General features: G+C 43.8%; 1 protein-coding gene and 2 long non-coding RNA genes across 11 annotated transcripts; all 3 read right to left on the bottom strand.

Annotated features, from left to right (window-relative positions):
* Window positions 1-6917: 6917 nt before the first annotated feature.
* On the bottom strand, window positions 6918-30222 carry LOC106628667 (uncharacterized). The gene is made up of 7 exons (XR_001332086.2): window positions 30142-30222; window positions 17397-17566; window positions 14339-14466; window positions 10762-10936; window positions 9665-9690; window positions 8126-8231; window positions 6918-7257 (listed from the first exon to the last, which is right to left on the bottom strand). It is a non-coding gene; the product is annotated as an uncharacterized LOC106628667 (long non-coding RNA).
* Window positions 30223-66293: 36071 nt separating this feature from the next.
* Window positions 66294-238230, bottom strand: FGFRL1 (fibroblast growth factor receptor like 1). Of its 9 annotated transcripts, XR_015772661.1 has the most exons (8): window positions 201921-202046; window positions 200997-201193; window positions 156672-156944; window positions 86114-86194; window positions 81111-81395; window positions 77671-78024; window positions 74367-74844; window positions 66294-74148 (listed from the first exon to the last, which is right to left on the bottom strand). XR_015772661.1 is itself a non-coding variant. In XM_014262822.2 (7 exons), the coding sequence occupies exons 2-7, from the start codon at window positions 236666-236668 to the stop codon at window positions 74435-74437; spliced, it is 1464 nt and encodes a 487-aa protein (XP_014118297.1). In that variant the 5' UTR covers window positions 236669-236717; window positions 237765-238230; the 3' UTR covers window positions 66294-74434. The 9 variants fall into 9 exon arrangements, 8 of the variants coding, with proteins under 8 accessions (XP_014118297.1, XP_087912490.1, XP_087912491.1 ...); XM_014262822.2 differs by lacking the exons at window positions 200997-201193; window positions 201921-202046 and adding exons at window positions 236608-236717; window positions 237765-238230 and having other exon boundaries at window positions 66294-74844; XM_088056364.1 differs by lacking the exons at window positions 200997-201193; window positions 201921-202046 and adding exons at window positions 236608-236717; window positions 238043-238230 and having other exon boundaries at window positions 66294-74844.
* A 32367-nt stretch (window positions 238231-270597) lies between these two features.
* On the bottom strand, window positions 270598-281424 carry LOC148184094 (uncharacterized). The gene is made up of 4 exons (XR_015772706.1): window positions 281281-281424; window positions 279852-281161; window positions 279275-279344; window positions 270598-272836 (listed from the first exon to the last, which is right to left on the bottom strand). It is a non-coding gene; the product is annotated as an uncharacterized LOC148184094 (long non-coding RNA).
* Window positions 281425-288358: the final 6934 nt, after the last annotated feature.

Raw genomic sequence — 288358 nt, 5'->3', positions numbered from 1 at the left:
TAAACTGAAAATTTCTTCTTCAGCAGAAATGAGCATTTTTTCAGTTTTGCCGTGTAGAAAACTTGATCAAGATCCACACTTCTGTGTTTCTTTTCAGGAACCACATATGAGAATTTATGAAGGACCTGAGTTTACCCAGCACTTTGGAAAGTGTTGTGATATATTTTACTGTCTTTTTAGAGTGGTGTTGTGTTTTTTTTCTATTTGAAGGAATGGAATATGCTGTTCCCAGTCTTTTTTGGGAGGCTTGATGCACGTAAACAGATGAACTGCTATTGAACCTTACTACTACATGATCAGCTTGCTGGTACAGAGGGAAGCGTGGAATTTCTAGAAACACAGAATTCAATAAACCCAAAGAAACAATTAGAATTCAAAGTTTAAAAGGCTCAGGGGCCATCTCCAGTATTAGTGTACCTGTGTTTGCCTGTTTCTTTCCAGAAGTACACATGCTAGTGCTTACAGTGAGAGGACAGCATTAGCATATGAGCAGAAAGGACTGGGAGCAGAATTTGATTTTTTCTGGGAATAAATTTCCCAAGGAGAGCTTGTTACTTTACCAGGCAGTGCCAAAGTCTTTATCAAATTTTCTCTATGATTTGTATGTAAAGTCAAAACCCTGTGTAAGCAAAAAACTCCACAGAAAACTGTGGTGAAAAGCATTTGCAGAGCTGAATCTTCCATAGAACCTTCATTTTCTTCCTGTAAGAGGAGATTTTTCCTTCCCATTGGGTTTCTTAGCAAATACCTTTTTATCCTAACTCACATTTCTTTGCTCTCACCAGCACTCTTGCTTGGCCATCAGAGATAAGCAATGAAAATACAAGGTCTTCTCAAAGACTTTAGAAAGCTCTGTGGTGTTATCTGGATTTCAAAAAAATATCCTAATGCTGACAGGCTTAGCCATCCAAACCTGATCCATGGGTTTCGCAGATGGGACACCCTCCTCCCCCAGGGTTGAAAGTTGTCACTTTACTTAACTACAGGTCTTGTTATGGTGTATTTTCCCCTTGTTTGGGGCATTTTCTAGTTTAAGACCAACACAATACAACAGACAGGGTGTTCCACGTTTCTAAAAGTGAACAGTAATCCTGTACCATTCCCTTAGATGGACTAGCTGTGCTTCAGGCTGAGTTGAACTCTGATGCCTTTTCAAGCCAGCTCCTTCTTGAAATTTTGTTTTCCTCTGTCCAGCTCTCTGGGTAGAAGAGAAGCTTCTGCTGAAGACACATGATGCCTTGTCTGGCCAGCCAAAGATATATAATGGTCTTGGCCATGAAACAAAGACATTTCATAACAATAACTTTTATCTGGTCCGTTCTCTAAATTTGCTGCACTTGCCAGTTTTTCTCTTCTCTCCTTCTCTGTCTCTCACTTAAAAAAAGGAAAAAAAATAATGTAACTGAGTTTCATTGTTTTCCTGTTAGCTCAGAAGAGCTGTGAGCCAAGTTAGAGTCCCTTTGCTGTAGACATTTCAGGGATGGAACATCAGAGCTCATGGATACCATCTTCCAGCTCCTTTGCTCTCTCTTCCTGCTAAGGGAGTGTTGACTGGAAAGCAGGAGGACCACAGCAACTTCTTCCACATCCTGAGATCTCCTGGGCCTTTTTTCTGATTTAAGAGACATGTTTGAGTTCAGGCAAGCATCCCTATGTCAGTCTTTTGTATCTTACAAGTCTTTGTCTGAATCCAAGCCCATGTAAACTGAGATTGCACAAGACTCCTTGGACATCCATCCTGTTACTCAAGGTCTTCTCTCGTGCTCCCCCTCCAGCTGTAACCCCTTACGTTTCTTTGAGTTCAAACAGATTCAGATGAAATTACAGCTAAAAACAGTTGCTGTGTGCAACAACTTTCAAAGTGGGATGCTCAGGGTGATTCTGTTCAGACATAAACCCCAACCAGTCTTTTGGGATGTGAGGTGGGCTGAGGTGTCTGTGCCTCCAGAAAAACCTGACCCTGAGCTGAGACATGCCTTCTGTCCTGTTTGATCTTCACAAATAGAAACTGGAGTAGGAAGAGTTACCAGTGCCCTCTGAGTGAAAGCCCTTTACATCATCTGAGTCCATCTTTCACTTATTTAGAAAGCTGGGTTTTTATTTTTTGTTGTTTCTTTTCAGCTCCTTGAGCCCATGTGTCAGCTGAAGTGCATTTATAAATCCCAGCATTAAAAGGTTTCCCAGTCGTAATGAGAAGCTTTGTGATCCATCATCCCTCATTGCTCAGTGTTGTATCAACTCAGAAGTCCCTCAAAAGCTGAGTGCCAGAATCTATGGCAGCAGAGCAGAGGTAGAAGAATCATCCTACAGGTTTAGTTTTTTTCACTCTTCTGCCCTAAATTTGTAATATTGGCTGTAGTTAACAAAAGGATACAATTTGACATTAATTATTATTTAGTCTTAGTGCAGTTTTCTGCAGGGTTTTTTTCACATGCATATCAAAATTTTATTTATGTTTAGGAGGGTTTTTCTATCTGCTCAGCCACACTTCGTTCTGCCCCCAAAAACATGGTCGTATTTCTGCCTTTTCTGGGAAGCTACGGAATTTTGACTCAGATTCTTTATAGAGGGCTCCAGCAATTGTTTAGATCTTGTTCTAATTATTTTCTGGCCATTGTTGAGCTTTGTGAGTACCTCCATTGTTTGTTCCAGTTTGATTGCAGATATCAGCTTATCTTTTCTCTTCTGGGAAACTTGATTCCTCTGTTGATATTCGCCTGCCTCATAGCCAATATTTGTGGTGTGTGAGATTGTTTTCACTGGAAGGAGAGATTGGTGACCTGTATTTCTTCAATGCAGTCATGCTTCCTTGTGGAGAATGTTAGCAGAGACCTGCAGCAATGAACTTTGTTCACAAAGCCACGTTCCTTCTGAAGTAATTTGGCCCTTTTTTGATGGTTTTATTTTATAGGTGTTCTTTGTGGTGTTTTCTGCCTGCCACTGGTTGTTTCTGTCACTTGTGCAGGCACATCCAGGTCTTCTGTGCCATTAGCAAAATTTAAAGTGTTAATTCAGAGCCCAGCCAAACCACCAAAGACAGATTTATATGACATGTAGATTAGTTACACAAACATTAACTTCTGCTGTTAAATTAAAGAGTTTTTTTTTTCATCTCCCATTTATCTTGAATAAAATGTTGCTTCCAAACCCATCATCTTCAGACAGATTTGGAAATATCCATGTACCAAACATACAAGACTTTGAGACTGAATCTTCAGCCAAATAATGATATTTTGACTCCATCACAAGCCTTTATACAGACCTATTGGGTGTTTGATAGTGTCTAAGGCTTAATATGCCTGATTTTTCCCACTTGGAGAAACTGAAATAGCAGTAATTAATGACTCAACAGTCATAAAACTAGAGATATTAGTGTCTATGAAGTGCATTTGGGTCTTTCACTGTAATTAATCCAAATGTCGAAACTAAATTAATTAATCAGAATGGTGATAGGTATACTTTTTAGGTTATAAGCAAATGTAGGCCTGGGTTTTGTTTGGCTGGTTTTTTTTCCATTTTATTTGAGCTGGAGGAGACACTGCAGACTTCAGTGGTGGCCTCTTCTTTCTGAACCTTCGAGTCTTTCCTTATTGAGCTTGTGGGAAATCTGTTCATCCATTCATATGGACGAGAAATATTCAGGGAAATCAGATTTCAGGGATGTTTCATGTCTTCCCCCCCTTTCATAATGAGTAGGTCTTCTCTGTTCAGGATATGCAGGATGATTATGCGGCTATCAAAGAGGAATTAGTTAAAACAATTTAGCCAGGCAAGAGATGAACAAGCATCTTTAAATGATGGGGAAGTTTAGGAGTTTGAAGTAGTATCTTTCCTTTAGTGCAAATGTGTGTGTCTCTTTGTAGGCAGGGAAACCAGGGGTGCTCTCTCAATAGTGTTTTCTCATATGCCAGCAAGAATAAAAATAATTAATGTATGGTTTATTTTCTAATGGCAACAGGAATTATATTAAGCTTTGCATTTCTGTGCTGACCTGAGGGCTTGGACAGCTGTCTGCTGATCCTTGGCAGATCCTTGATTTTGCAGAAGAGCTGTGGTGTGATTTCCCACTGGGTGGGTGGTGTGCCTGCTGACAGTGCTCACCGGGGTCAGCATGACCTGGGCCACACATCCCTGCCCATTGGCCCCACACAGGCTCTTTGTCACTACAGCTGATGGGCTTTGTGCTTTTACCAGACAGGTCGTTCTCATGATCAGTCTCTCTAATCTTGACCCTTGTTTTTTGTCTAATCTGAACAGACATTTTTTGTGCAGCTAGAGAAATATGGAGGATGGTGTTTTGCCTTCAGTTCATTGATAGCTCTGGTGCCACCCTTAATGATCTGCTTGAGGCTCTAAACTTCTTCTCTAACTTCTCTCATCTCTCCTGTGAATATTTTAAATATACTTCCACTTATTTTTGTCCCAGACTTTCAGCTTTGTGTCTTTTCCCTTTTCTAGGAAGTTCGTTTTCACTGATCTGAAAACTCCTTCTTTCCCTCTACTGTTCTCTGTTACTTCTTCAAGCCCACAAGGACTCACTCACTTATCTGTTACTGGGATGTCTCTGAAAAATCTTTCTTTATCTAGAATTATGTTTGAAGGAAACTGGCTCTGAACTATCACTGATTTTTCCTGAGGGGCTGGGACACATCCTTGAATTTCAGTCCATTTATTTCTCTCTCTTTCAGTGATGTTTTTTGCAGTAATATCTCCCAAAACACAGATAAGTTTCTCTAAACTGCCTTCCCTAATTGTTTTCAGATATAAATTATCCATCTTAAAACTCACAAGTCATTATTAATTGAAGGAACTTTTGGCATGTAAAATATGATGTTTAAATGCTTAAAGGAGTCTGGCAGAACATTACTGCCCTACCTTTCCAAATGTTGCAAGATATTCTTGGCTTATAGCATATTATATAACAGAACCTTTAAACACAGATTATCTTTAGAAAGAAAGTCAGTGATTGTTGTCAAACCACAGTGATGAATTAGCTGAAGCTGATGAGATGCATTTGCAAAAGGAGCTGAGCAAGACTAGTGAGAAGTAGTCAGCCTGTTTGGGGAATAACAATGTTCCTAAAGAGAAGTAAACAATGCATGTGGTCCCACATTTATTGTTCTCTTGGAATGAATATTCTGACTTCAGAGTAAACAGAAACTCTATTTGCATTATGGCTGTCTGCTTTTAATAGGGCTAACTGAGGACTTCTGCCCGTCAGTATAGCAAAGCAATTGGCCAAAACTGGGATCATGGCAAGATAAAATCAGTTTTCTGTTGGAAGTCCTGCCATACAAGCAATTTCTGACTATTTCTGAGTGTTGCTCATGATTTTCTAGGACTCTTACTGGCAACAGAAGGCCTGTCCTGGGAGCAAAGTTAGAGGAACAGACTTTTTATGCCTTGGTTTGCTCATGTATTTTAAATAGATACTATCTCTGAGCACTAAGACTTAGACTTCCAATCCATAAAGAATGTGTCTTGGATGAACATTCTCATGCTCTTGTAGGGATATTTGTGAAACTTAAACAGACTTTAAAAAATTGTTTCTAACCTGTTAATGCTTTCCCCAATTTCTTACTTATCGTTACAATCTCATGATTTCTTGAAGGAAAAAGTTACAACCAACTTCTCTTGTGAATATTTAACAATTCTACATTTTGTGTATATTTAATCTGTAGATTAAATATGAGTCCAGACAAAAATTCCATTCCTGTTGGTGAGATTTTGCCCTATTGGTAACTAGCAGCTTGCCAAGGAATGTGGTGGATTCTTATAGTCTTTAAATCAGACTGAATGTCTTTCCGAAAAGGATGCCCTGAGTCAACCACAATTTATTGGAAATAATTTAGGAATTGCTGGGCAGCCTCCTCTGGGCTATGCTCTGCAGATGTCAGAGTAGGTGACTGCAAAGTTTCCATATGATCTTAAAATCTACAAATACATGGCTGATCTTTGAAATACCATGGTCTTAAAGAAGTTTTTCTTTTTTTCATCTGGGATGTTTTAAGATCTTTGATGTGCTAATGATCCAAGTTGTCTGGCTAGATGATAAATCTCAGATGAAAGAAGTAGATGGTGAGTTAAGACTTCTTTCTCACCTCTGCTTGGGAGCTATGGCACATCTTAGTAACTCCCTTAATAAACAGTATGTGTTTTCAAGGGATTGGGCATGGTTTTAATTGCAGCTCTGTAGGAAACTGTTTTTCTATTTCATGAAAGCTCTCTTGATGTTTCAAAATGTTCTCATCTCCACGTGGCTAAATCGTTCTCACTCATACCCCCTCCCAAAATAAGGCTGAAGTTTAAGGCTCTGGGACTATAATGTGGTGTCCTTGTTCTGGGTCAACAGAGCAGGAGACTCACATTTTGTCTTCCCAAATGTTCTGAAAGAGATGGGAAAGGGCCTATGGAGTATTCCCTAGAAAAAGTCCATCTTCTTGTTTTGAATAGTGGTTCAATTCTGAAATTTTCCCAGGAGAAACTGGCCCTTGCTTTCTGGTGAAAATGTGACGTCTGACGATTTGATATTTCGTGGCAGACACCTTCCTTCCCAAATATTGAAGTATAATGTCAGAAAATTCATGTCAAATCTACTAGCAATGATTATGAATAAAGCTATGCTTGGATATAGAGATCACTGAAAGCCATGGTGCCTCAAGAATCTCAAAAGCTTTGTGGACTACCAGAGATAACAAATCATAGCAACTCTGAAGGCCAGGATGAAAACACTACCAAATAGAATACAAATTGTGTCTTCTCCTTTAAGTGTTCACCATTTTTTTAATGAGTATGTTTACATAATTTGAAATGAGGATTTTCTTTCAGTGCTCATGTATACATAGGAAGAAAAAAAAAGAACAAAACTTTTTCTTCTCAAAATCAGATTTATTTAAACAAATTTCCTTCTCAATATTTCTGAAGCTGGCAGTGCTAAATTTTACCTTTGCAAAAAGTATTTAATATAATGTGTGTAAATATTATGCTAAAGGATTCATGTCCTGTTTTAAACAGTGGCAAAAAATTTCATTTCAGCCTTTAGGTTTTCCACTAATTTATTTCATATTAAATCAGAGCAGGCTAAAAAACTGCTGATCAGATCTTTACTGAGCTTTATTGTAATGTAGTTTAAGTGGATGCAGACGGCTGGTTTTTCCTTTTCTTTATTTCTTCTTTTTTTTTTTCCCCCTCCATGTCTGAAATATTATACAGGAGACTGAAGTTCTTGTGGCATTAACATGAGAGTCTCAAAATGGGCTGAAAAATAAATATTATAAAAACATGTCATCCAAATCAAATACTGTGTGAATAAGGGAAACTGGAGAGGTTACAATTGCGGTTCAAGATTTAACATGCAAGGTACCTCAAAAGTTAGCTAAATACATTTCAGATGGATGTAAAATGCAGAGGAAATGTGTTAAGTATCTTCCCTTGGTGAGATCTCCAGCATGGCTCAAATGACACGCTCGAAGGTCAAGTCCCCACATGGTAGCACATGGGGTGATGGGAATAGGCTCAGATCCCTCCCTTCCCTCAACAACAGCATCCCCCTGGTAAAAAGGCCTGACTGTGCTCCATGATCCCCCTCATGCTCATCAGCAACCAAAACCCCAAGGGTGCACAGGAACAATGCATGGAGCCTTTAGGTTTCCTTGCACTAGGGCAAAATCTTTGGCTACTGACTGCTCATGGTGCTTAACTGTGTAATTGTCTTAATTATGCTAAATTGCACTGTGTAGTCCCTTAACAATTATGTGGGTTAGCAGCAGTATTAAATGACAAAAATGGCATAATGTAGTCACAGCATTGTCTTGCAGAAGCATGAAAGTCAGAAAATAAGGGAGTCTGCATGGGTTTCCCTTGAGGAACCTCCCTCATCACTGCACACAACTGGCAGCTGCAGGAGACTTTAGCACAGAGGGTGATAATAATATCACTGATTTTGTTAAAAACTTTTTCTTATGGGACAGCTCTAGCAAAATGCTGACTTTGAAAGGTTCACTAAACAGTGAATGTTTGGGCAAACAGTTCTCACCCTGTGGTTCACCTCAAAGGGCTGATGTTGTCTACCAGAACTTGACTGAAGGGGCTTCAGCTGGTTTGGAGTATAACTGTGAAAACTTACCATGACCATCACAGAGCTGGCCCAATCCAATATTCCAGGACAGTTTCCATGAGCAGATTACTTTCAGGGTGCAGTTCTGGTCATCCATCCATCCACATTGCTTTGCCTGGAAGAGCTTGCTCAGTAATTCTGGGGACTAAAATCTCAATATTTTTGGCAAGTGTCTAGTCTGTGACACTGCTAAGACCTTCCTATTCACTGGTGCTGCAGACCAGTTTCCTGCCTCTCCTACCCAAAGCAACAGAGCTGTCTGTGGCAGCCTCTCCATACAGGTGGGCTCTTGCTCTCAGAAAAGGTGCAATTCCTCCTCTTTTTCCCAAAACATCAACCTGCTACAATACCTCCAATGTGGTAAACAGGTTCCTTCCCCCTTGCACTTTTTGCAATATTATCTATTTTAATTTAAATATAACAATCATATTTAATGATGTAAAAAAAGTATATATTTACTGTTTTTACAAAATAAGTTATTATTATTATAATTATTATCATTATTATAATTAATACTACTACTACTACTACTACTACTACTACTACTACTAATAATAATAATAATAATAATAATAATAATTTATCACATTTGGATAGAAAGCTGTGAACTACAAATCTGGATTCTCTGTCATTCACAACTTTCCACAGGACTTATCAGAGACCTGCATTGTTTCAGCCCCTGTGACTAGCAATAATAAAGACAGCAGCTCAGCTCAGCAACCAGACATGAGTACAAGCTTCAGGGAGTTAGAGAACCAAGTGCTGTCTTTTGTACTGAACTGTTTGAAGTAAAAAAAAAATAATAAAAAAGGCTGCATATGGAGTATTTAAGTATTTGACCAGCTTTAGTATGAAATAATATTGGGAATGAATAGAAAGGAGCTTGTTCTGGTAGAGTTTTCATGTTCATGTTCTTTAAGAGGTTATGTAGGATCCTCTGCAGCTAGAAAGCTTATTGAGTGTCTATTTTTAAAAAGATGGTTTTTTGTTATGTGTATGAAATAACATGGCCACACCAATGAATCCCATCTTAAATATTAGTGAAGCATTTATGCTTGTTGTCCTAAAGTGCTGCTAAAATCCAGAGCAAGACCCTTCTTGATTGACTGCCTCTGCCACTGAACCCATTTGTAGAAGCCAGGAGTAATTTATATTATCTCAAAGTAATAACAACTGGTGGTGAAATATTTTTTCACATAACCATCTGTGGAAAAACCAGTGCATTCCTCTTTTTCTACTCTGGGCTAACCTATAAATTAATTCCTTAGGTATTTATAAGGATAGCTCTGTGTGTGTGGGATTTGCTAATAAACCCTCCTAAACCTTCTAGTTTGGGTTTCCTCTGGTGAGGTGAGCACACATATCCCAACTAAGCCATCTGGACAGACCCTGCTCAGTCTGAAGAATTTGACACTCCTGTAAGGTTTAAGCATTCCTAGAAAATTTTGGATTCCCTTACAAATTGTATTTACATTTTTTAATAGTGTGAGTGTAGCCAAGATGGACTCTGTCTGGAAGAGGTCTCCCATTTATCAACTGAATACTTACTCTTTAAGCAGTGAAGAGGGCAAACCCTAGAAAAGCAAAGAAAATCTGTTTGAAAGGAGGAAAGAGTGGTATTTTCTTAAGCTGGCATGCCTTCTTGCATTTGAAGTCATATCTTATAAAATATATGGCCAAAGTTCAACATTATGTGGTTTGAGCTTGGCTTCCTTTGGTAAATAAGAGTATGTATTCAGTGGATGAACCTCACTTTAATCTCAAATTCAGACCCAAATTCCCTCCAGACTCTGGGGAATTGTCCTCTCAGGGTTATGACCAATAAAAGGAAAAAAGGGAGAGCTGTATGCAAAGTTCCAAGATGTGAGATTTTGGCTTAAGGACGTCTCTGTCATGGACAAATCATTCCATATACAATCTCCAGAACCAACTAACAAATAAACTACAAAAACTTACAAAAAATGTATTGCAAAAAGGAATGCTCTAATTTTATCTAGAAGTTAACATTCTAAAAATAACCCCAGTCTGTCTCCCTAGACTCATACTCAGTAGTGCTTCTAAAAACACTCAAATAAAACTTTGCAGTTAAAGAATTGCTTTATCAGCCAAAATTATCTATAAGCAACTTGAGGATTTTTCTGGTGAATAAAATATTGTTCTGCAAATATTTGCTCTGCTTCAACCTGGCATCATTCCTGCTCTGAATCTATTGACAACCTGGGGAAAAAGAGACATTACCATTTTGGGCTGTCTCAGTATTCCTGATCTACTTTCTTCACAGAATATGTTACAGCAGCAATTATCTGTAAAATTACATTTGATACTTTGATAGAAGTACAACAGTGTGTCAGCTCTGTTTCCTTGCAAAAATTGCTTTGATGTGGACACAGAAGTCAGTAAGTACAGCTCATTTAAAGTCAGAAATTTTTCTCTGGTCCCAGCATTACTCAGCTTCCATATTTAATGTGTCCATTTTGACAATTACTACTGTCCAAAAAGCAATTATAAAGTTAAGTTACCTGTTGATAAAATGGTTTACATCAAAGAACACATTCCTGCAGTGCATTGTAGGTATGGCTGGGGAGGGAGCGTGGGTGGGGAGCCTTGCCAGGATCCCAAGCAAGCATCTCTGTGGCTCATCTCACCTGAAGTTTCACCTGTTTGTGTTCTTTGTTTTGGGTGTCTCCTGCAGGCTGTGATTCCCTCTGGGCTCGTGGCAGCTTCAAAAGGATCAGTTGTGGTCAGCCTCAACACCTGGGGCAGTGGGTACTGAGGTACACTTTCCTTTCCTTTTTCCCTCTGGAAGATGCAACCTTCAGCCTATGAGAGAGAAGAGCCTCACAGTCTGTGCTCTCTCTTGCCCTACAACTCTCAAAACTTAATTTCAAAGGGCTCAAAGGTTAATTTACTTGTTTACAGGAGATGTTTCCTTAAGAGAATGGGCTGAGTTCATATCTCACACCCATGCAAATGAGGAGTAATGGCTTTTGTCTTGGAAATCAGTTTATGCTGCTGCAATAAACCAGGAGTTGGCTACTGGGTTCTTTCCTATCATCATTTTAATTCCAGTACATACTTGTATGTGCTCTGAAGTAAAATTAGAGAAAAAAACATCTGGCAAACAAAATCATTACCAAATAAATGTTGCCCATTGGCCCGGATTTCACACTCAGGATATTGAAAGCAAATGTTCTGGTGCTGTTGAGATCTTGACATGTTTGTGTTTAGCTTGTTGGGTCAGCTGAAATTGCTTGTGTTCACAGTGATCCCAGATGAGAGATGCTTTTAGTCACAGATTATTTAGACTATTCTCAGTATGGGGTACAACTCAAAGCTCCTTAACAGCATGACTTTCATAACAATGATATAACCCAACAGCAGGTCCTCTGACCTGACAACATGCCCCCCACCTCAAGGGAATCTCTGTAGCTAAACAAAATATTTATGAACTAGTGGGAAAACAGGAGTCACCTGCTATGGATCTGTCTTTATTTAAGGACAGACAGCACTCTGTGGCCTCTTTTGGTTTCCTGGCCTATTGTATTAGACTTGCTCAGAGACTTGATCAGAATCACAGAATAAGCTGAGTTGGGAGGGACCCAGAAGGATGATCCAGTCCAGCTCCTGTCCCTGCACAGCACCATCCCCCAGAGTCACACCCTGTGCCCGAGAGCATTGTCCAAACACTCCCTGGGCTCTGTCAGGCTGGGGCTGTGACCCCTGCCCTGGGGAGCCTGTTCAGTGCCCAGCCACCCTCTGGGGACAGAACCTTTTCCTGATATCCAACCTAAACCTCCCTGGCACAGCTTCAGGCCATTCCCTGCCTCCTGTCACTGCCACCAGAGAGAAGAGATCAGCGTCTGTCCCTCCTCTTCCCCTCTTGAGGAATTTGTAACTGCACTGAGGTCTCCCCTCAGTCCCCTCCAGGCTGAACAGACCAAGTGCCCTCAGCCTCTCCTCACACGGCTTCTCCTCAAGGCCCTTCACCATCTTTGTTGCTCTCCTTTGGACACTCTCTAATTGTTTAATGTTTTTCTTTTATTGTGGCACCCAAAGCTGCCCCCAGCACTGGAGGTGAGGCCACCCCAGCCCAGAGCAGAGCGGGACAATCCCTGCCTTGCCCGGCTGTGATGCTGTGCCTGATGTCCCCAGGACAGGGATGTCCCTCCTGGCTGCCAGGGCACTGCTGGCTCAGTTCAACTTGCCACTGAGCAGGGCCCCCGGGTCCCTTTCCATGGCCCTGCTCTCCAGCCCCTCATTCCCCAGCCTGTCCGTACATCCAGGGTTGCCCCATCCCAGGAGCAGAATCCGGCGCTTTCCCTGGTTGAACCTCACATGGTTTGTGATTGTCCAGAAAAATGGTGAGTTTGTCTATCTGTGGAATGGACATTTTTTCCAGTAAGACACTATGAGAGACAGCGTTAAAAGCTTTACTGGAATCCAAAATTTTACATTGACTGTCTTCCTGTGTTTAACCAGGTGTGTTCCCTTGTCATAAAAGGTTCTCAGGTTTGATAACCAGGCTTCCCTCTCATGAAGCTGTGCTGGCTGTGACCGATCACTGCATTGTCCTTCAGGTGTTTTCAGTACCTCCCAGAATAACCTTCTCCAGCTTTACCAGGCACTGAAGTGACATAAACAGCCTGTAGATTCTGGGGTTCCCTTCTTGCCTTTCTTTCACCAGCTGCCAGTCAGCTTCCAGTCAGAAATCTTATTCTTCATGTGCATCTTTGGCTGCAGACAATCCACCTTTTTCTTCATCTCTATCCTTTAGATGGTGCTTTGGAATTCCAAACCCACTGCCTAAAGTAGGCTGTACCCATTAATATCTGGCTCTGTATTGTGTTTTTACCAGACACCTCACACCTTTCTGGATGAGAGTCACAACAATTCTGGGTGTTGTTTGGTTTGGAGTTTTTGTCTTTATTAGAATAATTTCTCTATTCAGGAAATACTAAGTCAGTCTCGGTAGACTCGTAGGGCCTTAACCCAAAAAAGAAAAACATGCAGCCTCAACTGCTCATAATCAGTTTAGTGGATCCATTACTCTACCAGTACATGCAAATTTAGTCAAAATGAAACACTTCAGAAAATGCATTGATTTTGTCAGCACTTTAGTTTAAGAAAATAAAAAGGGGAAAGAATTTCCGTCCTGTTGAAATGTGCTGTTTTTAAAATACTGCTATTTTGGGCTTGGTTTTGTTTCAGAGAAACTTTTCTTTGGCATCTTAGCATTATGTTGTTGGGTGTTTTTTTAACAAAGTTGAAGTAAAAATCAAAATAGAAGTGGTTTTGTTGAATTCTGAAACTTGCAGGTTTAATTTCAAAAGAAAATAAAACGCATATCTAGTTCAGCACTAATCAGGACTTGTTTCAGCAGAGATCTACTCTAAGCCAAAAAGCTTAAGTAACATCCTTACCATCTCACATCCTCCAGCTCTGCCTGGGGAAAGTGGGACTGCAGGGGATTCAAATAACAAATTAACATGGAATCATTACGAGTAATTTGAAATGAGATCTTTCTGCATGAACAATAGATCCATCTTGAGCCCCCTTCTTTCCCACAACTGTCAAACATGCTTGTTTTTATGAGGCCTGGGATAAAACTTAGTTTGACTTCTTGATAACATCTTCTTTGTATCAAAGCAAGTGAATGTGGCATAGATTCTGAAAAATTACTATGTACATGCAAAATCCGAACTGACTTTTATGTCACACTTCTGCTTTTTCTCTGAATTTCTTTTCACCTCCCCTTTTATATCAAGATTTGAAGACTCCCAGTGTGAAAGATTTTATCTAGAAAAAGATAATGTGGGGTTGTTTAAAATTAAAATCTGTTGTTGTTGACAATATTTGATGAATTCTGACTGATCAATCCTAAGTGATCAATTGTAAGTAAAGCATTTGATCATTTTTTCAGTCTCCACTGGGGATAGTAAACAGTCATATCAGCAGTAATTTTTCTTATGCCAACACAGTAAAATCAATCTTTAATTCTAATGTTAGAGCAAGATAGTTTTATTATTCTTAGTAACATAGCAGTGTGGGATGCTAAAGGAGAGAAAAAATGAGTATATGAGAAGTTTGGTGTCCTTACAGTTCAAAAATGTCATAATTAGGAAAGTCCAGCAAGAACAAGGTGGTTGTGTGTCATCCAATTAATGAGCAATTTAAGTGTAGTCACATGGATGTAAGCAAATATGATTAGGAGTGAAAACTTACCATGCCCCAGAAGGAATTTTGTTTCAATTCATAAAAGGAACTGGTTGTTTAATTATGAACACACAGAGGATCAGCGTTACAATCAGATTCACTATGTGTTTTAATTCATGAATCAAGCTTTTGTGTAACTGAAAAAAAAAAAAAAAAAAAAGAAGTTGAGATTTAATTAGTGGCATGAGAGTTAGACAACCCAATCTCATTAGGACTAATCACTTTCCAGGAAGCACTGGGCACCGTCTCACACAGCATCTCCCAGAAATGATCACTATTCTGCAGGACTGAGCTCAGTGTTTAATGTTGCAGGAAGCTGTCATTAGCTGTGTTGGGGAGGACAAAACAGGAACAGAAGGCTGCTATTCTCAAAGTGAGTGTGGCAATACAGGCTCTCACCGCTTCCTCTTGCTCATTAATCTCATGGTTTACCATCTCCTCCGGTAAAGGCTTGAAGAACAAACTGGATTTTATTAAGAAGGGATATAACAGAGGATAACTCCAAGCAAACAAGGAACTTGGGCAGAAAGGAGTCAGATTTGGAGAAGGTGGTGCACAGATGTTTTCAGGAGTTAATACATTCGCATTGGAACAGCCATCAAAGGAATCGTGCAGGGCAACAGAGGGTGCCATTGTGCCACTGTGCTACTGGTGTAAACTTTGGTGGGGATGGTTTCCCTCCCAGATCTAATAGACAAAAAACAATCATATATACATTGATTTTTATATATTATATTAAAATAATATATTTATTTATAAATATTTCAATTTTTTTTCATGGCAATAGGGGCAGAAGGTCATCACATGTTTTCACATAAATATATGTGTGTGTATATATATGTGTATATGTACAAATAAATGAATATACTGTTGAGGGGGTGAATAAATATAAAAAAAGCTCAAGTCCTGGATAGGCTATGATAAATGTCTTCAGAGCACATTCTTTCCTAACTTCATCTGCAATCCATCCTCTAATTTCTTGATCTGGCAAGATATAGGCTCCCAGCTGAGCCCCGTCCCTTCCCCTCTTGCGAGTGCTTTGTCATTGGAATATTTCCCCACAAATCTACTCTGGCTCGTGGTCTAGAAGATCAAAGTACTCAGTCATTGACAGCATTTGTTTATAGTAAAAAATGCCATAGCTTCATATCCAGATTTAGCCCTTGTCTCTCAGTGCTGTCGAAAAGGGACATTTTTAGATATCGATGCTCATTCCTGCTTCTCAAGTTATCAGAATTTACAGTTGTAATGTTCTTATGAACAGAGTAGGTTATTTTTGGTCAGAATGAAGGCATGTGATAGACCAAAGCAATTAAGGCCCCTTACTTTACTAACAGGATGGTAAAAAATAGTCCTAATTAAATATTTTTCAGCTCTCCTAAACATTCCTAAAATAGCCCTTTCTGCAAGGGAAGGGGCATAAACAGAGGGTGTGACAGGGCAGCGCGGGCCTCATGGCACTCCTCTGTCTGCCTGGATAATTCATAGCACTTGTTATGTGCCCAGCCCAACATTCATCTGAAAAAACCCTCTCCCCCCTGCCGTGTGCTCCTTCCCCACATCCCAGACAGGCACTTGCACACTCCCTGCGGGATTTGCTGCACGCGGCAGGAGACGCTTGGGGAGTAAAATCACCAATGCCCTTTAAATCGCTGCAAAGCGGGTCAAGGTCTTAAAAGCTTAAGAGGAGAAGCTGAGCCGTGCAAATGTTGGTGTAAAAGCTCCATTGTACAAACAAGAACTGCGTTCCAAAGATGCTGTCACCTTGGATCTCACTAAAAACAGCACCCCCAGCTCCTTTACAACTGCTGAGCTATTTAGACTGTGAATCCTCAGGACAGGCAACCTTTATTTTGAACCTGGTGATCCTTCAGGCTCACAATCCCTTCTCCCACCAGGACACAGACTTAGGTACATATTGTGTTGCTGCAACACAAATCTGAACATGAGTTTTGGGTTCTCTCTGTGTTTGAAAGACAGTAAAGACACAGCAAATGGCAGGTTCCATATATTCCTTTATATTCAATATAGTTTTTTGAGCTTTCAGAGGGAACAGCAATGAGATCAGCTAAGCTCCTAAGTAGTTTAGGAGCACTGAAGTTTTCACCCTGGAAGACTTTATTTTATAGAAGTGCCTGTCTCTTTTTGTATAGACCCAATTGGAATTACTTCTTTCTCCTGAGTTTTGCTTTGAAAGTGAAAAGGGTCAGGTCTGTAATAAGAATGTCTCATGGAAAGAGAAGTAGAATTTTAGTGTGAAAAAGTCCAAAATGTATGCAAGGAGGACCCCAAACAGTCAATGGTTTGGAGGTAGAGTGGAACACTTCTGCTCCTATGGTTAATGTCCTAAAGAGGACTGAAAAGCTTTCAAACTTGAAAAATACAGAATTTTTTGAACACAAATTAGAGTGATTAACTTCCAGTCAGCAAAAAACTCAATGTGACTAGGGAAGCCAGAAGATAAAGGTTTATTTTTCCACCTTATGCCAAACACCAGCATGTGGAAGATGAGCTGTAAATCTAAAACCCAAGCTCCTGCGGAACAATCTCTGTTGTTGGCCAGGACAAAAGAGAAAGCAGCTTTTGGCTGCAATGCCCTCCCTGGAATGGTTCAAAGCCAGGTTGGACAGGGCTTTGAGCAAACTGATCTGTTACAAGGTGTGGCTGGGGGTGTGGAACTAGATGGTTTAAGGTCCCTTCCAACAAAAACCATTCTGTGATCCTGTGAAGCTGGTTGTGGAAAATGTTCACTCACATTTCTTTGCCAGTAAGCAGTGGTTTGTTGGGCCAGTCAACAAAGTGACTACTGCCACACCACCACTGGGTTACCAACATAACCCACAGTGTGAAGGAGTAACCATGGGGTTTTTTTCTGCTGATCATCTTGAATAAAACTTGTGTTGGTGCCATGGAGGCATGAACTTCCACCTACTGTAAATTCATAGGAGCTGTCATGATCAACCAGATTTTTCTTTGGAACAAAGGAAACTCCCCCTTTGAAACCTTTATAAGTTACTCTGGTGTCTAATGTTGCCACCCTCGCCCTTTCTGTCCTCTCCTCACCTACCTTTGATGGTGAGTCAGGTATTGTTTGGACGACTTATACACCAAGGTCTCCTAATTCCCTGTTGAAATCAGCCACAACAGGTCAGCTTCTTCTTCACATTGTGTGCATGAGGACTGATAGCCTTCCTCATTTTCCATAAGTTCCACGGAATTTATGTTCACAAGTGATGTCTGAAAACAATGCAGTAGCAAAGAGTCACCTTGGTCCCTCTGAGCCAGCAGCAGGAACAGTAAATACAAGGTAGAAAATGACATCTTCTTTGATATGCACCTTTGAAAGAGATCTGAACACCTGTAATATTTCTCCTTGCACCCAAAAATTCCTTGACGTCTGAAGTGCCCAGATTTATTCTTTATGAGTGTTTAAATTCTGTTTTGATATAACTTTTCATCTTCATTTCTGTCTTAGTGCTGAATCAAAAGTGGAGATTCTATCCTGTGGAAAAATTGGCCATTTCACATTCTGTTTCCATTCTCAATCAGAATTAAAAGAATGTGGTTAGAAATTCCAGCTTGGAAAAAAATCCCTCACCCCTGTTGCCCATCACCTGAGCCAACCACATTTAAGTAGAGCTGAAATATTTTTGTCAAACTGCTTTTATTTCCTCTTCCTATAATAGATAAAATAGTTTTAAAAGTTTCTATAATCTTCTTAAACAAGTTAAATTTGTCAGAAGAATTTTTGTTTTGACAGAACAGTATTATTTTAACAAAAGTTACTAGTTATAACAATTATAAGCTATATAAATATAAGTCATAATCTAAGTCTAGTCTTTTCCTTCCTTCTGCCAAGTTCATGAGAACACAGAGACATGGAGGAGACCCACACTCTTCTTTCTAAAGGTCTTTTTGCCTCAGCAAAATCTTTTGCCACAAAAAATCTTTCGCTGTGAATGAGGCCATTCATTGATCTGATCTTAACTCTCTTCCCCAGCAAAAACAGAGTTCATGGAGAGCTCTTCCCAAGGGAACCCAAAGGGGTTTGTATAGCTGGGGAAACAGCTGGCTGTGGCCAAGATGCTCAGACTTCCTTACCTAGACAATTGCACCTTAACTTGAAACTCTATCACTTAAAACTGCACTTAGTCTGCTGTGCTACACCCATCCTATGATCTGGAATACCACAAAAATCCAGACAAAGTGGTGTGTTGCCTCTTCTGTAAGAAATGCTGTGCAATCACTTCCCAGAAAGGGCTGCTGTCATTCTGTGCAGAAGCACAGTCAGGGTTGTTTTCTTAATCCCAGAGCTATTCTTGCCCCTGCCCTCCCATCACTGCAGGAGAAGACTGGTCAGGAAAAACAGAGGCTATGACATGAAACAATTGCACAGCACTGCATTATAATTTTCAAATGGGATAGCAGTAAATGACATGAACAACATACTAAAATTGAAAAACTGCAGTTACCACTATTTTTTACATTGGTGTACTTCATCCCTGAATATACATCTGAAATATACCCAGATCATTATGCTGCTTCCTAGTAGCACAATGATTTGGCTTTTTTGCTCCTAGAGTTGAGAGAGATGGTTTTATCCTAATTAAAAGTGAGAAGAAGATCCAGATAATTTTTCTGAAGAAAAAGGTGTTTAGGAAATCCTCTACTAGCCATAATCATGAACTTTTTCCAGCACATTCAGGTTAAATATTAGACAGCTTATGTTACTACTGAATAGATAGGGAAAAGTGTACTTGACCTTGATCCATCCATGCTTGTGCTTTTCCCACTGATAATCCTGGAGTTTCTAAGGTGCTGAAGTGATACCTCTGTGCTGTGCTGTGTGTTCCCCTGGAAAATGGGTCTCTGGTGGTGAATCTTGCAGGCCAACCCCTATCACACACACTTAACCAAAAGGGTCAAACCCTCTGTGACCAGAGCACGGGGTCACCGAAACACCTCTGTGAGTCTGACAGTCCTTTAGAAAATTATCTGTTAGATCTTGAAACTCTCAAATCCTCTGGGGCTGACATGCAACAGGAAGGTGGTACCCTTCCCATCCCATCTTTCAGCGGGGGATCCATGTACTTTCTCTGGAAGATTATCCACGTGCCGTTGTCCATCCCTGCATTAATCACATGCCATTATCTAGCTGCCATTGGCTGGAGTCCTGTCTCCAGGGTCTTTTGATGGAAAAGACCCCAAATGACCTAGGTCAGGATCCAATCTTAGTGTAAGAAAGAGGCTTATCTCAATTCCTCTTGTTTCAGGCATAGTCCTTCATTTCACACACATGGAAGATATTTCAATAGTAATTATCAAACTCCAGTGCCAAAGTTTGCTCCATAAATTTCTCTAAACCAGCTTTTTAGCACACTTTCTCTTCAGCCCTCTCTTTATATGTAGATTTGCATGCACACACACACACACAGTTACATGCAGCATGAGACCACACACTTCCTAAATAAGGCTGTGTTGTGTTTTTGCCACATAATACAGTATGAGTTAATCTCATCCTTCAAGACACAGCACTTCACCCAACTTTCTGTTCTTCACAATTGCTACATGACCTCCTGAGCTGTAGGAGCAGCCACAGTGCTACACCACGAGGCTTCCAGGTACAGCTTCCAGGCCTGGGGCAGGGGGAATCCCTGCTTGCTCTGTGGCATCTGTCGGCATATTGCCACAAGCTTTCATTCTATATTTATGAAAAGGTGCTGAGGCACAGCAGGCATTATGCATGATCTTCAGCATAAAAAAGGATCATGCCCTTATCAGTTTCCTGCAGTAATTTGCTAAATGTCATTGGTGTTACCCAGGTCTCATTCTGCAGAGCCCTGGCACGCCGTGGTGCTGCTGAAATGTGGTGCTGTCCTCGCACCAGTGTGTTTGCTCTGTCATGAGATCTCCCAAATGCTGGATGTTTGATAGGCCAGCTAGCTGCCTGAATAAATATTTTCACTTTCTTTTAGTCAACGCTAGAGCCAAACATTCAACTGAAAATAGCTTGGGGTAAGCATTGTTGGTTTAAAATTAATTTTGTAGCAGATTCTGTTTGTGGAATCATTGATCAGCGTTCCTGTGCTGGCGTTGAAAACAGAGTTTAGAGTATTGCAGAGTAAGAACATTTTTACCACTGGAAGAATTATATTTTAGTTGTGTCTATTTTCAGAAGGCTATCCTAAACTGTTCATGGAAAAGGAAAGCAAAACATTCTAGCTCAAAACCAGAGATATATACCTCTAATAGGGATTTAATTTTTTTACCTTAATGGCCCATTTTACTTACTACTACATTTTCTGAAGCCTAAATACATTGTAAATTATAAAAAAAATAAAAATAAAAAAATAATAAACTTCACCAGCTGCAGATCAGAGTTTTAAAACCTAAGAGTTTAAAAAATAAATAACAAAAAGGTTAGATCCTAGTTTGGACGTTGAGTTATTTTTGACATTATTTGATACAAGAACTCAACGTGGATGTTTTTGAAGTATGGTTCTCATTAACATTTGGATAGAGTACATTTCCTTTTCTTGATTCAATCATGAAAAAATTCCACTTACAGATAGTCCATACAATAGTGCAACCTCTTTCACACATTACTACATCATAATCCATTTGGCTGCACTTGCTTCAAACAGGTCCACTCTACCCATATGGCCTGGCTTTATTATTTCTTGCTCCCATCTGTTTTACGTTGTCTTCTTTGGGCTGTGTTTTACTGAGAGATGCTCCTCAGCCACATGCAGAAAAGGCTGTTTCTGAGAGAAAATGTGAACAACAGGAGATTTTTATGCTCTCACATCTGTGGGAGTTCATTGGAGTCGACTGAGCCTACTGCTGTAGATTTTGGCTCTGCAAAGTCTGTTAAAGCCCATTTTGTCTGCGTGGTCTAAGATTTCATTACAAAACCCTAGATGCCTGGTTTGGAAATCCTTGATTCATGTGAATATTCCTGCTGAAGAGCAGTCCTGCAAAGAGATGTCTTTTATTTTCCTTTTCCCATTCACCTCTTTCCCTCCTCACCTTTCACACTGGGTCAGTGAGTCCTGACCATGTCCCACATCCTGGAGAAGCAGAAGAACAGTCCTTGCCCCAAGGCTTTTTCATCCTCAGCAGACAAGTTAAGTCAAAATCAACAAGAGATTTCTACTGTCTACCCCAGCCTATGATGAGTCTCAGGTTGGGCTGGGAAGCCAGGAGGAGCAAACCCAGCTCACAAGACCTTCCCCTACCCTTCAGCCTCACTGCATGCTCATGGAGTGGTGGGACCATGGAAGTCACTGCCTTGTTAGGAAGTCCACAATCTTCTCCTTTCTTGTTCTCTCCTGAAACTTGATGTTCCTGACATAGTGATGCCACTTGACATTACTGATCCCTCCTAAACACCTGCTATCAAATGCATCAAATCTTTTCTTGTCAGCTTGCGTAATGCCCCAGGTCTTTGCAGCATCGAGCAAAACTGATACCACACAGCTGTTGTAGAGCCTTATTTTTTGTTTTGCGGACATGTCACTGCCCCATGCTTTTGCCCTTGAATTTATTTGCATTGATATTCACCTTATACTGGTCAGGCTTGAAAGGACACTAGATGTAATCCAGGCAAAGTGGTCCAGAGTACTGGAAATGGGAATAAAATATGAACCCTGTCATGACTGCAACTGACCTAAGAGAGGAAAGACAAAGCCAATATTTCCTTTCCTCCATAGACCCAAAGTCATTATTTAATCAAAAGCTTTGATGTTTATTTCCAGTAAAATCTTCAGGTTTTAAGATTTTTCTTTTAAGGTGATCACTGGCCTTTGGGCTCACCCAAGATGAGCCAGAGGATTTTCAATTCTTGTTGATACATATTGTCTATATGAATACCTTTAGAAAAGGAGGACAGAATGAAGCAGATCTTAAATAATGTATTAAGAATGAGGGATGGGTTTTCTTTTTCAGAAGTGAAAATTTGTGATGTTACTAAATTTACTGAAGTTCTGTACTTCAGAAGAAGTGAAAAAATAACACAGAGAAAAAAATTGGAATTAAGAACTCTGTGCAAAATTGCTTTTGTTTCTCCAGAGGTTGCAAGACCATTTATTGCAATTTTTAAAATACTTTCTGACTTTTAAAAGTTACCTAAAGACTGTAAAAGAAAACAGACATACCTTGATCGTCTTGACTTTTAAATTAACCTTTCCTGATTTATTTTGTCTTCTGTTAAATCTTTCTTTGTCTGAGTAAGTGTGAAAGAATAGAAAGGAGTGTGTACATTCTTCCACAATATTGAAATAATTTGTAACAAATGTAAAAAAAAATAAAAATCTGAAAAAAGCTAGAGCTGGTAGAGTGCATTTTTCTTATATGCAAGTTCAGGAAACCTCCACATGGCATACAAGCAGACTATGCCAGCCCATGTAGGGCACCACATCTACTCAGTAAAGGTAACATTGTCACAAAATAAAGAAAAGTTTCTTCCTAAAATTATAGAATTTGATGGAAAAAAATATTAATGCTATATGACATGGACATAGAAGCTTATAGTGAGCACAGACCACTAAAGAAATTAACCTATTCCTCAAAATTGAAGAGGATAATAATAATACGAATATATAAGTTAAAAAAATATTGAAAATACAGTTATTAAAAGTAGAAAAATATTTAAAAATAAAAAGCAATTTAAACACAATTATGTGGTTCCATTTTTTATATATAACATGTTTTTGTGATAATACATATTTAATAATACTCTTCTGATATAATAAAATAATATATTTATTTTTATTATAATATATTAATATAATAATTATAATAATAGATAAATAAAATACTAAAATTATTAGAACAAGTATATAAAATAATTTTCTGTGAGTAGTTCTATATTACTAATTTTAAATTGTAATATTTTTACGTAGTATAGTACTGCATACATTATATATAATATTGTTAGCTTTTAAATGTAGGAATAAATTCTACATTCAGCACTGCCACATTTCTGGTGATTATCATAAGACTGTATAGAACTTGGGTGTAGTTTATTTTTTTTCCAGCTTATTAAAAGTCATGTGAACATAAAACTATTCTGCTTCAGATTATAATTTTGCAATTTTCACCTAAATTTTATTAATTTAGACCAGGTTCAACTTTTATGAGAATCCTGAAATATTTTTATCTTCCACAAGAATAATCATAGCATGAAAATAAGACATGAAATCATTAATACATTCAACAGTTCAACATGTGAACCTTTCGTGTGACTATTTTTCACTTTGCTTGCTCTTAAATCTGCCTTTATATTTTACGTATCTAAAAATAAATGAACAGAATTAAATACAAAAAGCACATTTGAGAAGCTATTCCTTAATTTCTAGGTAGTTAAATGAATTTAAGTTGAAAATCATTCCAGTCTGATCTACAAAACCTCTGTAGAGCAAAGATTTCCATTCACAGGGGCAGATATTGTAACTTTTATGGTTGTTTCTAGATTTTAGTCCCAAAGAAGATAGAAGAAATAGATTCATCACTGCTATAGGAATAAAATCTGACCATAAACAGATATCAGTTCTCATATTATTTTTTTTTTTCTGGAAAATGCTCTTATCTAAGGATTTAAAATATTTACTTCTTTAAAGTCAATAATGTAAAAAAAAAAAAAGGGAATAATCTTGATCAGAATTTTAAAAGTTGTTCAGATATTTGAGTTACAATTTTAAGTAGCATTTGTTCAGGGGGAAAATATTAATTTCACCACAAGGAATAATATGAGTTACCAGTATTGCAACTCTGATTTGCAAATAAGTACACATTCTTTCTCTGTAAATAGTGTGCTTTTTTTATAAAAGTGGCATTAATTTTTCAAGTCTACCATATTTTCTTTACAAAATAGGACTCCTGTTAATTAGATTCTTAAATCCCACCTCAGCTGAATTTGCTTTGAACCCAACAGTAGCACCATAACGACAAAGAACATTCTAAAAGCTTTAAAACGTGGGCTGGACACTGCACAGAACATGTCCCTTAATAGCAACAGTGACAGGAGATAGAGGTGCCTTTCAAATGTCTGTTCATTTTGCCAAGACCATGTCAAATGAATAAAAGGGGACAAAGTGACAATGGGCCTTTGTGTGTCTGAGGCCACCTTTGCTGGGTAATGAGCAAACAAATTCAGAGCAGGAGTTACCTGTGTAAAGTGCAACAACCCAGGTGATTTTAACTAGAGCTTCAATAACAAGCAATATGATCTTTCTTCACTGTAGATCATGAGGAACTTTTTGTCTGGATTTTTCTGTTTCACCTCTGCTTTATTATTTTTTTTTTTAATTTGAGGACTGTTGGACATGGCCAGAAAGAGCAGCACATCCCTGGCCCAGCCCAGATGCCAAGACTGGTTGCAAACCACCCACAGTCTGGAAAGAGGTCTTTGCATCCAGCAGGGCTGGGGACTAACTCATAGAGAGGGAAACAGACAAACAAGGTAAATCCCACTCCAAAATGAGGGAACAGCACAGTGAAAATGATACAGTGGGTCAAGAAAAAGACACCTCACTCTCCAGTTCTGGAGGATGACTGAGCTGAAGTGACTGCTCCACCAGTGAGATGAGGATGCTGGACTTGGGAACAAGAAGCTCCATGAGCCCAAGAGTGGGCAAACCTTACTGCCATTGGAAAAAACTTAGATTTCTTGCAGAAATGAGTTTGGAAACACATAGACATATGGACACTGTGCCCAGAGTGAAAAATTTGATCCAGAATAACATTAAAAGAATATCTCTGTGTGGGGAATGCAATATTGTCCAGCTGAATTGTTCCCCAGGGCAAGGCAGTATGGACAGGGGTCCTCTGGAGGGGCTGCTGACCATAAGGGTGGTTGGCTGAATCACTGCCCTCCTCCTCGTGGGATGCCCTGCCAGCTTTGATCTCCGGATCCGATGCCCCCGTGGCTGAGCAGCTGCTCACAGGGAATTTTCCAAAAGAGCTCTTGTCTCTGAGCTCGTTAGCTCTTCTGAGCTCATTAGCCCTTCCTCTTGGCCTGAAGCACCCAAACCCCAGTGACATTTGCTGCTGGTTGAAAAACCCCACCCATTATTTGGCTCTTCTAGTGGAGGATGAGATTAAGAGATTCATGGTATAATACAGCCTTGTGGGGACTTTGGATTGACAGCTGGAGTTATTCGGAGAATAATGCCATGTGTGACAATTTTGACTTTGCACAAGAAGCCTCATGAGCTAGAGGCAGATAAATGGGGTTATCAGCTACAACACAAAAACTTGGTCTTAAAGTTGTTTTAGTTCCATGTAAATAAAGCCATAAGACATGTTCAGGCAGGTATCACCGGCTAAAGAAAAATACAAAGCTTTGCTATCTTTCAAACTGCTCAGACTTTGTCTTTTCTCTATCCCAAATAGAAATACTTTAATGTGGTTTCTAGTTCTTTTATTTCTTTTTATTTACCTGAGAGGCCCATAGCTACTATGAAACATCCCTCACTGAACATCCCCCCACAATGAACATTATTGATGGATTGCAAAGAAATGCCATAAAAATGGGTACCAAGGTACTGTAGCAGAGGAAAAGACAATGAAAATTTAACTGAAGCAATTGGAGCTGATGTTGTCAATGCAGAAAAAAAAATGCCATCAGGATAAAGCAGCTCAGTACACCTTTACTCACAGCTACACCATGGATTAAAGTACAGAGAAATATGGATCTCCAGCTTCATATCCAAAATCTCCTTCCCTATCAATATCCCATAGCCCCGTACCCACCAGTGACCTCTCCCTGTGCCAAAGATACTGGCAAGAGCTGAACCTTGGCTTTACTCCATTCCAAAAATCCCATGGGACTGAGAGAGGAATAGAAACTGGCTACTGTCCTGGACTGGGAAGAAAGCTCTGAGGTCTGAAGGAGCAGATTTGGTGCCATTACTCTTAAATGCTAGAGACACCAGGGTCAGCAGACTCTGGAGAGTTCGTGGAGGAATTTTGAGTGAGTTCTGCACTGCAGAGCTTACTCAGGTGGACAGACTCATTAACAACAATAAACATCCCATTTCCAGGCAAGGCTTGTAAAAGTACCAGGCTAATGACTGACTCAAAGCTGAAGTAACATTTAAAAATCAGTTTTCCTGCACATTCATGCCAAACAAACCAGATCTGAGTTTCTGCAGACACTCAGAAGTCTCATTTGCTGTTTCTGGGCAGCAGGGAGGCTGTTGCACAAACAGCCTTTGCTACAGCTTCCAGTGGGCTGAAAACAGGCTTTTCCAAACCATTGCTGAATGCTGCCCAATTGCATTTTGCCTCCCTGCTTATTTATTGTTTTGCATTAGGTGACCCTGCTAGTGGTGAGGCTTTGCATGGAAAGCATCAAAAGGAGGGTCAGAAGTTATCACAGCTCTCTTATCTCGTGGCCAACATCATTTCCCAATCACTGCACATCTGCCTTGCATTTTGTGAATTTTAGCACGTTGAAATCATTGTGGCTCAGAAAAGGTTTTCTGGAGCCTGCTTGGTTGGTTTACACGCAGATCACTGCTGGTTCATGTCCTGCTCTCCAAGAGCTCAAGTACTGGAGTTACCTTGCAGTGCCATTGACACAGGAGGAAGGTCTGAGTGCTGGAGTGTCTGCAAGCCCCAGACCCTAAAGCTGAAGTGAAAGTGGTGCTGAAAAGCACCACCAAAAAGGGGTCAGAGAGAAGGAAGGACAGAACAGAACATAGCAAGCAGTGAACGAGTTCAGGCTCCGAAATAGAGTGTTACTATTTCACTTATAATAAAACAATAAGGAACTTTTTGCTGAACAGGTAAGAGAAAAGACAGAAGGGAATACCAGCTTTGAATCAAATTACATAATTCTCTCCTGATAACAACAGGTAATTTGTGTTGGAAATTAATAAAAAATGCAACAATGGAACTAAACAAGGAAAAAATATAGTCATGATAATGGGACAATTCTGCAGCATTGACTGGAAGATATTGCTTAACTGATTGACACTGATTTTAGACACTTGCTACAACCTACAGCAGGTTAAAAATAAAATATCACAAAGTTTGGGTTTTGGAGGGAGAACAGGAGCAACTGAGGCACAGCAGTTTGTACACATGAGGCTGGAAAATAGTTTGGGGCAGGGATTTGTGTTGTATTTCTACACCTGAACCCTATTACCAAGAAATATTATTAAGTCATGAAAAGCTGGTAAAAAAAAATAAATTCAATTTTTTGGAAATAATACTGTTGAAGACCTGCATGCTCAGGAGTACTGCTGCTCGTTCAGAGTTTCATTTGAGTTTCCAGGATTAGAGACAGAGCAAAATAAGCCCTTCCATTACCCTGGGCAGCCTGCAGTAAACGCGAGGGTGACTTTCTTTTGACCTGCTGGTCTTGATTTTGGCATCATGCCCTGATTTGAGTAAACGTGACTCACTTGTTTTCTACAAAAATACAGTTTCTGGTTGTTGGGTGATTAACTATTTGTCCTTCTGCAGTCCTTCCTGCTCACCCTCAGTCCCACACTCCAGTGTGGCAGGAGGGATGAACAGTAAATTTGCTGGAACAACACCACCAGCAAAACCAGCACCCTGTGACTTGCATATCCTAAAAACCACAGTGTGCTTATATTTAAATTTAAAACCCACGCTTTCCCAATCTGAATGATTGCCATAACAGAGACACCGAGGAGTTAATGCTGAGTGTGGCTCTGGATGTTGTCAGAGCCTTTGATAGCCCGTCCTGTGTCACTTCAGGTGTTTCTGAGTCCCCCATTTGAGAGCCCGTGGGGCTGGAGCTGATGAGCACAGCCAGATCCTCGGCTCCTGGCATCAGCAGCTGCCAGAGAAACCCAGCAAGATGGGGATAGGGAGAGCAGCAGTCTCTCGGTGGGAAAAATGCCTGTTTGTCCCAGCTGAAATGCTTTGCAGCAGCTTTCAGACTTTGACAGCCGCCTGGGGAAGTGTGGGGGGAATTTGGGGAGATCCAACCACTTCACCTCTCTTCTGACCTCAAAGAGTCACTGATGTGTTTGTGCATATGGGCCAGAACGAGCCCACTGCAATTTCACAAGATATTTTTTTCCAGGAGGAGCAGTAATCTTGGTGGCTCCATGCTCTGGGGATCATGTCTGGATGCCCCAAGGGACTGAACATCAAATCTTTGAGTAATTAGGGGTCAACACAGCCAAGCAAATTCAAATCTTTTCTCTTGTTTGTTTGGAGGGTTCCCCATCAACACAGATCCATGATACTGCCCAGTTTAGGTGAGAAACTGCCAGTTTCTGTGCATGGACACAGACCTCCTAGACCTTATCAACACGCTCAAAATTAGATATTGTCTTCCTATCTATTCTTTTCTTTCTACTCTGTGAGGTTCTTCTAATGCCATAATTTTGTTTCTGAAAATCGTACTGTTATTTAACTATTTTAAATTGCTATATACCCATGAATACAAATCTCTTATCTATTTCCATATTATCTGAGGTATTTCATAATTTTATAATCTTAAATTATTGCTTTCTTTGTAAAGACATCATCTCAGACATAACTGAATAGCTGAAATACAGCATTTTAAAGTTAGAACACTCAGGGCTTTTTACCCCCCTGTCTGGAGCTCTCCTTCTCCTTTAGGTAACGTGCCAGGCAAGTTGCTTTTAACTTTTTGCACTTCTTTTTTTTTAATTTATTTTGCAAGGCTTCAATAATTTATTTTTCAAAATGTTAGTGTGAAGCTAAATTTATTAACTTTCTTTTGGGTGATGGAACACAAACTGTGATCACTTACTGAGCCTGGCAATCAACTATAATTTGAATATAATGTGGCCTCAAAATTAATAGCCCTGAAACAAATAAGAATAACAGACTCTAAAAAAATTACCAGAATAGGAGCCCAGCAGGCTCTCTTTAAATGTGTCTTTAAAAAAAAATTGCATACTAATAATCCTATTATTCACTGGAAAAAAAGAATATCTTTCTATGTTTATTATATGCCCTGGAAAAGCCGCAGACTTTTACAATACTGCTTCTCACAAATCACTTCAGTTTAATGATGTTACTGTACATTTCATCTCACATTTGTGTAAATATGTTTATTTCGTCCTGGAGAGAGATTTTATTTTAACTTCAAGATTATAATTTCTTACAAGTCTGTCACAGAACAACATGAGCTCTGCCAAATGGAAATACATAGACCCCCCCACCCCCTACCCCGTATGTTTAAAAATTAAGGATTTTTTCCTCCAGCACAGAAAAACAGTTATTTATTCTGACAAAGAAGGGAAGGACACTGATCAGAGACAATAAAGTTAACTGCTGCCTGAAGTCATAAACATCTGGTGGCTATTTTAATTGCATTGTGAACTAACCACAAAATTGTCCCCTAAAGAATAAAAATATTTCCCCTGTGCAATACTGTATTTTAGAATTCTTCTCTTCTGAATCAATGTCAGACCTGATTACAGCACAATGAAGTCTGTGTTTCATGCCTGCATTTTCTTGAAAACACCACACACTCTTATTACAATTGCAGGATTACTCAAAGCATCTCATGCAGACAAATTTTTCAGGTTACTTCTGCGAACACTGATTAGAGATAAAATATAACGCTTAAATCATGTAGTTTGTTTGCAGGTAAGTCAGAGAGATCAGTATGTCTGTACAGAAATACTGGACATTAGAAAGCACACAGACAATCACACAAGCACACAAATTTGTGTATATGAGATATCTGTGTGTATATATATGCATACACACACAAAAAATGCAGATATTCAGACATATATATGCATATACACGTATATATAAGAGGAATTTAAGTAAGTAGCAATACAACCTACCTAAATGTGAATAGAAATTGTTGTTAATAAAATACTTGCATGAGTTGTACGGGGACCTTCTAAATGTCTGTGCTTCCTGGGGAGACCAAATGACCTCTTTTTTACAGATACCAAGATCAAAGCTCTTGGTTTAGATACTCCAGCTGTCCCTCTCGTTGGCATTTGACATGCAACCCAGTCCATTTAAAATCAGGGGGCATGTAAACATTTTAACCCTTGGCAGCAGTATCTGAGAAAGATGCTGGCAATAAATGGTCGTAACTGCCTGGGCCAAATCACATTTGGTGTCCTCCCTTTGAAGTCCATGCAGGCACTGTACCCTATGGTTTTGACAAAGAGCCAAGTCCAAAAAAAGGATGTAGGCTCTCGAAGCTGTCCGGATGTGGACTTTGGGATCCAGAGTGGCTCCGTGCAGCTGAGCAGTTGCCTCTGAGCTTGCCACAAGACTCCCTGCCTGACCTTGGAGGTTTTTTGCCTTGGCTCTGCACTGGTGCACTCCCTGCATTGCCCCAGCACTCAAATCCCAGTGTTTTTGTACAAGCACAGGGGCACCTTCATCCCTTGTGAAACCTTCTTTGGGAGGGTGGGTGTGCACAGGGGTAACACATGCTCATAGGATTAGACTCTGCTCTGAATTTAGTCACAGCTATTTATTTTATTTTTTTTTTTCTAAACCACTGCCACAGGAGGGTGCCATTTTTCTGTTTAAGCTCCAGTTGAGCACGGGGTTCAAATACTCTGGATCCATCATGCCCCAGGAGAGCAGGAGGTGATGGATGTGAGCCCAGGACAGGTGTCCTTGCATGCCCACACCCTTCCCACCAAAACCAAATCAGGCCCGTGGAGACAGATAGACAAACAGCATCAACAAGATCCCATGGGTAAAAGTGCTACTTCTGATCCTCACCTACAGTTGTTTTCTGTCACATTTTGAGAAGAGATAGCAATGAAAAACCAGGACCCTTCTCTTCTGCAGCCCTACTTTGGAAGAGTGAGTCTTTTCTCTCTCTCACTTACCAGTCCTTGGAGAAACAGTGGTGAGCCCCATCCTATGTGACTCCAGAAGGTACTTGGCTTCTGCACTAGGTACTCATTGTCTGGAGAAAGGATGAGCTCCACACCCAGATAAAGTGTGTCTCATGGGCTTGTGTGTGGCCTGAATGCCATTCTCCCATGCTGAGAGTCCAGCTGCTTGACCCACCTTCATTTTGGGCTCAGGTACTTAAATATGCTTTCCTTTAAAATGACAAAGTGTTTAATGTGTCCCAGGACACCTGTGCAGAAGCCAGCTGTGATGCAAAGACAGGCTGATGTGACACTGGTTATCAGAAGTTAGAGCAGACCTGTCACACAGATGCCTCTTAAGGTGGTGCAGAACTTGTTCAACACCACATATGGCCATGGACAAGAGGAGGAGGGCACTGCAGGCAGGGGCACATCCCTCCTAGAGACACTTTTGTGGTAAGGAGGGTGCTGAGAAGCCAGCTCTGATGGTTGCTGTCTGGCACTGGAGTGGGGAGCTGGATGAGTTGCCAGGAACTGGTCCTCAGGGAAAAACCTGAGAACTCATTCACTTCTTGGAGAACACTTGATGTAATCAGCTGAAATGGCAGAAATAATGCCAGTGGCAGAGCCCCAGGATTTCCCTTTCTCTAACTATCAAAATTTTTGCTGCATCCACTAATTTGATTTCTCTAAACATCTGAGTTTCAGGCCCATCTCCTCCTTGTTCCTCCTGGTGGCATTTTCCTTGTGGACAGCCACTTCCATGAAGGATTTGCCTCCTCAATACCTTCTTTTAAAAGTTAGGATTCTAGAAAGAGATAAAACAATCTAACTACCCCATTTCAGAGTTTAAACAAATACACTTGGAGCTGCAGGGTTTGGTTGTTATTAACTGATTGTAATTGTATCAGTGCATTTATTACACTTCCAGATGATGTTACAGAAAACTATTGGAGAAGGATTTCCTAATAGTGCAAGCATAGATGGAAATATTGAAAGAAACAACGTCCAGGACTCCTATAATTAAAACAGAGTTGACTACAGGTGTTTGTAGTCAAGGGATTGAAGAAATCTACATAATATCTTCAGTATTGGTGCTGTTTGAGAATCACTGCCTAACCAGAAAGGCTGAAACATGGATTCCAATCCTGCACTCCCTATCAGTTGCTGATATGGATCACTGGTCACAGCTTTAATTGACTGATTACACAAAAGCTCTTTGCAAAATCAAGACTAAGCCTCTACAAAGTGTGAGCTGCAGTTCCTAGGGACTGGCTCCAACCAGAGCTTCAAAATTCATGTAGAGTCACCAAAATTGGATTTTCAGCCTGAAAAGCAAAACTTGGAGGATTTGTCCTGTGCATTTATAGAGTCTGAAGGAATAATGGATAAGACTAGAGCAGCCAGATGAAACATTAATAGCCATGGTGTAAATCAAGCAGCAGTGTTTAAAAATATATTTTGTGTCTGGCTTCAAGTAAAAAAAAGGATTTAGATCAGAATTTATGTTAAGTTTGGAAGATCAGCTTTTGATTTGCTGTTAACAAAATTCAGATGAATATCAGGGAAAATAATATCATGAAGTAGCACACCTCTGGAATATGATTTCAGTGACGGGGCTGTAAGCTTGTTTTCCTTTTACCTCTTTCAAAACCAATTAAATTAACTGGTGCTGTACCTACTTGCAGCATAATCTCAAATTTAATTCTGCAGATGGCCTTGAGACATCTTTTCGTCTGTTGCCTTGAAAACAGGAAGAAAATTAGAGGCAGAGAAAGGGAAGCATAATCAAAATTCCTGGTAGCAACTGAAGATCTGACTATCAAACTGCTTCATTGTCACAATTATTTAGAAACAAGCCATCTCACTTCCAGTGTGTGCTATGATCTCATGTGGCAAATGGTAGAATATCAGATCAGGAGAACAGAATGTATGTAATAAATAAGTCACATCAAGCACAATAAGATTTTGTGTTCTATTTATGCAATATCACAATTCCTATTTCAAGAGAGCTAAAGTATGTTGGAAAAGACCCTCAGAGTTTTCATGGACATTTCAGCAGACCAAGAACAGAAGCCATTTTACCACTGCATCCTAATAAATTCTACTAAACCAATTGGTTTCTCCTTCTCCTTCTCCTTCTCCTTCTCCTTCTCCTTCTCCTTCTCCTTCTCCTTCTCCTTCTCCTTCTCCTTCTCCTTCTCCTTCTCCTTCTCCTTCTCCTTCTCCTTCTCCTTCTTTTAAAATTCAGAGAGAATATAAATGAGTTAAAGCAACAAGGAGTAAAATTACCTTCCTGTAAATCTTTGACAACTTCTCATTTATGGAAAAAGACAAATGTAATTTGGGACAGCAGATTTGTACTAGAATTTGAACCTTTACAACTGGAATGTCCACAATGGGTGGCAGCTGAAAGATCTGTTTTATAACCCCAACACTCCTTTAACAGCCTTGCATGCAATAATTCCTGCATTCAATTTCCTGTACATGTGTACAACAGCTTGCCCAAGGGAATTGGGCTCACCTAAAATCCTTCTTTTTCTGAGCTGTTGCAATTTCTAGTTACTGGAGGAACAAAAAGGAAGGAAAAAAATCCCGTTTAAAAAAACCCTCACTGTAAGTTCCTGTACATAAATACAGTAAATACTTACTGTATTTATGAAGCAATGAACAAGTTTGCATTTCTTGCTTCCAGGGAAATGGAAAAGATCACAGCAAGATCCCACCAGGCTGCTCCACAACTCCAATGGCTGGAGGACAAGCCCTCTTCACTGTGAGAGCAAAGCTCTCCCACAAAAAGTTGTATTCCCCTTTCATCTCTTCCAGTGGAGAATGGAAGAGGAAGGGGAAAAATGAGTTAAGCTCAGCTCTGCACCTATTGGGGATAGTTCTGAGCCAGCTTTGACAAGAAATGGTGAACATGTCATTCGGTTTTAAATATTTATCTTCTTCACAGTAGAACTGCTCTGTCATGGCACACACTGTATAACTGAGAATTTATTATTTGGCATGGGAAATCATAAGGAAATCCTTTACTTAACAATGGAAAGTGTTTTCAGCCCATTTAATAACTGACACTTCCTTGTCTATTGTTGTTGGGTTTGATGTGGGAGCTGCTGGAGGGAATCAGTAGCCCTGGCTTTGCCCAGAGGACTGACCAGACAACTGATAAATCTCCTCTGGATGCATAGTTTGTTCAGAGCATTAAAAATAAATCAGCTACTGAACTACATAAGGAAATTGTATGCACTTGGTTATCTCTGTTAACTAAAGCTCCAGGCTTTTGGAGCTGGCTTTTGGCAGACAAGGAGTCTCAGTGCTTTCAGGAAAACCATTTACGCCCTGTTCTGGGCACAAGCGTCAGCCTCGCCAGGGCTTTTAAGAGACATGTCATGCAGGGCTCGTGGGCTTGAGGTCATCTCTCTTGGATAATAGTGCTGCCATCCAGACACTGCCAGCAGATGGGATGGCAGTAGCTCCACGGGTGGAGGTCATCTATATTTAAAGTCTGTGTGTGCCTATGGCTCCCTATCTGTATGTATGAAGCCCATAATATTTAACAGCTCCTCAGCCTGAGGTGTAATACAGGTGTTAAAGCTTTGAGCTAAGACTGGATCCATTTTTGGGTTTGTAACAGATGTCACCTCTGGCTTTGGAACAGTCACATTCTCCTGGAGCAACTCAAGGACCCTTTGCCCACTTTGGAATGAGGGTGGTCTCCTGGATGGGTGAGCACTGCACTGCAAGGGACTTGCAGGTGCAATTGTAACCAATTATATCTATTATATCTATTATATAGATGGTGGTAATAACTTGCTTTTCTTCCCATTCTTTCAACAAACAATAACCACCTTAAAAATCATTTGACCAGGAAATGCTGCTCGCTGCACCCAAATACAATAAGAAGTCAAACAAAGCAGTCAAGATACTAATCAATTTTTCCAATTCCTTTAAAAAAACTTTGAGTTGTGTGGCAAAATAAACTCCCATCTGGATAATTTTTGTTGACACAATAGTGTACATTGTGTAGAGAAGCTGCCTTCTTTGATTTGCAAAAGGTAAATGGTTCTTAGCTCTCCAGCTGCATTATCAGCGAGAGCATTAGTGTGGCTGCTGTGCCATTTATCTCCTGTGCCTCCTGACACGTCCCTTGTCCTGCTGTCACAACAGATATTACTGCAGCTGGAGAAACTCTGCAGTGAGCACAGCAGCCCAGAGCAGGCACCTCCTCTGCTGCAAGAGGGAATTGGGAGGCCTTGCACATCCTGAAAACATAAAAGGTTGTTGTTTCTCCTTTACCTCCTGAGAAGGGAAGAGCATATTGACAGAACCCTTTATATCACAGAAACTGCTTGTGCACCCTGGAGGGGCACTGCTTAAACACTCCTCATTGGTCTGAACCAGAAGATGAAGAGCAGTATTATGCACGACTTTTTAAAATTATTTTTTTCAGCATTTTGGCAGCTGTAAAGCCACATAAGACTTCTAGCTAGCCAGTCACAGAATCACAAACTGATTGAGGCTGGAAAGGACCTCAGTAGATCATCTTGTCTGAATTCCTTGCTTGAGAAGCAGCATTTAGAGATGGTTGCTCAGGATTGTGTCCAGACAACTTTTTGAGCATCTCCAAAATTGGAGACACCACAGTGTCCCTGGGCAACATGTGCCAGTCACCCTCACAGTAAAAAAGTGTTTCCTGATGTTCAGAGGAACCCTCTTGTGTTTCAGTTTGTGCCCAGTGCCTCTCACTCCTTCACTACCAAAAGAATCCTGTCTGTCTTCCTTGCATCCTGCCTTCAGTTACTTATTTATGTATTGATAAGAACCCTCAGACCTTCTCTTCTTCAGGCTGAACAGTCCCATCTTTCTCAGCCTTCCTTCAGGAGAGATGCTCCAGCCCCTCCAGGCTTTTCATGGCCCTTTGTTTGATTGCCTCCAGAGATGTCCAAGTCTCTTTCACTGAGGAGTGCAGAACTGGACCCAGTTTTCTGTGTGTGACCACTCCAGTGCTGAGCAGAGAAAAAGACCTTTAAGAAGCAGATGGTCCTTTCTTCCCCTTCTTTATGCAGGCTTTCATTTGGTGCACTTCAATGATAGAAAGGCTCTAGAGTGCCAAAAACTTCTCTGTCCATAACACTTGCAAGTTGTCAGTCCTCTTGCTATGAGCTTGTTTTTCTTGTCAAGGACAGCACTGACCACTTGTGCTGGCTGAAGAACTGCAGCACTTGGTGCCAGAAGCAAGCCTACAACTGGATTAGTTACATCTGTTGAGCCTTAACACCAAAAATCTGCCTTTGCAGAGGCACTGGAATACAGCACACATCCCTCTATTCTGCCCTATCACACCATCACACAGGTCTGCATTTCTGTGGTGGTATCCATGCAGTCAGTGTCAGTCCTCTGTGTTATAGGGCTCAGCATCACCAAACCCCTCCAAAGCCCTTACTGCAGGTCAGAATTCAAACTTGGGCAAGATGGATTTATTTTTAAATTTTTTTTCCTATCTAAAATGTGTTAATTGAACGCTCCATTCAGATGATCAACAAGCACATTTCCCAGGATGGATGTAGGCGGCACAGGAGCAGAGCTGGCTGCTCTCCCACCACCTCACCTGGAGCCACCAGAGCACAGAGGCTGCAATTCCATGAGGATCCAACTGCTGTCTCTACAGTTCTCACAACTTAAAGTGCACAGATTTGCTATACAACCATATAGATTGAAGATGTCAAGTTCTCAACCACCAATTTTCTGTCACCAGTCAGTGAGTGTAGCACTGAGCCTGGACACATATTTACTGAAAGCTTAAAGGTAGATTAAAAAAAAAAGGCAAAAACCCCACCCCGTCTTGATAAAATTATTTATTTCTGACTCTTAAAACCAGTATCCTGAGAACTATAAATATATTGAGCAGACTAGGTCCTGCTTAGGAAAGCAGCAAGGATTAAAATGTCTGAGAAAGTGACAGGCACTAAGCATCCTTTTGCTCCTAGGCCTAAAATGCAGTTGTTACAAGGGACTGACAGCAGACTTATTCTGGGAATCTATTTCTTTAGTTATTCTGAAGTGTTACATTTTGTTCTGGGTGTGGATGCATCAGTGAAATCAGAAGGGACTTTTCCACAATAAATTAAACCTTAATGTCCTTTATCAAGCAATAGGGAGGGATGATGCACAGGAAGGATTTAGCACAGTTTGGTTTATTTCACATTCCTTCTCAAATTCTTTATATATTTATGAGCAAATCATCTTATTAGTATGAGATTTTATTGCCTAAAATATAAAAATACTTCCTTTCTCTGCAATCCTTTGTGTCTCTTGTCTGTTCAGCTTGTAAATTTTCTCTGAGTAAATGCAGTATGTAGTACCATTACCAGGACTCCCATATTAGATGGCAATTTGAGCACTACTGCAACATTAACTGTAGCCAGCTCACATTAAATCACCATATATTTGGTGTGGAAATGACAGTTTCAGTGAAATTAGGTGAGAAATTTGTCCAAGAGTGTTTAGCAGTGGTTTAGACATGAATGTCCTTTTTATATAAAGTGATAGTTGGAAGGATTAAGATTGGGAGGTTAATCTTTCCTAATGGCTAACTCATTGTTTTCTCATGATTCCAAAATTCTTTGGTAAGAGAAACGGTCTGGACAGCTCACCATTAGCAATTTTGGAATGGAAAGTTAACCGCAAAACAGTCAGAGCTGGATATCTTGCAAAACTCACTCAAAATACTGATTTCCTTCTGAGTCTTTTCTTCTAAAGATGCCAGACACATTCCTATCCATGTCCAACAGCTCTGTTCTCCGAGGCAGGAAAGCTTACACACACACACACAAACACACACACACATATCTGAGCAGAGACACACGCACATGCAGAAGAGGCAACTTAACACCTCTGCCAAAGGACACGTATGCTGGAAAATATATTGATTAAATAACTTGTTTTCTTATCACAGGCTAAGAACACTCATCCTTTGTAAGAGGGACTGCTCATAGGGGAGGCTAACATCAAAGTTAATATTGATTAATGAGAAATTTTAATGATTTTTTTTCTTTTTTCCTTTGGTTTATGAAATGGGAGATCATTCCAACAAATACTTGGGAAAGAAGGCAATTGTGCTGCTAGGCCCTCCCAGAAGGAGAATTACTTTCTGTCAGAGAACTGGGGGAAAGCATAGAGGGAAGGTGCCGTGAACACTTTTTGACTTAAATTCCAATGTCTGGAATTTAAAATTAAATCTCTTGGTGTTCTGCTCATACATACTCAGTTCAAATCTGCTTCCAAACTCTGTTTTTAAATATCGTTCTTAAATCCAGCTATGGAACAAGTTAACAAAATATTTTTTATTTCCAACAGATTTCTCCTTGGTCCTTCTGAAACAAGTTTGTGGTTTAATTTTGTGTCCATCAGACACCCTGTCCATGTGTATTTCCTCTGGGACATTTTCGTTATGGTCTTGCCATTTGGTGGTTTCATGGCTGTGAACTCAGAGGGCCTTGGTCTAGCTTGAGTAAACATTCTGTCACAAAGATCCAGGCACTTACACTCAAATATAGAGAATTCTGGGATTTTTAGGGGGAAAATCTTTCGTATATTGAAGTTCTGATGACTTCAGGGCATCTTCAGGAGTGACCCAGCATAGAAGATGCTGCTCACCTTTTCACATGATCAGCTCAAGCCAAACATTGAGGGGCAGGATCTACCAAATGGCCCTGCCTTAGGCAAAATCTGCTCAAAAAAAATCTTCTATCTAGTGATATCTGTGGGGCACAGCACATAAATGGACCAGTGGTAGGCCAGGGAAGGGTGGTCTTGAAAATCTGCCGGGCTACAGAGTTGTGGGATGACTTTTCTGAGTCATGCTCGAATTCTCATATTCTTCCATCCTGTTAGAAGTGAAAGTCCTGTTACTTGGACTAAATTATTAGTTAGGCTTCCAGATCCTAAACAATTATTTTAAAAGGGCTATCTTGGGTTATTTATGGCACAGCTGCAATTAGAAATAAATGGCTATAAAAGTGTCATTGTTGGTATCTGGTTCAGGAGCAGCTTTCTTCTCTCTATTTTTTTTTTCCTTCTCTCTGTTGTTGGGGAATTTCAGCCTCACAAACTCAGCCAGGGAGCTGAGATTTAAATGGGGTAATTTCTGGCTCAATAACCATCAGCAGTACTGAACTTTCCATCAGATAGAATCCTCCATCTAGGCACAGATTTATATTGGTAGGATCAGAGCCTCATGCATATAAATTCTTTTGAGGCCAGTACTGCCTATATTTATTTTTTTAAAGTATCTCACTGAAAGGGGCCTTGGAGCCACATTATACTGGAATTAAATGTTATTTTTAAATCAATGTGTTCCTGAATCTTTTATGCCATTTTGGCCAACCCTAGGCATTACTCTTGATAGAAAAACAACAATTTAATTTTACTGGTTAAATCATTCCTGACACCTTTCAATGAGGCAGTGACCAGAGACAGAGAAAATACAGCAACAAAAAGTATTTGAAGCTTCAACTAGGAAGTCCAAATTAGGAGGAATGGATTTTGTGCCATACAAATTTGGTTACTGCAAGTTTGGGACTGAACTGTATCATTATATTTTATAGTACTATAAAATGAAAAACTGTTTTTAACGAATCCAGTTCTAGCTGTCCCTTTTGGCTTGTCAAGTCCAAGCATGCTGTGCACAGGATATAATTAGCTTGATGCACAAACTAGTGAAATAAATGGACTTTTAATGAAGCTCAGGGTGTGCAAAGAAAAGAGTAGCCAAAGCAAAAACAAAAGAGCAATAGAGCAGGAAGTCAAATAAAATTTCTTCTTGCAAATGACTTTTTGGCACTTTTTTCCTCATTTTGTCTCTGGATGTTTCTTTTTTTCTCCTTCCCCCCTTTTTTTTCCTTGATTGTTCATAGCTTCCAGGAGGGCAAACTTGCTGCAGCACAAATGTCCCTGGTGGGGTGAACTTCCCATCATGTCCCAAATGGCTGCCATTTCCTGGGCTCCCTCAAAAGAAACAGCCTTGCCAGCTCTCCCCTGGCCCACTGGCTTGCACCCTGGACTGCTTGGGGATGGTGCCTGTTGGCCAAGTGGGCTCCAGGCTGCACAGGCTCAGCCTCAGGATGGGAGTCAGGACCTCTGAGCTGCCCCCTCTTCACTCTGCAGTAATGTCAATCCATTTTCTGCCTTCTTTTTTCTTTGGAAGTGAAAAAAACCTCCTCCAGATCCTGGTGACTTCTGATTCTGGTTCTTCCTCTGCAAGAAAGTGCAAGTTCAGTCCTGAACTTCATGATCTGTTTCCTCAGGAACTGTCATTTCGAGAGGAGCCTGTCTGGCTTTAAGTGACTTCAGTTCTTAAGTGCATATAATTTGTAAAGAGCACAAGTCTCATGCTGACTGTACACATCCTGTGGATGTTCCTATTGAAAGGCCTTTCTCCTTCCACAATGCACTGAAAAAGGAAATGAATCACAAAACACCAGTCTCTATGAGTTGAGCAGAGTGCAAGTGTCTCCTTATCTTTGTTCAAAGAAACTTTTGGCTCTGAACCCTGGATCATTTGAGGCCATGGCATCCTTTCCACTGCCTCCAGCAGCACTGAGTTTGGTCTTTTGGACATTTATGCTGTTACACAGAACTAAGAGTCCTGGCTGAGCCAGGAGAAGGGTCCTGAACAGCCCACAGTGTCACGGGGTCTGATTCTCACTTAGTCAAACACACTAAACAACAGCATCAAAAGCTCGTAACAGAGACAAAGGTTGGAGGTTAAAAGAACTGTCTGCCTGTTTCACAGAAATCCAAAAGCAGTTGTGCAATTGCAAACACATTAAAGTGTGAGTCAGACCAGCATTTGGAGGGAGAACAAATCCCATGGTGGACAGATACAGTGAGTAGATGGATCACACGGCCCACTGCCAACCTATACTGCTGTTATTTTAGGTCTCTGTAAAACCACCTAGTCAAACCAACTCTTGTGCCATGAAGTGGAATATAACTTCCCTTTATGTTGGGGCTTTTCCCCAGAACTCATTATTTCTTCTGCTACACTCACATTTTTTTACTTTTCTATGACTCAGCTCCCATTTTTATTAACACTGCGTATTTTCCTCTTTTAAGCTTCCTCTTCCTCCCTGCTCACACCACCTCAATCCCAGTGCTTGAAGTTACTTTCTTGTTACTTTCCCATCAGTTGGTATCTTTCTGACCAGTCAAACAAGATATTTAGGATCTCTGTTGATTTCTTCTCACCCAATCCCACACCATGTTTTATTCAACTCAGTGCCAGTATCTGTACTCAATTATTTGTATCATTAACTGGCCTGGTCTGTGTTCATATTTGTGCTAGGTTTTTTTTCCAGTTCAATCACTACCCTCACCTACCCAGTCTGATGAACTCTTCCTTTGTTTTTTCTAAGGAGCATCCTTGTTAAATGCTCTTTTCCTTAACACATTTGTGGAAAATTAATCCATCTGCTGAAGACCTGCTTTTTTCACTGGAAAAAAGAAGGTGAGTCAAGGCACTGATGAAAGATTGCTTATAAGGCAGTATTTGACCTTCTACTGACAGGTAAAGTCAGCATCCCCTTGTTACCTGCAGCTTAAGACAACATCTACAGCAGTCAGTATGTGGGAGAAATACAATTTCAGCTCTAAAATTTTACACACTGCAGTTATGAACTATGAAACTATGGCAGGCTTCCACCCAAAAACAGCTGGACTTGCTTGTGGATGAAGCAAGCCCTGTATTTTACATCTATACTTGTCTTATCTACCATAAGGTAAGGATTTGTGGAAAATGAGTCAGTCACTGCATTAATATACAAAAGCCTGCTGCTATTCTCCCAAAAAGTGTCATAGAAAGTCATGAAATTATCACACATATCCCATGATCCATTTGCATGCAGATTTTCAAACCCAGCTTGGCATGTTTTCTTGGAAAATGTGAGGTTTCACGTGAATGAGCCATTTAGTAGTTAAAATATTGCCTTTTCGTAGAGCAGGATTAAATGTGTCTTGGATGTCAATCAGCTCACTCGGTGAAGAGAAAGAACAGACCAAGCTCTTGGAGTGTTAAAAAGCTCCTTAGCTGCTATTCACCTTCCTGCTTTCCTTAAGCTGCCAGCCTGGTGGGGAGCTGGCTTTTCTCTCCTTGCAAAAACACTTGGACATGTGCAGTGAACGGCTTGAGCAAAGCAGCTTGCAGCCCAAGCTTCTTCCCTTGGAGCAGGACTAAACTCAGTGGAGACAGAAATGAAAAATGAAAGGTTAATATTTTGGCTCCAAAATCTTTCTGGCAGACTTGAGATTACCTTTGGATGTGTCAAGAAAGCTTTTTGGGACAGACACCAGAGCCAAGCATTTCTGAAGTGATGAGCAGTTTTTGGGAAACTCAGCTGTGCAGTGTCCAGCTTGTGGAAGAGGGATTTGATAGTTCACCTTGTGAGAAATCAGGTCCCTTTGCAGGGATGGAAGGAGTTAACTCAGCCCCCCACTTCCTACACATAAGAGGAATGAGCAAATCCTTCTCAAAGTATTTCTCCCCAGCAAGACATCTCAGCAAGACAATTCTCATTTCAGCATGAACGTCTGGGCCACGTTATCATTTGGGATGTTTGTGTGTTTCTGCTATTGAGCTCTAATTGCTTTCAGTGAAATCACTCCCAGTGGAAAATCAAGAAGCTTTTGTCACTTACTTCAGTTGCACTGAGATTTCTAACATGTGAGAGCTTCGATGTCAGCCTGCCTCTTCAGAAAGGCCTCGGAAACCACGGGCATGAGGACACACCATGCCTGAACATGTGTTAATCAACCAGACCTCAAAGTTGGCTTCATTCAGGATAAAACTATTCTCCCTTCCCTACAGGGAAAGTTAGTTCCTCACTGGAATCTGTGGGGGTAGATACAGTATAACAGAAGAGAAAGTCTATCTAAAAATCAGCTTTTAAAGTGTATTCTGGTTTTATGGACATTCACTCAGATCTGGAGTGTGCTGAAGACAAAGTCTCTGCTTCTTAGAAATTGCACTTAAAATGTGAAGGGAGATCTTGGTAGTATGGGACATAAAACTGAAAAAAGCAACTTGCCATGCAGTTGGGTACATAATTCAGCTGTGAATCCTCTGTTACTCTGTATTCAAGGTCTGCCTTTCCTCCAACCCTCTCATTTAACCATAGGTTGAAAACACACACCTGAAATGTAGATCAAATCCAAGATTTGAAAACAATATTCCTCCTCCAGCTGACCTTTTGCCCCCCAGCCTGATGGATATTTGACTGTGTACAGAAAGTGATAGGACTTACATAGGGTGTATCTCTTCAATAACCTAAAGGTTATCTGGCCTGGCAAACAAAGCATGAACTGATATTCCAGCCTCAGATGAGCTGGAGGGGAGGTTCTCTGCAAGGACACATGTCCACAGCTGATCTCAAAGGGACCTGTCCCAGTCATCTGAACATGCCTTTGCTCCATAGGTAGGAGTGGGAGAGGAATGGCTCTTCTGGGAACCCCATGAGGTCCATGCATGTTTCCAGGTATCTGAGCTCTGCCAGGTCTTGGCAGGTTTGCTTAGATTTTCTAGCAGAAAATTAGGCACCTGCTGTGTCAGATGGCAGCTGAGAGAAGTTTGGAGCCTGTGTGCTGAATTCAGGCACCTCATCATGCAGACCATTTCCCAGGGCCTATCTGGAATTTAATTCCTTCATTTCCCCAAAATGCTGCTCTGAGTTCAGACTCACAAAGAGGCAGAGCTCAGATTCAGATGGTGAAGCCTCAGGGAACTCTGCTGCACCAACACGTCTCCATGTGCTGTGGTCCAGAGGTGTCCAGCATCCAGATGTGCAACCTTCACACTTCTTCAAGCTGGTTGTGGCCTGCCCAGCACTGTGTGAGCTAGTTATACTTCTTTCACTGAAAAACATTCCTTCCACTAGCTAATCAGGGCAGGGATAGCTGCATCTGTTGATTAAGGAGAAACCTTTGATTAATTGATCCTTTGTGGATGGATCAGGGCAATAGCAACTCGGTTATTGAAGGAACACACAAGCTTCAGACTCCAAGTTGGCTACCTCCCACTTCACTACACCCTCAACACTCAGCCTGTGTGAGCCTTTTTTCACCCCCAGACTTTGGCAACAGAGCAATGGAAAACAGAACATTTTCAGCATGTAGGAGTGTTTTCTCTTGTCATGACACTATTTGGGATTTTCCATTTGAGCTTGAAAAACAAACCCTAAACAGAATTTATTAGGAAAATAGTAGCTATGAGGTAAACTTGCATCAATGAACGCCAAGAGGTCAAACAGACGACACATGACATTTTGGTTGAATATTCTGTGTGTTCCTAGAAGCAGTGTGAAAACTGTCTCATTATTTGCTGGAACATTATAGTGACTGGGGAATAGGGCGAGTCCAGAAAGTTCCTGAAAGCAAAGCCTTATTCTGCTCAGTTATTACAGAGGCTTTTTCTTTATCCACCAACACTGAATGCTCCACATGCAAGGCTGGGAATTGCCAGGGGATGCAGACACCGGCATGGCCACGCCGTCAGCAGGAACCAGAGGATGAAGGACAGGCTGGTGGTGCAGACATCCCTGCTCCAGCCTGGGTGGAGAGTAACTCTGATTTTTCCCATGCTGCTCCCAAATTAAGCAGTCACAATTCCTCCTGAAAGCAGCCCTAACCACCCCACCAATGTGAGAGGTTCTCGGTCACTTCTGGTGAAGGTGCTCTGTTCTCATGGATGGGGGCAGAAATCCACTCAGCCATCAAGAGGGGAAGCAAAACTGATGGTGAAGGCTGAATTTGAGGAAGAGGAGGGTAACAATCCTTCCTTCCTTCAAGTGAAGTCCATATCACAGAATCATAGAATCGTTAAGGTTAGAAAAGACCTCTAAGATCATTGAGTCCAACCATTAAATTGTTAACTGATTGTTGCCCTCTGTAATTATGAACTTTTATTGCACATGGTCCTCATCTTTATATCATACTCATTTTTACTCTTGCCTTGTTTGTTTTTTTTTTTCTGGATCTCTTTCTAAAAATTAAGCATCTTTAGGCTGAGTGTCTAAGTTTCTGAACTTTTCCAATCTAAATCCTTTATTAGTTCTAGCTCTGAACCTCCAAATATACATGAACATTTGATAATTAGAGTCTGGGAAAATTTTATTCCATCCCTGTGAAGAGCCACATCTGCACTTCTGCAAGACCAAAAGAGAATAAGTGCCTGGTTGAGGCATCTGTCAGTGGCAGAATCTGATGCCCAGATGTTGTACATTTGTGATGAGGACTCAGTTTTAACTTCAGGGCTTCAAAATATCAATTTTGAACAACTGGGTCTAGCCACTGCTGACACAGGGTAGCACGGAGTTCTAGGACTGAGCTAAACAGGGTAGAAGAATCCAGTCCTCTCTGCTCTCTCCCAGCAGAGCCCAAATCCTGCCTTGGGCACCCTGGCCAGATCTGACTAGTGTGTGGAGGCATTCCTAGCAATGCCACAGCAGATCCCAACAAAAAGACAAATAGAGGTTAACACAGCTCCCCACCCTCCCATTCTTTGATGCTGCTCCCCTCCCCGTTCACCCACACCAACCCTTGATGCAAATGGGTCAAGACTCACTCTCCATATGGGGCAATGAATGCTATTTTTAATTTTTGAAAGTTAAACCATCTCTGAAGCTGGATTAGTGGTGGAAGATCCCCCTAAACTACAGGCACGTAAACTGAGGGTGGACAGCTGCTCTGACGTTCCTGGCTGGGAACCCAACCCCTAAACACACTGGATGCACATACATGGCTTCTTAACTGCCCCTTTTGTGCCCATCTGTCACGATGGCACACTGCCTGCTTAGAAGTTGGTCAGATCTTTGCCCTTGGGTAATGTACCAGGCAAGGATGGATGTATAAGGTCAGCCTGCACGTGGGGGCAGGAGATCTCTTCCCCAGGAAAGGCCTCCTCCTGCTCTGCCTGAACCTTGCAGCTTGGAGTGGTGGTACGTCCTTGCCCTCCAGGTACACCTGGAGTTTGATTACTGCCCTCCTAATAAATGAGGGAGCCAAGCAGAAGAAAAGAGGCCTGGAAAGTTCTGGCTGTCAACAATGAGCCAGGCTGTATTACAGAACATTCCCGAAATACATGCAGCCACCAATGGGGACATCAACATGATGGTCCCACCCACTGCAACTCTGCAAAACAGGCAACAAGACCAGGGGACAAATCAAATTTCAAAGGATTGCGCACATCTGAGCCCAAGATACCGCTTGTACATTTGCCTCAAGAAGAGAGCCAAGGGACACAACCCTTCCTGATCTTTAGTAGGGTACACAGTGCCCTTTCACATGGGAGCACGACAGAGTAACTATGCCAGTGAAAAGTGGGGATTTTCTTATGTTCCTTTCAGATACATTCATTTCCCTTTGTATAAAATGGGACAACCTGCTTAATTTGAAGACTGAGGGCTTTATGGTCTTCTCTTTCCCCTTGACCAAATGATTTTTTTTCCCAGAAGCAAAGATCTTGAGTCTGTAAGACAAGTAATTTTTGGTTTGATGCTGAAACAGACATGCAGTGATCTGCCTTCGTATTTGTAAAGGTCAGAGACCTCAGCTGAGATCTAAGCGCTGGTTACTCTTCCGGACAGCTTCTGTCCTGGGAAGCATAAAATATAAAAACATCATATGGACAAATGCAAAATAATATCCTGAAACTGACTACCAAGGATTGGATAAAATGGCTTATTTGTCCTCACAAAGAAAAGTTTTATTTTGGTAAAGCCAATGAGATAAGTCTTCCTTTGTTAGAATCATCTCAAATGCATTTGCACCACTTCAGGCTGGTAAAAATGCTGCTTTTGCTGCTTTTCTCTCTAAACCTTTCCCAGCACCTCATGATTATATTTCAAGTTGATTTTCTTGGTTCAGCAAAAACTTAAGGAAAAGAAAACTGTTTTGGTGTCACCTGGGAAGTTGTCATCAGGGAAATGATTCCCCAAGATCCAAGATCCTGGTCCAGGAGGGCCAGGAGCATGTTGGACCCAGTGCATGGTGCCAGTCAGGCTGCTACAACCCTCTCACCCACTCCACTCTCCCACTAAATCTGCACCAATTTCCACACTGCAAAGCAGCTTCCAAGCCCCGTGCGAGCTCCGGTGCCCAAATGGCCGCAGAGGGTCAGTGCACTCCGGCTCCTCCACCCCATGGACAGGCGGCTGGCAGCCCTTCAGAGGCCATTCCTGCACGATGATACACATGTCCCCAAGGGTAGGGCTTGGAAGGGTAACTGAAGGTCTGGATCCCACTGAAATCCTATAGTCTCCTTGTCCCCTAGGCTTCTACATAAATTGGGAATAACAGGAAATCTCTAGCTTAGAGGAGTGCTGTGAGGCACTTGGATGCTGATGTAATTACATCTATTTATGTACTTCAGGTGGACGGATCTGATGTATCACCCGTGATGGCCCTCTTGCAGTCCAAACCAGCCTCCAGCCTGTGCACACTTTGCTGGAACGCTCTGGCCCCTATCCCATCACTAACAGCTATTTAGAGTGAGCTCTGAGACTCTCTGGTGGAGCCTCTATCGTTCAGTCACCAGCATGAGACAACATTTTAATGAAAGCACACATTTTTCTCACCACCAGCAGTGAGAAGCCTTTGGTGTGAATTCCTGTCTCTGGGATTGTGGTGCAGGGTGCTGTCCCACAGACCTCTGAGTCTGGCTCAGCCCCAGGAGCCAGGAGTGGACAACGTGTGCAGTTTCTGACCGTAGGCCATTTCCCTCACTCTAATTAAGTCTGACAAGCCCAGTTTCTCCTTACACATTGAGCTCATGTGTTCCCATATGAGAAAATTTTATTCCAGCTGCCATTGTATAATCAGAAGTATTATAGGTTTTGTTCTTTCTTGCCAGGTAGCGTTTTTTTCTCTAATTGGATCCATAAGAATGCCCTTACCTCTGAGATGAGTCAGACTTTTGCCAAATCTAATGTCTGCAGAGGGGACCTAACCTCATTTATACCTTACAAAGTCGTGCTTTGAATCCAGCAGAATGATTTTATCATTGTGTTCTTTGGAAGAGTGATATGAGGTGGAAGCCACCTAAGTGACCTCATAAGTCCAAAGTAGTTAATGACAAAAACTCCTTTTCCCAGAGGAATCTTCCTTCAGTGCTGTGTCTGCTGGCTGTACTTTGTAAAATGCTGATCCTAACAGGTGCTGCACCAGTGGCTGCACACCTTGCAGGTGAAACAACCAGAAAAATGCCTGTTGTGTGCAGGCTGGCAGGATTCAGCTGTAGGTGAGACACCTTGGTGTCCAGCATGTTCCAAGTTTAGCTGGTTGTGCTCAGAGTGCATTTTTTATATATGTACATACATATATATATAGATAGATAGATAGATAGATAGATAGATAGATAGATATATAGATATATATGTACAGGCACTTTGGTGCCCAGTAGGCCATCCTTAGCTCCTCACAAAACATGTGCCAGGAAGTTCACAATAGATCTATCCCAGCTTCTCAGTCTTCCAGTGTCCTTGGGCACAAGGAATATTCATGTAAAGGACCCTTCCTTTCCTGTGATGGTGCCTCTCTGTGTCTTGACCGCTGTGAAATTCATTTCAGGTGAAATCTGGGGTCATTCACACATCCAAGTCCCCACAAAAATCTTGTCCCCAGACTTTATCTGCACACACAGACAGCAGCTGAGCCAGGGCTGGAGGATCTCACTTTTACACTTAGGACTACAGGGAGTTTCCTATTCATTTGGTGGAGTGAAGTCAAGAACACGGATAGTTCTTTTCCAAAATGCCTTCTGCTTGTTAAATCATATTTCTGTTGGCAGCTGAGGGCCTTTGACCCCTCTGAGCAGCAAGTTCTTTCCAGAAGAAAGCCTGTATCTCTACTGGCTACCACACAGAGATCACTTCTTTGTTAAGAAATAGGTAGAGCATGGTTAAAAACAAAAACACAAAGGAAACTGGTCCTTTTAGGGCAGGAAGTCATGGAAATTCAGCAGAGTGAAGTCACTGAAACACTGCTGTGTACAGTGACAAGAGAGAGGAGAGGCACAACACAAAGCTGCAATGTGATGCTGACAGGTAGTTGCTGGGGCTGAATTCACTCCTGAACCTACAACCCAGGGAATCTAAGGCTAAGGGCTGCCAGTGCTGTCTGAACCATTTCTTCAAGATTTAAATGCCAAACAGACCTAGCAAAGCTTTTTGAGTTAATGTAGGTTTGAGGAGCTCTACCCTACAGAACACTTGAAGGCAGCTATGTTACAATTTCAGGCTGACTATTGGGATGACACAGAAAGAAAGGGGAGAAACAGAGGGATATGTCCAGGATGTCTGCCTTACACAATACCTTCCAGAAGAAAGGCCAAGATTTCTAACTTCTTGGACATACTCACCCAAAAACTTGCCAAAGCTTTTCATTCTCTGTGCTGTGAACAGGAATAAGGTAATGGTAACGGGAGGTGAAATTCAATTAGGTGGAACAAAAGGGACCTTTTATGGATTTTTCCATAATAAATCCTTTACTCAGATTTTTTTTTTTTTGGGGGGGGGGTGGGAAATCATACTGTTTAAAGAAATGAGGCATAACTTATAAACCAGTAACAGTGATTAAATAAACATAAATCTGCACTTAGTGAAAATCTGGTGCAAATGCAATAACAGCACAATCTGCCATTGTCTTTTTGCCAGGAAGACTGCTCAAAAGTAATGGGTAAAAACCTACTCCTATTTAGGCATCATCCAGGCACCAGATGGATGCCAAATGGCATTTGGGATTTTAAATCACTGTCTATGCACTAAGTTCAATGAATCTCAAGCAAGGGACCACTTCCATTCCTTAGAACTACTGCACTCAATTCATGCTGACTTCCATCTTTTCATATCCCAATATGATGAGCAATTACAAGGCATAAATCTGGGCTTTTTCCATTGATACTGAGAGGATGGACTTACTGATGTCAGGGCAGCTGCTGTAAATTTAGACCCTGAATACTCTCTTCATTATATTATTTTGAATTTTTCCCTGGCACATCTCAAAACCTTTTAACTATATAAATATTGTCACACTGATGCTTTTATGCCACTGCATAAATCAGTGGTGCTTCTACATCACAAAACCTATTTTCCTCTGCCCTCAAAAACCTCAAATAGTAAAATGAGGAAAGTGAGCATGCAGTATCCAGTTTCTAGGTTTCCTTTCCTTTCCTTATCCTTGGGTTATGCATCCAGAAAGAACAGGGTTATGATCCCACCAAAAACTTCTGGTAGGTGACCCAGTTTTACCTTGTGGTGTGGCCAAAGACAGCGTGGGATGTCTAAAGGCTTTGGGACTGCTGGCACCAGAGAGTTTTCTCCCCTCCCTTTGAGTAGGCCCCTACTGGACCAAGGAGGAGGATGAAACTATCATGTCCTACATCCCACCATCTCCTCTCACATTACTCCAAGATGCTTCTCAAAAAATCTTTGTCAGAGTCATGGTGTCTATGCTCTCCTCTGAAGCCTTCATAGCTGTTGGGTTATAGATTTTCCACTGCATCCTCAGCGAAAGAAAAGGTCCATTACTCAGCATCTTTTGCACAAACAAGGCCTGCCACATCCCCAGGCACTGCTGCAGACATGGAGATGATATGAACACTGGACCTGTTTCTTCAGGTGGTGGATGAGCTGGAGCCATGGCCCCCAAGAGGTGTGCAGAGATGTCCCTTCCAACTCGAGGTTTTCCACGACTCTATTCTTATCTCCATGCTGGATCATGATACTCCCTATCTTCCTCAGGAGAAAAGAAAATGGGTCCTTCACTGATTAGTTAGCTTAAAATTCTCTTCCCTGAAAAAGAGAATATGGCAACAAGAATGTCTGTCTTCTTGTAGGGTCCAAATCCCTTAGGTAGAGCAGCCTTTAGAAACAAAAATAGCACATATGCTTTATTACAGAAAATCACACCCCACCCACTTCAGAAGAGGGAACCACATATTTTTCCTTTCCTCCAGAAGCCCACAGCAACCCAGGCCTTGGAGGGAGAGGATGTGGCCACACCAGTCACCCACCATCAGGCAGCATTTACTGGTCCTGCCCACAGACACGCTGGTCATGAGTACGCAAGAGCTCGGAGAATGGCCCATGGCAAAGTGTACAATTTAAAACCTACCCAGTTACATTCTTGGAAACATTCTTCCCCCAAGTCAAACCAAGAAAAATATGTATTCCAAACACCAACAAAAGGCACAAGGAATTGCTTCACTCTTCTATGGCTCCAGGGTTGCAGCATGGCCAAATGAAGAGGGAGGCATGGGAAGGGCAGGATGCAAAACTGCAGCCCTTACTGTCACCTCAGGGGAGGTTGGAGGGTTCAAGGAGGAGGTCACAGCAGCAGAGCTCTCCTCAGCACATCACCTATAAAGATGGCAAGCTGACTTCATACAGGGCTCAGTCTTGCTCTTAGTGAAATCAGTGTCAGGGCTTCTCCTGACTCTTACTGAACGAAGGTTCATGCAGTGATCCCCGAGTACAACAGGACATCAGCATGTCCCCAGTGTCCAGCTGTCCTCACAGCAGCACACCTGTGCACTGGTGACATGGTGAGTCCAGCACAGACACAATTATACACCCACACATTCACAGATGTTACATCTGCAAAATAACTGTTTTTAAACGTGATGATGGAAAAGAGCCTTGTATCTTTAAGAAGGTGGAGGCTTATCTTAGAGAAACAATGGTTTTTTTTCATCTTTTCAAAGTGTGAACAAAAGAGTGGTACGTTGAATTAATGTTCTTTTTTGCAAGGGTCATTATTTGCAATTTCAAGAATAGAGATCTTAAGACAAAATCAGATTCAACCTGTTCTTTAATCAGCCTTTCTTAGAATTTCTCTTTTCTTTGTAGACATGTCCACTAGTCTTTAACCTGATTTATGTGATTGGTCAATTGTGAGTTAATGAAGGGGATAAAATGTTTTCTGGAATGCTAGAATAATCAACAAATAGCAATGACCAGTAATTGGACCACAGCCAAGACAGGAACTTAATCCCCAGAAGTCCAAGGGTATTGTGAAGTTGCACTGAAGTGGGAACTGAAAGAAACCAGTTACATCATTCCATTTGCTTTCTTAGATTGGGACAAATGCACTCACTCCAGAAAGGATATTTGAAGACTTATTATACAGGGAGAAAACAAGCTAGGAAGGAATTTCTCTACTTCTAGTCAAATGTGGTTTCAAGCTCAGTTTAAGGGGTTTAATCCTCTTCATTCCTGGCAACATTTTACAGTTTGATGCATTTGGTGCAGGTTGTTTCTCTCAGAGGTCACAGACTCTCGTCCAACACCTCTGCCTTCCCTAATGATGCAGAGCAGCTCCCTCACCCTCTGTCAAACATCTCGCCTGAATTCTCAGTGGCAACACAACAGCTGAATGGTTCAGCTGGAAGGATTAAAAAGGTGGGTTTAAAGTGCATGTGTATCCTTTGAGTGTAAAATTTAAATTAGAATACAGAGACACTCTTACTTGCTCTGCCTTGGATTTCATGTAAAGGTCAGAATTCATCACTGCTGGAGCCCCACTGAATTAACTGGAGAATGTATGAATGAATGAATGAACTTGGAGCTATTCAGTAAAGCCAAGGTTTCTCAGGCTGAGTGTTTCTGGTTTAGAGCACACACCTCAGGACACATTGTGGGGGAGAAGGGGGACAGAGGATATTTTGCTGGTCAGTGTGAGGTCGTTTAGCTGAAAAGTTGACACGATGCACAGGAAGCCCTGATCAAAGCTCACGAGCTCAACAACTCAACAGGGACTGAAGCACAGCACCTGCAAGACAACCAAGAACTGAGTTACCACACCTTTGGTGGGTGGACTATGGGCAACATATTAGTGATGGTGAGAGGATAAAGGGGACACTAAAATATCCCTTCTGCCTGTGGTGGGTGTCACCAGCACTGAGGAGCTTGCCAGGAGTAGAGGGAAGACAACCTACCTGCCCTTGGCCTCTGGTTTTAAGAAGTTAGAGCAGGTTCCCAGTGAGCACCATTTTATATGTCCCAGCAAAGAAGTTTGTTGACTCAGTCCTTGTATTTAGACTGTGCAACACATCTCCCAGAGGGGATTTTGGGGATACTGAAGGATGGCCCCTTCAATATCCTGTCAACAACCAGATGTTCAGTAATGTTTTCTCAAATACACATCATTTCAGATCTTAGATCTTGCTGGAATAAAGGAAAAAATCCTACAAACAAACTGAGGTGACAGAAACTCTTCACGGACTTCCAAGCTAACACCCTTCCATGTGTTTCTGTGCTGCTTAGGATCATTTTTCTTTCAATGAGTGGTTAATTTTTATACCATTTTAAGGATATTTCTCCAACAAGAGGCCCTGGAGACCCCATGTTGCACATGCAGGTGGATTGTGAGTTTGCAGGGGAGAGGACTGAGGTTTATTCGCCTCATTTGCACCTCAGACAGTGGGTCCTGATTTCACTGCTATGCCTAATTCATGTAATTGATGGGCAAATAATTGAACAGCTTAAAATGCCTAGGAAGGCCCAGGAGAAGGTTCATGTGGAGCTATTCCTTCCCTTACAGGAACAGTTGGGGTCTGTAATGATGTGAGTGTTGAAGGGAGCAGGAGATGATGTTTGTGGTAATGAGATTTCCAGAGTCAGAGGCCAATGGGGAATCATAACAGAGAAAGAAGTGAGCCATGAGGAGTGAGAAGAGATTAATTAGTGGTAGAGAAACATCCCCTTGGGACACTTCAATAAGCCAAAACCCTCAGCTATGTAAGAACTGTGTTAATAACGTGTGGCAAAGCACCGGACAGGCCAGCACCAAGGTCTGCATCCAAATGTAGAAGCTTTTGGTCAGTCCTGGTGACTCTTGGTCAGTCCCTTCTCCCTGTCTGGCTCTGACCTGAACCTGGACTACTCACCACCTCAGGCTGAGTAGCCATGAATGAGTCAGGGGCTCCCTCTTCCATATCCCCCTTGCTCCTCAGCACCAGTTTCTTTATGCCTTTCTCTATTGCTTCAACAGTTTTACCTCTTCATTAGCATTTCAGCAAGCTAATTGCTGTTCTCCCACAAGCTGCCTGGACAAGTGTATGGGCCAGGCAGCTGCACCTCTCTGGTGTGCAGGGATTTGTTGATTAAAACAGTTACCTCATCCAGTGTGACCCTAGGAGCCCCAGCTTCCCTTGCTGCTGATGAGAAGCACATGTTGGTGGGTCTGGAGCGTTTCACAGCAGAGCTCATCCACAAGACAAGGGGATGGACAGCAGGAGGGTGCTGGCAGTGCAAACTACTTTTTGCCATGGGTTCAGGACAGATCCATGGGGACTGATGGCAATCAGCATCACAGGAAACACTAGCCCAGGATCCCATTTAAGGCAAAATTAATCAATAGATGTCTTCAGAAGACAAGGTCCTTCTAGAGAAAGATTGAAAAGGATGGTGTTGGCTGGGTGAGGTCTGGGAAGCTCAGGGAGAAGAGGTGGTATTTAGCTCTAATTTGCTAAAATAGACTTACAAGAATTATGGTAGAAATGTCTTGGGGAAAAATAGAAATTAAAACTCTTCTCATCAGGTTTGTGTGTGTTGTACTAAGAGCATTTACTTACGTGTTGCATAAATTCAGGAGAGTTCTGTCTGCTCCATGTATCAGAGGTTTCAGATGAAACTTGTTACTCATCTGCTTTCCAATGCCCTGAACAAAGGTAGAACTCGTTAGGTTACAGCCCAAGGTCCTCAGCCTCATCTCCACACAATTTTAATCACAGAAAAAGCTTGGAAGAGACATCCAGAAAGGTTTTAATTATTCATTTGTTGTCAGTCCTTAAGTGCCATATTAAGATATGGCCTATTAAGGTATGGTCTAATCTGAATAGAGTTTAAATCAGGAATACAATTAGACTCAAGATGCACCTGGGGAGGTTTAGATTAGATAATGGCAAAGATTTCCTCATGGGAAGGACTGTTAAGCACTGGAATTGGCTGCCTAGGGAAGTGGTGAAGTCACCACCCTTGGAAGTGTTCAAAAACCATGTGGATGTGGCACTTGGGGACATGGTTTAGCGCTGGCTTTGGCAGTATTAGGTTAGTGGTTGGACTCAATGATCTTAGAGGTCTTCTCCAACCTTAATGCCTCTCTGATTCTATTAATTTCTCTTAAAGGCAATAAAAAAAAAAAGCTATGTCTACTGAAAGCTCAGATCAAGGTCTGATTCACCTATTTCAGGTCTCTTAAGAACCTCCTGTTGGTGATTTTCCCATCTATTTTCTCTCCTGTGATTTGGATCTCGTGTGTCTGGAGTACACATCACTTAGGCTGTAGGGTCTGAAGCTGAACAAAGCACTCCACAGTCTCAGATATGCCTCTCTCAATTAACACCATAAACTGGAGCTGCCAAGTGGTGACTTAATAGCACATCTATTAATAGTGACGGTTATCACGGAAATGGGAAGAACAGCAGACAGACAGAAGGAAAACCATATTAAATGAGACTTTTCTCAGAAAATACACTCCAGTTTACCGACAAAATATAGTCAGATAGCCTACAGACTTATGGCTATGGTTCCGTGGGTGATCAGTCTCCCTTCAATTTTTGCACAGGAAACAGTTTCAGATTAACTTTTCAGAAGTGATAACAAAAATTATTTATTCCTACATGAGCAAGACCCCACACTGACATGTTTATGTATTGACATGGGCAAAGTGCCTTCCAAACAATCAAGATTATTCTCTTCTCTGAGCATTGTGCATATCAAAGGCTGGTTTTGTTGCTTACTGGGTTATAGCGGTGTCGATTATTAAGTTTGAAACAAAATCTCAGGTAACATAAATATTTAGAAAGAGCAATTCAGGGGGACTAAACCAATACAGGGCTGAACTCTTAACAGGATTTACCCTGTGTTGTTATTTAACATGCAGAGATAGGAAAGCCAGACTCAGTAGGGCTGTGTTGATTAGTGCCAAAGACTAAATGTGCATATGAATGGTACTAGATCCACAGGAAGGATTTAAGAATCAGTATTACACCCTTTTCCTAAATCCTAATAAGGCAATTCCTGAAGAAGGCAGTTCACAAACCCCAGCACCCTGAGCACAGCTCAGCCTAGTGCCTCTATTAAAAAAATTAAAAAATGCTGAGGGGGATAAATTTATTGTGGGATTAACAGCTGGATTTTTTTTGTTAAATCTAAACACTAAATCAGGTCAGTAACTCCTCTCCCTTCGCTCAAAGGATACTAAAATTTAAGTATCTTGCACAAAACTCTCCTGCCCCAAATAGTAACCTACACATCTCTGACATAAGAGACCTCTTTCAATGTCCACACCCTGTGCTGAAGACCATTTTACAGCTGGGCCATTATATCTTCTGGTGTAATTACTAAGGGTTTTTCCTGCAGAGGGGAAGGGGGTATGGTGTGGTGAGGAGAGAAGGGAGAAGGGAAGGTCTCTTTGCAATAGCCCATGGAACATGCATTTCTCACAAGCTCCTCCCATCTGTGGCCTGAAGAAAGCCCAAACCCCAGCTCAGAGCAGGGGGAGGCAGCTTTACGTGGTGAGCCCTGGGCTCGTACACAATGAACCCTATTTTGGATGGAAAAGCTTCAGCTCCAGCTCCAGAAACACGCTGGCATCAGGGGACTGACCAAGTTATAATTGCATCTCTTTGTGTTATTGGTCTCTTGGCCTCCCTAAGCTGAAGCAAGCTACATTTGATTTCTTTGGCATCATCCAGAGTGTGTTCTGCCAGCACTTTGCCCTCGGTGCCTTGCGTAAGCCAAACTGGCCACTTCTGTGACCTCTTGTTCCTTCTATACATGGAACATATTTCAGTGAATTTATAACTCCTCAAATAAGGTCTCTTTTATTCTAATCTGAATGCCCTGTTAACTTGTTTTTGGATCCCCTCCCAGTCTCCAGAATACCTGGTGCTTTATATTTCAGATATACCAGACTGCCTGCTGCTCCAGGTTGTGACAGAGAGTGTCTGGTTCATATACTTCTACCTTTAGATGTTAGATTGTTAATTCCAGTTCCTCAACAATGCTTTAAAAGAGAAAAAAGGAGTGGGGAAAGAGCATGAAGTCACTGAAAAATTTCACATCAGCTCACATGTGTTGCCTTACCATCTAGCAAAACAAAAAATCCCTCTTGCTGGTCAGTTCATCTTGTTCAGCCCATGAAATTGAACAGATTTTGAATAAAAAAAGCTCAGTGTGAGTTGCTTCCACATAGGTCTAAGGGCAATGTCTCAGGCATGAATCCAGAGATGAGAATCTCCCAAACAGTGCAGGAAACTGGCACGAGAAAAGCCACATTTCCTGGAAACTGCTTTGTCAGAATCCAACCTGCTCAGAGGAACATTTGGGGAACGAACAATCTCCAGACCAAAAATTTTAAAAATATACTTTTCAACTCTGTCTTTTTTTTTATTTTTTCCTGAAATGAAGAATTTATTTTGATTCTAAAGGACCTTTGAAACTGCAGTACACTTACACTTTTCAAAAGTTTTTCCTTATCTTTAGATACCAGAATTGAAATAATTCAATTGGTTCCACATGCTTCAGATTAAAAATTTATGTGGAACCAACCTGAAATTGGAGGGGGAAAGTTTGGTGTGGAGAATTTTACTTGTTCTTCTTATTTATTACAGGACAGGAAAAGCAAAATCTCTGAAACCTCTCACAGCATGGGGAAAATTTTCCTACTGACCTGTGGTGCCAAGTTCTCCAGGCAGAGCTTCTCTTGCAGCACCCAGCCCTTGTGAAGGTTTCCTTCCATCAACAGATGGAGAGAAGACATTCCCCTCTCAACTGGAACATGTTCTGGAGGGTATAACGAAAATTGTTGAGTAGATCAAGCCACATGATCAACCCATTCTTTCATATTCAACTCAGCTTCCTCCAAATTAATTTGTTGGGTTTTTTTTTGTACATCTCCTGCTTAGAATCAAGCATGAAAGATGTAGCTCCTCTGGTGGTCAAAGAGAAGGATACAGTCATAGTAAATTATAGCAACTGACCCCAGACTTCCCCTGCTTTTCATGCTCTTATGGCTCCTTTTGACTTCTCCCACTGTCACTGCCTTTGGTCATTTATTCATAGCACTTCACCCTAAAAAGGCCTCTCAGTTCCTGAGACAGCCTCTTGAGTCTCCCTCATCTGCAGATTTAGATTTTCCAATTGAAGCATCCCAGACCATGCCAAAGTTGATGTTTTAGAAAAGCCTCCCAGAGAGAAGATTCAAGTGTTTCCTCTGTTCTCTCCACATTTCTCTTCACACTTCACACTTTTTTTTTTTTTTTCCTTTTTTTTGGTTTGGACTCTGGGCTGTATCATCTTTGCAGCCCAGGAAATTATCCAGGAATTCAGCATGTGGGTTCCTGAGTTTCTGTGCCATGCTCTACTGAAGCAGTCAGGAGAAAACAGTGATTTCAGCAGAAAAAAAAGCAAGAGGAGCAGCCCTGAGTGCTTTTCTGGTCCTCTTCTCTTGTGATTTTGGTATGTGCTTAGCAAGGGTTACTGGACACTCAAGCCTTCAGTTTCTTTATGGACATGACTGATGAGTTTCCAAAGGGTTGTGAGGTCTTGGAAGTGTGGACAAGGCTGTCTGCCACCCTCATAAGCTGCTAGAAAGTTGATGTCAGTCTCTTTTCAGGTGTTACCACAGAAGCATATGGTTACTTTAGTATTTTTTTTCCCTCCTGAACTTTCTTTTGCACAGATAACTACAGGGTTTTTTTTTTTCTTATTGCCTGTCCCAGATTTTCAGTCAGAAAGAAAGTGACTTGTTGGGAGCCAAGGAAACATTGCCAAGAGATTCACCAGATGAGAAACAGCATCTGGGGCAAAACAGAGCCCCTACATCTGATGGGTCAGTAAACAAGGGAAGCTTCTCCAGGCAGCAGATGTGACTGGACACCCCCAGCTGTGCTCCAAAAGTCCTGCCATATTTATAGAGGAAGAGCCAACGCTGTGTAAAGTGCCATCCAGTGCTCTGGGAGCAGGAGCTGCTCACAAGACATTCATAATCCTGGGCAGGGGAGAAGCTGAGGTTCCCACAGGAGTCCTGTGACCAGGAAACCCAACACTTGACCTGTCCTGGTCATTTTGGCTGGTCACAGCACCAGCAAGGTCCCATGAGCAGCAGGAAAATATCTGAAAATACATCTCTAAAATCCAGCTTGCCTTTTCAGCTCTACATTTTCTCCTCTGCAGAGAGGGGACTTCTCTGGGCACTATGGCAAAGATGATCCCAAAGGGGCAGTGAAGTGTGAAAGCTAAAAGGAGGTCAAGAACAGAAAGAGATGGCAATTTGGGACTGGTCTGGACCAGAAATAAAAGACAATTTGAAATGGTAACCTTACCCTAATCTCCCAGGTAAGGAAAATATCCAGGTTTTACAAGTAATCCTTGTTCAGAAATATGAAAAATAGAGATTTGCAATCAATCTATCCCTACATGTCACTGATGTTCTGAAACTTAAAATAATAGCCTGTAATCCCAAGAGAGGAAGCAATTAGTAATTATGAGGGCAATATAGAAAACACATGTAAAAGAAATCCCAGTTCTGTTTTTTTTTTTTCCTCACAAATCATTCCCTGAATTTTGTGTAGATGATTTTTATTCATCAACCTTCAATAAAGATTTTGAGTGGTAACTGTCAGGCAGTGGGATGCCTGTGAATTGCTCTGTTAGATTTGTCTAGATTTCCCAGCAAGAGGTGGCCATGCTGCCCCTTGCAGTGCCAGTACCTGCACAGGAGGACAGGGGTAAAATGCACTGTTCTGCAGCATGAGGTGTGCTAAAGGCTGTATTCTCAGAAATGGGTGGTTAAAGAGATTCAAATATTTTAAGAAATCTCCAGTGGCTGCCCCATGTGTTTGTCAATAGGATATTTGGTTATTTGGTGGGTTCTGGGTTTCTATGGGAACCTGATGAACTTGGAGAGACACAACAAAATGAGGCCCTTCCACTTGGGCCCACAATGGTTTTGGTCCCAAGCACTTCACGGTGCACTGTAATTATTTCAATGCCAGAAGAGCAGTGATATCATGCAAAGACATGACAGATCACACTTTTCTCATATTAGGAGAGAGGGCTGGAACATGTGAGTATGTGTACAGGAGTCTGTTTATAATGAAACTGCCATTATGAGTCCCTTGTGTGCTTGCAGTCTCATTTCATTGAATTAAGAGTGCTCACTTTTCTTAATGCTTGCTTAATGTGTTTACTTAAATATATTTAATATCCCATGGAATCCTTTTCCAATTACTGATGGAGCTTTTTTAGAGCATCATAGTGGCAAAGCTGAATAAGATACCTGTGAAAGACATCAGACATTTTAACATATTGAAAGCACTGAGAGGTGTAAGAGGGCAGTGTTCAGTTTAGTAATGAAAATAATTAAATGAGGAAAACCTTTGGGACACACTAAAATAGAGCAACCAGACAGGAAGGTAAGAAAATTGTTCTGTGTACCCAAAGGGAAACAGTGAAGGGGCCCAGTTTATTTTTTTTTCTCATGTTGCTCACTGTGAAAATAACAGATGCCCAGCTTGGAAAAAAATATAATAATAGTACAAGATACTGCTCTCTGTGCTCCCAGTTTGCCATCTGACCTCATCACTATTGTATTCCTGGATGCAAAACAGCTCAGTTTCAAGGAAAATACTGAGATCTCTCAAGAAACCCTATGACCTGGTAGGTAGGACACACTCTTAATCTGAAGGAAAGGATGGTATAGTGCCTCTTGGCCGCAAAGATCACCTAAAATCTCCTATTTCTCCCTGGAGGAAGTCAGTAGCATGCAAGCAGCAGGCACTGCAAGGACAAGGGAAGTGCTGTCCTGACCACACTCTGAGACCTTCTCTGGGAAGCTTTGGATTGTTTTGGCTGATGGCAGAGACTCCAGCTGGGACATCAGCACCTGGCTTCACCACAACAAGTCCTTCTGATCCTGTTTGAGGAGTACAGGGAATAATGTCCTGAAATTCCTGGCAAATTTCCTGCAACCATTCTCATTTCTAGGTGAGTGTAAAGGAAAATCCACACTCTGTGGCCTGCAGGAAGAGAGGCAGAGGAAGAGGCTAAAAGCCATGAAGCAGAGACACCAAGAAACTGAGGATCCATCCTTAAATTGCAGAAGTGGTGAGGGGATTTTGCACTCAGCCCTCCTGTGTTTCTGTACTGTGAGTCTGGTTATTTCTGCTGGAGGTATCTCTGTGTTGAGAAAGCAGGCTGTGGTGGCAGGGACACAATGATCTCTTCAGAGGGGTCCCAGCTGCCTTCCCCTGTTCAGTGTCACTCATACTGCCAGGCCTGGGGAGCCACTGCTCATGCATGCAAAATCACTCTTTTTAATTTTCTTTTTCTGTAATATGACCTATTTCTGTACTACATCTTCATGAGGCAGAGCTGTCTGGAGAACATCTGTTGCAGTCCCAGCTGTTCGGGTACTTCCTCTGTTTCAGCCCTGATATGTGCAAATACTGACAGTAACACATCCCCCAGTTCCTCCTACAAATCCTGTTTCTCTGTTCTCACAGGGAGACGGGGGAAAAAAAGAAAAAGAAACTGTGCATGGTTAAATATGGGCTAGATGCCTTATTCTCACCAAATCGCACCAGTAGGGTCATTGTGGACTGACTCATACCAGACAGACAGTAAAAACCATCCCAGTGTTTATTCCCTTTGGAGCCTATATAATTAAAGCTGCCCACCTGCTGCTGAATTTTGCTGTCATTTTTTGATGCTATGGGCAATGTGATACTCAGTTATTATCATAAACTATGTTAAGCTCTACCCACTATGGGGTTTATGACAACAATCCTTGAGAAAACTGTAATCCTCTGTGCTCAAGTATATCTCCTTGTTATAATGCTTATGATTCTTGGCTTGAGATGATGGCAGATGATGGCCATGAAAGACTTCCAAATATGGGTCCTGTCAACTTGCTCTCTGCCCAGCATGCCTGCCTTAGATATGTTAGATGAAGCCATTTCCAGCCCATCTCTTCCAGCACAGCCGTCATTCTTGTTCCAGGATGCATGACAGGGATTTGATAGCCTGCCCCAAGGGAACAGTGCCCCTCTCATCTCCAAACCCACCCACACACGATCCTGCTGTGGGTCCAGAGGGAACCACAGTGGCTGCAAGGAGGTGGAGGGGCTGGGGTGTCACCTGAACAGCTCTTCTGCAGCTTTGAAAGTCCCTTGCCTCTTTTCCTGACTGTCCACAGCACTTGTTTTCATCCCCACACAAGGAAAAACCTCAGGATACCTGGCTGAGGGTGCTCAGAAAGTCAAGATTTGGAGCAACTCACAGGACTTGGGATGGAAAATTTGCGAGGGCTGCAAGGTACAGAGCCCTTCTCTCACACCTTGAGCAAGAATTACAAGCATCTGATTGTCACACAAAAAGGTGTCAAAACCTTTGGGTGTGTTTCCAAGGGAAATGCTGACTGAATTTTCAAAGAAAGGTTGGACAGAAGAGCACTCCAGGCTGTGGGCTCCAGGCAGACTCATGGAATTTGAGTGCTTCCAGTTTTAATATTTTGCCTTTGAAAAATGGGAATTATTGACTGTTCTTCCTTACATACTGCACAGGCATTGCCAGAGGCAAAGACCAAAACACATCTCCAGTGCTAAACATTTAATCTGCTAAATTTAAAACAAAAATCTGGCTTCTGAGTTCCAAATACTGTGAAATATCCTAGGGACATATCCTGGGACATATCCTAGGGACTAGACTAAAAGTACTAAAAATACTACCAGAGGACAGCTTAAATATTTGACAGTCTTGGAAACACAAAATTGCTCTAATTACTGACCAACACTGGTGACACTTACATTAACCATAATAAAATCACTGTAACTTTATCAATAAATACAGCAGTAATAGGTTTTGTCTCTGTAAACTCTCTTCATTGGTTTCTGTAAAATGAAAAAAGCATCAGGACCATGTCTTTATATTAAATTATTTTTAATGGCACACACACCGAAGATTTTGGAAATTCATATTTTTCATGACCATTATTTAGAATTCTGAATAGCCAAACATTCAAAATGTAACATATAGTTAGAAAAAAATCCACACCTGGTATATTTGTCCCTGTACCGATATCTTTAACCACAATCTCAACAATGAAGAACTGTCAAGATTAACAATCCAAATGTGTTTCCTGGACAGCCTGGTCATCCATAATTTTTGGAAGCAACCACTTCTCTTTACTGCCAAAATATTGTCTATCACTTGTTGCCTGATACTCCTGGAGGGACTCAACAGTGTTTAATAAATAATTTGAACCTGCTTGGTAAAACTTCCATTTTATGCTAGTTGAAATGTAAATAATTTATCATGATTTCCCCCCCAGTTTTCTTAAGGACAACACATGATCCTGGACAGAAGCTTCTGAATGCTTGACATGCATGAGCTGGAGCCACACATAGCTGAATTTCTCTGGTAGCTATAGGACAAAGGTTGGATGTTGACAGATATTGCACAGTTCCTCCAGGATGGTACAAATTTCCCCTCACATTTCTCTTGTACGTACTTGTCCAGAAAATAAAGGTAGAAGAATTATATACCACAGTGCTGATGACAGCAGTTGTCAGAAAGCTGCCAGCTTCTTAAAGAAAATGAGCTTGCCTCCCAAAAAGTCCAGCATAAGAATCCCAGTGACTTCCATGAAGCCAAGTTTAACCCAAACCACTCTGATGGCCCCATCCAGCACCTGGGGAAACAGCTTCACCTTTTAGACAATGTTTTGGGAGAAAAAAAGGACAAGACCTTGAACAGAATAACAAACTGGCTGTGCCTTCCACTGACTGAGAAACTGGGCTTGGAACTTCAGCACAGCCTCCCCAGAGGGGCTTCCAGTATCCCCATTTTGCCACCAGCTCTATTTTGGGGATAAAATTGATCTTAGTCTTGCTTTGCTACTCCTGATGCTATGAAAGACATAAAAACATGGAATCATAGAATTGTTAAGGTTGATAAAGAACTCTGAGACCATTGAGTCCAGCCATGAACCCAGCACTGCCAAGGCCACCACTAACCCATGTCCCCAAGTGCCACATCTACGTGTCTTTTGGCTTCCAGGGATGGTGAATCCATCACTGCCTTGAGCAGCCTGTCCCAAAGCCTGACCCCTTTTCTGTGAAGAACTTTTTGTAATATTGAATCTAAACCTCCCCTTGTGCAACTAGAGGCCATTTCCTTTTGTCCTGTCTCGTTCCCTGGGAGAAGAGACCACAGATGTCCAGTGATTTCCCAGTATCAAAGCAAGCACTGCTGACATAATGAGGAAGGTGATGGCTTTGGACAGACATTAATTTGGTGAATGGATCCAAGTTCAAATTTCTGCTCTTCCTGCTCTATAAAAACCTTTTCATTTACCTGTATTTCAATGTCTCTTCTATACAGTGAGAGTGGTTATTGCTATGATTCACAATGACGAAGAAATTTTTAGTGATCAAAAATGTGTGTAGTGAAGACACTGGAAATGTAGAGTTACCATTTACCTACACAATGTATATCATATTTTATCATAAAGTTATGTAATGAGTGGATTATTTTTAAGTACTATTTTGACATTGATTTGCCCATGCGATTTTCCAACTTTTGGTTTCTGGGTGTGTTCCAGCAAAGATGGAAAATCATATCAAATGCTGCAGGGACTGGCACTTTAAATGCTGATTGCAGAGCCATGTTTGCACAGAGGCCCCAGCAGCACTGTCAAGGAACCAAAAAGCAAGTGCAAACAGAGCTGTGCTGACTTTATGGCCCCTTACAAATCTTTTCTGGCATATGGGAGTATTAGGCCATAAGAACCAAAATGAGCGAAAAGTGTTTTATCACTTCTCAGTGATAGCGGGTTGAACCTGTCCTTACACACAGCCTCGACCACGAAAGCACTTTTGGAAGGGAGTTTCAGATAAACATCAAAACGCTCCTCTTGTGATGTCAAGTGGGAGAGCTCTTTGCTCTCACTGAACCATGGCAGAGGCCAGCTCAGGTTCCCCAGCAGCCCAGGGCTTTGGCCAGCAAACAGCTGCTGGAGCCGAGCGATGAAAGCTGGGTCTTGGACCAGCAGGAGATCCCACCCCGCACTCCTCTACCCTCTCATCATCTTGCTGTTTCCTGTTCCTACAGACAGGGAGAGCTCAGGAGACCACCAGCCTCCCAGGCTGCACAACACAGCAGCAAAAGGAAAGTCATCTCTATTTGCTGACATCTCTACCAGGTTTGGGCAAAGGTAACAGAAAGGGACACTTCACCAATTTGCTGCATATTTCTGTATTTTTTCCAGAGTTGTATTTCATTGTCAAGGCCAGGTTCATCCTTTTGTCTGATGGTACCTGGGTAACAAACTCAGCTTATCTTGTTGTCTTTAGTGGAAGAGGAAACAACACTGGGGGTCTTCTTCTCCACCCAGTAACCAAACCACCTTTGGGAAGTGCCTGTTTCTCTTCCCTGTTTTAGGAAGCTTATGATTACTCTGCTGTTATTTTCACCAAGTCGCTTAAGAACAAAGATGAATCTAAACTTTAAAACATCCTTCCTTGTCTTTGCAAGCCAGGCAAGACACAAGCACACTTTAAATGAAAAATGTTCTGCTGTGCTCAAGAGAAATTGCCTGTTACACAGTGGGCACTGAGTGCTCTAGTTTGCCCTGGGTCTGAGGAAGCCCCCACAGGTGCTCCAGCTGCCTCCTGGGATCCAACACATGTGGAGTGGCTAAAGCCTTGACTTGACTTGACCCTGGAAACCTCTGGTGACATGACACCACTCCCTCTCTTTTTTCAATTGCCCCTCCCTACCATTCATGACTTCTCTCTTCACATTCACCTCCAGTCCTAGACAGTATTAATGAATATATTACTGTATTCCATTTTCAATATTAATAAAATTAATATTGGGTTGAACCTCTCCTTGCATGCAGGATAACATTAATATTTAAGTAACACATCAAAATTTGCCTTAAACCCATACTCAGCTTCTCATTAGTATTTCAGATCCTAGCTCCCATTGGTTCCAGGATCAGGACCTCCATCCTTATCTCTCTGATTAAATCATTATCTTTAATCCTTCACAGTTTTCAACCCAATAATACATCAGAGGAAAAAGTGGCTGTAAGTTTCATGAATATTTATTTTTTCAGCAATAAAGGAGCAAGTTTACCCAACAGCTTTTCTAACTGATTGTCTGCAGCATAAGGAAGCTATGGCCACATTAACGCAAGCAGTAGTAGTTTATTGTTTTAGTAGACACTTCTTTTTCCTTCCTTTTGAATAAATACACCGCAGGGTCTGGGAGGACATGTGCCAAGAGCATTACTGGGCGCAGCAACAGCCGAACAAAGCGCAATCCTAATCATAACAGAACGAGCAAGTATTGTTACAAATGTTCTCTTTAGTATGGAAATGAGCCAGGGGTAATAAAAACACCATAAAAACGTCAAAATGACCGATCACCATGAAGCACTCGCCTTTTTACAACCAAAACTTGCAATGAACTCAGAAAAAATCCTGCATTAAGAGAGATGCCATTTTTACTTAACGTTATTTTTCGACTTCTCACTTCGCTGCACAGTTAAATGATTGCAGAAGAGAACTTTAGAAGGGCATCAGTAAAGACCTGATTGATATTAAATGGCATTCGAGCACGATGGTGGACTCTGGATGGGAGCAAACTGTTAACCAGGGCATTAACATTAACACTGTTACTGCCTCTTTATGAGAATATGGGGCATATTTAGGTGCTAATTGTTTGAACAGCAGCAATAACACATAATGCTTAATAAGATACAATTGAAGAACTGTGTAATTCGTGTAATTCCATCAGAAAACGCTCAGGAACAGCAGCTTGACTTTAATTACTCAGATCAAAGGAAAAAGGCATTTTGAAGTCTGGTCTAAAATGTTATTTATTACTCCTTTCACTAAAACATAGATCAGCTCGGATAGAAATAGCACTTTGGACTGGATTTGGTTAGTGAAAATGAGAAAAAAAGAATATTCATTGCCTTGCTGATGTCCATGCATATTGGAGGATATGTTAAATCCTAATTAGAGCAGACTGGTAGAAAAGAAAAGGAAAAAGAAAGAAAGAAAAAATGCATAAGCTAAAATGAGGACAAATAAAGGTCATATCTCCATATATTGCTTGCAAAGACCTGAAGCTGGTAAACAAACACAAAGGTGCCTTGGCTAAACAAAACTCAAAATGGACATTATCTTTTCTCCAGACTCCACTCCATAAATAAATAAAATATATGTGCCACCTAACAGTCAATATAACACCAGTGTTTTAAATGTGGTTTTATCAGCCATTGCTTCCTATTTCCAACTACAGCAATCCACATTTTTGGTGTTGGGATTTGCTCGTGGCTTTTTTACGTTTGTAGCAAACTTTTAAAAGCTGAGAATCTTGGGTGAAGAAATGCTCTGCTGGTAAGATAAGGTGAAGAAAAAGTCTATACCTACAGCTCCCTACTTACTAGCATTTTCTGCCAGGTCCAGAATACAGAACTGACCTGGCAGGTGACCTGGATGCATCCCATCACATTTGGATGACAGATCCTACCCCATCCCAGCACATTTGGATCATAGATTGACAGCATGGAGTGAGTTGGAAGGGACCTTCAAGGGTCATCTAGTCCCACCCCCTGCAATGAGCAGGGACACATCTTCAACTAGATCAGGTTGCTCAGATCCTGTCCAACCTGGCCTTGAATGTTTCCAGGGATGGGGAAATCCCTGTGGATCCACCACCTCTCTGGGCAACCTGGTGTTTCACCATCCTCATAGTAAAATATTTTTTTTCTTTATATCTAGTTTGAGATTTAAAGATTTAAAGGGCAGTAACTAAGTAAGTAAGTAAGGGAGGATACTAAGAGGGTATAATTGGTTGGTGGTCTCGCAATTTATCTCACTGATGTGGCTCTGTCTTGGTGCTCCCTGCAGTTACAAGATCATCAAGGTTGGAAGAGAACCTCAAGATCACCCAGTCCCATTGCCAAACCAGCACCACCAAAATCACCCCTAAACCATCTCCCCAAGTGCCACATCCAGTCACCTCTTGAACATTTCCTGAAAGAGTGACTCCACTACCTCCCTGGAAAACTGACTCCAATGCCTAATCACTCTTTCAGTGAAAAACATTTTCCAGTTATCTAATCTGAACTTCCATGGGTGCAGTTCAGGCCTTTTCCTCTCATCCTCATTGAGACCAACCCTCACCTCATTCCAGCTTCTTTTCTGGTAGTTGTGGAGAGCAGTGAGGTCCCCCCAAAGCCAGCCTCCTCCAAACTAAACCACCCTGTTCCCTCAGCTGGTCATCAAAGGACATGCAGGATGACAGACTCTAACCCACCCCAACACACTGGATGACAGCCCCTAACCCATGCCAGCACATTTGAATGACAGACCCTACAAAGGAGGGGTGTGAGTACACAGGGGACATGCTGCTGTTTGCACAGAGCGGCTGTAAATGTCGGTGCAGAGCCCTGCTTTAGGTAAATAACACCATGACTGCACCACTAAGCTGGAAAGTGCTGGGATCATCCTGCCTGGAGGCTGCTGGAGCTGGGTGGGCAGCCTGGCTGTGCAGCCTGGCTGTGCAGCTGTGTGCCCATCGTTGCCATGAGGTCACTCATGCAACCACGGTGCTCGCTGCGAGCAGCAGAGCCATGTGCAGGGACGTGCTCCGGCATCTCCTTTTCTCTGCAGCTCAGCTGCATTTCCTTAGGGCCAGAAGGCACCACTAGATGACCTCATCTGGGCTCCATGAGTCCCTTTAACCCAGTAGCATTCCTAAAATCTTACATTCAGCCACACACTGGCCACAAAGCACCCACCACTGAAGATTTTGAGAGATGTAGTGTCTACCTCTTCCTTTGATAGCTCCTTCCAAAGTGTCTGCATTTCCCATTTATGTGTGTCTGGCTTCATACTGGGACCATTAATTTCTACCTCATCTTTCTCTGCCAATGGGCCAGCCGGGAAAAGATGTAAAAACCTGGGAATGGCTCCATGTGTCCGACTGGTTTCCCACTGGACATTGCAGGGATTTTTTTCCCACTGGCATTTCCAAGAGCTGGAAAAATCTCTGTATGGGTAATAATTCAACAAATGTAAGGATCTTTTCCAATGATTCCATGCTAATCATCAGGTCTGAGTAATCTGGAGTCCTGGGCATGCTCTAAGTACCTAATGTACACAGAGGTGCTGCCCAGGTAGGAAAGCCATTAATGGGAATTCCCCATTCATATCTGACCACCTCCCAGGATTTCTCACCTCTGCATCTCCCCCAGGTCTTTATTCCAATATTTCAAATCTCTCAAGAGTTTCAGAGAGCCACAGAAATGGAGTCAACAGACAAATACTTCCTCATTCCTAACCCAAGTGTGCAATTTCTGCACAGGGATTTTTGGGTCAGAGATGACCAAGTCAGGTCAAGATGAAGTTTGTGTGAGGGCCATCTTTTCTGAACTTGAGATGTCATAGCTTGGACATTTGCTGCCACTGGAATGAGTAGTGAGACACAGATTTGCCTCAGAAGAGGTGGAGGTGCTAAGCTTGACCTTGAAATCCCTGGTCCACTCCAGGAACTCCAAAATTTGATCTTGCTAATTAAAATTTGGCTGCTAGTGCAATTATAGCATTTGGCTGTAGAGGTGAACAGATTAAAAACTGTCCTTTTTCACTAAATACCAGAAACTGTTCCCAAATCATTAAAAAAAATAATTCCTCTGCTTGATTCACAGAACCCACACAAAATATCAGACCAAGTTGTGGCACACAGGTAAATTAACAATATTGTCTGCTTTGCCCTGCCAGCACACAGTCCTGACGTGTGCTAATACACACACACACCCCACACAGAGCCATCTTCCCTTCAAAACACAGAACTCTAAAATATATTAACACAATTCCAGGCATTTATTGCTTTCTTTCTGCAACTTTTATTACAAAGCTACAGACACACTGTGCCATTCTGTCTCCTTTGATGTGTTCAGTTATTGTATTTGTCACCAAAAGAAAACCACAGAACGCTTTATCTTCAATGTCTGATAAGTTTTCAGTTTGAAAGGGACCGACCACAGAAAGGTTGTCCATACAAAGTTAAAAAATGCCACGCACAAACTGGTAGGTAAAGCCATGTTTGATCTGTAATGCAAATAAAATTAACAAAGATAGTGAGTTTTAGGCCTAAAATTCCTTTGATCTTTGAAGCTCCATGATTTTACAAGTACAACTGCATTCTGTACCACAGCCTGGCATGGACATCCATATGCCTATATGCATAGGTATAGAAATACATAAAATAAAAATCTGTGTTCAACACAGGGTCAGTTACCACAAATGAGACAATGGTTTTCTTTGAACACCCTCTATTTAGGAATGAAGATGCATCCAAATCTTTTCCCATTGAATAAAAAACATATTCATACACAAGTATGACCTGGTTGGATTTATTTAAACCACGGAAGACTTTTCAATATATGCAAGGCACAATCAAGCCCTAAAATTCAACGGCATGCAGAGTGACTCGGAAAAGGTCTTAGAGATAAATTGTGAAGGAAAAATAAAAATGTGACATCCACCCAGGCACAGCAAACCAGCACAAGGCCCAGACAAAAAACACAGCCCCTCCTAAACAGGGCATGTGATGGTATTTCCATGGGGAGAAATTTCACACCATTTTTGATGGTCAGGGTGGAGCAGATACCCAAGGCAGGATGAAATCCCCATGCTTTCTGCAAATCAAGACCTTTATAGCATCTCTCATGGTGCATCCAAAGCCAGAGCTGCATTCTCAGTGACACAGCCGAGAGCTGCTGCTGCCCTGGGCTGATGCATCGTCCACGCTCGGTAGTTTAATGCAACATCTGCCTTTGGAGAGCTCTGTCAGCAGCACTAGAGATTTACCTTTTGATTCAGGAGCTTTCAAGGGCAGGAAGAAGCCACACCTTCCACTTGAGCCATCTGACAAAATGTGAAGTTTTTGCCTGCATGATACAGCCCTACAGGGATGGGTCACAAAGGGCAGAAGGCACTGGTGGAGAGCCGAGGCACAGCCTGGAATTCTGTGCTGTATGGGAAACGCAGGAGTGTGTCCCTTAACCCTCTAACCCTCTCTCTGAGGCTCAGAGACAGAGCTGCCCCTTGAACTGGTGCCATTAGAGAATCTCTCAGGGTTTGCTTAGGGTGAACCCCACAAAGCCAGTGCTCACCCCTGGTGTGGCTGTCAGTACTGCTCACAGGGCATGGGTCTGAAGTGTCACCTCGCTACACACCGGCCCAGAGGGCAGAGAAGGGCCATGGGCTTACAGGGAAATCCTGCCTTTTGCCATGCCCCTAATGCTGCTGGAATGTGCAGGAGTTTGGGACACACTGCAGTGTATTAAGTATCTTCCCACAGGCACAAGAGATGAGATGCAGGCTTTAGTATCTTTCATGGAAACATGCACTTACTGCTTCCTTGAAATAAAGGTGTCCTGAGTGTATAGAGGCTTTTTTATTTACTTAATTTTTAATGAAATGACTCTGTATACTACAGACATCAAGAACTCCTGCCTAAATCATGCCTTATATATCAGTGCTCACACTTAAGCTCCTCTCAGCTCTCCCTGAAGGTGTGAGGATGGGTATAAAGATATCCTTAATCTGAATTTTAGGGACTTCATAAATTTGTGTTGAACCCTCCTGCTGAAAAATACTAGTTATCAATGGGTTGCTTTATTACAACCTCTACAGGAGGACCATCAGGAGGGATGGTCTTCCTCTAGGGGTTATTACATGGATAACCTACTCCTAAGGCAAGAAAGGGACTTTTTGGAGCAGAATGTACTGGTGAAGAAAGGAGCTGACGTGTTTCACTGAATCGGGGCCCCATCTCGCAGCACCACGGCTGAGCAAACAGGGAACTGTTTGGTTTGCTGGTGATTCAAACAAACCACCAGAAAAAAAATCACTGCGGGTCAACACAGAGCAAATACCTCCAGAAAGAGAAAAGCAAAGCCTAAAGCACAGCTTTGTTTCAGATTAAATAAAGTGTTTCACTTTTAAATGGAGCAGCTGGTTTGGTGAGGATCTCTTTCATAGAAGAGGCTTGAGAAGGAAGTAATTCCAAACTTAAAAATTAGCATCTCTCAAATTTTCTTTTCTTTTTTTTTGTTCTTTTGTTTTTAAACCACCAAACTCTAAATGAAAAGAACAGTTGCATTATTGCTGAATCTGCCTTCCCCAAAGAAAATTCTGGCCCCTGAAGAGCCACTCTGTAGTGTGCAGCAGAAGGAAGGTTCAAGCCCCCTGACGGGGAGCAGCTCCTGTGTTCTCTTCTCATTGTGCCCAGCTCACCCTCCACTGGTTCCTAAAGCAGCTACAGTTATAAATTAAGTGTTTCACCTGCATTTCATGATTTCCCCTTCCAAGCACCCTGAGGCCAAAGTTCCTTTTATAGCCTCACAAATTATTACGCTTCGATTTACAAAATTTTCTTAAAAAAAGCAACCAAACAAACAAAAAAACCCCAGGCCAACAAGCCACTGCAGGTCTGGGCTTAAAAAACTAATGAATCATTCTCCCCCACCCCCCCAGAAATGCATAGTGAAACAGCTTTCCCTGTGAGAGAAGAACTCTGCCACTGAGGATGGCTGGGGTCCATGATAAGTGATCTGCAGACCCTGACAGACAGAATTTGGACAGTGGAAAAGGTCAGTTTCTGATGGACAGGATGGCACCAACAGCACCTGAGCTGACAGGAGATGACACCTGGCTAGTGTGAAAAGGCACAGAGACAGGTGGCCTGCAGGTTAGGAGAAGCACAGTTGGTCACAAGCTATATCAAGTGTGTTCTGAGCATGGCATCTACAGAACCTGAAAAAAAAAAATCTTTATTTTCTTTGATCAAAAATACATATAGAAATGCCTGTTTTGAGGAAAATATCATACATTTTTTTTTCTTGTTTAACAAAATAAATTAAATATACATGACTTCTGTTTAAACTCTATATAGAATTACAAACGTTTTATATTTTGCAATTGGATTCATTCCCAGTCCATATAGGTATTTAATATGGTCCTTATTTATTTTCTCTTCTTTCTGTTTTAACTGCTGTTTGAACTGCAATCTTTTATCACTTATGAAGCGATATCTGAGGGGAGGGGACAACCACACACAACATAGGTGGATATTTCTCAAATGCAATTTTTTCCTACAAGATTATTTCATTCTCTTTGCTTCTTACTATTTTTTCTAATGCTTTCATGTATTTTGCATTGATGCAGAAAATCCAGCAGCTTGTCACTCTAAGCCATCAGAGAAGGACAGTGTGTTTTGCTTTCTTCACCATCAGCAGTTCAATTATTATTATTATTATTATTTCTTAAATATAAATATAAAGGTGTTCTGTACAATGTTCCTCTTTCCTTCTTTCCTTTTTCCTGGCAGTGGCACTGAGTCCTAGGACCAGGGGAGCAGAGCTGATCTGCAGAACATCCCACGGGAAACAAGATGCCTTCACCTTGCAGAAACTGAACCAACCGGCTTGGTTAGCTGACTGTGCTGACCACGGCTGAGAAGCACGTGGCATTTCCCCTTGTGAACAGAATTGGTTTTTCCAGACCCTCTTGTGTTATTTTCTTTCCCTGGAAGAGATGAATGCGTTACATCTTCTGGTGCTTTGGCACTAAACCTCAGGTACGTTGGAGCTGGAGTCACTCAGAGCAGGACAGGTCTGGGGGCTTCCCTCCAAAACAAGAGATGCCCAGCAGGAATCCAGGCTCATCCAGAAAAGTACCACACACACTTCTTGCTCTACCTGCTCCTTTCAGTAACACAAGGAAGGAGGTGGTGGTTCACATGCCTGTGTCCAATCTCACTTGCTGCCACTTTGATTAAAATATCCAGGAAGGCTCTGCTGCTGGCGCCAGCTGCCTCTCTGCTGCGAATTGGAGTTCCTTCATTATTCCTCGGCTACATCCTGATTGCAATAATTAAAAAAAAAAAAATCTCTTTTCTCTCTCTGTCTTTCTCTATTATATATATATTTATATAGATAGATATAGATATATACACATATATATATACACACATACACACACACGCATATACAATTATATATATATGTATATATATATTTAAAATTACATATATAACTTTTTCTGTCTGCTTTGCCTGTTGCTGGCAGTGCGAGCTGACCTGGAGCAGTCTCTGCTGAGGTACCACGAGGAAAAGCCCAAAGGAGCCGCTGTACACGGGGCCAAGCCTTAGCACTGGTACTGGATGTGCTGGTGCTGGTGCACTTTGCCCTCCACGTGCGAGTGGGTGTGGGTGTGGATGTCCGTGTAAATCTTTGGGTACATTTTGGAGGCCATGGCAGGGGCCAGGGCGGGCCCCTGGGACAGTAAATGCTGCTGCTGGGCCATGTACTCCTCGTAGTTTATGGAGGAGATGCAGTCTTTGTCGGGGAGCTGGGAGACGCAGATCCTGTCGCGGGGCGGCGGCCGGTGCGCGGGGGCAGCGGCCGGAGGGGAGCACGGCTTCTTCTTGGACTGGCACAGCCACAGCAGGATCGTCCCGAAGATGAAGACGGCTCCGGCGGGAATGCCGATGATCACGGGCCAGGGCAGGCTGCTGGCCGAGGACGGGGGCACAGGTGCGCTGGGAGGCTTGGGATCTGGGCGTGGTGGCAGGGGAGAGACAGAAAGAGTTAATTAAACGCAGGCAGAGAGAATTCAAAACAGATGTCACACTCGGGCTGGCTGCTGCACAGGCTGTCTGGCAACCCTGCCAGACCAAGTAACAAGGGAGAAATCAAGCTAACACACGATGTTTGGTAACTGCTTTGCTTTTTGGTGCTCCTGGAAGGACAAGCAACTCATTTTCTCTGGTTTAGGGGTCAGGAGGGGAGTCTTTGGGGGATTTTATAACTCTCTTATCCAAGCTTTAATGGATACAAGACACATAGAGCCAGCCTGAGAGAGCTTCCTAACACTCTCACTCTATGACAGAGTGGGCTTTGCTGCCCAGACTGGAGGACACAACACAGGACACGTCAGTAAAGGCTCATTGTCAGCAGCCCAGCAAGCACAGTCAGGTTGCACAGAGCCACAGCACGCTGTCCACCCACCTCTGCCAGGTGTAGCTCTGCCTGCAAGGGCTCCAGACACTCTCTAGCAATCCTGCCTAGCAATCCAGGAGATACCCAGCAATGCTCCACCATGGCAGGGAGAATGAATGTGGGGTTTTGGAGGCATTGTCTTGACTTTTTTGTGTGGTTGGGAGGAAGGCTGAAGGATGGGAAAAATGTAGGTGAGCTGGTGGCCCCTCCTTGGTTCCCAAGCCACAGAGAAATTAAAGTTCATTCAGCATTGAAATGTGTCCCCAGCTTCCTACACCAAATGGGCTCTATCTCTACCAGTCTCTTTGGAGCTGCTGCTGGTTTCTCAAGTGCAGTAAATTCAGCTGCTAGAGGAGACAAGATGCTTTAGACTTCTTTCACAACTATCTTCTCCTTTATCTCTCTCTGCAGTTGGCAGTCAGTGGCTATCCCTGGATAGCCACTCATTTCTCAGCCTGATCTGCTGATTTATAGACCCAAAAGGAGTCCTGGGGTAGGATTCTAGCTATGAAAATCCTTGTCTACATAGCTTCCAGCTGGAATATCCAATGCCTTGAAACGTACCCAGGCACAGAATTCAGCTTGCAGGGAGACACCCAGAAAACATCAGAAAACACAGGCTATCTTAACCATTCAATATGTTATATTCAAACATGTATCACTTAACTTTCAAACTGAACTTCTTTAAGACACTAATGTCTTTTTCCCTCCTTGACAAATAATCCCATGGGGAGTTTGAAATGTTAAATATATACCATGTGGTCATACTTTGACCTCAGTAGATGAAATTTTGATTCACCAACACTGGAAATTACAGAATAATTTAGGCCGGAAGGCGAGTCTGGTCCAGCCCCCTGATAAAAACATGACACGATCAGAGAACTGGTCCATCAGCTGACCATGAAAACAGAAGTCTTCATGCTTGGTTGGCAGAAATCCTATGCTGGGCTGAAAAGAAAGTGTTTTGATATTCATCCGTGTTCCTCAGAGATGTCAATGTCAAATCTGGTAGACTTAAAAGCAAAATGGTCCTTTTTAACGCATGGCTTTACAACCACATCTTTGCATCTTAGTGCAAGCTGGGTTCTCCTTCTCCATCACTGCCAATATCAACAGCCCTGCAGGCTCTGGTTCTGGCATGAGGCCTCACTACAGTCCCATTTAAATCCATGGAAAGTCTCCCCCTGATTTCAGTGGGAGCTGGATAAGACTCTCATATCAGAAACTCCCAGAGGCTTTGAGTTATATCCCACCCATGCTGCTTCTTCCTTGGTATTTACAGGCCTTTCAGTTAGAGTGTAGTCCTAATTCCAAAACGTTTTATCAGGGTAGAACTGCACAGTCAGAAGACAAAGGAGCAGAAGACCAGGCCAAGATGGTGTGTCTCAAAACAAATGATACAGTCTCAGCTGGATGTGGCCACCAGCTCTGAGGACTGGGGAGGGAAGGCAGCAGATGTGAGTTTGGTACAGAAGCCCCAGGGGATCACTGGATAAAAAAGTAACTAATCATTCTAGTTTTCACACTTATTCATTTAATTTCCTTGTGACCCAGACAGTTTTTATTCTTCTCTCATTTTACAGGCCTGTATCATTGTTTCCTTTTACCAGCAAAAGCATTATAAATAAGGGCAAGAGAACGGAGGAATTCCAGGTTCTGGAGGTTGCAAACCATTCTGCTATTCAGTTCCCATTTCCCATCCTGCTCCCTGTCACTGTGATTTAGTGATTTAGCATCTGCAACTGCAGTATCTTTTCCCAGTTTGCTCCTTTTTCAAACAGGAGCAGATAATTCAATTTATGTCACCTGGATGACTGAGAGGCACCTCAACAATGTCTGTGAGTATCTGCAGGGAGGTGTCAGAGCATGGACCAGGCTCTGCTCCATGATGTTGGGCAACAGGACACAAAGAAAGGGCAGAAACTGCTGCCCAAGAAGTTCCACCTGAACGTGAGGAAGAGCTTCTTTACTGTGCAGTGACTGAGCACTGAACAGATTGCCCAGAGAGGGTGTGGAGTCCTCCTCACTGGAGATATTCCAGAACCATCCTGACACAATCCTGTACCACGTGCTCTGGATTGACTCTGAGCACAGAGGTTGGACCAGATGACCCACTTTGGTCCCTTCCAACCTTACCTAATCTATGATTCTGTGGTTATTCCCCACAAAGGGAGAAAAGGAAATATCATCAACAGGATTTCAGCAGGAACTGGCTTAAATCAGGGCTGATTTTGTCCCCCATTCACTCTTATCAGAACTGGGCTATTCTAAATCAGCACAGCATCACAGAGGGCCAGGGAAACAGTGGGCAGCAGTAGCTGAATTAATAAATACCATGATGCAGAGGACTGATAACAGAGGGGGAAAAATGTCACAACTCACCTGGCAGGACTGTGAGAAAAGCACTCCGGAAGCTGTAGCCCATGGTGTTTGCTCCGAGGCAAATGTACATCCCTGCATCCTCCTCCTTGGCTCGAGTAATCATCAGTTTGTTCAGGTAGGACCCATCTGGGCGGGACCAGACCTCCCCCGTGGGCAGCACGACAAACTTCTGTCCCCCGACATCAATGGTGGAGTTGTACTTGCTCTCCGTGCCGTACTCCACCCTCTTCAGCCACTGGATGACGGGTTTGACGTCGCTGCGCACTTTGCACTGGAAGGATGTGGTCCCACCGTAGTCCACCGTGGTGTTGACGGGGTGTGTCCCTGTCAGGATGGGCTTGGACCTCGTCCTCTCTGCACAGAAACACAGGGAGCTCCATGGGAAAAGGTGTTTGCCAACCTCTGTAACTTGCAATTGCAGAAGCATAGGGAAAAGGTGTAGGAGGGATGCAAAATCATAGTCTAGTCCAATTCCCTGCACCAAGGCAGGATGAGATTTTTGCAAACTTCTCCTGATACACATTTTTCCAGCCTCTGCCAAAACCTCCAATGGTAGATGCTCTCCAAACAACTCCTCCAGTGTCTGAGTCTTTAACAATTCTGTTCTCATGCCCAACCTGAATCTTCCTGATTATAACAAGGAACTTCCTTTTCTACCTGTATCGGACCTGGAGAAAAAAATTGTTTCCCTCTGAGCCCTTATATTTTGGAAGATTTTCTTCATCCCTCTGCACACTGAGCAAGTCTCCTACTTGTGGTTCTGTGATGTGTCACTTACTACCATGACCAGCAGGCTGTAATTTACAGGTAAGACAGAGCCTTTATGTGTTTTCAGACACAACCTCATATTTACAAATATTTATCTGTTAGGAACCCACACCTGCTGGCTACCCCCAGTTTGGGGATAGCAAGGGGTGGGGTGAGACATATTCTTTCTCCCTCTGGCCTTCTCAAACGTTCCCTGTGGACAGACAAAATCAGATGGGAAAAGACCCCTTCTTTCATGGACTATGGCAGGCTGTGGATATTCTCATCTTTGGTCTCGAAGTCCTTCAGGAGATACCTGTCACCTCTCAGGCTGGGCCTGTAGGTGTCCATGGGGACCAAACTGTACTGGGAGCAATCCCATGCCATGTCACCAGCTGCTGCAAGAGCTGAGACCACAGGCACTACCCATGAGGAAGATTTTCACTTCATCCTCACCTACTTGCTTTTATCATTCCTTTCTTTGGTATAATCATCACCATGCTCACTATGGAAAAAAAAAAAATGGTGGAGGATGAGCTCAGAAGGCTTTTGCTTTTCTAGCCAGTAACAAAATCTTTTCTTTCTCACAAATTATTTTTGCCTCAAGTCTCAGTCAAGGTAGGAAACAAGATGGAAGGAAAAGAAATCAAACTGAAGACGTTCACAAGACCATCCTTTCCAGCATGATCTTAAGTCTAAGGTTGTGTCAACACCACATAAAGTGAAAGGAAAAATGTATGCCTCATTCTGAGGAATGTTTGGATTTGTTTTTAGTGTTAGGATCAGATAAATCAGTCACAGTTTCCAGACAAGGAGGTACTGCAAACCTCTATCTTAGGCATAGGAGAAATTATGGTATCACAGTGGGTGGTAACTGCTGGCAATCATCAACTCCTTTTGATGGCAAACACTGTTGGACTGAGCATGTAACAAAACAGCTCCCACCAGCACTGGCTTTGGAGTGAGAGGGAGGAACAATGGACCCTCTTTCAAAAACTCGGGATATGTTCAATACTGAGGGCTCTAAAGATGCTTAGGAAACAAAAATACCACAGTAGTCTCTGTAGGTTTTGCCTTGGGACTGTGAGCAGCAATCACAACTGGGGAGACTGAGATTCAGATAAGCAGGACTTAGGAGTAGAGGCTCAGGGGGGAAAAAAAGGAGGAAATTGAATAAAACCTGTAATGCTCCACAGAATGATGTTAAAAATAGAAAGATGTCTGAAAACTGCTTAATGCCCTTATCTCCTTGACTCTGGTTCCAGCTTTGGTTACTGTTTTTACTCCTAGCCAGCAAAAGCTAATGAAAACAAAGGTTACATACATCTTTAAGTTGATAAAAACCAAGATAAACAGGGACACAGAAAGGGGTTTGTTCCTGGTGCTGTCTGGTTTTGATGAAGTGAAAATGCCACAGCTGCCATTAGGATGGGCCTTGATTCATTTCCCTGCCTCTGCTCCTGGTTTTAGTGTAAACACATGTTTTTACTGTCTCCACACAGCTGCATCTTTATCAATCCCAGATGTCCAGCAGGTTTGTGCCTTCAGAGCCCAACAGAGCTTCCCACATGTGCTTTTAATTCCTGTCATTCTAGAGAAAGGACTTATCAGAGAACAGATCTTTACCTTTAAGAGCAATCTTTCACACTGGGATAAACTTTCTTATGCTAAAATGCACAGACAAACAACATGCTTTCCAAGTGGCTGGAAGTAGCCCTCCATGCCCCTGCTCCTCATTAATGAGGGCTATTCAATCTTCCCTCCACTCAGCTCATCTTCTCCTCTTTCTTGAGTTGGCTACTCTGTAATCATTTCCATGACAACTTATGATGATGTCACAGGCAAAGCACAATGATTTAAGAATAAGAGCTCGTCTCTGGTAAACTTAGGAAGGATTTGAGCATAATTATCCTCAGCAATAATAGGGGAAACAGAAGATTAGAGAGCAAGAATCAGAACGGCTAGATAGTAAGAAGAGCAAATTACCTCACCACAATGCAGGGTAATCCCCCACAGCTCATCTTCTAAGGATTGAATCTTTAAAGCTATGTAGGCATCTAAAGATACAGACAGGATCCTAGTGGGTGTTTTTATGGTTTCTTTTTTTTAGTAACTCATTTGTACCTGCCTGGACTTTCAGATGGCCAAACGTTTTTTAGAATCTGGCCCTAAAGCCTGGTCTGGTTAGTCACTCTAATCATAGGATTTCTGCTAATTCCCTTGGGAAACTTCTAGATTAAATTTTTAATTGACTGATTTCACCCATTCTGGCATGCTAATCTGGGTTATCCTAGATATTCCCCCCCCACCATGGTACTTGAAAGGGCTTTCTCTGTTAGTTCTCAGTCTGTCCTTGAATTGACTCTCCTGTAGAAGACTGAATTGGGTATGACTTTCACCATGCAGGTGCCCGTGGAGACAATTGTTTTCCAAGTACCTGTCCTCATTTCAGCTCCTCAATTGTCCTCTCACTACTCTCTCCTGCCCAGGTTTCAGGCTCATTCTAGAGTTTCACCAATGTTTTCTCTGTATGTAATGTTTTCTCTGTATGTATGTTTTCTCTGATGTATTTATTAATTCCCCATTTCCAGCCATCAACACTGCACACTTGTTGCTCAGTCAACACTGTGTTGACTGAGACAGTCCCCTTCTGAAAGGCCCCTCTCTGCTCTCCCTCCTGGAGCTGCACTTACGGATCACTTCAACTTTGTACGTTGCATTGATTTCTCCAACTTTGTTAAACACCCGGCAGGTGTACTTCCCGCTGTCCTCTGGCTTCAGGTTCTTCAGGTTCAATGTCCACTTCTTCTTCTTGTTCTCCCCAATCTCCTGGGGAGTGAGGGGCTTGTTGTCCTTCAGCCACGTGATGTCGGGCCTGGGGTTGCCGCTGGCCACGCACTTGAGGCGGATGGAGCTGCCGACGGGGCGGGCGATCACCCTGCGTCTCATCTTGGCAGGCTGAGTGAACCTGGGCCGGGCTGCAAAAGACATCAGAATGGACGGTGGTGAGCACAGGACATGAGCAAAGAAGGAAACTTGTTAAATCTTGTGGCCAGATTTGCTTGAGAGGCAGCCCCATACACACCAATGTATCACTGTCCCTCATACCAGCTCAAGCTGTTTTCCCTAGAACAGATTCACCACCCAGACCAATGCATTTGAAGCTCTACTGGACTGCCCTGGCCACTGCATGAACTTCTGCACAGCACAGCCCCAGAATCTCTGTATCTGTAAGGCAATTGCACCAGACCATCTCACAAAATAATACCAAGATCATGCTATTGCAGCTGAAGGCAAAACGCGGCCCCATAATCACACGGTAATTGTTACCATATTCCACAAACTCCTTAGCCAAGACCAAAGGAAAAAACTCAGATTCCTGTCACGCTGACCATTTTCTCAATTTTTTGCTTGTCACATGAAGCTTCATTTCCTGAAGATGTTTTGCCTCTTAGTTCTCAGTGACTTTATTGGGACTTAAGAAGAGTCTCTTTTAAATACACAGGGAAGTCTTAGAAGTGTGACAGACTTTTTGTACACTGATCCAAACTTAAATGTATGCAATTCATTCAGCTCCAATTTACACAACATTCATGTTGATTGGTCCAAAGAAGCAAAAAAAGGAATGAAAAGACCAAATAAAATTCCATGAGTTTGTTATTAGATGGTACCCCATGCCAGTCCATCCCAAAACTGGGGAGGAATTCTGAAGCAATAGCTGCTGGTGGATAGAAGCGTGGGTTAAATCAGTCATCTTGTTTAAGCAAAGAAATCACCAATATTTCTAAGAACAAAGACAAAAAACTTAGAGAAATGCAAGGCCCTCACCTGGCAAAGTCTGAAATTTAAGGAAGAATTTAAAAGAAATAACAAATTTCTTACGGTTATTTTAACTACACAATGCCAGTCCAGGGGCACTTCTAACTAAGCCCATCCTGTTGGAAGTCAGAAAAGACCTCCAAATTATTCCAATGCTGCCAGCTCCACAACTAAACCATGTCCCTAAGGATCATACCTACATGCTTTTTAAGCACTTCTAGGGATTCCCTGGCCAGCTACAGGATGGCCTAGTGAGACTCCCTACCTGACAGCCATCCCTGCTGCCCAGGGCTGAGGGCCAGAAGCTCTGGGATGTGCATTATAGTGGAGGTTTCCTGAATGGAAGAGGCTGGTCTGCAGCTTCCTATCTCCAAGCACTGGGGAATGGCAGCCACTGCCCTCTGAGGTTTGTGAGCACACCCCTAAGCACTCACCCCCCTGCAGCCTTGGCCAACATCCCTCCCTCTGGGAAGAGGATACCCTTCGGCATACCCCTCTCCGCAGAGTGCTTTTCCGCAGGGGAAACCATCTGTCTCCACAGCCTTCCCTTGCCCCCCTTGGCTGTCATTTTGGGTCCCAGCCATTTCATGTTATTTCAAACTCCTGCTCAGAAATGCTTTGCTCTCCATGCAGAGGCTTTCATGTGTAACCCAATGAACCGGAGTAACTCCGGCACTGGAAGTCTTTGCCATGACAGCTGAGCAGCAAGTGTGACATACTAACCCCCTCCACAGGTCATGGTGCCTGGACTGCTGGGTGTTCCCTTTGGGGTCTGCTGCAGGAGGCCCCCTCACAGCAGAGACAATTCTCCTTCCTCACAATGGACCCTGTCAGAGCTGCACACTGCGGGCAGCAACATCCCAAATTTTCGTCTGAGCCGAGGGAGACGTGCTGATAAGGGCTGTCATTGTGGAAATTGAGAAAATGTCTGCAAGGCTCATGGAGAGGTCAGGAATCAGCCATGCAATGGGTCTGAACAGTCACTCTGTAATATGGCAGAAATTTACTCCGAGACCAGGAACTCCAGGTCTTAGTAGAGGGGAGATCCTCATGGACAGGATTCCTGAGCTGGGACTAATACACCAAAGAGCAAGCTGGAGCCAGGACAGTCACACTTCCCCAGCAGACTGAAAAGTCAAGTGAGTGACTCTGAACTCTCAGAAGAACTTGCTGGCATCCCTGCTCAGTAGAGGGCAATAAGGGCATTTTAAGACAGAAACTCTTTCCACCCCAAGAAAGCAGATATTTAACATTTCTGGTTTTCCTCCCACTGTGACTCCCATGAGTCTGTCTGGAGTTTTGTATTCACTCCTCACACATGGTTGCCCAAATACATACCAAACTACAGGTAAAGCTACACTTCTTTGGATCTTTCAGCCTTCCTTTCTTTCTTTTTCTGTTTAAAAAAGGTTAAGTGATTATGTGGTCTCAAAAGCTACTCCAGGCTACGTGCAATATGCTGAAACCAGATCCCATTTACACAGTCCTGAATGTTTCCTTGACAAAAGCCTGAATTGGACAAGTTTAGAAAAGCCAGTTAACAAAAAAAGGAGAAAGAGAGAGACACACATTAGAGAGAAAAAGAGCAGCAGCAAGCACAAAGGAGAAGAAAGAGGAGAAGCAGCACTGTGAGAGACAGGAAGAAAAGGTCTCTTGAGTTGATGCTAAATGTCTGTCCCCAAATCTGTTCCATTTACAGAAGTTTTGCCTGTTTGAGTGCCAGCAAAGGCCATTACAAAGTGCCTCTGTGTTATTCACATGCTTGTTCTCCTCCACATCACTTGGCATTTGCTTCATAAACATGAACCACACATTTTTACAGTATAAATTATGTCCCACTCAAGAGCAAGGGAAAACACAAGTGGATGGGGACAAAGAGACAGTGTTGTGTACAGGCTCCTGGCTGAAATGCTGTTGACCATGAAGATTTATTCAAAGCTAATGAAAATTAAATGCAATGGAAGCTTGTCAGCACCAAGACCTGTGAATGAATCCATTGGTGTCCTCTCCCTGTGAGACACCTTGAGAGGCATGGAGGTCCCTGAGGCTCCTGTCAGACACTGCTCACACAAAGGGAGGTGATAATCTGAAAAATGTTGTCTGCTGTGATGCAGCACCAGTACCTCCACGTAGTGACAGTCACTTCCAGCTTTCATGATAATTACAAAAAAGTGTGTCTCAATAGGACTATGTATTGAAATACTTTCAGCTCTTCTGGTTAAGATCTCAGTCAGTCGTGAGAAGACATGGATGGGGGTCTCCATCTTTCCCCACACCAGCTCCCTGCTCTCCCCAGAGATACCACTCTGTGATGGTAGATGGAAAAGTGGAGCTTTTTTTTTCACCATGCTTCTCCTCTCACATTTATCCAGGGGCCCAGGACTGTGACAACACAAATTGCTTCTTCATCCATCATCCTCCAGAGACCTGCAGACACACACTGACCCTCCCTGCACACCAGCTCACACCAGCAATTTACTGGTGAACAGTGCTAGACTGAAAGGGTGCCACAGCCAGCCCCAGGCATTTCTCTGCTTGGGGAGAGGAGAGGAGACAGGAGGGATGGGAAGAAGAAAAAGCAGAGGTTCAGGAACACTGAACTAGGCCAAGGCAGCACCGAGTAAGACACAATCTGATACAAGATTGTCAATGCCTAATAATTTGAGTAGGATTTACATATTTTCTTCATAATATTACTGTTGTACTGTTGTATTAGTCCATCATTCAGCAGCTCTACCAGGAGCACAATGGTAATGAAATGTGGAGAGATGGCAGATTTGTACTAGCTGCTGAACCCTTCCTGAAGTACTTCTAACCTGCAGTTATCCAAGACACCCTTCCTCCAGCTCTAAAATGTTATCAACCCTTTCCAGAATGAGTGGAGGTTACCTTTCTCTCCCCAAACAAGCTCAGTCTGAGATAAATACTTAATTCAAGTGTAGCCTGGACTACAACACAGCACACCACATCCCTGTTTGCCAGCTGCTGAAGAAAACTGTCCGCAGCTTAAGTGGTGGGGACTCATACAGAGAAAACCTGTCATGTTCCACCCCTACCACTACTGTGAGGTTCTCCCTGGCCACAAATGTGGTACAAAGCCATCTCTGTATTATAAAACTGAAGAGAGGGATGTACTGCCTGAGCAAAATGAAATGCTGTGCTTCATCCCCTGAGCTCATAAACTCACATCACACTCCTGTCAGTAATGGCCAAAAGCTGTTTGGCATCAGCCTGACAACTTATTGTCCTTCAAGGAGTGCTTGGACCAAACTGGACCTGCAAGTTTTGCAGAGATTCAGAGCCTGTTCCAAGTGAGATTTTAGCAGCTCCCCAAAGCTCTGCAACAGCAACAAAATCTGCCTGAACAGTCCATAGCTTAAAGAAGTTCAGGCAGGTGTCTGAAAGAGAGGGTGATCTTAAAAAATACTCATCTTGGCTTAGTGCTAATTCTCCTGAAGTGAAGTCAGACCTCCCATTTGCCCTCAGTCAGAGCAATGTTATGTTGGCACTGAAGACTTTTGGAAATATTGCTGTAAAAGTCAATATACTTTTTACAGGGAGTCTATGAAAGCTGTAATAGCTGCACATGCAGAAGAAAAGTCGCTGCCCAGAAAAACAAATACAAGGGAGAACCACGCTGGGGTAAATGGCAGGGGGCCCTAGGGCCAGCCACAGGCTGCATTTTGCAGGACCCTTGGATGGGATCCATTCACACCAACACATTCAGCTGACACTCTGTTTATTATTTGACCATATGTAGGGAGAACTCACTCCAGTTGCTCTGCCTTTCCTCTCCTTCAGCAACTGAGAGATGTGCCACATGAACAGCACTGAAGCAAGGACTGAGGAAAACCACAGAACACACACTGCTCCTTACCCCACTGCTTCCCGGAGTGATCTTCATATTCTCCATTGGAGCCTTCAGGCACCTGGCTGTCCTTTCCTGAGCTGGCATCATCTGTGAAGGAAAGGTAAAGGAAAACGTTAAGAAGGTCTCCTGCAGGATGACAAGAGTTTGCATTTTGTGCTGGAGACACCATGCAGCTGAAGCAAACTCAACATACAGCAGGCATCCACATCCTGGCACCTACAGCCTGGCCAGTTTAATGAACAATTTAGTCTTCTGCTTTATGAGCTTTTCGGCTGGCTACCAAATCAATGGGAGTTTAATCAATGTTGCCATTAATAGCTGACAAAAGCCTCTTTGTTTATGTTTACAGGTTGCTGTTCCTTAGGAGGAGCTGATCTGTGGTACCATCTAGTCAACTAATGGTATAAATCAAAATTAGAGATAATGAAACCTATGAGATGGGGGGAGATTTCAATGATGAGGCATACAGAGCACAAGCAGTATGATTGTGGCCACTAATTCACCCTTCTGCTTCCATACAAAATCAGAAAAGCAAGCAGGTCTGGGGTCAAATGAGCTCTCCAGGGATACTGAATGCAAATTTACGGCTGGCAAAACCAATATTGATTTGAAAAGCTGCTTTGGGGTGTTTCTTTTTAATTAAGACCACCCATCCACCTGTATCAACACACCACTTTGTCCCTCATCACTCTTGTTGTCTATATCACTACCACACAGCAGTACCAAAATCTCAGCTCTGCCCTGAAGAAATAGAAAGCTCTACAAAGTGAAACCCCCATCTCCCCAGCAGTCCCCACCTCCAATTGCTACTGTGATATGGCCACCTGTGAGGTCTCCAGGAGGGCCAAGGGAGCAGGAGAGTGCCCTGAGCCTCCTTCTACAACCTGAGTGATACTGGTGGCCTCACACCTCTGCAGCACACAGATGTGAAAGCTTTTCCTCCTCCAGCTTGACCTCTACTGCACGAGTGCTCAGCTCTGAGCAGCCTCTGACGTAGCAATGGCTCACACCAGGAGGGAGGTGCACCTGAGGCACCCCGAGCACCTTCACATGATGCTGCAGCAAAACACATTCTCTTCTAAGACTAGTTCTGTGCTCTACAAGGTGGCACAGCCCCCGAGGGCAGCTGCATTTCAGGTGATAGTCTGGACCAAGAGCTCCTCAGCTCCTAACTTTAGTGCACTGAAGTGGGTGAAAATTTTATTTTCAGAGACAGGTCAGGTGAAGGCTAGGAGAAAGTTTGCCTCAATGAGGAAAACAATGGTGTAAAAAACCCAAACAAATAAAGACAAGTAGAAACATCTAATTTAAGGAAGGAATGCCTCCAAATGCCCAACTCCTGAAACTCGCAAAAAAAGGGTCTTGTGAGCAAAAGAGAGGTAAATTATTTCTGTAATCTATGCAACAGAGAGGAAAAACGGATCTCAGCTTATATATAAGCATGCCTTCCTGAAAAGGTACAAATAGTAGAACTTCTCCTTAATGTTGTTTTACAAATTGAGTTGTGCTTAAAACAGGATTTAATGGGTAAAATTGTGTGCAGTCTTTGAGAGAGAAGAATGGAGAGAAGAATGTGTCTAACCCAATCCTCACTCCAGGTTCTGCTATTTTGGAATATCTCTTCAGCACAGGACATTATATGCCAACAGATAAATAATGATCTGCTCTCATTAGCCTTGTCGCTTAAGCAGAGAAGCTGCAATGCCACGAGTTTGTCCCCCTTCGACACTGAGAGATTTTTCTCTTCTCCTTTTGGCTACTTCAGCACAGTTTCTCCTGGAGCTATGTACAGCTGTCACTTCAAGGGGAAAAGAAAACTTTCTGGGCAGCAGTGCCATGCTCAAACCTCAGCAGCTCCTCCAGCTGACTGCCCCATCCCACCTCCTGGCACCCTCTGTCCATGGCTGGACACCCTGAGCCTTTCCTGGGTGCCTCAGACCATGGACATGCCCAAAACATGGGCAGCAGGGTGAAACAGGTCCCACTCAGCAAACACCAAGTCTCACAGAGAGCCTGAGTGCCAGAGCACCATCCAGGCTCTGCCTGCAGCCTGTGTCACAGAGGGGACCAGTGCCCCCTGAGCTACACTTTGCAAGTTTATTTTTACAACCTTGGCAAACCAAATGCAGGGAATACAAAAATACACATTATACATGATGGCTTGCATATGACGTTTTCTCCTTTCAGTCAAAATACCAAAGGGACTATCTCCTGGCACTTGTACAGTTTTTCTCATAAATATCAGTGTCACAAATGAACTCTTGGATACTGCCTGACAGTAAATCCCTCAGCACAATTAGAAAAATGTATTGAAATGGAGAGGAAGAACTGTGGTCAGAGATCTGGGATTTCTGTCTATTGTTAACTGCTGAATATCATAAAAGTGGTCACGACGTTCAAGTGGTGATGTTCTGTCAATTATACCTTAATCCTGCTCAGTTTGATGTATAAAGGGCATGTATAAAATCCCCCTTGCCTGCTGCCTCACATTACAGTAAGTCAGCCCCTGTGCCCTCCTCCTGCTGACACACAACCACTGACTATGGACTCCACACCTCCTGACTTGCTGCCAAGCTTTTGATGTAAGGAAAATTGCTCAGAATCCGTTTGATCCTTTGAAGATGCATCGTCAGTTGTTATCCCAACAAATTGCTGTGGAGTCACCTACCAAACCCAGAAAAAACATTTTTGGGGAAAGAGATCAGGATGACTTATGCCACCATAAATGGCTGATGGAATAGATGAATTGGTGGAGGAGCAAGACTGAAGTAACTGAATGCATTTAGGCACATTAGTTTAGATACGCTGGAAATTGCTTCACATGTGCTTGGAATCTGGTAACACTAACAACAATAGCTGAAGTCTTGAGGTGGGGAAATGCCATAAACATGGCAACTCTTGTAAAGCAAAACTGCTCCTTCCCCTCCCCAAAGCTGCTCATGGGGTGAGGAATGTTACAACAAACCCTTCCAGCTGCCATGTGCAGTGAACTTGGCTCCTACCTTCCTCATATCTGAACAAACTCACACGCAGCAGCTGTACCAAAAAGCCGATTTGTGACATCCAGAAACTGGATGAAGCTCATTTGGGGAAGATTCCCTGATGCCCCTGAGTCTCCAGTTAAACTTAAAAAGTGAGTGAGGCAGTGAAGTAGCCAGAGATATAATGATAAATAAATATAATCTAATCTGTGATGTGAGTGACGCAGGGTCAGGGCTCTCTTCTGCTGCATTCAGAGAGGAATTTGAATCTCCCCTCTTGCACCTTGGGTGAGTGTCTTAAGCTCTGACCTGTGTTTACAAAGAACCAAAAAAGAGCTGCTTTATTACTTCAGGAGAGAGATAACTCAGAAACACCCTGAGGATGGAAGGCCCCTGTCTAATTCAGACACCATCAATATTTGACTTCCACCTGCCTCAACCAAAGTCAGTATTGTGGCTGCATGGAGTTTGTTTCTCTCTGCTTTGAACAACTTTCTTATTTTTTCAGTTTTAGTGTCAAGTGCTTTCCAAGGATAGAGAAACACTTTTATACTGTTTTACAGGGGTCTGTGATGCTGAAAGCAAAGCTAAATTTCCTAAAAGCTCAGAGGCATCTGGTTCAGCCCAAACCTGCAGTCTGAAGCTTGCTTAATAGTGTCAGGTCTGAAGACCTGCTGTTTGCATTTTACTCCAGCTGTCACAAACACAACTGGCCTGGCAGTATTCTTCTTAGACAGAGAGAGGACCTGGAGAAAGACGCCACATTTGGATATATATGAGCAGCGTACAAAATGGTGAGTTAGTAGCAGAGATCATGAGTCTTTGCTATATTCAAGAAATGACCTAATAATCCGGTTGTTTATTCATGCTCATCAGCTCCCCACAGAGGTGGGCAGTTTGGGGTGATAAGTACATATAGAAAAATCAGCCTGCAGTCCAAGGGCAGCAGGGACCAGCTATGCAGCACTGCCAAATTTGCTGCCAGCAGATTACCATGAGAGGCAGTGCTAAGAAGGATGAACTGCTGAAGTTTCCTACAAGCTCCCTTTTCTGTGACCTATATTGGAAGGTCATCCTGCACTGGACTTCTTGGACAGTATCACACGCTTAGGATAGCAGCCAGTTGGAAGATGAAGTGGAAAACCTGCCTTGAAAAGCAATCACTGACTAATTTTATATCACGAGTGCTAAGAAAACATACCCATGATTTAGGTGTCCTTAATGTACAATTTGGCTCCATGGTGTTAACAGAGCATGCTGGCTGGTCAAGAAACCTGAAGGGCAAGGCTCCAATATCGTGTCAGGTGACAGACTTGGAGACATGGGACAAACTCGTGTAGGCCCTTCCCCTCCAAATATTGCACATGGCCATGCAACAGGGCTAGGATGGACACAGAGGCATCAGCCCTCTCTTCAGGAATGTCACCCCAGTGGCATCATCCTCAGCTGCTCTCCAGCCATTGCCTCTCCCTTGCTTCAGGATCTCATTCCAAGCTGGCTTTCAGGTCTGAGATGCCACAGGGCTGAGATACTGGTGGCACTGGGGAAGAGTGTGGTGTCCCAAAGCAGGCTGGATTTCTGCAGGAAAGGGATTTCTGTATGTAACTCCATCAACTGACAAAGCCCACTGAGAAGCCTATGGGACAAAGACTGCCACATCAGTGGGGATATGGTTACTGTTTATTACCATAGCAGAATTGTTCCATTCCCTCTTAAAAGTTAAAGCACATGGAAAATTCTGCATAATGGTCCAGCTCTGAGAGAAACTGATGGGAAATATTCAGAATGTTACTGAGTCAGGATCAAATTTTGTTTACCCACAGGCTCTCCATGAAGGCCTCATGTTTTATCTGAGAGGGTATGACTGGTTTTCAGACCAACACCATGTGCTGAGCATCCAACCACAACTCAAAACAACAGCCCAATTTTTGAAGCAAAAATCTAGCCATCATATTTCCCTATGATTCACAAAGTTGCTTCAATTTGTTATAATGCAAGGCCCGTCCCTGCTCTGACTTGATGGGACCAGCTTTGGAGTCTTTGATGTCAGACGCCTTGAAAGCCCCATTTCACAGATGAGCCAGCTTTGCATAAATAAACAAAGTGACCTCTGAACTGGAGCCTGAGACCTGAGCACACTTCAAAGCACTGGGGGAGGTGCTGGGGGGGCAGTGGGGAATGAAGCGATCAGCATCCATCATTAAGGCAGCCCCCACTCCACACTGATGCTGAACAAGGGGTGTAAATGAAAGGAGGGAGGCAAGTAGGGAGGGAGTGAAATGAGGGGGAAAGTGATGTAATCCAGTCAGGCTTGAACAATTATAATGAGGCCTTCTTCTTCTCCCATGGATGAATGAAAGAAATCTCTCTGAGCTCTGGCTTTAGGAGCTGACTCGCGCATTTACCCAGATGCATCATGTTTGCACATCACATTTGCTCCCCGATGTCCTTCACTGCTTCAGAAGTCTAGGGGAGCGACCAAACTCAAGCTGCTTGTGGGAGATGGATCTTGGACCCTTCCAGGAGTTAAATCAGAACTTTTCTGTTGAGCCTAACCAGGAAAATTTAGACCATAAGCTTTGAACAGGAAAAGATTTGACTTATTTTTCAGCAGCCTTGAAGGTGCAGTAGACGGCAGAAAAACACAAACAAAAGTGAGTGCAGTCTTAAAAAGTAGGTCTCTGCAGTTTAGCTCAGATGCATTCAGGTTTTCCTGTAATACTTGCTGGAATTTAAAGGGAAACACAGGCAAAGATCAGTCTGTACTTTGGCTTAGGGGGCCTTCTGCTACCCTGGCTGGTTTATCTGATGCCCAGATGAATGGTCCATGAGGTACATGTGTAGGAAGGCAACAACAACTTTATCTCTGGGATATTACAGGGATTAAGGCACTTGCTTTTCCCAGATCTCCTTAATGTGGATTAACACTCCAGGTTTCGTTAGAATTTCAGCTGGTATTAATCCTCAATGGCCAGGGAAAAACAGCCCAACCCACTGGCTAGCACAAACACATCTGAGAGCTACCACTGCCAGCTGACAGGGTTTTATTGCTCATCTTGTAATATTTGGGATGTTTCTGGAGGACCTTGAACATGATCTTGACCTTGAAGTCACTACTTTAAAATATAGGGGTTTTTTCTTACTGAATAACAACTCAACATCTGTGATTCCTAAGAACTCTGTGCAAATACACTCTAAAAGCTTTGGCAAAGAGAAGCAAAACACTAATTTTTGAGTTCTTGTGATTTTTCAGCTTGTTTTGTGTTTTTTGCAAGGCCTGAACTATGTCTTCAGGACCCTTGAGACAGGTGAATCCCAAGAATGACTTGAAATCATTAAGATGCAAAGTCTTCGCTTTGACTAATTCTGAATTTTTACCATCACTGAAGTCTAATTTACCAAGTGTCCACTCTGAACCCTCTTTCCTGCCAGAGAAAAGGACCAAATTCCAATGAATTCATCCCCATTGATACAAACCCAGCATAAATATTAGATGCTATTTTGAATGTTTTTTGTAGATCCTCCATTAAACCCCCCAACTCATGCTCACCATTCCTTAACCTACCTGTATTAACAGTGTCACCTACTGTGTTAACAGTGCTGATGTGATGAAAAAACAGGAAATAATTTTAGAGTTTATGTGGAAGGGTTCAGTGAAAGCAAATGTATCAGGAATATTTGGATAAAAAAGACCTCACGGAGGAGCCCCCTCTCCTTGGGTCCAGTCAGAGAAAACCCCTCAAGATGGAAAAGCAGAAACCCACTGATAGGAGTACATAGTCAAGGAATACTCTGCTTTTCTATTAAAAAAACCCCATAAATCTAAACCCAAAACCAACCAAACAACAACAAAAAAAAGAGAACAAAAACAAACAAACAAAAAACCAAAACCAAAGAACTCACAATAAAACTAACATGAAGTAAAATGTTACTGGCAGAGAATTTCCCTCTGTGACAGGCACTGGAGACTTTTCTACCGACTGCCTTCAACTGCAGCTGGGCCAAAAATAACCAGAGGCATTAAAACTGGAAATTTCTTGACAATAAAAATAGAAAAAGGATGTGTTGGTGGCTTTTTTGGTATTTTCAGCTCTGGCCATTTTCATGAGAATTTCCACTCAAAAATTTTCATGGATTTCACTTCAAGCCCAGGGAATCTCTTGTAAGCAGGATGCTTTGCAAAAGGAACATTTGCAGGCCACCTGCCTCCTGAAGCACTGGAGGGACTGCACAGACAACAGACAAAAGTCCTGGCTGGGTAATGAAGAAAAGAGGCTTCTGTCCAGAGCTGCATCAGTAACTCACATTTCTAAGTTGGGATGATGTGCAGGCCCATTGTATTACCTGTCAGTGACAAAGCTCTGAACTGGTGGTTATTGCTGCAGCCCACATTTCAACAACAGGTGAACATAATCAGAGATGACAACTTTGAGATCAGGGAAGACAACTCTCTTCCACAGAATGAGAAAAAGGGGGACTATGGGGTAGCACAGACTTATGAAAACCAGTTTATTTTACAGGCAGGTACCAATCAAGCTCCAGCAGCACAGAAAACACAATCCTACTTTCACTGAGAGTTTCAGCAGCCTGGAGAGAATCTCTCACTGCTGTGCATAAGCTGCTACCAGCACCTGAACTAAACCTTTTGTTACCAATTCCTCCTTAATACTGCAATCTCTGCTGGGAGACCAACACACATATCCTTGTTCTTGTACTCCTGCATAAAGAATGCTGTGGCTTATTGCTTGGGCTTGATTAAAAAACTTTGCTATGGAAATGGATTATGTATTTCCTTAGGTAAATGTGGAGAAGTGGAACTTCAGAAAAGTGGGGTGTTTTAAGGGTATAAAGAGATTAATACATAAAAAACTGAGATGAAAAAACTGAAGTCTTTAAATTGAACATATAAGAAAGTTTCCCAAGAGGGGCATCTGCTTGACTATGGAACAGTCTCTCAGAAGAAGAGAAAGAAGCTCTATTTCATAGAATTACAGAATGACTGATTCCAACTACAAACCTAACACTGCCAAGTCCCTCTAAACCATGTCCCTAAGGGCCACATCTACAAATCTTTTAAATATCTCCAGGGATGGTGATCAACCACTTCCCTGAGCAGCCTGTTCCAATGCCTGATAACCCTTTCCATTAAGAAATTTACCCTAATATTCAGTCTAAACCTCCCCTGGTGCAACTTGAGGCCATTTCCTTTCATCTTGTCCTTGTTACCTGGGAGAAGAGCCCGACCTGGCTACATCCTCCTGTCAGGGAGTTGTAGAGACTGAGAAGCCCCCGCCCGAGCCTCCTTTTCCCCAAGTTAAACACCCCCAGCTCCCTCAGCTGCTCCTCATGAGACTTGTACTCCAGACTCTTCCCAGCTCCATTGCCCTTCTCTGGACATGCTCCAGCCCTTCAATGTCTTTCTGCAGTGATGGGACCAAAACTGAACACAGGATTTGAGATTTGGCCTCACCAGTGCCCAGCACAGGGAGACAATCACTACTCTGGTCCTGCTGGCCACACCAGTGCTGACCCAGGCCAGGACCCCACTGGTCTTCATGGCCACCACGGCAAACACTGGGTCATGTTCACCTGGCTCTCAACCAACACCCCCAGCTCCTTTTCTGACAGGCAGCTTCCCAGCCCCAAACTTTAGAACATGTTAAATTGTAATGATTTAGCTGTGGCTGAACTATAGATTTTACAATTCCATTTGCCAAAGTTGGCTCATATAGTTCTCAAAGAGAGCTTTAGTAACTCCTGGAGTATGGCATGATTGATAAGAAAGAAAACACACAACAGAAAAGGATGTTAGTGGAAAAGGAGTCCTTGAAGATCATTAAATACTCTCTTCTGGCTGTATCTATACAGAGGAATTCCTGAGTTCTTCTGAGTTCATGCAGGATATGACTTGTGACAACCACACTCACCTCTCTCCTCCCCTTCTCTGTGCTCATGACTCTGTATCTGGTTCAGATCTGCACCTACTTTATAATCCTCCTTCCCCAATCACTTTCATAATGCTGTAGAGGAAGAAGCCTTTCTGAAAGTGCAGCTCTTCCTTGCTCCTTGTGGTCTATTGCTTCCCACAGAGCTCACAGAGTTATCTGAGACACATTCTCAGTCATGGCTCCATCTGCACATGGGGATGGTCCAGCTCCTGCTGCAACCACACAAAGAACCACAAGGAGAAACAGCTGGAGTTTTTCACTCAACCACTGCAATTCCCTGGCCTGCCATTACAACAATTACATTACAAAGGCAATCACAGCCCCTCCGCCATTCTGACTCCTCCAGACACCAGGACCTCCCGCCTGACTTCAGGTCTCCATTCCATAGGGGGCAAGAAAACAATTCTTCCTCCTTTGTTGTTGTTGTTGAGGTTGCTTTTTTTATCAGCATGCTCCAGCACACACAGACAGCAGCCCCGAGAGCTCTGTACCACAGGCACCAGTCTGCGGTCACAGTCTTGATCTGCTACTGCAGAGGATGAAAGGGAGAAGAAATCAGAGAACAAGATGAGTGGTTAGGCTTCTGCCTTGTCCCCAGCACTTTCTGAGCATGAAATAGCAGCAAAAGACAGCAATTACCAGCCAGTTGTTCCAGGCCCAGAACGAATTGGTAATATTTCCCAGTAGTTTTTAATGCTAGCATCAAGGCTTTCTTAGAGACAGGATCCCAGTACAAGAAAGGATGTTCACAGATAGCATAGAAGACAGACCCTGTTTAAAGAGTTCACTGCCTGTGTAGTGCAGGAACAGAGTGGATGTCACACATATTAAGGTTCCTTGAAAAACACATTTTCAGCATCCACCCCTTTTGGGCTGGTGGGGGAATGATGGGGGTCTTACACTTTATAGAGTTGAGAAGAAAAGCTTCATTTATAACACCAGTTGGGCTTTTTGAATTATAACCATTTCACTGCAGTTGTTATTAATAAGAATAAATCATTAGTTACTTATAGAAAGTTTAAAAACACTGAAGAAGAAATCTGTGATTTTAAGTGTTATCTGACAAATAAGTCGAAACAGTCCTTACTTTGGAAACCTAACTCTAGTGCTCAAGTCCAGAGAACGAAAAGAAGATCAGGGTGACACCTACCTCTCTTCCCTCACTGCAGAAGAGATGATGGCTACGTCGAGTGGGTGCCAAAAGCGAGGTGGTATGAACACTCCACCCAAAAACACAGGCCAAAATTCCATCTTCAACAATCCTAAATTGCTTAGCGTTGGGGGAGGGAGGCATGCTACTGAAAGGACTAATGCAAGGTTAATGATAAGAAGAAGATTACAGCAGAGCTGAGGATAAACTGGTAAGATCTGGCTCCCAGCCTTCTATTTTAACCACTACACAGCTGCTGTCCCCCATAAAATTATGCCTCCATCACTCCTCTCCCTACTAGCACTGATTGATGTTTATTATCTTCTTCACCAAAACATGTAGAAACATCATTGGTAGGTGTTCCATCTCCCTGAAAATTCACATGGCCTAAATAGGCCAGCAAGGAGAGATTTCCAGAGGAGTTGGAAGGAAAAGAGAGGTCACACATGTCAGTGACTGAGCACAAGCATTATTTTTGGATGGCATTTATAATCAAACAAAAATAATCAATGGTACAGTCCTGTGCCTTCCAAACACTGAGATAATTCCTTAGTGTGGAATTACCCAATTCATCACGATGAGCTGGGAATTGCAATACTGGGCTTTACAGCCAGGAATGTGGATCCAGCTGTTTCTTCTACCCCAGTATGAAAACTATTGAAACATTCTTTATGGGCTTACATATTTCATAGTCTTCTGGTAGAAAAGTAAAAATATCCCTCGTGGAAGAAAAGGAAACATCCTATGACAATTACCAAATGAAGCAAAATATCAGAGAGAACTGCTGCTCAACATCTTTAATAGGAAAAGTGTGCTTGCTTGAGGTGAAAAATCACAGCTCATCAAGACAGGTCAACAGGCTATTACGGTTTAACTTTGATTTCAAGAAATAGCAGCACCTATAAGCTGTACAAGTGCTAAGACATCAACAGAGGATGATAACTTTTAATTGCACATTGTGGAGAATATAACAGCCTAAGTGCCTAAGATGTTCATTATGTTCAGTGGGGCACAAGATATTGTTAGGGAAGCCTTCCTCTCAGATTTCAGAAGAGAACTACTTCAGAAACCAGTTCATATATGTAATAAATACAAATTTTAATATGTCATTGGCAGCAGTCAGTCCCCCCATCAGTCACCATCCCAACTATATACTCAAATCTCTTTTGATAAATAGACTTTCTAAAGGTTAGGTAAACCACTAAGTCAGAAAGTAAAGAAAAGGCATTTGAAAGAGTAGAGAGAAAATATGAATTTTAGCTTTTTAAACTTAGATTTATCTTTTATAAACAAGATGTTTTTCACACAACTTTATGCAGTTGTATAACAGCAGTATGGAAGTGGTGTAATCTCTCTGACCACTATACTTTACAGCATGACAATGAGGTAAAGAAACTGAGATTTTGGGGTCAGTGAAAGACAGAAAGTAGCCTTGGCGTCTGATGATATCAAGACTTGCAACTTTGTCCCCATATGCTGTTAAACACATAATTTTGTTAATGAAGTGCCATTTACCTTCTGCATAATGTTGAATAAATTATACATATATCTTTAGGTCATTATCAGAATAATAATAAGCTGGTTTTAGTAGCAAAATGTTACCAATTTCACAATTCTGTCCAAGAACAACCCTGGACAAGTGGCAATTTTGTTGGCTCCCAAAACAAACTGAATACTTGGCACCCTACCTAACGTGAGGATTACAGTATATTACACAGGATAATGCTGGCCTGTGTCTCACCAAAATTAAACCTAACCTAATTACATGGAGTAAATTATAGCTTTCCATGTGGGGTAAAACACAAATTGTAAAAATGGTTGCTCCACAATTAACTATATAATCCCAATGCTGTCATTAGAAATTTCTAAAACATGCTTCAAAACAATGACTAGCATAGTACAGTCATTCCTGTGGGATGGAATTAAATTCCTTTGTGTATTTTTGCATTTTTTTTAATGCCTGTCCTGGTACTTGACCAGCAGCCTATAAGAACAACCACCATCTTAGGATCAGAAAGGACCAGAGACAGAAGCTACCTAAGAAAATACAGAATCATAAAATCATAGGATAGCCTGGGTTGAAAGGGGCCTTTCAAGGTCATCTAAAGACATATGAAACTCAAGATTATTTTGGGTAGAATTCAGCAGATTTTGAGTGCTCAGTAGCAAAGTTACTGCATTTTTTTTCAGAGTGAGGGTACAGCTCTCCCCAGTACTGAGAATCCTCTACAGTCAGAGACACAGCATGTCCTATGTTAACACACTTCACACCTTGAACCTCATTTAAAGGCTTCACTGAGACCAAGCAAGGGCAGGGAGTCTTCATAAACAATATTGGTTTGCAGATAGGAAAATGCATTGAGGAGACAAACAAGGGCTGCAGGTGGAATTCAACACTTGCCAATGACCCACAACTACCTAACACCTAACCAGAGTTAGATGTCACCTAGGACCTTGCCCAGATGATCCATAAAAAACTTTTTCCAAGAGGTATTTCACCCTCTGATATTTAGAAGCTAAAGCAGGTGCAGTTTATTAGCCTCCTATGCAAGTTACCCCATATGGACTGCTCTTGGAGAGCACTGGAAGCCACAATCTGCACCACAGGGGCAACTGGGAACATTTAAGTCCCATGTGCAAAAAAACAGAGAACATCTCAGTATTATCTGTGGAAGGGAAAGTTTTTTGTTTTGTTTTTTTTTTACTAGTAAACAGTGCTTTCTCTAAAATCTCTAAACATTTACTCTAACAAGCACTGCAGTTTACACACCTTATTTTTTACTGTGATAATGCATTTTATTATTAACATACTCATATGAGTATTTCATACTGAATGTATTCCACACGCTGTTGGCTATTTTAAACAACAGATGTGAGAGGGATTTAAATGCCAATTTTGAAACTGTGCAGTTGATTGAAATCCTGTGAGCCATTCATAGATTGCCAGATATTCTATTTACATGATTCCTCCCATGTAAAATACTTCAGGGAATACTCTAGACTCTGGCATATGGTTTAGAATGATGATGACTGATGTTGGAGATGCCACACAGACAACAGGACATATTATCTGGTTACATCTGTGCGTAAAATGCTTGGAGATTTTTTGATGGAAGGGGTTATGAATGTGTGAGGCTGAGATGCTGCATTTATGTCCCTCTAAATCATGCTCAGAGATAACAAGTAGTTAGAGCCCTGTCAGTGTAAAAACAAGCACTTTTATGAATGCATTTCATTGCATCCATGTGCAGTTATCCCCCTGGGCAATTATGACTTGTGGGTGAACCTTGAAAAATTGGGGAGGATTGACTGAAAAGGAGAACTCCAGTGCCAAAACACATCCAGAGCCTGAAAACGGAAACCTTGTGAGAATAGCCTGTGCACAGTCAGACTGCAGAGCTTACTCTTCCCTCCTTCCAACACCGGGGAAACCCCTGTCCATGCCACAAATCTGACTGACTCCCACTTCTGCATCTGCAGCCTCACAAATCCCACAGGCCTGAAACTCCCACGCTCTATAGCAGAGGCCCTGCCTGACAGATTACATGCAAATGTTCCAAATACATCACAGGCTATAGCAGAGGAATGTTCACAGTGCTGCAGACACACTCGGGGGAAAAAAGAGATCCAGCAAGAGCCCTCGGTGCAGTCCCCAGGGTAATACATCCTGAATGAGGAACTCTATCGTGTGAAAACATTCCTAATAATTCCTTCTGTTTTCATTAATAATATTAAATTTCCTGCTTCTAGGGTATCTTTTGTTTTAATAAGCACAGCTTTTTGTCTCGTCTTCTCAAAGACTGCGCCACTGTAAGTGTATTATTACTATTTATGCTGAAGTCCTTTAAATGGGCCAGGCATCCATATCCAAAATCAGAAATTTGCAAGCCATAATCTCATACCAACCAGATTAATGTGACACCTGAGATGTGTTTTCTTTCAAGACACAGGAGTCTGAGTGGCTGAAAGTACCAGAAACACATGAAAAAATTGTCTTTCTGCTTCAGAAACATACGCAGTGGATTCTGTGGTGCTTGTGATTGACCTCTGGTTATTTTTTCTTGACAAAGAGTCAACTAAAATTTGAATCAAATTGTAACAGTCCAATGATTTGAAATCACTAGAAGAAAAAAGAAAAAAGGAGGTGTTTTCTTACTATCTGATATATTCTGGCCCAGAAATAATTAGGGGTGGATAAATTATCTGGCCTGCGATTTTCTCTGGCATATTATTTTACTCATGTCTTTCTTCTTCCTCTGCAGGGGGTGCTTGTGGTCATATTGTTCTTTTATTTATGGCTCACAGCCTTTTCAGTGGCAGCACGCACACCCAAGTGCAGGCCCAGAGCCGGAATGCAAATTCCTTGGGAGGTAAATGGGAAGAGAAAAATGTCCAGACCATGGCTAATCTTTACAAGGATGGCAGCTTAACAGAAATCTACACCCTTAAAACCCAAAACCGGGGAAACAACAACGCTCAATTATAATATCATGATTTGGATGTTTATGAGCTTTACCTATAAAACCTGTGGAAGCCTAATTGGTTCTTTTGAATTTCTGCTATAAAACAGCACCTGTATCACCCAGCTGATGCATCCCCCGGTTTATTTTGCCCAGTGGTGACTTGCTTCCACCCTGAGTCGCTCGCTCCCAGGAGCGCTCTCTGGCTCAGCTTTCAAGCTGATTTCTCTGACAGGCTGGCAGCAATAAAATAATTCATTCCAGGGGCTGAGCGAATCACCCGCAGCATATACTGCGAGGATCGCCTGGCAGCAGTACAGGGGCCTACGCAATGGGAAGCCTGGGGTAAACCCTGAGCTGGGATGCCTGGATGCCACAGGGAGGAGGGAAGGCTTCGGTAATTCGACCAGGAATAAAGGCAGCCTCATGGCAGTGGGATGGGAGGAACGCCAGAGAGGGGCTGCTCCAAAGAAGATTCACTGAAAGGAAGAAGGAGCAACCACAGAGAAGAGTATTTTTAATAAAAACAGAATTTCTGTGAGAAGGAGCAAAGGGATGAAGCCTGCAAAGTGAAGCAAGTCTGTGTATCCATGATTGCTTCTGGAAGCACAGGGAAGATAACTGAGGACAAGTCAAAGAGCCATGCTTTTGCAATGGCTTGATATAGTTTTGTCTGTCTGGAAATTCTGGGAATCCACAAGCTGGAAAACAAATAATCCTTGTGCCAAATAATATGATGTAGGAAGTGTCGTAACTCCGAAAATCTAAAAAATACAAAACAGTGCTACTTCTGTTCAAAAGAAAAAAGGTGAAGTCAGAATGTAGGAAGAGCACGGGGTTTTGGATCACATCTGTGGATGTGGTTTCTCTAAGGAAAAACAGGCTTGAGATACTGCATGTCCCTGAGGAAGCCACTGGATCTCTGGATGTTCAAGGCAATCCTATATATCAGTATGACATGGAATGAACTGCCCAATATCTCACTGAATAATCACCATCCTCTTGCAAGGAAGTTTGATTACACTTCCCTGTGTACTCCCAAGCCAACCCCATCTGGGTAGAGATTTGTCACTGTTTATTTATTAAACTCCTGGAGCAGGATCTGCTCTCTGATCCATTTGAAGGCCAGGAACTTCACTGTCTTTATGCCCTCAAACCTGTATTAGCACAGCCCCAGCTGACTCCCACATGCTGCAGTGGAGTCCCACTGCAACTCAGAGTGATTTGGGAAGCTCCCTGTGTGATAACAGCAGAAAAACAATGTTTGACTGTGCTGCCCTTGCTTTTTGAGCACTCAGAAATTACACTGCTGGAAAACTCTCAGCCTCAGCATGAACCTTCCTTAATTTGACTCCTGGCTGGTGGAACCATTATTTGTCAGCATTTCAAGTCTCTTCAAGAGGCCTCCTTGTACCAGAGAGAACCTCCCCTCCTGCACAACCCAGTTGGTCGAGCTCAGAGGGCAGATTTCCATTGCTTCCATTCAAACTTCCCCACATAAAGTTCACTGATCCTTAAGGATTCCCTGGCCAATATCAAGTGCCTGGCCTGAAGCTGGGATGGCTCTCCACTAACCCTGGGAGGTGATGCACCATGCTGCCCCTTCCCATGCAAAAGGCAAAGCATCCACACTGCCAGTCCAGCAGGATGCAGAGCAGGCTTCAAAACATGACATTCAATCCCATATTGAAACCTTCCCGTTCAACTGCCAGGCAGAAGCTGGCAGAATTTAGGATTATGTTTCTAATTAAGCAGAAAATTGCTTCTATTTTATTTCTAAGCTACACATTACTCAAGTGACCAGCTATTCCAAATGAAAACTGCATTGGAAAATTCCCAGAAACTGAGGTGTGGCATTCATTCTGTATAAAGCAGAGCAGAAGGCAGCTGTCTCCCTTCTATAGCATGAGCAGTTAGTTGGTGCCCAGCAGTCTTAAGAAGATTAAATATCACCTTAATTTCAGAAGCCTTCTGCTCTGGCTGTAAAAATGCTGTAACTGCAATTATAATACAAGCAATTGTAAAACCTCAGTTTGGCTTGGATTAATACCACTGCTACTTTATTCCACAGGGAAAGTAGAGCAGTGAATCTTATGTGCTATCTCCTCCAGATGAGAAGGGTTAATTACCCAATATTCATTACGGCAATTGTGGTTTTGCTTGCTCAGTGGAAAACATTGTTTTCTGCTTTACAAACAATGGGTTAATCTTATCAAAAGGAAAAAAAAAACCAACATCTCTTGAAGCAGACTTTCTTTTTCCATTAGCCTTTTTGAAAAAGGAAGAAAAGTGGAAAAGCATTTTTGGCTACTAATTGAAAAAAAAAAAGTTACATAGCTATTTTGGGGACAGTAAAGCTGGGTAACATACCCATGTTCGTAGGTAAACACACCATGGATTGATGTTCAGGACACATCTCAGAAGAGGCCTTCAGGAGCTGTTATCTCAAAGCTATCAAAGCCTCTTCCTTTTCTTTAAAGGGGAGATATGGAGCAGACAGCACAGCACCAGCCAGGCTCTAGGCTCTCCTCCACCACTGGAGAGGTGACCTTCCCTGCTGATGGCCCAGGACCTCATCTGTGAACCCAGGAGCAAGGGGTTCCCACCAACTGTGAGTAACATGAGGCTAAACAGAGCCAAATTGTGAGCCTCTCTGCTACAGGCTGGGATGCAGAGAGAGAAGCATGTTGTTTTAGTGTGTATAACTCACTCAAATTTACCATGCAGTTTCAGCTTGCAATCCCATATTTCCTGTCCTAATCTCATGCACAATGTGGGTTTTGTACTGTTAAACAGTTTCCCTGTGGTTGCTCCACAGCGATGGGCAAATTGATTCCTGTATGAAAGGCCAGACTCTGTTTCCAGATACTTTCAGTGTTTCCACTGGTCTGAGATGGGAGTAGCTGGTGTGCTCAGGAACAACTGGTGGAGGAGAAGGCACAGGTATAAGGCACAGAGAGCTGACTCCTCAGTTCTCCCAGTGCCTCTGACTGAAAATGAGGAAGATACTCCTCTTACTGCCTCAAAGTTTTTACTCATACTAATATTAATTCTGCCTTTTCTGCTGTTGCCAAAATTACATATTCTTTGGGTAAGGACTGCACAACTGTTCCCAACTATTTGTGTAACAGCACCCCTCTACAAGGAGCCAGAAATAAGATCTACATTAGCACTCCTTTACAGGAAAGGCTAAATACAAACTCCTTTTTACAACCTGTACAGCATGACAGCAACATTATACAACTATCACAGGCCTGATCAAAGGACACTAAAGTCAATTAAAATGTTTCATTGGCTTCAAAGTAGAATGGATGAAGAATATTAATGTTTAAGGGTGGATGTGAACAACACTGAAAGACACAAAAAACTGAAAGTGGTCTCCAATGACAACTCCCTGAAGGGCTGAACTGTTCTCCATTATATATTAAAGGATTATATCAAGACTGAAGAAGTGCCACAAAAAAGGAAAGAAAAAAATGGCCATGGAAAGCACAAACTGTAAAAGGTCTCAGGAAAAGGAACAATACAAATTACTTTGGAAAAAAGCCTGGATAAAATTACCACCTTCACCCTTCAAAGTTGTTGCCTGAAACCAAATCTAAATCACACCTTTGCTGCACAGGGGTATTGCTGGATGGGAAGGTGAAACACCTCGTGAGCAGCTGCAGTGCAAACAGCAGCAGTGAAAGATGCAAACCCATCTGCTTAGGAACATGTTTGCCTTAGGACAACGTATGTTTTGTAGGTTATTTGTGTGAGTTCTTTGATACCTGATTTGATCTACACCTTGGGGTATTTTTTTTGAGTTTAACAAGGCCTTATGATAAATCCTGATCCTTATATGCATTCAATTGACCCATAGGCAATTTATGCTGGAATTTAGGGAACATTGCTTTAAAAGTTATCTAGTTTGCCTAAATATGTTCTGGCTAGCCTGCACACAGTGGATAAGCAGACCCAGGTTTGTGCTTCTGTCATGTAACCAAAGGTCAAGCTTCCAGTATCCCCCATCAAACCAGACAGCACACAAACAGTGTGCCACTGGGAAAGGGACTACCCCAGGTCACATTAGCACTACCTGGCCCTGTTTCTCTGTGCTTGTGATTTCTTAAAACTTCCTTGCCATGGCCAAAAAAAAGTGTATTTTTCAGGAACCTATCCAAACCTTCCTGCCTTCCAGAGCTGGAGAAGTGACAAGTGTTTTGAGCTCAGCAGCAATTATCCTGCTGGAATGGTGGATAGTGTGAGGCCACTCCAGCACATGCAATTCACCTGATAAAAGGGTGACAATCCTGCAAAAGGGACAAGGAGACAAGGTTCCACTGGGAACAAATGAAATGCTGTTGAAGATTTTAACTCAGCAAGTTAGTGCTAGTGAGAATGTATTTATTTAGCAAACCTTACCCCATGCAAGGAGAGAGACTGGACACCTGGCGTAACACCTCCCACCTTTGCCATTTCCATAGGGTAAAAGGTAAGTTGAAGAGCTGCCTTTTCCAGCAAAAACATTGCATTTCACTGCAGGTCTCAGCTGCTGGATTTTTTGATCATACATTCTCAAGATCTAAGAGCAGGAACTGGTTATTAAAATGGCAGCAGCTATGACTGGACACACTTGACAAGTGTAGACAGGGAGGGTGGGGAGAGCTGGCTTTTATGTCATACAGTACTGCTTCTGAGCGAGGAAAGCGTAATTGGCAATAAATTAAAATGAAAAGGAACAAGCTGATCAAATACTAAAATTGTCATCAAGAAGGAACTGATATAACCATCTGCAGTGCAGTGCCTTGTGACACAGGAGCTTTGCCCCATGAAAAGCAAAGGAGATGGTCTTGAAAAATGAGCTAAATGCCTCATAACTTACAAAACATAAAAGTAGAAATACCTGTAGTGTAAAGTCACAGCTAAAAACATTTTCAGCAGCAAAGCCAGGCTCACAAATAGCAGGACAGAATACAGGTTTCTTCCTGTGCTTCAACTGTTATATAAATATATATAATAGTCAGTGTGAGAAGTCAGTACCTGCCTCCTTCACTCCTGTGTAGCCAAGCTCAGAGCCAAGTGAATGCTCAGAGAGAAGTGGGGCATCAGTGAGAAATCAACTACACAAAGACTTGCCTTAAATCCACTGGAATAATTTAGCAGGTCTAAAGGCTCTGATTCACAGTTCAAGCAAGGTAAGATTAGAGAAATTCTACAGAAGCCAAAAAATAGCAGAAGAAAGCAAAAGAAACCAAAGCCAGTGGAGTTGCTCTAGAGGAAAGGCTGTTTGTTGTATTGGCTGCCTGTAAAAGCAGCCTCTTTCTCCAAAAATTGTTGGCAAATAACTTCCTAATATTGCAAAAAAATATTTTTATTACTGCAGAAAACATTGGCAAGGTGAAGAAGTTCAAGACAAACTTTCCACTCCCCAAACTCCTCACCTCTATTATAATAAATTTCCTATCTTTCAACAGATTCTGTCCAGAACCAGATAACCTGGGATTCTTGGAAAATTCAAATCTATCTAAAAAAAATGGGGCAGGTCAGACCTGCCCCAGACATTTATCAGCAGCAATCATCTGCCACTGTGTGCAGATAAAGCAGTTTTTCACTCTGGAGCCCTGTACATGGTGGGCTTCCTCAGCACGAGCGTCTATTAGCACAGCACGCAGAGAGTGCTGCGGCACAAAAGCGGAAGGATTATGCTACAAACAGCTCAGTAGCCTTCAAAAGCCTTCACTATGTTAATAGCCTCTAAAGTGACATTTCAGAGCACCAGTGGCACCTGGTCCAGCTGCTCACAGCTCTGCTTCCATCCAAACCCCTCTGTGCTCATCTCCCCACCCCACGGGCCAAGGTGAGGAGCGCTTGTGCCTGCCTACTCAGTGCTAAAATTTATTGGTCAGGCAAGAGGAGAGGACACAGGATTCTCCTTCGGTTTCTTGTGCACATTCTCCTCTACAGCTGCTGAACGTAACTTTAGCAAACATCAAGGAGAACAGGAGGCTTTACTGAATTAAAATATTTAACATACTGGCTAGTCATCATTCCCTTTGAAACCAATACCCATCTGGGATTTGACTTCATGAAGACTGCTACAGTCTTTCCATGCCATGTCCCAAAAAAGTTCAGAAGGGAAGCACATTGTTGTATACTTTATGTAGGCCCACAGAAAGATTTGGTTTGGAGTGCACATGGACACAAAAGCTTCTTATCTCCAAGGACCTAACCTTTGATAACTGTCATTGCAAGCATTTTATTTTGCTCACTTAAGTATAGCTATCAATAACTGCCTTTTGCTCTGAAGGCAAACGTGGCCTGCTTTTCCAAGCAAATGAAAACAAATTAAAGACTTAAAACACCCATCAGTTGTTCACTTCAGCAATTTGATCACTATCTTTTTTTCTTTTTTTTTAAAAAATTTATTTCCAGAAGATCCTTCAGGCCAGATAAGTCACTCACTACCTGCAACTCTGCACTGCAGTCCACAGTGTGTGTATTTTTTGAGAGCTTCAGTGAAATATGAGCAAGAAGCACAGATTAGAATCTGGCCTGGAATTACAGTTTGAACTCTGCAAAAACGGATACAGCAGGTCAAGTTCTCCTCTCAGTTACACCAGAGCAGCATTCCAACAAAGAACAGAAAATCCATGGTTTTTTGCCCTCAATTTTTAGGTTATTTATACAACCTAGAATGACAGGGGGGTAGAAAGATTAAAATTAATTGTAATAAATCCGTGGCAAACTGCATGTACACAGCTCACTGGTGCATCAGCTGAATGCCTGACTGAGGAATAAAAAAGTGAGACTGTCATTTGTGAGAAGGCATGTAGGTGTTAATGCCTTGCAAGCCCTATGCCTCTCTGTGGCAATTTCTGGAGCCTGGATGAGTGTAGAGAAAGCTCTCCAGGCAGCAGAAATTCAGCTGCAGCAGCACAGAACCCAGCAGGGTGATTTTACTCAAATACTCAAGATTCCTCAGTTATTCTGATTTACTCTGCCTAACACACAGGCTTTCACACCACCAGGGCTAGGTGGATGCTGCTCCCCAGGAGATATGGTCTAATTGCATCTGTCAACACTGAAGACAGTTGTGGATGCACACTAAAAAAAACAGTGAGGAGAATTTGACATTTACCTTTCTATGGAAAAAACTGACATAAACACAGAGGTAAAGAGAACCCTGTGCAATGCAGCCTGGGGAGTGCTCACAGGGAGCAATGCAAGGCACTTCTGATGTGCATTTGGTGAAAACAGCATTTGGGGGCACAGACATGTGTGGACATAAATGGGTGCAAGAGAGTTCCATGTGAGGAAGGGAACGGGGCACTGGAGAGACAGCATTTACTGGCCCTGCTCCTCCACTTGCTTACAGTGGGCACACATCAGGGATAAATTTCACCCTGTGGTTCCAAGCAGCTGACCAAAACCATAAAGCTGCAATCTGTAAACTTGCATAGACTTATTTTTTAACTTGCCTCCCCCAAGTTAATAACTCCCCCTCACATACACACATGCACATTGTTCAGAAATATTAGCCATTTCTCCCCTGCTCCAGCTCTGCTAAGTCAGGTAATCAAAGCTTCAAAGGAGAATCACAGTTTAATGGAGCTGTGCTTGCCAAAGAAGACAAAGGACTTTGATTAGATTTCTTCCAGCTTATTTACATGACTTATCTTTTTATAAATTCAACTTCCTTCCAAAGTTGATAATGAGATGCCTTGGAAAAAAGAAAGAAATGGAATGGTTTGTTTTGTCACAAGACAAGTGATTATTTTTGTGATAGACTATGTCTGGTGTAAAGTTCAAAAACAATGGAAGTAATAGTCTTTAGGCAAAACACATAACTGTTCCTGATAACAGTCTGAGAGGAAAAAATAGCAATTTTCAGAATTCTGCATAATAGCCTGGACAAATAACCTTCCAGAAGCAGCTGTCATGGTTAATTTCTCCTCTAAGATATAAAAACAGGGATGGCTTTTTGATTAGATGTTATTCATAACTTTTTTTTGCATTTAATTTCCTTTGCCTGAGTAGAGAATGGACATTTCTGAGACAGGAGAGACCATTAACATACTAGATTAAAATGTTTCCATGCATTTCAGCCCCTGTCATTCTGACTTGAACACAAATCTATCCAATTTCTCCACCGTGGAGTCCTCAGAAAATCACAGGCATGCTGATATTTTCCTAAATTGGCCTATGAAGTGTGGCAATGAGCCTTGTAAATATTGAGATTTTAGTGAAGGAAAAAGAGTAATTGCATAATTTGAAATGATGATGGAAGTTACTTTCTATGTAATAAGGGATACAAAAATAGACAAGGGGATTTGCCCTGATTTTCTATTCAGCAGCTGGGATGCATGGGGAAGACTTACCCAACAGAACAGAAGGATGGGGACAGATGATCAGAAAAAGGATGGAGCAAAGCATCCCCCTCTGCAGGGAGTCAGCTTCAACACTTAAACTAACTGCCTCTTTATGGTTTGCATAAAACCCTGACAATTAAGTACTCACCCAGGGCATCTGACAGTTTAATCTGGGGGTCTACCCATGTGAATTTATCCCAATTAACTACCACAGTTAAATCATGTCTTAGTTGAGTCTAAATTCACTTGGGAAGCACTCACTTCTGGCCCCAATCTTTTCCAATATATACATCAGCAAAGAAAAGGCTTGAACGCTTGAGTTTCCCTAAAAAGAAAATATATATATATATTCCATGTCATTAAATAAAAACAACATTAAAGCAAAACTATGTGTGCAATAATTAAACAAAAATAAAAAGCCTCAGCATACTTGAGCAGCAAAACTATAAATAGTTTCCAAAGAGATTCTCAACATTACTAAAAATAAAAGCTGTCATAATAAGAGCATGTTGCAATAGCAAATCTTTCTGGAAAAAGTTCTGAACCTCGTGTCTGTGAACTAGAGAAACTAAAGCAAGAATTTTTACAAGTCACTTGACTCAATATTATGGTACATTAACCTTGATTTTTATTACCGCTCAGCATTTTTGCTTTTGAACCAGACCAAACCCCAGAAATACTGAAGGATATACATATGGGGGAGGGGAGGAGAGAAATGGGAGGATTTGGGTTGTAGTCACTGAAAAAAATGCAGTATGAGTTCTGAGCTAAAGACCTGAGTGGGCTGTCATTTTGTCTGACTGATTGGCTCCATCCATAATTAAACCTGAGCTTTTCTCCCCACGGGCTATGGATCCAAACTCAGCTCTGAGAACCGTGCAGGAAGCACAGCCTGGGGTGGGATGTGGGCTCAGCCTCACTCCATCGAGGCTAGGCTCCAGGAGGAAAGTAACTTGCCAAAACATCCATTTAACTGGCCACCTCTTATTCAGTGGAATATCACATGTTTGCAAATAAAGTTGCTAAAATTAGAAAGTGTAACTGCTCTGCCTTTGCCCTGATGGGAAAGGCAGATGTTGCCTGTAGCTCTTACCCACCACAACTTTGTTCTCAATTTATGCACCACCCCCTGTTTTATGGATCACCCTGCAGTAAGATACTAGAAGTCAGAGCTGCTGATTGCCAGTATGAACCTTGTGCTGATCTTTATAGTGCCTTGTACTAACAGCTTTTGCTGGAAAACAGTTTGGAAAATATTGGGCAATACTCTCCAGTCATTCCAGGGGGACCACATGAGAGCTCTGAATTAATCTTGGCCAAAAAGGAAGCAAAAAGGGAAATAAAAAAAGTAAGTGAAGATAGCATTCTTGATAATCCATTTAATTTATGTGCCTAAATCCTGCCCTCTGATAGAAACAGGCGACCCAGTTGCTAAACAAATGCTTGAGCAAAGAATTTGGCACCCACATTTCTAACCACGGGTCATGGCAAAGCAAATCATCTTCGCTGCCCTTGGCAGCACTGGAAAAGGTCGTTTCCCAAAGATGCAGAGCCCCAGGGCTGTTCCAAGGGGGCCAGGACACCCCAGAAGCCCTGTGGCAGAGCACAAAAGGCAACACAAAGTAAGACCAAAATCAGTTCATCTCAGTCTCCTAAGGCAACCGTGTCTTTCACATCCTTCCAGGTACGATGAAGAGCTGCTCGTGTTTAACAGAATGAGATGCCAGTGGTGTGGCCAGTGCCCCAACCTTTCATCTGCCTCACCAGGAGTCTAATGATCTCATGATCATCGTAGAACCTTTCCACTTTGTAGATTTAAACACAATGCAGATGCCCTTTCCCACCTTATGTTTGCCTCCCTCCTGGCTCAGACACACCTTTGCATTTGTCAGCAACCACATGTCAGAGTGTTACCATGGGACTCTTCTAGAACAAAAATTTGAATTGTGATTTCTAGTAACAGAAAGCTCCTGCACTGATTTGTGAACACTGTTTTTCTAGACCATGTAAGATCACCAGTAAATGGGAAGGTGCCTTTTGAGGAAGCCAAACAGCCTGGAGCAAACACACTGGCACCCAAAACTAGGAGCCAACACAGCAACAAATCAGGACAGATTTCTTCAGCCAAACTGACATGTGAGTGGTTCAGCTGTGGCTCACCTCGAGTGGAAATGCAGCATACACTGAGTATTTCAGTGATGTGGTGAATGCAGTGAGGGCAGAAATGCAAGCCCAGAGAAACACATGGCTGGGTTTACAGGAGAGGCAACACAGTCTCATCTCAGTCAGCCTCCCACAACTTCAACACACCTCCACCTATCCAAATATTTTTGAAAAATGCCTAAACTACCTAATGGTCAGCTGTAAATCCCTTTACCCATAGAAGTGTGCCTTTACTGGCCAGGAAATCGCAAGTGGGTATGCACAGGTGAAAATAAACAGCTGGAAATTCTAACTTGAATTTTTTTGCATTACTCATTTGTTGCTCTCTCATTAAGCTAAATGATTCAGATGCCTTCCTGTATGCTGGCTGGTGTGGTGAGGCAGTGAGACCGGACCTCCAGGCCCACCAAAACTCCCACTGCTCCAGAGGAAATAGCTCTGAGAGCATCTGTGCTTGGAGCTGATTCTGGAAAAACTGTTTTGCCGACAGTCCCATGGCAATATTTTCATTCACGAGCTCTCAGTCCAGATGAGGAATAACTGGTGAGCTCAGACCTCTGGAAAGAGGGAAAGAGGGGTTTCCACTCCAGAACTGATGTTTAACAATGAACTTATGCCAGAATATCTTTTCCAGAATTTCCAAGCGAGGGAGGCAAAGTGGGCTCCCTGGATGGCTCTCTGTTCCAGTGAGACCTGCAGTAATTCTGCATTTGATCATATCCACCTGAAAGAACAGGAAGTTTTGACTGCAAAAGGAATTTTCCATAGGAACAGCAGGAGACAAATCATGGAGCCTACACTTGACTGTTATAGTGGCCAGTACTCATCTGAGGTTCCCAGCAAGGACAGAGGGAATTTACCTGCACACAAATTTCACATTTTGGCCCCAAGGGACTATTGATACCAAATAAAAAAAAAGCCTTTCTGCCTCCAAAGCAATAGCATTTGGGAATCAAGGGGGAATCTGAAAGCTCCCAACGAAAGGAAACATTTCTATGGAGAAACTCCTTGGTGCAAGCAAATTAGAAGTGGAAAAATATCAAAGCACTGGAGGGTTTTATGCAACAGTAACCAAAACCTTGAAAGAAAACATTGTTAAAGGTTCGGTTTTTTCTCTTTTCTTCGGGGGGACTGTTTCTTCTGGAGTGGCCTACATTCTCAGGCCTGAATGCTCCCAAATTAATTGCTTTGCGTCCTCTTCCCTCCCCCATCCCTTTTCTTTCTCTCTCTTTAGCCTAGTCCCAAGCCAGTGAAGCCTTGGCCGGGGCTTGTAATGAACTGGCAGAATGATAAAGAGATGCTGGGTGGAGGGAGGTGGGGGACCCAAAGCCCACTAATAAGACCAGGATCCCCTCCTTACGCCGTGCCCCACCGTGGGGAAGCCATTAAAGACCCACAGAATAGAAGAGAAAAGGAAGAAAGTTCTTACAAGGAGCCCTCCCCTCCCCAGGCCCTCAGCAGCGCTTTTTGAGAACAGAGCTCTCGACATGGCTAATCCCTCCACCGCTTAATGAACTACAAGCTTCCCTTTCACTCGGACAAAAGTTTCTTTCCTTTCTTGAGCCTAATCACAGACAAATGGTCCCCCCACCACGATGCCTGTTAAAAACCCATTCCCTTTTTTGAGGCTGCGAGGCAGGAGGAATGTCACTGGCAAGAATAGGTACCCTTGAAATGAGCTCCTTCTGCACTTCTGAGAGAGATAAGTGGGAGATGACATTGGAGCTATAATGGAAAAAATATTTTCACAAGGCAGCATCTGTTGTTTCAGTGGATGCAGCCCCGTTTTTGTTCCAGAATGCTTCTGTGCATCTGTCTATATCTTTTCTGTCAGTGAAACAATTACTGCCTGCCCGCCCTCTCTCCACACACACATACATTACTGGTAGGAATGTTACACGGCTGCACAGTAAAGCTGCCACAGCCTGTGCCGAGTTTTGCACGGACAACAACTTTCTGCAAGGAACAGCTTTCGGTTTCCTTCCCAAATGAAAACACAGGCATGACTTGTAGTGTTTATTACTTCACAATGTGTGGGGTGAGCTCAAATAATGCCAGTTCCATACAGGAACAGGGAGATACGATGTCTGACTGCATACAGAATCCTTGAGCATCCAAATTTTATTTTGGTACATAAATAATTACCCTTATTCCAGGATAATAAAGTGTTTGTAGTGTTCACTTCTGCTAAGCAAAAATGAAACCAGGACATTTATTTTGGTAATGACCTTCCAAATATAGTATGAATCTTTTGTGTTGGATGTGGTTTTAGATGACCATTCAAGGTTGTTTTGTGCAGGTTTACACCACACACCAGCATTAGACCCGGGAATGCGCCAGGTCTGCCAAGCCTCTCTCCAGAGCTATGTCCCCTGTCTCACACTCCCGTGTGACAAGATGTATGGGCTTTAAACAAGCAGGAACTGTTTGAACATCTAATCTGAACTCCCATCTAGTCAGTGCTGCTGTATTTGGCAAAAGCATTTTCCAGGAAAGCTTCCAGAAATAAGCTGAAGACATCAAAAGATGGAAAATCCATGCTTTCCCTCAGCAGTTTGTCCCAGAGGCTTTTCACCTTCACTGTCTGTCTGGATTCTACCTTGCTTTTGTCCAGACTCACCTTTTAGCTCTGCTTTCGGCTTATGCCTTTCTTTTCCTAAATTAAAGAGCTGTTTAATATCCTGTATCTTCCGCCCATGAAGTACTTGCAGACTGCAATTAAGTCACCTCTCAGTCTTCCTGTTGATAAGGTTTACAGCTGAAGGTCTTTAAATCTCTTCCTTCAAGGCCCTATCTTCATCTTGTCAACATATTAGTGACTTTTTGTATAATCCCCATGATATATCAGTGTGCTTTTTAATGCACGGGCCTTTGGTTGTGTTTAACATTCCTCTGTCTCACCACTGCTGCTCACGTGGCAAAACAACCTCTCAGTCCTAACATACAAGACCACACTAGATGCACACATTCAGTGTTTCCTTTCCTCTTACAAACCATCCCAGCAACAGCAGCTTCCTGACAGGCCCCTGAGATACCCAGAGCTTTGGCAATGTCACCAGCAGCCCTGAGCCTGTCTGGGAACACACAGATGAATTTTTCCCTGTGGCTCTTGCTCCTGCTCTGCTCTCCTAAAACTACACTTCTGCCTGGGCTCTGGACAAACCCAAAAAATGCAGAAGCAATCGAGGACAAGCAGGACCAGTACCACCTTCAGAGCTGTGCAAGGTGATTCCACATCACCATGTAGTGCAGAACAGAGAGAAGCTGAAACCCGCTGGTGCGCAAGCTAGCTCTGTGGCTTTGAGCCCACCTTGAACCACCACATTTATCTAAAACAGGGGTGATGACACACATTTGGATGAATGAGGCTTTAAACTCAACTAGTAACAGCTACACAGAACCAGGGAAATGCGTTTTTGACAGAAGAGGTCTCTTCTAAGGGCATTTCCCATTACAACAACATTGAATTATGGCTCTCCTAGGAGAAGGTCTCCCCATTCCAGTGGCAGAACCCCCCTGATATCTGTGTTACTCCAGTAGCACAGAGCTTATCATCACCAGCTTGCAGCTGAATTCACACCCCAGTCCAGGTGAATCTTTGCCAATGTCTCCAAAGCACACGGGCTATGAGAAATGACAAGCAGTAGTACTTTCAACCACACATTTCTGACTCCCTGGTGCAGGCTCAGTTTCAAAGGGCTGGATTCTGCTCTTATTTCTCTCAAGCCTGCCTGCCCATTAGTACTTGCAGGGTCAAGCATGGGAGGAGGGGACTTCTACTCAGAAAATCAAGCAGCTACAAAACAAAAGGAATTTCGTTCAATTATTCCCAGCAAGCAGATTAAGCAATGAAAGCAACATATGAGTCTTTTGTGTGGTATTTTTGCAATTATGTTCATTTTTCCTACATTACTAATATGCTACTAGAAACCAAACACCAGTAATATGAAAACAAGGCAAAAAAATAGAGCCAAGAAGGGGAAGAAACAGTGGAAAATGCAAAACAGTAAACTATTCCTCTTAGCATTTGTTAAGTATCAGCAAGGGCACATTATAGCTGGGTCCCTAGACTCAGGCAGCACTGAACTAAGAGAGAAGCAGCAGATGGTGATGCAGCAGATTAGAAATTGATAACAACTGCTTGTCTGGAGAGGTTTGCTTGGGATTATGGACTTGATGGTAGAGTAAAAACCTCTAGTAACAGTCATCAAAATGTAGGCATCCTTGAAATGGGAAGGGTCCAGGATTCATGAAGATTTAATCTGCCTGTGTGTACTCTGCCCTGCCAGTGTTGGAGAAAGCAGATCGAAAGGTTTTGTGAATGTGTTACTAGAAAAAGTAACTAGATCATGTTACTGTTGTGAATCAGTGCAGCTGTGCTGGCACCAGTAGATCTGAGTCAAAATGTACTATCTGAGAGTCAGGCTTCAGAGACCAGGGAAAACCTCACAAAAATAGTAGTCTTTTAAAGGATTTACAAAAGATTGGAAATGAAAACAACCATCATGGTCTATGCCTGTTCTACAAGGAAAATCTAAAACCAATTTTCTTTGTTGTGGTTTGGTTTGGTTTTTTTTTAAAGACCACTTATATCTCTGAGCAGGTAGGACTGAAGCAGCTCTGACAGGTCTCACAGACCTCTGCCCTTTCATAGAGCCTGGTGTGTGTGCTGAACTCTCCATGTATCCCTCTGGTTTCTGGCTACAAGAATTCAACACTTTTCTCCTCAAGGGTTGATAAAACAATGCACCACATTTGAAGGATGATCATCTATACTGTTGAGTGCTTGGAATAGTGACTTGCAGCACAGCAAAAGAGAACAGAGAGCGCTGCCGCACTACTTAGTGTGTGATGAGTGTCTAAGAAACTATTTCATTCAGAATTTCATTCACAAGGTCACCCTCATGTTAAATGGTTCTCAATTAAATTCCTGATAACTACCAGCAGCTACTAGTTTATCAGTGTATCTCTAACTACAAGGTGACAGACAACACACATAAGCGTGAACTGAAGAGGGCAAAGGCACTGGCTTCCCATTTTACTGGGTATAGCCTTTCCCTTGTATGACCAGAGGTATTTACAGAGCACAAGTCAGATGAAAGCCTGGGAGATGAGAGCTACTGTATCAGGATGGGCAAATGTGCATATATTTATCCCCACAGTCCTCCCAAGGACTCCCTGTGCCTTCTGCAGAGGATAGAGTTTCTTTACTGGGTGATGTCCAGGCATCAGCTTCTGCTGTTGGCTTTAATTAATGAAATGCTCTGACAATAAACTGCAGCAAGCCACATGCTGCACCCACAGTGCTGAACCAGTGCGTGGTTTGCACACACATTTTTGAAACCACATTTTCCTTGATGTGCCTGTAATTTGACTCAGTGGGTCAGTGCAATGTGCACTAGATGAGATGGGAGAGTCCTTCACGGTATCACTCACATGGCCAAAGATCTGAAGCAAATCTATTAAACACATTATGTTATTCCAGAAATTTAGCTGTGGAAACAAGATCAGGACCTGGCTTATGATCACAAGAAAAAAGCTCCTTATGACCTTTGTCTTCCAAGAGTGAAGGGGAAAATCTGCCACTTGAACATATATAAGGCTTACTGATATAGATTTCAACCTGGAGCAAAAAAACCCTAATGAGTGGGCCAAATGTTAAATCAAAGTAAGTATTTTACAGTAGTTCAGACCTGGGGTACCAGCTGTCAGTTCAACCACACATCGACCTCTTTCTATTCCAGCATCTTCCAACCAGAGCGATTCAGGATTTCCAATCTCTCTTGAGAATGCAAAGCTCCAAACAGCCTTGGAGCTTTACTGTATAATATAAACATATATACACATTTCAGAATTGCACCTTTGCCTCAGTATAATCCCAATTAGTCTACAAGAAACTATCTTCAAAAATTGTACTTTTAGAAGTGTGATAAAGGGAATCCTCTCCCATAAGCGCTGCTCTACATTCATGATGGAATCCCAGACCTCAGAAAGAGTTATCTTCATTGTAGAGGGCAAAAAAAAGAAAGTGAAATACCTGTCTAGTTCAGCACTATTTAATGCCATATATATATATATATAATATATATATATATGTATATATGTGTGTGTGTATATATGTATGTATATACATATATATGTATGTGTGTGTGTATATATGTGTGTGTGTGTATAAATATACACAGAGAATGGTGTGTGTATTTATATACAATTTATATACAATTGTTTCATTTGACACGATTTTCCCTCAGTACAGGTGCTCCAAAAGCTGGCATTTTCATGCTGTGTTTGTCAACCAAGTAAGACTTTACTGAGAAATAAATAATGCACATGGGCTACCCCACACCAAGGATTTTTCCAATATGATTGGTGACATCAGCAGCAAGACCTGTCACCACTTGCAGCCATGGGGCAGAGCTAGTGGGTCAGATCCTGACATGCAGTGTACCCCACCAATGCACACTGGGAGCTGTGGGGAGGGAGTACTCAAGAGTTTACTTCCATTTCCATGAGGAATAAACCTTGGCTAGACCGGCCAAGGTAAATACTGGCCTGCCCTCCCACCTGCCACAAAGGTCAGGGCTGGTGGGGACCAGCCAAGTGCTGGCTGTCATCTGCTGAACGTGTGCCATTCCCCATGCAGACGAGGCTTTTCCAACACACAGCTACAGCCAGGCCTGGCAGATGCTCTTCACTGGCGATTCCAGCACTTTTGCCTTGGCTTGGCTTCTCCCCTTTGGATGGGAGTCATCCTCAGCTGCAGACAGGCAGACGCCTGAGGAGGGTCTGCCCTGCAGGCAGGATGTGACCCATCAGGGATGACCAAGGGCTCCCTCTTCCATGGCCCCCAAGCCCACAGCCCAGCCCCAGGAACGGGACAAGGCTGTGGTGCACAAGGGTGCTGGATCTACCTCGCTCCATTCATCAGATGAAGGTGTGAAACATGGTCACTTCATCCACTGCAGAGACCACAAGGCTATGAAACAGCAGAGCTGGCAAAGTTCCCTTTAAAGCTGCTGCTCCTTGTAATGAAGGCAAAAGGAATGTTACATGAAAACTCCGATTATAAGGGTCTTTCTGCATCGAAAGAAAATGTAGTAACTTTGTTGCTTCCACAATAAAAGCAGGAAAAGAATCACTTCTCTGGAGATACAAATTAAATTTTTGTCTTCTTTGCTGGTAGAAAGGGTGAAGTTTCTCTCATCTACTGAGCAAGTAATTCCTGAGTTCTCCCCTGGTGTAACACTACCCCTCTCTGCCATCACAACAGTGTAAAGAGTTCCTAATTACTGCCCCTACTTGCTCTGCTTACGAGTTTTGCCTTAGAAGACAGGTCTCCCCTTGGAGATGGATTTTACTGTCAAATCCCTCTTTTCAGTGCCACACCCACAGCACAAGATTACAAAGAAAGGGGATTGTTTAAACACAAAACCACAACTGTTTAATCACAGCAGTGCTATCACTTATAAATGCTGCAGAATCTTTCAAATCTCCAGGTATTTATCTAAAAAAAAAAAAAAAATCTGTTCCATGTCTTAAAGACTTTATTCCCTCTTCATCAAAGACTTAAATTTGGAAAATGAGAATGGCCCTTATATACATAACACATATAAATATATTATACTGCCCTTTCCATACATTACTGATCTACTCAAGCATTGGCTCATGCTGAAATTCTAAATTCAGGATCTAAAAAAATCTCAGATCCAACAGAATTAAGGCCAGTTTACAGTATCAATAGGGTAAACTGCAGCAGAGAAATTAGGAAGCCCCTTCTCCCCTGAACTAAGCATAAATTCTAGCAAAGCCCTTCCTTCAGGCTAAATGGCTTTCTATCAGTACTTGTGTGTCATATTTGAATCAAGCACTATGCAGACCTTTAAGTTCATTGAACTAAACAAGGAAAATGGAAAAAATTAGAGAGAAAATACACAAAATGTCTTGAAATAAATAACTGTATGGCTATAGCCCAGTGACCTTACAAAGATGTAGGTCAAAAGTATGGAAGAGCAACTAACATGAAGCTCTTGAGAGAGATTTGAGAATTGAACACACTGAAGAGTGGAGAAAAACACATAATTTCAACATTTGAAGGTTCTTGCTGCATTATTAGAAGCAACTTAATACCTTATTGAGCTGACTCAGAACATAGTGAGTCAGATTCAGAAAAATAAGGTATCTTTTGAATTATGCGTACGCAAATAAAATTTTGTTGGGATTTTGACAATATTTTAAAGAGAATCCGATATTTTCTGAATTATTGTATTTATAATGTTTTAGAAATTCCATTTTTCCATCAGAAAAAGTTGCTAAGAAAAGTTTCCAAATATGTTGCCTAACTTTGTTCGTTAAGGAAGAAACCATCTTTCTATTCACTGGACACTGGGTCCTGCTTTGAGCTCTGGCTCTTAGATGGTCCCTTTCTGCCAATATAATTAAATACTAGAAAAAAATACACTCCCACTGCCTTGTTTTGCAACAGCTTTTTTGGTTTCTTGTGGCATATTGCTTTCATCTCCAAGCCATAAGTCAATTTTACTTTCATGAAGCTTCTTGCATTGCCAGATAAAGAACTTGTCTTTGGATCACAAAAGAAGCTGGCAAGGCTTCCTACCCCTGGCAAAACTTTACTAAACATGGCTCAAATGCCAAATTTACTATGAAAATACACAGAAGAGAAGACTCACATTGATTTCTTGTACTTTAGCAACCATCAAATAGGTCTTCTGTGGCTAGCAATCCACAGGCAGGGGAATAAGGGTTGTGTTTTACGCTGGGCTTCATTCTCATGGCACACACCTACTCCTCCAGGCAAGACCAGTCATTTTCTGGGCCTGAGGGAAAGTATTTGACAGTAAGTGATGAGGATGAATGGCTCCCGTGTGGCTCCCCGAGCCAGCGAAACACAGTAACGCGCCATCCAGGATTTGTAATTCCGCAGCTTAAAGCACATTAGGAAAACAGCCCGATCGATAAACCCGCCACAAACACACAGCACATCGCTGCGTTATTGCACGAGTGGAAACAGCAAATGTGTCAGTGCAGTGATTGTTTGATGTGAAACCATGTGGAATGCCTCATCTGGAGCGCGGCCCGGTCGGCCCCTGTGAAAGCGATCCTCCTTGCGCCATGTTAGCGAACGCCGGGCGTGAAATCCAACCTCCATCTGCGCTGCCGCAGCCGCGCTTTGTGCCCACTGCGTGTCAGAGTCTGTTTTTATTTTCTGGCACCTTGAGCAAGTGCTAGAGACTCTAAATAATAAGTGACACGCGGACACTCTGCTGGAAACAAGCACCTGGGCTGGGGCACGGCATTTATTAAAGCCTGACATGCTCACCCTCTGCGCTCTTTTGGTCCCTTCTTTTCTTTCCTTTACCACACGATTACTCATGTGCCTACTGGCAATGTGAGAAATGGAAAATGCTGCATGCCCCATTGGCCGAACAACTGGACCATGGTTCCAGAAAAACTCTCCTCTTTTATGGTCCCTTTCATCCTTTTACACAGCACACTGAAAAAAAACACAGGCACACCTTGGTCGGCTTCCTCATTAGAGAAGACCAGGCACTTGTTTTTTCTTCACTGCATCAAAACCAGGGATGCCATACACAGGTGCACTCAAGCTAAAAGTGTACATATGTTCTGCTTTAGATGAGAAAACAAATTTCAGGGGAAGTTAACTCCATCTCCATGGCTTTATAACAAAATGCAAAAAGCCTGAATTTTTGATGCATGTTAAACTTCAGAGAAAATAAGAACAGTAAGTGTGCACTATGAATTATGTTTTGAGATTTGTCCTCTGCAACTAACTGCATGACTAGGGAAGTAAAGGAGAAGGCATACTAGTCAGTCATTTCACAAACTCGAGGAGGTTACCTAGCACTGAAATTTGTATTCTTGCAGAAAACAAATTTACCTTGTCAGCTTGACTGGTCTAGTGTATGGCATCCTAGTTTCTAGTACAGAGCAGACAAAGGTCTCACACTTCACAAATGAAGAACCTAAAGAGCTTTCACATTTAAGTGCTTCTATAGCTGATGAGGCAGCAGGAACAGGAGGATGCAGAAGACATGTGCTGGATAACTTGTGGGTGATCAGGACACTGTCAGCAGTCTCACTCTCCATAGCATTTCCTGGACTGAACATCTACCATCCTCCATGGAGAAAGCTGTGCCTGCAAGGGTGGAGGGACAGTAATGGCCATGCCACAGTGCACTGGATAATACAGGACAGGATAAACATTTCCACACCATGGGAAGGAGGAAAAGAGACTTAGAGCTTTTACCTACAGCAAGCTCAGTCCAATGGGCTAAGGACGGGACAAGCCCAAAGATCTTTCAAGAACATCTACTTTTACTGGCAGATTATCCACTGCCATTAACAAAGACAATTATAACTCCTTAAACTTCTAGTAATAATATGTGTGGATTTAATTTTTGGGGTGTTTGTTTGTTTATAAGAAAGACATCTCCAGTGATTACTGGAATAATTTCCCTGGGCACCTCATGCTGTGTGACCTTCCTGGTGGCACAAAATTGTCTTGGCTGAAATGATGTGTGAAAGCAATACTAAAACATTAAAACAAAGCATACACACACACACATATATATATACAGGTTCCCTGAAAAACAGGGAGAAGATTAATGATGAAGAATGTCATTAGTCTTTAAAAAACACAGGCTGCAAAAAAGTCAAGTTAAAGGAGTGGAACACCAGGGACTCATCAAGCCAAAATCAATAAAGCAGCAGTTAAAAATCCATTTACAGTTCAGGATAAACCTTTTGCTGTGTGGGGAAGGAAAAACCATCAGTGGTAGCACAGAAAAGACAGAAGCAAAACCAACTGTGGAGAATGTATAGCCTGAGGAAAGAGATGATAGAGCATAAACTGAATCACTAAGTGAGCAGGTAACCATTCAGCAGGATGATGCAGGGCACATCTATGTGAGTCTGGAAGAGAGCAAAGCTTCAGGCTGTGAGACTCACAGCTCAAAAGCAGAGACTTCAGGATGACCAGCTCAACTTGGATTCTCAGGCAAAATATGTGGCAAAACTGGCTAATGCATTTTTTGGACACAAGGAGAATCCAACATGGAAGTGGGTAGGCGATCTGGCTGTATACACAATAATATCTGAGACAGCATCTGGGTCCAGACTCGATGTCATGGCTCAAAAATTAAACTAAAAAAATGAGACCAAGAAAAAAAAAATAAAAAAAAATGTAAGAGTAAGCCAAAAAAAATTAAGAGAATAGGAGGAAACACTTGTAAATGTTAAAGTATTCAATATTTCCCAATAGTCAGAAAGAAGGCTAAGAAGTGAGTTAATCCTCCTTAAAAGATAATACTGCATAAGCAACACATAAAATTGGTGTCTTTGCAGTCTTGGTGAATGAGGCAAAGTATCAGGCAGTGGCTGGTGGTGGGTGTTAACAAATGGCAAAGGAGCATTTGCAACATCATTCAGAAGCATCTTCACAACCTTGAGTAAAGAATTTTCCAACCTTTTCCTAAACACACACCTAGATGTAGAGCTGTAATACGGGACCAAAGAAGCCGACTCTTCTTTCCAGTAAATCTTCTGTGGATTCCTAAACCTGTCATTTTTCACTAACATTAACCTCTGCAGGTAGCAATGTTTAATACTTTTTTTTTTAAAAAAAAAAAATAAAAAGAAGGAGAAAAAACCTCTCTCAAAAAAAACCAAAAACCCAAGCCCTAATATTTCACCATTTTTCAAACAAAAATGAACCAGTGTAGCAGAGGTAGCAATTGTGATGACATTTGAGATTAGCCTATAATCCCGTTTCAATCTTCCAGCTGGAGAGTGGAGACTGCATGATTTGAAATCTGTGAAGTTATTTGATTTTAAAGGCTTAGCAGGCAAATAAAAGACAGTGTAGGCCAATGAAATCAAATTTACTCTACGATGTGTAGTATGCTGGATCCAGATTTTATACGTGTCCTCTGTGTGCTTACTCTGATATAAACAGTTACAGCAAACCAGAAATATGTGCTGTCTGTGCAAGATGGACTGGAATTCTGTCCTTGCTTATGTCTGATTTGCTCACACAGAAGTCAGCAGGATCAGCCAAAGGAAGAAAAGTTCTCAAGGCAGAAGGTATTCAACAACAACAACAAAAAACCCTAAAAAAAATTGATCATGAAGGAAGAAGGGTCATGGAGAGCAGGGTATGCATCTTTATATTCTTTGTATCATATTGTAGTGTGTGACTAGCTCTTGTCCACTAACTTAATCAGGAAGACATATTTTAGACAGTGACAAGCAGGAATGAATACAGTCAGTCTTGTTTTCACCACAGGATACAGAGATTGGCTTTGGATGTCTTTCTGAAACATTCATTTGCCAGGCAGAATGGGAGCCTGAGGGCAGAAGACTTCAAAAAAGAAAAATACATATATTCCAGAAGTCATGTAAAACACAGGGCTACACTGTCAGTTAGTGTAAATGAATGTAACTCCACTAATGAGAAGGAGCATCTACAGTGTAAGCCAGAGGAAGATGACAAACTGAAATTGTGCCCTTGGTGACATCTGATCTATTCACAAAAATATGCATGCCTTATGGGGCAAATTTTACTGTCAAGATTGTTTGGGAATGTGGGCAGCTACATCAGCTTGGAGAATCAGGAGGGGCAGGGGGAGTGCTCTTGCATAAAAAGCAAGATTAAACATCTCGAGAAGCAAACTCCCCCCTCAGTTGCACAGAGGACAATTAGCCCCTCTGGAGCTCTGCTTGAGATGGTCATTCCAGCCCCCAGTTCTCATCTCTTGTGGCAAAACTCACATTAAAGCCATGCTCTCCCGACACTGAGTTGGCACAAAATGTGATCAACTTTGCTGAAATAACCATCATGGCCATTCCACCATGAAGCTGAGCTGTCTGCCAAGGGGAGTGCAACCACAAATAGGGAATTTATCTGTCATGAGTGGCAGCGTGGTCCAGTGCAGAGCAAATTCCTTGTCATTTACACATATAGCTTGTCATTTACACATATAGCACATTTTAACCTTAGCATAGTCACTGGCAAGTCAATAGTAACAGAAGGGGCGGGGGGAGGATGATTTATTTTTCCTTCCTCTGCTGCAGAGCAACTGCGTATTTTCCTTGTCAACAGCTGTGGGTCATATACACTGTAGAGATAGGTAGAAAGACTGGGAAAACCCCACCCAATGAACAAGATGTAGGACTCCCAGGAATCATTATTACATGCTGAGCATGCCAATATAATGCTATTTGCAGCCTGCTCTCTAGGTCAGCAGAGATTCCAGCATCCTTTGTCCAAAACAGTTGTTCCTCCCCAGGAGCATGTGCAAACCCCTGCCTTTCTGCCACGCTGCCAAACCTGACGAAGGTTTTAACCACAGAAGGATGAACAGGTCTCACTCACACACCTGGCTGAAACCTGCTCTTCACATCAGACTATCATCAGAGCTGCTGTCTATCTTGCCACCTCTTTGTCATAGTAAATAATCACTCAGTCTGTCCCAATGAAAATTAAAAATGTAAATGACTGTGAGGGTGGGGAGGCCCTGGCACAGGGTGCCCGGAGAAGCTGTGGCTGCCCCAGCCCTGGAAGTGCTCAAGGCCAGGTTGGACGGGGCTTGGAACAACCTGGTCTAGTGGGAATTGTCCCTGCCCATGGCAGGGGGTTGGAATGAGATAGTCTTAAGGTCCCTCCCAATTCAAACCATTCTTTGATTCCAGAGTTTATAAGAATGCCATTTCAGCTTCTACAGTTCAGCTGATGAGGGGTAGCTCACCAAATGGCAATCATGTTGGCACTGTTCAACCAAAGCCTGGGATTTTAGGTTACCTGAATTCAGCTGTAAATCCACTATCTGCTTACTGATATGAAAACACAACTGCATTCAGACTCAGCCCTCTGCCTCAGCTTTGATCTGGGTAGGGCAGCAAATACTGGCAGCTGTCTGTGGACACTGAACACGAGCACTGACCTAAACCATCTGAGACCATCTGAAATTGTGTTCAAAAAGGTATGTTTGCTTTACTCTAAAAACTGTCTTGAATTATTACGGCACAATTAATATTTGTGTTGCGATAGTGCCTCAAAAAACTCTCTGTCAGGTCCCCACTGTCTGCAGAATCCTCCCAACTGGCTGAAGCTGATGAGAACAAGAAATTAAGGTCAATTATTTCAAGTTCCAGTGAAATCCCAGAGAACCTATTTATTTTAGAACCTCAGTTTTAAGCCGACTTTTTCTGTAGAGCAGCTCAGCAGAAGTTGAGGTCAGTAGAAAGAACTAAATTCAATTTTCCACTTTCCTTCTTTCACCAGAGAGACTTCCCAGGGAAAAATAACAGTATCTGAGTGTCACACAGTGACCATGTTATCCAAGTTTTTCAGTCTGAGATTTCATTTCATGTTTGTAATACTGGCTCCATGAATGGCTCTTGGAGAAAATCATGTTACATATACAAACATATCAGAAACAAATGCAGTCCAGCAGGAAACCATTTTCCAGGTGGAAAAGTAAGCACCTAGAGTACCCACAATAATTTTAATATTCACCTTCATAAATAAATAATATAAAATATTAACTGACAGTCATAGCAGTCCTGCAGCCAGGCTGAAATCTGATTTCAAACTAAGCACTATGGAAAAGCGAGCAGCACTGCTGGCATGTCCACAACACAGGTTGGAAGGAACACCATAACCACTGACTGACACTTGACTCCTTCCCAATAACCTTCATGAATTGCACAAAAACAACATCTTGCTGCACCCACTCTCCTTCCACTCCCACTCCATGGAGAAGAGCATTGCATCCTCCCATGTGGACTCAAGTTTGATCCTGGCAGCCACACTGATGAGAGCAAAAAACCACAAAGAATTCTCCTCTCCTGGGCCAGGCCCTGAGCTGTGCCTACGTGTCTGGAGCCAGAGAGTTTCCTGCCTGGCTTTCACAATGCCAGCTCCTCTTTTGTTGTGCAGCACGTCCGACACAAGGAGCTGCGGATCTGCTTTCATTCCCAAAGAAAGATCACCCACGGAGCGGGACCTCCGGGTGCCTGGGGGGCAATCTCCCTCTTTCACTTGCTGGCGTTTATGAGGGCTATCTTCCAGTTTGCACAGCAAACACATCCCAATCCAAAGATCATTCAAGTCAACAGAAAGGCTCCTCTTGACTCTTGCTGCCCTGGAGAGCAAGGAACTGCAGGGCCAAAAATAGGGTCACACAGATGACACGGCTCTCACCCCAGCCCCATCCTCATCCCCCACCTGCTCCTCCAGGTCACAGCTTTGTAGCCACAGGAAGATGTTTACATCATGGTCCTATTGGCACAGGTCAGAGTTCAAGGAAGCCCAGTAAATCATGAGTCTAAATAGGGTAGGGCTGGGGCCAGGTGGAGGAGAGAGGGGAAGTAATGAGAGCAGACCCATGTCTTTGAAGAGGAACAAATGTGAATGTTTACAGTCCCTCTGGTGCATTCTCCCTGTGCTGAAAACATGTTCAGACGCTGGTTGGTTAATCTGCCTTCTGAGAAGTTGTGCTGAATGGCAAGGAGTTTATTCATGCCATCAACAAGATCTCTGCCTATGCTACTCTTTAAAAATTCCTAGTGGTGTGGAAGGGAGCCAGTGCATTAGTCCTGTATCTTCATATGCACTGTATCAAAGCGTGTATCAACCATGCACTGTGTATTCCAACAAGGTTGGTGAAATCAAACTTAGTCTTGGCATACTGGATTCTTCTTAAAAAGCAGAAAGGAAAGAAAGCAAACAAGACAGGGCTTGTTTCTGCACTAAACCACAGTAAATAGCTTGACAAGGTTTCACAAATCTTCTTCATTTATCGTTAATCTGAAGGCATCTTCTTTTTCCCCAGCAGAGGATGTCAGATCCAGCTCCATTTCTGGAGCTACAACATTTCTGGGTTTCCTATGCAGCCCAGAGGATATCAGATATTCCCACTGTCTGTAATTACTGCACAGTGAATTAGCACTTCACCCTGTCACTGATTTCCTCTGCCTCATTAAGACTTCAGGAGTGTCTGATGAGAGCATTTAATTAAAGTGAGTACAAACTGATAACATGGCCTTGTGATTCTTTTGTCCATCTGTTTGTTGATCAGTAATTAGCAAACTCAAGGGGACAGTTAAGGACAAAATGAGTGGAGGGACAGTAAATAGAGAGAGTCAAAGTCCAGGTGTGGGACATTGACCCAGCAAAATCAATTTTCACGCCGAGAACCACATAGAAAGGGTGGATGCAATATTAGAAAAGCTTGACCTTTCTTCCTTTTAAAAACATGTTGTCCATGTTTGAAAGACACCTGAAAAGCATTTGTGAGACAGAACAGTGATGTACACAGGCTTCTAAAAGGAGGTGTGATCTCACTGTTAGGCTCCATCCACCTAGCAAACATAATCCAACCTGTCTTCAGCACAGCCTCTTTACTGTTGCCTCATCTACACCAGAAACATTATACTTGCACAGCTTTATTGCCAGACCCTTCCTTGCTCAAACAGGCACAGAAAATTATCATATGGACCAAATCCTGCTATTGTTAGTAAAATTGATTTATTCCAGCTGAGCAGCTTGTCTAAGGTTTCATTTGCCCTCCAAGAAAGTCCCAGCAGATATTCACACAAAGAAAATGATGCCCAGGTAACAGCAACCCTCACTTGGCTCTCTGGCCATAGCCTTGGCTGATATCATTGTTATTAGAAGGCTGTTTCAGCAAAGAAATCATGTGGGCAGTCAGCCTCACACTCCTGCAGCTTTCAGGGAAATCTCCTACTTGTCTTCAGCCTTTTTAAACCACAAACACTGCTCCTGATCAAGTTTCTTTATACACTGTAAAGGCAGCTACTGTATTTTGCAGCAGACAGTGGTGGCCTGACTTTGCTGTTCTACAGTCAGACAAATTCTTGCCCACAGAAGCCGAAAGGTTCCTCTCTTGAGGCAACCACAGAGAAGTCTGTGGTAACAGACAGGTCCTTCCTACATAACCTGTACATTTAGATGTTGTAGCTGAAGGTCAAGAGAGATCACAGGCACACCTGCACCACCACCTACCACATGGCACGACACATTGCCTAGATTCTTCACTGGAAATGCAAAAATCTTAGTTAACACAGTTTCAGATTTCCAGACAACCACAGCAAGCACAACCAGGAATGCCCAATCACTCACTCCAGACCTTGGTGAAGAAGAGGGTCAATTGCCTGAGGTAAGTCCCAGTGTTTATGCCTGACTGCAAACACACAGAGAAAGCATCTTGAGAGATCCCTGAGAAAAGTCCTAAAGAAAAAAATTTCTGGCTCCAGCTCTGGCAATGGGAAGATCTTGCTGTGTGAGAGATACGCAGAAGGCAGATATTGAAATAATTGCAATGTCTCAGAAATAGGACAAGAGGCCTCCATTTCTTTGGCAGGGTCTACTGGATTTGGCTAGAAAATAGGATAATATGAATTATTCCATGAAAGTTAATGGTTTTCCTTATGACATCCTGAATTTTTTGGGGTTGCCTGTCAATTTTAACCATGTAGGACCACAGTCATTCCAATGACTGCTGGTTTTGTTATTTGTTATTTACTCTGTAGCTATTGCCCAGAGACTCCATTCAGGCCAGGAGCACAAAGCACAAGGTGACATGGTTATGCAAACAAGTCCGATGTCTGGTTTGTGAGATGTTGTTATTATTATCTTGTTGTTAGGTAATTAACCATACGATGCAATGATATCAGTCATTTATCATCATCATATCATATCATCAGGCACCTGTCTGGCCACAAGAGTGATAAGCACAGCCCATGGTTTTGATTTTAGTAAGGGACATGCACAATTCCCTCCTCTGGCTACCCGGAACAAAATACTTCAGTCCTATCTGCATAGGAGAAAAACCTTATGTCAGCAAACATAATTATCAGCACAAAATATGACATAATTTGTCCTTCTGACCAATGATTATTGCTTTAAAAACACATTAAGTGATTTCAGGTGTTTCACAGAAGCCCAAGTGAGTGACATGTTGACATTTTTAACTGTGTTGAAACTGTGTTGGCTCAGGCCTTCTGGAAAGTCAAGGACGAGCTTATCTCCCTACCTGTATAAAGTAAAAGTAACTACCTTTATTTTTTAAAAAATTGTTTGTACCATTTGGTTGTTGAATTCTCTGCTGCTTTCCACTCCATTTATTCTGAGGCTGCTGCAGGTATTTTTCAGGATCCTCAGTAAGAGACAGGTCTGGATGAGCACACGGTGCTGCCTGCTGTGTCGAGGATGAAGCTCACCAGCTGCAGCTGCTCGACTTTCCTAACACCATCCCATGATGCAACGTCTCCTGCTCAGAAATTACTCAAAAATCCCCACTTACAAAACAGGACACAGGAAGAGTGGGTTTTTTTTAGGACACCCAGGACAGCCTGGCACAACCACAGCTCTGTCAAAATATGTGTCCCTCTGTGGGCATAGAAATACTTCTGCATGGTTGAGTGAAACGACCTGACATGTTCCAAATAAGCACCAGCTGCAATATTCTCCGTATTTTTAAAATTACATGTGCCTCCCTCAAGAGCCTGGCAAATTGTCAAGACAGCCCCTAGCCTGGTGCAATTTAAATGTCCTTAATCCAAATGGTATAAAAGGAAACAGTTACAGAAACTCTAAAAATAAAGGATGGTGCTGGGTTGATGGCTTTCTAAATATCTCTTAAAATCCTGGGGATGCTTTCTGTAGACTTTTATTTTCAGGCAAAACTTTAAAAGCCTGAGCTGCCATCACTTTCCAGAGGAACTAGCTGAAAGGCTATATTTAGAAGATCTTGTCAAAAAAGTTTCCTTTAAATCAGGCTGCTTAGTCCTACCTACAAAAATATGTCATTTTTTACTCATTTGCTTTACTCTTAGCTATTTCCATATGTACACATTTTTTAAAGGAGAGAGACGACAGAGCTACCTCCTAAACTTAAATTAAACCATCATAAAAAGCCTGCAGAGAAAATGCCAGCTTTGTGACTAGTGAAAACCAACACAGTATTTTCCTGGCACAGTGCAAATGACTGATCCAGCGGTTGTTATCTTTGAAAAATGCTCAAACTATGAAATTCTTGGTTGGTTGGTTGGCAGTTACCAAAAACTTGTGGGCAGAATCTGGCTTATGTGATTTGAGCACTGCTTAGCATCTGTCATGAGAAAGCCTTAGGCTGAGTTTTCCTCTTTTGCAGAAATGCCATGGAACTGAAAGAAAACCTGAAAGCACAAGGAAGAAGCACGTGAGCAGAACAGCTAAGATGCTATTGCTGAAGTGTTCTTCAAGTGCCTTTAACCATCACAAATTAATATGATCCTGTCTTCTTGGGGGTGATTAGATGACCTCTTTCTGTAAGTCTTTTCCAGCTCTTACATCTATGATTCATCCCTCTTGGGCAAAACATAAAACCAGTATGCTGATCATCCATCATCGTTAAAAATCTCATTGCAGTTTTTCAAAAAAAGCAAAGGCGTTTGTTCTAGCCAAAATTCCAATTTGTGTAATTACTGTACACTGCATACCTAAAAAACTCCCCTTGGTTTGAGTCACAGAAGCATTGCTCTAGAATATGTTCTAATCAGAGGAAACAACCTTCATTCTTCACTTTCTTGAAGACTGTGCAGTCATCTACCTGAAGTGGATCTAAAATCCTCTTTACACACGTTCTGTGTAGTCCTGCTGAGTAAAGCATCATACAAGATACTGTGCAGGAGAAAAATAAGCACTGTATGTGGGGCAAGCCATGGGAGTGTAGAAACAAGGACAGAAAAACATCTTGCACACTTTGATATGACTTCCTTCTGTTGCAAAGCTAAAAACCATGGTGACTATGGGGCACAGACTTCCCAGGAAATCTCACCCTATCCTGGTCCCTCATGGATATCAGCTTTTCTCCACCTCCCCTGAGCAGGGTTTGGTCAGAAATGACATTATCTATGGAAGTATTTCCCTTGCCATTTTTGCCATTTTTCTTATGGAAAAGTGATTATTTTTTTTTATTTTATTTTTTTATTTTTTTTGTCACAGGAATGATATTCTCACAGAAGATTCTGGTTCAAAATCTAGAAAACTTTAGAAAAGAAAATTTAGGGCTTGTTCTCAGAATGACCAGTGCTCTAGTCTTCAAGGGCTTACAGTGGGAGGTGAAGGACCAACTTTTGCTACGAGCCACCCAGAATGGAGAGGTGGTGACCCTCAGCTGCAGTCCTAATGCTGCTGGCAGCTATGGAAAGGAATATTCAGCCACTGCAGCCCACTCTGACAGCAGAATGAAGTCCACTGCTGCTCTCACAGCCAGTGAATTACATGGCACAAACTCAGCCACATCTCCCATATGCTAAACAGGGACATTTACTCTGTTTTCAATATTACAATATTTCCTCTGTGTTGTTGCTAATGAACCAGCACAGGCTGGGGTCCAGTGCTTTGCATTCTGTACAGAGAGTATTTCTGTTTCAGGGAATTCCCAAGGATCAAACTGTTGGAGTCTGGGCACTTATGCCAGGGGAATACCACATTATGCTTCCCTGGGTGCCCAGTCCTGCCAGTCACAGACAGGAGATTGTGCTGGGCACGTCAATGTCCTGATACCCCATTCCTAAGGCCAGCATGTAAGACTCCATCTGAGGACATTAACTCAGTGAGAGTAAGGTGATAATATGGTTACCAGCCATTGTACAGATAATTTCACAGCATAGCATCCTCCAGTAGAGATTCTAACCTCTAACACTCCTCAAAAAACCAAAAATCCATAGGGAACAGAAATTATATTTAATTAATTCATTGTATTAAAGCTATAAAGGTTGTTAAATCCTAAGACCAAATTGCTGCTGTAGAGGGCCAACAAGATTTACATCACCTTCATTGGACTCACACACTCTTAACAGACCCCTCTGGTCTCTAATTTAACAACAAAATATGGAAAACCCCATGCATGTAAAATTAATTTGGACAGAAAAAATCCCACAAAACTAAAATACAAATTATAATGGAAAATAACCATCATAGTCAGGGTTTACTTTAGGCAGCAGAACTTTCTATATTGTAAAAAAATTATAACTTCCCTATTTGGTCCAGGTATGTCTGTGGAGGTCCTGTGTATTCTCCTCTTCACACTGAGACATTCTAGCTTGATTTAATATACTTTACAAGCCCATTTGATTGGAAAATTTCAACACATGCCTTCTATATGAGTTAGAGAAGTTTCCTGAGGCACCACTGTATCTTCTATCTGTGTGCAGGGGCAAACCTGACAGTCATTGTTCTCTATCAGGTATATATGTAGCTAATAGGAGAAAGCCAAATCAAAAGGGGATATTGAATTTTTGACAGTGTGTCTGCCTCAAACTAGCAGAATGAAATTAAAAAGGAAAATATTTGGGTTCCATATGAGAAAATAAAAAACCCAAAACCCTCTCTTGAGAAAAATAATATCTTTTATTAAGTTTTGGAAATGAAGGACAGACTTTTGATTATGGCACCTGGACTTGCAACAGAGGCGCTCAGTTTCTAGTTTCTGTACAAACTTCTTTTGGGACTTCAGGCAAGTTCCCTCACTCAGTGAAATGTGACAAGGCCTGTCACTCATTATTTGTCTGTGCAGTTGACTTACCCTGTAACATCATAGGGGTGAGGTCTATTTCTTGCTACAAGTTAGAAAAATGACCAGCACAAAATGGCTTTGCTTTCTGTTGGCACCTCTGAGCACTCTGACATAAATGAGGAATAATCCCAAGGTATTTAAAGCTGCTTGGGAGAAAAAGAAAAAAATAAAGGCTGACAGGGACAAGACAGTAATTAAAAAAAAACACAAAAAAACCCCCCAAAAAAAAACCCAAAACAATTCTGAGGCAGAAAAAGCTTGGAACAGGCAGTAGATTCCTGGGATCCTTCTATCCTGGCAGATCCCCTTTCCTCAATCCCTCACCAAGGGTCCATGGTATCACCTGCCCCTTTTTCACCCAATGGACCCACCTGTCTGCTGCTGTTTACCATGGGAGAGGTGTGAAACAGCACAAAGAAGATAATTCCATAAGCCCCATTCCCCCATGGTGTAAACTTGGATCCTGAAAAAAACACATGCAAGGTTTTTTCCACACAAACAAAGCAGATTTCAAAACTGGAGAATCAAATTCAACCTTGCTATATTCCCAAGCAAATGGACAACTCAGGCTGGACTGAAGCTCAAGGGACTGCACGAGGCAACTTTTTATCAACACATTTCTGCCCATCACACCACCACACTTCAAATTAAAGGCCTGCAAAAGCCTTCACTGCATAAACCTCTATCAGGTTCCTCATACCAAACTGCAAGTGACAGAGAGTTAAGGGGAGAGGAAGGGAGGAGAGCTAATGCACTAAGGAAATCAAATGCTGTGCACAACTGACACAAGCACTAAATATTTACCTCCATTTAAAAACTTCAGCTATTTTCCTTTTCAGTCCTATCAAATCACCTTCCTAATCGCACACACTTGTTATTTCTCCCCAAGGGCATGAACTCAGCTTGTAAAACATCTACTCGAGGAAAAGCAAAGTGTTGCTGGTGTGACATGAATTGCTGTGGAAATGCTGCTCAGGGTCTGGCCCAAGGGCAAGCTCGTGCCGTGGGCTCAGGGCAATACTGCAGGCACGGGTCTGACTGTCACTCCTCCCTCCCTCTGTGTCTTCTGATTCAGCCCTAACCTCTCAGACCATCAGAACCCACATTTCACTCATTTCCTAAAACACGAGAATTCTAATGAAAACCTCAGTTCAGCTGCTTTTACCTGAGCCTGAGATCTGCCACTTGAAATAAAGGGAATACTTTTTCAATTTCTATTACATTATTTTTGCAAGGAAATTGTTTTAGAGAGGCCAAGCAAATGCTGAACCCTTTTCAAGCTGTGAAGATCCACAGGAACTGAAGAAGTTTTCTCCCATGACTCTTGCATTGTTTTACACAAGGAAGGATGACAGGAGGTCAAAAACAATGCAGGAACAGGAGCCTTTGGCCAACTGTGTGCTGAGGACTAGGAAGTCCCAATACAATTTGCTCTGCATTATACAGAGTAATACAGATTCTTTTCAGTGTCCCAAATCCTGCTCCACCTCCTCAAAAGTGGCACACAGTCTCTAGAGTAAGAAAAAATTGCTTTAAAATATTTCATCCTGTCTGAAGTGTTAAACCAGGTTTCCTTCCACCACTCAAAGCTCACTGAAAAAAATAAGCCCCAACCTCACTGCAAAGATAAAATCCAGAAGAAAGTCTTTGAATTATCGGACATCCAAGACAGAAAGAAGCTTTAAAGAAATAAACTGCTCTGTCTCAAGAATTAGACATAGAAATTAAAAGAAAAATACTTTAAAATAGTCTTGCGTAGTTTAAGTGTGACTCTGCACTAATGATGTTCTTACAAACCTTATTAAAGAACTGCAAAGTACTATTGCTGCAGCATTAATAGCTTCATTGTTGTTGTATAAATGTGTGAAACAATTCCAGATGTAATGCAGATGGAAAGGAAGAGGGTGCCTCACACCCCTTCAGAACTGTATCTTCAGATGGCTCTTTCCAGCTGAAATTTCCCATTCTGTGTCCCAGCAGTGGAGGTCTGCAGTGCCTTACACACTGGAAAAGCTAAAACGAAGCCCACAATGAATAATAGCACTTTTGTTTCAAACATTCCCATGGTTTCTTTAGAGATCTCTCTCTCCCTTCACAGATTCTATATTTTGCTGACTTTTCCTTATATTTAAACATCAGCCAGTGAGGAATTGGCAACAATTGTGGGACAATTGCTTCTTCTCATCTCCTTTTCACTGGGGGAAAAAAAATAAAAAGAGGAGAAAAAGAATTTAAAGAGATAGCCCGTGTGATGAAGCCTAAAGTGCAATCTGCACATTTTGGAAAGCATGAATCACAGTGTCACAGGATGGCCTGGATTGGAGGGGACCTTAAAGAACAACTGTGTCTATCCCCATTCAGCCCTCCCAGCATCCTCTGTGGGCATGGCCAGAGAAAAATCACCCTTCTGCTCTGGAGTGGGTCACCCTGGTTAGATGTCCCTCCTCCCTCTGCAAGTGGTCAGAGGTGATGCTTCACCTCCACAGTGCACACGGGACTCAGATCAGCATGAAGGAAGAAGAAGGGATGAGAACAAATAGACCTGGGAGCCAGAGCAGCAGGAATAGACTCACTGCACAGAAAAGAAGGAAAATCTGGCACAGGGATCTCTGCCACCTTAGACTCTATGGGTAATCACTTGGTCCCTTTCTAATCTTTCACACAAAACTCCCTGGCACAAACTGTCTGTTTTATTCACTTTCCTAACTTATTCTCTTCCATCTTTCCTAATACCAATGAAAGCCCAAGAGTCCCAAGAAACAGCTTTGCCACTGCTTTAACATGAGCACGCTGCTTGCGCACAGGAATGAGAATTTAGCCTGGAGACATAAACCCAAATATACAGCTGTGTATGGTATGCTGAAAACTAACCCAGCACAGAGAGCTGCTTTTATGGGCAGGATTTGTTTTTCCAAATGGGATTTATTTAAAAGAAAATTGAATGGTTATAAAGAGCTCACTCTAACAATAACACAGAAAATGAATCCAGTGTTCACTGCCGGCTTTGCTTCACAGTACAATCCAGACAGAGAAATCTTCTTTAGAGGGTCCTGGCAGCAATGACCTGCCCTGCAGAGCAACCCTTGAGGAAACAGCTGGGTAATAACTGGGACTCTGCTAATGACTGAAATAAAGGCAGGAATTTCACTGGGGAAGGGTGCTGCAGTGACAGTGTGAGGAAGTGACTATGGGAACACCCTGTTTCAATAAACCTTTTTCATATCAATAGCATGGCAAGGCTCTAGGAGACACATAGGACTTTGCTCTCCAGGAAACTGGTGGCACATTCCCCATTTCATCATCTTCATGAAGGCCAGGACTCCTTAAGTCCACAGGTACCTTAGCTTCCCTTGGTGCTCCAGCCAGTATAAAACTTCCTCTGAACAGCTTTATTTCAATTTCCATGGTATTTCAGTAACTTCTGTGGGTCCCACAGAAGTTTTTATCAATAAACCCGATGCTCTGTGTGTCAGTATAAGGTGTCCATAACCTGCCCCACTGAGTTCCTTAAAAAGAAGCACTCGGGACCTTTTAACCATCACTCTCTTCCAACCCTCTTTGCTACCTGCTTTTCCCAGCGCAGGACAATGTGCTGCTGCTTCCTTTGTCCTGCTAGTCTCCTTCAGTATGAATCCAAGCAGGCACTACTCCCAGTCACAGCAGTTTATCTGACTGACTGAAGAACAGAAACAAAAACGGTTCAGAGCTGTGCCAGAGAAGGCTTATACGGGATATCAAGAAGGCTTTCTCTACCAAGAGGGTGATAAAACACTGGAACAGGCTTCCCAGAGAGCCAGACAATGCCCAAACCTGCCAGTGTTCTAAGAGATGCTCTCAACAATATTTTAGCTTTTGGTCAGCCCTGAACTGGTCAGGCACTTGGACTAGATTGTTGGTGTAGGTCCCTTCCAATGAAAACAGCCTATTCTATTCTATTCTATTCTATTCTATTCTATTCTATTCTATTCTATTCTATTCTGTTCTGTTCTGTTCTATTCTATTCTATTCTACTCTACTCTACTCTACTCTACTCTACTCTACTCTACTCTACTCTGTTCTGTTCTGTTCTGTTCTGTTCTATCCTATCCTATCCTATCCTATCCTATCCTATCCTATCCTATCCTATCCTATTCATTAGCCATGACCATTAATATGTCTGATTCTACTTGCTTCAGAATTCAAAATATACTTCAGTGACTAATTGGAGAGACCATCTGATGTCTTTCATCTGGGGCACATCAAAGACCTTTCTTCTCCAGTTAGGCACTGGTCTTCATTCAGTCCTGTCCAGGACAGTGAGCCATGCACTGTTGCACAGATGTTTTCAAGTCACAAAGCAGAGAGGGTGCAGAGACAGCTTTTACAGCTCTTACTGGAAACCTATTAAGGTCATGATATTGAGAAAGAGCACAATACGGCCTTCATATTTTAAGCTTTGGAAATATCAACCCTGGAGCTGAAAGATTATTTATACTGGAAGCTGACTACCAGGCAGCTGCCAGGGCAGAGCTAATCAAGGGACTGACTGGTCTATTAACCCTGACATATTCCCCAGCCCATCGTCTCCCCATGGCCTTCCATGGCTGCTTCACGGATAAACCAAGAAGTTCTGATGAAATACCAGACACAACTGATTTTTTTAACCTGTCCCAACTAATTCCATGCAGGGAAGACACAGCTGGTTACTTAGCTCTTGTAGACAGAAATCTAGAAACGTGGATTAGTCCTGGGAGAGCCTTTCCAGACTCTCCAAGAGCTTAATCAGCTTTTCCACCCCAGAGAAACATCAGCTTTCCACTCCTCCCCACTGATGCTCTAGTTTTAATGCAAATTAGCTCCCAGCATATGCCATCACTGCCCAAGATCTCACTCACATTTCAAGCACATTGGAGCATCCTTTCCTTCTCCTGCACTCCAAGTTCAACACTCAGCAACCACCCTGAACTAGCAGTCTCCATCACCTCTATCTCACATTACCAAAGCTCCATCTTTTCCCCAGCAAACCTTGAGGAAGGATATCCTGATTAAAAGAGCCTGATGCCCCATGCTAACACAAAATTTATCAGATTCCACCCTCCTTTATTTTTATTTATTTATTTTTTTATACTTATTTTATTTGTATTTATTTTCACCTCCATAAGTTGACTGACCTGCTGGCCTTGAGTTGTCTTAGATTGAAGTTAAGATTGGATATTAAAAAAAATTTCTTCACCACAAGGGTGGTCAAGCACTTGAACAGAGTTATTACTTGGATTCAATAATCTTAAAAGTCTTTTCCAGCCTAGACACTTATATGATTCCAGTTTGGAGGAAAAAGAAGTCTGAGGAGCAACTCAACACTCTACAGCTTCCTGAGGAGGGGAAGTGGAGAGGGAAGAGTTGGGCTCTTCTGCCAAGCTGCACCAGGGGAAGTCTAGATTGAACACTGGGAAGCATTTCTTTACCCAGAGGTTGTCCAAACACTGGGACAGGCTTTCCAGAACAGTGGTTGATGCCCTGAGCCCGTCGGTGCTTGAGACATTTGGACAATGCCCTTAGCACCACACATTAACTTGGCCATCCCTGAATTCCTCAGATGACAACTGCAGGTCCCATCCAACTGAAATAACCTGTTCTATTATTTGCTATCCCATTCTGGTACACTTTGCAACGTGAAAATTAAGCAGGGTGTACAAATTATATGACAGAAGCAGATTTCTAAGACTGCTGTAGACAACTTGCAAGTTAATGTTTCTTTTACAATTACATTGGCACATTTGCTGAGAAATCCACTGTTACCCACTGCTAAGGAAAGCCTGTCAAACAGCTACTAGTGTTAAAAAGAGGAATTTCCCTTACTTAACCTTTTGAGGAACAAGAGGTTAACAGAAAAGGTAAATTGTAAATCTTTCCAATTTAGAAAGTGGGACCATTTCAGCAATATTTGCAAGGAAATCTACAGCCAGTGTGTTCCCAGAATTAAAATGGAAAACCTGACACCTTTAACAATTTCCTGCCACTGTATAGCTGTCAGCATTGCATGGATTCCATCAAGCCAAAAGTTAAGTTTCAAGGTTAGGAAACCTTTGCATGCATATGCTTTTGGGTTGTTTTTGTACAGTTTTCTTCCCTCTGCAGCCCCAAGATACCTGGCTGAGGAAAGGCAGCACTGTGGGTTTTTTACGGGTTCTTCCTTTCCCCATAAAACAGGATGCAATAAAGACCTGAGCAGGGGACGTTTGGACCACTCCCATAGCTCAAATAAGTTTCCCTTCATGTCAAGTCACGAGACACAACTTTCACTGGGGCTGTGAAGAAGCAAAGTGTGGCTGCAATTAAATCCAGATGACAAAACACAAACCAGAGCCACTCAATGATGAACACAGTCCCTCTAGGAGTACATGTAAGTCAAATATAAGACCCAGGTAGAAAGTAATAACCAGTGGCACACATGGTAAAATGGTCTGCCTAAATGCAAGAACCAGGATTAAAATCCAGTTTTAAGCTCCTTGCCTCGTGTCCAGTATGCTGTGCCACCCCTGTCTCTGGGGTAATGTGCTGACCATAATTCAGATTATGGAGGACTGAGGTGAAGTTACATCATGCTGGGTTCACACCACTCATGGATGCACACAGCTTTTACCACCTTATCAGCCTAGATAAACTTCTTGTAAAAGTAATTTCTCTATTTCTTGGCATCTTCCTCACATGTAAATCAAAGACAAATCAGCATCACCAAGATCATAATGAGCATTGAGAGTCATCAGTAAGGAAAAAGACCCCAATATTTTACTTCTTTTTCCTGTTTATTACAGAAAAAAAAAAAATAAAGCTGGTTTTCTTCTGAGGTGTTGTAAGGGTGTATTATCAGCTTATTTAATCACTGTGAAGATGTTCACATGCCTGTGTCTCAGCCAGAGATGCTCAGGACACCAGAACACTACAAGTTATTATTTGATCACTTTTAATAACAAAAGCAGTACAACATCATAAACATGACCCAAAAAGCTCTCCAAAGCACATAAATCACTGAGAGGAGAAAAGCAGAGGATTTAAGAGGAAGGGAGCTCACAGGAAAGGAAGAGACTACAAGTACGGAAGATATTTCTATGGTGTTCTTAATTATTTTACCCCCACCGCCCCCTACAATATGCTGCCTTTAAATTTTCTTCTCACAACAGAAAGAGCAGGCATTTGGTTCAGCTGTCCACTCTCAGCCCTGCAAAACCACAGGGCACTCTCTGTATTCCCACCTCCACCGTGCCGGGGAATGACATCAGCCCTGCTCCAGGGAGCTGGAGGGCCAACAAAAATAACTGTTACTGAGCAAGAGCGCTGTTGCAAGGAATATTTTTGGAACTGTACTCCACATTCCTCCGAGTCCCCTGCTTCCTAGTCCAAACATATCATGGCCTAAAAATTCCTCACATTTTCTGTGCAGTGTTTCCTTTGGGCTCGCACAATGGGGCAGTTCTTCTGCTCAGCAGCAATAGTGTTCTGGAAAGGGAAGGGAAAAAATAAAAAAAGGCTGGAGCACTAAATAACCCTAATGGCAACCACAAGGGCCACAGTGTTATTTTTAGGTCAGAAAAATGATGCAGAAGGAAACAGAGCCACCTTAGAGGTACCTTCCACCGGCCTTTACTGAACAAAAGGCCAAAGAATTTGGTTATTTCTTCCATGTGGTGGTAAGGGGACTCACCTATGTTTGTGGTGAAGACACAGCTATTTAGTGGGGTTTTGAATGGAAGAAGGAGGCCAGGAGGATGTGGCATCTCCCTCTAACAGCACCTCTGGGACTGTGCAGAGGTAACATAGACCCAAAGCCTCCTCAGGTCAATGCTCAGCCTCCTCATCACTTCAAGAGGCACAAACCAACAGAGGCAAGTTCTAGGTTGTGTCCAGGCTGTGCAGCTGCCATTGTTTGCCCAGAAGAAAAGGCAGGAGGGCCTCCAACATCCCACCCAAGTGACACTGTATGATCCCTTCCACTCCCACGTCTGTCTGTGTACTGCCATAAGGTCATTTTGGAGGCCTCCTACCAGAAAATAAAGGAACTGTTCAGAATGTGAACAACTATAAATATTCCAGCCTAAGCCAAGCATTGGAAAAAAACTCTTATTCCTTCTTCATATGCATTTCTACCAGCTTCTTTTCCCTTTCACTGGAAGAATGCCATTTTCCTTATTATCAAGGTAAAAGTCATGGCTGATCTTGCAGGGAGCAGTTACAAGTACCTTCCAACCCATATTCTTCTCCAACCCTGTCACAAGCAGCACGATTTTCCCAGTCTTCATACCAATTTCTAACTGAACAGAAACAGGCTATTAAATCTAGCCAAGAGTTTCATTTTTTAGCTGCCCAGATAAGAAAAACAAAGCACAGAAAAAAAACTAATAGGAGGCATAAAGAGGCCCCTTATTCTACCAGTGTTCTGCACAAACTTTAGAAACTTCCTCTACCTTTTAGTACCTCTTACTCCATCAGTCCTTGATCAACTTTATCTCTTCAGACTCTAAAGTCTGGGACTTGCTCTCTGCTGTGCCCTAATCTCCCCACGCATTGTTGGGCCTGGAAGCATATGTATTTTTAAAATAATTGTATTTTTAAAGGTATTTGGATTTGCTGCATGTCCACAAACAGGCCAATTCCCATGAAACCGTTTTCAAACACAGGGAAAGTAAAGCAAATTCATTCTTTGGGGTGTTATAACTGAGAGACAAGGAATAGGCTGGGGAAATCAGTATTTAGGTGGAACTAATTAGCAACAACTAAAAGCTAAATGACAATGTAACCCACAGCCCCCTTGTGGGATAGTCTAAAATGGCTGTGTATGTCTGAAACATTTCAAGGACTTTTATTATCTGTTTGGTCTACCATTTTCACAGCTCAGATAAATCAGTATTTTCTACCACAGCATGCAGCTTGGTGCCCTGCAGAATAATTCCCCAGCCATAAGTTCCAGAGATACAGAAGCACACAAAATATGATCTCTTTTACTAGGCTAATAAAAATCAGAAAGTGTACTGTATAAATTTTATAGACCTCAAAGGTCTATCTTCTATAGGAAGAAACTGGGACTCTGAGCTACTGTCGGGCACCATAACACAGAGAAAAATATTTTATCGGCTGCTTTCAAAACCCACCAGACAGAAGTCACCAGCAAAGCAAAATAACACAACCATAAACTCACCTGGATCTTTCCTCTCTGAGGAGCTCTTTCGCATTTCTGTTTCCACTTTCAGATTAACGCTTGCAGAGCCACAAGGGAAAAAGGGCCAACCAGCAAGGAAAATACTTCTGCCTCTTCGAGCCTACCCTGAGCAGGCAACTCTATACGAGGAGAATGCAAAGCGCCAGGGCTCTGCACCGCCGTGCTGAGCCCGCTCTGCGTCCTCAGAGGGGTCACGGCTCCCTCCAGCCCAGCCGCTGCGGCCGCTCGGAGGACAGAAGGCGCCTGCTCCCTGCAGAAGGTCCTGCTGGTTCAGTAGGGTGATTCAGGGAACCTACTTGTGATCCCTTCCTGAAATGCACAGGCCCTTGAGGTGTAACAGCGACAGTGAGAGCGCTGGGGTATGTCAAGCACAGCCCTCGTGGCTGTGCTGCTCCTTGCTGAACCGGATACGAGAGATGGGAAACCCAAATGTCTCCTGAAAACTCATTGCCCAGCCAAGATGATCTCCACATGGGTACAACTTCTCCACAAAGTGAGGGGAGCAGAGTGTGAAAACACAGGAGGGAAGAAAATAGAAAGATTCTTGCCATTTTTTTCCCCAGGGAAACCATGGTGCTGAGCTAATGCTTCTGTAAAGCTGAATGAATGGGCAAAAGGTGGGAAGAAGAATCCCTTGACTGTCAGATTAGTAAAAGTGGGAAGATGCTGAATGCTGGAGATCTGTTGCAAAGGAAGACAAGTGTTGTGACTGGCTTCCATTTATATAATTTGCAACTAATCTGGGAGTTGGTCCCAAATTCATTAGCTGATTTTCAGTGCTTCTGACAAAGGAACAGACAAAATCCTTCCCTGGATCTGTGGAGTGGAGGGAAACTTCTGTAACCTTGACAGGTTTGGGGGAGACAAAGAGAGAAGAAAATATTGAGATGAAGTTCCTCAAGTGAGATTAACCTAAGCAATCTGAAGTATTCTGCACAGGAGAGGCAGAGTCACAGAGCTGTCTTAGCCTAGGTTAGTGAGATGAGGAATCCATTCCCACAGTCCAGTGGAAAAAAACAGTGGGTGTCTTCAGCCCAGCTTTAGTTCTAGTTTCAGTGCTAAAAGACAAATCAAATTGATCTGGCTCGTGACTTTGACATTTGCTCAGCATCAGCTCTATCTGATAGGATGACACTGCTTAAGCTGTGGTAGCCAGAGGAAATCCAATGCTAAGGAAATGGACATTCATTTAATGTTTATCTAGGATCAGCTGCACCAATGAATTCCAGATGTTGGCTTTAATTGTCGCATTCTGGTATGTTTAAGCAGCAGGAGCTCGTAAGGCCGATTTGTAAATCAATCTGGCAGACTCGTACTGAATCCCATCTCTGCCAGCTTTTCTAAGTCAGGGGATGCTCTTAAAATGTTAAGTACTTAACGTGTCTGCAATGCAAAAAGAAGGAAAGTTGTTCTTTTAAAAAAATCCCTCCCCTAATGTTTTTCTTCTTTTGCTCCTTCTGTCCTTCATTTCCTTCCTGTAAAACTGCGAGACTTGCCATTCCCTTCAAATGAGTCCAGTGAATTTCCAGATGAGTCCTAAAGCTAAGGAAGGTGGGTATCAGGATGCATTCCTGCAACACAGGTGGGGCACCCTGCTCATCATTCATGTACATTCCTGCTGAGTAACTCCACCGACTTCCCACCACAGCAATGGCAACTGCATGCATGGACTACATCCAACAGCAGCGTTCCTGATATGTGAGCCTCCAGTTTTCATAAACCAGAAAAAAATAAATTTGATTACTGCAACCTTGGGACTGTCTCAGTTCTCAGCTTCCGTACTCCTGCTAGCTTTTATTTAACTGCTACAGCTGACAGCCAGAGGTGGCACAGAAATGGCTTTCCTATTCTGAATCCCAAAGCATCACATGAGCTCCAAGTCAGACACCAGCAATCCTTGCAATGGTTTTGCTCTCAGCATGACTTCACACATCAGCTGAATGTGCTGGACTATTGTTAGAGGATTGCTTATTGCCACAGCCAACTTATCAGGCAGGCCTTGCTTACAGGAGACAAAACTATTCTAAAAAACAGCTTTTAAGTACCATGTCCCTGCTGACTAGGGCAGTCACTATAGCCCATTAAAATTGCTTCAGAAACCCGTTTTCTCAATTTCCTTTCAAAACACCTGCTTCTGAGAAAGCACCTCGGTATTCAACACATGTGAACCCTACTTACATTTTCCCAGGAATGTGTGCTTAGTACACACATTTTTCAAGAAGTGTCACTGGATGGTTAGGTAAGGTTTCAAAAGCTTTCAGCAGTGGCAATATCCATCCCATGGAAGTTCATGGGAATTCTTCAAAAGGGGTTGACTCAGCCTCGGCTGACTGCTTTTGAAAACCTCCCCTTTATCTTCTATCTTTGATGGTCCCAGAGATAAAATGCTGAAAGTTCAGTTTACCATCCTCCTTTAACACTACAGGCCTCTAAGTGGGGTCCACTTCTCCCCTCAACAAGAACATGAAAAGCATTTCACTCATGGCCTGAGTCATCCTGTATTTGAAGAGAGGCTTGAGAAAATCACTGGCTGAAAAATCCACCTACTACTCAGAGCAGAGACCCAAGTATCAGCAAAGAGCTGGCCCTATCACCTCCCTTTAGCCATGGTTTAGCATTTGAGGATGGAGAAAAAATCCCACTGCATTACAATGGCAAATCCCCCAAACCAGGCAGGGTGAACAGTCTTGAAAATACCTTCCAAATCCATGGGGCCATAAACAAGCGAGGCCCAAAAGCAACGCCATCCCCAAAAGTTAAATCATTATCACTGCGCATCCTGCAGAGTGCTGGGGTGGCACCAGGTGTCATGTCACATCTGTAATGTAAAAAAGCAAGTCAGAACTCCATATGGGAATAAACAAACTGGTTATTTCTCCACAGGAAACAGGCTCCCTGTACCAAGTTCATAAAAGCTGGTACAGAGCTCCAGGGAGATAGTTGTCAATAAGAAAAGCAGTAAAATACTCTAAAAAAAGATTACAGCAGAACTAACAGGAATGACATGCGGGAAATTTGTTGACTTTTATCCCTCATGTCTGCAACTATTTTTGTGGTCCGTAGAATATGAGAAAAAATGAATAGGTTTGGCCCAAAACACAGAAGAGTGCTTTGTCCAAATACGAGGTGGGAAGGATCAAGTGAAACTTTTTTAAGAGTTTCCCCTTCAGGAGATGCCAAGGATATGACATGGCTTTGGAGGAACAGAGGTGGTGTCACAGGATCTGCAGTATTCCCTCCCTTGCTGAAGATGCTGAAGAGTGGCAAAAAATGTCACTTGTGAGCAGTGCAGTGTGCAGCCCATCCTCCTGATAAGTGTGGAGCTTTGAACACAGGCAGGGCCAAAAATTCTGAAGTTAACACAGGTCAAACAAATGAATAGCAATAACCCCATACAAGGCATGACTTGTGTATTTAAGATTTCACAGGCTAACTCATAGTTGAGCATGTCCATGATGCAGCTTTTGCCTAGAATGAGGGTAAAATGTATCCAAATCACTCCTTGGGAAAGGATATGAGATACACATGAGCGCTGGCAGTACTGAGGATGTTCATGGCCAAATTCCTCTCTCATGCAATTCCACCCATCTACCCCTGGAAGATGTTGTTCTTTTGTCTGTTTATCATGGCAAGGTCTCCAGGGGCCACCACAAAATTCTCCATAATTATCCAAGGACAGAGCACCCAGAAAACAACCTCATCTTTTCTGAAGGTCACACAGGCATGCTTTTACAATTATCTTGGTCAGAGTTTCTCAGACACCTCCCTGGAGGCTCTAAAACACCATCCCAGAGGAAAGGGGTGATGGAGTCCCTACAGATGAAGCCAGTGTGAGCAGGACACAGTTCCCATGTCCAGAGCATGCTGAGCACCTTGCTTGCATTTTAAGCCAGACACAGACCAGCTTCTCAAAATTCACCATCAATATTTTCACTTCCCAGAAGAGAAGGCTGCTCCATCTTCCAAACCTCATTGAAGGAAAGGGATTAACAAAACCACACTCAAACCAAAGCAGCTCACAAGAGACCTTGGCTGATACAACCCTCTTGATGCTGTTGCCACAACCTTCTCCTGGGTTGGAGTTTCTCCTGCCAAAACCCATGCCAGGGCTACCAGGAGGAGCTGCAGTGGGCTTGCAGTTGTCAGGAGACGCTGCAAACAGAGCACAAACACTGGGCTGTGCTGGGGATTGGGGAGGTGTCGTCCTTCTCCTCCACGAGATTCCTGGGATTGTTCAGCAGGGAATCCCAGCCTGCATCTGAAGTGGATCCAACCCCCGCAGTTCCCTGCCAGTGACCAAGGACTGTCCCCAGTTCTCCTCTCTCCTGCCAGCTGCACATTCAGCAAAGGTGAGGTGAAGATCCTTGCCTACTTCAGTGCAAAGGTCACCATAATTTGTTGCAGTTTGAAAAAAAAAAACAACACAAAACCAACATGCCAGGTCACACAGCTTCTCTTTAAGAAGAGAAACATCCAATATTGGACTGAAGAAAACTCAATGAAGAATTTGGTGGCAATGCTTTTTCCAAATCAAAATAGTTTCACAATGGAGGATTCAATGCCAAATATTTCAAAGCCTTTTGTTGACAATCAAGCAGAAAAACTGACTCAACTCAATAGTTCAAACGACTTGACTACGTTTTTCAGAGAAACAATGAACTGGAAGAAAAAAAAGCAATGAAATTCCTATGTATAATCTCAATTGTGTGATAAACAGACTTAGTGGCTTGGCTGGCATGAAGAGATCAGAAAACCCTCCATATTTTGCATTTTTTGCTCTACATCCTAACAACCTTCAGTGTGTCTGTAAGAACTTCATATACGCACACAGGAACAAACATATCTGAAGCAAGATCAAAGAAAAGAAGAAAAACAACAACTGCCTTTCTTGCACTGGATCATTGCAATGGAAAATAAAATAATTTGTTTCCCTTTAATTTACATGAAATATTTTCTGTACAGGCCTGTTAATAATTTAGCTTAATATTAAACAACAGCATTGTTTTCACTGTTTGTCTCCCTGTTGTTCTGCCACTTGCAGTAATTTAAAACAACCCAGAAAAATCACAGACAGATGCTTTGTGCAGAGGACAGATGTGCTGACCCACACAGCACTTTAACAGCTACGCCTGCAAAGTGTGTTTATGTTCTTTGCTTCTTGCTGCATTTTAAAAGAAAGACTTCTTTAAAACATTGACTCCAGAGCTGCAAAATACATCACGGGAGTAGAAAGTGAAGGGGTAAATTCTGTGTTATCTGATTCCTTAGTTTACCGCTTATTTCTCCCCTCTTTTCCTTGGCTGCGGTGCAAGGAGCAGGTTCCATCCCGCCAGTGCAACCAGAATAAAACTGACATTTTATGAGTGGAAACAGTCCAAGGATGGTGGCTTATGCTCTTAACATCCCGACATCTCAACCTCTGAAAGCAGCAGTGGCGCTGCTTCCAGTGGCTGCAGAGCACCTTAAAAAGCAGCACAAGCTGACAATGAAAATAAACCACGGTTGCAGCACTGCTGGAGTCTGGCAGCCCTTAACAAATACAGCAGCGTCTGGGTGTTAAAATACATAAATCTGTCATCATTACCAGGCTAAGGGGTCGTCATCCTAGTCTCAAAATAAAAGAACTGTGCATAATCAGTAGGGCAGGGAGTTCAGAACAAAGTACGCCTTTTACAAACTCTCAACTGCTGATAGATGGATGTTTGCAAGGGACTTAATGTCTTTAACAGGGTACGTTTAAGAAGGAGTGTAGGTTTCAGAACTCCTGGGATTAGTACTTTTTTTCTCCTCTTCTTTTCCAATTTTATTGCCAAGAAGTGTATAATGTAAATACTCAGGTCTTCTGACTATGAAACCCACATTATTATAAAGAAGGAAGAATCAAAGCCTTCTAGCACAATGATATTATTCATGAAGGAAAACACAGAACATGTTCCTCCTCTCATCGAACAAAAATAAATTGGATTTTAAAAGAGGTCTATACACTAATTTTCAGTAGTTTTGTTGATTTTTATTTTCCTCTTTTCATCTCTTTCTTAATGTGGATGCCAAAGACAGCACAGGAAAGGCAGAGAACCAGACCCTACAGGAATGTAAAAACACAGCTCCTCAGCAACCATACATTTTAACAGGCTACATACCTACATGCATGGATCAAGAGGCAGCATGTGAGCAATTGGTGCTGTGTACGTGCACTTACACATAAAAAAAGCAGTCTCCAAAAACAACATTCAAGCTACACATTATAAACTGATCCAACTTGGCACTGGTAATTCTATAATAAATATTCTACACTGTGCTTTAATTTACAAGTGTGCCTTTTGGGTACTGCTCAGTTAACTGATACCAAAGGGAAAATTTGGCTAAAACCCCATTTTTTGTGGTATTTACTGGGAATACTGAGGACAACAGAGCTGTGTGGTGGCACAAGGGAATGGGGCATGGTGCTCTGGCACAGATGCTCTGGAGTCACTGTGCCCATGAAGCTCAACACAGCTTCAGTGTTCCTCTGAGTCCAGTGAGGCCATGCTAAATCCTTCACTCCCAGCCTTCAGCAAGCAGCAGAGGGAGGAGAACAACTTCCAAGGAAAAACTGTGAGGAGTAGGAGAGGACAGCAGTAGCTGAAGGAAAGTTGACAGAAAGACCCTGCTACTTGGAGAAGATAAGTCATCTTGGATGCTTGGCTAGGTGGTAGATATCTCAAAGCTGCTGATGCCCAGGCCTGCAATTAGCTTGATGGCTTCTCATTACTTGGGGTGCTAGTAATTAAAAGACTCCTAACTACTATTCTGCAGTCACAGCAAACCTTGCCTGGGAATCCAGACCACCTTTGGAAAGCCTGCCTTCCACACATACTGATCACCTGCTTGGAGCAGGGACTGCCTTGGCTTCATCCACAAACTATTTCTCAGCATTGTGGATATGCAGATGTGGACAAATCTCTGCCTGAGCACAACAGGATTGCACTGTCAACAGAGAAATCCTGCCCACTGCCCATATGGAGGATTGCACCATGACAGCTCTGATTAATACAGTCAGGGGCAAGAGATGTTTTTAGCCTCAGACAAACTGACGAGAAAAACCCAACATGAACACCACAAACTCGCTGGGATCAGAGCCTCTTTCTATTAATATCGTTTAACAGAAGGAAGCCATAAATTGCTCAGATCAAACACGGTTTTAATGTCAGCCTGCCTGGTATTGTGTGTTGCTTTCATTCCCAAACAATATTCATGCAGCAAGCAGAGCTGCAGCTTGCTATTTGCACGGATGTAGCAGCCACTACACACTCCAAAGCATCTGCAAAGGATTGTGGGCTAAATGCATCCATATGTCCTGCATGCCTGGGATTTACACGGGCTGCAGCTCTGGTTTGCCACAGTCTGCCACAGGATGGAGTATGGGGGGAAATTATATATCCATACATATATGTATGAAGTTCATGCTTACACCCATGGAAAAAAAAATCTTTTCATTTCCTTTAAATTGTGAACAGGTGTTGTCACCTTCTTAACTTGGCTTCTATGTTACAGCTTCACGAAGGGGAAAAAGAGATCTACCCGAAACAGCGAGGCTTTTGTCAGCCAGAACATGATGCATTGATAAGCATACTATAAAGTTTGTTATAAAATCAAATGAAACTAATAAAACCAAACAAAGATCTTGTAAAAACTGTGGACATTATACAGCATTAGCACTGAGCTACATTATGGATCTGGACGTGGAAGAAACAAAACTGCTGCCCAGTTGTGGTATTTTCCAGCCTCTTACACCCGTTCACCAGGACCATCAGTCAAACCACTCAGTGTTACATTTTTGATCAGTCATTTTTAGGATAGTTACAGCCAATACTGGCACTCACATCATCACCTCTTTATGGAGGAAGCTTTTCAAGAACAAATTGTTATGAGCTATTGTGACATCAGTCTAGTGCAGCACTCATCAAAATGATGAAAACTAGTGAAATTGTTTCCCTGTAGCAATCCAACAATAGTCACACCTTTCATTTTGGCATATTTCTTTATCCTCCTCTCCTCTCCCAGAACAGCAGACATTTTACAGGACTCAACATGCTGTATATATTGGACAGGGAATTCATTGGACTCTGAATAGGATCTCTCAAATGAGGAGGAAGTGAGGAATCCCTGAAATTCAGGGAGTAGGAACACTGTTTTTAGATTTCTTTTCACATGCTTGTGCTGTCCCTGAGCACCACCAAGCTTGGTCAAGGGTGTGTGTCTTTATGCTAATAAACACTGAGAAGGAAGAGCCCTTGCTTGGGTGAGGGCATCATTAGTCAACAATGAGTCATTTCCAGTGGAAAAGGAGCTTCACTTCCAAGGGAACAGCTTTTAGCTATGAGTTTGCAGCAAAACATGAAAATACTGACTCCTCTACTCACTGGCATCCCTTTATGCTCATTTCCAGTCTCTTCCCACAGGCTGGCATGCAGGACTCCCTCACCTGGCAACACCAGGAAGGCAGCTCTTGTTAAGAAGCAAACCCCTACCTACACCTCCATGGAGGGTGACACGGTGGGTGACACCACATGTTGACAAGAAGTCCTTGTGCAATGATTCCAATAGCTGGGTCTTGGGAAGGATCCCCTTTTCTGCCCAGCTCTCAAAGGCCCAAACCAATCTGATCTTTAATTAGCAACACAACCATTACTAAGCATTGGTGGCTATGGCCAGATCCTCATCTGGTGTTAATCACCCTGCGTGTGCACAGGAGGCCACCAACGTAGATCCAGCTGCTGGATTGGGGCCTTAACAAACTAAACATGAACTTTGTTACTGTTTATTGTCACAAGGAACTCTTCATTTCCATATAATGACTGACTAATCATCATTAGCCATGATTATGTGCTCTGTGATTGTGTTAATGGTCCCACACTGGATGGACTGCCCCTTGCACTTCATGTTGAAGTAAATGCACTAAAGACACTTTGCTAACTCCATACCATGATCAGCACAGGCTACACCCCCTTGTTCTCAAATGCAGCAACTGCAGATTTTCTCCCTTTATTTTTGAAGTGTTGACTGATTTAAATTTTTGCTTAGCATTAGCAGACCCTTGGTGCACACATTGCTGACTCAATGTTGATTCACATCTTCTTGCTGAGCACATCTCTCTCTGCTCCCCAGAGCTTCTTAACAGGCCAAAATCCAAACACAAATGAATTTGTCATGCTTTTCCAAGATGGCTGGTGGCACCTGACTGGGCTAGAAATGTTTTCTCAGCTTTTGCACTGTAAATGAGTTCTGAGACACAGATTGATGACTTCATTGCAGAAGTGTAATGCAAACCATGTTTTACTGTACTTGATTTTTTTTTTCACACAGTATTTTCTACTACTACAAGCAGAAAAAAGAATATAAGAATAAATATCCATTCAGACAAGGCCATGAATTTTTTCAAGATACTTACACTGACTGTTTAAACAAAAAATGGTTATTTTAATGCAAATTTTTCACACATGCCTGTTATCAAAGAGCTGTCTTTGGACAAGCTGTAAAAAAGCATAAAATAGCAGCTGGCTCAGCAGGAAAACACTACTTTAAAGATAAATCATCTGATGTCAGGGCAGATTCTTGAAGCAATCAATTGTAATAGACAGACAGCAGACATTTAACAGCAAATTTGATTTGTCTGAAAGTGAGATGTAGCTCAAATTCTGAACAGCCCATCAGCGGTTTAAGACAACAAGCTGCACTCTGCCTTCTGTTCTCTGCATCAAGACTTTATTACTCCACAGCCCAAATGGGGCCAAGTGGCTGGGTGCCTCAGAGGGCCAGGCACCAGAGGGGGATATGAATTGGATAGATGATGGATTCTTCACCAAAATATTCCTAGAAAAAAAAATAAATTAAAAAATCCAATGAACAAAATAAACAACTGCAGCAGTCAGGGACATAAGGCAAGAAAAAGAAATTCAGGAGATGCTGTTTCTTGGACTTAGATGTTGATTATTTTTTGTGCTGAGATGCACCCAAGCAAGATGTGTCCTTGGCAGTTTCCAAACACCAAGTGAAGCAAGAAGGTGACAGCCCCAAACCCTGCTCTTGCTGCTGCCTGTTTTTTTTTTCCTTTGCTACAGAAAGCAGTAAGAAACATGGATGCAAATGTGAAAATAGAGACAGTTTGATCTTTCATCACCTGGTTGAGCAACTGATACAAGAAGTATTTACTGGCAGCACCTGTAGCAATAGCCCCACATGTTGTAATGCTGGCACACCTTGCAGGATTTGGTCCACAACAACTCTGCAAGTGAAAAGTCCTCTGTGTTGTGTATTAGTGAAAGAGGTCATTATGTTACAGCATAAATATTTACCTATAGTCCTTCCTACAGCTCTTCACAAACAATATTCCCTTCAGAGAATGTCCAGACTTCTGGAACTCAGGATAATATTTATTATTGCAGAGAGAGCAGTAATGGAGGTCCTCCAGCACTTCCATGTTAGAATACTTTGTTTTCTCAGTTATTTTTAAGTCAGTAAAAGCTCACCCATTTGGGCTAAGATTTCCCAGGGAGGGCTGCAGTGTGGCTCCATGTGTGCAAACTCAGTTTCTCCAAGCTGGCCACAGCTCGACAGAGGCTTCAGTTACACCACCTGCTATTTTTTTTCTGCAGAACATGCCTCCTTTCAGCACACAAGGTGGACAGTTTTCAAATAAGGAGTAGCTATTCAGCACTTTCTTTCTTCCTCTTTGGACTTCAGTTTCCTTTCAGAGCACACTGGCAAGGAATTTTTTAATTATGCAGTAAAGAAACCACAGGTTTCAACCAACCATCTATAAATTAAATAAAGTTACTTTTCACACCCTTAGAATTAATTCAGCTGAGGAAAAAAAGATAAGATTTCATGGGCATCATTTTAAATATAATTTTTGGGGAAGGTACAGCACATTTGTTTTGATGAGCCACACATAATTCTCCAAAATAAGGAACCATTGTACTTAATAACTGCAATGTAATTAAATACTGATTAAAGTTCCTCTTCCAGCATTTGTAAATCCGTCTGCAGTGTAATTGGCATCCCAAATCTTGTGGTGAGCCACAAAAACTATTAAGGATAACTAAGAGAGGAAATTGTAGTTTTGACTTATATTGGTAATCTGCTTTTACTGGCTTACATTTCATGCAGGGCTGTATTAGAGCAGGATTCCTTGGATCTCTGGGATCCAGGCCCTGCAGTCTGAGAAGATGGGGAAATAAGAAGGGCAGAAACCAATTGCTACCATCTGGGTTGGCAAAGCCTTTGTTGGAGAATGAAGATCAAAACCCTAGAATGAGAGAAGACTCACTTCCAAAAGAGCAGCTAGGAAGATGCAAGATTAGGAGGAAAATACTTTAGTATGTGTTATGAAGGAGGAATAGTCTTTTAGGGAGGGATTTGAGGGGCTTAGACTCAACTCTGAGCCTCAGCTCCTATTTTATGTGGTCTTGGCCTAATCACCTCGTCTCTATCTCAGCTACCATCTGTAAAATCACTGTAATCTGTCTCATCTGCACTCTCAGACCAAGAGGTTCTCCAGCCAGGCAAGCTGTAGTTTTGTCTACCAGACATGCAGAGACACACCTATGTCTGCTCTGTCCATGCACTGAGCTGGCTGGCTGCAAGCAAGATCTGTCCTGAATCCACAAAGGGACATTCAAACAGTCTTACAGCTGAATTATTACATCTCAGAGAGTCCAGCCAGGGAGCTCATCTCTGCCACGTCTGCTGGCCCCCCACCAGTGTTGGAGGATCCACTAAACTTTTTATTCCTTTGTACAATGCCCCAGATTTTTGCTGGTTTTCTATAATATTATGGAATACAGTGGCTAGTAAAAGTCGAGATTAGTAGGAGTTACATAGCACTGAAAGCAGGCAGAGAGGTTGGATACCACTGAATTTAGTCACAGCTCTCTGTAGGACTTGGGTAAACCATCACCTTATTCTGCTGCAGTCTCCATGTAAATAACACAGGGGTGACAGCTCCTCACTTGCCAGTGGTGTGGCAGAGCTCAGTTACAGTTATACAGAATAACTCCAAAACCTTTCAATAAACTACTGAATATTTCCCAGATATTACTGATTAAATTTCCAGAATGCTCTCATGTCAATATAAATTATATTTGTTCAAGTCCTAGTGTTTCATGAATCATTTAATGCTGTTCTAGATCTAATATCTTAACCACCTTGTCCATGTCTGACACCTGTGTGGTTTTACATGTTTGGTGTTAGCAGTAAAGCTGGAATAAGAGGGGTTTTTCTCCTTTGAAGGAGTGGGAAAATAGAGAAGCCATATGGTTCAAAAAAACCTAATCAAGTTTGTGCTTTCCAGAGCACAAACAAAACAGCTCCATCAATTTGATCTTCGTCGTCAAAACTGACATGCAGTTGGTTTTAAAACACTGCCTCCTTCTCAAAAACCAACAAGGGATTGATTTTCTCTCAACCACAAGTATTTTCACCAAGATGAACACCAGCATCTGGTCATTGCATTAAATGTCTGAGTCCTTTGAAAGAGTAAGTCAGTGATACCTTGTGTTTACTTGCAGAGCTTGACAAGAAAGACACAAGGGGAACATTTGTTTTCAGGGGAAACTGCCCCAGTGAAAAGCAATCGGTTTGAAACGCTACATGAACACAACTGTACCACTAGAGACAGGGGACGTATATAATCCATCAAAAATGGTCTGAGCAACAAGAATGCACAAGGGCACACTGTGAGACGAGGAAAGAAGGTGCAAAATTGTATAAGTATTGGGTTTAGCCAGTATTTACAAGGATGCGTGGAAGTGAATGATACCTCAGCCCGTTTGTCTGACACAGGTTTAGGTTAAAGTTACCCTTTTCTTGGCACTTGGGGATCAATATTTGTTTGCACAGGGCTCAATCTCACACCCACAGAGGCCAGTGGGAGCTTACCATTTCCTTCCATAGATAGATACCTGATGAGGCTCTAAATAAATAGTGTTTGAGCCCAGGATTTTTCAGTGCCAAATATAATGAAAGCTATTGTTCTTAACACAATTATATTTGATAATCCAATTTCCTTGAGCAACTGAATTGGAGTTTTTGTCCCTATCTTTCCTGAATTCTAGTCCAACTTTTACCCTGTGCCTCCTGGCTTTTTGCTTTCATTTGCTACCAAGAATAGGCAGAGCCTTCTTTGACTTAGAGATGCCTTGATGCCTCTGCCCTGGAATAATGGGATCTGGCTTGAGCTCTATAGAAGATACAGGATGACAGAGGAGATCAAGGACTTTGGTAACCTCCAAACACTGCAAAAGCACAAGTTGGACTGAAGCAGTCTTCTACATCATTCCTTTCTCCACCGCAAAGAGTCTGGAAAGCACAGACTAAAGGAGTCTGTATGTACACAACTCTGTAAGATTATTTCCACTTCACCCTGTTTGTTCAGCGTAGCACAGAGAAATAGATGAATGTGGTCAAGAAAGAGGTGAACGAGGAAAACCAAATCCTCAAACTACAAAACTGTAAAATGACTTCCGCAGTTCTATTCCACTGATGCTACAGGAGACACCAGAGGGTTTCCCTCACAGAAACATGTCTTTCCAGATAAGATATTCACATTCTGGTCCCTTTCTTACACTGGCTGTGCAGCAAAGTGCATTCTCCAAGAATCACCCTGTTATCGGGTGATAATCCTCCATCAAGCAGCACCAAGTGCCCTGAGTCCACAGCAGTTTCCCCTCCTGCTGCAAACAGGAAAAAGGAGAAATAGAACAAAACCAGGTCAAGAGCCAACCAAGCAGGCAGCTGGAAACTGCCCTAAACTCTGTCCTCACTTCCACCATCACAGAGAAACAGAACTTTGTAGACCAGATGCTCAGGATGCTGATCAGGCAAAAGGTGAGCAAGATATCTGATCTCACCCCCTGCTTTGTAACCCTTCCCTTCACTCCCTCGGCATCCTCTAGCACACTGATTTTTACCCAGCTCTTATTCTTCTCCCAGCCAAGCACCAATGAGCACATTTCTGGGACAGCCTCTGCAGAGGAATCTCCGATTACCCAGAGAAGTGTCTTTGGGAGCCTTTGGGAATGCTCAGCCCAGCAAGTGGCCCCAAAATCTCATTGCTGGGCCAAGCAAGCCTTTTGAAAACAGGCAAAAGCATTGTCAGTGAAACCCATGGTCACTGAGACAGTGTCTGAAGCTTTTTTAATCCTGCCTTCATCAAGAAGATTTCTCAAGATCCGAGCATCTTGCCAGCTCAGAGCTTTGTTTCAACCCAAATATTATTATTCCTGCAGACACCATGCTTTGCAACTGCTCAGCACATGGATCTCCCCGCTGTGCGTTTTCATACGGGTGCTCCAACATTTGTTTTGAGAGGTATCCTGTTCCAATAGCAAACATAAAGATCAGTGTGACCTCTCCTTATCACACAGCTTTTCCTGTGTGGAATTCATTGTGATCTGGACCCCAGTGGCTATTTCATCATTGCTGTTTATGTGTAACCTTTGGCACTCCGCAATCTTATCTGCCTGCAGCCGGCTGCAGCAGAAGATGCGCGGCAGCACAGCCAGCTCTGGCAATCCTCAAACACTGCAAGGGGCCAGCTAAGAGTGGAGTCAGTGAATGATTAGCAAAGCAAATCTGCAATCACTGACAGCTACATGGAAATCAGCTCTCTCTGTCGCCCCAGAGCAGGTTATGGCTTTGCTGCAGCTCTACTCACCGATGACGATGAGGGTGTAGTTCACGTTGGTGCTGCCGAAGCCATTGGTGGCTTTGCAGATGTAGGTCCCTGCATCTTCACTCTCCACCTCTTTGATTTTCAGCCCTTGCTGGAGGATTCGGAACCTCGTCCAGCCGCTGTGGATAGTCCGTCCGTCCTTCATCCACATGGTGAGGGGCGGAGGGTCGCCTTCCACCGGGCACAGGAGCTTGATGGTCCTGCCCAGCCTCACGGACTGGCGGTGAATCACTTTATCAGCGATCCTTGGGGGGCCTAGGAGAGAGCAGAGACAGGAACAGATGTTATGACTTTTGCCAGTGACACAGCACTGATTCAAAGCCGAGTCATCAATCTGGCCATTACACTGACTACTATACAGAATAAAGAGTCGCTTACCAAAAATCACTCACAACCAAGGCTGAAAATGTTGGCAATTACAGAGGGATACAGCAAGACCTGAAGCTGTAGCCTTGTCATCAGCAGCTCACACTAACCCACCAGGGAAGCTTGGTTCTGAGGCTCTATTGCTTTTCCAAAATTTCCAGCATTTTCCTGTCACAAGAAGGAGCCCAACAGACCAACTGTAGAACAGATGTATTTAGTAACAAAACCGTAGTTGTTTTAAAGTTAACACCTATACTGAAGGCAAAATTAGTAACAGGAGTGGTACTTACAACAAAACACTTCCCCACACCCACCAAATGTTTTAATCTTTCATGTTGTATGCACAATAATTCCCTTTAATAGTCACCATAAGGGCTTTATCTGAGACACATAAGCCTCGCACAGAACATTCATTGGGTAGTGCTTCAGTGAAAGATACGGCTTAGCCTGACACATTAACATTGCTTTTAGTCCAAAAGAGGATATTTTTATTAATCTCCTTAGCAACCCTGCCGGTTTGACCCACCTGACAAATATTTGCTCTTTGTAAAAGGTGATAATTTCATACAAAGGAAAGTGTCCCTGGAATGTCAGAGTAAAAACAGCTTGCCACATGATAACAGGATGCACTTGGACAGGCCAACAATCAGGAAAAAAGAAGTGATAAAGACTCCAGCAGTGGGAATGGTCTCATAGCTGAATTCCAACTGAAATTCCTTCCCAAGGCTCTGAAAAGTTGAGTCTTTTTCCTGCATCAGCCTTTTCTGCCTTTTCATTAATTGCACAAGTTGTCTACACAGATTGCAATAGCAGTGCTCTTCCCAGAATAATCTATTAATGGGTGTGATAATAAGTGCCCTGCTCTTGCACAAGGACAAAATGTTTTGCTAAGGATTGCTGATGCTGAGTTGCACCCAAAACCCACAAGATGTTTGTGGGATTTGGAACTGTTCCCTCATATTTTACTCCTGTTCCTAGTGTTTTGAAGGATTGGACCCACAGGGGATAAACTACAGGGCTCGTATTTGCACTTCCTCATGACTAATTCCTATTATTTAAAAGTCTGCCTGATTTTTCCTCAGCATGACTAAGGCAGTACATACAGTACAGCTCCTGAATGACTCCAGAGCTGCAGTTACAGTTACTCATGTTGAATCACACCCATGAATTTTGCAGCTTGGCTGGTGAAAAGAAACACTGCTCAAGCTGAGAACAGAGTGGTAAACTAGCTCGAAACTTATTAGAGGATTTAACTAAGAGGCTGGTTAAATCAATGGGTCTTAGACACACTCAGATTTTGATGAACTTCTAATGACCCGAAGTAAGGACCTTGAGAGCACTTATTCTGAAAAAGTCAGAGATAACAAAGATAACAAAGAAGGCAAAGATAACACCCGCCCCTTCACATCTTCTGCAGTCACCTGTGGGACAGCATCTCAGAGGTGATCATATCCTCCCATACTCCAAGGGAACTGGCAAATACACCATGAGAAATACTGCCTGTCCAGGTGTTTTTAAAAATTCCAAACCACCCTTCTATTCCTCACCTTGTGAGATTTCCAACCATCTCTGTGGATGGAGCGATAACCCCAAGACCTTTTGAATGCTGACACAAATTGCATTGCGGAATATTTTAAAGTGAAAATATAAGTAAAAACTATGAGGGGCTATGTGTGTCGGCTTTGAAAAGGTAGAATTCACAAACACTGAGTGAGAATCCAGCCCTGAATTCAGTTACACTTCCCTACATGATGCCCTCACTCACTGCAAAGGAGCTGAAATGCCCAGACAAGTCCACAGACTTGATGAAATTCTGGGTTGGCCCTTGAAGAGGTTCTTTCTGACCCAGAGCCCTATCAAATCAAGCCAAACTTTAAGAGTAGTTTCACTGCGACCTGCTTGTGAGCCAGGATACCACTTCATGCATATTCAAATGACAAAAACAGATCTATAATTAGTACTGGGGAAAAAATGTTTGGCGCAGGGCAAGCAGGGACAGTGGAGAGAGAGCACCCTCCTCCCAACTTGGAAGGCTGCTGTAGGCTCCTTCAAAATCCCTTTCCTTCCGACATTCAGGTTGACTCCTGATGAATTTTGAGACCTGGAGGAATCAGATAGTTTCCCAGTCACGTCATGTGCTTCTCTGGGGCAGGCTGCACAAGCGGTGCTCCTGATGGCACCAGAGTTGCCTCTGGACCTGTCACATGTTTGGGTCAGTGGTAAGCTTGGTCCTCCCAAATGCCATTTTCCTTTGACTGACCTTTCATTCTGAGGAATTGTTGGATCAGTCCCTGTCACAGGATCTAGCTGCAGACCTTCATGACATTTTGAAAAGGGTGCGTTTCTTAGAGCCATTCTGCCTAAAAACATTAGCGCAGCTCTTCATTAGCTCCTCCAGCAGCTTTCTTAGGAACAGGAATAAAAGTCTTCCCTCACTCTTTTTTCCTGCTGTGAATTTTGCCAGATACAGCATGCACTTCTCAGCAGTGTACAGCTCTAGGCAAAGACGGTAAGGCCTTGTTTCCATTCTTTTAGTGCTGTAAATATTCCCATTTTATTACCTATCACCTTTGCATTAATAACTTTCTGCTCAAACTGTACTCTCTGGAATCAGTGTTTTGATGTAAAAATCAAGCACCATGATAATTATTACAATATCGTAATTTCCTACTGTGTTTACAAAGAACCACAATATAATTCAGCACCTTTACATATGTCAGAGGTTTCAGGTGCCCTGGCAAGCCAATGGTAGCTAGACATCCTGAAGCTGGGCTGTAGCAAGAATAAAATGTTGATATCATCACGGATGTCTGTCTCTCTCATGTACAGGCATTCATTGAATCTTATTTCACTACATATCTGTAGAGCCCCGCCTTGGGACTGCAACAGTGACGGATGAATGCTTTTCCAGTCAAGACACATTTGGCACATCTCACCACTCTGCACCATCAGAGGGTTCAGGGGAGGCAGCAGAGCAGGGTAAGTTTGTTTTGAAAAAAGGCCCTCTCCAATATCCCCTGGGCAATGGGTGCTACTGACACCTCACACACTATCTAGGCAAAAACATCTCCCCCCTCTGAATCCAGATATTAAACCGCTCAGCACCACTCAGGTTCTCTTGGCAATGAATGTCCAGTTCATTATAGCAGTTCCATCTCCTGCTACACGAACAGAGCAAAAAGATGTAGCAGAAGCATGCTGAGTCTGCCGATATCCTGTGTGCAGCACTGTTAGTGACAGGAGCTCCCCACCTTCCAGAACTGGCCCACAATGTGCCAGGGGGTGGCCAGGAGAGCAGAGTGCCCAGTTAGCCCTCCCAAGGCGCTGATTTGGGAGTGTCCCTGGTGTCTGACCCTGCAGGGCTGGGGCACGTCTGTGCTCACAGCTGAGCACGGCGGTGTGGGAGCAGAGCCCAGGACACAGCCCTGCAGGCTGGATACATTTCTACAGCTGCTTAGCGAGGCAAAATCCCAGGAAAGCACCTGCTGCTTCACCTACAGCTGCCAGGGAGGTAAAAACAGGCTGAACCCTGGTTGTAGCCACTGACTTCCCATCCCACACTGCTGCCGGTGTCTGTCCCGTGCTCTAACACAGCATTAAAAGGCAGATGAAATTACTCCTCAAGCAGCCAGTGTCACGATCTCTGCCATTCCTGGACTCCAGCTTTGTGTCGTGTGCGAGCAGAAATTATCTAATTGAGTGCAATACCCTATCCCTGCTCACTGTAGGGCTGCTCTTGCCTGGCTTTTAGGCAAGGCAACACCCCAAGAACATGAGGGATCATACTGAAACCTGAAAACATTTCATTAAACCAGACTGTTAAAACAGTGAGCTCATATATTTACCAATGCAAAATTAATGTTAATATATATAATCTCTCTGTCTAGGGGGAATGAATGCTGTGAACTGCCATGTGCCTGCACTCACGGGCCAGAGCTGCAGACTGGATCCTTTCAAGGTGGAGTAGGAGAGAGCAACTACCCTCTGGCCCTGAGTGTAAATCCTGGAGGAGTCCCTTCACTGTGCTCCCCCCAATTTCCTAGCCATTAGGCAGTGATTCTTGGAAATAGCAGCTTTTTTAAGTGCTGAGAATCTCCAATCTGTGATGTTCCTGGTAAGTAATTGCACAGCAATTACTTCCTGCAGCATTTCTTCATGGGATATGGGAGAAGGGCATGAAAACAAGGCCCTAGGTGGATATTCCATCCAAGATTTTTAGGCTTTTCTGTAGTCAGAAGGGGAGAGGGAACTCTTGCAGTTTTCCACCAGGCAAGGACAGCTCTCTATGGCCATGGGTCACTGCTTTTTAGCCCCATCACAGAGAAGAGGGCGCAGCTGGTTCTGCCTGAACAGAAGGAGTTCTCTCAGAAAGTTAAGCCCCACCTCAACATAAGCCCAGTGAGGGCAGGTTTTCATAAGTCTCCCTTGCCCTCAACTCAATAATTTGAGGGAATAAGTTCTTAATACTCTGGCTGAGGGAGAAGGGTGGGATTTGACATCTGCGGATGTGACTCGGGAAGAAGTGATGAGAATGCAGCTGCCTCCCCCCTGTGCTTCGTTGTTATTCTTTCTCCAAATACAAACTAAATATAACTTTGCCCCATAACATTCAAATCATTTTAGTTACTAGCAGGGATCATGCCTGGAGTTCCAAGGGCCAGGGTGCAATCACGCTTAAAATATAATTTAAACAATCCAGAACCTACATTTTCCACAAAGTTATTTTCTTGCTTGCAGTTTCCCCATCTGCAAATACATATAAACACAACCAGAAAGAAACCAACAAGCCCAGCCAGATGCCAAGTTTTCTGTTCAAGATCATATAAACCCAGTCAAACATTAACAAGGAAATGCTGTGATCACCTCATTTGTTTTAAGTATTTCTGCTCATATACATGCAGACAAGTGTGCAGATTTATTTGCCTCATTTACGAATACAAGCAACTGGAATCCCCATTCTGTTCCATTATATAAAAGACAGACCCTACACCTGTCTTACTGAACAGCTGGACAATTTTCAATTTATATCCACTATCCTACACCACAGAAAAGCCCCACTTGCTGCTCTGCTGCTGACACTGCTTTACTAGCATTCCTGCTCTCCTCCCCAGTGCCTTGGGAAGGGATAGCGCTTGCCATTTCTTGGCAAAAAGAGTTATGTAAAACCCAAGAAAGCCTCTTTGCTTTAGCAAATAGCTATTTCCGGGAAGCAGCAAAAACAATTTCTAGAAGTGTATTTAAGACTCAACAGTGGAATAGCCTGGAGCTTCCTGTCCATATTTCTCACAGTCAAAAACACACACACATGTAATTATATTTTCCTGGGCTGCATTGCAAAGTTCATGCACTCGTTCAACTCATACATGTAGTAAACATGATTTACAGCTCTGTGTGAAAACCCTCTAGATATATGGTGTTTTGATAGTGACTCAAACCCAGCACTATAATTTAGTAACACCTAGCAGTGAAAGCTAAATGATTTCCCACTCCACATTCCTAACTTTCCATGAACCCCTTTTTACTGCTAACCTGGGGAGGAGATACTGCTTCTACAATTGTTTGGACTTAGCCCTGCTATTCCTTCAACTAACCTGCACACTGACATCAAGCTTCACATATGGTGAACGCACCCGCACTGACCCACGTCCTACGAGACCATTTGCCATCATACAGTTCAAAGTGAACTTTATTAACACATTAAACATAATTACAAAGAGGAAATTCCAAGGAAGGTCAACAAGCCCGGACAGTTTCTTGGAATGGAAAGTAATTTATAATATCCACATACTGTATTGTAAAGTTTATAAAGAAGTTAAATAAGTTTTAAGAGCCCCATGGGTTATGTATATTTTATTATTTAATACCAAACACATTCACTTTCCATGTAGATAAGATTTCTTTTGAAGCGCTGTGTTAGCAAATTAGCAAACTAATTTACAATGAAGCGCCCAAAGAACCCATCAACACATGGAATTAGCACGAGGGGCTGGGGTACCACAGACAGTGTATGTCCTAGGAGGAAAATAGAGCTAAGCACAGAAATGTTTCATTGAAACAGTGGGATGAAGGAATCGGACAAAGGTCACCAACCAAACTGGTCATTTGGTGTAAACGCAAATCTCTTACACCAAAACTTGAGCCAACATTTGGCCTTCACCATACTCATCACTGCAACACCTGAGCTTCCAAAGTCTTTACTGTCAGGCCAGTTTCCCATGCTTCAAAATGTACACATGCAGCTGGAAAGGTCTACCTAAAAGCCATGTTTGAAACATGCATCCAGAGTTGCCTGTCTTGGGGTACCTGCTGCTACAAAGCTGGGATGGACAACTCCTGCTTACAACCAGAGTTTAATCTTCTCTACAACAGTTTAACCCTCTCTGCAAGACCAACATGAGGATTATGCACTCACACTCTCTGCACATCATTATTACCATTATTTGTATTGGTATTTGGGCTGTAATGAGGGATCAATGGACAGAGGCCTGGCTCTACTAGGACAAACTCTACCAAGGAGCAAATCCCACAGGGAAGGCTTTACAAAGCAGTGTTGGGAACAGTTTCAATCAACAGGAGTAGGTGTTCCTGAAAGACAGGAACTCTTGGCTCTCTGCACAGTTGGAAGCCATTACATGGAGAGCAGAACTGATAAAAATGCTTTTTGAGAGAGATAAAAGGATGAATGTGTTGCCCATGTATCCCATTAACTAATGGAATAAGCAGTTCAAAGGACTGGTGAATCCAACATCTTTTCATATTTTCAAAACAAAACAGTTTGCATTTCCAAAAGGTGTGTGTTAGCCAAGTAGGGGTCAGCGTGGGGGTAACTGGTCCAAATGCTTTGGTATGTGACATGAGGAGATGAGATTAGATGAGCTAATGGGTCCTTCTTGGCTTGAAAACATAGGCGCCCACAGACAAAAACAATGCTTATCAAAAACAATCACAAGATTAAAGAAAAAAACAACAGCATCTCTGTAGAACAAAGACTCTGAGCAAGGAACACAAAAACACCACAAGTATTTGTTGACCAGTCCTGATGGCTGGTCAGGCTTAGATTTGGAAATCATGGACTGTTTGCTGGAGCAAGCTCCAGACTTGGGATGCATGGCTCAGCCCAACAACCTGATGGAGAAAACAGCTTTGCAGATCCATTTCACAGCAAGTGAAGTGCCAGATTTTCCCTTTCTTCCCTACCTCTGTGGTAGGAGTTGCTTTCCTGATGAAATGCATATTTACTGATAGCACAAAAAGTACCTGCCATATTTTTACATGAGTAATAACTAGCCCCTTGGGCGAAGGCTGCCAGTAAATTTCCTACTTTAGATGTTCCAAAACTAAGAAAAATAGAGTATCTGGGAAAATGTTCCATTTAATTAAGTGCCCTGCATACACATTTCACTGACATTTAATAAAATAGTTATTGTATGTTAACAATTGGCACTTGATTATTGCTTAGATTTATTGCAGTTCAACAACAGTAGATGAGATACATATCTCTTAGGTGGTTTCTAAATCCTTTGAGCACATGTTTTCAATAATCAGTTGGTATTTATTTAACATGAAATTACCATCTTATTAAATTAAACGTGCATGGGTGACGTTCAATTTCAATTGTTGCTGAACGTTTTTTCAGCAGCAAAAACCAGTAACTTTATCCCTCAGGTTTCGAGGTAGCAAACGCAAAGGAGAGTTAGGATTACTTCAAATTACTTTTGAAGAAACTAATTTCATATGCTGGAAAGTTTCTAGTGTGAAAGAAAAGATATTATTTACTGTTTCTCAAGTGCTGCCAGTGGGCTTAGTGTGGGCCAAAGGAGGGGACTAATATTCCTACTCAAATGCTAAAATTATTCAGGTATGCAGCTCAATGGATAACCAGAAAACTTCTTTTAGAGAAAAGTACAACAAAGGTGTGTTGGCACACACACCCACACAATCTACCTCTTCCATTCCCATTCAAGAAGGCAAGCCCATCTTAAAAAATGGCATTCCTAATTTGTTGTTCCTAATTTCTTATTTTTTCAAAAGGAGTGCCCTGAAAACATGGATTCAAGGTTATAAAATTAGAAGATTTTCTTTTTTCTTTTTAGTTAAGCTTCCTATTTCCAGGAAGGACAAACTGCCTAATTCTGGAAGAAACCTAAAAATCCTCTGGCTTGAGAGAGGATCCAGAACCCAACTAAAATTCCACAGCCCCAACCTGCTCTCTCCAAACCTAACCCAAACCTCCACCACAGGTCACGGAGGGACCATTCCTGCAAACACAAGACATTTGTTTGCTTCCCATAATCTCTGGGAAACAATCCAGTCAGGCAGCCCTGAATTACCTTCTGGGGTGGACCTACCCAAATTTTAACATAAATACCATTGTACTATGCCCTTCCAACTGTTTCCCAACAATGCAAATCCTGCTTCATGAGCCCAGTGGATTTTCCAGCCAAATCACCCACATCTTTAAGACTTTCAGTAAAACAAACCAAACACTCTGCAAGACTCAGTTTAATTCATTTTTTCTTGTAATACAACTCCCATTCAAGCCACCAGCAGTAACCACATTCCAAATCCCCAGGCTCCAAAGATAGGTGTTTATTTCTGAGACAACCTGCTCTGATTGCTGTTCCCTTCTTTGTCCCTCCTCCCTGCATGCAGCATTTTGTCACCTATCCACTTGATTTGAACAGCTCCTAGAAAACAGGATGCCCAAGTTCACATATGGTGACACAGGTTCCCCTTGAACTTTGGTAGTCAATGTTTAACCCAGTCTGAGCACTGTGCAGGGTTTAATAAGTAATTAGACGTTTCCCTTATAGACAGGCACTGTGCAACCAGGAAATTGTAAGTGTCATTGTTTATGTCTGCAGGAAAACAGAAACCACGATGGTTGACTCCGTGCCACACACAGGAACGATGGGAACACAGACCTTTAAACAGTTTGCCTTCCTGCTAGTCCACAGCAGCAACTTTTCAGCCATAGACTGACACAGGAGCCTTTTTCTCTCGTATCCAAGGATTTTGTTTTCCTCAAAATATTCTTAAAAATCTTTTTTACCAGAATTCACTGTAAGGTACAAAACCGGAGAAGACTTTAAACTCTTCCATCCACTGCTGGTTCCTACTGGCCTTTCCCAATAGCCAGGATGGATAAGGTGTGATTAGTGCCCTGAGGACTCAGAAGAAAACCATCTTGAACGCTCACTCGTGATCATGAGACGCTGACAGAATATCCCTAAGCCTTCTGCTGTTGGGGAATCAGTGGCAGTGCCCTGCATGGTGAGGCTGCTCTCAGCCCTCGTCCCTGGGGGGCTTCTATGTTTGGTCACCACAAAAGCGTGGTAACAACTGTTTGATGGTGACCACAAAGAGATAAACATTGTGGTATTTAAGAACTGGAGATATTTTCAGAGGCTTCTCTAGAACAGAAAGCATTTACAGCTGAATGGCTGCATAGCAGGCTTGATATGGAGCCTTTGGCAGAACTGGTTTTCTGTGAGAAAAAAACATTTTTGTCAAGACACAGAACTTTACCTGGTTTTCTCTTTCAAAGAGTTTTTCCTGGTTTTCTCCCTTTTTCAGCTTGAGAGATATTTTGTGTAATAATTTTGGCCAATCAGAGTAAAACATATGCAAGCAAAAAAGTTGTGATTCTAAAAATATATTGATTAAGCAATGGTAATATTTTTTTTCATTTGGTTGCTGTGTTCCTAAAATATGAAAACAGTTTTGATTTCAGACAATAATAAACAAATATATACATATATGTTTGTGTCTATATTTATACATATAACTTGTCTTGCTCTGGAAGAAAAATTAAAAGTAAAAAAAAGAAAAAATCTTGTTCCAAAAGAAAAATGCAACACACCTTTAAGTCAGCAGCATTTTAAAATCCTGCCTGAAACCATTCACTGTTGCCCTACCTAAACCTCCCATAGTAGGTATGATAGGAACTGGCCCTTTCTCTCTGAATTAAACTCTCATCATAAAGGTCTACCTTACGTGTTCCTACATCAGTGTCTTAACCCGGACCAGAGACATGCTTTAAAATTAATTTTTTGATCTTCACCACCAATTACACTTTGCTTCACAATATTAAGCTGTTTTGGTGCCTGGACTGAGTTGCTTTTGTTTGAAATTGAGCTGCAAGGGGCATTTAGTTCTCAGGATCAGTCTAAAGCTATTCTGAGGTGAAACACTCCTTTGAAATGGGGGTGCCACATCCTCAAAACCAAATGTTTTGCTTTATAGATCCAATCTTCCCAAACCCCACCAGCTGCTAATGCAGATAGTCAGCAACTGCTACCTGGGTCCTGGGAAAACAAAAGCAGAAGCTGTCCCCTGGCACTTCCATTAATGAGCACTCAATCTACATGACCAGACTGGAGCTGATCCAGAATAAACTCCCAAAATGCCTTTAGTGTGAACATGCCCTCCTTAGCACCAAATACTTCACTTTAAGGTTTGCCCCTGTTGTGCCATTCTACAATCTAGCTTATGTACACACCTGTACATCACTTCCAGGAGGGGAAAATACTTGAATGTACTTTAAAATAAAGTTTTACCAAGGTTGATTCATTGAAAACCTACATTTAAACTCAAGAGACACCAAGTCTCCTGCATAGGGAAACTATCACTGAATTCTTACAGCATTCCCATCTGGTTCCTGCTCTTCAGACATTGAAACACACACAACCTGATGTAAAAACAAAACACACTCACCAGGACAGAGGCAAGTGCAGCTTCCTGCAGCCTGCCTTCATCTGGGAGAGCTTCAAACAGACCCACTTCCTCTGCCCCTCCTCTGGTTTTCTCACAACAGGGGTAGTGCACTCTTACCTGGCTTTATTAATTTTACTATCAGGAGAGAGTGAGGACTGGTTGTTCTGTCAGACTTATTATGTCCAGTTGCACCCCTAAGACTGACAGAGGCTGTGCTGTAAAGTCCTGGGACTGTCCAGCTTCTAAAATCAGATAAAATCAGATTTTAATTTAATCTGGTATGCCCAAAGGTTTCCTGCACCCCTTGCTGCTCAAAAGCTGTTTCACATCACCTGGAAGAAGGTACTCCTCCTATACCTCTACTGCACAGGAGTGTGGCTTGTGTCAGGATGAGTGGTATTAGCAAACCAGCACCTAGCAGTGGGTATATTCTGTCGAAACTGAACCATTGAAAACAAACATTTAAAATATAAATCCATTTAGAGTCTCCAAACTATCCAAAGGATTTGGAAATACTTCTCCTTTTGCCTCCTTTTGTACTCTCCACATTGCCTGTCTTTTATTCCTGTACATCTGCATCAGCTGCAAGAAGGTGCTAATTATTAAATAATACACAAGCAAACTACCAACCCCCTTCTCTTATCACAGCCTGCTGCTTTATTTGAGCTGCCCAAACTTCAGCAGCTACAGAGACACACAGGAGTTTTGCTGACATTGACTGCCCCATGATTTCAAGTGACGCCATTCCACTGGCGGGCTGTGCACTGGAACGTAACAACATATCCAGCAGGTAGATAGAGCCACTGGAATATCAATTAATGTGCAATCCTATTACCTCAGTGTCTGGTAATGTGCAGCCCCAGCTACCCTCCTGCAAGTGGAAGGGGGAGAAACCTTGAGAGCACAGGTGCTATCTAGGAAAAGCTGTGCACAGAGAAATATTGTCTGGCCGCGTGACTGCGGAGCTGCCCCGCATCCCACGGCGCACGTGCGGGTACCGGCACACGCATGGGGCATCAGCTGTCAGCAGGAATTCCTGGCTGAACACTGAAGTGCTGCCACAGCCAATGCACATGCGAGCAGCTTGTCCACTTGCATAAACGTTTCTGGGCTTCCCCGTTCACAGAAATAGGTTTTACTGTTGAAGCGATTTGAACTTGCTCTTGAGGGAAGCCACGTCAGGAATCACCCTGTGCTGCTCACTGGCATTTCTGAGCAAGGAGTCAAGAGGTCACAACCCAAGGTCAGAGAACAGCAGACATGCAGGATCCCTCGCTGTACCTGAGGCTGGAGAAATCAGCACGTTCCTAATCAGCCTCTAATCCCCTAATCTTTATTGCATGTAAATTCCAACCCCCTCCCAATGTCTGCGCCATGGTATTCTCCAATCTGATCACAGTGAAACCCCATTGGAAGACTCATCGATAAAAGATGGAAATGTGTAAAATCGATTTGCTGTATATCACAAACAGCGCCGCAAACCCCTCCAGGGATCAAAGAACCGCCATCAAATAGCAACAAACAGAGAGCTGTTAAAAACACTTCTTATCTAACAGTGTGCCTATTAGATGTGACTATTTGACAAAAGACAAAATTCACTTCCAAAGGGAGAACAGTGCTGCATTGTCTGACTGACAGGAAAGGATCAGTTTGTGACTAAGGCAGAACAGGCAGTGTAAGAAAGGTCATCATTTAAGGCCAAACTGTAAAAGTGTGAGCGCGGAAGGCAAGAGGGACTAGATGCACTCTGAGTCACAGTTTACTCCACCAACAATCTCAACTTTACTTCCAGAAGGTACAGAAGGAGCACTATTGGCATGGAACAGCTGGTCAATTATTTTGTCATTTAGCATTTCTCTTGATGGGAAGCAATAATCATTGGTAGGGCTGAGCAAAACACTTCACCTTTTGGTTCTGACCTCACTCCAGCTTTACCTGAAATGGCTCCACCAAGAGGGTCCAGAGCTTTGGCCCACTGGGAACAGCTTGGACTCCCTTATTATAAGTACAGCAGTTTTTAGTGTTGAAAACAATGAAAATTTGATAATGCTTCTAAAAAATAAAAATACCCTGGCAGGCTCTCACTCTCCTACATCACTTTCCTATGGTGAATGTAAGGGAAACAAAGCCTCCTTCATGTAATCCACCAGAAGACACAAAAAACCACTAAATTAGAAGAAAGCAGAAGCTAATCCAACTCCTGTGTTTCATCTGTTGAGGGGAGTTTGCCAGAAGTCACAATTTTAATTTTAAAATCTTGTAATAGTAGGTGCTTGTTTCTTACAGTCTCTTTTCGGAGAGCATAATCCTGAAGGAGAATCTCCTGTTTATTTAAACATGAAAGGAATTTTGTGACCTTTGTGATTGTGGGGAATCACTAAATGCCCTGAAAGCAGGGAACAAATAAATAAAATCCAATTTGTTGTAAAATTCAAGCTATTTCAGCCAGAGTATTGGTTTTTGTGGGGTTTGACCGGGGAGTGTTGAACACACAGGATTAGTAACGTGAACATTTCCCACGGATGTGTCCCATGTGATTTGTTTAAGCATCTCTATGACATGCATTAACTAAAGGTTCACTGGCTGTGGGATCCAATAGCTGCAGGATCTGAAATTGCTTATGCTCCATTCACCATACAGGAGATTTTAAGCAGGTGTCTCTCCTAGAGGAACTGGTATATTACAATCAACAGGAAGCTGGCTCATATTCCCAGATGTTTGTCATTATGGGAAGCAGGGAGATGTGAGGGTCAATAAAACCACACTGCTATTCTTGCAGCACCTAGAGTCCAAGAGGGACTTCAGAAGCTCAGCTCTGCCATTGATAAAAGTTTTACAAGACCTCTGCTCCAAACAGCCCTGAAATCAAAGGTCTGTTTACTTAGCCTTTGCTTGCTGGGCTTTAGGATAGTGCAAGGAAGATCAAAGCAGGGACCTCGTTTAACATGTCCAAGTACACAACCAGCAAGTCTGTTTATGTTGGATTCCTACACACTGAGAGTGCTGCTGTCTGTCAACACTTCAGGCTCATTTTCAGCAATACTGGGTGAGGAGGGAAATATTCAGAAAGACCCCACAGATTTTGGTCCTGCTGAAACAGAAGTGAAAGTCAGAGTGGAGAGGTCTGCTTGTTAACTGTGACTGCCAAGGTCAAACACAAACTCCTTGCAGGGAAAAGGAAACCTTCATAGGTCAGAGATCTCTGGTCCCTACTGAAGGGCTCCACCATTAAAATGCAGATAGAGTCTGCACAAAGAGCTGGAAAAGAATTCTGGCTCTGTATAATTTGGTTCTGTAACCATTTGGTTCCATATTATTTCTTATTGACAATGCACAATGAGATTCGGCTTGGAGCTGGTAAGGGATGACACCCTGAGCACCTCATGCACAGAAAGAGGTGCAACAGCACCAGCAATTCACATCTCCCACTGATACCCATACAACCCCACACCAGGGATGGGGCAGTTTGTAATGACAGGAAATTTATTAACAAAGCTGAGTTTCCAATGGCACTACATTCTGTGGAGCTATTTCCCAGAGCCTATTATGGGGCAAGAATCTGATGACATCTTCATTTATTTATTTGCTTGTTTGTCACTCCTGCATTAATGTCTCTCTATTTAGAAAATTCATCTATATATTTAGAAAAGGCTGAAGATTTGCAATGGCCTTTCCCCCAAGCATGGTGACAGTGGGATGCAGAACAATTACAATCCCTTCTACATGACTTCCCATTTTCACAAAGTTTGAACTTAGTATCTCTCACATCACTCCTTCTCAAACAATGTGTGTGAAATTGGTTTATAGGCTTAAAAGCTACTGGAAGGGATGGAGATGGATTGACCCTCAAAAAATGTCATCACATGAATTTCATCTCTTTAGGACACCAATGTAAAGACCAGGCAGACATGGATAGGTATGGAAAGGGTGCTCAGAGAGAAGGAGGCAGCTGGTATTTAACTTTGGAAGTAGGGCTCTTTTTTTGAAAGATTTATCTGAGGATATAACCCCCATCTGGTATCACAGCAGAACCTCCACCAGAAAATCAAATAACAAACGTTGGGATGGATCCACTTTATGCTCGTTCCTTTTACTTTTCTTTGTCTTCTGTTGAAGTTTCCTAGGAAACCCCTTTCATGTTCTGAGCAATGCTGCTCAAACTAAATAGAAACTTGGGACCTGCAAAAGGCTGTAACCAGTGTTAGGAAACCAAGTCTCCCAACAGACAGCTCGCTCTGGAACTGCCTCCTGCAGCTGCCCTGGAGCTCCCTCTGAGATGCACAAAAAGGCAGAGACAAGGCACTGGCCCATAGATGAGCCCAGAAGAAACAAATTAGTATCTACCACTTCTTCCCTTGGCTTCACAGAGGAGTAAAACTTTTTAAGTTAAAAAGCTGTAAGGAACATGTGGAGAAAATCTCACAAACTGTGGGCTGGAGGAGCCCCATTAGGTCTCATTCCCATCCATCTCTCTGTACTATCTGCAGAAATGGCCCTTTAAAACAGAGACAAATAAAAGGGAAGAGAACTTAATGGATAAGGTACTTTCTTAGGTCCTTGAGTCAGACAGCAAGGGTCACACAAGGTACCAAAGTGCCACAAATTGCACAGAGCTGGGGACATCTTCCTCTCTTGAGATGCCGTGAGGACACACACCAGATTGCCAGGCACCCCGTGATCACAGGCAGATGGGAACCTAGATGGATATGCAGGTCTTAAGACTCACCAAAGAATCTTCACAGTTTTCCAGGGGAGATATTTTCCCTAACACAGCAGTACAGCCAGTTTTGCTCCACCTTATTCCACTGCCTCTAGTCAAAATCCTCATCTACACTCCTAAACTGTTCCCTCCCCCTCCTCCTGGCTCCAGTATCCAATCCCTTCATACACTTGCAGACAGTTATTGTCCCCTCAGGTGTCACTTAGCCAAGCTATACATATACTTACAAGCAGCTCTTTTAATCTTCTCACATAAATCAGTCCCCCCAGTTGTCTGATATGATCATCTGGGCCTGTCTCTCTCTGTCTGGACGAAAACCTTGCCTGTCTCCCTGACATCTCCTGGATGTCAAGCTGTCAGCTCAAGCTCAGAGCTCTTAATCTTCCTCCCCCTCCCCACCTCCTTCCTTAATTGCTGTGGACACTGCTACTGTCCCGCCTGTCGCTCAGGCCCACAGCCCTGGTGTTATTTTTTGCTTTGCTCTCCCTCTAGCTCTCCCCATCCTGGCTCAGACCCTGAGCTGAAGTCTTTCTGCAGCTCCTTGATAAGCCCAGCTCTGGCTGCCCGTCCACTCACTTGCAGTTTGCATCCAGACTCCCATCATATTTCATCAAGACTCCTCTGCTCCAGCCTTGGCAAAGCATGCTCTTGCCTCATCCAGATTAATTTTATTCTAGGCACTGCTCTGGCCACTTCTCCCTCCCCTCTCCTCACATCTACCTTCCCTTTTCCCTGCCACATCAAACAGCTGCTACTTTTCTTCACTTTTCAAGGCTCCTCCTGGCCTCTTCCCAATCACTGTTCTATCACCTCTTCCTTACCAGAGGTCCACCCCCTTCCAGCTGTGCCAGATGTCCAGGCTCTCTCCTGCTTTTTTACATTTTTCAAAGAAAATCATCATAGGTGTTTCCTGCCTCGTGTGGGAGCAGCTCCCCATTGGCATTGGCTATCTCCCTGCACATGCCCCCCTGGACCAGAAACCCACCATCACTGGTCAGCAGCCAAGCCTGGCATCCTGCTGCTCCTCATGGCCAACACCATCAAACAGTTAAAAACTAGAAGAAGAAGAGATTTAGATCAGATGAGAGGGAGAAATTCTTTACTCATCATACACTGGAAGAGGTTGCCCTGTTAAGCTGTGGCTGCTGCATCCCTGGCAGTGTTCAAAGCCAGGCTGGATGGGGCTTGGAGTAACCTGGTCTAGTGGAAGGTGTCCCTGCCCATGGGCAGGGAGTCTGGAACTAAATGATCTTTGAGGTTCCTTCTAACCCAAACCATTCTGTGATTATAAGATTTTACAATCTCACTGCTGCTTTGCTCCACCCATCTTCCTGCCATCCTCCTTCATCTCACACCCCCAGGTAGCTCTTCAGGCACAGCCTTCTTGTGTTCACACACCTTGCACAGTGGGGTGAAGGTCCTGAGCACAGCAGTGACACACACAAATCATGCTAATCACAACAGCTTCACTAGTACCTCTCTGCTGATTATCCTCATTTCTGCATCCATAGCATTAACGTATAATTGCATTTTAACAAGCTTCATTAGCACATTGCCTTAGTAAAGCTTAACACAGCCCAAGCACCCAAGGAAACCTCACGGTGCTTTTCTGCTCAATATAATTTTCAAGGCTTCTGTAACCTGATTTGTTAGGAATAACCTCAGGGCTGTGAAGCTTTTCTTCTGCCATCCAGTAATTAAGGAATAATTTGTCACAGAGCAAGTCAAGCTGCAGGGCAGGAAGGCCCTGTGCAATACAATGAAGCTGTGCAAACCAAAGTCCTGGGTACAGGAGCAAAGCAAGCATCCCTTCCCTCCTTCATTAGCCAGGAGCTGGTGCTCAGCTCCTGTAAATGCTGCACAGACCCCTCAGTAACACAGCTCTTGCTGCAGGCAGAGAAGTGCCTGTGTGTACCCTGCCAGCACACACTGGCTGTGGCTCTGCCCCTCCTATACTTTTTCTGGACATGGTGCAGAAAGGTAAACAGCCCCTTGCCAAACCATACTGTTGGCATGAGCTGTATGATGGAATAGGATTAAGAAACAGGCTGCAAAGCTTTTTTAAGAAAGTTTTATGAAGCTCCAAAGGATAACTGAAACTTCATTATTTTTTTTAAAAATAACCAGCCTGGGAAGAAAAATGTAAGTAACTTAGGAATACGACAGATTGAGCACAGGTAATACATTTATCGAATATGATGGGTATTTCTGTCTGGCTAAACCTTTTTTAGCCTTAATACTTTTTCCAGTTATCTCAGTCACATAAAAGTCAAACACTTTCCCAAGCATTCCTGGAAAGATGCTTCCTGTTTTGGTGAGGAAGAGAGGGTATTTTTAAGTAAAAAATGATCTGACTATGCTGACTGTATATGAATCCCAGTCACAAAACCAGAAGTACTTTCGCAGATGGAGGTTGTTACCTGATTTTTTTTCCCTTAACTTCCATAGTAACCAGATTAAGGAACTGCTGGCAAACCTCAGTCACATTTCGAAAACCATACGTAGGAACAGTGTGGCAGGAATAGAAAGCTATAGGATATCAACTGCTACATGGCCCCAGACAGCTGTCTGTGAAAGCAGAAATCATGGGGTTAATGGCTCTTTTATACTTTTCTTTTAGTACTTGCAGACAACTGAGGACTGGTATGGAGATCATTGATCATTGCTGGAAATTCTCCATGCAGAGAGACACACTGATCTTCTGAAGTGTCAGCAACACTCAATTCCCATTAATTTTAAGGGAGCTCAAAGTTGTCAAGCATTTTGTAGGGTATTCTAAATTTGTAGACAGATAGGCTTCCATCTCACTATAAAACAGGTTTTCCTTCAGAAAACCCCTCTCACACCTCTATTTATCCCTGCTTTGCAATTTTCCAGCTTAAGCACATAAAGAAAAAGAAAAAAAATAAACACAGTTGCCAACTATCTGGTATTACAATAGTTGATTCTTAAGGAATATATACTTCTCACATCCTACTACCATTATTTTAACATTCAGAGGTAAAGGAAAAACTTCACCCATCCCCACCTTCTTCCCCCTTAACCAGACAAATAAGGCATTCAGCTTGTCTGAATTTAAATTTTTATTGGAGTTGGTCCAGCAACCAGAGCGCATTGCTAGAAGCCAAGGTCCCGCTTCCTTCAATACACCTCCTTCATTCTGGCTCCCTGCTTTTGTACAGCTTTGGTAATCTCAATCTGTGGTCAGGGATAGGATAAAATTTCAGCTATTTCCCCCCTCAACTGCACAGAACAGGGCTTGCTCTTAAATCAAAAGCCCTGCACCCTAAACCTCTGGTTAAATACTTAACTATAGGCAAGTCTTTGAAATCATCACAGGCTTCTTTTTTTTCTTTTTCTTAGGTATAGTGCTGAAAACCACAGAAGTGAACCAAGATCTTGGGAATATCAAAGGAATTCAGAGGCAACTGGGGGCAGGGGGCTCGTGGGGTGGCTCCCCAGTGCTTTCTTGACCTGATCTTCCGAAACAGATGGCATTACCAGTCCTCACCAAAAATGTAAAATTTCCTCCCCTTTTCTCTAGGGCATGAGAAAATATTGTTAACTTTTCTGGAAGCATTAGGAGGAGACAGTGACTGCAACCCAAGCAGAAGTCACTTTTCTGTCATTGCCTTGGTAAATGGCCTCCACTTTCCTGCACAGGTTGGTTTGGGCTCCCACATACCTTCTCCTGATGTTTAGATTTTCCTCTCTCAGTACTTCTCCTTTTTTTCCTCTCATTCCCTCTTCTCTCTACAAATAGCAATTCAAGAACCACAATCACCCCTTCACTTGGCTTCAGGTCTCTTGCATAGGCTAAAGTTACCTCCAATTCTCCAGCATGGTTTGGGGAATTTATTTATATTCCGTGTTCTGCTGATAGACCCCATGTCTTGCCAACGGCTCTCATGGGTATTACAAAAGGAACACTGACAAATATTTATGGAACCTAAAGTGAAATTCAAGACACTGCTAAAATAAAGTTTGCTTTAGGTTTTTGGGGTTTTTTTTAATTCTCCTGAAGAATTGACCTGGCTTTCTTGGCAAAAAGACTAATCCAAATGCTATTGGTATCTTAACAGCTCATAAGAACCACATGCTTCAAATAAATCCATTACTATCAGACATGCTGAGTGGTTCAATTAAACAAATAAGAAAATAGACACTTCATCCTGCTTTAACTAAGTGGGATCATTTCACTCCTGAATCCAGAATGACAATGAAAATGATACAGTATTTATAGAGCAGCTTTTTATCCTGAAAGATCCCAAAGGATTACACAGACCCTGCTTCACACACCACCGAGATGCTGCCACTTCCAGGGAGGAACACATGAGCTGTCCCACAGCCCTGAGGAATGGCACATGGCAACTTAGGCAGAGGAGCAGAAAAGAATTCCACATTCAGCTGAAACTATAGAAAGGAATTTAAGCAAGCAGAATGGAGATTGTTTAGGCTGGAGCACATCCAGCACAGAGGAGGTATAGTGATCTGGTGTTTCAAATACAGAAGTTAAGGCAAAACAGTAAAAAAGTGCTGGTTCAAACTATCCAAAACCCAAAATTTAAGGAAGAAGGGGAAAAGCCATCTTGAATGTGAACAAATTCATTCCTTCCACTTCATTTGTGTATGGGAAATTCTCTAGAAGATGTTCTTGCTCACTGTTCCCTTCAGGAATACAAGAACCTAAGGACTAACAATACTTTACATAGCTTCCTGACCACATAAGGATGACACAGGACACCCTATGAATTAAAAAAGGCTACTTCAAAAAGCTTTTTCTGGTGGTTTCACACACATCAGAAAGAGGAAAATTCTGGGTCCTTCTACATCACACATCGACTGCTGCCAGAATCCCTGCTGGCATCTCTGCCCCATTTCACATTAGCTGCACTGCAAATGTAACACAGCCCATGGAGAGAGAGAGAGAGAGAGACTTGCCCAAGGCTGCCCTGTGAGTCTGTAGCAGCAGCACCAGGAATGCAGTTTTGACTCCCAGTGCTCTGCTGTGACAACCAGGTGATGCCTCCCCACTCCAGGATAAGTTCCCTCCTGTGAATCCATGGTCTGGCACGAGGAGCCCAGCACGCCTCGGTGTACCAGGTCAATAGGTGGCCAAAAATTTTCCAGTAAAATTTTCTTTTGTGCAAGACAGAAAAGGAAACCACTGATTAATGGAGCAGCAGCATGGCAGGTCATGGTAAAACAGGGAAAATCCATCACTTTAAGAAGTTAGGGACACGGTGACATGACATGAAGTCATGTGGGCTCACACCAAATGTCAGCTGCAACTCTGAGGGTTCCAGCAGGGACAGGAACCAGCTCAGCGTGAGGAGCTCAGCCTGTGGAATCAGAGAATCAGAGTCACAGAACAATCTGGATTGGAAAAGACCTTCAAGATCAAATTCAACCATTAAACCAGCACTGTCAAGTCTACCACTAAAACCATGTCCTTACATGCCACATCTGCACATCCTTTAAATCCACTCAGGTATGGTAAAGAGAAACATCCCTCTAGTACTGATGTGTGAAAGAAATATAACTGTGCCATGAGAGTTTTTCACCTGGCACACAGACTAGCACTAGCATGAGTCTCTGTGCAGAACAATTAGCAGAAAGCACCAGCCTTACAAAGCTTCTTTCTTTTTTCCAGTTCATTTAGCCTGAAGTAGAGCAATCAAGACTCTTCTGGCAGGACATCACATTCTCAATATGTAACCACTTAAAGGAAGAGGACAGCTATTGCAGAGAGATGTCCCAGGAGAAGAAATCATTGTACAAGTGAAAGGGATTTCTTTGGAGTGACTTTCAAAATAATGTGAAGCTGCTCTCTTTTTTTTCCTCCTCTATTTTATCTTTTTTTCTTTTTTCTTCTCTTGTCTTTTTGTCTCTTTTTTCCCCCAGGACTGTACTACAAACCTTTCTTTTTCTTGTCAGCAGTTGTTCACAATCCTAATCTTCTGTGGTTTCAATGACATACATAAGGCAGATAATCATGTACTATGAGGAGGAAGTGAATGACTCCATGGCTGTACAACCTCCAGGCACTATTTTTTTTCCTGGAGGGACGTGGAAAGAGCAAAATGAAAATACTCAGACTTGAGATATGAGCAAAGAAGGGAGACGTGGCATGCTGTGTAAAGGAGACTTTCAGTGGCTCTACAAATTGCCAACAGATAAGTCTATTCTCTTATTTATACTTATTTTAGGGTGCTTTCAGTGCTCACAGAACTCACATCACTGACAGCAGAGGGAAAAGTGCATCTATACAGAGATTGTGCATTTCTCTGCTGTGACAGGGAACCTGCCCTCAGGTATGACAGAGGAGGAGGATACAGAGTTCAGCCCTGTCTGGCTTGAGATCGCACAAGACACGGGACAGCAGAACTCCAGACCCACACGGCATTGCAGAAAAGGGCTGTGGGATAAATCATGGCTAAACAGGTAAGGAAAGCAGGTGCCAACTCTGGTTTGGGAGGTGCATTGGACTGAGGCCACCAGCTCTGCTGCTGTTTTGGAACAAGAAACCCTCTATTTTCACCCTTGAGCAAGAGCCAGGTTGGACTAAAGGGCAGCAATCTGACCTGGAAAAATCTCTGTGCAGCAGCCTTAAGGCAAAGCAGCCCACACAGCCCACAGGACCGAGGATTTCGTACAGAAGTGACTCCAGCCCTCTGTTCCTGTGTGAACACGCTGCTCGTGGTGAGTAAGCCTGTGTCATCCTGCAAGCCCAGGGTGTTAGGAACACACCCAGCTCCAAAATGCAAAAATGATGGTGAACATTTGCAACGCCACTCTTTGAACTGCAGCGCAGGGCTGTGCACAAAACCAGGCGCCTGCAGGACACGGCGGAGGTGTGGTGCTAAGGGCTTCTGCACGGATCAGCAGCCAAAATGTGTGCCTTGGAGAACCTCTGGCTGGTGTTCAAGAAAAGACACCAAGCCTGGCAGAGAGAGTACCTTCTCTCTCCCCCTCTCCCAGTGCTTTAGAAAGGTACACTGTGCTCTGGCTGGTGCTGATGCACCTCTGCTGATACACCCACGCAGCAACAGCACTGCTGCTGCCTGCAGAGCCTGAGTGCTCCTGCTGACCTCCCCACCCAGCTCCTCTGACCCTGGAAATGCCCAACAAGCCATCCAGGCCGTGCTAAAATGCAGTGGCTGTTGCTGGAAACGAAGGCAAAGCATAAAGGGCAGAGGCAAAAGAGGATGTTTAAACAATGCAACAAGTGACTGAAGAGACTAAAAATTATTTAAAATCTATTTTTATAAATTAAAGGAGATTACTGCAAAGCTTGGCATCTCACAGTTGGTTCCTCTGCATACATGTATGTAAGCACACATGAACAGCATGTAAAAATACTGCATTTTATCACATCTCTTTGCACATCAGGACGTGACATCAAAAAATGTGCAAAAAATCCATGTGTGTATTGCCACATATTTCATGAAAGTAGAACTTTAGCACTGTATTAATGAAATGTATGATGTTACGCCACAGCCACGAGGGCTCTCTCTCTGTATCATGAAATACATGGCTATTTTAGCACATGCAGAGACTACTTTCTGCAACAGCATGACATCACCAGCCCCACATTCAGAGAATAATCATGGCCTTGTCTACACTGCAAAAACTGGCCCCATAATTCAAAAAAAACCACAGTGCAGTTCAGCCAGTAGCAGCAAGAGCAGTGCTCTAATGCAACACTGGACTCAGCTGTTTTTAGTGTTGGATCATCTAATTCTGCTCAGAGTGGGGTAAGAAAAAACCATGGGGCAAAGCTCCCACACCCCAAAGACCCCTTGCCATTGTCTAATTGCGGCAGCCATGAAGAAAGTGAAGGGAAAATGGTTTCACAGCCCCCAGATAATTCTGTGAAATGTCAAAAGAAAAATTCTATTACAAAGAGGGGCAACAAAAAATAACGAAAAGTAAGAACCTCAGCATTTTCTTAAATTTTTTTTCTTAAAATATCTTTAATCTGCAAACATTTTTCTATCCGATCACATGTTCTATCAACGGTTTGGGAATGTTTCATTTCAATACTGGCAGCTGCTATTCATTTTTTATCTTTTCAAGCTTTTTTCTTTATAAAAGGTAACCTAAATTGTAGATCAAACCCAAACTATGCCAAATCAGACAATCTTACATTTCATTTGACGAAAGTAAATGGCAATCACAACCTCCCTGGGAGACAATTTTATTCCTACCATTCTTTATTTGTACAACAATTAGCCTTTTTCTGATCCAAGATAAAGTCCCCCAGGCACAGTTGTGAAACATGATAATAGCCGAGTGCTGGGTTTTTTAAAATGAACCTGATGAATGACCAAAATCAGTCATTCCCTCAAAACTTAACTATGATGAGCTGGCATCTTGCACCCTGCAAGTGTTACCTCCAAAATTTCTCAACTAGACCCAAGGGTGATATAGGAGCATCCTGAACTTCCATGTCTCGTAGCAGTTCATGGGTGTTATGTCATTCCATGGTGCTTCCACAGCTGTGCACTGGAACAGCCACTAGCTGCTCCTCTTAAACACAGAATACGTAAGATTTCATGCACATCAGACTTTAAAGGCAGGAGTAACCCCTTCCCCTACATGGCAATGTCAATGAGAAAAGAAATTCAGTGAATTCTTGCATGCCCAGAGCCAATGAGCTGTAATGCAGGGCAGCACACCAGCTCCCCGCGTCAGCCAGCGAGGAAGAAACGCACCGAGACCTCGTGCCAGATGTGCCTTATCATTTCACTGGTATGCAGCAATGGATGAACACACCAGTAAATCCACCCCTTCCTTCTGGTAAGTCCCTATCCCTCAATTCCCTTCCAGGGAAAGTGAAGCCACTGCAAAGTGACCTCCGTTGTGCAGGCACCTGGGAGGCTGCCCCGAGCAGAGCTATCTGCGTGGCCTCCAAGAGCTTCCATTCCTCTGCACACGTTGCTTCTGGCATCCAGATAAAAGCAGAGGGAGATGACAAAGCATTTGTGTCTGGAATTCCCTGAATTTCATTACCAACCACCAAGGGCTTTGCCAGGGTCAAGCTCTATGGTTACTGCACAGCCATGCTTTCATTTTGGGGTGCTAAAAGGGGGGGATGTGGGTGACACTGGACTAGACTCATGCAGACAGCTGAGACACACAGTGCCACAGCACTTGTCCTGTTCTTGCAGTGCTTAACCTATGTCAACTGCTGCCACCTCCTTCCAGACCTGGCAGTGACAGTAATTTGGTCTGGGGAGGCGTGGGACCTGCTCTCCCTCCCCACCTCCCTCCCACATCTATACACCTTCCCTGCTGCTGGGTTATGTCAGCCCAAAACCTTCTCTGGGGAGGAGGGACAACAGCTGGTTCTCTCCAAACCATCTCACCCAGTTAAACAAAAATCTACAATCCATGTTTACATGCTTTTATTGCAGATGGGGGCATAAGGCCGAGGAGGAGTGACCTCACCCTCCCTTGGCTGTGCTGACTTAAAAAAATTCCTGAAAAAAGGTGACTGAACAAGAAGGTGCCATTTGTAGCCCTTAGTTTACAACAGCAGAGCCAAGCTGGTAATTTTAAGGCTTACATAAAAACCATCCAAGATGCCAGCTGTGCTCTTTTCACCCTGAGTTAATGGTATTTAGTATGTTTTCAAGCAGTCACAGATTCTAGTGTCATGGGACAGCACAAAAGGATGAACCTTAAGGAATTTTTTAGCTGTTGTGTTGACAAGCTTGTAGAAAGCTTGAGAATTTGAACACTTAGCCAGAAAACAAGTAACCAGTGTCTAAATGCAAATTTTTAAATGTCTTAATATCCTTCTGAGTATTGGAGACTGAGTCATGGTTCTGGGAAGAGTAACATTACAGCTTTATGGTCTGCTGCAAGACTTGGCTAGGATGAAATCAGAGGTTTTCTGTAATTACTGGGAGCCTCTGTTCCCTCTGTGGAGGGCATGGTCCTCAGTGAGTAGCAGAGGATGCCTGCCTATTAAATTCACATTAAATTAATAGAATTAACTGCTTAACAGTCTTCACAGATCAGGACAAGGCAACACATTTAAATGCCTGTGCAGATTTAGGCATCTATTATTAAACATTTGAGTTTGAAGGCTTGGACCTCAACTTCTCATTGTTGTTTCTTCCCTATCACTTAGGTCTAAATTTAAATCTCTATCTCAACCACAGCATTAAGAAATTATTCTAGTGTCTGTAAAGTAACCTGAAACTGAATGAGATGAGCAGTGGAAGAAGTATTTTGTGCCAGGGACATAACAAGGTAGTATCAGAAGAGCAATTCTTAGGCAATCCCAAGTAGAGTCCCTCTAGCAAGACACAGGCATTGTAGTATGAATCTGAGATCAACAGATCAGTACTCGGGCAGGTCAGGGCTTTAGGGGCTAAAGCTGTCACAGATCACTCGAAGACAACATGTCAACTGTACTTTTTCCTGTCCCCTGACCTTCCACCCTCTCCTCTCCTCCCAAAACTTAAGCAAGTGGCACTTCTGGAGGAGCTCTGGAGGAACAAAATCATTTTCTGATGGTCACAAAGCAAAGTATGACAGGCTGAGGGGTATGGCAGGGATTCCCCTTCCTCCCCGAGCCCTTTCACTCACAGATCTGCAGAGCCCAGGCTCCAGTGGCTCCAAGCATTCTCTGTACTATTGTTCTCTGTAACCCTCATGCCTATCAGCTTTTACCCAGGACATTACACATTTGGGTACCCCCCCTTATCACCATCCCACACAAAAGCTCCCCTTCTCTTGGAACAGAACCCTCAATTCTGCATCCCCACAGCCTGGTCCTGCTGTAGCCCCCTACACAGCATTCACATAATCCTTGTTATTTATTAACAGAGCCATATATTTCCTGCCAAGTATGTTTCCCCTTCACACAGCTCATGGGGCCATTCAGCTCTTTGCCAAGCAAACCTTTCAAATACATAGTGTTAAAACTAAAAGGGCCCTTGTAGTTGTGCAGTGTTGTGAGGAGAAATGTTTCTTCCCCGACACACGTTGTAGCCCAGGTACAGCTCCAGCCTTACTCATGGGAAGCCAAGGGCTAAGTAGGGATATTGCTGCTGTTATTCCAGGGCACAGGGAGCAGGGTGGGGGCACAGGTCCATTCCCAAGAGGACAACTTGATGGCCTGGATGTGGCAGGGCACAGTCCACCCTTATCAGCCAACAGCTGGGAGACAACATGGATTTAGACCTGGGTTCATCACACTGGATGATTCTTGATTTTGCAGGAGACATTGCACTCAGCTCTGCAGAATCCCTGCTCTTGGATCTGAAACTGCTCTGGAAAAGGGGCAACAATCTGACAAACCTGGCAAAAAGTGCTTCACAAAACTCAAAATTTCAGGCACCACTCACCTGCAAGCCCTCACACAGCAGCAGCTCAGCCTGTGCAGGAAGGGATTCCTTTCCTGTGAAACTCTCCAGTAAGAATTATCAACCCAAAAAGCTCTTACACAGGTAGGAATCTCAGCAGGACCCACCAGGCTGCTTCCATTGTGCACGGAGAGCAGGAGGCAAATGGCACTTTGATTATCAGTCATCTTCATTACGCTCACAATCAGGAGCGGGGAGGGGGTTTTCAGTAGCACTGGATGGCCTGGCAAGCACGACTGGTGCTGAAAGACGAAGGGACTTTTGCTCCCCAGCCAGCCAGCAACTTCAAAGCCTTTTTCATTCACTTGCTGTTACGGCAGTACACACACACACAAACTGCTGTTAAGGTATCACCAGCCTTGGCGGAGGTCAGAGCTGCCTGACACAGCTACAACTGCCTGCTGCAAACACAGGGCAGACAGATTTCTAAAAGGGTTTTTATCTACACAAAACTAATGTTCTGTGCCCAGCAGAAACCCTGCAGAAAGGACCATGAGAGATTTTGTGCAGCACATTATGCAAGAGGTCGGCCGAGATTACAGCCAACCATTTCCAGCTGCCTGCGTTTCAGTCAGAAGATGCCAGCTTGAGGGGAAGTACAAATTTGGGATGGAAAGATATCAAAATTGATCTACTGTAAAAAAATGCCTTAGGACTAGGATGGAAATTTGTGTTTCTCAGAACAGCCACAGCCTAGATCAGAAAAATCTCATTGCAATAAATCTGTATTAAATAAATCAATAAGACTTAGGTATTTTCTCACAGCTCTAATGCACACACAGATGCACCTATACAGCTTTCCTCTCTTCATGCCCTGAGGAATACTGACTTTATGAGAATAATAAAGAGCTCAAATAAGTGAGATTGGGCGAGCATCACTTCAAACTAGCTTGGCTGGTAAGAACTAACTTCCCACCCACCCTAGTGATTTCCCTTTCACAGAATAGGCCGGTGCACCTTTCTGTCTCTTTTGGATTTTTTTCCTTGCAAAAACATTACCTAATTCAAAAATACAATGATAAAACTGGAAAGCTTTCTTGTGAGAAGAAAATCCAGATGATCCTTTTTTCCTTTAGAATCTAGGAAAGATGTTTCTCACTTCCAAAGTCTCAGGATCAAACTCTACAGTGGCTTTTATAGGGGAGCTCCCTGCAGTATCAAGCCCAGTTAAGGTAAGACGCAACAGCTAAGTGAAAGTCTCCAAAGGAGAAAGGGTGAACTGTGAAGAAGAGCACTATTATAATTTTGTACCATGAGAGAAGAAGAATAAAACAGCAAAACACGTTAAAACTCTTCTTAGGTAGGTTGTTGTTTGTTAGTTTTCCCCTGAAGCGTTAACAAGAAGAGAAATGAAGATAATTGTCATGAGGTTTAAGCCCATGGTTCCCTTTAAAAAGAATATTCACTGTCTTCTGCTCTCAGAAGATTTCCATTGAGCAATTGAAAGATGCTGTTCTGAAAGCCAGGACTCAACCCGGTTAATTGTTACACCTCTTTGTGTTGCCTTTTCTTTCAACGAGAAGCAGCTAAAGGTTTGCAGGAAGGAGCCTCGGGGCTGCAACAGATGTCACGAGCCACTTCCTACAAATTAGAAAAGGAAAGTCACCCCCTCAGGTTAATTATGGGGAGAGGCCACACACGGAGCTGTGTAATGAGCCTGTGGGATGGAGAGAAGGCAACTGCTTCATATTGGATTTCAGGAGGCAGAGCATGAAATCTCTGGTGCTGACTGCATGCTTTCACACTGCCAGAGCAATGCCTGCTGCCCGGGGAGGACACAGCTCCTGTCTGGGGCAGGGAACAGAGGGAAGGGAGGACAATGACATTGCTCAGCCACCCTCTGAGGACGTCTCTTCGTGTTCCTGCCCTCCCGAGGCACGGCTGTCACAGCACAGGGACTTTGCACCTGCCTCCCTATTTACACAGGTGCAAGGTACTTAGACAGCCATAGCCTAAGGACCAAAGTGTAAAGACAGGGACTTGGCTGACCTGGATGTTGTTGTTTTCCTGGTGGGATGAATAGGCCAAAGTCCTTTCATCTTTCTCTGCCTCATTTCCCCATCTACATAATGGAGATGCTGGTATTTATATTTTTCTTTTTCTCTCTTTTTTTTTTTTTAAATGAAGTGGCTAGATTTTCACAAAGGGAAAAAGCACCAGAACAATCCTAGCGAACATCATTAGCAAAGAGCCCTGTAACAGCACAGGTTATGCCTTTTTTCTCTCTTCTTTTCCACTCCCCCCACCCCAACAGGTTCATGCAAGCCCATCTTGTTTCTTGAAACTGTGTCCTTAGGTATTGGGTCACTTTAAAAAGTCACAGATGCTTGTTTAAAGTAAATTTGTGCACTTAATCAATTGTAACTCAGCCTTGAACGTCAGCTGAAGAATCAGCCTCACGTTGCCTTCCATTAAAATATACATTTATGGTCAGGTTAGCATAACCTGACAACAAAACCAACAAGGACAAAAACAACCCTGAATGCGCCAGCTAGAGTGCTAGAAGATTTATTTTAGTGGGTGGGAAATGGCTTGATGTTTATTTAAACTATGATTCGCAGATGGGGGCCACGGGGTGTTTAAGTGACAGTTAATGGGTTAGTCTACAAAAAAGGAGAATCTGGGCAAAAAACTGAGCTACAGATTCACATGGGAAAGCATCTCCCAGAGGAGAGGTCACTGGGATCCAGAACACGCTGCACAGGCATAGCTGAACCTCCTACTGCCAGGATGGCCTCGGGTAGTTGTTCCTGAAGAAGCAGGGTAAGTAACTGTGTGCTTCAATGAACTCGTGCAGTGGCCAGGAGGAATGGAAAAGGTCAAGATTTTCAGGCCAAGAGGGACATTCTGTTGACATTCCATCTTGTGGGGGAAAATAAAGTGAAACGTCTTGGGTTCGTTCCAGTGCAGAACAGTTGAGGGTTTTTTTGGTGTCAGAAAAGAAATGGAAGATAGATCTGCCATCCTTTGGGCAGCTGTAATAGCAGCTCCTCCTGTAGCATCTTCCCACTTGGGTGCACATCACCTCTGATGTATTTGTTGATGAATCAAAGAGGCTCAAAGAAGAGGCTAAGAAGCAAAATTTGAATCACTTCACATCTCTCATAAAGCATGACCAGTGCAGAGCAACACACAGTGCCCACTGACAAAAACACTGAGCACTGCTTTGTGGCAGTGGATTTTCATCAACAGCTCTCTCTTCCAAGTGCACAGGAGGATGTTCACACTAAAAATGACTACTGGCCAGTGAATGTTAGATGTGTTCCAATTTTTCTACACTCAGTAATCCAATCTCCAGACATGAACTGACAGTTTGCATGTCATCTTACTCTCCACTTCTTCGAAAACAAGGCACGCCAAATCCACCCTAGCTTCAGCAGGTAGATGAGAGGCTAAGAAAAACTGGTTTTCTTGAGCAGGATTAGCTTGAGGTGCTTCTGAGATAATCTGTCTGCCTTTCAGGCACTGTCTAAATACTCAGAGGCACCCATTTGTCATCACTGCTGCATTATCCCTGCCAAATGCATCGTCCTTGCATGATGGAGCTACCTGACCTGCAGGGTAGGAGTTTGCATGCCTCCTACCTTGCGTGTGCTACCTACTGGGGAGGAAAAACACGGTTTGTGGTCTGCCTATGACCAGCTGAACAGCAAGACTGCTCAGATATTGCAGGGAGACACATTGCTGAACTCTGATCACTCTGTCCCAACGGCCTAGAATGGCACAAGCTGGGTTTCAGGAATGTGGACAGTAGATCCAAAAAATGACAATTCAGCAGGGCTGAAGGAGCAGTTTCAGTTTCTTGAGGCAGATAGGAGGGGTAAAAACACCACCTGGACAGTTATCAATGTCCTGTTAAGAGCAACAGGATAGCAAGTCCGCCTGGAAAACTAATAAAAATACAAGTCCTGCTTGTACGTGTACCAAATTTTCTTAGGCTCAAAGGGTTTCTCTAAGATTTGAACAAATAATAGGATCAGAGGGTTTTGAGACGCTCCCATCGACTCACATAAGGAGCTTGATTCAGCCCCCAGTGCAGTCAGTAAGTTTTTTAAAAAGAAATCTCCAACTTAAATCCAGCTATTGTGATTTACACCAGCTGAGGATCTCTCACCCTGCCTGCAATGGGAACATGACCAGGCTGCCTGCCAGCACTTCTGGCTTTGCTGCAGTAGGAGTGACGTTCAGGTATGCGTGACCACTCACCATCAGATTTCTTTACAATGACAAGCTTTGAAGTCAGAGCACTTTGCTCTCCTTCCACAAACCATTTTCACTCAAAACAATAACTATTTAAATGGGAGCCTCACCAAAGCCATTTCAGATTTTTATTTTTTTTGTACTTCTTTGGCAGTGGTAAAATATAGTTAAATCACAGAAAAAGAGACACCTGCATCATAGGCTGGATATCCCAGCACTAAACTACTTCCATTTACTTTCAGTGCTGGGAGAGAAGACACCAGTGGCTTCACCCAGTGTTACACTGAAACCTAGAATAAAATTGAGCAAATTACTCTTATTGCTGAAAATCTTGTTACCCTCCTCCCTACAAAACCCACTAAAAGTTGTCTTTTCATAGCCAGCGGGGCTGCTAGAGGCTTGAATGTGATTTGTGGACCTCATCCTGCCTATTCAGAGCAAAAGATAACACCTGCGGGAAGCAGGCGAAAGGTTAAAACCTGGTACCTCTGTGTTTTCCTAAGTGCAGAGCTTGGCACCAGAACAGAGCCTGGGAACAATGGCAGGAGCATTGTGCCTGTTTTCTTTTCCCTTAAAGTAACATTTTTGCTGCAGTGTCATCTTTCTGCTCAGCCAAGCAGGCGCTCTGGGTCAAATCAGCTGCGTGAGCCGTCAGCAGATTTTTCTGGCCCTCTCAAAAGATCTTCAGGCATTGTAGTAAGAAGCCAAATCAGTGAGAAAACAGGAAAAAAAAAAATAAAGAAAAGGGGACAGACTGCCCACACGTTTTACCGGTCAGGCGCTCGCATGACTGTGAAATAATCAGCATTCTTTTGGTGAAATGCAGCAGCTTTAAACCAGCAATCTGGCTTCGCTCTCTTGAAAACAGTGTGCTTTCTCGAAAAAGCTAAACCCAGGGTATTACAGCCTGACAGCTTCAAAATTCCTCAGACCTCCCGCAGGAATCACTCACAAAAGAGCAGGCTGGATGTCATCCACCCATCCCAGGGCTGGATGTCAGGGAAACAGACCCTCTGATGGAAAACCCTAAGGGAAGGCATAACTTCCACTTACACCATCTTTTATGTTTTGGCTAAGTGGCTTGTTTACAGTTGTTGGATTTAGGCGAGGAAGGCTTCACCTCTCCTTACAGTTTCTGTAATGCAGCTTTGGGGCCTGTTGGGTCACTTCCCAAACAGAGAAAATAGGAGAAATTTTCCTAGAGTTCTTTCACACATTTTGGCAGGGATCCTGCAGCAGCCACGGACACAAACAGCACAGAGGACAGTCCCACTTTCACAGTCCTTTGCACAAACCATACCCATTTCTGGGAGGCACCATGCACCAACTTTGCAGACAGACAAGAGGCACTGAACAAAATTCATCTCTATTTGCCAGGATTTCCCTAAATCATTAAAAAAAGGACCAGCATTTTTAAACTGAAGCAGCATTTTTAAAAATAAATAGCATTTTTTTAAAAACCCACCCTTTCTATACAAAATTTCTTCAAGGGCTATTGCTATCCCAAACAAAAGAAACTGAGGAGTTACATATGGCACTTCCACACATAACAGCTACCACAAATCCCTGTGGTTGTGGCAAGAATCAACAGATTGCTTAAATTGATGAAGACAAAAGTTTAATTGCTCATAATTTTACCACACAGAACCATTTGGGCTCAGACTTTCCAATGCCCGGGACATATAACTCCATTCTTATGAGAGAAAAATAGGAGACCATCTAATTAGAAATTCTATGATTTGGCATATTCACACATGAGCTGAATTAAGGCAGAAAAGGGCATCTTCAGTTCTCTGTTTTGCAGCCTTACTAAATTGTCCAATTTAATTTTATGTATTTGTAAATTTATTTAATTTGGTAATGTGATGGTAAGTGAATGCTAATTCCTGGTACTTGACGAGCAGAGGACTCAATCATTGTTGCGCATTAAGTAACAGAATATGGTCTTAATTTCTATTTGTATGGTACTAGAGGAGTAGCCCTCAAGCTTCCTTGCTGCCTCTTCTCATGTGAACTTCCTGCAGCCTGGACTATAGTGAAAGCCAGATAAAATAATTTCTAAAATGGGACAATTTCCCCCTGAAATGCAAATCAGGGGAAGAAGTCGTCAGAAAAGGGGTCTTCATACAGACTTGGTAGGTTATCAGGTCTTTACCTGCCTGGTAATCAATCCTGGTGCCTGATCAGCTCCAGGAGATGGACCCAGGAGGAGCACAAAGGCTCTTTATTCCCTCTGCTCATGTTGTGACTCTGCTGTAAAGCCTGGTTCTCTGCGAAGGGCAAGGTGGAGCTGGACATGGGGCCTATCAGGTGACGTTAATGTTCAGTCAAGATATGGACCTTGTGTTTGAATGAGACAGACAGTCTTTGAAGAACATAATCTGTGTTGCCAACAATGGCTGGAGTGAAAGGAGCTCGCTCTGGTTACCTCAGAGGATGGACTGGTAAAGCAAAGTTGGATTCTTATCAAGATGTTGGGTTTTTTTAATCATTGATTCATATGGTAATGGCTGTGAATACACAATACAAGGTCTTCAAAGGGAGGAAACGTAAGAAGGGTATAGTTTCACCCAGTTCACGTTAAGGTTCCACACTTTTGTCCTGTGTGATTTTTTTTAAAATACATCAACCCTGCTATCCTTGCAGGGACAAATTCTATCCATGTATTTTCAGATTCCCTCCAATTCCAGTTGGATCCAGGCTCACCAGCAGCAGTGAGAAGCAGCAGCTCTCCTGGGGTGCTGTGTTTCTCAGATTGACCTTAGCTCTGTTTACCCTTGCTTCCAAAGTCTGGGCCAACATCTGCTAAATAAACTGCTGAGTGCTGGGGTGATGGGGACAGGGAGGGGGGTTAAAAACAAATGGGATTGTGCTGAAATGAGAGAGCAGTGAGAGGAGCTCTAGAGAGATTGTTGTGGGTCAGCACACAGAGGCAAATCCCTTTGAATCAATAGAAAACCATCTTCTGACATCTCTGACCCAGTTTTCAAGCATGCAGAACATAGCTATCCAAAGTTCATGTTTCCAGTTCAGAATGAAGCACTCTCCTAATACCCAGACAAGCCACACTGCTCTTTCTTCTGTTTCATCTCCGTTTCCAGCACACTGGAAATACCCATGCAGGCAGTAGTAGCTTCACCCATACAGATTGGTTAAGGAGGGCTGTAGCTTATATTCAAGACAGCAGAATCTCTTTTCTCTTCCACCAAAATTCAATTTAATCATCCCAAGCATCATGGCAAGCATGGGGGATAGAAAGATGTTTTCAAAGCTGATGGTGCGTTCACTCCAACACATCACAGTTTAGACCATCACTACCACCGATCACAGCATTTCACAATCACAGTTCCTCCCTGATACAAGAGGTGTCTGTCTATGTCACTCAGGACTCTAGGTCTGTGCAGTGGCCTGCACAACATCACTGGAACAGGCTGCCCAGGGAAGTGCTGGAATCACCATCCCTGTGTCCAAAAGCCACGTAGATGTGGGGACATGGCTTAGTGGTGAACACAACATGGGTGAACAGTTGGACCCAGTGATCCTGGAGGTCTTTTACATCCATAACAATTCTATGGTTGTGTCCTGTGCTTGTGCTTCCTTAGGCTTTTGGCAAGGGCACACTAAACAAAGTTCATCCCTCCTGGCAAGTGTGAGGACACTCAGCAGGGATCAGATGTGCAGGTATTGTCTCACATCTACAGCCTTCCCAATCTGAAGGTCCCTCCAGCTAGGCCACCATCCAGGCACTAATCCTCCCCTTATTTACCAGCAAAGTGCTCCTTAAATAACTATATCCTCAGGATTCAGCATATGCCTTTAAAGCATCAGGATTAACATCCCTTAAAAAAGAAAAACTGGGTAATATGAGAGCAGATATTCCCATTATCAACATATCTACATATTTTTTAATCCCAACCAGCATCTGGTCCTGGTATTATCTCATGGCAGTATGTTCCAGAGCTTATCTGGAATAACTTTGCTTTTCAGCACCTTCAAAGTTCCCTGAATATTTTCTTGTTTGTCTGTCAGGCTGCTTTTGGCTTTCTGGACAGCTCTGTTCATACTCAAGGCATCCAAGAAACAGATTCCAGCTCCTCTAAGACACTGAAAAGAAAAAGAAGGCAAATGAGGCTCTCCTGGATGGAAAGCTATCCGATACACAGCATTAGTGAAATCAGCACAGTGTCATCTGAGGTGAGCACAAGACCAAGAAAACAATCTCAGTACCTTACAGGCCTCTATAGCAGATCTTGAAGCCCTGAGAAATCCAAGGTGGCTAATTAGCCAAGAAAATTGGGTAAAATGCAACATTTCTTAATCAAAGATGCCAGCTAACCATGAATCTGCTTTTGAAATGAAAACTAATTTTCTACACATTAAAAGGTGGTGCCGAGTTTGAACAAAGCACCATTGGCTCCAGCCAGTCACACAGAGAAACTGGGTGGAACTCATCTTGTCTGAAAGAACCTCACTGAGCCATGCTGGGAATTATCAGTGAGCAGGAAGAGATGGGGACCAGTAAAGTGAACTGGTCAGTCCCTGGGCAGGAATCCACCCAACATCAAGAAAAAATACCAACCTCTAGGAACCTTCCCTAGCAGAGTTCTTCCAAAAGGATACACAGGGTAAACCTTGCTAAAGGAAATCACTAACACTTTTGGCAGAGCATAACACAGTTTTTAGAAGCTGGAAGGCTCTGTCTCAGGGTCTCCAACCCATTCACCACTCCAGGCACAGAGCTGGATGCCACAACTCTGGCTGATTAGAGGTAACCTGCTGTTTTCCACTGGAAGCATTTATATGAACCATCATTATCCTTGTTTTACGCCTGGGAAACTCACCCACATGCTGGTGATGGCAAAGACAAAAGGGATTTCTCTCAGATCAGTCAGGAAAGTGACTGATCAAAGATTTAAATGATGGTTTGTTAAGTGCCAGATGAGAACAGTAACCATCAGTCTTTCTCTCCCCATGGTTGCACCCTTAAATTCCTCTACTGGAACGGATCTCACATGCATCCATCCTACATTGGGATATTTAAGGGTTAAATAGGGATAACAAAGCATTTTCTCTGCTTGTGGTATAACATTCAAAATCTATTACAAATAAAAATTACAAAGGAAGCTCTACTGATAAATGTCACAGTGAGAACTCCCTGAACTACATTTGTAGTCAAAAACAGCAAAATAGCAATCTAAGTCTGTTCAGTTCACCTTTAAAACAAGAAAACTAGAAAAAGGAGGGAGTTGAAATCTGTGTCACTTGATAGCTCCTGGCAAACTCTTCCTGGCTTTATGGTTATGCTTCTAAATCCTCTCAATTTAATGGTGTAGGTTTCCCTATTTTTAGATCACAAATTAAGGCAGCTCTGCTTTTTCCCCTGCATTATTTTCTAACCAGACCACGATTATTAAACTTAGCAGGCAAAGAAGCGAGAGCGCCCTTTAAATAAAAAAAAAAAAAAAAAAAACCACTGTACAAGCAGAATAACCACACGGCTGGAGAAAGAAAATCACTCCCAGGGGCTGACAGACCTCTTGAGTTTCCACTTCAGTGGCCCACGAGGCAGCTCCGCTGCTGGGACTCCCGAGGCCCCGGAGGTGCCAGGACGTTGGGCGACCGATGGAGGAGCTGCCTTGGCACAAGGTTCCCCTCCAGCACAGGTCACCCACAGGTCTGCGCTGAGTGTCAGCCCACAACACTTGGGCTGGACTGTGACCAAAGAGCCCCCAGTTTAATGCAATAATCAGGGTGAATCTGGCACCTTGCTGCCCCTCATCTCTGCCTGGCTGCAGCGGGGCTGGGGGTGTCTGCACGGGAGGGCACGCTGTCCTCCAGATTGTTTTGAAACAACAAGGAAAAAGCTTATCATAATCCTCCTGGCAATTACAGCCTGGCTGGCTGCAAAGTGCAATGCATTTATCAAAACCTCCTTTGAAGGCGCTGAGGGAAGTGAATTTGAAGCTGTTGGGGACTGCAGGAGTAAGAGAGCCCAGCTGCTCCCAGGGAGCCTGAACCGAGGCGAGGGGGCAGAGGGAGGAGGGAGAATTTCCCTCTCTGGGACATGCACGTTTCCCATCAGCCTGTGTGGATATGCGAGGATAAATAACACGCTATCTCTCGCCGTGTGTCTCTCGAAAGCTCCGCCGATTACAGCTGGCACGCTTAGGGGGCTCTTCCTGCAAACTCTGCCAAAAAATTAACCACTCCTGGAGCCATAAATCATCCCAAACCAGGCTTCTTCTGCCCTCATCCCCACCAATGTGAGAAAAACCCAAACCCCCCCCCCACAAAAAAAAAAAAAAAGAGAGAGAGAGAAAGTTGCCAGTTTCATGAATGTCAGGAGGACAAAACTGGCAGCTTTTGCCATTTTTAAAACATGCATCAGCATGAGCTTCCCAGAGGCAATTCATACACAGCAATATGTTGAAGGGACTCATCAGCCCTTGCCATACACTGAGGCTCTGGTTCAGTAGCGGGAGGCAGGATTAAAACAAGGTAGTCCTGTAAAAACCATCAAAAGTAACTGGCTGGAGCACAGTTGCCAGAAACTCTTCCAGCACAGACTGGGTGCTGGCATCTGATTAAATTTTCTAAACCCCTTTATTTTCCAGCCTGGTGCCCACTGCTCTCTCTACAGCCCTACAGACTTCTGGACATGCTTTTCCCTCTCCCTGCTATTCACAATTACAAGTCTCCTTACAGGGCAGGAGGAGGAAAATTGCTCATGATGCTCTTTTCTCATCTGGTTCTCTCTGTCCATTGCAGGCATGCAGACCTTGGCCACAGGACATCCTCCTTCTCTTGGAGCAAGATGATGTTCCCTCTGAGCACAGACCATATCCCTGGGTTTTTATGCTGTAATGTAAGTGCTGTCCCTCCAGCAGGCAGGGAGGTGGATCAGGACACCAAACCTCCCCTGCCTTAGGGGAAGGAGCTGTGTCCAGCCCATGGGGCAGCCACCCAAAACTGCTACAGCTCTTTGCAGAAGCTTTTGGGCACACGCAAACCCTCAGCACAAAAAAACAAAAGGGGTGTCAGAATAGGGAGTGAAAGCCATGGGAGAATGGGAATAAGGAGATGGGAAGGTAAAGATGTATTAAAGATTAATTAATTTGCCCCGAGCAAACTGTCTGCACAGAGCAGCACCCCTGTGTCATCTCCCTGCATCTCCACATCCCCTTCCAAAACAGCTTTTCTCTTCTGCAAGGCTTTGTTCATCCAAAACCACTGAACAGTTGTTGCCTTGAGTATTATTTTAATCATTCCCAAATGCCTTTCCTTTGGAGGATTCCCGCAGAGATCCCAAGCTGGGTTCTCCACCAGAGTAAATCAGCCCAGCTACTGTAGCTGGGCTGCTGATTTAACATCTCCTAGAGACCCACCCTCCTCCCAGCCAGCTCCACTCCCTCTGCTCACCCTGCACAAGCCTCGTCTCAAAAGCTCCCGGCAAAACCTTGCTCTGCATCCTCCCCTACACAGGGCTATTCGTGGGATTTAAGGAATGTGGTCAATATATTGCAATGAAAAGGGGCACTGTACTGAATTTATACATGGGAACATTGCAGGGATGAGAGCAGGGGTGTAGTGGCCTTACATCTGTGACAATGTTACGGGGATGACAACAGCAAAAACACTTTGATCAATCCCGGAGTACAAACGCAGGTTTATATCCTTGCCATCTGGCAGAGTATCATGTTAAGAGCTGAGCAGACAACAGTGGCTGCTGCTACACAGTGTACCATATACCAGTAAAAGCTGAATGGATCTGCAATAGAGCACAGTTTAGAAATAGCTGTGAAAGGAAAATCTAGGCCACTAAGTGCTGTTAGAAACAATGTCCTTATATTTTTTTCTCTTCCCCTTGCTATTCTCCTCTCTCTTGCTTCTGCTCTTGGGATTCCTCTTCCCTCCCTTTTCCCAGCACTGGTGGCTGCACAGAGAGCTATCAAGTGAAATGCTGAACCTAAACTAAAGGTTGTGTTCATTTAACAAGCATTAAGTATGGGTCAGGAGGGGCAGAGTGGCAGCTGCCCTCACAGCTGAGGCCATTCCCCCTCCATAAATGGTGAAGCACAGCATCCCCACGAATGGAGGAGGTGGCTGCAATCTCTTCTTTCCTGCTTCTTCCTCCCTTACTCAGCATGAAGGCAGACAAGACCCACATTGACCCAGAGACCCACGGATAAAACCTGTGACTAGTGTAATCATTGTCTTTTGCACTTCTGCAGAGCTTCCTCAGCACAAGACACTTCAATCGTTCCCTGAGCCTTGCCCAAAGCAGCTACAAACTCCCAGCTATGACAATCCACCACTGCTCAGTGGTGAACACTCCTCTGCAAATATCTCAAATGCAGATGTCTCAGCTCAAATGCCTTTTCCTAGAAACTAAGTGGATGCACTGCACTGCACTTCCCACATGCCAAAAGCTCAGACACATGCAGGAGTGCCTTACACGCTGCTATTTAGGCTGCCAAGAGACTATGTATCCATCTGATGGGCATCAGGAGGAACAAAACCTTCTTTTGCTCACGAGTTCACCAGAGCTGAAGGATATTTGCCCAAGTTAGTAGCAAAGGCAGCAAGAGATTGGTTCCCAAAAGTTGGTTTCAACACCAAGACCACCACTCCTGCGTTATTTAACCTCACAGGCCACAAACCTCAACCCAAAACATCATTCTTCACACCAATCTGTACAAAATGTCTCAGCCACCAAATCATCACATAGAACTGCCAAGAGAGGCTCTGCAGTGACACGCTGGAGAAAACACTGTGGACAATGGCACGTCTTCCACGGGACCCCATGGGATCTCTTCTCTGTTTTGGTATGCACTTCCCATTAAATGAGTAAGAATATTAACCAGCAATTAGACACAAGAAAAATTTAGCCTGCCAGTCAGGTCTCATTGTTACTAAGCTTTCCTATCAGGAAATAGAAGGGTCTCAGAAGGGAAGCAATGGAAATGATCACTCAAAACAACTGAACAGGCTGCTAGACTAGACACTACAGGCAGCAGTCCTGACCTGGCAGGAAAACCCAATAGCCCTATTCTTCCTCTTTGGCATCTGTGATCCTACAATTGCTCAGTCATTTCAATAAATCCTTCAGCTCCTCTGTCTGGTTTCATAATTTTATGGGCTCAATTCTCAAAAGAACTCACTGCCCATCATCCAGGCCAGCTTTTCATCTTCAGCTGCAACTGTGATCTTCCCAAGTGTGCTCAGCACCCAAAAGCCATCTTTGCAAAGTCCCAGGGGCAGGCATTACCTTGCCAAGACCCTGAAGCACTGAGTGCCTATTCCGTGGCTGCCTAACTCTTCAACAGGAAGAAATGTCTGCATGATGCTCTTATGGATGTTCACACTGTCAAAAGGGCTAGATACTATTTTCCCAAAGTAACTTGACCCATTCAAAGAACTTCTCCAGGGAAGCCAGTTGAGTATCTCTGACATCTGCACTACCACAGACACTCTAGTATTAACCATTCCCTTTATCTCACTATATTTTTGCTGATAGCTGAACTATGCAGTGCAGTGGTTCTGGCATCCCAGCAATGGCTAGTTATCAGGAGCAAGAAAGCACGAGGTCTGGGAACTCACTGAAAACATTCAGAGGCGATACATGAGGGACTGGGAGAGATTAGACAGGGCTTGCTGGGGCTCCAGGAATTCCTGCAATTCAGGGGTTACGTGGCAAGATTTCTTTTTTGCATGGTACAGCAGTAAGAAGCAACACAGAATTTCCATTTCTCTTTAAAGGTGTTTTCCCAAAACTGTCACACGTATACAGCCTCCCCTGGTTTTTCTCCACTGTTTCAACCAGATGGGGTACCCAGGGCAAGTCCCTGGATTAACAACCCTCATGTACACTGGAGAGGCTCAACTAGGCTCTCGTTTCACCAGGAGCTAAAAACTTTGGAGCCAGACTGACAACATCCACAGCTGCCTGCCTGGCAATTCACCACTTAGAAAGGGCTAATTAGTATGAGGTAATTAGTTTCAGGCAAAGAATGTTTGAAAAATAATCTGTGTAAGGTCAGCCATCCTACGTTTTGTTTAACATACTTTTTTTTTCTCTGCTGCTGAAAGAGATCCCAGAAAGATGATGTAAGACACCTAAAACAGGCAGATGCTGGAGATTCAGAGAATCAAGTGTTAAATATACTAAAATGCCTAAAGATGCAACTTCAACCCTAAAGGCTTCTGATGTAACAGGCATATAAAATGTGAAAGTTTCATGGATGATGCTAATTATCCTGAAAGCTAATCTCCCTTTCCCATACGCCTCCACACCTAGGTTCTTGCTTTTCCAGGGGAAAAAAACAAGGCAACACAGAAGTGATCCAGCAGAAGACAAAAGTGCTGACAACAAGGTCTGGCCAGAGTTGTGGCTGAATTCATTTGCCACTGGGCTCCTGCCCGGTCATGGGGCAGCTGTGAAAACAAGGCCATTGGGAAAGCACCACGTGAAACCAGAGTGGAAATGCCAACACAACCCCAAAGCAACAGCAGCCAACCTCAACCACAGACACCACAGTGGCAGCTTTCTTGCATTGTTGTTGTTTTTCCCTAAAATAGCCTGTAAGATAAACAGAGGCAGTGATAGCTAAGTGCCATCCTCTCTGATATGTGCTTGGCCATTATCTGCTCCTGACACCTAACATCTAATTGCAGAGCAACACCCCAGCAGGACAGCCTGTCCCAAGAGGGACTGAATGGACTGACTGGAGACTTAAAAAAAAAAGAAGGGAAAATAAAGCTTGCTGGCATATCCAAGAAATGGAAAGGTTGTACTCCAGCAGGGTTAGCATGTCAGAATGGGGATTTCAACAGCAACAGCGCTGGAGAGGTTGGCTACCTCTCAGAAGCACACCCAGATTCCAAACTTGGGTCTGGTAAGGTTTCCCAGCCACAAAAATAGCCACATGCTCCCTGTCAACAAGACCTGGGCTCTTCCCTCTTTCCTTCCTGTTTATAACACATCTTCTCAAGGATGTCAGCAGAATCAGCAGCTCTCTGTGCTCCAGAGACAGCACCTGTCTCACCAAGTGAAAAATCTCCACAGAAAAAAAAAAAACAGGGTGAGGTAGAATTATCACTCTTTTGCCATTTTTTTTTAAAAAAAAAAAAAAAAAAAAAAAAAAAGTCGTTCATTTCAATGATCCTGTTTGCCAAGCAAACATATGAACAACCTGATCAGCACAGTGGAAGAGCAACATACCAACCCTGTGGGCTCTGGGACTGACAAAAGCCATCCCTGCCCTGAATGCAGGACTGAGTCCCCAAAAACGTGACACTGTTTAAGTGTTTGTTGCAAACAGAAAGGTATCATATTTGGGAACTTCATGTTTTCCATGCTGGAGAGAGAAAAATATTTGGATGGAGACACCAAAGGGAAGGCTGTGTGTCTCCACAAGCACCACAAGCAATGCACAAGCACACACAGCACCAGCTAGGGACAAATATGTAGCCCCCTTTGTCTCTTTTTTCTCTCAGTTTACTCTTATTTCAACTTTTTCCCAGGAAGAAAGTTACAGTTTATCACCCATCCAAGATGCAGGGTCAAGTGTCTCTCACTCTTCCTCTTCTAAAAGGGAGAATACATTTCATTCCAGATAAGAGATTTGATCATGGAGATCCATATCCTGAGCCAGCAGCCTGAACTCAAGATGAGGAGCACCTCACTGTCCTGCTCTTCCTGTGTCTTGGCCTTTTTGGAGACATCCCTATTTACGTTTTCTTCTTACACAAGTATGTTAGTCTCAATAAAAGTACCCAAACAATTTCAGGAAATCTTCATTTCCCAAGAAATATTTCCGTCATCTCTCGTGGTAACTTAACGTTCTCTAAGTATGCACAATGTGAGCCCAGCTGCAATGAGTGTGTTGTGTAAACCTGGTGAGACTGCTGAAGTCAGCAGATGTGGTGTGGGTTCGCAGTGCTTTCTTGGAATGAAGAACTTTGCCTTCCATTTATCACAAAATTCCTTGCTAAAGAAACACTCTTAAAATGGCATTCACATTTTCAGTAAATGCTTTAGAAAAAGAAACAGAAAAGACCATCCATTACCAGGAGAAAAAAAACCACAAAAAAGCCTTCCTATGCATTGGCAAAAAAAAAGCCTATAATCCAAGTTTTGCTGTTACATTGACACAAAGTTGGACTCATCCTGATCTTGTCTTTAACATAACTGCACAGTCACTTTAATTTAAACAGGCAGCACAAAGCTGTTCTCATGCAAATAATATACAAATCTGCCATGATTTGGTAATACTTAGCTTAATTTGACAGCTATTCATACCATCAGACAAGTATTGATTATAAATAAAGAATGAGAAACTTGTGTTTAAATCCTAAGCAATTAATAACTAAAGACAGACAGAGGCAGATGAAATCTGTCAGCACACGGAAAGGATCCACTAATTGCATTGCACATAAGTTGCAAAAGTAGACAGCTTTTACTGCTTTGTTTTTCAGAAAGACAGACTTACAAGAGAGCTTAAAATGATGATGCTTATCTGTGGCTGCAGCTCCCCCCTGAACAGGACTATGCCACATCTGCCAGGCACCTTTCAGGTGTCCTGTCCCAGCTCCTCTGCTCCACAAGGGAACTGGGACATGATCAGCATCCCCCTCATACTCAGATTTTCCTCCTGTTAAACAGGTGACTTCCCTGTTGAATTAACTTCCTTTTCTTTAATGTCTCTAAGGCTGAGCTTTCCAGCATAAGTCCCATTCATATTTAATCTCTACCTCTATTTAACTTGTCAAGGCTCTAATAAATAAGGACAGCACTCTTGGCTGGAGGCTTTCCTCTGATCTGCTTGGTCCAAACGGGCCCAAAGAAGAGGATATAAACCCCACAGTTCACATCTGGGAGGATGCAGCCAGCAGCAGGGCACCCCAGCCACACATCACACCCACCACAGAGCCATGGAATCTGAGGGTGGAAAAGACTTCTGAGATCATCCAGTCCAACCCAAGACCCAATATCAGCATGGCACCACATCCAGTCTCTCCCAACACCTCCAGGGATGGGGACTCCACCACTGCACCCCTTCAGACTGAGACAGCAGGCTCCAGCTCCCACCTTAGCCTTGCTTGAAGGTCACAGTTAAGCCCTGAGAGAAGGAAGAGAACAGTCACATGGTGAAAATGGCCACTACAAAGGTTAAGTAAAAGCAGTTTTGAGGACTGCAGGAGGCTGGGATGCTGGGTTCACCACAGTCTCCTCTCACCTTGGAAAGAGACCACTTTAGAGAGTCACTCCACTTGTTTTTTTCAGGAGCAGGAACTGACCCCACTCTTTTGGCCCTCTTGGAGCTGCTTTGCCTCTGAGGCCTAATTCATTAGTACAACTTATGCTGGCACAAATCCCATAAACATGATTAAATAAAAGTGACACGTGACAGGACAAGAGCTGACCCTGGCCAGAAACACCATAAAGAAAGGCTCCAGCTGCAGTGGTTGAGAAATCTGGCTTTTATTTGACCAAACTTTGATCTCTTTTTTCCCCAAAACCCTTGGTGTCCTCACTGCTCACAGCTCAAGAGCTGGATCCCAGTCACCAGGACCTTCCCCCATCTCTCCTCTGTCACGTCCTGCCACAGGCCCCCACTCTTGCCATCCCCACACATTCAGGGCACATCAGCCCTTCCCACCCTGTGTGCTCCATCTGCCATGTCACACCCTGCCCAGCCCACCACCAGCCCAGCCCCTTGCACACTGCAGCAGTCCAGATCACTCACTCAGCTGACAGAACAAAGAACAAGCCCTTCTCTGCCTCAGCTGCCGGTTTTTCCCCCGCAAACCTCCACAGCAGTAGACATTTATCTGAAAAAAAGTCACCTTTGAAGCCAAAACCCATCTGGGGGCTGGATGCTGGGAAGAGGGGCCCTTTTCTGTCCATGCTGTCCAGACGCTCCGGCAAGCAGCACTATCTCAGCTTGGCTCCCTGCTCAGCCCCAGGAAAACGTGGCTCCCCTCTTGACTTGCTATTTAAAACCTGTCCCAAGACTGGCGCACGGTGGTTTCAGATTAACGAGCTGGAGCCATCGGGGGCGGGCGGTGTCCCTGTCCCCTGCCCAGTGCCAGGTGCCCCCACAGCAGAGCTCCTGCCTCCTCCGTGTCACACCAGCCCATTTAGTTACTGCTGGCTTTGACTTTCTGTTTAATTTAAGGAGGATCATTCCCTAAAACCCATCAGAAGCTCCAGCTGCAGGGGAGTGGAGGCTCAGTCGGATACAGTGCATAAATTTAAGGGTTTATTGCATTTACACATCCCCTCTCAGCACACTTTACCAGAATAGCTCTTTATCTGCAGACATGGCTCGTTGACCCGGGCTGAATGTGGAGCCTGTACCAGGGTGAACAGCAGAACTGAAACCACTTGGCTCCCTGAGTTGAGTCCCTCCTCCCAGCCTGCTCCCTCTCAAGAGCTCACAGCTGCCCAGCCCGCTGCTCAGGGCACTGAAAGCCTCCTCCATCAGGGGTTGGCACAAGATGGGTGTTTTGTTTCACATACCATCTCAGAGATTTTGAAATACGGACCAAAGTGAAGCAGCAGCAGCAACACCTGAAGTGTGGAAATTGTCTTACAAGGAAAATCTTATTTTCCTTTAGAAAACAATGGACGTGTTGGAGCGAGTCCAGAGGAGGCCCCAAAGATGATCTGGAGCATCTCTGCTATAGAGACTGGCTGACAGCTGGGGATGTTCAGCCTGGAAAAGAGAAGGTTTCATGGAGACCTTCTAGCAGCCTTCCAGTATCTAAAGGAGATTTATAAAAAACACTTATAAAAAAGGATCTTGGTCAGGTAGGTAGGACAAGGGGGAATGGCTTTAAACTGAAAAAAGAAAAGGAGAAGAGACTTAGATTAAATGTTAGTAAGAAATTCTTTACTGTGAGGGTGGTGAGGGTCTGGAACAGGTTGCCCAGGCAAGCTGTGGATTCTCCAAGTATTGAAAGCCAGGGTGGATGGGGCTTTGAGCTACCTCATCTCATGGGTGGCACCCTTGCCCAGGCAGGGGGGTTAGAATGAAATGATTTCTAAGATCCCTTCCAATCCAAGGCATTCTACAATTCTATGATGATTTCAGTAGGATTGTTTATGTCTCAAGTTCAGTAAAGCCCATACAAGTCTGGGAGACACTTTAATTTCAGTGTGATAGAATTGCAATTTCTGAAGGAAAATAGTTATTTTCCTTTATTTTTTTTTACTCTTTATATCATAGGTAACATAATTACATACACAGAAGACTGTATATTTGCCATTCTTTGATGCCCAGGGCAGTCATTTGCAGTGATGTAAAACAGGTTAAAGCCCTGTCACATGGACACAGTAAGATTTTACATGACTACTGTGGCAGCTCCCCCAAGGTCCCTGTCAGGACCAGAACCCCAGGCTGAATGAAGTACAGTGCAAACACACAAAAAGAGAGGATGTCCAAAAGAACAGACGAGAAACAAAACAGGAGGATGAACAGAACTGCGGAATCAATTTGCCACAGTTCCACGGAAGATCAATTCTAGGACCAGGAATAATGCCAAGGGCAGGACACACCAAGCTTTGCACAACTGTAAGTGAGCAGACACTTTAAAATCAGACTCGCCACATAGGGAAAGATGGGTTTGGGGCACCAAGAGTCGAGACATAGGTGCCAAGAGCCTCCTCTTTACAGCTCACAGCTGCACCCCTGCTTACTGTGGCAAATCAGCACCAAAAGAGCACCATCACTAGATAGTGACATCATTTAATACCTTTGCATTCTTAGTGCACCTGGCCAAGAAAAACAGCAGGCATTTTATGTTGATTTGGGATGCAGGTCCAATGCTTTCAGGATTTAGCTGTACTGCAGGATGAGAAGCCTGGGGAGACCAGTGCTGGGTAGAGGAAAAGAAATAGCCAGCAAGAGGATTAACCTAAACAATTGCAAGAGGACTGACAGTGATGGACCTTGGTGATAAAAACCAGGTGCAAAAGACAAAATTACTTTAACACTCAGAAGCAACTCAAAAAAACCCACAGGAACATGGACAGACATTTATGTTATCCTTGTGTGGACACAAGGCAGCAACACGCAGAAGGTGAACAGCGCAGGCTGTAACCATCTGAAGGGCTCAAGTGACAACCCCCAAAGCTGCTGGAGAAACTCAACTACAGTGGGTGCAGCCTCTCAGCAATCTGTAGGCCCATCTTGGTATTTCACATTTCACACCATGGGATGTGTGCTCCTTTCCACACACCCAGCGATGCCAGCACAGCAATGAGGTGACATCATGACTCAGGCAATGCCATCAAGTCACAGCACCCAAAGAGAGGGGCTGGAAGCTGAAGGGACAACCTGCAGAGCTGCGCCAGCTTTTCTCCCTCCTGATGCTGTTGGCATATACTAAAAACACATGACTGCTGTGGAAGATACCTGAATGAAAAATAACAGGATTTATACTCTAACTCTAGGAGCTGCATGGCTGAAGTCAATGAAAAATCTGGTCTATGATCCCTACAAGACAAGTCACATCCTAGACTAAAAAGCCACCATCAGGCCCAGCAGAGCTGCGGACAGAAAATCACCATGACCTTCAAGTCCATCACCAGGTGCTGGCTCTTTTGTGTCCCTTCAGATTCAGTTGAGGAGAAAAGGCATTAAATCCCCAGCAGATCTGTGGTTTAGGATTCCAGCCATAAAAAGGGAGGGTTTGCCTTACTTATTTTCACATTCCAGTCATACATAACTAAAGAATATAATCTGCTTTTGAGGATTTAAAATCTGTGGATCTCGCTGTCCATTTTAAGGTGCTTGGCTGGTAGCATCACTGGATCTGATGTGCCAGGTTGACTTTTTTCCCCCTCACCTAATGTTTTAGGGAGGAAGGAGCATAGAAACCAACCTCCTGCACTCAGGCACCTATGTATAGAGGCAGTGCCTTCCACCCAGGGGTTGGTTTGTAACAAGAAGGAGAAGAAGAGAGAGAAACTTCTCTCCAAACTTGCACACCACCTGTCCAAGAGGTCAGCTTGCCTCCGGCAGTCTCTCTGGCACACAACACACTGGATTTGGGCTGTGAAACTTTCACGCTGCAGTGCATCTGTAAAAATAACAGCCACCAGAAAAAGGAAGGGGGAAGGTCCGGGTATCCTGCAAAATGTAACTAGCAGGAATTAAAATGTAAAAGAAACACCCTCCGGGGTCTTCACAGAAGCTATAAACCCAGGCAACTGCTTTGCCAGGTGTTACTGTGCAGTGCCTGCTGTTAGAATTGACTCTCTGCTGGCACCTCGCCTGCCCCATCTTCCCAGTGCCCCTGAGCCCACTGAGCAGGCAGTGCTGAGCTGGCCAGCCGGGGAAGTTATTAGCCAGCCCTGCTCAGCAAGGGCAGCACTGGCACCGGGCTTTGAGCAGCTGAATGAAGTGTTGTCATTTCCCAGCTGGGAGTGGGAAAAAGCACGGTGCCGCTTCCTGATGCTGTTATTTTATTTTGCAGCGGCTTCCCCTTCCCGCTGTCTGAATGTCACAGATTACTTCACTGCTGTGCAAGCCTGGGAGAGGGGAGCAGAGGGGGAAGGGAAAAATCTGGCAAGTGCTTCCCAAGCTGCCGGCATCCCCCATGCCCCAGCGGCTGCACGGAAAGCAGAGGCTGGAAGGGATGGGTGGCAAGTTCACCTTTTGGGAAGTAAGAGCCAAGCACAGGTCAGTAACACCTGCCATGGTCTGCTAACACCCACAGAGCCCACAGCCCTCACTCCCATCTCTTTAACCCCTCTGCACTAAGGCTGGGGATCTCTTGCTGGCTCAGGAAATACAAGCCCCAGGCTGGCTGCTTTTTGGAGCCTGTCAGCAGCGCTCTTTTGTCAAGCAGAGGCCTTCCTGTCGAGTGATACAAAGTGCTCGCTCTCCTTTTCCCCTTGGGATCCGCACACGCTTCCTCCCAGCCTTTGTCAGCCCGAGGGAGCGGGGCAGCTGGCAGGACTCCCGAGAGCCTGGCAGAGAGGGACAGCACTCTGCACAGCCCACAGCTCACCCCTGCACTGCAAAGGGCCTGGCCAGGGGAGGCAGTGGGGAATTGGGGACACCAGGCTGGAGAATGGCAGAGATCTGCAGCGAGGGTGATCAGAACAAGCGCAGCCACGCCACGATTTCATACAGCTTACAGAGAGCTCCATCCCACAGCAGGACTAAGGGTCCAGCCAGGGCTGGAGTGAAGCTCTGAGAGAAATAACAAGAATAAGAAACAAAAGAGACATGGCATGATTTCCCCAATGAAACAGCAGTGAGAATATCAAGTGAGCAGCAGTAGTGAGAAGGTCAAACTCTCGCAGCACACAGGAGAAGCCTCTTTCACCAGAGCATCCTTGTCCTCACTCATCTCTGAAATTTTACCTAGCCATGGCCCTGTTTTGGGAAATTGACTCCATATTGGCAAATTGACACAGCTGGGGTAATCTAGCACTGAGCTACAATGCTGTCACTACCAGCCAGGTCATCTTCTCCTTCTCTTGCTGCTTGGTTTGGTGGAAGCTCTTCCCTCTGTGCCTTGGACTTGTAAAGCAGGGACAAGGGTGCCAGCTACCTCTGTAAAGCATTTTAAGACTTGTCCACTACAAGGTGCAACACCCATTAATTTCAGCAGGACTGTTGCCTGAATAAGGCAGCACTCAGAGCTCAGAGGGTAACCTGAGGCTGCTAAAATTATCCTTTGTTTTCAGACAAAAAGAAGACGCAAATGAAAGTATTCTGCCTAATTTGTTCATTCTGAACAAGATGAAAAGGATAATTAAACAGCAGAGATCAGGGCAGCATGAAATACCATCTTGACAGTCTTGTTTGCAGGTTCCCCATATAATTGTCGTGTCAGAAACAACTGTCATATCTACAACATCTAGTAAGAGCTGTGTATGAGGAGCAATTAAATTTAAAACATTTGTGATTTCTAAGCTTAAAGAGCACATTGAAATCCCTGCAGAAAATGCAAAAAGTCAGACTTGATGGCAAAACTAGTGTCCCAAGAAAGCCTTTTCTGATTGCAGTGGAGGTCCTGAATCACATTCTCTGAGGGAGGGGTAGACCAGAGCAGGGCAGGGCAGGAAGCAGGTGGGACCACTTCTCTCCATAGCAGAACCAGCCTGTGGAGGCTGAAAGTACCAGTTTTAAACACTGCCAGCTCCAGACAAAAGTACAGATAACATTTGGTCAGGCACAGCACTGCTCCAGAGTAATTCAGGCTAGAAGGAATCCACCAGGACACAGACAAGCGGAGTTTAAGCAGACAGGTTGCATTAAATCCCATGTCAACACGCAGCCTCAGGCTCTGATGTTTGGGTTGAGTGAGTGTAACTCCCCACTGATCCCTGGGGTGATGGAGAAAACACTATCCTCACATCCCTCAAGGCACAAAGAAAATCTTTTCATTCTCACTTCTTTTTCACCCCTCTTAAAGTGATGGCATTCCTCACCAGCTGTAATCAGCACGCACACTCTCCCAAAGTGCCATTTAATACCGTCACACAAAACTGCTGCGTGACCCACTTTGGGTTATTATGTGCAATAATTATAAGACACCACAGTCCTGGTCTGCCAGGCTCCAGGAGGCTTTCTGCAAGGGCATTCCCTCAATTCTCCCTTCCTGTGGACTCTCAGCTTCCTGCCTGGGAGATGGACAGCATTTCTCTCCATCACATCCACCCCCACCTCCACTTAATTTCATGCTTGGACTGTGACTACACTAACAGGGCATATCGAGTTTCTCCCTCGTACACTGATTAAACCGACATGGTGCTTTGCACAGTCTTTCACGGACTCCTTATCTCAGTAACAAGAGGGAGGAAAAAGCACAAGGACAACTCTGAGCGAAGCAACACTGTCTCCTTTCCTGGCACTGGCAGAAGTCTCTTTTGGAAATGCTGCGCACCCTCTGTCAGGAAGCTGAGGGAGAAAAGCTTCGACAGCTCAAGGGCTTGTCAGGGCAGGCCAGTCCTGGTTAATGGGAAATTCTGGAGGTCTCTTTAACAGTGTTTTGTAGCCTTTTCATTCTATGCTTCAGCTGTATCAGATTGAAGAGGTGGGTAGAGATCAGAGACTCAGAGAGATGGTGTTTCAGAAATGCCTCTGCTTCTGGGAGCTCTGCAAGAGATGCCCAGGAATGGGCAGTGTTACCTCAGTGCATGCTCATGGCAGCCAGGGTAATGGCTATGGCTGCAGAGCACTGAAGCCACAGCTGAAGGGCTGTCACTTTCCATCAGTCCAAAATTCACCAGTTCCATTTTTACCAAATTATTTTTCCCAATAGCGTCTTGTCTTCCAGGCTTTGGTGTTGTTGTAACCTAGCAAGCTTGAAAGAGTTTTCTGTCTTGCTTCAGAACTAAAAAAAATACTTAAAAATATGAAATGGAGGATTTTAATCTATTCCCATTTCTTTGATTTTTCACAAGAACATAAAAGAAGGGAATATTCCAAGGCCTACAATAATTAGAAGGAATTGCCATCATGCCAGGATAAATCAGTGGCAGAGCCATGGATAGAGGCAGGAATGGAGAACAGCTCTCCTGGCTCTAGGGCCTTGAGCCACTCCAAGCATAAGACATGCAGAGCAGCAGAAGACACACTAGGTCATCCATATGGAGCTGGCACATAGGACCCTGAACCTATGGAATGCCTATATTCCTGTGGGCTAACAGAGCTTTGGGAAAAAGTCCCCATGTACCACTCATCTGTGTTGGGAAAAGCAAATAATAGCCCAGATTTCCCCAGTGCAGCTGTCCATGTTCAAGCCAGCTCCCTTCAGCATCCCTGTACCACGAGTACAATGACTCTGCTCATCTCATCACGATGAGGCACTGGGGACAGGTCAGATGATTCCCACACCAGGTCTCAGCCCACAGCCCAGCACACCCTCATCAAGGACTCCATCTGACAGGCTCTTCAGGCAGCAATAGAGCAACAAGGGCACACACTATCAATTTGGTCCCAAATCAAAGACTTCATCAATCCTAGGATTTGAAGCTCTAAGAGACCTTTGGAAAAGGCATTACTTTGCTTTTCTCTCTTGGCTTGTTCTTGGGCAAGAGCCAACTATGAAACTGTTTTGGTACCTTAAGACAGACTTTTAATTTCTCGAGGGTTTGTGAAGCACTCACATCTCCTTTCAGCTCCTACTAGAACCATTCAACACCTTTGCAAGTTCCTTGGTTTCTCAAAGGAGCCAGCATCTGCAGAGCCAATTATGGGAGAGCACAACACAAGTATAAAAGAACAGACTCTGTTTCCAACACACTTCAGAGCCCATTTGCTTAGAGAACCTCCAAATCCATCACAGGTTTACTGCCTTCACAGGCAGCTGCCTTCAAATCTCCTTGCACAACCCTTGCAAAGAGGGCAGCCTGGAAGAGGAATGGGAGCTGATTTCAGAGGTGGATTGATCACCTGGACACACCTCACTGATGTAAAGGCTCCAGCTCGATCCTCAGCTTTTCCAGCAGACCCTTTGTCACGAAAAGCTATGTTTGAGAGAGACTTGTTCCACTCACACAGACCCACAGGTGACATGTGCAGTTTAGAACAGGCTGTTTTCAGGAGGGTATTTCCTTTTTGGCTTGCGTTTTTTGATGGGACCATAAAATCGCTGCTGATAACCACAAGTGAGTGGAGCTAGGCTATCATTACAGATAGATGGTCTGCTGGAAAGTGCTCTCACACACTCACATAAACACACACACACACACACACACGTCTGCACGCTGAGTTTGGCTGGGCTGGCTAAAACACCACAGCACTTATTGCTCCTTGAGGCCTATGAGTTCACTTCCAGGCTCCCAGCCAGCTTGGAAATCACATAACCCACGTGAGCAGCAAGGTTGTAAGGAGACATTTGTCCAGAAAAAAACAGTTCCCGAGTGCTGTTCCCTGCCAGACGCATCTCAGCAGCCCTGAAACCAAGATAGCAACTAGTCAACACTTTGGGGACTATCCTTGGTGAGGTCAGCCAGAAATGACTGCCCCCCATCACGAGTGAGAGGGCTGCCATGCTGGGGATAAAGGAAAAAGCACCTCCTTTTTTTCAGGGAAGCCTCTTCCTTGCAGGGAAGCAAAGAAAATTTTAGTCATGCTCTAGTGCTTTTCTGTCAAGTAAAAGGGCCAAAGAGGCATAAAAAGGGTGTAAATCATTCCTGCTGTCTAAAAAAGACAGTGGAGCACAGGGCACCTCTCAAGGACCTCCTTGCAAACACTAGCCCATGGGACAAGGGCAGGATGCCAGGTAGCCAGAGGATGGCACACTGAAGAGGCACGGAGCATCACTAGGTGGCCCCATGTGGACCACAGGGCACCCCATGTACAGACACGCTTCTAAAGGTGACTGCAAACCACCACAGGTATCCTCCCTCCAGCAGAGTAACACACAATGGACAGACAGCAAGGCAGAGAAATCAGTCTCAGAGATCAATGTTGATACAAGATCATGCTGGTCCTTCAAAAACCCTTCCCACTCTGTCCTCTCTCTGCCCCATCAGCTTCAGCTGGATCACAACGGGGTGAGAAGCGGTTCTGAGGCATGAGGGGGGATTAGGCCACTTTGTCAGGCCAAATTCAGATACCCCACAAGCACATGCAGCCATTGTGCAAGGGAACGGGGATTTGCCCCTTCTGATGGGGATGAAGTTTATGCTAAAGACAAGGTAAAGTCAGGGCAACCCCCTCGTGCATCATGGTGTAACAATCTGCATGAAAACACAGCTATTGATATAATCAGGTTTCCCATCCCTAACATTCTTCTTGTTCTTCTCTTGCTTTAATTTTTGCTGATAAGAGGTAGCTCATTATTTGGGGGGAAGGGGAGGCTGCCTGTGTTTTTTTCACATTAAACTGTGGCAGCGGTGTGCACTTCCCCCCTCTCACCGGGTAAGCTGCAGCACAAAGGCTTGGGGCTGATCTCACATCCTCTACAACAATTAAAAGTCAAGGCCAGCAGCACAGCCAAAACTTGACACGCTCTTTTAGAGAACAAAGGTCACTAGATTGAAGTCTTCACTCCCTGCTTTGGCTGAAGCAGCATGAAACATCCTCTTCAAAACCTAAAGCAGTTGAATCTTTATCAGGTGATGATGGCTTTTTGGAGAATAAAGACAACTGACCTCTGTGTCTTCCCTCCTACTGTTCCACAAGAAACCTTCAGGCTGCCTAATTAGTATAAATCATTTTCCAGTAAGTGCTCCTGCCCCATGACAGCCTCATCAGACACCAGGTCCAGAGATAAAGCTCTGATGGCCACTGAGGGCTGAAGGAAGCCAGGAGCCTAATGGTCACAGCCATGGTTGGCTCCAGCTCCATGAGGAGCAGAGCAGGCTGAGGTGGGCACTGCAGATGTGCAGGTGTGACCTTCACAGCCAGGAGACAGGGGCTGGAGAGGACAACAGCTGGGCAGGAAATGAGCCAGAGAAAGGCTACATTAGAAACCACAGCACTCTTGGTGTTTTTGCACAAATAGCACTTTTTGGAAGATTAAATGAAATAAAAAGTCATTACATGGTTAAATGGCTAATTTCATGGCTACAGTCATAAAGCTGACAGAAGCCAGAGCCACCACAGGGAGGCCCTGTCCAAGCCTGACAGCATCAACACCCTCTCAAGAATGAGGCTTCACAGAGTAATTTGGTTTGGGCTTATTTAACATCAATCCTCAGAGCATACTGCCTGGTCAGCCCAGGAGTTTCACTTGTGAAAGAGTACAAAAGATAGACTCAGCCATCTTCTTGCTCATCATGGTGTAGGACTAAAATCCATCCCAGACTTCTGGAGGTCCTCCCTGCTTGCTGTCCCTTCTTAATGCTCCCTGCTTTGCCCAGCAGAGTGAAATCCTTACGCAACTCAAAGGTAACCTCCAATTCGAGGACGCTTTGTGTGACTGGTGAACAAGGCCTAACATGATCCCAAGTCCACTTTACCTGGTCAAAACAAGGATGACCCAAGAGGCAGAACCTGCAGTGCTGGCCTGAGATTCCCATGGGTTTCATCCTACTCCTTCCACTGCCTTGGACAGACTCTGGGAGTGCAGACTGACTGCATTTCCCCACACACTTCAGTTCACTTCTAGCACAGATTGTGTTCCAGCAGAGAGCATTCCCAACATCTCCTTGCAGACAGGGAAAAGCCCCACAAAAAGGGTATTTTTGGGAGCTGTTTCCTCCTATCAATCTGAAGAGCAAGAGGCATTTCCCTATCATTAGCCCAACAAAAATAGAAAGCACAAGGCACCATAGCATCTCTCACTTCCATGAAGAACTCAAGAGGCCTGGGATCTTCCCCACTCAGGCTCAGACTGCAAAGATGAAACGAAGAAACCCCCAACAGCACCACAAAAGCATTTGGATGGCCCTATGAACTTGGAGAGATTTAAATTCAAAGCAACAGTAAAGCAAAAATCAAACTGACTCCTTCCTCCCCCCATTGTGTGGTCATTCCAGCGTGGTGAGAAGGAAGATTCAGGTCATCAAACCACCTGAAAATACTCTGTTGCATTGTTTCTCAGTAGTGCAATGGGTCTGGCTGGCCCAGTGCAGGCAGAGAAGAGTGAGATGGCAGCAGACAGCCAGCAGCAGGAAAGGATGCGGGGAGAGAAGGGCCTCCAAAATGAAACTCAATGGAAAATACCATTTTTATATGAAACAGCCTCTGCTGACAAAAAGTTCTTTGTCCCAACACAAAGAGCATGCTTCAGGCATGAGTTGGTAAGACAGAATTTCCCCCTTGCAATTCCCTGCTGAAGATATACTGCAGAACCCCGTACTGCCTCCATGTGCCCTACCTGCTCTGGGGTTAAGAGAAAACATTTCCAGTCATGTCCTTACATAAAAAAGTTCTCCATTTTGTCCACTGATCTGCTCCACCTTTGCTAAGACAAACTCAAAACCTTCCTCCAGTCCCACTGAAGTGAGAGGGGCTGCACTGCTGGGACTCAGCACTTCTTCTCAAAACCTCACCTGTGTTAACTAAGGCTCAGAAAACATTTGGGAACACATGATGCAGCTTTCAGCAGGCCATAGAAATTAACACCTTAAATTCCAGCATGTAAATCAAGTTTTAAGAACTGTGTCTCCCAGAAAAAAACCAAAAAAACTTAAGTATGGGGCGGGGGGGAACCCAAATTTTTGTCATTTTTCTTTCATGGGATACGGATGATATTCTAAAAGATTAATTGATAGAGTATAATAAATTGTATTTTAACTCTGGGATGAACTCATTACTGTCAAGATCCTTGATCCAAGATATCCCAAGAAAACTGGAGTCAGGTTTATCAGACATTAATTACCTACATTAAAAAAAATAATCTCACCTCTTCCTAAAACACAGTGATTAAAAAAAATTTGACAAAGAAGTCATAATGGATGAACACACATATGTATTCACCCTGCTCCTTACTAACCACAGCTCCTAATAGGAGATAATGGAAGCTGCTTTCAAATGAAATGTCTAAATGGGCCTAGAGCTTGTTTTCTCCAAACTCAGCCAGGCATTACTGCTGCCACAGCCACTTTCAATCAAGCTTTTACTGCAAAGGAAAACAAAGGAAGAAGTTAAATCCATGGGAGATTTCCAATGAATACTTAAAAATCTTTTCATGGGACAGAGTGAGGGAACTCTGTACCAGCAATGACCTCAGAAATCTTGTGAGTTCACTCCATTGCAGGCTGTTCTCTCTCTCCCCTAGATTTTAATTAGCTAATTCAAGGCCTTCTATGGAGGAGGAAAGAGTAGTGCTTAAGCAGCAGAAAGTTCAGCTGAATTTGCTGTGTGCTTGGAATTTAATAGACAAATACCATGATCCTTTTGGGATCTGTCATTTCCCACAATTAAAGGTGGACACACAGCCACTTGGAGCCTTTCAAAGGACCAGGGACACAGACAGTGTCTTCTTACATCAAAAATATGCTGAGATAAAAATTTGAGATTTTTATCCTACACCTTCCATGGGGAGAGGTGCGGCCACCGTGTTCCCCCACAAATCTGAGTGTGCAGACACACAACACACACACGAGCCATTCTCCCTGTGTGCCTGTTTCTCCCCCCACAAGCTCTTTTCACCCGCCTGAGGAACAAAGCCAGCGGCTCAAAGATCCAGCAAAAGTGCCTTGTTACGCAGAAGAAAGAGATACTTTAACTCAGCTGTCAATAAGTTTTGCCCATTTACATGTGTGCAGAACACTTTGAATAAATTACGTTTCCAGGATTTAGCTCCACGACAGTGGCCTAACAAAAGGAGACTTACAGCTCCAGGGGAGAGGAGGGGGATGAGGGGGAAACACATTCTGCACAAGACAAAATCCCTTCCAGAACCATGAGGGCAAACTGGGTTGGCTTTTTCCTTTGACGAGCACAGCTTTTACATCATTTGCAATCTATTTCCAGACACATTTTCTGCATTTGCATCAAGCACAGAGAGTGGCTTCCACATATGGTCTCTGTGGGGGTGAGGATGGGATGGTTTTGTTTCTTTAATTACAGACACAGCAAAAGTAAAAACAATGGGGGAACCATGGGGCGCTGCTGATGTCAGGTGGAACTGTGCCCCTCGGGGGACCAGTTTTACTTGGAGAGTGAAATCTGCTGTTCCAGCTTTCAGCAGAACCAGCAGCCAACAGAAGCGCTTACAAGACACTGGCTGGGGTTTTTGTTCTTATTTTAAATATGCATACATGTGTCCCCAGGTGACTACTCCGAAGAAAATTTACTTGTGGGGAGTGAAAGCGAGGAGGATGCAGTCTGCTACATCACTATTGGGCAGGAAAAGCAGCTTTCTCATGGACCAGTCCTCCTACACCAGGGGAATCACTTCTGCATTTTCCTGAGCGAGACACCCTGAAGAGGAAAAACCTACTGGGGTAACGTCAGTTGGATTATAATGACAAAAACTGGGAAATTTAAGTTTCCTGCTTATTGAGAGAAGACTACCAGTTATAAGAGTCTCACCTGCACCCTTTACTTGCCTGCAGGGAAATAATCATATAGAGAGATGCTAGAACAGACTTAATCAAACACAGGTTAGTGCCCCCATTAGAGATCCAGCAGATGAAGCTCCCAGCTCTGTGCCAGCCAGGACAGACCAGCCATTCTAATGGCACACGCTGATCCTCGCATCCTTCAAATTGTGATGCCATGAAATAAAGCCTGGCTGCCTTCCAGGGTTGCAATGGTCACTGATTTTAATAAAAACAAGTGAAGTAAAATAGATCCATGAGGCTGAGAGCTCAGGCAGGTTGTCCACAAAAACAGCAACTGAAAATATCCCCAGCTGACAGACTCCACTGGGCTTTGAGGGCAGCAGCTTGGGATGGGCAGCCAGAAAGAGCTAAAGACTACCCAAAACCTCCCTCCTCAAAGGCAGCAAACATGAATTCCTGACCTGATATGAAAACCAAATCAACTGAAAGCAGGAGGAAAGGAAACCACCGACATCACAGCTTCATGTTTAATATCAGTGGGAACACGGAGAACCTTTCTCCACTGCTTCAAACAAATGAGTGACTCATTCCCTTCTCAGCAGCAACCCTCACAGCCACTGCCAGCCAAAGAAACAACGTGGAAAAAAGAAAAATCCATGTCAATTAGGTGAGTTCTCTGCCCCCAGAACCCACCAGCGAACGGTGCTTGACAAATGATACAGCAAATTTCTCATCGTCCAAAATACCCTCTCTGCAATTACCACCCAGAGCCAGTAAAAACCACTGCCAGAAGCGTGCCTATTTCCATGCTCTTAATCTTATCTGTGGAAGAGGATCCAGGGCATCAGCTTCACTGATGTTTCCAGGAAGAGGAGCCCTAATCAAGCATTTCTGCCCATGAATAACAGACAAGGAATGTCTCCGCTTGGCCAGCGGTAGCCTGTGAAAAATTAAAAAAACATTGTAAAATCAGCTTTGGAAGCAGTGAGAGCTGAGGGGTGATTGCTGTCTTATCTCCACTAGTACAGATGCTGGAAGGACAAGGCTGACCCACAGACAGCTGTCGCTCCGAGACAGCCTAACCAAATCCACAACAGAATGCGTCTACAATCCTGGGTGCCATCACCCAAAATGGAGTTCTCTGCTAACAGATGTTTGGTTTTTTTCCATTAACAGAGTTGTAATAATCACTGATTTTCTTAAAGCTTCAGGTGCTGTTCAGTGCAGAAGTTACAGTCAAAAAACATCCATGTTTTTCAGAGAACTCTGAACATGCACCAGGAATAGTCAATGGATCAGGTGTGAACCTGAGACTAGCTGGACCCAGACTGAGGACTGGCCCTTTACCTCTGGAAGGTACCAAGTGGGCCAGGTTGACTTTTACTAAAGAATACCCCTGCAAAAGAAAAGCAAATGTTAACAAGTCCTTTTTCATGCCAGCTGGCTCTGCTCATTCCCAAGCAAACCCCACAATCCCGCATGCCTAGCGGAGAGTACTGAATCTGCCAGGAATAAATGATGTTGGAGTGCCTGTTCCCAAGCAAGTAAAAGCACTTCCAAGTGCATATGTGCATGCAGGTTTTGCCATGACACTTTCTTAGAGATCTGACAACACACAGCAAAGGGTCAGCAGTTCTCTCTGGAAGGTTGTGTTGATATCTGCTGCAAGATAACGCACCCTGAAGTCAAAGGAACTTACTTATTTTCTAGGCTCGTTATCAGTTGTTATTGTAAGTAAAGCAGTACTATGTGAAATGCCCCTTCGTTCTGACCTTCCCATGGGCAGGACCCACTAAGATCTCACGAAATGTGAAATAATCATTAATACAGTCTCTGGCGGTGTTAATAAATCATACAGCTCAACAAAGCCATAAAACTCTACCAAAGACACACCAATAAACTGCACACTCGAGAACCATTCCACCCCCACACCTCTTCCCTCACATTCCAAAAATGCAGAAAAGCAGCAGTGACGTTGGCTCCATCCTCTAATCCCCAAATCCCTCAATTACACCCAGGGAGCTGAAGATAACACAGATTTAAAGACCTAAAAGGAAGCTTCTTTCAGAGGTAGAAGAAAGGTGTTATATCAACAATCCTGGGTAATGGATTCATTTACCATGACACTTCTCCCTGTGCAGACAGGCAGGCAACACAATGTCTACAGACATTATGCCTCCCTTTCAGAGAGGGGTTTGCTGGTACCTGAGCCTTCTGCAATGAGCTGAATCTCGTGCCATAAGGAAAAGTTTTGCCTGTGTAAGGAAATGGACTGACTTACATATTAATCCTTCTAACTCTCACTGAAGCCTGAGGGTAAATTCACATATATTGGCTTTAAATTAGCCTTTCCTTTTCCACTTCGAAGAAGCCATTCCTGATTTACACCAGAACACACTCAAAGCCGGATCCCATCCTTCACCTCTAACTTCTGACACACAGAGCAGAGGCACCTGAGGGGTCCCTCATCTCTCTTTACAGGAGGAAAAGGTCCTTTTAGGGCATGAAGCATCTCAATCCCACACAGGTAGAGTGGGATAAATAAATCCTGCTCTGCAGCACAGCAGGAGCTGGACAAGCTTCTCTTGCTCCCATTGTCAAAGGGACCGCTGGGGCTGTGCACAGAGCACTTTCTCTTGCTGGCTTTTTCCATCTGCTGCCTCGACTGGATGCCCCCTTTCGTGACAGTGGGACTCCAGGCCATGGTGTCCATCTTTTCCAGTTCACACAAAGCAGGAGCTGCTCTATCAGCCCTGTATCAGGCCACGGTGAAGGCCACCAAGTCCTCTGCGTGCGTCACCAGCCTTGTCAGCAAGGGCAGGATTTGCAGCACTAACCCAGAGAGGAAAGTTTTGCTTCCAGCTCCTGATCCACCACCCACAACTCCTCCTCCTGGATCCAGCTACAGTCCCTCTGCTAGGACTCTAAAAAAAAAAAAAAAAAGTTGTTTTCAGGGTCACTGTGAAATGATGTTGTTTTCAGCAAGCAGAACTGCCTGAACCTAATTTACTGTACATCCTGTCTGTGCTTCACAATGAAAACACCACACAAGGTTGCAGGTCAGACCTCTGAGCCCCTCCTGCTTGTGATGCTAATTCCTGCATGGTGATGAGAAAGCCCCAAGGCCTATTAATCCTTCTCACTCTGGGGTATAAATTGATCACCAGGAGGAAAGAAAACCACTTCTTCCCTTAAATACGTATTACATAGGAGCAAGGAGCTGGTGTGTGAAGCTTCCAGTCACAGCTGGTTTGTTGACAGTGACCAAAACACATAGGAATACATATCACAGGAACATCCTTGGATGTTTAACCGTGATGTGTCCTCAGGCACACCTGGCAGGGAGGAGCTGGGAGCTCTGGATAAGAATGGCTGAGAATATTAAGCAGCTATGGAGTGAGATAGAGCCTATTCAGCTCTAAAACTCATTGGAGGGGAAAAAAAGCTCTGTGGGGACTTGCCTGTGATTTACCTGTAGGCTTTAATTACTGGCACTGCATGCAGATATGCATAAGCTATATATGACTATAGCAGCATCACTATTAGATATCCCAGAAACTTAAATATGGCCAGGACTCAGCTCTTGGGTATATCTAAATTGAGGTGTCAAAGTCTCATAACTGTCTACAGAGAGATGGTCAATACTGGCTCAATGCCCTACTTACCAACACCCCCATCAGCTTTGAGGGCAGCTCAGACATGGACACATGAGCTCAGCATGGTGCCTTGGCCTCAGGCTGCAGGACAGCATTCCCATGCCTGGTGGGGTGAGCCCCATGGAGAGGACAAAGGGGTCCCCTGGAGCCCCTTCCCCACTTGCACCCACCTCCTCACACTCCCCAGTGGTGCAGAGGCTCCCTGCCCACCCACAGACTCAATGCACCAGCACAGCTGGGTCACAAAATCATCTGCAGACCTGCAGATGCAATGGGATTAGTTCTACCTGAGCAGGAGCACGGGGAGGCAGCCAAGCCCGTGGGTTCCTCCGGACTGTCCTGATGCTCCTTACAGACAGAAGACAGCGTGAGAGAGGAGGCAGTGAGGGGAGCCCTGTGGGCAGGCAGGAGTTTTCAGAAACGCTTTTTCATTCTCACTAAATCCTCTATCCAAACCTTTCCCTTTTGCTAAAAGTCTTTGCAAACACTAGCAAAACCTTTCCCGTTAATCTTTCTCCATCTCGCTAAAACAACACAGACTGTCTGTCTCCAGGGAAGGCTGTCACAGGATATGGGGGAGGAATCTATCATTTGTAATGTACGGAAATATAACTTACATATATCAAAGGCATTTGCTGCAAAAAAAAACAAATACGCAGCAGAGATTGGGAGGCCAAACCCTCATTGCCTTCAAGCTACTGTGCTTAGCAATTGTGTGAGCAACAGCCTGAGCAAACCCAATTAATTTGATTTGTAGATTGCACAGATTAGCAATTGTGTTCCAGTGGTAAATCCCACAAGGAGCCCCTCTTGCTTACATTTCTGTACAGCTCCTCATTTGTTACCCAAATATGTGAAGGCACCTATCTAAATCCCTTCCATTTATTTACTGCCAGGTCTGTAGCCCTGGCTCCCAACAGCACCTCCCGACCAGGATCTGTCCAGATCTCTGCAAACTTTAGTTCTGAAAACTCTCCAGTGTCCATGTCAGGAATATAAGCAAAAACCTTGACCCTGAGGCACTGAGTGGCTCAATAGAGCTGTTTACAGACAGTCTGGAAAACAACTGAACTGTCTGTAGGACACTCTTTCTGCTGGGCTTCACCAACCACGCCAGGTTCTGCACCCTCCAACACCTCTGGCTTGATCCAAATTTAATATTCAAGGGGTTCAGATTCAAATGTGAGACCCTTTGCACAATAACAACCCAAAAGAGGGCAATCTAAGCAAAAAGAAACACCTGAGTCTGAAAACTGAAAAATGCTGTATGACTTTTGATTAGAGTGAAAATTATTCTTTCAGCTTTATGAGCAGTTATCTCTCAAGTAAAAATGCCTGATGAAGAAGTATATAGTCAAACCTTCATGAGATTCTAATGATGTTTGTTTAAAACCAGAGATGTCCCTTTAAAATGAGGTCTGTGAAGCTGAAATAAAGTAAAACCAAAACAAATAAACCAGTGACGACAGAGGGGTAGGGAAAGCTTTTTTCCTAGGTTTTTAGTACTGTATCTACCAAAGAAACATGTTCTGCTGGTTGAAATAAGAAAAGCAAGATTCTACTGATATTGACTGGATTTCAATATTTCTAAAAACACGAGCACTTCATAAATACACTGAAATATTCTGTCATCGCCAGACAGAACATGCCGGTTTTCTATAAATATAGACATCTGGCAGTGGTTTCTTCTACTGCTATAGATTGCTGGTGTGAAGAATGCTATTTTGTAAGCAAATGCATGTTGGAAATTAATTTCATATGCAACAGGTTACATTAAAGAGCAAGAAAGATTTGCTGGGCAGAAGCACGTAACAAAACCAGTGTTGCCACGCCGCTCCTGACCCGCTCTGTGAGGTTTGTGTGTGATGCCTTCACAATACTGTAGGCATAAAATATGCTCCTCCAAGCAGTGCTCTGAAAATTAATTAAAGCATGCCCACAAAATGCATTGAAATTTGAAAAGGGGACTTAGTTTGGCGTTGTAATTCCAGCCATGGCGAAACACCACTGACAAAGCGATGAATATTAAATATCAGCAAGTAACAGCCTGCTTGGTACAAAGCACCTGAGGGGTACCTCAGGCAGCAGCCAGGTATATAAAATCCAGTGCTGCAGGGCTATGCCATGAGTTTTAGATGTTCCTTTTTTGTTTTTTTAAATAGGATTTCCAGTCATATCTATGTCCTAATCTGACCCATGGTACAACCATCCACAGAGTTGCATCAGACAGAAGGCAAGATATTAGGAAGAAATTCTTTCCTGTGAGGGTAGTGAAGCACTGGAACAGGTTGCATCATCTCTGGAAGTGGTCAAGGTCACGCTGAGAGGGAAACCTAGTGGAAGGTGTCCCTGCCCATGGCAGGGAGTTGGAACAAGAGGGTTTTTAAGGAGTCTTCCAACCCAAACCAGTCTAGGATTCTATGATTCTACAAAACTGGGGACACATGGGGTCATAACAAAGAGGTGAGCATGGGGGCAACATCTTACTTCAGTAAGGGCTCACCTGGGCTAAAACTGAACCCCAATATCTCACTCAAAGGGTGACAGAAGACATCTCTGTGTAAGGGCATGGGCTGTTTTCCATCCACATCTGCTTTGCTCTACAAACTCCCTATTACAAAGTTATTAGCATCAGCAGATAGATCAATTTCTGACTGGAAACTTTTCCCTTCTGGTTAACATAAGCCAAGCGTAAACACTCCCTCAGAGGTTAACAAAAGCCAGCAGCCCAAACAGGGACAACTCTGCAAGAAAAGGGGAGTGGGAGTCAGGGGGAAGTTGAAAAGACAATTAATCACAGGTTTTCATACACCTTTACACATTCCTGCCAGTGATCAGGCATTTAGAGCGACTCTGTATTTCTTCTCACCCCCTTTAAACCCTGTTTTAGGGGGAGTATTTTCCAAGTGGAAACATCAAAACAACAGATCCCAGAGGCACCCTCGGCATCCAGGCCCCACTGCCCACCTTCCCCACTCCCTTCAGTAAACACCACTAATTCCCCAGCTCCATCAGACCTTTTTTTCCTTCCGAATCAACCTAAAAGCATTTTGGTACTAAAGACAAAGAGAAAAGCAGGGGGGACCCACTAAACGCAAAGTCTCCAGACAGCTCTCAGCGTCTGTCAAATGCTTGCTAAAAAATCCAAATAAAGAAAAACCCGAGCAGCCCTGATACCTTGTGTTATCTTTGCAGGCTGGCTGCTGCCTTATCAGCTCTGACAGAACCCAGCATGTAAGAAAAATTCAGTAGTCTTTGGGTGGAAGTTAGTTCCTAAAAAAAACATGCAGCCGAATTGCTGGAAGTTGGTGCAAGAGGAGAGGGTGAGTGGGTAAGAGATGGTCTCAAAGCCCCCACTATCGTCTTGCTGTTCCCTCTCAGGAAATACCCTGCCATGTAAGGTTTTTAATTATTTGTTCATAATTCACTCCTCACATTTCACACCCACTGCACAGGCCAAGAGCTACAAGGGTGAACAATGGCTCGAAATGCTGCTTGCTCACAGTAGGAATGAGAATGGAATGGAATTGGGATAGAATCCAGGTAAAGTCACCAGCTCTTCATACCAGGTTTTCAAGCTCATCAGAAATGGATGAAGATATTCTGATCACTACTGATGCTGGTCATAAATGCCACTGTCCTGATGAGGAGGATAAAGAGGTTTTGTCCTCATCTTCACTTCTAAAATAGATGCTCTTTTTGGATAAAGTCTCCTTGGAAGAATTTGGATGTTAGGGAGCACTTCTTTCATGAAAAGCAGAAGTTCTGTTTGCTCTCACACCTACCTCACCATGCACTGTGCATTTTGGCAGCCACCTCACAGAGGAGTTGGACTTCTCCTGTGCAAAGACGTGAAGGTCCTGCTCTTGAAAAAGTTATAGAATAGTTACAAAACACCTTTGCTTGACATTAATTGATGGGTAGAAGGAGCTAGCAAGAGAAGAGCTGTCTCAAGGCCAAGGGCTGCTTTTCAGAGCTGTGTTTGTAATGCAACAGAGAGAACAGTTGGGGGAAGGAATCAGCCTTTTGTCAACCCCAGAGGGAAGGACGGACAGACAGACATTCCCTGGGGAGCTGCCCTGGCATTATAAGCCATTCTGATAGAGGGTGAGTGCCTTTCTACATCTGACCTGACCCTTTCTCCCTCTGAGAGTCCTCACAAGTTTTCCTCAACACCTAACAAAACCTGAAGTGACACAGCTGGGCTCCCAGAATTACCCCTTTATTTTCAAGTTTTGCTCAAGATAACACTGCAGGGCAAGCAGAGGAATAAAGCAAAGGGAACTCCAATAGTGGAAGGCCCTCAGCAAGTATTTCTTTAAGTACAAGCAACCCCCAGGTGTATATGCCTAAACATTTGGAAAAATGGTGTCTGAGAACAGAGACTTCTCTAGTTGCAAAATGGCACTGAAATCCTTGGGTTTGGACCTCCCCTTGTGTGCCTCCAGTGTTGTGCTACATGGGTTTTATTGGATCCAAACTGGGATGAATTCAAATAGATGTGTCATACACTATTTTCCGTGTTTTATTTGACTTTAATTACTTCTTAACAGTACTGCTGTTTGAAAAATCTTTCTCAATTGAGGGTGTTGGTTCTGCCTAGGGCTGCCTGGCCCTCTTCCACTGAAATGCCCTTTCAACAACCACCAGAAGCTTTTGCAAGGAAAATGAAATCTTTTGGAAGATCTCTTTTTCTGTAACTGTGTGAAAACTTGCCTCTCTCAATTCTCTTTCCTTCTCACAGATTCTAGGTTGGTTGTTTTTTCCACCTCTCTAGAAGGTGGAAACCTGTGGTGGGTTCCAGCAGGCTCTGGAACAACACCTGGGAGTAGTCAGACCTTGCTGGTAGCATAGATGAAAACACTGATGATGACGAGGATGCTAATAACAGTAATAATGCTTGAATAATCTGTGTAATTTTTTTTTCCATTCCAGGACTTTTGATGGTTGTTTCCATAAAAAATAAGCATGGTGAAATGCCATCTCTCCCTGAAGTCAATGATGCCTTGTGCCCAGCAGAGAGGGGACAACTGGACTTGCAATTCAGGCAGATGAACTGTGATGGGTGTTCAGCGCAAGGCTCCAGCCTGTGCATGGACAAATGTTTGCATCTGTTTCACCTTGGGCACTGAAACAAGGTTTGGGGACAGAATTATTGGCCTGGTGGGTCTGTATTGTAGCAGCAGCAAGAAATCCTTATCAGGGCAACATCTGCTTTGTACAGGGCGCAAGGGTACCTCAGCATTCTGAGGGGAGAGGCCCTTTGTCAGAGGAAAACAAAGTCTCTATCCAAAGAGCTGCTGCATTTAACACTGTAGCTGTCTGTTCTTCGTTCTGAGTTTGACAGCCCTTACCACAACAACAGTGCTTTGGTGCAATGAGGACTTCCAGGCACTAACCTCAATCTAAAAAAAAAATAATAATAAAATCACACCAGCTATCATAACAACTTTGCCTTATGCTGTGCTCATCATACCAACCAAAGCCACTGCTCACTTGCTGACCTCCTCACCAAGAGCAATATTAAATTTCTCAGATGTTGCCATCCTCCTCAAGCTCTGCCTCAATATCCGTCTTGTAAATACCCCCCAACACATGCCACAGACAGAAAGCCCTGAGTCAGTTTTAACACACGTTTCATTACAGCAGAAAACCTGTTCAATTACTTTGTAGCATTTTTCATGTCCCTCAGACAAGTTACTGGGTTTGCAGTTTGTGGTTATTTCCCACTTCATAGTATCTGCCTTTCCCTTGCAGAGGTAAAAGGGAAAGCACCTGTATATACACAAAGAAAAAGATCCAAATCAAAGCACCATTAAAATTCATTCAGGGTTATTCCTCACTGCTGTTATTTCAGTCAGTGTCTGATAACTAAGCTGTTCCCTTTTTTTCTTTCAAACACTTGTCTCAGTTAAAGTCTGATGCTGTTTTTCCTTCTGGAGAAAGAAACCCCAGAGATGTATTTTCAACCTCCCGGCTCAGTGTTTCCCAGTTATTTTAAATCAGGGACAGTTGCCAAGATTCACATTTTTCCCCTCACACTCTCAGCCTAAAGCCATCACAGATCCAGGGACGGACCCTGCACGGTTCCTACTGCACTGTTCCTGTTGTTCTTCTTGCAGTCCATGAGCCAGCATGGGAACCCACACTTGTCCATCTCCATTGCCTGAGAGGGACCCATTGTCCAGGTAAGAGAAGGTTTGGCAGATTTTAAAACATACTTAAGAAAAAAAAAACAAACTTTTTCTTTCAATAGGTAGAGTTATTGAGTTCCAGGTTTTGATTCTCACACCTGTACCTGAGTTTAGTCTTCCAAGGCAGAGTAACCCCAGGAGCCTACACATGCCCCAGGATTCTTTCCCTTTTTAAAAAAGCTGGATCAAGAGGCAAAAGCCACAGTTTCTCCAGGGTGCTGGGTCATGTTTCAGAAGGTTAGACATGTGTCAATCATTCCTGGACAGAACTCATGCACCACATCTCACTGGCCAACATAAACAGCCCCTTCCAGAAATCCCCTAAAAGTGTTGTTGATGCAGCCCTGCTGTGTTACCTGTTTAGCCTGCTGGCTCTGTTACTCTCCCTGGAAAAATATTTTCACCCACAGGGAATATTTTGCCCAAGCTGTTTTCTCTGCCTTATTTCTGCAACCTGCTGATGTGGTGTCAGTAGTCTGAAGTTTTGTAGAGATAAAGCCAAGCCTGAGGAGAAACTTGTGGGCGACATCCCTCATTCACCTTGTCTCCAGGGTGGATGGACAGTGTGCCTGGAGCAGGGGGAACACCTGGTCACCAGCAGCACTGGTTGTAGCCACCTTTGCTGCCCACTGTGCTTCTCATGGAGCAGCTCCTTCCTTGCAGCAGGCAATGCCATAGGCAGCAAACAAAGGCTGACAGAATGAACTTGCCATTTTCCATTTCATCAAAATGATCCTTCTGCCTCAGGAGACAAAAGCAGAGACAGAGGAAGGAAGGTGTCACTCATTTCCCTACAAAGTACTCCAAATTTCAGGGGATCACTGAGACAAACAGAAAACTGTCACTATGCAGAGTGTGAAAGAAGCAATCTCCCAGTGCAGAAGGTCCAACAATGCACTACCCCTGAGCTGAACCAAGAGCCAAATATGACTTTTCAGTCTTCACATTCACTGCCCCCAGGCTATGTTACATTTTGTCCTGTGGACCTAGGTGCATTTAAGATTCCTAAAGAGTCATTTTATAAATGTTCCCATAAATATCCAGTCCTTCGAAGTACTGAGCCTTCCTGCCATAAGTGGGAACAGAAGAAAGGACTTGCTGCCTGTGGAGACACTGTGATATTCCACAAGCACAGCCCATGCTCCTCTAAGAATTTAAACCATCACATTTTTTTCCAGGTTGGCTTCCTGCCCAAGTTTCCTCCCCAAAACATCCACAGCAAGGTCAGAGGAGCTCTCCCCAGCACAAGGGAGTTACCAGGCTGGGAGCAAAGGAGGACAAGGATGGGCCAGTGAGGGGGTCAAGTTCAGTCATCTTCAGCTGCCATGAAATCACACCTGAGAAGGATTTACTGCCAGCATCTGAGCGGCTGCAGTCAGGCAAAGGAAGGGGGGTCCTATTTGTGCATCTAATGACCCAACTTAGCAGGACAGAAACCAAGTGCTTGACCTTTCTCAACATCATGTGAAGCAAATGCTCCATATGACACGGCTCCAGCATTATCTACCAGGCACAGGTGCATGACTGCAATTAGAAATGACCGGCATTTCACACATAACAGCACCTTTCAACCCAACTCAGCCCATCCAAAACCACTCTGAGCCTCAATTACCATTTTCTTCCCACCCAGCCTCCCCAGCTCCCTTGCCAGCTCCAGCAGCACCAAATAATTCCCCATGAAGTCTCACAGCTGTTATTTGAAAATCAAACTGGAAGTCGCGACACCTCGCTGCACACTGGTGGATCTTACACTTGGCATTTGGTTTATCCCGACACCATTCCTCACCCCCACCCCTAAACCAACTTCCGCGGAGAACAATGCCGCCCGTCTGTGTCCACAGCAGATTTATTCCCCCCTTCCCAGCAGCTCACAACGCCCACACCTTCAAGGGGCAGTAGCTGCTTGAAGCAAAGGGCTCCTTCTGGTTTCTGGAAAGAAAAGGCTGCCCTCTATAATCAGGGTATTGTTCTCCATAAATGGAGCCAGACTCTGTAAACACTCTGCTCTGTGCAGCGCTGGGAGGGAGAATGCCAGCGTGTGTATACATACATGTGGGGAATGTGTCCTGTTCTAAACAACAGTAAATTATGTTAATTCATTTCCTCTGCCTAAACAGTGCTAATAAGCTTCGGGAAAGGAGGAGGAAAAAGTAAACAAGAGTCCATTACAAAAAGGTGAGGGGGAGAGGTAACCAAATAACTCCACCAAATGTCTCCTCTGGGGAAGGACATTCACATTACAGCTTGGACAGGCTTCACACAGCCCTCCCTCCGTCCTGATGGAGGTGGAAATGTAACAACAACAATTTCTGTCTTTTCTTTCATAAGGTTTCAGCCTGTTTGCACGAATTCAATCTTGTGAAATGGGAAATGAGCCCCCACCAGTGCCCTGATCCACAGCGACTACATCCCTGGGGGCTTTGCACTGCATGTGATGTGAGTGCTCCGGTGACCAAAGCCAACACGAATAGTCAGAGCCTATTTGTGATTTTCTAACAGGAAAATAATTTCACTAAGCAAACTGCCATGCTTTGACTCAAAACCCTGATTAGCACAGTTTGAAAACAGGGCAGCATACTGTTCTGGGAATTAACTTGCTTGACCCCTAGTCTATAATGGCACTCAAATAATCTGTGAGTCAGACCAAGTTGAAAAACTCTTGCAAGACCACACTGAAAGAATTTACTGGATTTATTGGATTTTCTAAGATAAAAGAAAAATAAGCTTGGAACTCCACTTTGTCTGTGGCCTTCAGAAAGACAAGCTTTTTCTCCTGACAATATCTAGAAGAGGAAGACTGCCTATGCTGAGAAGCACCTTTTGGGTCTCTTTTTAATGTACTGGAAACTCTCAATAAATAGTCATAATTATTACAAATATGCAGGTCAATTGCTACGATTACTTTTGAGCAGCACCTTGCAGTACCTTTCTTCTTTGCTACTGATGGTAAAGTAAGGGACAGATTCCTAACCCTGTGAAACTACAATCCTCCTCCAAACAGGAATACTCAAGGGGAGGAGAGCCCTGAATTTAAATTCATTTTAAATATTCAGAGGCTACTTTACCAACTCCGTACAAGGACTACTAGTCTGGTGTTTCTAATGAATTTCCAAGGACAAGAATAAACCTGTGTACATCACCATCACAAAGTACTGCTTGACATCCTCCAAATCCTCTGGCCTACTCCTGTTTGAGCAGGCAGGAAATCAGGAATAGCATTCTGCCTTAGGAATACAAGCAGGACTTTGCTCTGGTCTAGATAAAACACTGACCTATCCCCATCTTATGGTTTCTGCAAAATGCTACCAGTCTCTACTACTTCTTTATATCCCAGAAACAATAGCTGTGTGCTTAGAGCAGTGGCAAACACCTTCAGAGAACAAATCCAGCAATTAGCAATCAACTGTCCAAATCCAGCTCCCTGCATATGCAAATATCTCCCTAACAGGTTTATGACTCCTTGTCAGTCAAAAAAGGCAAAGTAAACACCTGCTTACTATCCTGGCCATGATTAAGTTGAAAGTTTCACTCTCATTAACCCTTAATGAAATTAGCCCTGGCAATACTGCATTTCTGATTGGTTTGGAACAGCAGGGAGGAGGAAAGATACTCATCAGCTCTGATCTGTTATTCTAGTTTTATATTAACTATTGCAGATTGTGATGAACCCTCCCATGGCATGGTGCCACCCTGCACAGAACTGAAACTCAGCCTGGTCTTACAAGGCTCCAGTTTCTGCTCTCTGGTAGGATTAGATATTTAAATCCTAACTCACACCTACTCAGCCACAACTCACTGAACCTCAAGGGACTATCACTCTGTAATCCAACGCTGAACATTAAAATATGAAATGACTTATCAGAGCGTGGAGCCTGATCTCCATATGCTGGAGGAGCTGTCGACTCCTCCCCAGTTCTTCCATTTCAAACTGCCCAAAAATACATGAGACACTTCCCAGTGTTACTCATCTGGATAAAGAGGCGCTGTTATCACCTCCAAAATGTTGTGTTCTTCTGAAAAAGAACAGGGAAAATTTAGATTCACCTAGAAGGAGAGCAAGGTAGCTCACAGCACCGTCTCTCTGAAGGGTATCCACACCCTGCAGAAGTTAGAGCCCCCAGTTTGACACTGACTGGTCAATGGCAAACAAGCATCCTTCCTTCCACAGAGAGTCTGGAGTATCCCTGGGGAGGTACTGCACAGTGTTCCGAGGTTCATCCTGTTACTCATTAACCCTTCCATCCTTGACACACAGTTCATACACCTGTAGCTCATCTGGGACTTGCCATTGCTTAACCAGCAGTTACAGATCTGTGTTAACAGCTCTGAGAACAAACACTGAGAAAAGTAACTTCCTCTGTTACTCCAACTCACACAAATCTATAAGAGAGGAAGGAGGGGGGAAAGAAACCTGTTCACAGTGCTCCGGCATCCACAGCAGCCTAACTCCAGTACTTTGACTTGTGCAGCTTTGAGAGACTGGTGAGTGTGAACAGCCTTCCCTTTTCCCTCCTTTGTGGTTGATTTGGCCTCACCCCATTCACTTCTGTCTAGAACAAAGGAGATTAAAATCCATACAAAGCAATAGTAGAACAGTAGCTAACACAACAAAAGAACCCCTTTTACATTACAAGGCTTTTCCTCAGAGTCACATATTGGTCAAAAGTCAATCAAGTCTCACACCTGTACATGGGGGCACCTGGGAGGACACAGGAGACAAGAGAACTACAGCACAGACTTGGAAAAGCTGCATCCCAACATCCCCTTCAGAGCCACACACTGCCTGCTCGAGCTGCTTTCCCAGGCACCAGCAGGCCTCGAGAGCAGGGGTACACCAACTAATCTGGACTAAATTTTCTCTTGGAGGTTGGCTAACACATTTCCCTCCACATTCCTCTCCAGCTTCTTCCCTCTCCCAGTATCCTGGGTAGAACTAACAAGCCCAAAGTCACCACAGAGATGTTGTGCCGTTCCACACTAATACCTAACTCTTAAGGTCATCAGTTCAGGGGGAGTGTGGAGCAAACCCAGCAAGGAGAATATGGATTTTTAAAAATGCCTATTGCACAAATTAAGTCCACATTTCCCTATTTGTCTGCTGTTCCTGTGTTTTTATCTGACAGGCACAAATACTGATGGCTCCTAAAATACCCACCCAAGTCAATGTCACCCAAGCGGCATCTAGGGTATGACACTTCTTGCATTACTCACTTGACAGGATACCCAGGATTGTGTGAATCTCTCATGAAATAAATTTGCCACATACGAGAAGAAATTATTTTGTGTCCCATCAAGCTGGAAACAACTTGTAGAGAAGCTGAGCATAGAGGTGCAGCCATCCTGAGAAACATTAACCTGCTCCAAGGAGTCTCTGTTCCCAATTTACATTTTTCTTCTTTCCTTAGTGAAGCTCAAAATTAAATTTGAACACTTAATGGAAGAAGTAGCCTGGAGTTATTGGCTGAATTTCTTTGTGAAAATTGGAGTAGCTGGGATGAAATAACAGCGTCAGGTTCCTCACAGCACTGCAGGATGCTGTGTTTCTGCTGCCATGCGAAGGGGACACTGAGTAATCAGAGCAACCAACCAAACTCCACACAGCCCAGGTTTACTTGACTGGGAAGGGAGGGGGAGGGAAATAAAGAAATCAGAAATGGGAATGGATTTGGCAACAAACAGCATACTTACTAAACAACACTCAGGCAAGTCTTTAGCCCCTCCACACCCAGAACACGGCCAGCAGGATGGCTCTCTGCCTTTGGGAATAAACCTCTCTGCGGCAACCCAGAGTTTAAACAATGAATTTCCAAATCGTTTTCAGCCACAGCAGCACATGCTCCCCCCACCAGCCAGAGTTGGCAGTCAGTAGCAGCAAAATGTGCTTTTCTAGAAAAAAAACATGAGTCCAAGCCATGCAGTCAAGCAAGTGAGTGGCACTCTTGGCCCACATCCCCTCTGCTGTCACATGTGAGGTGGGCATCACAGATAATCCCAGTAAGTCATCCTTCAGGGATGGATTCAAAGCCTGTGGGAGTGAGTAGGAGTCACAGCACCAACACTCAGGCTCTGAATCAGGTCCTAACCTGTCACAACTGGCATGGCTGCATCTGCTTATCTCATACGACATCAGGACAGCACAATCAGATGAATCAAACTTGCTTTTGGAAATATTTTTCTTTTACCATAGTACCACAGTTGCTATGAAAGAGCAGCAGACTGAACAGACTTGCATCACACAGAGGCCTTTGCAACTTCTGCATTCACCACTGGCTCCACTCTCAAAAAGTCCCTTATATGACCAAAAATGTTTCACCTTGTTGAAAAAGGTTAGAACAGGTGAACACAGCTAAATAGGTTTGGGGGTGTTATTACTGGAGAAAGCTCAAAGTAAAGACTGATTACAGAGAACAAGATAAGGAATAGAAATCCAAATTAAATGTTCCAAACAATATGAAATCCATTTTAGCTTGAGCAGCCCACCAGAAAATACAGGAGAAGATCAGATGAAAGACAAATTACTTGAAACAAGACAAAATGAGGAGGGTAATGAAAGAAGTGTGAGAAAACAGCATTTCCACCAACTCCTGAAATGCTGGAATATATTTGTACAGATCCTTTTGGCAGCACGGTTTTACAAGTCACTGCAGACACAAGTAGGAGCTTCACATCATAGGAAAATCAGCTGCACTGGTTCAAATCTCACTGAATAACTAAAGCTATGACTAAAAATTGTTGTGGTTTTTTTATATTCATCCTAGGCACAACAGGATCTCTGCATTATTATTTTCCTCTTTCAGTGGGAATTTTTATCTCTTCCAGTAATTAATCCAAAAATGCACAGGCAGACTCCACTGCACTCACACTATTCCATGATGAGTGTTCTGTGCCCAGATGTATCAGCATCACTTATGGTGAGGTAGACACCCCAAAAGGAATTATCAGAGAGGATATTGGAAAAGATCAGCTCTATCAGCCAATTCATGTCAAATGAAAAACTTCAGCTTTAGTTAATAAACTGGCACCAATGGCCACAAATCTTGAAAAGGGAGTTCCTACTTGCTAGCAAGTGTCATTTATTTTTCAATTTCAAATTATATTCTTTTCCTGAAAAAAACCACTTTCCTGTAATATCTCAAGCACCACCTCATGGCACATGAAAGTTGCTTCTGTGGCTAAAACTCAGGCTTAGGAGTCCAGCCTTTGCTGTGTGCAAGTTCATCCCAGAAAAGACATATTTTGATTTGCTGCTTGCGTCTTTTAATGAAGGTCAAAGAAACATATGGACTCAGAAAACAGAGTTATAAAAACTTTAGGGAAAATCTAGATGTATTTAAGCAATTTGCTGAATTTTGTAATATTCCTAATTAAAAACAAATAAAATCAACCCTAATTTTCCAGTATGACGCACACTGAATTTTATGTTTAAACTCAGCCACAATTTAAAGCAGCCGACAGCCTCAGAAGAAGGGAGGAACCAAGGTTTAAAAAAATAACCAGGATTTTCTTAGATCGTCATGTTGACTCTAGGTACAAGTCATGCTGACAGATTATTCATGAGCAAGCTCCCCAAGAGCAAAATCCAAGAAATGCCCCAAACTTCACCAGAAGATGTGCTGTGACTTCCATAAAATCTGAATCAGGCTGTTAGATCTGAACATGCTTCTCTTTCACAAGCGAGAAATTACCTAATCGTTCTATCTGGTAACAACCACTCAACAAGAATAAAGGCATAAAGCAGAAGCCAATAACCATCTCTCTCACATTACCATTATTTATCTTTTCTGTGCTTACTGAAGGACTCTTATAAACCCCAAAATTACAGAATGGGAATTCTGTTCATCAGAACAAAGAACTCAATTTCTAATAAATAAAAAAAAAACCATCTCTAGCATCCTGTTCCCTTTCCCTCAATATTAAGAGAAATCAGAATGGCACATAACATTATTTCTGCATGAAACCATTGAATTTTGAGGCGGCCCAATCAGCAAATTCCCTGTAAAGCAGACACCAAGCAGGTTTGCAAGCCAAGGTCGCACAGAGAAGTGCCAGAACAGAAAGCAATTAAGGTCCCGTTCTTCCCCTCCCTACGCAATGCACCGAAAATGAAATCAACATCCAAACTAATTAGTTTCCAGCAGAATATCAGTTTACTTGCTAAGAGGAGGGTGGTTACTGCTCTTACCAAAAACTTCTAAACATACCATACAAAATCTTGCTTAAGCCACAGGACCAAGCCAGGCACATCCCAATGTTACCATATACGGTCACCAAGGCGAATATGATGGCAACTTGACAGATTTGGAACAAATATTGCGTTGTCTGTCACTGAGATAACATAGGCAGGAAAATATCAGATTGTATTACCTGTGTCCAGCAGGAGGTGTGGCATGGCAGGAGCTACATTGCTGCAGGACATAGTCACTAAAGGTTAGTGGCCCAAGATGGCATTAACCCCTGCAGAGGACGGCCAGGGCAGGCCACTGAAGACTTTTATGCCCACTATGGGGCTGCTTAGAGAGAGCAGGAATGGAGTAACATGAGGGATGAGCCGCTGGACCTGTTATCCCAGGTTCAGACATTATCCATCGCGGCTGGGAACCAGGCTGAAGCTGCTGCCCCATGCCTTGGCTGTCAGCTGGAAGGCACAGTCCGTCTTAGAAAACCACAGCATGCAGGTTTTGTGCTCCAAGAATGGGTTTTGAGAACACAGGCTTTCTAGTCTTCAGCCACAAGGGAAAGAAGGGGCTTGGATATCTATCAAAATAGCTCCCAAGGAAGACTTTTTTTGGTACAGGCTCCCTTCAGGAGATCCTTAGCCTGGAATAAGATTGGCCACTGAGAGCTATTCCTAGACTAAGTTTTTTGGAAGGGTTTTTCCAGTGCATTTGTAGGTGTACACAAGCCCTCAGTCAAAGCCTTTCAGTGTCAACCCCAAAAGCATTGGTTCAAACCCAACCAGAGTTACCTCATCCCCCCATCCCTTCAAACACAGACAGTTCTACCACCTGCACCTCTAAAATCAGACCTGATCTCTGTTTTACCTTTCAAAGGTATTGCCTCTTCCTTAAGAGTATATATTGGTTTGCTAAGACATTCCCTTTTTTACAGAGTTACATCTCAGTGATGAGATACACTGGTGGGACAGAGCCAGCAGGCACAGATCCGACTCTGGAAAAATTCCCCTTTTTTCTGGGAGGCGGAAAAAACCAAACCTGCCCCATAAACCCAATCAGTCATTCCTGCAAAGGCCCTTTGCCTTAAAAGGTGTCACCTAAATAAAGATGTAAAAATAATACAACGTAACATTTAACGCAAGATTGCAGCTGAGAATTCAAATGTCAGGAAATATCAAACGTGCTGGAGCGCGTGGGCAACTTAACTCTGCCCCCTTGTGCAGATGCACCACGGCACAGCCCTTCCCCAAGCACGGGCACAGCATTCAGTCGCCTCCAAATTAACACCCTAATTACAGCATCACCTACTTTTGCCTAAAATGAATAGAAAAGAAGGACCATCACTTTCCCAGAGAGTCTCCTCAGCCACCTTCCGCACTTGATGGCCAGCCAGCAAGCACCTATTTTACTTCTGGTACCTCGGATCAGGAGGTGCTGGCACACTTTGGGCCACACAAGTCTCATCTGCAATCAGGACACAGATATTAAATGCTGTTTGACCAAAACAAAGAGCCCTTCTTCCTCCAGAGAAGAGCCTCACGACCTCAGGCTGAGATTTGGCTGAAGGACTGCCTATAAAACCTGAGCGACTGTAACAGGTAACGTTTACACATCTCCAGTGGCCAAAGCCCTCATATGAGGCGTTCAGAAAAACTCTGCAGGTACATGAAAAGCCTGGCACATTTTTCCAAGAACCTGAAATTATCCCAGTGTAAACACCTAACAACTGGAGATATTTGTCAGCACAAAGTTTCATAGTTCTGGGAAGTGTCTCATCTCTACTCAGAAGTTTGATCTTCCATCTACCTCCTTTGCTATCAAAAATGTTCTCCTCCTTAAGGAAGTCTAAAGCAGGACTTAAATGTCAGAATTTTGTCTCTGTTTTCACAGCAATGACTCCTTTTTCTTCTCTACTTCCCCTCTCTTAAATCAGCCCATGAATGAATGACATTTTTCATGGGTTTGGCCTTGGCTTTTAACCTCTATTTCTAGATAATTTTAAATAATCAGAACCATCTCTCCATACACTTGTAGGATGGGTTTTTCAAAAAAGTGTAAATAACCCAATTACCAATATGATCCTATCAAAGTTCTATTAAAAAGATCTTTCCACAGGAAAAGTAATGATGTCCTGAAACTACTGCTGTTAATTTTCTGTCATTTCTTCACATGACAACAGCCCACAGCGCTTCATTTTCCAGGGGCAATGAATTTACGAGCAAGACAATTGCAAACCAAATTTAAACAGGGTCAGCCAGTAAAGCAGCCGATATTCAGCTCACATCAGAGACAAGAATCTTTTTGTCTTCTCCTGCCCACTTCAGATCTTTTCCGGAACTCCACCAACTTCTCAGGTCCATTGCAATAAAATACGTCCATGAAGTCATCTTAATTCATACACTGCTGCCCATCGCCCACAACTTAAACTGAGTCCCCATTGTAAGCCTTGCCTGGAATTCAGACTTGCAGGAATTACAGCCTATATACTGTTTTCTTTTTCATTCAGCTTCCAGCCAAATCATTTTATAGTGCTTTTGCCTCCATAAAATATTTGCTTGAGAGCCAATGCCAAGAAGAAAAAAAACGCAGTGCACTAAACCAAACTTGGGTTTTCAGAGTAATGCTCCCCTTCTCCTTTCCCACACTTTCCCCCCAAGATTTATTTTTGGCAAGTTACAGCCCAAGTGAAGGGCAAGTTTAAACCTTTTAATTCACAAGTCCATCACAATGGGTGACTTGAAGGTCTTACAACAATTCACAAAATTCTGAGACCACTGGGAATTGCAGCTGGAGCAATCTGCATCCTAAAGTTGTACCCCCATTCTCCTGGAACAATTCAGCCCCTACTTTGTGACCAGGGGCAGGGGAGCTGAGAGCCTGGATTTGCATTCAGGCTTTCTAAGGACAGCACCCACTGAGGTACAACACAGGCAAAAGCACAGGAAGCGCCGCTGCTCCTCACACTCTGATCCCAGAGCTTTGCTAAAAGCACCTTGACGTAAAGGAACTTTTTTCCTACCTCCATCATTCCCAGGTCAACGTATTTCAAGTTTGCCTCTGGAAGCGTAACCTGTTTATTGAAATCCGATCAACTGCTGGAGCCTCAGCACTAAAATACGCTCTCGCTGTTGGGAACTGTCATTTGTCTGTCACCAGGGAAGTTAATGGATGTGTTTGTTTAGTTTGTAAGTGGGAATACACGGGGCAGAGGCTGGAGCGATTACAGGAGGGGAGAGGTATTTCTGATCCACAGAGGAATGCAGTTGCTTTTCTTTAAAATTGTCTGTGTATTCTTACACAGACACAAGAAAAGTTCACCTGTGCCTAACAGACCTCAGCAAAGCCACAGTGACCGCGCTCCATCCCAAACGACAGCCCAAAACCATGCAGGTAAGGAGGCACCACACGTGGGCACAAGCCTGCACCTCTGTGCAGACAAAAAATGTACAGGGGACGAGTCCCTGCGGACAGCAACTCCCCTGGGGGGTCCCCTTCGGGGGTACCGCGGGTGTTTGCAGAGCCCACAGAGCAGAGGGAAGGGGGAGAGTCACAGGGTGATCACACCGAGCGCCGTCCCCTTACCTCTCGCCGAGTCCGAAAATGCAATTATCCCTGCGAGAAGGAGCGCCAGCTGCAATTCCATTTTGAAAAGCAGATCCCGCCGTATCGCACAGGGTACTGTCCTCTCAAACCTGGAGTCAGGAAAAAGGAGAGCAAAATAGTTACTGGGGGGGAAAACTGAACAACTCTCAACTTTGCAGAGTTTTAAATCCTACTGAGAAGGCTGACAAGAATAAACAGCAAATGAAAGAGCAACATACTTGTAATTCATTCCTTGGTGCTCACTAAGTAAAACTTTGCCCTCCTCTCTGCTTTAGTCTGATATAAATCAAGAACCCACTGAGGCCAGTAAGCTCCTCTAAGTTTACAGTTAACGCATAATTCTTTGGTATCCTGTACAGAACCAGTCTGGAAGGCAAACAAAACGCTAGCAAGTGGCCATAAAACAAGATTTCAGGTTAACAATTTGCGGAGGAACTTGGTGGAAGGGGGAGGAGGAATGTTACCTCTCCCATCAGCAGCCCAGAAAACTTTGTGTTGCTGCTCCAGTGCCCCTCAGCCAGGCTCCGCTCTGGGTACGCGCCTTCCTCCACTCCGAGCCTTCTCTGCACAGCACAGATTCCTCCTTTCCTCTTCTTCCCCCCCTCGCCACGCTCCCCCCACCACCAGCCCCACTTGTTTCCGTGGGCTCCAGAGGTGCGTCCCAAAGCGCAACCGCACTTAATTACCCAGATTCTTGAAGATGCCTTCGCTGTGATACGCACACCCGGGGAAGATCGGGTTTACATTAATTACACCCTGTTCTCCTCCTAAAACTCTCACTCTCTAAACACTGTCTGGATTCCTCACCCTTGTAAACTCCCCGGTTTAAACACCCCGTGCCCCCAGGACACACAACAACCCGCGTACAGCATCCAGCAAAGCAAGCGCGGCCGCTCGGTTCGCGGCGGGGGGCGGCGGGGCTCTCCCGGGGCTCTCCCGGGGCTCTCCCGGGGCTCTCCCGGGGCTCGGCGGTAACGGGATATTCGCCGCCGGGACTCGGGGTCGCGGCAGGGAGGGACGAGCGGGGGGACACCCGGCGCGATGCCACCTGGTGCTGCGCTGGCGGCTCCCAGCTGTGCGCTACGCGGCCCCGGCGCGGTGTCCCGGCCCGGGCTGGCGGCTCGGGGGACACTTACCTTGGCTGCTGCCGGGCTCTAACACCGCGCTCTGGAGCCCATCCCCGCCGCTCGCCGCCTCATGCCCTCCGCGGCCACGGCGCCCGGCGGGCGCTCCGCCGCCGGCCTCTACCTCATGCCCCCCTCCCCGGGGTGCCGGGGGCTGCCTGGGGGTGCCCTCCCCACGGAGCGGCTCTGCCCCTTCACCGGCTTTTTAACAACCTCCCCCCTTCGCCCCCGCGGGCGATTTTTTTCCACTCGAGAGTTACGGGCGAGGAGGTCAGGGAAAGGGGGGAAACCTTGTAAATTATTTTTTTCCTGCTTTCCGGGCCGGGTTGAGCGTGTGTGTGCGGGGAGGGACAGCGGGGACCTGCCAGAGCCTCCGGGGCTCCGCGCCGCGGGATGCCCGGTGATGCCGTCCGGCGGCTCGCCCAGCCGGAATCCCGTTTAAGGAGCGAGGGGAGGAGGGGAAAGGGGCTGGGGAAGGGGAGGGGATGGGGCGGGGGAGAGCCGGGTAGAGAGAAACGGCGATAAAGCAACTTTCCCTGCAGGGCTTTGTGGGGGGGGGGGCCGAGCCGCCGCGGAGGGCGGCGCGGAGCCGCCCCGCTCCAAACTTCGCACCAATCCCCGGGAGCCCCCGGCAGCCCCCGCCCTCCGCCGGCCCCGCTCCCCTTAACCCTTTGCGGGCGGCAGCGGCGGCTGCGGAGCGTTCGCAGCGCCGGGAGCGGGGAGCGCGCCCCGCAGTCCCCGCCGCTGCCCAGCCTGGCACCCCCGGCCGAGCTCGCCGTGCCCCGGAGCGCTCCCCTCCCCGCACCCCCGTAAGGCCGGTGGCTGTGGAGACCTGCGAGCCCGCAGCCCCCCCGCACCCCAGAACCCGTCCCGGCCAAATCACCCCTGTGCCCAGGCCGGGAGAGAGCCCCGGGCCTGGGAACCCACCGCGCAGGCAGCGGGGGACAGACGGGGGCAGCTGCCCCGTTTTGATCTCTCGGCTTGGCTGCAAATGATGCCAGAAAGAAGCTGGCTTGAACTAAGCTAAACCAAGTAGAAAATAAACTGTGGAGATGTCAGCTCCTTTTATTAAGTGTTACAATTATTTATTATTTACTTTCAAACATGACTCGGCTGATGCTTCCGCTCTTACAGCAAATCGCTCTTCACACAGGATCAAAACCAACCTGGCAGAATTCACCAAACAGACTAAACAAACGACAAGAAAAAATACTGCCTCAATAGCTAAACTTTTTGTATCTCAATAGAAACATCGTTGCTGTTGATGTTATAGCTTCTTAGATCTCTTACTTGATACGCTCCAGCATGAAGACCCCCTTGAAAACAAAGTTATCTCAGTACTAGTTCAGTGATAGGCAGCAGGAGAATGCCTGAACCCAAGCCAAGAATTAGTTTGGACATCTATCTTATCTATTTTGTTAGGATTATGAAATCACACCCTCTATATTTATTGTTTTTACTAAATATTTTTACTGAGTGGTTCCTGACAACATTAAATCTTGATACACAAAATCAATGTGAAAAACATCTAAGACTAAACATATAAACCACTTGAGCCAGAAACAAAGTGTCTGACAACACTGTTTTTGTATTTTACATATTTATATCATCATTTTTATCATTTTATCTGAGAAATCCCAGATGGACTCCTCTTCCTATCAGGCAATAACTTCAGCCTCATTGAGTTCAAAGACAGTGTTGACTGAGAGAAACCTTCATGGTCATGTTCATGCCATGCCTTCTGATAAAATCACTCTAACTTGCACCAGAATGAGAGCTCAGCTTCATGCTTCATCTCAGAGGATAATGTGTAAAACACCTCTTTGTAACATTTTCCAGCCATTTCACCCCAAAGGAGTCAAGGTCTTTGTCCCAAGGACATCACCACACAGGTGATCCAGCCATAAAACTATCTACACAACCCCTGTTTCCATGCAGACTGAAGTCCAAAGCAGCCTCAGTTCTGGTGCAGATGTGGGACATTGGTTCACGGGCAGGTTTTCCACCAGGACAGAGGGACCTGACTGAGCTCCTCCTCCTTGTCTTGTTTTTTCTACTCATGCACAGAGACCGAGGCTTAAATCCCAGGTACACCATGACTGTCTTGTCTCAGACTGTCTAGGCTCGAGTGAGCTCTCTGGGCCTCAATCAGCTCCGAAAAAAAAGACCTTCTTCCAACCCGGGCTGTGCCCAAGCCCAGCACCGAGCACCCAGCTCAGGTTGGACACAGAGGATAAAAATCCCCTGATGGATCCACTCCTTCCATCCTCACTTCCTTATTGAAAATCACATGTGTGCCTTTGGAGGCTCCATCTCCCAGACTGAGAATTTCTCCTTGCAGTACAACTACAAAGCAGAACAGCTTCTACCAGTGTGAAATTCTGGGAGATGCAGGATTACAGAGGTGGTACACAAGAAGTTAAAAATTAGTCAGGTGCCTCAACACCTTCAGGTGCCCTTTAAGCCCCTTCCATAGGCATACAGAAGCTTTTTAAAAATCTGATTCCAAACAATGTTGCAAAGGAATTACACAGGGCAAGGAATGGAGCCCACAACTTCCATACCCCAGGCTAAAAGTAACCAGAAAATAAAGCTTTCTGACATCAAAACCTCAGCACTATTTTATAATTTTTTATTTTTTTTCAGGGGCTTGTGAGTACCTGAAAGGAAGTCTGAAACCATGCTGTAGGCTTCATCCATCTCAACCCTAATACCATAGCAGAGGAATAAATGTAAAATATTGATACAAGAAAAATAATTAATATTCCTGAAACAGCCCCTAGTTTATGAGAAACAAAATCTCGTGTTGTTTTCCCAACACTTCTACCTAAAAAAGGAAACATGCAGAGCTGTGTTTTTCTTCTGGGCTGGCTGTAATTTGCAGGATGATTGAGTAGTCTGAAAGTCAACAGCCCCAGTTTGCTTCTGCACCCCACGGTCCTGAGACAAGGCTGTGGGAAAACAGCTTTCTGGAGCTGAAAAACAAAAACTAATGCTAAGCAACAAAATACGTGTCTCCACATGGCCTGAGAAGCAGCCTAACAGTCCATTTGTATCCCAATTGTCCCCAAAGCCCTGTTTCCGGACCATGGCTTTTCAAATTTTGCATAGCTGTGATGGTCTAGTGAACATCCATCCCCAGAGTGACTTCCCTTATGTCTCCAAAACCACAAACTGGACTTTTTCCAGCTTTTTTACCTCTTTTCTCACAGGAGCTGCTCACCTCCACTATCACAGAACTCCATTTTCCCACATTTTCTCCCTTCCAGCCTCATTGTTTGGCCTTTTCTTTTCCCCTGGGGACAACCTGGGAGACACAGCACCTCCAGACTAATTCCGAACCCGTTCCAGTGATATTTTTTTTCCCCCCAAGTGCAGGTGGCAGCCACGCAGCCGGATTCCCCGTGTCACCCGGCACTCCACGGTGACCCAAGCGACTGTGGCTGGCAGCAGTGCTGTGCTGGAGGAGCATGAGGCCCCATGGCACGGGTCCATGGGGACATGCCACCGGGGCGGAGGGCGTGCGGGGCTGGGCAGCTCCACGCAGCTGACAGAGCACGTGAAGGTGATGGAAGGGCATGACCAGGATTAGCACATTCCCTCCACCGGTCCATGCGGCCCTCCTCTGGTTACCCAGCCACGTGGGGTCAACCTGAGCATCCCTCCCAGATGCCTGGGAAAGGGGGCTGCTCTGGATGCAGGGAAAGGTGAGTGATTGATGGAGCAGAGGGTGGGTTTTCCTGGGTGGATCAGTTCTCATAAAGCATTTGGTATGGGACAGGGCAGCACTGAAAATGTCCCAGCTGGGAAGACAAGGAGCACTAAGTGCACTTTTCCATTTGCACAATATCAGAGTCACTGTGCTGCTCCATTTGGGTCTATAGTGAAGCCTAAAATGGTGTTTTTCAGAGAAAGCAGTGTTGTATGAGAGCAGAATCACTATTTTCCCTATATGTGGTAACTGAGACCTAGCTATAACCTAGAAAATATTCCGAGGTGATGAACGGGCAGATGGAAAGATCAAACGGGGTGATACAGTACTGAAATCTGTGTCACATGTAAATGTAGATTTAGTCCCTTAGAGTAGTTCTGCTCTAAGTGGTGTTGCAAAGAAACAAATGGTTCATCATATGCATACAGTTCACTTTTATACATGAATCATGAATGCCAGTGTCTGACAGAGGGACAGGACAGTAACAGGGTTAGATGTCCTGTCATCCAAACCTTGGGTCCTGTGCAGAATGCTGGGAGGTCCCACTTCCCCGTGGCCATTGTACCAGGGTTTTCACGGCTTTCCACAGGCACAAATGATCCCTCTGCTACCCTGTGGTCTCTGTGTTGGTCTGAAGCACCACCAGGAAAGAGTTCCCAGCCCTTTCACCAAGGACTGGTCATACTACCCAGCCTCACTGTGCTTGGAGAATGTGCTTGGATTTCTCATTGGTGCTAAATTTGCACATGATGGCATCTGCAGGAAATCATTTCCACCATTCCCAGTTGGGCAGGAGGCACTATCTCTCTTGGCCAGCTTAGGCACGCTGTGTCAGCGCTCCCTGGCACCGGGGAAACGTGACAGCCCTGAGCAGAGTCCAAGAGGTGCTCGGGGAATGCCAGCCCAGCCCAGCCCAGGAGGATGCATCTCACTGGCAGTGTGAGTCCCCTCATGCTGCCCTCCCAGAGGCTGCCAAATGTATTTCAAGGTCTCGGTGTTTAGGACACTACTCAGCTGCTTAGCTCATGTCTCCAAGGTAGGTGACAGCAGAAGAAGACTCCTTGCTCCAGGCTAGGCTGAGCTCTCCTGAAGGCAAAGCTCACTTGTGCAGGAAAAACAGCCTCCCAAAGCAGCAACACAAAATACAGACCAATATTCCCTGGGTGACAGCTTCAACCAACCTTCTCTGCTCCAAAAGGATATATAAGAAGGTCCTAGTATAATAAAACACTACAATCCATGCAAAATTCTCCTTCCTTGCAGGAAAGGTAAGAAAAAGGAAGAGGTTTTGATCAAGCAATCCAGACAGAAGAATACACAGAAACTTTAAGACACACAGGGCCCAGACCTGTTTTTTCTGACTTCTCTCAGTAGATCTAAGAAAGGACACTACACCTCCAACAACATCTGATTCCCTTCTAACCAACAACTACACCATGATCTCAGGAATAAACTGAGCACCATTCCCATACTCCTGGAAGAAGCTCACCTGTTCAAGATGAAGAATATGGTATTATGGCAGACTAGGCCACCATTTGTTTAAAGGAGTTATACTCCTCCTTTTGTTAACTGTATCTCATTCCTCTTTTTCATATCCCTTTGCATCACTCTGTACTTCTTTCCACTCTTAAATATTTGCAGGCAGTTCTGTAACTCTGCGGTTGTTCAAACTACAAGTAGTTAAAGTTTCCAAATGTTCTCTATAAACACATCCTTCCTCAGGCCCCTTATCCTTTATATCACTCAACACTGGTTCCTTGGAGTCAGTCTGACACTGATGTATGAAGGATTTGATTTTGCTTTCCTTCTACATCTGGCCAGAACAAGAATAATCCCACTGGAGCCATTGGAATCATTCTAAGTGAGAAAAAAAACCTGATCAAACCAACAGACTCATATGAGCAGCCACTATTCAGTCCAGGTAAGCTGGGCTGAAGACTGAAAATGCAAACTTTGAATCGAAATATCTCATTCTGGGAAGAGACCACAACTTTGAAGGTCTAAATCTCCTCTAACTGCTTCCTCACATCATCCTCCTGTTCAAGGAAATTTGTACACATTGATGCTGGGTTTAGCAAACAAATGTAGCAAGCATGAAAGAAGAGTTGTGAAAAATAACAAAAAATAAAATAAAATAAAAGCACCCAATATCAACAGACAGAATGAAAAACAGAAATGTCAAGTATTAATTGCTGAACAGACGTGAGGAATGTTAAGGGAAACTGTTTGGGGATTTATGTTCCAAAAAATAAGACAACTTCCCAAACTATTTCCTTTCAAATCTCTCAGCATTTTCCATAAATTCCATGTGCATGTGTGGTGCTCTCTGATAACATACAAATCTGCATGCATAAACTGTTTTGAAATGTTTGTACAGTTTCATCCAAAAATATGACTATATGTTTGTGTTTTAATTGTCAGCAATGGCAGATTAGGCAAGAGCCACATGCATCATGTCAGGGGCACTGACTAAGTTTAGGTGGTACAAGCACAACCTCCCCCCTTTCTGGCTGGGTCTTGATAACAAAGAGAAACCAAATTATCTGAAGGACAAACCTGCAGTAAAGCAGCAGCACAGCCCCTGCTCTCAGTGGCTGGGGTGCCAGCCCAGACAAACCCCCTGAAACCAACAAAGCCATTTCAGATTCATACAAGTGTAACCAGAAGAAATTTGCTGATTTCCAGGTCAGATGTCAGAGTTTTTGCAACTCTGCAAAAAAATTAAGCCTTGGTGGGAGGGGGGTAGATGGGGGAAAGAGGGACTGACACTTTGCCTCAATCAGTGTGGTTTGAAATGTCTTTCATTTATTAACATTCTTGATGAAGCCAAACTTTAGTTCCACTCAATCCACTCAATCAGGAATAAAAATGCAGCTGCATTTTCTGGATGGGAACACCACCAAAAATATGTTAACTATACAGTCAACAGCTATGTCTTGTTTACTCTCATGCGTAAAAACCACACGGAAATGATCCTCATAGGAAATTTCTATCCATATGCAAATAGAAACAATAGGGGAGACTGGAATAGGAAACTTGCTGAGAAATGGGGCGGGAGAGCTGTGCTGCCTTCTCCCCAGTGAGCATCTTGTTCCAGCCTGCCTGGACTGGCAGAAGCTTTGTTTTGCCCAGGGTTTGTCTGAGAAACTCTCCTTCGTTCCTTCAAGTAGAGATCCAGCCAGGGCTGCTGTGATACAGAAACAGAGTTTGCAAGGAAGATGCATCCATCACCTCAATGCTTTCAGTCTAGGACATTCCTCTTGGAGATGCAATTTTTCTGAAGCTTGTGGATGGCCCTCAGCCCATGCAGTCACACCACCACAACGACTCAGCTGTGGTTTTATTCCTCATGGGGAATGAGCTGCCTGTGGGGGAAACCCTGAACTCAGTGGGGACTTCTTGGCCCTGCAGTTGCTCAAATGACCTTGTCCTGGTGTTGTGCCCATGGCTTCATCCAACAGCACTGTTGGGGTGGCTGGGTGTGCAGGGGGGAGGACTCACACCAGGAGGACAAACCTTGATGGAGCTGAGGAGCTCAGCCTGCTTGTCCACAGCCCAAGGAGGATGGGTACACAACCCAGCATGGCATGGTGCACCAGACACTACGTGGGGAGCATCTGGCCCACCGTCCCCAGGCACAGGGAGGGTTAAATATTAACCACACCAAATCTGCTCAGCCCCTTGGGCTGGGCAGCAGCCCCCTCAGCTATCCCCAGCAAAGGGAAGAGCAGAGAGCACACTAAGGAGCCTTGGAAATATGCAAGGAGCTGCCAACGTTTGCTGCCAAACACTTTTATCTTTCGACAAAGATAAATCTGTTGCTTACTTAACCCAGCCTTTATGAAACTCACAGTTCTGGGTTTCCAAAATAACAGGAGCAGAGCGGGGCTGGCTGGTGTCCTGGTGAGCAGCAGATGTACACAGGGCAGAGAGAAGGTGACAGCATATCTCATGAGAAAAATGGCTGGGTAGTAAATCATATATGATAGAAATAAATAAGAACTTAACCTCTATGGGCCAGAGGACGTATCTTCTCATGTTTCTGTAAAGTGCAGGTGTCTGTTTACCTAAGAGAGCTATTAAGATATAGTGTTAATAATGAAGAACAAAAAAATCTGCTACTCAAAAAGAATAATGAACATAAAAATCTTGCGTGGCAAGGCAGATATAATGCAATAGTGAGAGAGCAAAAGGTGACATAAATACATAAAAGGGTGTCCTTGGCTATTACATCATTTGCAATCCAAGCCCAGAGGGAAGAGATGTTGGGACACAAGGCACAGCAGCACCCTGAGCTGTTCAGAGCAGTGATGGCTCTGAACTCCAAGGTCTGTTCACTGGGGTGCTTTTATCCATGTTCTACACAACTGTGAGTTCAAACAGATTAATGTCATCCCAGGGTCTGGAGCTTTGGTGGGGCCTTGGGGCCTGCCTCCTCCACGAGGTCCTACATCTGACTGACCAGGCATTGCCCGTTTGCCAAAGCTTTTGTCACATCTCAGGCTTCCTGCAAAAATGAGCCGGACTCCATTCTCATTTTCAGATCATTTGCTTAGTTTTTACAGGGTTAGGTGTTGCAAAGCCACTGCAACTACTGGGAATAGAAACTCCTTTTTTAGCTATAAATCTCACTGGTCCCAGGAAATACTAGTTTTCTTTTAATACTACAGTTATTATCTGGCAAGAATATAGCCCCTTACTCTGCCACCCCTGACCCAGGCTGAACCTGTTTGGCCTGTGTTATTGTGCTAGTGTAATTCAGTGGAAAAGAGATTGGATTAAACAGGCAGCTTTGGAGAAGTAAATAAAAGGGACATGCTTTAAAGTGTAAATAGACAAGTCTGGGTATAATGGAATAACTCCTGGTCGTGCTAAATCAAATTGAAAATAATGCCCTCACAAAAATCAGTACACGGGTGTTTGTCTCCGCAAGAAAGAGAACCAACAAAACCCAGAGGGGAGCAGAGGATGCTCTGGGGCTATCCACAAATCCACACTAGAAACAGTACCCAAAAAAAGGAAGTAAAAAAAAAAAAGAGGTAAGCTCCCCGTAGCAGTCAAGCTTGGGCTGGGGAAGAAACCACACAATTTCTGAATGATCTGCACAAGTTTCCTAAGATGAGTGTAGAGAAAGCCAGGTTGGTTCCAGGTAGTTTCTCACTGATTCTAGATCAAATTCGTTTAGCAGCAGAAATATTTTCTTTCCTCACTGCCAGCCCTGCAGCTCAATCTGGAGTGGCAGGTTGAGTTCTCAGCTTCACCTCCCCTTTTCCTTTCACTCTTCTCTAGCAAAGCCAGGAGCATGTTTGATGTTTGAAGACATTGAGGGGATTTTCCTAGCACAGGGAATCCTACAGGAGCAGCCAGCAGCTTCTGTCCAAGCCAGCAGCACAATGTTCTAAGGCAGGAGAGAGGCCTGGGAGGATTCAATACTCCCTGGCACCCTGAGCATGAAGATTCCAACTTTGGGAATGGTGAGCTGGCATCATCAATCAGCTCAGCTGTAAAGTCTATTGATTTGTCTTCCTTCACAGGCTGTTTTACCCCCAGCAAAAAGTTGAGAAGATGCTGATATAAAGCTCACTGCATTCTCCCCCTGCCTATCAGGAGTTTGTACTCCAGGAATACTGGAAGAGAAACGGGGCACTCACCTCTCCAGGACCAAAATAAGAAAAAACATTTGTTTGCAAGCCAGTGGCTGATTCTGGCTGTGTTCACTCCTGTATAATCCATGGTGGATCCTGGTCTGTCTCCAGCCCTGGGTTGGCCTGAAAAAAGCAGGGGAAAAGATTTCAAAATCAATTCTCATACTGCTCATACGAGCATTAAATATCCAGGTGGGGTAAAGGACATGTGGAGTCGCATTTCAGAGTGACATTTCCACATTTTCATGCAGTGGCATCAGAAAAAGCACATTGTGCATTACTCAGGGACATTTGTTTCCCATCAGCTGCAGAGGAAATTCTCAGCACTTTAAAGCTGTGAGGGTCCTTCCCATGGGAAAATGGGACAGTGAATCTAGTAGCCAAAAATGAAGTTCTCTTCCTCCTTTCTACAGTGACTTTAGTGACAGGGCTTTAAGGAAGAGTTTTGACAAAATGCAATATTGTTATATGTTGGCTCAGCTTCATGGATGTATTCCCTCTCCTCTGCTAATAAGGGAATAGGGATCATCATTTCAGCTGAAAGACATACAAGTGCAGGAAGGCTAAAAATACACAATTTTATGCAGGCATTTTTCTAACCAGGTCCTAAGTGTCTTCTTCATAAATCATTTGCTATTATGAAAAGGGTAAGAATGTTTGAACAATTCAGAGTCCTGATGTGGCCATAAATTGAGATACCCAGATTACAGACACAGCCACCCCTACTTGAGCATAGCACTTAAAGTGAATAAATGGAGAGAAGGAATTCCACATATTGTAAAGTTATACAGTGCAAAAGAATTCTTCAAGGAATACGACATCCTGAGCCTATGACAAGGAGGCCATCCAAGACAGGCATTAGGGGAAAAATGAATACGTTTCAAGGCCAGGCAGAATTAGCAGGATGATCAGTCTGAATAATCCAAGGTGCCTAAACTCGGGCGTATTTTCCAACAAAGTGGAGTAAGTGAGACTCAGTTGTGTGATCCAGCACCAAGGTGAGGGACTTGGGTTACAGACACCAAAGTCAGCTGCATGAAAGGGTCCTCATGGCACCAAATCAGAAGAGATTCAAAAGCAAAGAGATAATTAAAACTGCAGGTCAGCATTTCCAAGTCACTGACCATGACTCCTGCGGGAAGAGCCTTGCCAGTGGTGTGCTCTGGCAGGACACTCAGCTCTGTGAGCCCCCGTGCATGGGGCAGATGGGCACCAGTGCAGGGAGTGGCCCACAAGAGCTTCTGCTTTCACCAGCTAAAAGTTCTTTACAACCAGTCCTGGAGTGACTCTTTGCTTTCACCTGGCCAAGATTTACTCCCAAAGTGTGTTTTCCCAGAAAAGTTGCAGGGCACAGTCTTGTTGGCACTGTCTCCAAGCAGCACACAAGCTGTGCCTCATGAGAAGCCCTCTGGAAGGTGCTTCAAGATGGGCTGGTGGAAATTTGGGTGCAGGAGGCAGGGCTGCATGGCTTGAAACTCAGGAGTCCAGAAAAAGAGCAACATCCTTCAGCACAAACACAAAGCTTTGTCCGTGAAAGATGGCTTGTCAAGAGAATGTGGAACAGGAGAGCATTCGGGATGGTGTCTATAAGAAGAAAATAAGAAAACCCTCACTTTTGAGGAGAGAAACATTATTGCTAGCACTTGTATCCTTGTAGAATTACTTTTCTTAAACATAGGTCCATGCTGTTCCAAAGATACAGCCCAAGAAGCTTAACCTGGCATGTGCAAGAACATATTAGTTATTAGTAGCTACTTTTTGCCCAGATCTCAGAGCTGTGACTTAATAGTTAAAACATGCTTATTGGATCTAAATAAAGCCTTGTGAGCCACTCAGAAGTGACACCAACCTCAAAGTGTTAGCCCAGTGCCATTTCTGACAAGTCCCTTTGAAGGCAGAATTGCAGTTGATTATAGTAATGAACTTTGGTAGAGTGGCTGTCCACAGGTCTGGAAATGCGTATTTCATTATTTTGCCATTTGGTAATTGAGTCCTAGGCATCAGAACAGTGAAACATGTACTTGGGCAAGTTGGACAACACAAGTTTTCACTGGAAGAGGGTTTTCCACCCAGGATATACCCAAGCTGCAGCACAGAGTGTGGATAAGGCAGATAGCAGCCCTTTTCCTCTCACTGCCACTTCAGATGTCAATCACATGCAGGCTCCTGTCAATCAATCACATGCAGGCTCCTGATTTACAGCAATTCATGCCATCACCCTTGTGAGCTGAGGTGCAAATGCCTGCCTGAAGCCGCGGATGCCACGCAGAGGGCAGGGCACATGGTGTGAAAGGCGTAGGTGTAGGGCAAGTGGCTGACACCACCATCCCCTAACAAGCACAGCTTGCACAAAAACAGACTGAGCACACGGGCTAAGGCTGACAAACTGCTGCTCAGAGATGAGCTGCAGCCACAGAATTCATCTCTGGGTCCAAGCCTCTTCCACAGGGACACTTGGGCCTGGAGCTGTCATTCAGCCTGTTGGAGACAGTCTCACAGAGACACCGTGGGACACAATGGTTTCTAGTGCCTGATCCAAATACCTGCATGAGCACATGGCGCTCCCAGCATTTTCCTCTCCCCTTCCCATTGTCCTGACGTGTCCTCGTCAGCTCACTCCAGTTTGTATTGTGTTTAGAGAAGCTTTGCAGACGTTTCTCAGCTTTCCTGGGAATTTATTTCTTCATCCCAGTTTGCCCAGAAGGTGGCCTAGGAAATGACATATTATTCTATAAGAAATAATGTGATATATTATTCTATAAGGAACTACCCATGGCTAAACATTCCCCTTCCTCACCATAGCATTAAGACAAAAGAGGGAGAAATAAATGCCTCTGAGTCTCAGTTATGGATGAACAACAGAGGGGTGGTTTATTCCTCTGCTGCTGAGCTCTCCTTGTGGTGCAGGGACATCCATCTGAGCTCCATCAGAGGCAGTGTGCCACCACTTTGCTCCTCACACCTGGTACCATGGGAGCTGAGTTATGCCATTTCCAAGGCCACATCAAAAGTTACTGGCAAGATCCCACATGGGAATAAATCCTCTGAGACCCAGAAGTGCTAGTGAGCAGAAGGAAAAACAGGTTAGAAGCACTGCAGAGAGTCTTCCACACGTGCTAAGATGGGTATTGATGATCATTGGAACGCTGGTGTGGCTCAGTGCAGAATGTGTGCAGGCACGTCTCCATTGTGCTCCCAGTGCATTCCAGAGCCACCTCAATTCCTGTCAATGTCTGATTATCCCTCCCTTCCCTTCATAGCTAAAGGAAACATTGAAAATGCCAAGATTTACTTTTGTTTATTCTTTCTTTATCCATCTCTCCCTCTTAGCTAGGAAGTGCTGCACAGCCTCTGTTCTGCCACGTACAGCAGTAGTGTGTGGATAATAAATAACAATGATATGCTTTCAGCCAGAAAATAAACCCCATATGTGTCCTCAAGTATCTCTTTTCTCTTGAAGTATTCATGCAAACATTGGTTCCAGAGACTGTTATAATCCTGTTTACTTGTCAATGCTCGGAGTGAGCATGTAATTACAGTTCCACTGTAAGATACTTAACATGTAATTCAATGGCAAAGAGCTGCCACGTTATTATAGTCTTCTAAGTTTGGATTTATGCCCTGAAATCTAAATTAGTCCAAACAATTTCTGTTTAGAGGAGGATAATTTAATGCAAATATTATCAAGCACACCAAAGAGCAAATTTCACCAACACAAGAAAAAATGCAAGTAATTTATTTTTTTTTAAGCTTGTTTTGCCTCCACAGTTTTCTTGAACTTGAGTCTCACTAGATAGGCAAAAGGTTTGTGTTTGATGCCAAACAATTGCAAAGTGAAATTAAAGGTATCAGTGGCAATCAGAAACCTTGGGAATCGGTTCTGTCCTTGAAGACAGACACAAAACCTCTGGCACACATCTCTTATGGTGATACCAAAGTGCAACCTTGATATGGGTCCTGAGCTAAAAGAAAAGGAACTAAAGGAAATTGCTCATTCATTCACCCTGGTGTAGCTGTCTCTAGGATCTGTCATTATGCTACCGCCTGTCAGACCATCATCATCAACTACTCTAATTGGGCCCTGCCTTTAAAATAATCCATCCCCAGCACCACAGCACTTTGCACTCCTACAGGCCTGTTCATTCAAGACTCTCAGAGGGCTTTACATGTCCCAACTGCTCAAGCAATACCATGTGCCCAAGGGTTTGGTCAGAGGCACAAGAAGGGTAGCTGTGCTTGCCACAAGACAGCTACACTCCTGCTGCCTATGGTCACAGGGCTTCAGCTCCTGGCTGCACTCCTTTTCTGCCCCATGTTCTGTCATGAGCCTCGGTTTCCCGTTTCTAAAAGGAACTTCAGTCTTTCAGCCTTTCCAAGGGCAGGCTGACACAGCCATGGGACCACTCAAGAGCAAGTGAGTTATCTACAGCCATGGAATTACTTGGGTCTCCTTCACCACCTTTCAGCAAGGTTGCCCCTTCCCCAGCCACTCCCCAGCTCCTGAAGGTCATTTCCAGACCTTTCAGTACAAAAATAAGGCAGGCAGTTTTGTTCCAAGGGGTAAGAGGCCACAGCTAGGCCGGGAGTCCACGGGAGTCATGCGACCGCGGGCAGAAAGTCCCTGAAGCTCAGAGGAAGGAGAAGAGAAGAATGTGGCCCTGGAGCACCTGGGACCCCGCTCTGCCAGCAAGGCCAGGTGTGCACCACACCAGCAGAGGGACCACAGGCCATGAGCCGGCGCTGACAGCCCGGGGTCCCTGATACAGCAGCTCTTGGGGTCTCTCATGCATCTGCTGGAGGGTTTGAGATTTGCTGTGGGGATCAGTAAGCAGCTGGGCTGCTGGCTGTCCAGCATGCCTGCCAGGTTCAGGCAAGCTGGAGGGGTGTAACCCCAAGGAAATCATGCAGGCACGTGGATGAATGTGCAATATCCTCACCTGTGCACGCACATGAACACATGCGGAGAGGGAAGAGGTGAGTGTCGTGCTGGCTTGGATGCATTTGCAGAAGCACAAGAAGACCTCAGGAAGAGAGATGAGTGACCAGCAACACAGAAGCAATCACCTGAGAGCTGCCATACACCCCCTGGAAAATGCCTGGCTATTTAGCTCTCCTCTTAGCAACTCTCCACTCATATTTAGAGAGTTCGCTGATGGTCCAGGTTCATACAGCAGTTACATTGTGCCATCTCCTGGTTAAAGGCTGAGGACTCCCTCTCCAGGAGTCCTGCTTCCCTCCAGCACACAGGGAAAGGTGTTTTCTTATGCCTTGAAGGAGTGAGATCTGGAGATGTCAGGGCAACTTGGCTGCTGTGGTGCAACATCACCTCCAGACAGGAGCCACAAGCCCAAGGCAGTTTGTGAGGATCACGGGGTTGTAGGAGCTGCCAAACACAGCCCTGGTCCGCCAAGCCTGTTCTTGCCTCCAGGAGAAACAACAATTGAGCATATATTTTCAGTGAGACACTGAGATACCCTTATACCCATTTGGCTGGCTGTGCCCTTATGAACCACCTGTTGGTGATGAGCAAACCTGCAGGGAACTTAAAAAGAAAGTAGACTCAGTGGGGTCCTCAGAAACAAAACAAGTTCATCTCTCTAGTAGGGAAGATCATAAATATCCATAAATGATATGCATATATGCATGAGGACACATGTTCAGAACTGCTGCCAATTACTCATGTGGATCATGAATACGGGGAACTGGATGTTCCAAACCCACCCTTTGCTGAAGAAAAATGAAGATACAAAACTGCAGAGGGATATATGATCTTGGAAAGAGGGCTCTTCACAGAGAAATAACTAGTCTGAATGTGCAAGCCTAGACTTGATGCAAAAAGCTTAACTGACAAATCCTCTTGTTTTTTCAGCAGCACAATTTAAAATGTAAGTTTTAAAACATGGCTCCTGAAAGAGGAGTAATTTCCAACACTGCCACATCACACCCAACTCTGACCTCACTTGCACCAGCACAGCTCACTGGATTTCAACAGCAGCATTTCTCCACCTACCAGGATCATTTTGCAGAAGTAGGTGTGCAGGATGATGAGTTCAAAAGGAGCTAATTAGGCACATAGAAAGACAAATTAGAAACAAAGACTTCACTAAATACTGGTTAAGCAAACACAGCTTCAGGGAAGATCCGTGCTGAGGATTGTCATCAGCAGCACTGGTGCGAGCTGGATGAATTAGGTGCACAGCAGTTCCCACCAAAAAGCTGGCACATAATGATGTTGCTACAGGAAACTGTATGAAAGGATGAAATCACCTCCGGTTCCAAGAACGGGAAATCGCCACTACATTTCAGACACTGCAGAGCATGGGACCTGACAGACCTGTGGCTGCATTTGCTGCCCTACTAATATTTAATTATTTTTCTGTAATGAGCTCTGCAAATGTGTTTAGTCTCAAAATGTCTTTTTATAGTGTTCTGAAATTTGAAGTAAATCAGGGTGGTTGTGAAAGCAGTCTGGTGATGTTGCACACAGGTATCAGCCAGTATCAAGGTACAGTTTTGCTGTTAGCTTAACTGAAGCTAGAGAAGCAGACAGAGATTTTTACAAGATTTACATGACTTCAGCCTGGTCTGCCCACTTATAATCTGCCTACACTTCCTAACATGCCGAGTATCTCCTTGCACAAGTCTGTCATCAGGAGGAGATATGGGAACTTGTCCAGATTTTGAAGCAATTTGGTCTGTCTGTGCCCTCAGTGATTTGGCACATGAGCAATGGGGAGCTTGGATTGCACCGTGCTGCAGCCCGGCTGTGCGTGAGGTCTCTGGGCATTGCATGGAGAGCAGAAAAATGCTTTCTGAGCCTGAGCTCACACTTGCATCCAGATCACCAACAGCAGAAGAAGGATTTTGGGTCTGAAGTTAGATGCTTGGTGGGTACAAATGAGAAATGAAGCACATAACCATCTCCCAGCAAGGAGCTTTGAGCTTAGCTAGTGTTTGACCACTGCTGTTATCCAGTCATCTCCCAAGAATAAGTCCCTCCTTACTAATTGCATCTTTGCTTGAACACATTGGTAGTAAAATATTAAGTGCTTTTTCTTCCTGCTAGTGTACCAAATATCAGTCCCCCTTAAGTATCAGTTTTTAAACCTTGCAGCATTTTTCTTTAGATCATTTCTGTGCCTACATTTCTATGCTTGCATAGGCTAAGACAGACTCAAATATTCCATATGGGGTCAAGGCTGTGGGCTTCTGAAATCAGCAATCTAAACATGTAATTAGTTTGTTTACTTTCAAACTTTCTTTGAACTGCTTTTTTGTCCATTGAATCTACTTATGGGTTGCTGTTCATTCATTGCTGCGACAGTTTTCCTCCTCTCCACCCCAGTTTGCCTCTGTCCTCCTACACTTCTGGCATCACAAGCTGATAGTTAAGGTTTTCTGCCAGGTCCTCAGCACTGTGCATTTTACAGGGTCCCTGGGCCTCAATCTCCCTTCCTAAAGAACTATCCCTTTTCATCCCATCTCCATTTGCTGCTCTGACTGATGCTGGAATTTTTGACCCATCCCTCTCTTTGCCATTTTGTTGCTTATCACCTGCAGCATTCCAGCATCCCATCATGGGAGAGTTCATGTCACCAGATCCTCTGATCTGATATCCCTGGTGGGGCCCCATTCCCTGTCCCCAGGCATTGCAGATGGTACCACAGCCCATGGATCTCCCTGGTACCCTCTGGGACCAAGAAAAGGAGCAAGTCCCCAAATGACCAGGCACTGGCATTTGAAGACCTGAATTAAGAGTCACATCTACTGCAGACCTCCTTGGCACCCTGCTATGCCCAGGGGAGCTCAGCAACTGCAACAGCTCTCTGCTCTGGAAAATACACGGTCTGAGCAAGGATATTTTTATCCAGTTTCTAGCACAATGCAATATGAAATACCCTGATGAATCCCAAATACTTCATGGGTGCACTAGATTCACTGCCTCTACCAAACTGGGAAGGCAATTGTACATTACTTTTGGCATGATTTGGTTTTAAAGTGCCCATGTTGTCTGTTGGCCATTGGATACTTTCCTGCCAGTTGTTGCACAAATTCATTTAACAGACTGTGAAGTCTGGACCGCTCCCCAAAACAAACAACCTAATTTCACAGAAGATGCAAGACCTGATTTCACCATCTTCTTAAAGGCAGGTGCCATATTTGTTTGCTGCCAGTCTTCAGATGTCTTTGACCTAGAGGTTCACTGACTTAATTTTTTCTGGCAGTTTTTTTCTCACTAGATGCGTGGTCTTTTCATGTTGTCCAATTCCCACTGGCATCAGAGAGAACTTTGGCTGATCTAGGGCTAGAGGACACAGCCCTGGCTTTTTTTAACTCCCCTAGGTGCATTAAATCTATTGATTTATGTGAGAAATGGTTACTTTGCCTTGGTGGAGAAACAAAAACACCCAAGTGTGAAAAGACAAGGCGACTGAAGACACAATGGTCATGTCGTTCCTGAAATGTTCGTCTCACTTCAGAAACAACACTCTGCACTCAGACCAAGTGATAAGTGGAGACATAGAATAAGCCAAAATAAACCTCCTTATCTTAAAAAAAATTCAGCTTCCTAACGCCAACCTGGATCTGATCTGTGTGAACAGCAAGAGAAAGTGCAAGAACGTCAAGATATTTCTTAAAATAATATTACCATAGGACCCAACAAAATGTAAACTCTGCTCACAGAACAAAAGTTATTTGCAATTAGCACTGACATGATGCCCATAAGAGGTCAGATGGAGAGCAGAGCACTCACCCTTCTATGTCTTGCACTTTTAATTTGCAAACATAGGCAATGATCCTGTTGGGAGATACCTTGGCTGGACATCAAACACCAACTGGTTCTCATTGTCTGTGAGCTTCCCTTTAAAAGCAACAGGACTCCTCCCAGCACATAAGGAGACTTTGGTTAAAATCTGTGTGTTAGACTGAATTCAGCAACTCCACTGAGAGAAGAAGGATGACTCCCAGTGTGTGGCTTCATTACAAACCCTGGCCCTGTGAAAAACTTCTTGGGTTGAATTAAAATTTTGTAAAGTAACTCTTGAGATATTCTTTGTGAATGATTAAAAATGCCTCTTGGACACCAATCCAAGCCCTCAGGTGGTCTAAAGAGGCATATCACAGAAAACTCAGTAAGGTCACAGAGTGTATGGCATGGAAGATGTCCCACACCATGCCTTGAAATCATTCCTCCTTACTCCCCTGATCCAGCATCATGGATGTCAACCAGAGGGATTTGTCTTCCCTGTGCAGTGCAAACCCCTCCAGCATCAGACACAGATGTGTCTGTCCCAGTCCCCCTCCCTACCTACAGCACATGGACCAGCCCTGGGCTGGGACATCTCTTCCTCTCTCCTGCCTTGCTAGGAATCATCACTTAAGATCCACTTTTCTTGCCTGTTGTGCAGTTTTCTTTCCTTTATACACAAAATATAAATATAAGGAGGTGCCCACATACATGTTTAGGTGCTTGTACATGGTACTGTTTGTACAGGCTATATCTTTCTCTTTTAGTTAACACAACCCGTCAGGAAAAAAAAAAAAAGGGAAGCAAAAGATGTTATGTTATGAAAATGTTACTATCCACATGGCACTGGTAGGTGACAATCTGACACCTCCATATGATAAATGCAGGGCTTTGGATGTGCCCAGTGGGATGAGAGTCCAGTGCAACCCCACAGCAGCCAAGTCCATCAATGAGCTCAGACCAAGAAAATTCTGTTGCTTTGCCAACTATTTCACAGAGAGAGAGGATTTTCTCCTGGGACACTGTTTCCCAGCAGGACAGAGGTGAAATGGGACTTGAGTTGTGCTCACTAAAGCCCATGTCCAACTTGTATGCATGCTGAAAGAAGTCCAGCTTCACAATCAAACCTTCCATGAGGGGAGGCTGCTAATGAAGCAGAGCATCCTCAGGGAAAGACTGTTTGTCCCTTTTCTCCTGGCAGAGAATCTCTCAGCGCAGTTTCAATCACACAACACACTCAGCAGTAATGTGGACTGAATTGTTGCTCCTCAGGGGTCTGTCTGCCAAGAAAACTGAGGAATGACTCATGTAGTGGCATTCAGAGTGAGGGGAGGGAAGGACCCAGAGGTGAAAAATGACTCAAAAGCACAGAGGTTGAATTCCATGGGAGGACAGGTCAGTCCCACACACGATGCAGGAAGATGCCCTTGCACCACATCAGGGTGATGGAGCAGAGCAGTGGGTGGTGGAGAAATGCATCCTTCTCCTTAGCCAGAGGCAGCATTGTCATGAGGAGGCAAGTGATACACATCTGATCCACCGTCAACCAGGATATCCAGAGGGTATGGATGGTTCAAGGCTGAACCAGATCATTGGAAAGTAGACTGGTGGCAACCTGAAGTGGGGACTGGAAATTTTTGCTGAATTTCTTCCTAAATTACAGGAAAGACTCAGTGGGAACATTCAAGGAATGGGCCAAGATGGGCTTTCCTCAGTCAGAGGTGGAAAATTCATTAGACCCACATCATGTTGGCTCCACTGTGACCCGTGCAATATCTGGAGAGAACCAGATGTGCTCCAATGGTATTTCTGGGAGATGCACTCGCTGAGCCCTTGAAAGCAGACTGCACAAGGGGAGAATACATCCCCTTTGCTTCCAGAAACATTTGCTTTACATCCACTACTTTACCCATAATAACTCTCCCCCCCGCCATATACAGAGCCCAAGTGACCCATCTTTTGCCTTTCCTGCTGCTTTTACAAATCACGTGTTAAAAATCTGTACCTTCTTTCACATCCACTGTTCAAAGGAGAGAGTCATGCAAGGGAATATGGAAAACTGTTATAAATCCTGTCATAAAACCAGTTATAAAACCAGTGGCTCCTTGTTACATCCCTGTCCTCTGCTTTCTTGTGTGTCTTTGTCAATTAAAGTCCCTCCCTGCTTACATACCACCCTCCTCCAACCCAGGCTGGGCATCTCACAGGAGGCAATGACACCTTGGGGGCCATGTCAATTTTACAGAAAAATGGGCAGGTTCTGGAGAAATCATTCCCAAAGAGGCAGTTTTGCCTTGAAACTAACATAGAATACATGGCTGTGCTTATGGGACACCTGACACTGCCAAAAGGAGATTGGAGTGGGAAAATAAACCACCCCCCACCCCTCGGCTTGCTGCCAGCACCAAGTGTGTGCAACTGCTGCATTGGAGAGACCCCACCAGCCATGAAAAACCGGCTGCAGCTCTCTCATTGCTAGCAGGCATCAGGAAAATTTTCAGGGGCAGGTTCCAGGACTGAGCAGCAGCCAAGCACAGCCCCTCTGGGCGCAGGGCTGGGGTGCAGAGGTTGGGGCTGGCTCCTGGACTCACTGAAGCAAGGATGGGGTTTGCTTTTGGCAGGGGGTGGAGGGTTGCTGCGCCGTGGCGTCATGGCCAGCTGCTGAGACGATGTCTGGGCCCAGGCACTGATTAGAAGCTATCCCAGACAGAGCAGGGTGAGGGCAGGGGGGGAGAGTGAGTGATGGATTAACCCATTTTGAGTCACACTCTTTATGAAGAGCGGGTTGCTTTCTGCTCCAACACTGAGTTACACTAACAGGAATCGCTGAGACGGGGCCTGAGTGAGATTTATTTATCTTGAATCCCTTTAAACATTTCAACACCCCATGGCTGTGCACCCAGCAAGCCTGTGAAACCACATGCCTCACAGTTCCAACCCTCTTCCTGCTATTCCCTCTTGGCTGTTTCATTCCCTCCTTGCTGCAAGCCATATTCCTTGTCAAAATTAAAACTTAAGGCATAGGAGGCATGCACTTGGCTTTCCCTTGTGCCCACCTGGTCAGGCCTGGTCCTGCCTGGGGGTGCTGGGACCTCTCAGCAGCACATAATCACTGCTAAAAGACCCCATGGCCTCATCTTTTTTTCGAAGTCCAAGGTGATATGGATACTGGGGAGCAGCACAGCATGGGAGACTTCTTGAAATGGTGTTAACTTTGGAGTGCCTGGTGCTGCACACCAGGCCTTGGGAAGAGCTCCTACATCTGCAATCCAGACCTGGCTGAGGAGATGAGGCTATACAGCCCATTTATTAACTTTGCCATCCTCTGACTAGCAAAACACAGTGGGAATGGCACTGAATGGCACAGGAGCCCCAGCACCCTTGTTTCCATCCAGCACCTTTCTCTGAAGGATGCACTGGAACCATCTGTACTCCCTGTGGGAACAGGGACCTCTTAGATATGCATAAACTGCTCCATCCACTTCAGTGAATTGCAAAAATGGAAAAGGACAGCAGCTTTTTTAAAGATCTTTTTGCAAAATGAGCAACCAAGGCACAGAAAGTTGTCCTACTCTTGCACTACTGGACTGATTCTTTTTGTTTTGAACCCAAATTGAAGGGCATGAGGTTCAGCCCTACTATTCTAAACTGCCTAAATATCTTCCCCCCACTTCCAAAAACATGGCATTCACTATCCACCAGGGCAAGGGGAGCAGAGGTGAACATTTCAGGCTCCTTCCTCTCAAGCATCCTCAGTACCTTCACCAGACTCTCCTGCCACACCAGTTGGTAAATTCTGTGCTTTGCTATCTCGTTGTTTCTACCATTTCAACATTTTAAAACCATTTAGAACAATTTCATCCAAAGATTGCAAAGTGCTTTACAAGGTTTAGTTAATTAAGCCACTGAAGTATTATTACACCTCTCTTATGGAGGAGAAAGTCAAGCAAAGATGTTAAATGACTTGCCAAACGTAATATGAGTCAGTAGCTAAGTTGGGAAAAGAACCCAGGAGTCCTGACTCTTAACCCATGGCTGTAAACCATTTTTCCCTATAAAACAGACATTAAGCAAGCAGAATGGTGGCAGCACAGATTTTCCTTTTATTTAAGCTGCCTTACAATTAGGACAGCAATAGAAATATGGATTCTTAATCTTGAAACGTGGAACATTTGTTTAAAATTGACTGTGTGGACATTTTGGGGCACTTGCTGCCTTTTGAAGCTCTCACATCATGGTCATATTCGAAGAAATTGCTATGATAGCAGGAGTTACGGGCTTGTTGCAGGAATGAGTGCTGTGTTATCTGGGAAGTGAAAGCAGATCATTGAAACATCACTCCCAAACAGTCTGAAAAATTTATGACATAGTCCTGCTAACTAAAGCCATAAAATCCACAAGAACAAGTTACTGTTTGTTCTCCCTATTGCTAAAGAGGAAAATAAGGGAACATTAAGGTAAATTCTCTTGCAAGAAAAGGACTCTTCTGCCAACCCAGCCCAGCCAGAGGAACTGCTCCAAGTCTAAAGATAAACACAGCGATAGCAAGGGCATTTCCACAAGGAGGCCAAAGAATTTGAAAGAGGAAGGAGTAACTGGGACCCCAATGAGCCATTTGCCTGTATCCTGCTGTCCGTAAGTTTTATAAATTATGGGAGAAAAAATGCTATGTGTAACTGAAAGCTGCCCCTAGACACCAATAATTTGTCTGACCTGCATTTAGACGACCAATCCGTTCAGCTCTAACTACCCCTGGCAGCCTCGTGCCGGTTGTATTTTTACATGGATGAACTGTTCTTCAACAATTTCCTCCAGTGTGCTTGCAGTACAAACAGGCTTTTCTTTGCAGGCAGGTATGTGTGCCTTCTTTTTCCAGTTATTTTTTTTCTCACGCACGTGATTCATGTGACCATTTGAGAAGAAAAAACACCCAGCCCCCGTGCTCCTTCCTCCTCACAAGCTACAAGCCCTGCTGCAGTTTTATGGGACAGGGATGGAGGTTTGCTTAAGTTTGGACTCTCCTGGTTTAGGAGGCAACAGCATCACATTTTTCTTCCATTTCTCCAAGTCCTATTTCCATTATTCCCTAACATTTGCCTGCAGTGTCATGGTTTATTACTTGATAAACTTACAATCATAATGAGAGCTAGTACTTAGAGTTGCAAATTCCCAATGCTTTCTGGGGTGATTCTGAGGCTGAATTAGACATCCAGAAAAAATCAGTGAAGAAGGAGAGATAGCTGGGAAAGCCATCACCTCTTTAAATCCAGAGTTTTGTCCTATGTGTTTGCTCCTCATGGCCAAACCTTTAGTCACTTGGATCTATGAGGCAGAAGATGTGGTGGGAAAAGCATAAAAAAAAGAAAGCAGATGGCAAGGGCACTGCCAGACACACGTAGATATCTAAACAATATATACATTTGCTCTTTCTGTGAAGGAATCCATCATAAACAACAAATGCCCCACGACCTCAGGGTGCAAGTGCAGGATTTAAGGCCTTGCAGGAATGTGCCCTTGCTCTTTATTTAACACCAAGTGGGATTGTGCCTGTAAGAAACCAACACATCCAGTGGTTTCCCGCAGACATTTTGATGATGGATTGCTGGCATCACTTGTTTTCTTTTGAAGGCAATTCATTTATCAGAGACAATTACTCAACTGATAAGTTCAGTGTGTTCAGCTGTTCGTGGCTACACAGCAGCTACAGGCCAATAAATATGAGCTGCAATTAGCTTGATTAATGATTTCAGATCACTAAACTGCAGCTTTGTTTAAGATAAGGCTCTAGGAAGCTTTTCTGCTGAATCTGGCAAGTTTACTGGCATTGGTGACACTACCTTCATTGTAAGCACCCCAAGCCCAGCAGCTCCTTCAGCCTGACTTTGTGATAAAGTGAGTTCCAGTCCTCGGGACCTCTGAAGAGCTCAGCAGGTGTTTGGTGGGGGAAGTAAGGAGACAGGGAGCCCCCTCCCATCTGCCACATTGCAAAGTGCTAAGGAAATTGTTTCCAAATGTCCCTTAATTTAGAAGTTTACTCCCTCCCCCACCCCACCCCAGCCTCCTGTTTTACTCCTCTGGGCTGCAGACCTTCACCTCTTCTGCTGTCCTGATGCCGAGCCAGCCGTGAGTGCCTTGGCGCGTGCAGCAAGGGAAGCACAGCAGTGCAGAGCAGGTTTCAGAAGCACACAATTTGCTTTAACGTGTTGGCTGTCACCAGCAGTGCTCCAGAGGGTCCTGCAGAGCACTGAGTGTGCTGGCAGCAGTCCCTTCAGCTGGGATGGCGTTTGCCTTTCATTCATTTTCGGGCTGTAAAGAACACGAGTGTGAGTGCATGTGTGCAGATACGTGTGCCTACATGCTCTGCCCTTGCTGCCTTCTGCTGAAGGAATCAACGTCACTGATTCCTGTGCCACAAGCCCAGACTGGTAAGGATTGTGCTTGTGGAGCTGCAGTTTCAGAATGACAGCTTCTGCTAAGCGCCAGGTACAGGCTCCTAGCCATGAAATGAGCTGGGGCTCACCCCACTCTACCCAGCATGTTTTACACAGACCCAGTCCCACCTCCCACTCCTCCCAGAAAAGGCATTTCCAGGCTGAGGAGCTTCTGGGCAGAAACCCATGGAGATTGGATTTCAGTGGTCTGGGAAATGATGCAATTGGCATTTCACTTTGGATGGACATCAGGTGAAATTCAAACCTTCAGACATTCCAGTTATAATGTAGGCACTTGCCTTAACCAGCTCACTCAGAGGCTGGAAATGGGGTGTCCTCCCTGAATTCAGGGGAGAAATACAAACCATTTGGTTCAAGTAGGAACCTGCTGTTTCAGGGCTCAGGGTAACACCAGGCACAGGGGCACAGCTGCAGCCCCAGCCCCTTTCTCCATTTAGGTGCTAAATTATGTCTGCAGCTCTTTCTTCCCAAGCTGAGAGTCTCAGGTCTCCTTCCAAGGAAGAAATGTTGGGATAAGGCACCCACCCCTTGACAAATGTCCTGCAGCTGCAGTGTAAGATTTTTTTGTGCAGTGCAAGATTTTGGGCTCAGTTCTCACATCAGGATGGGGAAAAACAGTGCAATGACTGCTGCGTTTCATGTCTTCAATCTAATCTCTGTGTGGGCACAAAGAGCAAGAAGAAGAGTGATGGAGCAGCCACAGCCACGAGGAGGAGGAGGAGGTCAGAGGAAAATACACTGCAGCTGTCAATATAATGCCCCTCTCACTTCTCAGTTTTACCCTGAGAATCCATTTAAAATATAGCATAAATATTTGGAAGTCAATACCTTTCCCTGGGACATTTCCTCACAAATGGCAGGTAACAGATATATTTTATTAGCTCAATTGGAATTACTTTCTTCCATACCAGCAATCCATTTGTCAGCCACAGCCAAACACTGAACTCTTTACCAGATGTCCCCCAGGGGCTGAATAAAGGAAAGAAAACAAACAAAGCCATCCTAAACTGTAGGCACACAGGTCTGTGCTCTCAGGGACATGATGGGCTCATCTTTCAGACAAGCCTGAAGCCAGGAAGGGTCTGGTGGAGCCTCCTGGAGGAGCCCGAATCCTGGGAACCATCACTTACCTGCCGACCTGAAGGGCTGAGCAAGTACGGCCAGAAGAGAGGAGAACAGGAAAGGAGGAATTGTTGACCCAGAGCTTTGATAGAGCCCCTGCAATCATCTGACCTTTACTGCAGAGAAAAAGGAGATTTTGGTGTGATTTTTTTGTAAGCTATGGCTACTTGATTACATTATGAAAAGGAAATATGCCTATCAGAAATGTCACCTATAGCTCAGGGACTGGTTCAGATGAAGTCTCATCAAATTTTTCCAACTTTTAGTATGCTTCTGGGTTCTTGGGGTACCAATGTGCCAGCATCACCCCAAGGAAAAGACTGAAAAATTTGAAATCAATAGAAAAGCAGCCTTGGGAAGTAGATGAAATGCTGGGTTAAGGCTTTATGATACTCAAAACTTTTCAAGATTTCTTATCGCATTTCTGGGGCTTTTCCATGGCAATCCACACTCAAAAGTTTTAATCACATCATCAGGTTCTTACTGGAATACAGCTGTTTTCCAGTTTATGTTCAGCAGATAAATCCCCTCCAGTAAGGAAAATCCAGAGGTCTGAGACAAATGTGCTCAGAAAATGGCCAAGAGATGAATAAAGCCAAATCAATATAAATGACACATGGCCATATCCCAGGCTTGGCTGTACCACAGTAATTTCCAGTTGATCAGCGTTGCTCTCCCTGGCTTCAGGCCTGCAAAGCTAAAGGTGGTCCCTTCATCTGCACACAAACATCTGAAGCAAGAAGAAGATGGACTAAGTGGGAGGATGAGACAAAAAGAAAAGGCTTCACCAAGGTGAAAGCCAGGACCAGTGACAATCTGGAGAGCAATTTCTGTCCCAATTTCCACAGCCTGGTTTCTACAAAAACACGGTTTTGGCACATGCACTATACTCCATCCCTTGCCAGCCCAACCAGGAATTTAGCAGGATGATGACAACAATCCCCTCTGAGAAGAGGGTTATGCCAACACATACCTCACTGGCTGGACCACAATCAGGATCCAGATAAAATTGCAAAGGCGACATGATCAGGTACCAAATCAGGTCTCTGAGGAGGTCTCAGCCCATGGAGGAGAAGGGCCAGGCCATGGCCTGAGTCCAGGTCATGCTGTCAATGCAACCCACACCAAACCCACCAACTCCAATGGCAGAGGGGATGGTTTGGCTCAGCAGGGAGGGAAACATGGTGTAAAAATAGCAGGGAAGTCCCATCTGACCATGGGGTGCACTGTGCCCACAGAGAGAGGGAGATCAGCAGAATGTACAGGGAAAGGAAGAATCCACCAGAAGTTCTCCCTGAGGAATGCTCTCCTGAAGGAAAGGCTGAAGGGTTGTTAAGGGAGTGATGAGGTTTTCGCTGTTTTGACCTGGAGTCAGGGAGAGGTCAGACCCCAGAAATGTGAAGGTCTAGCCTGTGATTTGGGTTTGAAGTACAGAGCATGACAACTTCAGTCCTGGTTTCTCTCTTCTTAATGAGCCCCCTTGAAATACTGAAAGGCCTCAATGAGGTTTCCCTTGAGCCTTCTCTTTTCCAGGCTGGACATCCCCAGCTCTCAGCCTGTCTCCACAGGGAGCATCTTCATGGCCTCCTCTGGATTTCCTCCAACAGGTCCACATCCTTCTTATTTTGGGGACCCCTGTATTCCAGGTGGAGTCTCACAAGGAAAAGATGTGGAGAATCACCTCCTTCGAGCTGCTGGTCACACTTCTTTTGCAGAAGCCCAGGATGCATTTGCCTTTCTGGGCAGCATTTCAACAACCAACAGGGAAGCACACAACAGGGGGATAACAAACAACCACAATTATTTTTTACCAAGCAAGCAAGAGTGGGGCTGGGAGCCTCACAGCCCCTATGCTGGGCAGGGGGGGTTTATTTAATCTATCCCACTCTGCTGACCCCCTGTCATTTCCTCCTCCAACAGCTGCAGCTGTGGGGGACAGCAGAGCACAGAGACACACAGCTGTCCCTTCCGATCGCCACACACCCCTGTCAAGGCTTGCTGGATCTGGTTCTGGGACCAGCTCTCCTCAATCCCCATTCCTCGTGAGCTGTTCAGGACAATTTGTGAATTTTCTTAATTTTTTTCTTGCCTCAACCACATTGGTTTGGAGAAAAAGAGATGCAGCCACTCCTGGTGAACTTTTCCTGTTTCACTACTTTCAGCTGCAGGGCGATAGGAGAAATACACAGCATTTCCATAGTATTTTTTGCATTTTAAATATTCTAAATGTATTTCTCTTTGGCCAGCACACCAGGTCTGTGAGATGGATTCCAGCACAAGCTGCTCTTGATCTATACCCCCAGTGTGTGAACAGGAATGATAGCTTTTGCATAATTCAGCTGTCATGAAGTTCTTAGAGAAGTTTGTTAAATCTCTACTGTAAAGCTTACAGTCCTGCCTGAGGGGAAGGGTTTGCCTCAGTTTTCTGTGTTTTGGAGGAAAGGGGGTTGTTTCTGCCAGTCAGCTGAAGGGGATTTTGTAACAGGAGAACTCTCACGGTGGTGAATATCACTTCTAACAGGGAGGGCTTTTTCCATGGCAAGATCTGCACAGTTGGAATCTGAATGGAATAAACCTACAGGCTGACCAAACACAAATGAGCTTTTTGAAAGATCTGCGTCAGATTTGTAAATGCTGGTCCACAAAGACCTGGCTGTAGTCATGAGGACAAAGGCTTTAAAAGAAGACTCATCCTCAAACTGGGTTGGATTCCCCAGTAAAAAAGGGGACCAGAACAAGGGCACTAGCTGCACTTCTCCTTTAATTTTTTTCCTGTTTAGTTGACCCTACCCATAGATTAGTTTCCTGGCCTGGTTTGATATAAATGACAACTTTATAAAGTTGAACTGGTCTTCTTCTAACATGGAATTTTTTTATTTTTTATTTTTGGATACAAAAAGTTCAGTGTTGGACATAATCACTTTTTGGCATGCTATCTAAATATGCATTTTCTTAGATTGATTGGCTCTGTGTAAAGACCTAAAAGGAGTAAGGTTCTACTATTCACTATTGTCAAAACTATACCCCAGACTCCTAACCAAATTTGCTGCTGCAAAGGTGGGAAAAAATAATGACCCGTCTATAATTACCTTGCCTGAAGCCACTGCTCTGACACCACAAAACTGAGGTTTTCTGTGCAGTGTAGGAACTCAACTGATGCACTTTTTCCTAATGCATAGTCACTTTCTCAATGGGACAGCATTTTCCCCCAAGGGGCATCCCAAACTGCTCAGGTTACAGGGGGTTAGGTCTCAATGTTGCTAGAGAAAGAGCACAACTGTCTCAATGTACACAGGCTAAGGGTGCAGGGATGCTGAACTGGAGAACCACAAACTGCCCAAAACACAGCCACACCAATGGTCCTCACAGCAAATTTAAATCATCTCGAGTTCAGACAACTGAACTTGGGAAAAAAAATCTGTATCATCCCTGTTCAGCTACTTTGCACTTGCTGTAACAATTAACAAACCTGTTGATGCAGTCAGTTCTATCCTGAAAAATTCAAGGCTGATGCTTTGAGATCTGGGCAGGAGGTTTGACTAGCTGATCTAGTTGGGGCACTGGAACTTGATGAGGTCCCTTCCAACCCAAACCACTCTATCAGTCTCTCTCCAGAGATCCCCTCTCCCAGCCCCTGTTTCTTGTGTGCAGGTCTGTTCTTTCTTTTGCCACCAGTATGACTTCAGCATTTCACTCACAAATAAAAAAAAAAATCTGCCTAGAAGGGATCATTTGACTCAGCGAAAAAAAACCAAACCTACTTTCATTCTACTGTTTACATGTTTTTGCATATTAAAAGAAATAAAACTACTCATTGTCATTATGGCACAGACTTCTGATTTATACACTATTTTTTGGTCAAACGTGTATGTAGTCTTAAGATCTCACACAGACAACACACTATCAATGCAAACAGCCTGGAGCATTTCAAGGACAAGCAAGCATTGAGAAACAAGATTTTTTTCAGGGATTAGTGAAGGCTTCTATTTGCATTTTCATAGAGAAACAAAGTCTAATTTTATCTTTGTACATAAGAAAATACTTGGGGGTCAAGAGATCAGTGTCTGGATCTATTACGAGTTTCTTTTTTTTAAAGACCATAGGAATAAAGATGTGCCCAACTTACCACGCTGCTCTATTCTTTCCCTGTTCTCCAAGAGACATAAAGTGTTTCTAAATTAGATTATTAATTATCAAGCCATCAGATCAGTCTCACAGCAGCTGCATAAAACCAGCTTTACAAGTTACATCCATAGCACTGTCACTTCCAGGAAGAGTCCAGGAAAGCAGATTTTGCACATGACCCTGCTGAACAGCAACAGTCAACTGCTTTTCCTCAACTCTTCAACTCCTCTTTTTAAGCAAAAGCTGTTCCTTTTATTTCTGATCAGCCTCGTAAGTGTTATCCCCATTTCACACTCAAACCATTCTGTGATTTGATGAAGACAGCATTTAAAATCAAGGGAGCAACAGAGCAATGTGCTCATGAACAACAGCTTATCTGGGCCCTGGGCCCATGGATCTGTCCAAAAGAAAAATTGGAATGGGAAAAAAAGCTGTTTTGGAAGGCTTTAATGGCAGCATGTCTCTGAAAAAGTTCCCATTCACTAAAGCCACTCTGTCCATGGCTTGTGGGAGCAGTGGAGGACACTTAGGTAGGCATCAGCACTGCTGGACATCCTCCCCAGACTGTTACAAAACTTCCCAAAATAATCTTTGCATTGTTATTAAAGCAAAGTATTTCAAAATACTGCTACCCCATACCATGGAAGGATATGGGGTAAGTGTCGTTTCGATTTTAATCTCAACCTAGGTATTACTGCAGCTTTTCATTGGGGAAAAATATTTAGCAATTGATCAAAACCACTTCTTATCTTCCTTGCCAACAGGAGGTAATGGGCAGGGAGGATAAAAGGACCCTTGTTGCTCTCTTACAGCCCTCACACTGCTGGCTTGGATACTTGCAGGGGAGCTGAAAATGTCTTTACAACCCCTGGCACTGCTCTGCAGTTTGGCTATCAGGACCAGGAGGAGAAAAGGAATGTGGGTGAATGACCATGAAACTTATCATGCAATCAGAACTTGGTGTTCCTACCCATTTCCAAAGGGGGAGAGGGGAGCCAGCCAGGAAACAGAGCGAGACCTAAAGAACACACAAACCAAATTTGATTAACTGAAGAGGAGGAAAAAACAGCAAGTTAGTCTCACTTTGAGTGTTTTATGTTAATGCACAAAAACACATTTGTATTTAGGTTTCCAGGCCTAAAGTAGCTGTGGGAAGGAAGAGGGGGCTCTTTTCATTAAAATATTTATTGAAGCTTTATTTTATAGAAGCCCTAATGCTCTTCAAAACACAGCTCTGACAGTGTGGTCTCCAGGTGGAGATGGAATCACGTCTTATTGGCATGATGGGGATGGAGGGACAGAAGGCACTGAATGTCCACAGAACACTGCAAGAACACTGTTGCAGAGGAAAGGGTCTGTAATGCACATGGAAGACTTTTTTGGACACCATAGACCAAAGCAAGATGAACCCATCGTGGAGTGAGGAGTCATAAAATCAGCCCTGCTTGTATCCAGAACTGAGATGCCCTTGGTCACCTCTTGAGTGAGGACTGGGAGGGACACTGAGCAAGTTCACGGATAATACAAATCTGGGAGGAGCTGTTGAGTCCCTCAAAGACAGGGAGGCCCTGCAGAGAGACCTCCACAAATGAGAGGGCTGGACAATCACAAACCATGTGAGGTTCAACCAGGGAAAGCGCCGGATTCTGCTCCTGGGATGGGGCAACCCTGGACGTACGGACAGGCTGGGGAATGAGGGGCTGGAGAGCAGGGCCATGGAAAGGGACCCGGGGGCCCTGCTCAGTGGCAAGTTGAACTGAGCCAGCAGTGCCCTGGCAGCCAGGAGGGACATCCCTGTCCTGGGGACATCAGGCACAGCATCACAGCCGGGCAAGGCAGGGATTGTCCCGCTCTGCTCTGGGCTGGGGTGGCCTCACCTCCAGTGCTGGGGGCAGCTTTGGGTGCCACAATAAAAGAAAAACATTAAACAATTAGAGAGTGTCCAAAGGAGAGCAACAAAGATGGTGAAGGGCCTTGAGGAGAAGCCGTGTGAGGAGAGGCTGAGGGCACTTGGTCTGTTCAGCCTGGAGGGGACTGAGGGGAGACCTCAGTGCAGTTACAAATTCCTCGAGAGGGGAAGAGGAGGGACAGACACTGATCTCTTCTCTCTGGTGGCAGTGACAGGAGGCAGGGAATGGCCTGAAGCTGTGCCAGGAAGGTTTAGGTTGGATATCAGGAAAAGGTTCTGTCCCCAGAGGGTGGCTGGGCACTGAACAGGCTCCCCAGGGCAGGGGTCACAGCCCCAGCCTGACAGAGCTCAGGGAGTGTTTGGACAATGCTCTCGGGCACAGGGTGTGACTCTGGGGGATGGTGCTGTGCAGGGACAGGAGCTGGACTGGATCATCCTTTTGGGTCCCTCCCAACTCAGCTTGTTCTGTGATTCTGTAAATGAGCATTTATGGAGTGATCCATACAATTTAGACTAGCAAGGTGGTAAGGCCACAGCCTACACTTATTCTTTTGGTTGTCAAGGGGGCAGAACCCAAAAGCACCAGCCCCATGAGTGCTTCCTACACTTGTGAATGTACAAACACCCCTCATGCCATGAAGTCAGGCATCCCCACACAACTGAAAACAGCCTTTTTTCCTCTGTGAAGGAGCACATGCTCTCCCTGAGCAACCCACAGTCTTGCTGAAAATTCGAATCACCATTCCCATGCTTGCTGCACAAAGTCTCCCATCCCAAACTGTATCCCAGGCAAAATGCACATTGGGCCCGACCCATGCCCTCTCCATCCTATACCCAGTCCACTGTCCCAGCAGCAGGCCTGACCCTTGGGTGAGAAAGCAAGGGTCCTCCTTGCACCACACTTTTCAAAGAGCACATTAACCCTGATTGTCTTGGCTAACTCTCTGGAATTTCCTTCCTTGCCCCGGAGACAGAGCATTCTGTGGAAATGAAAATTAATACTTACAGGCGACTAGAGTTTGGGTGTGTTTTCAATTATATATTGAAAAAAAAAAAAAAAAAGAGAGAGTGGAAATTCAGTGGCTGTTACAAATAAGCCCATTTTAATTGTAAATTTATTTAGCAGGAGGTGGAATTAATCACCTAAAAGAGAACAGGGGGAGAGCCCCAGCGCTGCACACAAAGCAAGGAAAGTGCAAATCACACAGTTGGCATGGGATCCCATTTCATTTTTGTTAAGTGCAGGGGTTTTAAGTCCCTGAATATCTCACTGTTCTTTCCCTCCTGTTCTCCAGAGGGAGAACAAATGCAAATGGTGTCGTGTTAGAAGGGGCTAAAAGGGCACCCTGTAATAATCCAGTGCACGAAACCCCATGGATTCATCAAGGAGGGAAGGTGTAACAGCCTTCAGGAAGCCTGCAATAGCCTCTGTGTACACATAACACCTCCAAAGGAATTTTCTGCAGCTATTCAAGAACAGACCCAGGTCTATTCACCCCAGTTTCACCCCATAGCTTGCACATGCCTAGGCAGCACTCAGAGAAGCACAAGAGGACTGTACACACCGAAATAACCCCAGTCAGATGGAAAATAGGCTCTGTTCTTTCTCCCCTTGTGCTGGTGTTGGGTTTGACAGTCTTTCCACAGCATGTACCCCACAGCACAGCGCAGCAAGAGCACAAACAAGCCCCCAGCTGCAACCAGTCACTTTATAACTCTTCCCAACACCACACCTACACCTTTTCCACACCAAGCAAGGATGGGAGAGGCCAGGCAAGAACCTGGCACCACAATTCCCCAGCAAGCTCATAGGTTGCCTCCGATGCAGCCAAGTCCCAGCAGATGTGGCCACAGCACAGCAGGCTGCAGGCAGGATGAAGATCCATTGGTGGAGGCTGAGGTGGGGGTCAGCTCCAACATGTTTTCCATACATATTTTCCTTGAAGGCTGAAGGAAGGTGGATTAATTCAGCTTGGGCAATCTCACTGTCATTTCAGATTCCTGCTCCACTGACATTCAAGATTTAGCTGTACAAATAGAGGAAATATATTCCATGTTTCCAGCCAGTGCTTGTCACACCAGTGAGCAATGAAACCTTCTGCTGTCAATGAATTTGTTCAGCTCCTCCTTGGAGCTGCTGATCCTGTCTCCACAGCTGCCTGTGGCTGCACCTCCCTTGACATGCTGGCACTGCTCTCCCTAATGCACCCTTAATGTACCACTGGCCTTCTTGTCACCCAGGGCACTGATGGCTCATGGAGAGCTGGCTGTCCACCAGGACACTCAGGTCCTTCTCTGCAGAGCTCATGTCCAGCAGGTCAGTCCCCAGCCTGTACTGGGCTGGGGTTATTCCTCCCCAGGTGCAGGACCCTCCATTTGCCTCTGTTGAACTGCAAACAGTACAGCTTATTCATTACCAAGAAGCTTTTTAAAATTTGAATTGTGCTCTACAACCAGCACCCTCCTCCTTTCCAGGTGTTGCTTATATTGCCATTTCTTGTAATGACTCAATCCTGAGAGCCAAGTTGGGATCATCAGGCCACTTAGTCACCTCCAGTGAGTAATCTGCATATGACACTTCACTCTCCTGCTTTTTTTAATTATTATTATTGCAAACTGGTTCTGTGCAATGCACGAAGAAGAGTGTGTTGCCCAAGTTTCCATAGGAACCCAATTTTGAAACTGCTACGTGCAAGAACAAAATATCAGCTGTGACCATGAGAAAAACCATGGGTCTCATCCAAGTGACCACAATTTCCACGTAATGAGGAATCAGTCAGTTTGACTCCCGAAAAACATACATCTCTCTCAGTTACAGGGTTTATCCTACAGGGTGAAAAATAAATCTCTTTTCAGTGTACAAGTAGGACTGAGAGTCATTAATCCATCAGTTTGGCCAAAACATCAAGCAAAAAACATTTTGTTTGTGTGTATTGAAGCGGTAATTTTGTACAGCTTTACTTAGATATGAGCAAGATATCAATCCCCCAAAATGGCATGGAAAGCCTCACACAAAAGCACTCATTTAGTTTTTGAAACTGCAAAACTGATTTTCCAAGCTACTTTCTAGGAAACACTCTGTGAACCATGAAGCATTTCTCAAGAAGAGCTGAGCAGAGGGTTTGTGACATGGAAGAAAAAGCTCCTACTGCCGCAGATTTGCTGCAAAGTCTGTTAGCTCACAGCCCTTCCAGAACTAGCTCCTCTGGCACCCTCCACAGCAGTGAAATGTCATATTCCCCACTGCACAACAGACAGGCCTTAGAAACTCAAAGGGCACCCCAGCAAAACAAGGTCACCAACACACGATCCTTGGTAGCACCTTCACTGTTGGGTGTGAATGCCTCACCACAGGAGAGGAGTCAGGAGCCTGCAAGGGAGATGGGTGGAAAAGAAAGAAAAAAAATAAGGGGAAAGCAACAATTAGAGTTACATTGTGCAGCTACCAGAAAGGACAGAAGGTGAATTATACCACAGAATTATTGGCTGTAGCACTGCAGAATGATAACAGGTCCCTGCACCATGAAGGCGCAGCTGCATTTGAAGATTAAACTTTGTGCTCTCCGTAGGATGCCAGCAGCCTGATACTTTCAGTACAAACTCACTTTCTGATGGAATAAAACAAGCTTTCAAGCATCCATCTAGAGGAAGTTGTCTTGATGGACAGTATGCCCTGTGAAGTGGTGAAATCACAGCCCCTGAAAGTGTTCAGAAAACGTGGAGATGTGGTGCTTAGGGACATGGTTTCATGGTGGACCTTGCAGCGGTAGGTTAATTAAGTAATTGACTCAATGATCTTAGAGGCCTTTTCCAGCCTTAATGACTCCATGATTCTGTATGCACATGCATGGTATGTACAGGTTATAGAGCTGATTGATTGATAACTCTCAAATTGATAGACACATTCAGATTGATGGACATGATCTGTAAAATTCAAATTTTCAAATTATTTGGCTTAAACATGAGATCTGGGGAGAAACAGAAAAACATTAAAAAAGCCCATGATTTCTGAGGGATGGACAAGCAATTTCTGAAAGTGGGGTCTGGCCACATTTCCAAAAGATTCATGGTGGACTTCCTGTCTCCATTTAAAATTGTTATTACTATACCAAATGTTTGCCAGTGAAGGTAGTGGCCAATCCTGCAGACTGTTTGCAAGCAGAAGATAACCAGTTCCTAAAAATTATAAGGAATTACAGAGTTTAGGAGCATTTGCAGACTCTTCCTCCCAGTGCCTGAATTTGCTATAGGCTATTTATTTCAGGGTAACCTCGGTTCTTCTGTGCAGTTACTATCCCTGTGCTGGCTGACACACCCAGGAGCCTGCCAGGCACTAGAGATGATCATGACATTTTCCTTCCCACACTCCCTTTATCCCTTCACCCTCTCTATGCAGCACCAGTTCAAGGCCAGCATGGATGCAAATTCAGTTTCAAAGCACTGGCAGTGATGCAACAGTGATTGCATCTGCCCAGTCAAACCAGGTAAAAATTATTCCCATGTAATTTCTTCAGAGCAGCAGCCTGGAATCATGGAATCACAAATGGTTTGGGTTGGAAGGGACCTGCTTCCAAACCTCCCACCTTCCACTATCCCAGGTTGCTCCAAGCTCCATCCAACCTGGCCTTGGACACTGCCAAGGATGGGGCATCAACAATTTCTCTGGGAAACCTGTGCCAGGGCCTCACCACCCTCACAGGGAAGAATTTCTTCTATAAAACACCAGACTCCACTTCACCAGGTAGGAAAAGGCTTTAAACAAAGGTATTTATTTAGAGAATACCAGTGGCACTAATTTACATGCTGTTCAGTAGGGATATGTGGGTGCATTTGTTACCAAAGCCCAGTAATCAGTTAAAGATGTGCATCACTCAGAGCCCACTGGGGCTTTGCACAATGTTCTGAGCACTGCAAGCCAAATGTGATGCTGGTAACACCTTCCTCCGTTGTGCAATTGTTGTTCCTCCATTGTGCAAAAATACCAACTTTTTCCAATTTTTAAGAAAAGAAGTAGGAAAAAAGAAGGGTAAAAGGGATTATATAGATCACCTGCCATATCTGGGGGAAATGCACAGTAAAAGAAGCATAATAAATCCTTAGATCCAAAAGGGACTTTTCAGCTGTAAGGAATTTTTTGGTGCTGTTTAAGCCCTAAGAACTATACCCAGACACATAAATATGATTACGTTGAGAAGTGCTGCAGGTGGGTATTACTAAAACAACGATCACAAGGAACAGAAATTTAAGAGGAGGGTGAAAGGACTGGTACAAAAGCATCCCAAAGACAAAAACAACCCATGACCCCACCACTTGCAACACAGATATCAATACGTGGGAACCAAATCCCTTTGGCACATCAGCATTGTGCAGCCGGAAACTTGTGAAACTCGTTCCACTGGTCCACAAACGCAGCGGAGGAGATGCAGCCAGAGCACGGAACACAGAGAAACGACACCAGGGAAAAGTGGGGTTATGGACAGAGCACCAGCAAATTAAGCCAGGAAGAAATTAAATTGAGAGGAAGCAGGAATGGGCAGTTATAGATGACATCGCAGCTCCTGCTGTGAGCTCTCTGCCCCAAGAGGGCTCTCAGCCTTCAGAAATTGTCTTTCTGCAAGTATCCCTGCTCCACTTTAAGAGTCCACACCCTGTGCAGAACCAGAGAAAGGGCTCAGAGTCCAGCAGGATGCTCCATTAAAGAATAACGTAATCCAAATTAACTTGGGATGCACCAAGTCCTGACAAACCCCTAATGACAAAGGAAGGGAAGATTTCTCAATTTATATGTTGCAAAAACATTCCCAGTAATTGCCACTGCTCCTTCATCAACAGCCCCTTTTCCCTTGCATCTTCCCATGCAGCAGATTGTGCTCTCCTCCCTCCACAGACCGGCATCATCACACTGTCCTACAATCACACAGTGCCAATGGCAAAAATGGAGCATTCAAACCCAAGTAGCAACAGATGTCTCATTTACAAATTACCACAATTTCACAAGACAGCAGGAAAAAATGACCAGTTTGGAGACTCTCATTGAAGTATTTCATTCCCCTCTCAGTTGATTCACAAGCTGAAATCTTACAGTGTGTTTTTGGTGAAGGAGGGGTGACAAAAGAGACTCTTTTCACCATATCCACCATTTTAAGGATGCAAGACCATCCTCTATGCTTTATGACAAGGTCCACTGGGCTTTGTAGGCAGCTTTTTTAATTTGCATGGCTAATAAAATGGAAGAAAAAAAATACCACCTTCTCAGTCCTGCAACATACAGATTTATGTTATGGCATCTGGATCCTTGGGGTAACCGAGCACATTATGCCACCACTTGGCCAAATCTGGAGTTTTTCCCTGCTCAGCAGAACTGTTTTACAGCAATGCTTGTTCTTTAAAGCCCCTCATGCTGTCTGTGCTGTCCCTCTGATCACAAGGCTTTTGTGTGACTGTCATAGTGTCACAAACATCATATGAGGAGGGGTGGCTCCCTCAAAAAAAACAAGACTTCCCAGAGCTGCAACTCTCCAAAAGCAGTGCTGACAATACTCTGACCATCCCAGTTCTGCCAGCCAGCTGGTTATGCCCTGGAAAGCATCTCATCTTCCAATTTAAGTGTCTTTTCATCGCCCCAGTGGCAAATGACCTCCAGCTCTATAAACAGCACCGGCCTCACTGCAGAAACCCTGTGTCACCCAGCCCATCACAGCACACGCAAAGACCTTTTCTTAAGAGGACCAGAGAAGTGCTCAAAGGGCACATGTGGACAGTCAGCAGTAGATAAGGATAGTGTTTGCTCAGACATACACAAATTCATTGTTGACTAAGCACAAAAAAGTATGGATCATGCTTACCTGGGCAAGTCTATAAATAATCTCAGTGGATGGAGCACACTGCTGACAATATGCCTGTGGAGCTGAGAGCTGCTGTATCTATCAGACAATGCTAAAGTCCTCAGATTCTAAGGGGTTGAGTCCTCAGAGACATCAGCAACTGCACTGCTCCTGTAGCATTTCAATAGTTCAGTAGCAGTGAGGCAGCTGCCTCTTCATGTACCTGTGTCCTCTTCCAGGTGAACCATACCAACACCAAATCTGGCACGTCTGCAACTTGACAGAATGCTTATGCAAGGGAGAGGTTTCTCAAGTGCCTCTAGCTTTTTGCACAGAGCCACACAAGGACATGCCCTGTGGCTGTGCCTGGGAGCTGAGGACATGCAGCAGCCCATACACAGCCACTGGGCCACTACAGGCGTCAGAGGGACTAAATTCATAGAAAAACACCTTCCAGAGTCTTCCTGGACAAGTTTTCCAGGTAAGAGCAAAAGCTGTCTGAGATATGGACAGACATTAGCCCTGCATGAGAGAACCCCAGGAACCCAAACAAGACCTCAGCATCCCTTCCTGTCCCTGCAGGCAGAGCCCAGATATGTTATCCACTTCACCCAGGGAAAGCTGAACATCAGATCAGGAACACAAACTTGTGTTCAGACCTTGCTCTGTCCTCAGGCACATTAAAGATGGTGCATCTTCCACAGCTATCAGAGAGTTACACTGTTCATATGGAAAACATCTCCATAATCCAACAATCCCAAGTGCACACCATGAGTATGGGCTCACCAGAAGATTCCAGATTATTCCTTTCCCTCATTAGGGGCAAAAAAACAGATCCTGTTTGATCTGCAGTGGGAAGAGGAACAAGGCATGAATGCCCTCATTCAGCTGCAATTAACCGGGGCTCCTCCTTAGCTTCAGTACAGGAGGGAAATTATTTGAAAGGCTCAGCAGACGGGGATAACTGGGTGGGTTTGGGATGGAAGGAGCAAATCTTCCCGCTATGACAGCTTAATAGTACCACCTGGTGGAGAAAGCCAAATTTGCTCTGCCTCTCCAGAGTGGGGCTGCAGAGGGATGCCAGCAAACACAGTGAAGGAAGATAAAGATGTAACAAGACTATTCAGGCTTATTTTCCTACAGACACTGAATTTTCCACCCCTTTTCATGAGGCGCTCAGTGAGGGTGAAAAACACACAGAGACCAAGCAGTTTAGTTCAGGTGTCCCACTACAAACCCACTCCAATATGTCCAGCAAAGAGGGCCTTGCTGTGGGGCACCCAGCAGCCTCCTCTTGAGCAGTTTATTTTATTTTATCACAAAATAAAATATGCAGGAGCCTCCAAGGACTTGTCAGGAGGCAACCAGGCAGCTAACGTCAACCTAAACAGTACAAACAGGTGTCTCTCTGTGATAGACATCTCCAAGTAGAGAAATTTCACAGCTGGATGTTTAAAAAAAAAAATAAGGCCTCTGAAATTTCTATTAACAAAGGAATTATTTGGAGAAGGCCTGGATGAAAAAGGAAATATGAAAAGCTGCAGAACTAGAGGCCTAAATAAATTCCTATGACTGCACATATCTAAGTTTTGAAGTGTTTAATTAGAGATCTTTCCAGAATCTGCAGACAAAACGTTCATTTTTGACAACGAGAGGGTTTCATTACTCTTAAGTAGCCTCATTATGCAGTTCCATCCCAGTGTTGAATCAATTAAGCATGGCAGCAATAAAGCAAAGTGGAACTAAAACTAATGTTCTAGTGGGAGCTAAATCACCAGGATTATTCAGAGTGAAATGTTGCTTAAGGAGACCCAGGCGAGGTTTATTTACACTGGCGATTGTCCCTGTGCTGTGCCACGCAACCTGGAGAGCCTGACCTAGTGCTGCACCCCTCCAAGCAGCAGCAAATTAAATCCCTAAATCATGGGAGGTGTTTGCACTCTCATAGCTAATTTAGGGCTCTGAATAACCTTGTTTTTTATATATATATTACACAGATAACTCGAATAAATAATGTTTTAATTTTGTGTATCTAAAATAAAATTCTATCTAAATTAGAGCTCTAAGGGAAAGACTCATTTAAAGCCAGCAATAGCTTAACAGAGAAAAGATAAATAATTTCCACTTTTTTATAAAGCTGTGCAGTGCAAAATCATGAGCAAGAGTTTTGGCTACTGCAAATCAAACACTGTTGACTTCTATTCAACTACAACAACTTGCAGACTCTTCCGCAATTTGCCATAGCCACTAATTAGTTTACTGAAGACTCCCTGCCAGTTGTGAACTCCTGAGATGATAGAAGTTAGTGTTGGAGTTTTTTACCATGCAATTAATTTTTCCATTTGCTGTTTTCTCCCCTCCTTGCTCTTGGCTCAGCTCACACTGCTCTGTCTCTGGATCAAGCTGAGCTTAGCTCAAGCATGGTGCTGCAGCTATGTTGTGCTTAGCCCAGGGATTTCTCCCCAGATGTTAATGCTGTTTATTAAGAGAAGTGATTGTGAACAGAATTGCTCTGAATTTCAGCCAAAATAGGCTTTCAATTGCTCAGGCCCTTCAGATCAGCAGGAAAACCAAAGTTTGGGTTTGAAAGTTTCAAAGTTTGAAACAGAAAACTGCTTCCATTTGGAAATGCTGGTGGGAGGCAAGTTTGGGGCATGAGTCACCTGCTCTCTGTCTCGACAAAGGGCAAATCAGATTTTACCTCTGAGTCTTTGGCCCAGGGTATCCTGTCACTGACAGGGGAAAATCAGTATGAAGCAGCCCAGCCAGCTCCTCAAGCTGCTGCTCTGATATCCTGCTGAAATCAAAATACTCTGGGGACCCACCACTGCTGGCCTGAGAGAAGTCACTTTTGCATGGAGACATTTATTTTGTGAAAGCTTCAATTCAAAAGCTTAGCGCTCCCACTCGAAAGACAATTTCATGAAAATATTTCCTTAGATTAAGTAATTTTAATAGCATCCCTCTAGATACCATTTACATACCATTTGCCTGGAAACAGACCAGCTTCCAGTAGGAAAGCAGGCAGTCCTGACCCAGCATCTCCCAACCATCCTGTGAAGACAGAAATGAAATTAATCCCTGGTTGACTTCCCAAAAGTTGCACAATTAGATAGAAAGTCACACCAACTCCTGAGCCAGAAACTATCAAACTGGGGAGCAGAAAACTACACCACTACTTCACCTTTACAGGCCAGCAGGAGCTTGGCCATTGAGCAAGGAGGGACTCATGGTGTCGGGATGGGGTGAAGGGTTAATGTGGAGGATGGAGGCTCTGGCTCTGCAGATCCTGCCAGGGTGGGCTGTGAGGAGCCAAGGAATTGGGTAAGAAAACAGCCTGGCTTTTCTCACAGACTCAGGGCAGTGATACAACCCTGCAGAGTGTTTCCATTGTAAGGAATTGGGATTTTCTGATGGAAAAAAAAAATTCTCAGCCTGGAAGCAGTTCTGTAGTGAGCACTGCCAGCACCCACTGCACTCAGGGTGTTTCAGGACCCTCTTGATTTCTCAGGTATCCAAAATGGAATTTCAGAGCCCAGTCCTGGGCTACTCTGTTCTCACCCATCTTGGCTGCTCTTCAAGCTTTCCTTAAGATGGGTCAGCAGCAAATCTTGTGGCCAGCAAATCTGTTCTTTGTGCTGGGGTTGCTCCGCAAGAGGCATCCAGGGTCTTGCTTCTTTCCTGGATATGGGTAGATATAAGGTTTAAGATCCTGTCTCAGGAGGGTTTTTTTTCTTCCATGTCCTTTCTGTTGTTGTTCAGGCTCCAGGAAAGTAAGTATTGTCATTTCCCAACCCCTCTCATGCTTCACGGAGACATTCACAGCCTGAGGCATCTGCAAAGATGTTGGAAAGGCAGAAGCTGCCCACTCTTGCCCATGCAAGCAATACTGGAAAAATTTTGTATTTGGCTCTGCCAGCAGTGTTGCTTCTGGACTTTCAGGGGTGTAAAGCATCCTGGTGATGGCTTCTCCTAGAAGACATCCTACATGGAGGCATGGAAACTGCCAGGGCTGAGGGCCCAGCATGAGCAGCAAACTGGGCAGTGAGCAGAGGAGCTGGTCCAGCTGGCAGATCTTTCCTTGTGCTTCTCCCACTCAGCTCCACACATCTCCAAAAGACTTTGAGAAAGTTCAGGCCTGTCCACAAGCCCCTTTGAGCTTCCCCAGCAGAGAGCCCCGCAGCTCAGGCTAAAGCTCACCCCAAATTCCTGTCTTCTGGGGAAGACTGTCAAGAAAACAGTCACTCTCTATATGAGGCACTCTGGGCCCTTCTTGGACCAGCAGGGAAGCCCCAGTTCCTTTCTCTTTCTCACAGGCATCTCTGCAACATCTTCCACGGCCTGCCCAGCCCCATCCCTCTCTCTCCAGCCAGATTTTCCTCCCTGCCTTGGGCTCCAGGGAAGATTTTCACAGAAACATTTAGTTTGGAAAAGACCTTTAAGATCATTGAGTCCATCTGTTAACCTCACACTGCCAAGTGCTAAACCATGTCCCTAAAGTGCCATGTCTACTTATTTTCCAGAGACAGTGACACCATCACTTCTCTGGGCAGCCTTTTCCTAGGCTTGACCACCCTTTCAGTGAAGAAATATTTCCTAATATCCAATCTAAACCTTCCCTGAGGCAGCTTGAGGACACTTCCTCTTCTCCTGTCACTTGTTACCCTGGAAGAAAAATGTTTTCCAGCTACCAGAACACAACCATAGGGTAATTAATACTCAGGAATGAGCTTTGTTGAAGACTCAGCCCTGTCCATTTCTGGCAGATCTGCTGGGCTCAGGGCATGTTGCAGTATTCAGGTCAAAGCAACCAAAACCTGGTAAAAGAGGTGATTTGGAGGCTTCCTGGAGTCCTAAGGAGCACCTGTATGCTTTGACAGGAAAAAACATGAGACAAGTTATTTCACACAAGAAGGATTTTGACCTTCACTGCTGAGTTCCATAATGGGACTCATCAGGGTTTAAATTTACAAAACTCTAAAGGACTTACTGGTATCCAGCAACTGGCACCATTTTCACTCCAGGTAGCTAAGAAGGGTCTTCTCTCAGTCACACATGCTGCAGACAACCCTAAAACATCTTCCCTGCCTCACCACAAGGCCAAGTTTTACCTCAGCTCAAAAGCTCTCCATTATCTGACCTGTTCCCCCCACACTCACCCTCATTACTCCCACAGATCAGACTTCTCAGGCCCTCAGCTTACAAACCAAGAGGCCCCACTCAGCCTCCCTTGGCTCTAAATAACCTGGGTTTGGGCATGATGCCCTGGCCCCACCTCCTCCCACACTGACAAACACCTGGCTCAGGTGAAGCTGAGGTGCAAGAGCCTTCCTACAGGGTTGTATCAGCCTGTGAGGACATCCAGCAGTAACACCCAAATGAAGGCTTGCTTCTAGAAATCATGGTCCTAACAAATGTTATGCACTTCCCCTCAGTGTCCTCCATGAAGCCAGTCACAAGAGTAGGTGCCCAGGACCCAGAAGGAGGAAGATGCACACTTGAGTTTGGGCCATAGCATGTCTTAGGGACCTGTCCTTGACAGCCAGGGCCACCAGCAGGAGTAAAGGCAGATCTGGACAGAGTGCTGCACACAAGCAGAACTTCTCCCTGTGCAGTGCAGTCCTGGAATAGCTAAATATCCAGTGAAAAAAGCTCTGAGCCCCAAGCAAGCACTGACTTGCACACAAAGGAGAGACAGATCTTCAAACAGCATGAGATTGGATCTGAAATGTCCAAATTCCACTTCCAGAGCTTCATACAAGACTCTCAGCCATATATGCCCTCTCCCTTCTTACAGAGAAATCTGGGAATATTAATGCCAGAAAAAAACATGAATCCACAAAATCCAGTTTTCCCTTCCCACCAGCAGCTGTCTATCCCAATGCTCATGCCCAGAGTGGCTCCCTGGCATGGAAGCCCAGTGGCACACAGCTGCCCATGTTCATACCACTGCTCTCCAGGAGGGAGGGACACGTCCAAGCTGCCATGGGCTCAGTGCTGAGCCCCAGCCAGCTCCCAGGCAGCTGCAGTCGCTGGCCAGGGACTGACAATTTAACATCACAATTGAGTTGCAATGCCTGAGGACATTCCTTGGCTCTGCTCAACTGCTGGTGTTGCTGCAGTTCCTCTGACCACTCCCTTCCTGCCTTTCATAGCCAAGGCCTCTTTGATGTATTTCCAGAGTAGGTGAAGTTATAAAACTGCTGCAGAGAGACCCTCACATGATCCCTGCTCAGCAAGGACTTCCCATACCCACCTCTTGCATAGGCAGTCATCATTACACAAATTATATATTTTCTTTTATCTCTTCTGCAAAACGAGCACAAGGGAACTCACCTAAAAATGGCCAGATTAGTTCTGAATAACTTATAGCTACAATTACATAGGAGAGGATGGGTCTTCCCCATGCACTTATAGCCCTTGCTGCCCATTTCCACCTGCAGCTGGACATCTGCACAACCATGCACCAAGAACTGTGTCAGGTGTGCAGGAAAAATGCCTTTTCTGGAAGTGAAGGGGCTGGGTGTGGCTTGGAACAACTGCACAAAATACTGCTGACCCAGCTGATGAACAGCAGGAGATGGAGGAGCCAGCACAGGAGGCAAGGGCATAGCAGACCAATATTGCTGACTGAAAGACATCACTGCATGCAATCACAAACCCAGCTGGTGACTGCTATGGCATTTGCAACTTCACCTTCTTAAGCTGGCATGAAAATGTCTGTACAAGCTGCAGTTGTGCAGCAAAGTGCTGTGCAGGTGTGCTCTGCATGGAGAACCTCTGGATGAAAATAAAACAAAAAGGGAAAAAAAAGGAAAAGAGCATTCTAAGAGGATGCTTGTATTTGACCTGAGAGCACTGTGGGAACAAACATCAGCTGTACCACATATAGGTGTCAGTGCAAAGTTTCTTCCTAAACAAGCAGTCTTTTGCTATTTAAAAAACCTGTCTTGTTCTCAAGAACATTCCATCCCTGAATTCCACACACAAAGCTTGGATCGGATGTCTACTATTCATATATTTTTCCCTCTTGGTTTCAATATTAGCTGAGGAGCATTATCGGCAGGAGTTAGAGCCGGAAATAGGAAATGAGATGGAAATTGTTAACAAGAGGGGAAAATAGCTCAAGAAGGTTGATCCTTCTAAGAACAGCTACCTTTTGCAGCCTAAGGTTATGTGACACTCAGGCCAGAATGAATTTAGCAAAATTCATTTGTGGATTTTGATGATGCTGGTCAGCCACCCTGTTATTTGCTGTTTTGTTGTGCCTTACAAACACAGAACCAGGAAGGTGAGAGTCTAAGTGTGAAAGGAAGGGCAGGTGGCTACATGTTCTTATCTGTATAAGAATTCAGGATGGGACAGAGGGAGAGGCACCACTGCTCTCCACAGTTACATCTTTTCCTCTTTGTGCTCTGTGCATTGCATTAATAATAAATAAACAGGAAACACGGAAGAGGGAGAAAACCCAACCACAGATAAATTTGTTGCACATTAAACAGATGAAGTTGGTACCACAAGGCAGGAGGGCACTAAATAACAAATCAGTACTGCAGGCAATTCTCAGTGCTTCTGTCCAGTGATTTTCCCATTTGTGCTCTGCTGGTGTTAATGTCTAATCTTGTTCCAAACAATTTATCCTTCCTGAAGACCAGTGCTGTAGTCTTTGTACTCACAATAAAAACTTGTCTGTGCACTGGGATATAGCACCACCCCACTGGCTGCGAAACAGGTTCTTGAGGGACACTACAGCTGTTTGTTACTGGTGGTTATTTACAACTAGAGTAGAGAAAAACAATTGTTATTCCCATGTGCTGGAGAAGAGTTTTACCCTGGGGCAGGATGATTTAGGAGTAACTACAAAAGAGCATGAGCAATCGGGTTTTGTGTCCTGAACAGGTAACCCCTCCTGTTACATAATGAAATCTCCTCATGTGCTGTAACAGCAAAGTAAAATGGGCTTCCTTGAGCTATTATGAATGTGTCCTGTCTTATTTTACACTCTCACCAGCCCTAATGAACATAATTACAGCTGCAGGAGAGTAAATCCTTGCCATATGCCAATGTGATGATTTGCTCTCTGATCCTACCCTAACTTTTTGGATAGAAAGCATCAGCAGAAGCTTAAATTCCCATTCTCCAAGAGGCAGATTAAACATATTATCTATATATACACAGCCTATATTGATGCCATTTCAACATATGTTGCTGCAATTCTGATGTTTTGCTGGCACCACCATTTCAGATTCAATTAATGCCCAAAGAGAATCCCTGAGCAGTGTGGTTTGGCACTGCCAGGAGAGGTGATGATGCTCCTCACTGTGTATCTCAAGGATAAAGGCCCATCTGGCAAACTGTGCAGTACAAGAATAACATAAATGTATATATTGGGAATATAGGATGAGTACTGATTAACTAAATGTGCAACAACCACAGATTTTAACTGTGGATTTGATCAAAATGGTGAGTATAATCCTAAGAACAGAGTGTTTAGTTATCTTAAGGACAGCTGTGACAGGCTAAGATCCTGTGGCTTTGGTTTCAAGAAAAAAAAAGATAATTTTGTCTTTCTTGACTTTGGTATGAGTAGTTTTGGGATCCCTACAATTTGCTTCAATTTGCAGGCTAAGCATAAATTCAGCAAAAATAGTTTGCCTGACTGCAGAATAAAAACATCCTCAGTTATATAGGGACTACTGTGTTTTCCATCTCAAAATAAAGTGCTGCACTGCCCAGAGAAAGGCAACATTCTCACCTAAAATTAAATCCTATTCTCTCCTCAAAGTATTATTCTGAATTGTTGGCTTATCCTACCTTCTCCTTTGCTTCTGAGCTATGTACACACACAAATGGGATTTCTCCACTCTTTAATATTGAGTAAATTACATAGCAAGGCTTCACAGGGCTCCCCATAAGCGATCTCACATTAGACATCCACTCTGCAAACATACAGACTGCACTATGGATGTGACATTCATTCATAGTTTGGCTCCCACCTTAGGGCACATTTCCTCATAGTGCTGTATCTTCCACCAGAGCAACACATTTCAAACCAAGGAGACAGTTTCTGAACAAGGATGAGCCTCATCCTGCCCAGAAAGTTGCAGCTTGAAGATTTTGTCCTTCAGCAGCAACAGTCATGAGTGCAGCATCTAAGTTGGGGTATAGACCCTGACATTCACTTCCAGAGGGACTGAGTGCATTTGTAGCCATTTTTCTGCTCTGGATACCACTGTGAGATATTTTCCAAGGGACTACTTGCATTCCCAAGGTTTATAAATGGTATGTGCTGTGGGAAATGGAACAAGCACAAGCAAGGGATGGAGAGGACTTCCTCTTGCACTCACAGAAACAAAGCCAGCCCTGGGGACTCCAGCTGGCATGATGAACCATCACATGTGTTTTTGTCCAAAAGGCTTTCCAGCCTCACTGATCTCAGCCTCTTTGAGCCATTCAGTGCCCAAAGAGTATTTCAACCTCAGCTTTCCATGAATGGATAGTGTGGCACTGGTGTGAACTGGATTAACTCCCTAAAAATGTGTATTTAAAAGGAGTACTGGACTCTGAAATGAGCTGGGTTAGCACTTCAGGGGGATAAAGGAATGCTCACCTATTTTATTAACCTTCCCAATGAATTAAAACCTCAGGCCCTCCACAGGGTGGTATCACAGAGTCTGGGGTTTGCAGGCTGAAGAATTCCTGTGGGCTGCTCATGCAGCTTTTTCCTGAGTTCTTCAACAGCATCTTTATTTCTCTTCTCTCCTTCTCTACTCAAATCTCTTCTGCCACACCTGGTCTAGGCATTCCCCAGGAAGAGACAAAGTAAAACCCTCAGACCCCTCACTTTCAGTCATTCCCCTGAAAGGGGTTGTCAGAGTGCACCTAGAAGCTTTTATTAATTTAGCTTTCCCACACTATGGTTACTTCCCTGCTTCTCCTGTGTAATTAGAAACTCATTTCCTGAGGGATACATGTCTCCCAGAGGGGAAACAATAAGAAACATTTGGTAATCACTAGCCTATGCTATAAGTTTATTTTAAGGCTGTAATTGCTGGGAGCTCCAAGGGATTTGGGGGATATTTATTGTTACAGCAGAGCAACTCAAAGTGCTGGCACTAGGACAGAAAGCCTTTCATCCCTGGCTCACCAATTCAAATCCAGAACAGGTAAACAGTGGATACAAGTTGTCTTCATCCAGTGAGCCCTCAGGGGTGAAGGTGACATTGGTTTGGTTTCTCTTCATTTATTGCCTAGCAGGCAGATGCCAGACTCCTGAGTCCACTCCCTCTGGATGACCCCACCAATAGTCTCAGCAGGGCCAGCAGGAAAGGTGTTGGGAAAATTATTTATTTTCATAAATCCAGCTGTACTCCTGTAGAGGGGCTTATGGCCAAGACTAATCAACTGGAGTAAAAACACATCCAAGTTCCTCTTCTCCTCCATATCCATCCTCTGGCTTTCAACAGAATGAGCAGTGTTCTGATATTGCCATGCAAATTCACACTGTGCATCCCCCATCTGAGCACACACCATGCAGCCAAAGGAAAACAAATGCTATTACTGAGCATGAAATCTTCACTGGCCTCACCAGTTGCAGGTGGATCTGCCCTGAGCACAGGTCTCATGCTGGACCCAAAGGTGTGGTGGATCTGAGACCTGGTCCAGACTTATATACTGAAACCCCCAATAGCCAACCATCCTTTAGGGTGGCAGACCCCCATGAGCTGCTGGCTTTGTCCCTTCAAAGGTACAGGCACCACAGATCTCTCTCCTCTCCTGGGGTCCCCACACTCTCCGTTGCAGCTTTGTACATTGGGCCTTGTCTCCTGTGGTATTACTTCTGAGTTGTCCAAGATGTTTTCAGACAAACACAGCACAAGCAAACAGTGATATCTGAGACTGATATCTGAGACTCAGTGATATCTGAGGGCTGGCCCAGCTCCAGCATGGACCTCAGGCAGGGCTGCAGTCTGGGAGCCACTCTCCATCCAAATTCACCAAATTCTCATCAAATTCACCGATTCTCCACCAAATTCAGTACCACAACTCCACATGGAGGTGACACAATCACAACCAGGATCTGGCTCTGCTGTTGCAAACACCTCTATTGTAAAATTTGGCTCAAGGACAGGTGGTTATGTGGGCTCAGCCACCTGGCAGGCTGAGCACACACACCTTTTGCCTTTTGGGGAGCATACGTACAAATTGAAGGCTTCTTCTCAGACCCAGAGACAGCTCCTGGTTTGGCCAGGTCCACCTCAATTTTTTGGGAATGTCTGAGGGCAGAGCTGAGCTTTGAAGCATTTAAACCTAAAAGATCCAAGTTTTATGAACCAGAAAAACACAAGGTGCACTCGGTCTTGACACCTTGTGCACAATTTGCGTATTTCCCAAACAAGCCCTCCTTAAGCCGTCCAAGAAGTCAGCGTGAGATTTGTAAATGCTGACAATTTGACAGCTTTATTTTTGATGAGCAGAGCTAAATTACACAACTTTTCTCACTGATACTTAATTGGCTTAGACATTTGAAATTAGACCTAATTACTTTTCTCGCTCCACTAATGTCCATTGTCAGTTGATTTCTGTTTTGTGAGAAGACTTGGAGCTTTTGCTGAATTACTCAACTTCCACCTCACTGTGAAGGATCCTAGGAAGTAACAGCAGCAACCTCCTTGGCTAGTTTATGCTAAAATGCCTTTTGCACACAACCTGCTTTTCACCCAGGTCAACTGGCTGTAGCTAAGCCTCCTTGGATCACAGGTTACTTTACTTTGTGGAGAATTTTTTCTTACTGGGCTGCTGTGGACAGACTCCCACTGCTCTCAGTGCTGGAAAGTGCTTGACTGCTACCCCACACTGCTTGGCTTGGCACTGGCTTTTGCACTCGGGTGTTTGTCTTTGCCCCAGGTTATTCTGGCAGGATGTCTCCTCCCCATATAAATTATTGTGGGCAAGAACTTCACCATGTTAAGCTCAACTAGCACTGAGGTCGTGTAAAGCTTTCCAGCTGCCCTTTCCCCCTACACTTTTATGTGCATCCCTTCAGAGCACGGCCTTTTCTTGCCCTG

This window comes from Pseudopodoces humilis, chromosome 6, assembly GCF_049639895.1.
Source record: "Pseudopodoces humilis isolate 2021_Gansu_Grassland_sample_001 chromosome 6, ASM4963989v1, whole genome shotgun sequence".
In the NCBI taxonomy this organism is placed as follows: domain Eukaryota; kingdom Metazoa; phylum Chordata; class Aves; order Passeriformes; family Paridae; genus Pseudopodoces; species Pseudopodoces humilis.
Note: the sequence above shows the minus strand (reverse complement) of the source record. Positions and strands in the feature narration are given on the sequence as shown.

What these genes read in the sequence shown, in the direction of transcription:
- FGFRL1 (XM_014262818.2), bottom strand. Translation starts at nt 201,081, where the DNA reads ATGTGGTGCCATGCTGATATTGGGTCTTGGGTTGGACTGGATGATCTC. An exon ending in TCAGATTCCATGGCTCTGTG is followed by an intron (nt 156,945 to 200,996) that starts GTGGGTGTGATG and finishes GCTCTCTCCTAG; the next exon opens with GCCCCCCAAGGATCGCTGAT. An exon ending in CTACACCCTCATCGTCATCG is followed by an intron (nt 86,195 to 156,671) that starts GTGAGTAGAGCT and finishes TTTCCTTCACAG; the next exon opens with ATGATGCCAGCTCAGGAAAG.